This window comes from Eptesicus fuscus, chromosome 6, assembly GCF_027574615.1.
Source record: "Eptesicus fuscus isolate TK198812 chromosome 6, DD_ASM_mEF_20220401, whole genome shotgun sequence".
Lineage (NCBI taxonomy): Eukaryota > Metazoa > Chordata > Mammalia > Chiroptera > Vespertilionidae > Eptesicus > Eptesicus fuscus.
The window spans coordinates 33,840,438-34,128,795 of record NC_072478.1 but is presented as its reverse complement, the minus strand read 5'-3'; the positions used below and the strand labels follow the sequence as shown (position 1 = coordinate 34,128,795).

The window sequence follows — 288,358 nt, the reverse complement described above, 5'->3', positions numbered from 1 at the left end:
TATTTTATTGGAATTTTTGTTGTCCTTCCACTATGTGGTTCATTATAACAATTACCAATTGTGGAAGGAAGAATTTATTCCAAGATGAAGAGTGAGGGAAAGTTTTATGGAGAAGGTATCATTTGAAAGGAGGACCTTGAAGGATGAGTAAGATTTATACCCTAAATGAAGTATAACCAGTTTAATGATGTCTACTAGAGGTAAGGATAAATTATTCATTAATTTCACTAACTTTTTCTTTTAGTTTCTTGGTGGGTGGGTGGAGGAGGGCTATGAAAAGATCATTGTGTCATTAAATTTTAAAATGTTTACTATTCCATAAGGGTTTAAAGTCTTTTTGATCATGATAGAACACTGTCAATATCATGCAGAATTGTTATTAAAAAAATCAGAAACTATTAGACAATTACATCTATTTTGGGTTGAAACTTAAAGCACAGAAAGCCCTTGAAGTCGGAAGAAAACAAACATTGAGTAGTAAATAGAGGTGGTGGAGCGCACAATATGTTAACTTATTGTATGAACAGTAGATGGCAGTAAAGTTTGACAGTAATGAAATAGGCTTCCATTCTATTAAGAATTATTCAACATAACTATAGTCAAACAAGTTATTATACAAATTGCCTAGATATAAGGGTCTCAGAGGAACCAAAGAAGATGATGGCATTTATAATGCATGCAAAACACTTAACACCTTACAGATGTTATTCTTTTTATCATCTTATGAGATAATAAGTGACATTGATAGAAGTTATTCTATCAAATAGTCAACTAGTATGCATTAGTTGGTCATCAGCATTGTGGGAATGAATTCAATAGATTTTACATGGCCCTTGCTCTCAAAGTAATAGCTAATTTGGGAAGGCCAACACACCCCATACATTTTACAAAAACAAAACAAAACAAAAAGAGAGTGCTAAACTTTGAAGTACTGATTTTCCTTACTGGTTTTGTGTTTCTCTACTATGCCTTGAGCAGTGAGTAGAAATTGAGGCATTTTGGAGGTAGTTTGAAGAAAATAGGTCAACAATTGCCAAAAGTAGCAGGAGCATCTCTGATGGAGAAGACCCTACCTATCTGTACCATTAATGAGTAGCTCTTCTCCATGTGCTTTGTTATTATGTGTGAACTATGGGCAACTGAAATGAACCTGATAACCTCATGCCCTGTCTTTCTTGTGTTCTCCATCCCTTTTATCCCCCAAGCAAATCCCCCACCAAATAAATTGTTGGTTGTATTTTCTAATAGCTTTTGAATTCCCCCACTTCTCTCAGTTTTCAAGGCCACCTAGTTCAGGCCACCATCATTTCTCACCTACTGTTTTATAACAGAAAAAGCCTCTTAGTTGGTCTCCTTTCTTTGAGTGGGGTTCCCCTTCTTCCCATTTTTCCACTTGCTAGCTAACGCCCTTTTTGCTGTTCTAAATTTATTTTTCTTTTCTGCACTTGTAGCTCCCTTTGTGATTTATCCCCTTAGGCAGTTATCAGCATCAGAGATCTCATCTCTCCTACTCTCCATCCAGTACAACAGCCCCAACCCCTATTCTGTACAACTTTTATGCCTTTTATTCTTAAATAGCTTGCAGTCTCTTCTTGAAAATTTTGCACCCAGTTAAAACCTTGCTACTGAGTGGAAGTGTATTACAGATACCAGCATCATCAGCTTTCTCTAGAAACATTGTTAGAAATGTTCCATTACAGAGTTACTGATTCAGAATCTGCACTTTACAAGATTCCTAGATGATTTTTATGCACATGAAAGTTTGAGAAATCGCTGTTTAATGAATCTGGGTGTTCTCTCTGCCTGGTATATACTCATCTCACAATACCTTGTCCCTTGACCTGTTAATTCCTATCATCCTTCAGATCTCATATCAGATGCCACTGCTTCTGGGAAGCCTTCCCTGATTTCCTCCTCCAAAAGTTCATACTTTTGGAGTGTTTACTCGGTGTTCTAGACATTGTGATAAATGCTTTACATGTATTGTCTCATGTAGTCCCTTCACAATTTTTTGAAGTTGGTTATTATTGTCCTTTTACTTATGAGAAAACTGAGGCACAGTGATCTTAATAACTTCCACAAGGTCAGACAGTGATAAGTGGTGTAATCAGGATTCAGACTCAAGCAGTTTGGTACAGATTCTGTGCTTCTCACCACCCTGCTACATCACCACCCATGAGACCCGAGCCCACCTTGGTTACTGTCTCTGATTTTACCTCTTAATAAACTGTATTGAAATAGACTTTATATATGTTTATAACATTCCACTAGATAGTAATCTCCTTGAGAGCAAGGACCATTTTTTTTATTGGATTATGCCCAGAATCTTAGCTTAGCGCCTATACATAGTAGCCACTCAATGTATATATATATATTTTTTTTTTTACTAGAAACCCTGTATTTTACTTAATATACTCCTCTTCTCTCCCACACTCTTATCTGAGCGACTTACATATTATTGCCAATGTTTACAGCAGCACTTTGGTGAGAGTAGAGGATGATAGTGATAAGCTGTTATGTTTGGTCACTGTTTTACAATTCACAAAGTGTTTTCAAATATGCTATCACATGTGGGCCTCTCAGTGGCCTGGTGAAGTCAGTATGAGAGGTATTGTTTCCAGCTCAGAGAAGAAGGAAGAACTGAGGCTCTTTGACAAAACCAAGCAGTGAGGCACAGAGGCAAAGACAACTCTTTTGCATCCAAAACCTGGGCCCTTGCCATCACACTAATTTAAATTAGACTTATTTTCCACAGCTGTTGTCTGTTAAGGTTCTGAACTGTGAATGTTGGGAGAAGACAGCCATTCTTTTTAAAAAAGTGTTTTTATTGATTTCTGAGAGGAAGGAGAGTAAAGAGAGATAGAAACAGCAATGATGGAGAGAATCATTGATTGGCTGCCTCCTGCATGCTCCACACTGGGGATCAATCCCACAACCCAGGCATGTGCCCTGCCCAGGAATCAAATCGTGGCCTCCTGGTTCATAGGTTGATGCTCAACCACCGAGCCATGCCAGCTGGGCAGAAGACAGCCATTCTTAAGCAAAGGAGGGCTATCGTTTCACCAGAACACGGCAACAAAGGGGAAGCTCTGGGGACAATGATATGATCAAAGAGTCTGTATTCAGATACTTCATTCTAATAGCCACATTCCCTGTGTCTGCTTCCTGTGTGTCAATCACTGAGCCACTTCATTTTTTGAGAAGAACAGGAAGAAGAACAGGAACCTAGCACTTCAGAAGAAAGTGGCAAACTGGAAGGAAGAGGGACTATTGCTGTTGTGCATAAAATAAGTCAGCCCAAGCATAATTGCTTAAAATAACATCCAGCAGTTGGTAGCTAGAGCTGGAATAGTGGGAGGAGGAAAGGCTGAAGCAGCTAGGGACTGCTCAGGCACCTCTTTCTGCAGTTCCTCATGGTCTCCTTGGGACTTAATTTGGTATTCCTTTAGTACCCTGGCCTCAAGCAGGTGGGCTGCATATATGGCAGCTGAGGGTGTCAAAAATGAGTATTCCTACTCTGGCTGGTGTGGCTCAGATAGTTGAGCATCATTCTGTGCACTGAAGGGTTGCCGGTTCGATTCCCAGTCAGGGCACATGCCCAGGTTGCCGGTTCGGTCCAAGTTGGGGTACGTGTGGAGGCAACTGATTGATGTTTCTGTCCCACACCAATGTTTCTCTCACTTGTTCTCCCTCTCTAAGAAAATCAATAAAAACATATATGTACATATATGTGTGTATGCATCTATATATATATATGTACCTATATATATATATATATGTATGTATACTGAGTGGCCAGATTATGATCTCTGAACACATAATAATCTGGCCACTTGGTATATATCTATATCTATATCTATATCTATATCTATATCTATATCTATATCTATATCTATATCTATCTATCTATCTATCTATCTATCTATCTATCTATCTATCTATATATTAGAGGCCTGGTGCATGAATTCGTGCATAGGTGGGGGCCAGCCAGCCTGGCCAGGGGAGGGGACATGGGCGGTTGACCAGCCTGCCTGCTGGTCGAACTCCTGGTTGAGGGGACAATTTGCATATTACCCTTTTATTATATAGGATATACACTGAGTGGCCAGATTATTATGCGTTCAGAGATCATAATAATCAGGCCACTAAGTGTATATTTTAAAAAGAGTGAGTATTCCCAAGAGCATAGCAGAAGCTGCATCAACTTTTATGACCTAAGCTGAGATGACACATAATGTCACTTCCACTGCAGTTTATTGATCTTAAACAGTTAAATAACCCACTCAATTTCAAGGAGAGAGGACAGAGACCCCCATCTCCCAATAGGACCAGTGTTAAAGAATGTATGCCTCAGGGATGAAGCTGGCAGTGGGAAACACATTTGAATGAACTTGACTTCCCCTATACACACTGGCAGCTGGAAAGAGGAATAAAGAAAATATCCCAAAAGTCAGCACAATCTTTTTGTCAAAGCGCTTTTCTGCTCATAGCCATGATAAAGTGAATGAAGAATATGAAACTACATTTAATTATATATAATTAAAATAAAGAGGCACATCTAAAAAAGGCATAATTAAGAAGTAGAAAAATTTACTAGGTGGGAATGTCAACAATGCTAATCCAATGATTACTGTTAGAGTTTATTTTATTGTCACTGAACCTAAATCAGGTTCTGTATCCAATACAGTCAGGAAGCAACCTCAGTCTGCTCTCTACCCTTTTAGTCACATCTTCCTAGCTTTCCATTTCTTCTTTCCCCACATTATTGAGGGGAAGCTATATATATAATTTTCAGTGTGACGTATAGTTTTGTTTTTAATTCTTGAGTCTGTTTTATAGACTATGACACCGGTTCCACTTTCCCCTCCTATGTCTTTCTTCCTTTGACTTTCCTTCACTATCCTTTTCTTTTTCATCTTATTTTGCCTTTCTCCCAGTTTTTTTCCTCAGAGATGACCACCTCAAGGGGAAAGCTATACAATAATCACCCCCACAAAAATGAGGAAATAGGGAGGAACAGCCAGGGACTTGCCCAAAGTCAGGGAAGTGAAAAATTACAAAACCTTGGTCAATGTAAATGTCATTAGGCCAGATGTGTCTGGGAGCTGGCAGTTATTGAAATTAGGATTCTATCCTTCCGCAGACTGGGGGACAAGGATCCTATCCTTCCTGAGGGTTGCATTTCAAGGAATGGCTTTGAGGTCCTTGAGGAAGACATGCCTGAGTTGTAGGAGGTATACATACATCTCAAAGGACAGAGGAAGGATCCACAATTCACAGTAGACTCCCCAAACCCTTATCTATGAGGGATACATTCTAAGACCCCTAGTGGATGCCTAAAAGCATGGATAGTACAGAGCCCTATATACACTGTTTTTTCCTATACATTCATACCTATGATGAAATTTAATTTATAAATTAGGCACGGGTAGAGATTAACAATCTATATATATAAAAAGCCAGCAACCAGAATGCGGTAACAACCAGAATAACCAGTTACTATGACCCCCACTGCGGCCAGTGAACCAGCCTGATCGGGGTGGGGCTGGCCAGCCAACCTCCTGTGACCCCTCCCCCTGGCCAGCCCTGCCCATGATCCCCCCCACCCCACTCCAATAGGGGGCGGGCCAGCGGCCAACCTCCCACAGCCCTTCCCCCTGGCCGGCCCCATTCCTGGTTGGCCCCCCCACTCGGATCAGGGGCAGGGCCAGCCAGCCAACCACCCATGGCCCCTCCCCCAGGCCACTGGCTCCCGATTGGCCCCCCCAATCAGGGGCGGGGCCCACTGGCCAATCACCCATGGCCCCTCCCCCCAGCTGGCCTGGCCCTAATTGGCCCCGATCGGGGCGGGCCGGCCGGCCAACCCCCCCCATCTCCTCCTCCCAACAGGCCCGGCCCCAATCTACCGATTAGTGCTGGGCCGGCCCGACCCCACCCTTGCAGGAATTGGTGCACTGGGCCTCTAGTAATTATAATAAAATAGAACAATTATAAAAAACAATAGAACAATTCTAACAATATACTGTAATAAAATTGATGTGAATGTGGCCTCTCTCAAAAAACCTATTTGTACTATACTCACCTTCTTTTTGTGAACATGTGAGATGATACAATGCCTGCACGATGAGATGAAGTACTCAGAATGGTACACAACTTAAAACTTATGAATTGTTTATTTCTGGAATGTTTCATTTAATATTTTTGGACAGTGGTTGACTGTAAGTAACTGAAACCACAGAAAGCAAAACCACCGACAAGGGGAAGCTACTGTAAGTCATTTTTAATAAATTCTCAGTAATGGCAGGTAAAGGGCCTATTATCAGATGTTGACTGGGACAAGCAGTAAATTCTTTGGTAGCGCCAAAACTGGTTTGGCTCAGTGGATAGAGCGTCGGCCTTCGGACTGAAAGGTCCCAGGTTCGATTCCGGTCAAGGGCATGTACCTTGGTTGCGGGCACATCCCCAGTAGGGGGTGTGCAAGAGGCAGCTGATCGATGTTTCTCTCTCATCGATGTTTCTAACTCTCTATCCCTTTCTCTTCCTCTCTGTAAAAAATCAATAAAATATATTTTAAAAAAAAATTCTTTGGTAGCCTTAGTTTTTCTCTGTGTTTTTTTTTTTTTTTTCAGGCAGGTGCTTTAAGGTGGCTAGGGTCATCCTAAGGATGAGACCTTAAGCTGTTAGAAATCATGTTAGGGTTTATCCAAGGCTTTAATGTGTGTGTGAATGTGTGGTGATGGTGGATGAAATCATCTGTGCTGAGAGTCTGCAGCTTTTATAGGCCAGGGTTGAGTCCCAATGAATAAGAAGGCTCAGAGGGTCTGACTAGAGGTCAAAGAGAGAATCTTTGTCATCACTACCAAGGAAACATAATTTTAAAAAAATCCTCACCCTAGGATATGTTTTTATTGTTTTTAGAGGGAGAGGAAGGAAGGGAGAGAGAGAGAGAAACATCTATCTGTTGCCTCTCATACACCCGCATCCTGGGTGTATGCCCTGACCAGGAATTGAACCTGAGACCCTTCATTGCACAGGATACGTGGGACGACACTCTAACCAACTGAACCACACCGGCCAGGACAGGAAACATTTTTTGTTTGTTTGTTTGTTTTTTGGGGGGGGCTCATCAGGGAACATAATTTTCTAATTGGCCTCATCCACTGTATCATCAGATTTTAATCTGAAAATTGGATATGGTCACATAATTACTTGGTTCACACTTGACATTCCTTTCCTCATTCCCTTCTTTCTCTCCTTTGTAATATTCCTGATCATGTTAGTTTCTCACTAGCCTTGATGCTCTTTCGAACAAAGGTCTAAATCCCATTTACCTTGGGGCTTCTTCCCCTCTCAGAGCTCCTCGCTGTGCTAGGTAGGCAAATAGAAGGTACTCAACAGATGTCTGTTAGTTAAATAAAGAAACAATAAAAAGGGGCGGGGGAACCATGTCTGTCATTAATTCTATAAGGCCAGAAAGTAAAGTTAGGGAAGCAATGTGAGAGAAGTTCTTACAGTTCTAATTGGAAAGGGTTTATTTTAGACTTAAAGTTAACTTGTGGGTCCTTACCCCCAATATATTTATTTGCCTTTGTTGTCTAAAGCACTCATTCTTACTTAGAGATTAAAAAGTGTTATTACCCATCCTGGCCACTGGTAGGTTAATTGATTGTCTTTGGAGTAAGACCAACATTTTCTCCCATATATATCCTTAATCCTAATGTCCTTAAGCTAACATCAAGCTATGGAGGAGACCTCTGCAGATCCTATTAACACATGCTACTAGTTATATAGTCTTGAGATGGTCACTTCTACTCTCACTTCCTACTCTTGTCTCACCTGCAAGATGAGGATAGACATATCTACCTAACAAAGTTACAGTAAGCATCAAGTTGATTATGAAATAAAACTGTAAACTGTAAAGTGGCCATGGGAATATAAGATCAGTGTGATGTTTAGGTTTCTATTATGACTGAGTGTGTTATTGTAATGATGGTACTTCCAATCCATGTGACATTTTCTACATTGTTATAATCATGCAGTAAAAGAATTTGAGGCACACATGAGAGAAGGTAGCAGGTCATCATCATGCAGAGGAAAATGGTGGAGGAGGATCTAGTGATGCCAAGCTCTGTGCTTAACCACTATTTTTTTTTTTTTTTTGGGGGGGGGGCAAATAGGACTGAAGGCAGGTATGGGTTGAATTGTGTCCTCCCAAAATTTATATGTTGAAGTTCTAACTCACAGTACACCTCAGAATGTGACTGTATTTGGAGATGGGGCCTTTTAAAAGGTGATTAAAGCCCTGGCCTGGTAGTTCAGTTGGTTAGAACATTGTCCTGATACACCAAGGTTGGAGGTTTGAGCACATACAAGAATCAACCAATGAATGCATAAATAAGTGGGTCAATAAATCAGTGTTTCTGTCTCTCCCTTTCCCTCTCTCTCTCAAATCAATCAATAAAAAAGGTTATTAAAATTAAGTGAGGTCATTAGGGTGGGGTCCTGATCCAGTATGACTAATCTATATATATAAAAGGCTAATATGCAAAGGGTCCCCTCGGGAGTTCGACCAGGAGACTGGGAATTTGATCGCTCGCTATGACATGTGCTGACTACCAGGGGGTGGCACGGAACAAAGGAAGGCTCCAGCTCGCAGCCGGAAGGCCCCCATCGGCCCTGATCGCCGGCTAGGCCTAGGGACCTTACCTGTGCACGAATTTCGTGCACTGGGCCTCTAGTACCTTTATAAGAAGAGGAGATTAGGACACAGATACACACAGAAGAAAGACCATGTAAAAACACAGGGAGAAGACAGCCATCTAGAGCCAAGGAGAAAGGCCTCAGAAGAAACCAACCCTGCTAACACCTTGATCTTGGACTTCTAGTCTCCAGAACTATGAGAAAATAAATCTCTGATGCTTAAATCTCTCAGTATATGGTAGTTTCTTATGGAGCTCAAGTAAATTAATGCAATTGCATATATATTAGTATTAGAGGCCCCTTGCAGCCCTGGTTTTGTCCGGAAGGTCGTCTGGACAGTCATTCTGTGGTTCGGTCTAATTAGCATATTAGCTCTTTATTACCAGTATATAGGAGACATAGGATATATATATATATATATATATATATATATATATATAACAGATTATGAAATAGCAAGAACAGCCCAGACAATTCTGGTCTTCACTCCTCCATCATGGTTCTCTATGTGACACTATTCTTATCTCTGTCTCATATTTGGGTCACAGCTCATCAGCTTGTCCTCCCAACTTTCTCACAGCTTCCTAGGCTTTTGTGTTTGTCCACTGTGGGAGAAGTTAATCATTGAGGGAACCTGGGAATGCTGTGCACTAAGCAGAGGCTGGATCCCCAAGTCCATGCAGCTTTCCCAGGGGGCTTTCCCTGGGGACAGCAGTTGCCAGTGGCCGAGAAAGCCTACTGTGTGGGCCAGGTGGTGCCCTGTGGCAGCCCAGCATTCTCCCACAAGCAGTCAACTCATTGAAAGATTGTGGAGCCCTGCCTCAGCATTACTCAACTGTGTGGCCTCCACAATTCACACAACTCTCTGAGCTTCACTTTTCCCATCTATAAAATGAAGATTAACAGACTTCCCAGGGCTGTTGAGAGGATTAAATAAAATTCAGTAAAAATTATTTACAATGCATAAAGTGTTCCAAAAAGGTTATGTTCCTAACACACAGCCTGCTGCTTCTCAACTATTCATACAATTGAGAGCAGCGCGCACTACTGTTTGCTGTTTGGCTAGGCACCTTCCCTTTGACTGCTAGGACTGTTCTGGTAAACGTTATATTTGTGATTGTGAGAAATGGAGAGATTGTCTGTTCCTAGGAGGATTTGCCAAAGCCTTTCCTGTGACCACTTTTGTGGATTCCAGGAAGGGGTATTTTGATAGTCTGCCTCATTGAGGAGTGACCTGCACCGATCCTCTAGAAAATCAGGTCTGCAAGGCAGGAGGACGGCCTGCAGATTCGGAGACTGCTTTCTACAGCTGCTCTTACCCTGCTTTTGCTTGAGAGCCTCCTCCCGCCTGTCTTCATCCTATTGGGGTTACCTTGGCAGTGACGGCAGATCATTGTTGGCTGTAGGCAGTGTTTCTTGAACTGTGGAGTGTAAAATATTTATATCATTAAACCTGGGGTGGGGGTGGGGCTTGGGGAACAAGTAGATTCCTGGGCTTCTTCCCAGACCTATGGGATCAGAACCCCTGGGAGCCTAAGCTTGTTTCACAAGTTCCCCCAGCTGACTCTGCAGCAACCATCACACCTTGATCATCACACATTGATACAGTGAGTGTTCAAAACAATGGCTAGCATATGTGAATGACGGGGAAGGTGGGGCAGCCAGCTTGATATTTGTGTTTGTGTATCATTTTGCTTCTAAAGCTGACTCAATAGAGTTCCTAACACACATTCCTTCATCAGACCCATTGTCCATTGTACCTTTCCTTTTATACTGTTTGAATCTACATAATTGAAATTTAGCCCTACTTAAGAACTAATCACAAAAATAAAATCTAGTTAGAAATAAAGCTTTAACTATAAAAATAAACAAAACTATTGCCTTATATTTTTAGCAATAATCCCCATATATAGGTATAAACACCTATAAATGTCTTTTTAAAACAAATTTTAAATATTTTTAAAATGACAAATTATTAAAGGCATATAAGTTGGCCTGGCAAAAAATAAAAGAAAACCCGTAAAAACCAAAAATAATGGAAATCATGAATTCAGAGAAGAAAGCAAGGATACTGAAGCAGTTATTGCTTATGGAATATCTAAGGGCCTGGATTTTCCACTTAAATCATTTGGTTAAGGGGGAAAGAAGACAAAGTCTAGTGCCTACACAAGTTCGAAGTCTATCTGGAGACCTTCCTTCATAAGGCTGGAAACCTGGAAGCCATACCTCATTGGGTAATTCAGGAGAAAAAAAATTTCACCTCTTTTAAGGTGATAGAAAAAAACAAAACAAAACTTGTCTATCTTGACTTTACCTTTGAGTCAAGGGTACACAAATATGTTTAAGAGTTTCACCCTGAGAGGTTTACATTTCACTCTCACATAGGTTTAGGGTCAGAATGTATACTATCTGAGAATGCTGGAAACACTTAACTGATAATCTAGTTTAAAGATATTCTGGCTTGCTAATCTATCAGGTGCCTGCAAAAGCAAATGCAAAAATTCACTCGAGGAATGCACTTCAAGCTCAAGTCAAAGAATTAATGTAAATAGGTTCCATGGAAGAATATCACAATGTATCAAATTGAAGCTTATGTTTATATTATTAAAATGCAATCATACTTACTGAAATTGTTTACAGCTTTGAACAGCAAAAGATTTTTTTGTGGAGTATTTTATCACTGACATTATCCAGAATTGCTGGCACCTGGCAACCTAAAACAACAACAAACTGGCTTTTAGTCAGTTTTATTCTTGTGTTTAAATCCTCTACAAGCATTGCATCCGTTACTGCCCGCACCGGGGAAAGGCTGCTTCCATAGCTCTGTCCTTCATCTGCTGCTGTTCTAAAGCGGTGGCCTCAACACTACAAGGTTATGCATCTATCTTTATTTAAACTGACAGTCTTGAAGTTGAGCATTTTTATTTTAGGCATAAGACCTCTCAACAGTGAAGGGACAAACAAATGTAAACTCTGCTAAATCCCTTTTCCCAGGCCTCAATGCTTAGGATTTTTAGAGCATGTTTTACAAATTGATAATTGGAGAAAAAACGGAATAACCTTTCAAGTTCCAGGACAGTGTCTGGCGCCCTCTGGTGGAAAGTTTGAAAATAGAAAGAGCAGGTACTGTAGAAAATAATAGCATACACTGTTTTCTAAGTGCCATGCATTGGACTAAGTTTTATATGCATTAGCTCATTCTTACAACTGTCTACAAATTAGGCATCTGATTCTAATTTAACAAGTATAGAACTAACTCCCAGAGGTCAGGTAAATTAACCACAGCTACACAGCTAGAGAGTGGCAGAGCTGGGATTTGAACCTAGTTTTATCTCATTCCAGAGCTCAAGCTCTTAACCCCCAAGAACACACTACCAGATCTATATCTCAGAACCTGGAGGCTTGAGGAGTGCAGACCCCAAACTGTGCTTCCAGAACTATAGTCACTTGCACAACTGCTCTGGTAAGATCTAAAAGTAGTTTTTTGATGTTCACTAGAGGTTGTAATTTTCTCTCAAAAGTAAGCCACTGTGGCTTGGTTTGTCATTATTTTCTGGCTATATTTTTGTTCCTTTTGTGTCTTAATATGTTATGGCCAGTTCATAGTAATGGCCTTTGGCGTCTAGCAATAGTAACTCTCAATTTTTAAAGAACATTAATAATATATGCCGAAACCGGTTTGGCTCAGTGGATAGAGCGTCGGCCTGCGGACTGAAGGGTCCCGGGTTCGATTCCGGTCAAGGGCACGTACCTTGGTTGCGGGCACATCCCCAGTGGGAGGTGTGCAGGAGGCAGCTGATCGATGTTTCTCTCTCATCGATGTTTCTAACTCTCTATCTCTCTCCCTTCCTCTCTGTAAAAAATCAATAAAATATATTTTAAAAAAAAAGAACATTAATAATATAATTCATCTGAGGCTTCCCTCAGCAATCTTAGGGCCATGAAATTGAAGTGAGCCAGTTTTGGGAGGAGCTTGGGAGTTGTCCGATTTAGTGGTTTTTGCAATGTGGGCATCTTGAAAAACCCATGGAGGAGGTTTTGGTTCTCATAATGATTGGAAGGTGCTACCATGTCTAGTGGGAGGGACACTGGGTGCCCTGCAATGCCCAGACTGGTCACACAGGGAAGAATTTACCTGTGTCCCATGCGACTTCAGATAGAATGTCTGCTTCAACCTACGATGGAATTTCAAGATCTGGGATGTCCTTTCTGCAATATTTTATTACTCTTACACTCCATGTTATCACAAGGAATTATTTAGACATTGTGCTTCTTTAAAAAGGCCTGAATAATTTGCAAGAATATCTGATCTTCTTATTTGCTTCTACAATCTATAATTCATCTTGGCATCTTATTCCTACTTAAAGTATTTTCCGCTTTTTCCTATAATTTACAAATCAGTCAGCTCTGTAAATACTTAATACTAAATGTTGCCCTCTGTCTAGCCATTTTTCTGCTGACTCCTGATCTTCTGGCTTTTATTAAATCTAAACTTATTCATTATAAGTAGGGGCAAGAAACCATTTCCTAATGTCTGGCAGTATAATTCTGTTTGTTTTAAAATATAATATATTAATAGAAAATTTGAGATATAGTAAGGCCAACAGATGAGAAGATGACTGCCATTGAAATAATGGTTTGTTATTCAAAATTCCCAAGAGGAGGGGCCACATTGAGTTAGGGGAGCCACAGGGGAAAGCACCAGGGTTGGTCAGGAGGCAGAGGGAGTGAGGGGAAAAGAGTCTTTATTGTGGTTTCCACAGGAAGAAACAAGTGTGGCAGGGAAGCGGGTTTAGAATTGGCTAGTGCAAATAATTTCAGTAGATTTGGGAGCATGGGACTATCCCCAGTTGCCTAGTACCTGGCCTTGGGGTGATTAGAGCAAGAGGAGAGTGTCCCACAGTGTGTGAGGCAACAGAGGAGATGGTTGGGTTGTGGGCTCTGGACTGGTTGGTTTGTATTTTAAAAGCTCATTTTTGGGCAGCTTGCTTACTATCTTTAGGAATTGGCTAACTTTGGGAGGGGCAGTCCTTTCGGGGTCAACAAGGTGCCAGATGTCAAATCGTTAGTATATAGAAAATAAAAGACCCTCCTGAGGGGTCCCAGATTGTGAGAGGGCGCAGGCCAGGTGGAGGGACCCCACTGGTGCACGATCGGGCTGGGGAGGGACAGGAGGTTGGCCAGCTGGGGAGGGACCGTGGGAGGGCTCCAAGGCATGTCCGGCCCCTCTCACTTAGTCCTGATTGGCTGGACCCAAGCAGCAAGCTAATCTATTGGTTGGAGCATCTGCCCCCTGGTGGTCAGTGCACGTCATAGCGAGTGGCTGAGTGGCTTTAGCATATCATTAGCATATTATGCTTTGATTGATTGAATGGCCAATCGGTCAACTGGACACTTAACATATTAGGCTTTTATTATATAGGATGTCCTTTTGTAACTGGCTTATTCCACTTAGCATAATGTCCTCAAGATTCATTGATATGCCGAAACCGGTTTGGCTCAGTGGATAGAGCGTCGGTCTGCGGACTAAAGGGTCCCAGGTTCGATTCCTGTCAAGGGCATGTACATTGGTTGCGGGCACATCCCCTGTGGGGGGTGTGCAGGAGGCAGCTGGTCGATGTTTCTCTCTCATCGATGTTTCTAGCTCTCTATCCCTCTTCCTTCCTCTCTGTAAAAAATCAATAAAATATATTTAAAAAAAAGATTCATTGATATTGTAACACGTGTCAGAATGTCCTTACTTTTTAAGACTATGGGATTTTATTTCTAATAGTGGCACAGCCCTGAGTATATTATAGGCAAAGGGAAAGTAAACAGTAAAGAAATATGGACGATTGGAAGGTCATGTCATGGAGGAAGGCACTTCAGAGTAGAGGGAGGGTCTGGTTTGGAGGCAAGCAGACCTGGGTTCAAATTCTGACCTTTCTGCTGCCTGACTTGAGCATTTCACATCATCTCCCCCTATCAGCTTCCTTGTATGTGAAATACATTTAGTGATACCTTTTGTTTTGTTGTTGTTTATTGATTTGTAGAAAGAGAGAGAGAGAAAGGGAGAGGGAGAGAAAGAAACGTTAATCAGCACCCTGACCAGGACTGAACCCATGACCCTGGCATGTGCCCTGACCTTTTGGTGCATGGGGCGATTCTCAACCAATTGAGGAACACTGGCCAGGGCTGTGATGTCCTTTGATAGAACCACTGTGTGTGTAAAGATCCCTACACAAGGGAACCCACTTGCTTTGCCTTGTGTCCTCCCCAGCTGGATACTTGGAAGGATTGTGTTATTTAAGGGGATTTGCCCTCATTTTCTGCAGGAAGAAACAGAGGAGAACAGAGGAGTAGAGAGGATATGTGAGCTGCCCAGGATCCTAAAAATGAGGACAGGAAGAGCTGTGATAGAGATCCATGTTTTCCTGATTTCCTAGCCCTGCCAAGGGCTCCAGGATGTCTTTCATGTAAAGTAGGGTTCTCCTCTTTTCTTGGAGGAGAGGCACCATCTATTTTCCAAAAGGGAAAAAAGAGGGTGTGGAAGTCAACTTGAGGATGAATGGAAGGACCTCATCGCTATGGGTGGCTGGTGAGAGGGGAAGAAGTTGGTAGAGAAGGAGCCTGAGCGATAACAGGTAACTACCCTAAACCTGTGAAAGCAAGATTTGTGAGAAGGGCATCCAGGATGCAGGACTAACAATAAGGAATGAAGGCTTGCAAGAGTTGGAGAGGACACCAGATGCTGCTCAGAAATCCATGGTTAGCTGTTAGTCTTGCTTGGAGGCAATGAAGTATAGTTAGTTCTCAGTTACCATCATTGATAGGTTGTTGGAAACTGTGACTAAGCAAAATGATGTACAACAAAACCAGTTTTATTATAGACTAATTGATATAAATAAGAGTTAAGTTTTTATGGCATATTCCTGGTCACAAAGACATCACCAAACTTCTAAATATAGACCTAACACACTTCTAATATTAAACATTAAAATAAATGTGAACTATGCATACATTCAAGAAAGGTTAACAAAAACAAGGAGATGATTATTTTCCAACCCACTTTTCCCAGCGTCACAGGTGGCCGGAGCCTCTCCCTGCAGCTCACAGGGCACAAGGTTGGCACCCACCCTGGACAGGATGCCCTTCCATCTCAGGGCTGCTGGGACCCACCCACACTCACTCAGACAGGGACACAGCAATCACCTGATGTGCACATGTTTGGGGAAGTGGGAGGAAACCAGGGTCCCCAGAGAAAACCCATGTAAGCAGGGGGAGAACCTGCAAGCTCCACTCAGTGGCCCTGGCTGGGAATTAATTTTTTCCTTTCATCAATGTTATACCGAAATGCCTGAATGAAATGACGTCACCTGAGGACCTGCTGTAGATGGAGTCAGTTAAGACCTTTCCAGATGCCAGTGAGATGAGGACTCTGAGTAGCCATCAACTTGGGCTCCATATCCTGCAGGAGAATAGTCAGGAGGAAAAGGCAGAGCCCCTTGACACATGTCTGGTATCTTTTCTCCAGGACAGTAGCAGGAAACTGGAGCACACGTGCTTTTCAATGTACACATAGGACTTTTGGTGCATCAGACAAATATCTGTTCAGTGCTCTTAAGCATCTGCCAGCTATGGAGTTTCAGATGCATTCCTTAGATAAGCGGGTTGTTGTGTTTTTTCTTTTCCATTGCAAATCACTGAATACCAAAAGCACAGATCCTTGCTGGGACTGTGGAAAGCTGGCAGTGTTACCCTGAGGCTGCTATGTAAGGAAAACATTCTGCTGAGGCCTTTTGGACAACATGGCTTCATGCACTCATTTATTTCACACCCATGTTTTAAAATAATTCTTTTTGGCTGAAAATGTATTTTCACTGAAGATAATAGACGGAAGTTGTGGGCTGGTTATATTCTCCAAGGGACATTGGCATACGTGCTACATTTCCTCCTGAATCCCGCCCCCTCTCTCCTTTCCGATTTTCTGTCTTTTTCTGGTTCTGAGGAGGAAAATTTGGAAAGAAAATGATACCTGTATAATATACCTCTTACTCACCTCCCCTCCCCCCAACCTTTTTACAGGGGAAGGTGGGTAATCTTCTGACCCCAGTTCTACTTTGTTAACCAGTAGGGGCCTCTCCTTCACACCTATCCCACATCTCCAACCCTCAGACCTTGCCTCCTCCCATCTGGATCATTACAGTACCTCTACCTTCTCCATGTGGTCCTGAGATCTTTAGTTTTGCCTTATAAACCACTGTTTATGCTGCAAGCAGGGTGATCTCTCTAAAATCACAAGTTGGGTTCTGCTACTCTCCTGCTTCACCCTTTCGTGTCTTCCCATCAGTTACAAGGTAAATTCAACCTCCCTACTAGCCATTCTTCTCTCACCCTTCTGCCCTTCACCAACACTCTACATGGTTTTAAGTGGTTTTCCCTCATTGTTCACCTGGCAAACTCCTAGTTGCCCTATGGCATGTGTCTCAACCATCACTTACTCTTGGAAACATTTCAGATCTGAACTGATCACGTCATCTGAGGCTCCTTTGCCTAGCATAGCCCCTGGGGGTCTCCGATGTTGGCACTGCTTGACTGAGCATCTGGCTACAAGGACTGACCTTCCTCTTCTTTGCACCTCTAACACCAGTCCAGTGTTTGATTCAAAGTAGACTCTTTAGCTTGACAAGCATGGCTCAGTGGTTGAGTGTCGACCTATGAACCAGGAGGTCATGGTTCCATTCCCAGTCAAGAGTTGTGGGTTTGATCCCCAGTAGGGGGCGTGCAGGAAACAGCTGATCAGTGATTCTCTCATCATTGATTTTTCTATCTTTTCTCCCTTTCTCTCTCTCAATAAAAACATATTAAAAAAACCAAAGTAGACTCTTTAAAAATATATGTTGAATTGAAAAGCTACATTAAAGAGGTTTGGCTCAGTGGATAGAGCGTCTGCCTGCGGACTGAAGGGTCCCAGGTTCGATTCCGGTCAAGGGCATGTACCTTGGTTGCGGGCACATCCCCAGTAGGGGGTGTGCAGGAGGCAGCTGATCGATGTTTCTCTCTCATCTCATTGATGTTTCCAACTCTCTATCCCTCTCCCTTCCTTTCTGTAAAAATCAATAAAATATTTAAAAAAACAAACACACCAAAAAACACCCACAAAACAAACAAATGAGGTTTGGCTGGCTGGTAGCAATGAGAGGTCCCACCCTCTAAGATTATTGGCAGGGTCACTCCAATTTAACAAATATCTGTGGATAATTCACTCTGCCATGTGCTCTTTTGGGTTCATTGTACCCAAATGAATGAACAACATTCCTCCAATTAATGAGCTCACAGTTGATCAGTGAGGACCAGCAAGAAATATCACTAATAAAAAATGATAGGTCCTATACTAAGGGTAAAAGCAAAATATGTCAAAAGTTTTTAACCATGGCTGTACATCCAAATCTAGGAATTTAAAAATATATATGAATGATTCCACTTGTATGAATTATCTAAAATGGTCAAAGTCATAGAAACAAGGAATAGAAAAGTGGTTTAAGGCACTGGAGGGAGGGGAAAATGAGGAGTTGCTAATCCATGTGTATAAAATGTCAGTTTTGCAAGATAAATTAATTCTAGAGATCTGATGTACAACATTATATTGTACGCTCAAAATGTACAATACTGTATTGCACACTTAAAAGCCTCTTAAGAGGATAGATCTCATGTTAAGTGATCTTATGGAAAAGGGGAAAGAAAACAAATCAAAAGAGTCAGTGCTGCCAAACAAGATAGAAAAAATATTATTTAAGTTAAGTTAAAAATAGGTATATAATTTCTCTGGATTAAAGTATATGTATTTGGCCTGTATTGGTTATCTATTGATGCTTAACAAATTACTCCCAAACGTTGCAGCTTCAAACAACAATAAACCTTCATTATATCACACCACTTTGGTGGGAATAGAATTTGGGAGAAGCTTACCTAGGTGGTCTTGGAAGGATATACCATATTCTTGGATAGAAAGAGTTAATATTTAATGCAGTTCCAATTAAAATTCTAGCAAGGTGTGTGTGTGTGTGTGTGTGTGTGTGTGTGTGTGTGTGTGCAATCAGAGCATGTATAGGAGCTCTGTAAGCAGTGGATAGAAAAATGGAAGAGCCTGAAGAAGGGCCATGCCAACTGAAGATGGCCAGAACTACAGCACGAGTATCAGGGATAGCTCCTGCCAGAGCTGGGAGTGCTGGGATTGGAGAGTGGGGAGTTAATGTACAAATCCATCTACCTTCCCCAGACTTCTCTTTCTCTTCCTTCTTGTATTCTTCCTTCTTGATCCCACCCTGCCTCTTTCCATTTCATTTATTTTCTTCCTTCTTCAGCCCTCCCCACTCCCTTCCCTTTCTAGCTTTTTTCTTGAACGTCTCTGCCTTGCTTGCTACTTATCCTTTGATTCTGGGTTGCTGTGAACATAGCTGCTTCTCCCTGTAGCCTTCCCTTCCCTGGGAAGACTCAATAGTCCTTCAAGGGTTCAATCCCACCCCTAGGGCCCAGGACCAGCAGTGACAGGAGACAATGCAGTATTGCTTGGCCAACCCTCACCTGAGCTCTGCTTGTCTTCAAGGGACCATGCAGGGGGCTACAAGAGCCCAGCGGAAAAATGAGGTCTCTGTCCCCAAGACACCAGGGGCACAAAACACAGAGGGAAGGGATGAGACATGGTAGAAAGTGAGAAAATGTTATGAGACAGGTACAACGGGATTCCACCAAAAACCTACCCAATCTCTTGCCTTTTCTACCTCCTTTTTATCATTGCCTTTGTCCATTGCTCACCTGGATCCTTGTTTAGCTGGTTTACTGCTGTGGCCTCTTCAGACCTTGAGCATGCCTCAGCATTACCTGGAGAGCTTGCTCAAACACGGAGGACTAGACCCCACCCCCAGACTTTCTGATTCACCAGGTCTGGGGTGGGCCTGAGAAGTGGTATTTCTAACAAGTGCCAGGTAACCCTGTTGCTGCTGGCACAAACACCACACTTAGGAATTAGTTTTCATCCATCTTTGCTCTTATACTCCAAGCCATTCAATGACAACCAGTAATGAGTTGTTGGTTGTTGTTGTTTTTAATACAAATCTCATGTTTTTCTTCTATTTAAAATCAGCATTTTCGCCCTTGTTTTAGGGGCCACATAGGGACTCACACCCAGCAGAACTACTCACTGATCTGCTCTCTTTAGCTTCTGAGGCTTTGCTTATGCTGTGTCTTCTCCTTGGGATGTCTTTCCCCTCTGTAATGCTTAACGCCTTGTAGTCTTCAAGAGCCCTTAGTTCCCAACCCATGGAAACCCTTCCCACTCTACCACTCACCCATACACCCTACAGGCATTCATCGCTTACCACACAGGCATATCTTCCTGGCCTTTCTATTCTGCCTTCCCCAGTAGATTTTGAGCTCTCTAAGGACAGGGACAGGCCCAGACAGTGTCTTGGTTTGGGCACTTCACACATGTGCCTGGATTATCCCTTTTCTGTCCCATCTTTCTCTCCAGGCTCCCATGGTGCATATATACTTGTGTTTATATGTTTATTCATGGCACCAGATATTGGTAACCCACATAGTTGTATACCACTCTCCTGAAGTAGCAGCCTCGAGCCATTTTTGATCAAGTCTCACTAAGACTCGGGCCCAGCGTCTGAGCGTCTGCCTTTACACACCTGCCCGGCACTGCAGGCCCTTCTAGAAGGTGCCACAGCAGATGTTTTAAAGTGTGCCTTTATGCTTCTGATATGGCAACATTTCTAAAAGCAGTGTTGCAGCGTAGTGAGCCTTTTTAAGCAGTCCAGCTAAACCCAACTGTCCTTGGCCTCTTCTGAGAACAAGAGGTGCAGAGAAAATGGGGGAGAGGTGAGCTATAAATGTAAAAAAAAAAAAAAAAAAAAAAAGGCATATATTTATTCCTTAGGATCTTCAGCAGCACAATAGCAGCAGGCACTACTTAAAACTCTTGGATAATTCGATCTTAATTATATGGTATGCAGAGGCACTAATAAGTTTACAAATCTGCCAGCAACACTAAACACATATGTCTTAGAAAATGCTACCCTTTTCCTTGCTTATTGTAGGACCAGGAACTTGGGTAATTGTGAGCAATTAAGAGGGAGTGACCAAACGGTGATTCAGAGGACTCCTCCAGCAACAAAGACACCAGGGAAGCAGTCTGCTGGGTGGGCAGGGGATCTAGGGGCTGGGGAAGCAGCCTGGAGCCCAGAACTTTGGGGTTGATTCATCACAGCTGAATGTGTTCCAGAAAAGTATGCCAGGAGAGCCAAATAATGTCTCTTTCTTACCTCACATGGATACCAAGAGGCACAGTGATGCTCTGAGAAGAAAAACGCCATGTGGCAAACATAGGCTTTCACTCCCAGCGGCTCATGCTGTGGTGGAGTAGAAATGGCGTGGGCCTTGGGACCCAACAGTGTGCAGGACTCCAAAGTTGGGCCTGTCACTCAGCAGCCAAATGACACTGTGCAAGTGACTGTGGGTGTCCTCAGCTACTTCATTGTAGAAAGGGGAAATAACTCATGGGAGTCGTGTCATAAGTAATTGATATAGCACATGTACAACCTCAAGGAGATGTCTTGGCACACAGTAGGTGTGTAATTAATATTCATTCGTCTCCTTCTCTGCCTCCTTTCTTCAGAGGAGGCTAAAATGCTCTTACTAAGCATCGTCTATGATCCCCACATTTCCCGGCCCATAGAAAGTGCTTCATCAATATTGGCTCAAAGAAGGAACAAATCATCAGTCAATATTGTTTCCTGCTAAATCAAGAAACTAAAGTACAGAGAGGCTAAGTAACTTGGCAAAAACACATGGCTAGTAGCTGGTAAACTGGCCTTTAGTCACAACAGGGGGGGTCCAAACTCAGCATAGCCAAATTCAGTATGATGGAACCAAACTATAGTATGGGGCTCTGTCCCTTGATCTTTATTCTGAAGTTGCAATATTTTACAAGAATGTTTATTTCAAAGAGGATAAGAAGAAATACCCCAAATGCTAAAGGAGTGGAATGCCTGAATGGCTTCTTTGGATAAAAGAAACTTTAATTCTATGGTCTATGTGTTTAGGCAGATTAAGTTGATGTTTGATTATAAACCCCAGGGTAGAAGGAAAATAAATATGTTCATGAAGACTAGAAATTCAAAAAGGGAAGAAGAGAAAAAAAATCAGTAATGAATACTCTGATGGTTGCTGTCTAGGAGAGTCTAGATCAAGCATAGCAAACTCAAGGCTCTCCGACCGCAAGTTTGACATGCTTGGTCTAGATAGATCTCACCATGGTATCCCTGTGCTCAGAGGCCGGCAGTGGGGAGCTCCCCATTTCCCCAGATCCACACCCCCAAATACAGCACACTCTACTCTCCTGTTCTGTCTGAATCTAACATGTTTTTTGGCCTCATCTCTTCTGCCTTCCCTGCCTGCTCCCTCACCTAAGTCACAGAGCAGAAGGTTACTGTGGCCTGAACACCTTCTGAGCTACCCTGCCTGAGGCCTGTGTGCCCTCCCCTTCTTTACACGTTCAGAAATAATAATCAATCTTGAAAGGCCAATTGAAATGGATAAATCCCCTCTAAGTCCTTTCCTAGCACCTTGGCAGGAAATGATTGCTTCCTTGGCAGTCCCAAGGGACTTGGTAGTTTTCTTGTTCCATTCATCAAAATCTGCCTTTTGTTAAAATGACATTTATTTGTAAATGTGTGTGATTTCCCTCTGAAACTGTAAACACCCTCTTGGTCACTTACCTACTGCACCCTGCACATAATAAGTGCTCAAAGAATGCTAACTGAGGGAAAACAATTTAAATGTCCTCAAACAGAGGTCCCGATGAGTCGGGTATGGTCCAGGCATGCAGTGGGTTTTATGCAACCATTACAAATGTGATATGTGTATTTAAAGATACAGAAGCATAGCTATTGACATTTACATTTCTACTGTCCTGGCATGACCACAGCTACTCATGGAACATTCCACCTGCTTTCAGGCATCTCCCTGTCCCCTTGCAGTGAGTTAGGTGGAGCCATGTGTGTGGGTATATAGCTAATGGAATGTGAGCACAAGTGTCCATTAGTAAATGCAGTTATTCTACTAAAGCAATGAAAAGTCCATGCATGACCCTCCAAACTTTCTTCTTCCACCCTGGAGACCAAGATGGCCATGGAGTCCAGATGGTGCAGCTATGAAATGGCAGTGCCTCCAACTGGGTGCCCAAGTGACCACTTGGAGCAGAGTTATTATAAATATGTTCCCAAAGTGAGAACTAAACTTCGTGATGTTAAGCCACTGGGGTTTTGGTGAGTGACACACAAAACAGGGATGTTAATACTTTCTTTACAGGCTGTTGTGACGATGACATCACATTATAGTACCTAGCATGGTGCTTGGCATATATAGGCACTTGCTAAACGATACTTCCTGTTTCCCTGTCTATTCTCCCATTTGGTGAACTTCAAACTGTCCATTAGTAAATACAGGTATTTAGCAGAGTCCATGTTGTGATGGAGGATTTAGAAAAATCCCAGTCCGTGTCCTGTTGCACTTGCTCAAAGTCCCAGATGAGTTGCCATGGAGGAAACTCTGAGAGGACCGGCGGGAAGGCTCTGGGCCTCCAGCAGGGATGCAGGAATGGGCGCCTAAAGGTGCCCCAAGTGAATGGCTTGACTTCTGTTTTATTTGCCCTTTCTTATCTAATGGAAACGATTAATTCTTGCCTGAGTGGGGCAAGAGGTCAAGGGAGACAGAGGAATTCCTGGACGATCCCCGTGGTGCCTAGGGCAGAGAGCTAGAGGGCTATGTGTGGGGATGAAGGTTGTGAAAAGGGGTGAGTCGTTAAGAGGCTCACCAGAGAAAGAGAAGTGTCACGTTTAATCCTATTTGTCCTATGGGAGTTTTCCAAAGCCAGACAAAGGACATCGTATCTAATGCCCGGTCTCACACACAGACGTCCAGGACAGTTTTTATGTTCTTTTTAAACTCTGCACACACTTGGCTGCACAGATTTGAAGAAGGACAAAGGTTGTTTTAATGGTGTTAATGGGGGGTGATGGGCGAATCATAATCTTTTAACCAAAATGGTTCACTCATTTGTGTCAGCTATTGAAAGCAAAGACTCTTTGGTAGGTATAGAAAGAAAGGAGAAAAGGATTTGAAATTGCTTGCCACCCACCTCCTCCACGGGAGTGCTGAGTGCATTAATGAGGAATGTCTCAGCGCTGAGAACGCCCTGGAAAGAAGTTGCTTTGCCAGTTCCAAATATTATTGTGACTTGTTTAGGCAGAGCTGAAGGAAAGATGGGGGTGGGAGGCTGGCTGCTGCATGCGGTGTTTTTCTTTTGGGGCTCCCAGGTTGTTCCAGAAGCAGAACTACTGCTGAGAAAGACCCCAAGGAGAAAGGAGCACATATTCTGGATTCTCATTCCCACAATGTGCTTGCCTTTCTGGGAGACCCTGGTCTACGTTTGGTGCCTTGCTGTGGCTTCAAGTGGTTTCTTTTAAACTTAGTTTTGGAAGGACACATAGAGAACTGCAAATAACTTGAAGCTTGTTGGAAACATGGAGCTAAATAAATACCATTAGAATAATGATGTAATGAAGGTAGAACATAAACATTTTGTATCATCTTCCTTGCAAAATAGCTTAAAATGCTTCCAAGAAAGGCTTTTGTTGGTATAGGGATGTGTGTTGAACTACTGAAATGAATTTGGGTGGCAGATAATAGTGACAGTGATAGCGACTGTCTTGTATTTGTAAAGCAGGTTAGAACTTACAAAGCACATTCCATGTGCTCTATCTTCTGTGATCCTACAGCACTGAATTCAGGTAAGCAGGTGAATGTTACTGTGATTATCTCCATTTCATAGATAGAAACATTGAGCCTCCCCAAAGGGAAAACTCTGAGAAAAATACTAGTAATTGTTCCAACAAACACACACAAAAAGAAACATACCCCCTCCCCCAAAGCAAAATAATAAAAAAGAATAACAAAGATGCCTACTCAATAATTTTTTAAATGTTAGAAGTGGTGAAGAAAAGCTTTACAGAGATTTCAGCAGTGATTTTTAAACAAATTTTGCTTTTGCTTTTTGCTTAAGGAAATTGGTATGATTTGGTGGAAGAGAGGGGGAACCAGCCTTTTTTTCCCCCCATGGAAGAATGGAATATGGAGAGGTATAGAGGCTGGAGGGAACATAGTATTTTGCTCATCTGAAGATACAATAAACGCAAGAGAAGGCTCTTATATAAATTAGTAGAAAACCTCAAAGCCCATGATTAATTTAAATTTGACTCAAGAAGCAATTAGAAACCTGCACAAGTTTGAGAAGGTGTGTGACAGAAGCAAAACACCTGAGAGAGATGACTCTTAGAGCATACCAAGCCATGAAAAAGAGGGAAATGGATATGCAATTGGGAAGCATGAGGGAGAATGAACTCCAAGGAAGACAGAAAGGAGCCACACTTGTCTTCAGATCAGTAGCTGGGTGGGAGGAGGTATGTTGGGTCCTGACAATCAGAGTTATCTAAGAACTTACTGAAAAGACAAAAAATCTCATCCTCTACCCCCATCCTGCTCTCATACCCACCTCTCAAGATTCCAGATAGACTTTCTAGGGGGTTGATGTTGATGGGAAAAGCTCTCCAGGTGATTCTGACATGGGACACAAAGAAGGATGAAAAGTAAGATTCCCGTCCAAGGAGATCTTAGGCCTGACCCATGAGTAGACTGAGATTAATGAGAACTCCAATACTCTGTGCCGCGTGGTATGATGAAAGTATGTAGAGCAGGGGTCCTCAAACTTTTTAAACAGGGGGCCAGTTCACTGTCCCTCAGACCGTTGGAGGGCCGGACTATAGTTTAAAAAAAAAATGAACAAATTCCTATGCACACTGCACATATCTTATTTTGAAGTAAAAAAACAAAACGGCAAAAACACCCGCATGTGGCCCGCGGGCCGTAGTTTGAGGACGCCTGATGTAGAGAAAGCTCTGTAAGTTATGTGAAGGCATGATCAGCCTACATAATGAAGAAAAGGGTCACAAGATGAGTTGTTCTCAACCCCGACAGCACATTTCAAACAACCAATTAAATCATGCTCTCTGTGGGGATGGGGCCTGGGTAGTAGTCCTAGTATTTTTAAAAAGCTCCTCAGATGATTCTAGTGCATCTAGGGTTGGCAATAGCTGTTGAGATCAAAGTTACCCCAGCCTTTCAAGAAGGAGTAGATGTTTTTCTAGGCAAAAAGGGTAATGGAACTGACACAGGCACAGGCACAGAGACATGAAAGTTGCATGCTTGGAGAACAGGGAAGAGTCTAGCATGGCTAGGACTTTGGTAATGAGGAGGAGATACTGAAAAGGTAAACTGGGGAAGCAATGTGAAGATGATGGTGGTGGTAGTGGTGGTGGTGGAGGAAGAAAAGGAGGAGGAGGAGAGAGAGGAGGGGGGGAGGAGGAGAAGGAGGAGGAGGAGGAGGAGGAGGAGGAGGAGGAGGAGGAGGTCATCCTGAAAACATGACATGTTTTTTGAAAGAGTGAGAGAAGAGACCTATATATCAATTCTGTTTTATATCAATTCTGGAGGGTGAAGATGGATGAAAAGAGACATAAGGATGCCCAACTTTTGACTTAATTTCTTTGCTTATAGTTGTGGTAAAGCAATGGCTAGTGAGTCTTTGAAAGTACTATGCTTGGTAGCCACAAAGATGATTGTCTTAATTCTTTCTTTCTTTCCCTCTTCCTTCCTTCCTTCCTTCCTTCCTTCCTTCCTTCCTTCCTTCCTTCCTTCCTCCCTCCCTCCCTCCCTCCCTCCCTCCCTCCCTCCCTCCCTCCCTCCCTCCCTCTCTCTCTCTCTCTTTCTTTTCTTTTCTTTTCTTTTCTTTTCTTTTCTTTTCTTCCTTCCTTCCTTCCTTCCTTCCTTCCTTCCTTCCTTCCTTCCTCCCTCCCTCCCTCCCTCCCTCCCTCCATCCCCCCCCCCCCTCTTCCTTCCTTTCTTTCTCTTTCTTTCTTTCCTTCCTTCCTTCCTTCCTTCCTTCTTTCTTTCTTTCTTTCTTTCTTTCTTTCTTTCTTTCTTTCTTTTTCTTTCTTTCTTGTTAATCCTCACCTGAGGATATTTTCCCATTTATTTTTAGAGAGAATGGAAGGAAAGAAGGGGGAGAGAGAGACATGGATGTGAGAGAGACACATCGATTGGTTGCCTCTTGCGCACACCCAGACCAGGGCTAGGATGGAACCTGCAACCCAGGTACCTGCCCTTGACAGGGAATCAAACCTAAGACACCTCATTGAGTGGGCTGATACTGTAACCACTAAGAAACACCAGCCTGGGCTGTCTTAAATCTTCATGAGTGTTTTTTGTTTGTTTGTTTTTTTAAATGCTTGTTTTTGTTTTGTTTTGTTTTGTTTTTTTATTTTATTGATTTCTTACAGAAAGGAAGGGAGAGGGACAGAGAGCTAGAAACATCGATGAGAGAGAATCATCAACCAGCTGCCTCCTGCACACCCCCCATCAGGGATGTGCCCACAGCCAATGTACATGCCCTTGACCGGAATCGAACCTGGGACCCCCCAGTCCGCAGACCGACGCTCTATCCATTGAGCCAAACCGGTTTCGGCTTGTTTTTTTTTTAATAAAATGAAAAGTGTCAGAGCCCACTTTCCTTCCAAAATACCAAAGTGTGAGCTTATCTCCCTTTCCCCCATCAAAGATTAGAAGTGATTTCAATATTGCCTACCCTTCCAAAGTAGCAATTTAAACCCCTCCTACAACTTTTTGTAACAATTTCAGGCAGCACGTACATATATTACACACATTTAAAAGCAGGCATTTTTAAAGCAGTTTCCGAAAATGAGGTAAGTCTTTGCGCCTTGGGGTAAAGGGAACACTGCCAGTGGGCTTTGTCCTTCCATTTCCCCCCCCCTGTTCCTTTGTTTCCCCGTCTTCCTTAAAGGCCTTAATATTAAACTGAAGTTTATTCATAGCTTTTACTCAATTTTATTGCTGTTTTGAAATTGAAAAGTGGGTGAATAAAAATTAATATTTAAACCTTTTAAAGTCTTTAAAGTAAGTTGATTTTTACATGTATGTGCTTAGATTATACGTTTCTTTTCTTCTACTGTGAACCTATAGCTCTTGATGTGAAGTACACAAACACATGTACTGTTTCCAGATGGTAGTAAAAGATTAATGGTGGGCAGGAATGTTGAGGCCCTGAGGTTTACAGATGCTTGATTTTATTTTTAGACTCCTCAGATGGATTTCCTTCTTCACTACACCCTTCAAACATTCAATGAATGCCCACTGTAGACCAGGCTCCCTGAGGGTGGGAGTAGAGATGAATAAGGCAATCCTTGATTGCACCTCACCTTCCTAATAACTTTAAGATGAAATAGGGGATAAGATTATTTTTTATATAATGAAACGGGCCCAGAAGGACATGGATTAAGGCTAAACAAGAGTGGATCCAAGATCGTTCTATCTTTAGAGTGGTGCTCAAATCCTTACATTGTGTGACATGTTTCAATAGTACTTGAATTACTGAGGAGGTGGGGGCAACTGATAATTTATGTTACTATAGTGCAAAAAAATTGACATTGACATTTCCATTATGTAGTATTGTTTTGAGATTTTAAAACATGAACTGAAAAAAAAATGATAGAACCTGGTGAAGCAGTTATTTAATGTAGGAAATCAAATACTTCATTCTTAACTATTTCTTGTTAGAGAAGAACAAAATGTTACATTTAACAAATGTTAAAATTATTTTTTAATTTTTAATGAAACATTTTCCTTAAAATCCTTTTATAATTACAAACCCATAAAAAGTATTAATTGAGCAAGGGACTGTTAAATTCCATATGGTTTTCACATATATTTTAAAAATTTTAAGTAAGAGCATTGATAACAAGGATGATTTTATTTTTTCATATAACTACCCTAAAACTTTGAAGTACCTTGAAAATATTAAACAGCAAAATACTAAAATCCTAGATGATGAGGAATCTTTCTGGCCTAACCCAAACCTGTGTTTACACCTTGAAAAATTCTTACCATATTCTTAAGGGATCCTATAATTCTTCATATCTTAACTCACTCCTGAGCTTTATTTAAAAAGGAAAAGTAACATGCCTGGCCAGTGTGGCTCAGTGGTTGAACATTGACCCAGGAACCAAGAGGTTGCCAGTTCAATTCCCGGTGAGGGCACATGCCTGGGTTGCAGGCATAATTCCCAGTAGGGGGCATGCAGGAGGCTGTGAACAATGATCCTCTCATCAATGTTTCTAGCTCTTTATCCCTCTTCCCTTCTTCTCTCTCTAAAAATCAATAAAAACATATTTTAAAAAATAAATAAAAAAGAAAAATAACAGAAAAAGTTCTGAGCTGTTGAACAGATGCATAAATTGTTTTACTTTCCCTTTTTACTCACTCCTATGTTCTTTTCTTCCTCTCCAGTGGTCGGCAAACTCATTAGTCAACAGAGCCAAATAGCAACAGCACAACGATTGAAATTTCTTTTGAGAGCCAAATTTTTTAAACTTAAACTTTTTCTAATGCCACTTCTTCAAAATAGACTCTCCCAGGCTGTGGTATTTTGTGGAAGAGCCACACTCAAGGGGCCAAAGAGCTGCATGTGGCTCGCGAGCCGCAGTTCTATGCAATGTCTTCCTTTTCCCATTCAATAGTAGAGATAATTCCAACAACTTCCTTAAATTAATCTAAGTAGATAAAGTGTAGTTCATTAACTTCACATTTTATGTTTCCAAAGTTGAAAATTTACCCGCAGTGGTACTAAGGACTCCATTCCATTCCCTACCTATCTTTGACCACTTCTCTCGTTGTCATACTTTGTCTGCTTGGTAAGCATACTGCAGGGAGCATCAATCCTTGCAGCCAACTTACAGATGAACCTGGATTAAAATCTCGGTTTCACCCCTTGTTGGCTGTTAAGTTAGGGAAATCACTTAAATTCATGCATTTTGGTTGTCTTCTGGGCAAAATGGGGATACTTTTTTTTTTTTGTCTTCAGGAGGGTGAGTAAAAATTAAATAATAATGCAAGTTAAACTCCTGGCCCAATGCCTGCCTAGTACAGAGTAAGTTCTTAATTGAGGTGAATTTTTCTGTCTCTGCTTCTAGTAAGCAAATAAATAAACAAGCAAAACCTTTTTACTCTGGACACTCCCCTCTCTAGCTCCTCTTTGTTTTAAGCTACAAATCACATTCATAGACTCTTTATTCCTCAACAGATATTTTCTTTTTCTTTTTTAAAAATATATTTTTATTGATTTGGGAGAGGGAGAGAGAGATAGAAACATCATTGATGAGAGAGAATCATCTATTGGCTGCCTCCTGCATGCCCCCTATGGGGGATCGAGCCTGCAACCTGGGCATGTGCGCTTGACCGGAATCAAACCCGGGACCCTTCAGTCCACAGGCCAATGCTCTATCCACTGAGCCAAACCAGCTAGGGCCAGACATTTTCTGATGTACATGCTGTGAGCGCTGGTTCTTGTTTCTATTCTCTAGAAAAAGAGCATTTATATTAACTCTTCTCTCCTTTGGGAAATGCTAGCTTTCACTTCTGAAATGTGAATCTTAGGAGTTTGAAATAAATAGTTTAAAAGTCAGCTGGTTTGCAATTTTAGGCACATTTAAGTAAGCTTAGATATATTTCATTATTTTTTTTATAATAGTGAAATGATGGATGCTTTTATCAGTTGGGTAACCACCCATGGGTATACCGGTAAATGATATATTGGTTTGTTCTGGACTGTTATGGGATTTTCTGCCCAGGCTTCCTTTTCTTTGAGAAACCCAACCTTCCTGGGGCCTACCCTGCCATGTTCTTACCTGAATTGCTCTGCCCTTCACTCTGATTGGCCCAGGAGAGGGCACCTAGGAAGCAGAGCCCATGAGCTCTTGTTCTAGGAATTTCGGCCTCAGAGCAAAAGAGGTAATTGATATTTCTCTGCTGGTGCAAATGATAAGATGTGAAATTTGAAAACAACTGTGCACATATTTCCTACCACATGGATAAATCTGGTGAAACAAGTAGAGATGAAAAATAGAGATGAATCTTGGAAGTCTCAGGTGCCAGTCACTCCACCTGTTCCCAAGTGAACTTGTAGTTCTCCAGCAGTTAGCAGACCTTGAGGGCTGGTTTTCTTTATCCCTGACATAAAGCATTGTGAGTGTGGAGGTGGGGGAAGAAAAAAGGAGGAAAAGAAATAAGTCTCTCTTCTTTGGGAAAAGGCTCTCTGGAGGTAGTTGATTTGTTTGCTTGTTTTTTAAATATGTTTTTATTTATTTCAGAGAGAGGAAGGGAGAGGGAAAGAAAGATAGAAACAACAATGATAAGAGAGAATCATGGATCAGCTCTCTCCTGCCCTCCTTCTGTGGTTCAAGCCTGCAACCGAGGCATGTGCCCTGACTAGGAATTGAACTGTGACCTCCAGGTTCATGGTGGACACTCAACCACTGAGCCACACTAGCCGGGCAGACATTACCATTTTTGATTGAAAAAATATAATTACAAAATAGGAAATAAAATTCTTAGAACACTGGGGTAGGAAAAAGCATAAACACTCATGGACACATGTATTTGTCATATGTAACTGAAGAGTAGTGTGAGATCCTAATTAATTTTTGCTTCTCTCAATTTAAGCAGATAATTCATCATCTTAGGAAAGGCAACAGCAGACAGGAAATAGAGCCTAGCAGGGTTTCCCAAAACCAAAAAGGAAAATTTGCCATTTGGATGACAGAAGGGAGGACTGGTGTGTTGGAATAGCAGAGATCACTCTGTAATTTCTCTGAAGTGCAGGGGGGTGGTGGTGCTGGTGGTCTCAAATGGTGCAAGATGTGCTCAGGACATGGGACTATGGTGGATCATAGCTTTATGGAGCCATCCTGATACCCCAGCATTGCTTAAAAGCAACAGAAAGTAGTTGGCCTGAATGGACAGGGACCTCAGGGCCAGAGATAATGCTCTTATCTCTGTGTGGAACACTGGCTGATGGCCACAAGCTCATTGTTCTAGGCCAGTGGTCGGCAAACTCATTAGTCAACGGAGCCAAATATCAACAGTACGATTGAAATTTCTTTTGAGAGCCAAATTTTTTAAACTTAAACTTCTTCTAACGCCACTTCTTCAAAATAGACTCGCCCAGGCCATGGTATTTTGTGAAAGAGCCACACTCAAGGGGCCAAAGAGCCGCATGTGGCTCGCGAGCCGCAGTTGCCGACCACGGTTCTAGGCTGTTATGGGCTGAGTTGAGCTCCCCACTGCTCAATTCATATGTTGGAATCTAATCCCCAGTATCTCAGAATGTGTCTGTATTTGGAGACAAGATCTTTAAAGAGGTAATTAAGTTAAAATGAGTTCGTATGGATAGGTCTTAATCTACGTAGTTTTACTGGATCCCTATAAGAGGATATTAGGACACAGACACACACACAGAGGGAAGACCTGTGAAGATACAAGGGAAAGATAAGCCAAGAAGAGTGGCCTTAGGGAAAACCAACTCTGCTGCCATCTTGTTCTTGAACTTTTAGCCTCCAGAACTGAGAGAAAATAAATTTTGTTGTTTAAGCCACACAGAATGTGGCATTTTGTTATGGCAGCCTGAGCAAACTAATACACAGGTATTGACCTCATGTGAGACCTTAGAACCTTATCACATCCTATGGAGATCACTCCAGGATGGCTGAAGTGGAAAGCTTGCCAATCTTTATTTTTTACCATGTGCTATCTTCCTTTATTTTTTTTAAATTTCTTTATTGATTAAGGTATTACATATGTGTCCTTATCCCCCAATGCCCCCATCCCCCCACTCATACCCTCACCCCCCTGTTGTCTGTGTCCATTGGTTAGGCTTATATGCATGCATACAAGTCCTTTGGTTGATCTCTCCCCCTTACCCCTAACCTCCCCTACTTTCCCTCTGAGGTTTGACGGTCTGATCGATGTTTCTCTGTCTCTGGATCTGTTTTTGTTCATCAGTTTATGTTGTTCATTATATTCCATAAATGAGTGAGATCATGTGATATTTATCTTTCTCTGACTGGCTTATTTCACTTAGCATAATGCTCTTCAGTTCCATCCATGCTGTTGCAAATGGTAAGAATTCCTTCTTTTTTACCGAAGCATAGCATTCCATTGTGTAGATGTACCACAGTTTTTTAATCTACTCATCTGCTGATGGGCACTTAGGCTGTTTCCAAATCTTAGCTATAGTGAATTGTGCCACTATGAACATAGGGGTGCATATATCCTTTCTGATTGGTGTTTCTAGTTTCTTGGGATATATTCCTTAGAAGTGTGATCACTGGGTCAAATAGAAGTTCCATTTTTAGTTTTTTGAGGAAAATCCATACTGTTCTCCACAGTGGCTTGCCAATCTTTTAAGATTAGGACTTGAAATATAAATTCACTTGTTTAATGGAAAATAAAACCTTATTTCTTGCACACCTAAATCTGAGCTCTGTGATTTAAACTTGGTACTACCAATGCTATTTTGTTTCATGTTGATTTTTCTACATCATATTTTGAGGGCTCTCCTTTTATTTCTGCTATTTACTATTCGTCCTTGTTTTATTTATCTCTCTTTTAGAAGTCATTATTTTATGACCCATTGTGAAGTTGTTCAGAATCACCTAGTACATTTCTTACTTCTTTATGCTATCCAGGAAGCTTGGCTATACTGATTTTTGTGTTAAGTGTTCAAAACCATCTACACTAATAAAAGAGTAACATGCTAATTGACTGTACCTTTGCAACACCCACCAGCCAATCAGGACTGAGTATGCAAATTAACCCAACAAAGATGGTGGGTTAATGTGCATATGCAGGTGCTGTGCGACTGGGGGCAGGGAGGGACACTTGTATCATCGCCATGGCAACAACACAGGCATTTTGCACCACCCCAGCTGCTCCCGGCCTCTGGGCAGCATGGGAAGGCGGAAAGGTGGCTCCAGCCAGAGCAAAGGCGGTGCCAGCAGCCATGGGAAGGAAGGCCCATTTTTGCATTAATCTTTGTGCATCAGGCCTCTAGTATGTATATAAAATACATGTATAGAAAATTTTTACCCTTTGGAAATTTTTTACAGAGAAATTCTACTATAGAGAAGAGACTTGGGAGAAGGAATTAGTAACCAAGCCTCCCAGTTTGCAGCTGATTCAACTGCTACAAGGCAAAATGAACCAGCAATAAACAGTGAAAGCAATGGAAAAGGCTTGAGGAGTTTTGTGATTTTATCAGCAGATGACAAGTATAATTTAATGTAGACAAACTAATAATTAATTGGGGAGCAAGAAGGCCAGTCCAATGATGTGTCTGGGCAGAAAATAATCCTCTAACACACAGATCAAGAAAAGGATTTAGGGATTATTCTTGAAAAATCATTAAAACTCTCAGTCTAGTGTATAGTTCTGGGAACAAAGGCAAACACAGTGTTAGCAAAGAGCAAGCACAGAAACTGGAGGTGGTACCTGTTAGTTTAAAAAGAACTTGTTTGATCTAGTCAGGAATATCATCATGTTAGCCATTATTATGTAAGAAGGTGATAGAAGAATGATAAAAACCCAACAATCAAATTTATCCACTTATACAAAAGGGATGCAAACTCAAATGCCTTCAAGAACCAAGCAGCTGGATAATGTGTGAGTTGTCATGGTAAGACTGGGGAATGGTGGGAACTAGGTCAGAATGCAGGGTGCTTAAAGACTTTCAGATTCACACACACAGGCATGCAAACAGGCACACACACACACACACACACACACACACACACACATACACAAATAAAACATGCATGCCTGCCCAATTCACCTCTGAGGCCACCAATGTGAGTTCCTGCCTTAGAAAGTCTAAGTGCCTCTCTTCTGATCCCCCAGCCCCAATCTGAGGTACCTGGACAATAAGACTGTATTTTATTCAATCTTGTATCTAGCGTGGCACTGAGCATATTGCTTTGCCCCATGAAGACTGGTTGGAAATGTTGCAATGATGAAGAAGCTCTAGGCTGTATATAGCAGAAAATGCTACTGACAATTGCTATGTCTGTTACTTCGTGGCTACTGTGTCTGAAGCTGCATGTCTAAAAGAGCTCATGAGTGGGCCCCTAAGCCCACTCTGTGCTTGACTCAGCCTCACAGGACCTAATTTGCATGCAGTGTAAATTACATATGTCTCTGTTATATATAATACTGTGTTTTCTCTCCTATCTGCTCCTCCCACAAGCTCGGCCTTTCTTTCTCCCAGATCTTTCTCTTCCCCTTTTCAGCAATATAAGAAATTTCTCAGTTGGTTTTTCCTTTTCTGTCCCCTCATCCTGGTTTATTTTCTTTGCTGCTCTTTCTCATTGTACCTATGCCACAAAAGATGGGTGGCAAAAACAATCTCAGTGATGTATGTCCTCGGGGAGTGTGATATTCTGGTTAGCAGAGTTTGTGTTGGACTGACATTCTACTACTCCTTTGAAATGCACAATTCTTTTCTGGTAGGTAATAGAAATCGATTAACAAGAAGTTTGTTAGGCTGATCTTAATGTTTATTTATGTTTAAATTGTGCACTGATATATGCCAAAAAAAAACCTCCTATATAACAAAGCATAATAATGAAATGAATACTTGTGCACCCACCACTAGAACATTAAAATACTCTTGAAGCTCCAATATTTCACTTAGTGTTCCTTTGATGTCTACCTATCCTGCCTTAGGATCATTATTATGAGCATCAATTATGACTGTACGATACTATGGATGCAAAGGGTAATGATTTTGTCAAAATATAAAATAAAACTCTGAGTTGTTTCTTGAATCTGTTGCCTCTTCTTCCCAGATGCCACTGCTGTGGCCCAGACCCTGAGGAGCTCATTTAGACCATGACAAAGCCCCCTCATTTGTCTCTCTGTCTCCCCTTTCACCCAAGGTTGAACCAGAAACTGGAAGAAGGGGCAGGCTAGTAGGGCAGCTATGGGTAGAGGAATTCAGTTTGTCAGAGGCATGAAAATATTTGAATTAATTTGAAATATGGTGCCAAGTAATTGAATTTTCATACAACTCTAAATAATTAGCATAATGTGAATGGGCTCTATTTATATGCTGTATTAGTTTTCTGTCATTCCATAATAAATTATCACAAACTGAGCACTTAAAACAATATACATTTATTATCTAACAGTTTCTCTGGGGCAGGAGCTTGGTTGGGTTCTCTGCTCAGTTCTCAGGTGGCTGTAATGAAGGTTTTGGCTGGATTGGGTTCTCAACTGGAGACCTGACTGGGGAAGAATTCACTACCAAGCACATTCAGTTTGTTGGCAGAATTCATTTCCTTGTGGTTATATCACCGTAGGGCCTGGCTTCATACTTGTGTCCCAGTCCTAGGGGTCACCTTGCCACATGGGCTTCTTCAACATGGCTGTTGGCTTCATCCAGCCCACGAGGAGAGTCTCTAGCTCCAGCTTGCTAAAATGGAGCCTTATATAATGCCATGTAATCTGGGAGAGAGACATCATGTCACTTCTTCCATATTCTGTGGGTTAGAATCAAGTCATATTTCCTCCACATTCAAAGGGAAGGGATTACACAAAAGTGTGAACACTACGAGGGGAATCGATGAGAGTCATCTTAGGGTCTGTCTGTATATATGCCTAAGTAGACAGTGGTTTGGAACAGAAAAAAAAAATCCTAGTCAGGCAGATACATTTTGTTAAAATTTCTTCCCAAAGATTATAATTAACTAAAAGTTGGCATTCTGCTGAAATTTTAAAACCAAATAATGCTTTGTGTAGTGCTATTTGGAAGGAGTGACTAATTTTGGTATCTAAATTTTAAATCCTTTAATATGTTCCCCCAAAGTGCTTTAGTTTAGAAAATCAAAAAATAGAACTACGAGTGAAAGAGAACTATATAAATGAAGGAAATATCTTGTCAAATTTTAAAAAGATAATTTATTTGGTTTAGGCTAGGAAAATTTTATCTGTTTCAGAATGATTTTTATTTAAAAAATATTAGTTTCTCCCTGTCTTCACTAATGAATTAAATCAAAAGATGCTGGTTTATACACACACCAATTATTATTTTTTTAAATCTTCATTGTTGAAAGTATTACATATGTTCCCTTTTTCTCCCAATTGACCTCTTCCAGCCTGCCCCTGCCCCCCACCCCAGGCCTTCACCACTCTGTTGACTATGACCATGGGTTATGAATATATGCATACAAGTTCATTGGTTGATCTCTTCCCACCCATCCACCCTCCCCTGCCTTCCCTCTGAGGTTCGACAGTCTGTTTGATGTTTCTATGTCTCTGGACCTATTTTTGCTCATCAGCTTATGTTGTTCATTAGATTCCACATATGAGTGAGATCATGTGATACTTATCTTTCTCTGATTGTTTTATTTCGCTCAGCATAATACTCTCCAGGTCCATCCATGCTACTGAAAATGGTAAGAGTTCTTTCTTTTTTATAGCTAAGTAGTATTCCATAGTATAAATGTAACACAGTTTTTTAATCCACTCATTGCTGATGGGCATTTAGGTCTTAGCTATTATAAATTGTGCTGCTATGAACATAGGGTGCATATGTTCTTGCTGATTGGTGTTTCTGATTTCTTGGGGTATATTCCTAGAAGTGGGATTACTGGGTCAAATGGGAGTTCTATTTTTAATTTTTTGAGGAAACGCCATACTGTTTTCTACAGAGGCTGCACAGTCTGCATTCCCACCAGCAGTGTGCCAGGGTTTCCTTTTTTCTACATCCTCACCAGCACTTGTTTTTTATTGACTTGTTGATGGTAGCCATTCTGACAGGTGTGAGATAGTACCTCATTGTCATTTTTATTTGCATCTCTTGGATGAATAAGGACTTTGAGCATTTTTTTAATATGCCTCTTGGCCTTCTGTATGTCCACTTTGGAGAAGTGTCTATTTAGGTCATTTGCACATTTTTTAATTGGATTGTTAATCTTCCTACACATACCAATTAATTAGTCAGCTTAGGACACCCACTTGTTGTCAACTTTTGCTCTAACTTCTACACTCATCGAAGTTATTTGTCTAAAATGCAAACTTGATTTTATCACTTCTCTGATTTCCCACTCCCTATAGGATCAACGTTAGAGTCTTAAGCCTGACATTTATGGATCTTCAAAAATTGGCCTCAGTCTATACTTACCCTCTTCCTCTCTTTTACACTTCTCCCTGCAAACAAAGCTGTAGACACACTAAGCAGTTCACAAGCTCTACTCCTCTTTCATGTGCCTCCCTCTGCACATGTTATTTCCTCTACTTGCATGTGTCTATCCCCTTCTTTTGGAGTTCCAAAGACTTGGATTTGCTCGCTTCTAGATTCCTTGGGTAATGTGCTTAATACATAGTAATACTCAATAAATATTGATTTAATAAATATCTTAGATTCTTATTTTTTAAATTGAAAGATAAGATAAAATGATGGTTCCTTGTGGCTCAAATGTTTTTTAAAAAATCATTACACAATATAAGAATGCATCTAAATAAATTAGAATGTGTGGTAGAGATTGTAAATGCTACTGGATTTCAGAAGACATTATCATTCTGTGTTGGAGTCATTGAGGACATTTTGTTGCTGAAGAAGGTGGGATTTGAAACAGGCATTGAAAGATGAGAGTGATTTTGAGCTATTGCTACAATGACACCTTCTTCATAGTAGGCCTGCACTAAAAGTTTATTGATTTAGCCCTGACCGGTGTGGCTCAGTGGATAGAGCGTCGGCCTGCGGACTCAAGGGTCCCGGGTTCGATTCCGGTCAAGGGCATGTACCTTGGTTGCGGGCACGTCCCCAGTGGGGGGTGTGCAGGAGGCAGCTGATCGATGTTTCTCTCTCATCGATGTTTCTAACTCTCTATCCCTCTCCCTTCCTCTCTGTAAAAAATCAATAAAATATATTAAAAAAAAAAAAGTTTATTGATTTAGATTTTTAAATTAAATAATAGACAAAGAGGAGAAAAGACTTTGTGAATGAATAAAAAGCAAAATCAGAAGCTCCAGTGCAGCCCTACCAGTGTGGCTCAGTGGTTAAGCATTGACCCATGAACCAGGAGGTCATTGTTTGATTCCATGTCAGGGCACATGCCCAGGTTGCAGGCTCCATCCCTGTGGGGGCATGCAGGAGGCAGCCGATCGATGATTCTTTCTCATTATTGATGTTTCTGTCTCTCACTCTCTCTGAAATAAATACATATATTTTTTAAAAAGCTCCAGTGCAGGAATGAGCTGGATATGTGTGGACCACGAGGACATTTTCCTAATAATGTTCTAGTCAACAGTGAAAATTAATTTTGGCCATGTAGGTTGGGAACAAGATTATAGATCTGAAAACTAAAGGGTGCAGTTGGATTTTGTACAGTAGGCAATAGTGAGCCATTACATATTCTCATACTAGTATGATAGTATTTTAGGTTTATTAGACTGATAATGGTAAGCAGGCTAGATGGTAAATGACGTCAGGGATAAAAATAGTTCCTTATACTTTTTACATCTCCTTATGACTTATAAAGCATACAATTAACCTACAGGTTCTTGCAACAAGCTTTGGAGAGAGGTAGGACAGATATTAATATTCTTCTTCTACCTGAGGACTGAGCTTTAATTCAGATTTCTGTAAAGTCATAGAACTGGTAAATGGTGTCACTGAAACTCAAACTACTTTTTGCCTTGTACTCTTTAAGCTCAGTGGTCCTGTCATTAAGAACTAGAAATGAGGAGATAGCAAAAACTGAAAATGAATGATCTATGCAACTTTATAAAGTATGTGAATCAGCATAATCCACATTATGTTGTATTAAATGTCATGGCCCTGATATCAGGAAATTTAAGCCCTAATACTTGAGTTAATGTGAACTAGTGTGACTTTAAATAAATGTCTTCTAAGCGCAACTTCATCTTCCTCATCTGTAACCTGGGAGTTACACACAAAATTCTCTTTAAATTCATTCTGCCTCATTGGTCTTGGACTTAGTGAGTCATCAGCTAGAGGTCTGGGATAACCAAGTGAGGCTGGTATCACAGCAGTAAGAAAATTGGAGGACAGAGTCAATTTGAAGGCTAGGGATGGTGAGCTCAGGTTTGCTCATCAGGAAGACGTTATAGAGATTGGTAGGCAGAATAACAGCCCTGAAATATGGCCACATCCTAATCCTTGGAATCTGTGAACACGTTACCTTACATGGCAAAAGAAGTTGCAGGTATATTTAAAATAAGTATTTTGAGATGGGGAAGATTATCCTAGGTGATTTGGTTGGGGTTTTATAAGGGGAACAGGGAGAAAGGAGCATCAGTTATAAGAAGAGCTGTGATGACAGACGCAGAGGTGAAGCAATTGCTGCCTTTGAAGATGGAAAAGGAACATGCAGGCAGCTTCTATATCTAGAAAAGGAAGGGACCCCCAGAAGGAACACAGGCCTGCTGACACCTTGACATCCACTGAGACCCATTTTGGACTTTTGACTTCCAGAACTGTAAGATAATACATTTGTGTTGTTGTAAGACACTAAGTTTGTGGTGATTTGTTATAGCAGCCCTAGGACACACGTATAGGGAGTGACTAGGGAGGGAAAACTGATGTTTATTTAGCATTTACTGTACACCAGGCATTGATATCACAATAAGCTCATGTGGAGGACAGTGTAACTATTTTACACATTAGGAAAATAAATCTGAGAGATGAAGTAGCTTGCCCAGATGACCTAGTAAGGGGCTGATTAGGGAATTCAGACTCAAGGCTGTATGGCTCCTTGTTCCATCACACAATTTCTAGTTCAAAGGGCAAAGTTCACAAGAAGTCTACACAGTGCTGGAAAACCAGGAAAAATGTGGTATAAATTACTGGACCAGGGGCTTAGGGATGGGGAAGACTTTCATAAAAACCTGGCTACATAAATCTGGGAAGGGCTAGCATCAACCACTTATTCAGTAGCAGGTACTTTGTATGCATGTTATTTCATGAAACCACCACAAATCACACTGAGACAACTTTTATTCTCTTAATTTTTATGGTTGACAAACCGAGGCTTAAGTAAGAAAGCACCTTGCTCAAAATCCTATAGCTAGGTAATGACAGAGCTGTAACTTAAACACAAAGCTTAACCCACTGTGATTTAAAAAAACAAAAGAAGCATATACTAGTACCCCCCTCTCTGAAATGGCCTGTATGATTTGATTTGTTATTGCTTGCTCTTCATTTTCTTTTGGTTGAACATGAATAGTTGATTTCACATAATTTATATGTATGTATGATGAATTTAATATACTCTGCTCTTTGGGGAGTTAACTTATGGAGCTAATTATCCTTACTTAGACAATATAGTGGATAAAAATACAAGGAAGTTCAAAAAGGGTTTAAGTTAATTTACAGATGTCAGCGTTCTTAACAGAGAAAAAAACCTTTATGAGCTACTCCCTAGTGGTGTTACTGTCCAGAGAGAAATACAGATGTGCCTAACCCTTCATTCCTACCTATCTGTGCACCACTAATGTGTGTGCACATCCCCCCACCCCCAAAAAAAACAAAAAACAACTTCCTCCAAACATTTGTTGTCTTTCTCCCATCCTTTCTTTCTTCACACCATTTATCCCCACCACTACCACCACCCTATAGGTAATTCCTTTGTTTCTTGGGTATCTTTCCTGAATAATTTATGCAAATACAAGCAAATAAGAATAGATAATCTTAACCCTGTCCCTTTCTTTTTAAATCTTTAAATCTTTATTGTTAAGACTATTACAGATGCCCCTCTTCCCCACCCCCCATTGCCCCTCTCCACCCAATTCTCACTTTCACCACCTTATTGTCTGTGTCCATAGGTAATGCATATATACATATAAGATCTTTGGTTAATTTCTTCACCCCCCACTCCCTCTGAGATTTGTCAGTTTGTTCCATGTTTCTATGTCTCTGGTTCTATTTTATTCATAAGTTTATTTTGTTCATTAGTTCCTTGTTCATTTATTTTGATTTTTAGATACAATTGTTGATAGAGGGGTATTTATTGCCACTTTATTGTTCATATTTGCCTCTTCCTCCTTCTCCTTCTCTCCTCCTTCTCCTTCTCCTTCTCCTTCCACCTCTCCCTCTCCCTCTTCCTCTTCTTAAAGAATATCCTTCAACATTTCACATAATACTGGTTTGGTGGTGATAAGCTCCTTTAGCTTTTTCTTGTCTGTGAAGCTCTTTATCTGACCTTCAATTCTAAATGACAGCTTTGTTGGGTAGAGTAATCTTGGTTGCAGGTCCTTGCTATTCATCACTTTGAATGTTTCTTGCCACTCCCTTCTGGCCTCCAAAGTTTCTGTTGAGAAATCAGCTGACAGTCATATGGGCACTCCCTTGTCAGTAACTGTTTTTTTCTTGCTGCTTTTAAGATAGTCTCTTTGACTTTAGCCCTTGGCATTTTAATTATGATGTGTCTTGGTGTGGGCCTCTTGCATTACTCTTGTTTGGGACTTTCTGAGCTTCCTGGACTTGTAAGTCTATTTCTTTCACCAGGTAGGGGAAATTTTCTGTCATTATTTCTTCAAATAGGTTTTCAATATCTTACTCTCTCTCTTCTCCTTCTAGCACCCCCATAATGTAAATGTTGATACACTTGAAGTTATCCCAGAGGCTCCTTACAATATCTTCATATTTTTGGATTATTTTTTCTTTTTGATCTTCTGATTGGGTGTTTTTTACTTCCTCATATTCCAAATAGTTGATTTGATTTTCAGCATCTTCTACTCTAGTGATTCCCTGTAAATTATTCATCATTTCAGTTAGTGTGTACTTCATTTTTGACTGGTCCTTTTTCATATCTTTGAAATTCTCACTAAGATTCTTGAAGCTATCAGTAAGATCATTGAGCAACCTAATAACCATTGTTTTGAACTCTGTATCCAGTAGTTAGCTTGCTTCTATTTAATTTAGGTCTGGAGATTTCTCCTGTTCTTTCATTTGTGACATGTTTCTTTATCTCCACATTTTGGCTGCTTCCCTGTGTTTGTTTCTATGTATTAGGTAGAGCTGCTATGTCTCCTGGAATTGGTAACGTGGCTCTGTGTAGTACATGTCCTGTAGGGCTCAGTGGCTCAACCTCCCCAGTCACCTGAGTTGGACACTTTAGGTGTGCCTCTGTGTGTGCTGTGTGCAGTCTTATTGCAGTTGGGTCTTGATTGCTGTTGGAGTCACTGAGAGGAACTGACCTCAGGCCAATTGGCTGTGAGAACTAGCTGTGACTACAGTGGAAGAGCTGTTGTGCAGGAGATACCCCTATGGAGCAGGTCTTGCTTCAATGGGGCTTTGGTGCTTACTGAGTCTGCCTCTTGAGTATGTCGCTTGTGGATGTGTAGAGTTGTAATCTGGTATGGTCTGAAACCGTCCACGGGGTGCACTGCCTCTGGGGCCTCCTGGGAGGTGCAAAGTCAGCCACTTCCTGGGGCCACCCAGAGGGAGCTATAGAGCTATCTGCAGATGGCTGCTAGTTGTGTTGGGCTTAGAAGTGAACAGGTGGGGCCAAGCTGTGAAGCAAGGCAGGCTGGTACTAGTGTCGGATCTTGGGTTTCTTATTGAGAGGAATGGGGCACGTTGATGCCAAATGCTGCTTATTTGAGAGATTTTAGGAATGTCTGAAGCCTGAGCCAGGACAGGCCATTCATATGGAAAAGCCACTGCAAACAGCTTGGGTGGGGCTGCAAATTGGTTGGGGCAGGGTCTCAGGGAATCACCAGGGCATAGCAAACAGTGTGAGTCACACTGATGGAAACTCAGATATGGCTGCCCAGTCAGCTCTGTGATGGGGGAGGTCTCAGCATAGGCACAATGACCCCTGTGAGCACCCAGTTTGGAAGAAAGCTGCCCCCAAGTTCTTTCTCCAATATCAGACAATCCAGTTCCTTCCCATATGTCCCTAAATCTCGCCTGACCTGTTGCCCCAGCGTTGGAGCCCAGAGGGATCAAGTCCAAGTAAGTCCAGGTGCCAGCCCTTTAAGAGGGACTGCCTGGGTCTCCAGTAGCCTCTGTGTCACTCAGCCACAAGCCCCTCTGGTTTTTACAACCTGAAGTTATAGGGACTTCTCTTCCCAGCTCTGGAACCCTGGGCTGGGGGTCTTGTACGGGGCTGGAACCATTTACTTCTCATGGGAGGTCTCTGCAGTGGAGTTTTCCCTCCGATTAAAAACACACCACAGCCGAAACCGGTTTGGCTCAGTGGATAGAGCGTCTGCCTGCGGACTCAAGGGTCCCAGGTTCGATTCCGGTCAAGGGCATGTACCTTGGTTGCGGGAACATCCCCAGTAGGGGGGTGTGCAAGAGGCAGCTGATCGATGTTTCTCTCTCATCGATGTTTCTAACTCTCTATCCCTCTCTCTTCCTCTCTGTAATAAATAAATAAATAAATAAATAAATAAATAAATAAATAAATAAAATAAAATAAAAACACACCACACGTGAGTGTTGGACCAGCCCTTTCTGTGCCTCTGCCCCTCCCACCAGTCTTGACATACTTTCTTCTTTCCTTTTCTAGTTGTAGGAATTCCATTAAGCCAGACTTCAGACTGTTTTGAATGATGGTTGTTGTATATTTTAGTTGTAATTTTGATGTGGTTGTGGGAGGCGGTGAGTATTGGCATTTACCTACGCTGCCATGTTGGTTCTCCTCACAAGGAAAATTTACCCTCCTCCTTTCTTACAGAAAGTGCTTTATTGCTTTGCACCTTGCTCTTTTTAAAAAGTGGATTATTTATTTATTTATTTATTTATTTATTTATTTTTTACAGAAAGAGAAAGGGAGAGAGAGAAACGTCGGTGTGACAGCAAAACATCAGTTGGCTGCCGCTTGCACCCGCCCCCACATCGGGGATTGAGCCCAAAACCAGGGCATGTGCCCTGACTGGGAATCAAAGCAGCAATCTTTCAGTGCACAGGATCACACCCAACCAACTGAGCCACACTGGCCAGGGCAAGCCTTGCTCTTTTTTTTTGTATAACAAAGTATCCTGGAAACTCTCTATCACTAAAAAGAAAACTATGAAATTTCAATATCACTGCATAGTATTCTGTCAAGTAGTTTCCCTTTGGATTGACACTTGGTTTTCTTTTCTCCTCCCCCCCCCCCTTTCATTGTAAACAATGCTACATGAATAACCTTGACCACAGGTAATTTCGGACATGTGCATATTTATAAACTCCCATAAGAGGGGCTGCTGTCTTAGAGAGTGATTGCATTTTTAATTTTGACATATAGTGCGACATTTCCTTCAATAGAAATTGTACCATTTTGTAACACCAGCAGGAATATATGAGAGTGCTTGCTGAAATTTCATTTCTTAACATCAAATACAGAAATGGAGCTTCAAGGGATAATGGGTTCTATGAGCTTACTCTGCAGTGCTCAAAGAAGTCCTATTTCTATAGAAGACAGTAAGATACAAGGAATAAAATTGATAAGGATGACATCCCCCTGACGGTTTTGAGGTTTTACTCAGGCTCACATTAGGAAAATCTTGTGAAGAACGTATGAGGAAGCCCCTTTGTAATGCTTTTGCCAGGGCACATTTTCATGTTGGAATTCAAGTTTTCTGTCTCCTGGATGTGTTATCAGCCATCATAATTGGGTCTCTCCAGTACTAATACAGTAACACTGACTTCATTTCTAGGGAGAGTAACTTCTTGGCCCAGGGCAATGGTTTAGGCTTTGGAATTAAACCTCCCATGGATGTGACTCTGCCTAAGTTATTTGGTAGACTCAAGGCTGTTTTCTAGACCATTAATATGGGGATACCAATCTCCATGCATTTTGGAATAATATTTGGGACAGTGTATAATATATAATAGCATTCAATACTAATTTTCCTCTCTTTGCTGTTCTGAAAATAGCAGAGAATCGGGAAGAAAAACCCCAAAGGTTTCTCTAAACAACCAAAACCTATGCCACAATTTCCATATATTGTATCTGTTGTGTTTTACTCATGGAATAGGCTCTGAAATTTTCTCACTATTATTTTACATGGTTATAGTTTGGCTTCCCAGCTTATATCTGAGTGGAAGTAACAGGGGCCAAAGTTGTTAACTGACTGCACTATGAAAAGCAGAGATTTAAAAGAAATTATTTGTAAACAACAACAAAAGTGCCTAGTAGGCCTGGGGTGACTCCTTAGCAGGCCCATAGAGTTAGAGCTTCTTAGCATAAAACCACCTTAAAGTCAAGTCGTCAGGAAGGGGTTAACTGGTGTGCTGTTAAGAAAGCAGACCTTTGGGCAATGCATTTCTTTTTATTAATTCACCACACCCCTTATTACTAAAGAATAGAGGTATCTCTCTAATATATCTATCAGTTTTATGAAGTGTAGAATACAATTTGGGGGGGGGGGACACTTGGAAGAGTAAATTTCAGTTACCTGGAAAATTAATTTAATCAATTCATTCATTTAACCAATATTTACCGAGAGCCCATGAAGTGTTCAGTACTGTGCTAAGTGATGAATTTACTTGGAACACTTAATTGCCCCAAAAGTCCAGGTAAAAAATAAAGTATCACTCATCCATCACACAGTCCAAATTTATGTTAACCTTTCAGTGAACCTCATGATAGCTATATTATCATTGTAAGATATTTTAATTTTAGAACCTCCTGGGTTCTACAGTGTATCACTTCCAAATAATGCAGAATAAAATTGTTGAAACAGCAAATGTAAAGTTGAAATCACTTGATAGTCTGTGATTCTTATAAATCTACTTGAAACTTCAATTGTGAAAGCACTTTTGACTCAATCTCATTTGTCAGCCTTATAGAGTGAGTGTAACTTACTTAACTAATTTCACTAGTAGTTTATGTTCTTTTAGGGTAGGGAGAAATATGAATCATAAATATGCCATTACTGCTTGCTTTTGAATCTCATTTTGTAGCCTCACAGGCTTAAATGGAGGAAATATATATTTTTAAAATATATTTTATTAATTTTTTTACAGAGAGGAAGGGAGAGGGATAGAGAGTTAGAAACATCGATGAGAGAGAAACATCGATCAGCTGCCTCCTACACACCTCCCACTGGGGATGTGCCCGCAACCAAGGTACATGCCCCCGACCGGAATTGAACCTGGGACCCTTCAGTCTGCAGGCCAACGCTCCATCCACTAAGCCAAACCGGTTAGGGCGAGGAAATATATTTTAAAACACAAATTAATTGTATCTATTTCCTATATGTACTTAAAATATTTTCATTTAATAGAGATACCAAATTTGAATGATACAATTTAAGCAACTATATGTTGGTACTATGCTAATATAATAGCAACAACAATAGTGATAATATCAATAATGATAATGGCAGTTACCATTTATTTAGTGTCTATTCTCTATTACTATCTATCAAGTATCATGGTGAGAGATTTGAATGGATTACCACTTTTAATTTGCCCTACAACTTTTCAAAGAAAGCCCTATTATTATCCTATAACGTAGGATATTGAAGTTTAAAGATGTCAACTCTCTTGCTCACATCATTCACATTATTTCAGTGGAATTGGGATCCAACCCTGGGCAATCCTACTGTATGTTTATGCCATCTTTCTCAGGTGTTATTAATTCAAATTCAGCAAAGGAAGAAATAGAACCCCATCTATATGCAGAAATAACCCTTACCAGCTGGCTAGAAGTATTACTACCATAGAACAAGAGGCTTAAATCATAGTATGAAATAAAAGGCTACAGCTATATGACTTGTTTCCAAAAGATTTTGGAATTATTCCTCTACCCCCCAAAACAAATGACTGGTGTAAAAATTCTCAATGGGTACTTTCTGTAAAGTCTTTTACAAGCTTTATTTAACTTGGCATAAATACTCATGAAAAGTTATGTCCTGAAATGTGGACTCCTCACCTTTCCCTGCCACTCCCAAAACTTAACAAAGTGCTATAGAGTTAAATATCAGACATCAAAATAGCATTACTAAAAATTTCAAAGGCACTTTTCTTCCATAAAAACTCAATGCCATCCATACAAATATCACCCAATTTGTCCTCAGCATTCCAAAGAAAGTTATTGGCATTATTAGAAGGTCTTACTGAAGGAGGAAGTAGACAGAATCAGAAAAATGAGTACAAAAATTCAAAAAGGTCAATGAGAAAAATGCGTTCACTTTTTTTTTCCTATTTTTAACTTCAAAATGTTCCTTTCACCTGATCAGTAACGACTATAACCATGTAGCTTGCTCTATAAGGCTTCAAATATACTTTCACTGGAAGATTATTATAATTCAAATCCATTCAGTGCTGCTTCACTTTTGTAATTTGTTAGTTAAGATTAAATAGTTTACCCTGCACCTATTTTAATGACATAGCACATTGATAACATTTTCACTCATTTAAAGCTATGTTTACTGACAGAGTCTTAGCACCAAAAATTCTAAAAGGCAATCTTCACACATTCAAATAGCCTGAAAAGTAATCGATACAGCTTAACCCCTTGCTAGTTCTGAATTTTCCAAATTAAGGTCACAGAATTTTAAAATCCCATACTTAAAAAAGAAAAAAAGTTGATAGAAATACATCAATGGGGGAAGATGATACACTCAAGGTCACAATGTGCCAATTCAATCTTTGCTCCAACACTCAAGATGCAATCAGGCTGATGTTTAACTGGATTTTGCCTGGAGTTTTCTTAAGGGAACTGTGAAAACTTTATTACAAAAGATGGTAAAGTTGTCAGTGACAGGAAAATCAGGGGGTCAACAGAGGTAAAAGAGGAAGGAGGTATTTAAATAGTAGTGAGAATCAGTATGTTGTGAGTAGGAATCTAAACTGACTTATGTAATTTCTAAAGACCCCCAAACAAGAAAAGAATAAAAGGTACTTTTGAAAAGAAAACACACACAAAACAGCCAAAGAGGTGAGACACAGCCATTTTGATGGGGAGGGGGGGGTGTCTAACTATACAATGAGGTCATCCTATCTCCCGGAAGTGACATGTAATCACCTGCTTTGCACTAGCTCCGCCCCTTCCTCCAGAGGTCCCGCCCCTCCGCCAGCAGCCGGGAGGGTGTTAGGGGGCGTTTCTCCAGGAGGAAAGCTGTGAGCTGCGACGCTGAGGAAGGGGACCCCAAAACGTCTGGCACTGCCCCCTCCAGGGATCACTTTGGACCGCCTCACTCGTCCCAGCAGGGTTCAGAAACGCCGAGGGGTCAACCTGATGGGTTTCGGGGTCAACGGAAGAGGGGAAGGGGAGCCCTGGCGGGGAGAACCCCCCGGCCCCCCGCCCAGCAGCTGAGGCATAGGAGGGCGGCCATCTTGGCCGGGTGGGTAGGGCTGGGGAGCTACGGGCGCCGTGTGATTGGGGGGCTCGCCCGGAAGTGACGCCAACTACCCGGAAGCGGAGGGGGTTCCCTGGCCCACTCCCCCCTCGTTCGTTTGCTCCCCCGCTTCCTCCCCGCCCCCCTTCCTCTCCATTCGTTTTCCCCCCCTCCCCGTTCCCTGCCTTCTTTCCCCCCCACCCGTCCCTCCCCCCCCAACCTCCGGAGCTGGGAAGAGAGTCAAGATGGCGGCGAAATCCGATGGCGGTGGCGTGGGGGTGGGCTTCGCCCAGCTGCACAACCTGGACGAGGCGGTGGGCAGCGGCGGCGAGGAGGACGGGGAGCCCGGGGGAGGCGGCTGCGGCGGCGGCGGAGACGGCAGCGAGCCCGGCGAGAGCAGCTCGCTGCACATCTGCCACTGCTGCAACACCTCCTCGTGCTACTGGGGCTGCCGCTCCGCCTGCCTGCGCTCCCTCCTGGGCAAGAAGCCGCGCCGCAACGCCGCCGCCGCCGACGGGGGGGACCAGCCGCTGCAACCGCCCGGGGCCGCCGGCGCCGACCGCCACCCCCCGACGCCCTCGGCCGCGCGGCCGCAGCCGCCGCAGGTGGAGCGGCCGTGGCTCGACTGCCTGTGGATCGTGCTGGCGCTGCTGGTCTTCTTCGGGGACGTGGGCACCGACCTGTGGCTGGCCCTCGACTACTACCGCAAGGGGGACTACGGCTACTTCGGGCTGACCCTCTTCTTCGTGCTGGTGCCGTCGCTGCTGGTGCAGAGCCTGAGCTTCCGCTGGTTCGTGCAGGACTACACGGGCGGCGGACTGGGCGCCGTGGAGGGGCTCAGCAGCCGGGGTCCCCCCATGATGGGGGCCGGCTACGGCCACGGCGCGGCCCGCGGCGGCCCGGGCGCGGGGGGCTCGGCCACGCCGGGGGCGCAGCGCCTCTGCCGCCTCTCCGTGTGGATCTGGCAGTCGGTCATCCACCTGCTGCAGATGGGGCAGGTGTGGAGGTAAGAGCACTGCGGGGGTGGGGGTGGGGGCTTGGCCAGCGGTCCTGCGAAGGGCCCCGCGGGCGAGGCCGGGGCCCTACGGGGCGCGTTCCGCCCTCGAGGTGCCTCGCAGGTGGGCCCCTCTGACGGGCCGGGCCCGGGGTCTTGAAGGAGGGGTTTGACGCGCACTTCCCCCGGCGTCTCAAAAAGACCATCTTTTTGATCTGGAACCTTGGCCACGCCTTTTGGCCCAGGGAGGCCCAAGTCCCGCTGTTTGTCTGCATCCTTGGTTCGCACTTATCAGAGACCCTGCCTCATCCTTCCCCTCCCCCCATCTCTGTAGACCTCGGTATCCCCGTTGTCCCTTTCCCCTGTATCTTAAGATAACCAGCCGCTAGAGCTTTTTATCTGCACCCCAGCTCTTCTCCTGGGGCGGGGTGGTGGTGGTGGTGGGGGGAACCTTCCTTCTTCCAGCCGGTTTGCACTCGGTTTTGTCCCCCGGTGAGACATCTTCCCCTCTTCCCCCGTCTTCTCTCCGCAGTGGCCTGTGTGGGGCCCTGTGCAAACCCCCTTGCAGCCTCTTTATTTAGCACTCCCTTATTCCACGCCCCCTCCCCTCCCCCCTTCCTGCAATCCCATCCCCAGCAAATGATTCCAAACCGCTGCCCTCCTTGAAGGAAAAAATGACTTTTTTTCCCTCTGGATTAGACGTGCCCTTTTCTTAGTGACAGGTAAAATTGTGTAGTGTGCGATGAGTGTAAGCGTTTGTTTTTAATTCTCACCTCCTGAAAATCAGTTAGCCACCTAGACACCTATTCTGATGGAACCTTGGTTTTGGTAGCCAGGCCAGTGTGTAGGTGATTTACATCTACACAAGCCCTAAGCTTGGCCCTGCAGCACTTTCCAAACCCTTTTGTAAATTTCCCGTGTGCCAGGTGAATCCCTCAAACACCATTTGCAGATGTTCTTTCTGCCAGCAGTCTTAAATGGCTAAACTAAGGAAATGATCCTATTAAAACCTCGGTAAATCTGTGCTCTCAAACTTAAATCAGCTTGAGTGTGTTTTGGGAACAGTGAGTTGTAGGTTAGAGCATTTTCAAGAGAAAAAAAAAATCGTATTGAAGATGAATTACACAGAGCTCTTGAGGTAGATTGCTTCTGTGAGAAGACATTTTGCCTCGATTGTTCCGACTCCTCCACCTAGTAGGAGATTTTAGGTGCTCACTGTTTTAGTTAACTAAGATAAAGTTCATGTCTTTTGGATGTTTGTGCAAATCTCTGTTCAGAATTTCAAATAAAAATGTTTCAGAAAGCATGGGATTGAGTTAATGAAATCTTGAAAGTGACTGTAAGAACTCTGTCCCACAAAATTTACATGCAAATTCTGAATAGGGGACGTGAGTGGTTTCCTGGTCCGCCCAGGGTTGTTTATTGGTGTTCCTGAATGGAACCAAGCAACCTTTTTTCTAGCTGTATTTTCTGTAGATAATTTGTTTCCTGCTGATAACTTTTTAAGAAGAGGGGGGAATGAAATAGAAAAAAAGTAGTTGACTTTTAGCTATTTTGAGCATAGCCTGTGGTGAAGTAAAATTTTGAATTTGAAATCTAAACTTAAAACACCCATAAACCCTATACTGAATCTAAAGTACTGTGTTCGATATTGGGGATACCTATTGTGATTTCTTGCAGCTTGATAAGGTATAAAGGAATACAGGGGGAGAGGGACAAAAACTGTGGAGAAGAGAAAGATTTTGAAATAGTAGCAAACTTTAACAGCATGTATTTAATAACTGAACAAGCTGAAGTCACTTATCTCTCTCCATGTCTTAGACTCCTAAGTGTGGGCAATCAAAAGCTTGGTGTCAGGTTAAAATTCCTGAGAGAATTGTTTCTAATGTAATCTATCCTAGCTATTTATTAGTAGTAAGCTTTCGAGATATAATGAAATTGGAGTTCAGTTTCACAAAATTTTTAGGTAGGGTAATTTTCCCTCAACCAACCTAAATCTTAATTGTATTTGGGCAGAGTAGAAGTCCAGATTTTGGAACAAACTGACAAGTACATTTACGTGTAAATTTCGCTTTTATGGTTGTTTAAAAGGGCAGTGCATTATTTTCCCAGACCTTCATTGATATTTCAAGGTCTACAGATACACACACACACACACACACACACACATATATATATATATTTGTTTTTATTTTTTTTTAAGTATGTTTTTATTGATTTCAGAGAGGAAGGGAGAGGGAGAGAGAAACATCAGTGTTGAGAGACTCATTGATCAGCTGCCTCCTGCACCCCCCCCACTGGGTATCAATCCACTACCCGGGCATGTGCCCCAACCTGAATTGAACAGTGACCTCCTGGTTCAACGCTCAACCACTGAGCCACGCCTGCCGGGCTGTTTGGTTTGTTTTAAAAGATGCGTGTGATTTTATTGTCTGAATTGTTTTAGTCTTTTTTTCAAGATTAGAATATATGTCTAAATATTTCATTAAGTTTTAAAAGTATAATGTACTAAAAGAGATGCTAATTCAGTGAAGTTATTTATTCTAACATAGCAATACTTCAGAGGAAATACTTTCTGAGGAAGGATTTTATTTTTATTTTTTCCAGTAAGCTGGTTGTGCTTGAAAAACTCCAGGAGCAGAGTCTGCTCTTTAATACCTGCTAGGCATGTGGCTTGCATAGAAATTCATATGGAAAGCTTAGGAGAAAGGGTTTTATTCTTTTCTTGTTTTAATCTCTTGGCAAATTACTTGTCAGTGTGTATAAACATACATCATCTCAGTTTTTACTGCAGCTCCTTTGGGGTTACAGTTGTTCTCTTATTCATATTAATTACTTGAATTTTGCTATTTTATGTGGTCATGTTATATAAAGGTTAGGATCTAGGAATTATATCATTGATTTGGGCCACATAAGAAAAGATGTTGGTGAAGTTGTACATAGTTAAAACTGGTTCCACTAAACCATGAGTTCCTAGCTCTTCACATGCTTTTGTTTTTTAAATGTAAAATTATTTGACTTTGGCTTGGACAAAGCACAGTGCTTAAGAAAATTTAGTTTTCCTTTATAGTAAGGTGGTAAACTTCTATGCATGTTGACTTTCTTTTCAAGATGGAAAATCTGGACATCTCTTTCACCAAAAAACTTTGCAGAATGTAAGAAAGTATTTTTGGCTGGGCCAAAATTGGAGCATGGAAGGGTAATCTGTAGGATGACTTGGTCATGACCCTTCTTTGCATAGCACTACTGGGATTATTTAATGCATCTTTTACCCTCACTAATTACTTAACATGTAACTTCCTTTGTAGCTGTATGTGTTCTATTTTTCAGGTGCTTTTCCTAGGGGTAACAGGTATATGAGTCACTCATACTGGGGATATGAGTCACACTGGGCCTCAATTCAGTACAATGTGTTGTTATTAGAAAGTGAGATCATTTTCTTGGAGGGTTAGACTTTAGGAACATTTTGATTTAGTTTGCATATTGCATTGTTGTATGTAAGTTTTTCCTTCAACATATTAGCCTTTCTTTGCTTTTGTGCTACATTTAGAGGGTGCTTAAGTGTGTTGGCAGTTCTCTGCAGTCTAGAAGCAACAGTTCTTTGAAATTTCATTTAATGTCAATGCTAAATCATTAATCTCCCTTTTTATTTATATTTCTTATGAGTATGCTTTCACCCTTCTGTTTTACCAAGTAAAAGAGGAATTTGCTTAAGATCTTAATGGTATTTGTGATTTTTAAAGGGAATATCAGCTCCCCTTTCTCTTGGGGGATGAGATGGGGTAGAGGGTTGCCTTCAAGGGAGAAAAAAGAAAAAGGAGTTTCAAATATTATAATGGCATCACATATCTGTGAACAGTAAAGCTTTGTTTTAGTATTTTTTGTTTGTTTGTTTTTAAGACTTTGGTCATAGGGACACAGCTCTCTAGATAATCAGTAGTAAATGGTGCTGGGCTGGTGAAGAGGTAAATATACTTTTTAAATGTGTAGGGATTCTTGGTATGCTATGGGGCTTTGTTCTTATTAAATATTTTAGAATAGTGGTGTTTGTTGTTTGTTTTTTTTAACTCTGGCTGAGAATAGAACCTACTACAGCTTTAAAAAAATACAAAAAGAAAGAAATGCTCTAGCATTGCTGGGCCTGCTGAAGAAGAATCCCAAGGTGGGACCTAAGTAGTGTTATTTTTAGAAGCTCCACAGGTGGTCAGATGTGCAGCCAGGTATGAGAAACACATTTAGAATTGGGTTTCAGGCTTGTTTCATTTGGAGATTGTTATTGGATTTGTTCTTAATAAATATGAACAATAAATATGATGGAACAATTGGGAATGGAATGCTTTGGTACTCTGAAGTTTGGTTCCTGGACAACACCGTAACAAAATGACTTTACCTTGGAAACACTAGTCTCTAAAAGCACTTGGCTGTCTCCAGTGTATGCACTTATGGTACTCAGTGTTTTTTCCTTTGAGCCCAAGTATGCATCTTATCTTTTTAAAGGATTCCTAAATTCAGAGCAGTTTTCAATCAGTGTAGCCCACTTCTCTGCCTTTTATGTGATTCAAATAGTGCTTTTATGATTATGTTGAATGTAAAAGGTATATTTTAATTTTAAAGTGATTCTCTTAAGTAGGCTTGAGGTAAACATAACTGGGATTATAAGAGATATTGGACTAAGCGATCTGTAATATCCCTCTATCTCTAAGATCTTGTGATTTAAGAAATTCATTCTTGTGGGGCTGGTGGACTAGTTATAGTCACATTAAAAGATTATATACATGTATTTGTGTGTGTGTGTGTCTGTATGTCTGTTTAAAGGGGGCTTTATATGTCTGCCTGTTATTGGGTAGGAATTTCAGTATTGTAAAAATATAATTGTTTTTCAGTGTATCCATAAATTTAATGGAATTCTGGTTCAAAATTCAATGGAAATTTTTGAGGAGAAACTGATCTGAGAAAAGTAAATGTGTTTTGAGTAGTCAAAAAACCCTTGAAAAAGTTGAGATTTATCTTCGTAGAAAGTGGATGTGCTTTAAAGTATTAATAATTTGAACAATGTGCTTCTGGCAGAGGAATTAAGCATATAGGTAGTGAAGCAGAAAATGTGAAATAAATTGACAGGTTCGTGGGAATTTAGACAGTAAAGGTAGCACTTCCAATCAGTGAATGGGAACAAGATCATTTAACAAATGATATTGAGGCCATTGACTATCCAGTTAGGGGGAAAAGTTGATCTCTACATAAACAAAAATTCTAAAAGAAAGAAAGATGCAATAAAATACTAAACTGTAAAAACTCTAAAAGAAAGTGTATGATAATAATTTTATGCTCTTGCAATGGGCAGGCATTTTGATACCATCAAGAAAAAAGGGTCAAATTTAACAACATAAAGTCTCATCTAGTTATCCTCACTTGAAAAATTATAGAAAAACATGAATTAAATTTAGACAGGGAGCTAGTACTTCCTAAAGGATAGTGACTATGAAGAGAACAACTCTGAAGATTATTTTTGAGTTAACAGAAACAGTAAAAACTTGACATTTATGGTGAATTTTTAAGGAAAGGTTATGAAAAAATGCCATACTTTGAGTAAAATTGCAACTAGTGATAAAATATAGTTATTTCCAGGATGATCTAGGAAGAAAACCTCAAAATCTGTATTACGGAAGTCTAGCAGTCCAGAAATATAATAGGCACATATCAGAATTCATAAGCAGTTCGTTTCTGTCTTTTACATCATTTGCTTTGATTTTTCAAACTTTATCCATAAGGTCAATTAGTTAGGCTTATGTAATGGATAATTTCTGGATTGTTGAAAAGATTCTGTAGGATGCAAAAAGAAATAAACCGTGTAGTAAATTTTGCTATTTTCACCATGGATTGGTTTGCTTTTATAGTATGCTCTCTGCAAATAATTGGGGCTAAAACTTTAGTTTACTCCCCAGGATATTTTGTTTATTTACTTCATTTTATTCAGAAATTCTGGATTTCTTATTTAGCTCTGAATGAGTTAAGTTAAAAAAATCATAAAAATATAGCCTCATTTAAAAAGTTCAATGAATTGTCTGTTGCCTGAAGACATTCCACTATTCACCACTATTAGAGATATTTTAACAAATTAAAAAGCACAGGGCATTTCATGGTATCACAGGGGTAGGGAACCTTTTTTCTGCTAAGGGCCACTAGGATATTTATAACATCATTCTCAGGCCATACCAAATTATCAGCTTAAAAATTAGCCTGCTATATGTGGTCAAACATTTAATTAACTCACCCCTACTGCCTTGGCAGGGCCAGACCAAATGGTTTCGGCCTGTGGGCCAGATGTTCCCACCCCCGAATAAAGGGAACATTGGAGTTGAGAAATCAGATTTATCATTCTACAAGTTACCAAAAACTCTGATAGTAGTTTCCTCATATTGTATTTAGCAAATAAGGAGTTAAATTGATTGATCTTTAAGGTCCTTTCAATTTTGAAAAGTCTGTTATGGTATTGGTATTATTAATGCTCTGAAGTTTTAAAGAAAGAATTTCAGACTCTAATTTGAACAATTAAAATATTAAAAAATGTATAGGTTTCCCAGGAATTGTTTGAAGTCCTGTCATATGTTATTTTGACTTATTGTTAAATAAATTCTCATTATTTTTAGTCACTTTGCTACCTATAAAGGCATATATATCTCTCCTGTTAATGTTAAAATTTATAGTAGATTAGACTTCTTGAGAAACTTGTTATGCTGGTTTATTAGCTAATTTTGTGAATTTGCAATTTTAGGTAAAATGAAAGTATTTTACATTGCTCATTTTTTATAGTTTTCTTTTTAAAAATTTCTTTTTTTAGAAGAGCAAGCAAGAATTTATTGACTGCATAAAAACACATTTTCTAGTAGGACAGTGAAACAAAGAAGGGCATAGAAGATGCAACAGGAGAGCCCAGGCTGGGCTGCTTTGGCTCAATGAGAAGTCAGAGAAAAGGGGACCTTGGAGACAGGTTCAGTGGGGTTACCCCAGGATGAGCTGCCACTACCCATTGCTCCCCTGGTTGCAAGTCTCATGAGGTCCCTTAGAGTTTAGGAGATAGGTGCCTATGGGGGGTAGATCTGGTATATCATATGATCTTATATACCTTAAAACAAACCACAATATCGTAAGGTATTTTGCATATTGCTAACAAAAAGTTTCTTTTTGTATAGGTATAAATATCACTTTTATCCTGAAATATCAAACAAGTAGTTTTTAAAATAACTTATTCTGAGTGTAACATTTTTGCCTTTTTTTTTAAATTTGAGGAAGCTATTTCTGTTTTATCTTGGTCATCCATTTGTAGAGCATGGTTTGTATACTCATCATTCATTTCTAGGAAGAAATTTGAGTAGTTCACAGAAAGGTAAACAACAGTTTTCTTCACAGTACTTTTGGAAGGGAGGTAGAGTAATTATTGATAACCCTGGCTGGATGCTCATAGGTACATGAAATGGAAACTTTCTTTTTCACCATTATGCCCCCTTTTCATTCCATCTTAAATATACTGGAAACATAAAGAAAGATGGCAAAAGTGAGGAAAACACCAAGTCCATGGCTTGGGAAGCCTGCCAATAAAAGAGCGCTGGCTGGGAATTAGGAACCCAGGCTCTTCCAGACAGCAGACACACTCCACCTTCTCTCTTCAGCCGTGTTTCTTAGAGTGGTCAGAGAACCCTCTGTTTTGGAATAGGCCCAGAGCTTGTTAAAATGTGGATTTATGGGTCTACCACAGGATTAAGGAACTAGAGCCTTGGAGTTTGGGGCCAGGGAATGTGTATTTTTGCTCAGTTTTTATTATTGGAACTTTTAAAAAAATATGTATTTTATTGATTTTTTACAGAGAGGAAGGGAGAGAGATGGAGAATTAGAAACATCGATGAGAGAGAAACATCGATCAGCTGCCTCCTGCACACCTCCTACTGGGGATGTGCCCGCAACCAAGGTATATGCCCTTGACCGGAATCGAACCTGGGATCCTTCAGTCTGCAGGATGACGCTCTATTCACTGAGCCATACTTGTTAGGGCTATTGAAACTTTTAAGCATACAGACTAGAAAGAGTTGTATTTTGAACACCTGGATTCAGTAATTAACATAGACATGTGTTTAACATGTATCATGCAGTTGTATCTCTCCATACTTCACTTCAAATAGTAAATAGAGTAATTCTACATAGCTACAATATCATTACCCTATCTAAGAAAATTAACAATAATACCATAATTATTCCATAATTCTATAAAATCATCTGGTAGCTGCTTCACATTTAAATTTGCCCAGTTGTCCCCAACAATGTCTTTTATAGTTTTTTCCACCTGCAAACAGAGATCTAATCTAAATTCATGTATTGCCTTTATGTTTCTTTAACTCTAGAACAATCCTCATACATTTTTTTTCCTTTATGACATGGACCTTTGCAGAGTCTAGGTCAACTTTTTTGTATCACCTAATTGTTTCCTACATGTGTTGTCTATCTTCTGTATTATAGGTAAACTGTAAGTTGCATCTAGGGTCTTGATTATATTCAGGCTACATATTTTAGTCAGAAGTACTACTTATACTTTATATATGCATTGTATCAGTAGGCACATGATACCTCATTCATCCTACTATTAGCAATGCTAAGTTTACCTCTTGATTAAGGCTCTGACTGCCAGATAAAGGTACATTTTCCTGATTGCAATCAGTAAGTAACTCATGGGGTAATATTTTGAAAAGGTGTCACTATGCTGTTTCCTAATAACCTTTTACCTAGTAGTTTTAGTGGCCATTGAGAATCCTTGCTTGAATCAGTTATGAAATTGTTGGTGGGAAATGAGATTATATTTTAAACGAGATTTCTAGTAATTCTTCCCTTCTCTAAAGTTTGAGAGCCATTTGCTCTACAGGAATCAGGACCTGAGAGAAAAAAAAATCTGTCCTGAAGAAGTTACTATATGAATCTAGACACTGGTGTATTTTCAATGGGTTGTCAGAGTTGAAGCTTCATGTTAGTTTTGGAGGAACAGAATGAAAGTTTATGCCTCGTGTTCCCTGTATTAATAACAATAAATTGAGTAAGGGCTAATAGAAGTATTAGGGAGAGTGCAAGAGACATGTAGAAATCACCAAGGAGGAAAGGAAACTATAGTATGTTGAAAATTCTGTTTTCACAAATATTGTCTCATTTAAATTTGCATGTTTTTCAGGCCTATTTTACAGGTGATGGTATGAATTTAGAGAGGTTAAGTAATCTAAGTCACTTAACTGGTGGAGGAAGGCTTTGAAGCCAGATCTCACTAATGGCAAAATATGTGCAGTTTTTCTACATCAGACTTCTCTTACAATGGTCACGAGGCTCTTCTCACTAATGACTTGGCTTTACTGTGGGATTTTGCTGTTCTGGCTTATTGAAAGTGGAGGAATGATATTCTTGAACCACTGGGACCTCTCGAGGAGCAAGTTCTTTGAGACCTCTGCAGAGACTAGGGTAGGCTTATGACTTTTAATTGATTATAACCACTAATGTGATTCAAATTATTTTCAGCACTTTACCCCAATCTCTTTCCTAGGATAGACACACCTTCCAATCCTGTGATATTCCACATTAGAAGGAATTTTTAGGGTTGACAGTACCCTCTTGGCCACTCTTCATTCCTGCAGGTCTCACCTAAATGCTGTACCCATAGGTTGGTTGGTTCTCTGTTGACCTGTTGGAAACACCAAGAGCAGCAACACCTCTTTCCTTAAGGGTTTAAAGCATTTGTTTTCAAACCTTGGCTGTGCATTGGAGTTACTTGGCGAGTCAGATACTTGGGTTCCATCAAAAGAGATTATGGTCCAGTATGTTTAGGATTGGCCTTAGATCCTATATGTTTTATTAATCCTCACCCGAGGATATTTTTCCATTGATTTTTAGAGTGAGTGGAAGGGAGGAGGAGAGATGAGAGAGTTAGAAACATTGGTGTGAGGGAGACACTTAGATTGGTTGCCTCCTACAGGTGCCCAACCCGGGCCTGGGATCGAGCTTGCAACCGAGATACATGTCATTGACAAAAATTGAACCTGTGACCCTTCATTTCATGTTCTGACACTCTATCCACTGAGCCAAACTGGCTAGGGCAGAACCTATATATTTTAAAAGACTGTGTTTTCAGTAAGTTTCCCAAGCAGTAGACAGACAGGGATGAGAACCATAGTTCTATAGGCTGATTTCTACCAGTATTTACAGTGTTAGCTCTCAAGGAGAAGGAGTTTATATTAGACTTATTCAGGAATATTTTTTAAACTTAAGCACTGGGCATGTCAGATTAAGAGGGGTGGAATGTATAAAGGAAGCTCTGACGATGATTTTATTGGAACACCAGTATTTAGACAGTCTTTGATTGGAACTTATTCTTAGCTGGAATGGGTTGATGAAAGTGTATATTATAAATAGTAGCTATATTTGCTGTATACTATGGCATATGGGTTGTCATATACTATAGTTAAGATTCAGGATACTGTAAAGACATTTTTTAAAAAATATTTCTTTATTGATTTCAGAGAGGAAGGGAGAGGGAGAGAGAGAGAAACATCAATGATGAAAATCATTGATCGGCTGCCTCCAGCACGTCCCCCACTGGGGATCGAGCCTGCAGCTCAGGTACGTGCCCTTGGCCGGAAATGAACCCGGGACGCTTCAGTCCGCAGACCAACGCTCTGTCCACTGAGCCAAACCAGCCAGGCAAGACATTTAACATTAAACCTGTATGGTATATAACTGAATATTCCTTTGACTCAGAAGCTCCTTTGGAAGTTTGAAGAACTTCAAGGTCATTATTAACACAAATGATCACTGTTGGTATTTCAGAAGTGCCAGGTTAGAGGTATTTTACTGTGTTGGGAAAATTGATATTCAATGAGAGTTAATTTCATGTCTCAAATTTTCAGAAATGTTGTATTTGTTGAAATCGGTGCCAAGGATAGGATTCGTAAAAAGAAACTGGTGAATGACAGGGGAAAATTGACCTAATAGGTATTAGATGAATATCAATAGAGATGGAAATGAAGGGAGCAGAGAAAAATGACTGACTTACATTTTGTTTGATAGATCATGGTGTTGAATAGCTAGGAGAGTGGATCGGAAGGGGTCATATAGTGTTTTATTTTACTACTTCATGCTGGTAAGGACACCTAAAATCTACACACACCAAAATAATATCCTTTTGAGCTCCATCCAGGAATGTACTGTGGCAGTGGTGAGAAAACCCAAGGTCCTGGGGGAAGCTCATCAGAAATCCTAGGAGAGATGGGACACAGGATATATAAAAGCAAGTACAGTGTAGAGTGGGTTGGAGTCTCTGTGATCCTGGATCAAAATGAGCAAAACTCCAAAGCTGTCAGTTTGCTTGGTCATAAGGAAGACAGTTTTGGAGATGTCAACTAAATAGTAGTTATAAATAGCCCTGTATATTTAGGATGCTTTCATTTTGCCTTCTGTAAAGCAGTTTTCATTAAAGCTGACTCTGAAGGAACAGATTATGCCTTGCAATAAAGAATTTATGTATTCAAAATTTAAGCAAAATGGTTTTGCTGAGACCTAGTGGGTAATGGTGGGCCTTCGGGTTGGAAGAGAAGAGATTCCACAGAAAGGATCTGTTACTCCATTTGCAGATCAAGCAAAAATTGTTAAAACAAAACTGACGTTAAAAGCAATGACATCTGTTTGAAGCATTTTTGGACTGTATTTGAGGTTTCCATTATTTGATAGGTACCACATAAATTTTAGATAGTTTTCAAGGTGTAGTAATCTAGGATTAAAGGAGATGGTATTTGTCAGGTACATTACAGGATATTGAATGGGTCGCTATGAGATCAGAGTTTGTCATTTTGCCTATTTGCTTGCCATTTGCAGTTCACCATTTCAGTTTGTGGTATGCTCATATCTACCGTAATGTGATATATGCATTCATGAAAAATCTCTCATTCTGCAAAATCACACTAAAAATAATAGGGCTGTAGAAATATAGGATTAAGGTGAGACTACTTAAAGAAATGTAACCTTGTAACCAGAGCATTAACAAACACATGACAATCCAAATAAAAATGCTAGCACAGTAGATAGTGACATATGCACTCAGTATCATACCTAGGTGATTCCATGCTTTATTTTATCCTGGAACATGCTTTTTTTTTTTTTCTTTTGATATGTAGATTCTTGTAGGGATTAGCTTCTACTGGAGGCCACTGTCACCAAAATTAAAGCTCTGATCCATGGTGTAGCTTCTTGTGTGCCCACAGCATCATCAGGTAATGAAACAACGGATATTGAAGCCACTAAGTCAGCTGTCACTACTTGTACCAAAGGGAGGCACTTTGGTAAGATTCTCACTGTTTTTCTTAAAGTCTTCATTATTTCCCATTATTTGCGAAAAATCTTGCCTTTGATAGCTTCAAACATTAACATGCTGGGAAGATTCACTCGTGAACCAACAGTCTTTCCTCATCACACTGTTGTCATTCGCATTTTGCCAGTCATGTGTTGAAGGCATCCATGTTACAGAAGCATACACTGTGGCATGACTGATATATTTTTGAATCTGTGATGGTGTCAAGATGCAGCTCTTGAAAACATCAAGGTTCAATTGTTTGGGGAAGTTCTAGTTTTGGAGATACTGCAGTGTTTCAAGGTTAAGTGAAATATATTGCACTTCTCATGCTTTGTTGGCCCTTATATACAATAAAGAAGTGAAGAGGGGCTGTTTCAATCCACTTTTAAATTTCTGCTTTTGTAACATAGTCATTAGATGGAATGTGATAATGTCTCAATGCCATATCAGCACTTGAACTACATATATGGAGCAGGAATGGTTTTAAACTTTAGTTCATTTGAAAGGGGGTTATAGTGAGGCTTTAAATTAAAATTCATCTGAGCATACAGTAAACAGAAAAAAAATGCAACAGTAGCCAGTTGTCAAGGACAAGACTGATGGGTAGAATAAACAGACAGCTTACAGCAATATAAACAATCTGTTTTCAAAGTGTTTTTTTCTTTTTTAAGGATGCTTGGGAGAACTTCCAAATTAAGTAGAAGTTACTTAAATATGAAAGGCAGTGAATATACAACATGTTTGTTAGTGACTATTACAGTGTTTCCTCAACTATAATAACACAAATTTCTTTAGCTTAACACAATAGAAATGTATTGTCTACTGTGGGTCCCCTGGCAGATGATGCCTTTGACATCCTTTAGGGACTCAACACTCAGCATTCAGCCAGTGAAAAGAAAGAAAATGTAAGAGAAAGAATAATTGCTTCTTAAAATCCCTAACTTGAAGTGACACTCATCACTTGTGGTGACATTCTATTGTGGAGAAGTAGCCCTGTGACTGTACCCAGATTAAAGGAGGCTGGGGAATGTAGTTCTGCTGAGGCAACAGTTTTGTATAATTCTGTGCTTAGCCCAGGTACCCTTCAGATTAAAAGAGGTATAGTGTCTGTGTGTGTGTGTGTGTACGTGTGTACGTGTGTGCGTGTGTACTATTGATTAAAGGGTGAAAGAGACAATTTCTTTTTAAAAACTTTGATTTATGTTTTAATTTAATATTTTCCAATATGCGAGCCATGTCAGGCCTCTCTCTCATTGTGTCCTTTAAAAAATACAAAAACTATTTTTATCCTGAGGATCATACAGAAACAGCCCATCCTCTATTTCAATTGGTCAGGTAAAACAAATATTTAAATTAGATTTAAAAAATATAACAAAGTTTAATCATTTTAAGTGTGATCCATATTAAACTAAAATATAATCAAATAATACTAGAGTTTTAAATAAATTTTCTTCAGATGAAATTACACTAAGGTAAAATGGCTTTCATAGGCGAAATAAAAAGCATTATGGCTCTTATGCTTGAGGCTTGTCAGTTTTCAAGTTTTAAAAAATATTTCATCTGGTTTAGGACAGTTTGGGATATGTGACCACAGCTAATGTAACTTTAACAAACCATGTCCTGTACCTGGAGACCTTGTCTGCACTATTACCCAGGTTACTACTTTTACTAGTAGAAGTCACTCTTTGTTTTTCATGTGTTAATTTACAGGCCACCAAACATATAACCTAAAATTTGTGCAAAATTTATACCTAAATTTGGAAATTTATACTAACTTTATATGACTAAAGCTTAATGAATTCTGTTTGGTTTGTGTGTTAATAACCACATGAATTTAAATCACCTAAAATTTCCTTGAAAAGGTGTTAAAGCATCTAAATTTAATGTTAAACTGAAACCAAAATGTTTTCATCAAAACATGTCAGAATATTTTATACGTTCTTATAGAAATCCATACAATATTTAAAAAATAAAGACCTGCTACTCTAGTATTGAAGGTTTAACAGTTAATGGTTTTAAGATATTCTTTTAATTTCAAACATTACTTAGGTTACATTTTCTAATATTCTTAATTGGCTTTTTAAAATTAGGTTACTAAAACATTAATAAATATATGTTCATTTAGAGGCTATTCTTTAATAATTAAAGTTCCTCTACATAATCTTACCACTAGTTGAAACTGTACTGGTGGTTTAGATAAGGATCCTTGATTTTTTTCTTGCAAACTAAAATCTGTGACCTGTATGGCTAATAAGTAATTAATATTTTATTAGACTATTGTACTTGAGAGATAAAACTGAAAATTATAGTTAGAATAAAAGTTATACATTGAGTGACTCTGTTTGAACCTAATCAAAATAAGTACTGTTACACCCATGGATCCCAGAACATAATGCTGCTGTAGATGTTACAGTGCTTACACTGTGTTTAAAACCTCATTATTGGGTGGTGGGCACACGGTGCAATGTACAGATCTTGTAACATGGAAACCTACACCTGAAACCTTTATGTTCATGTTGACCAATGTCACCCCAATCAATTGAATGAATAAATATTTTTTTAAAAACCTCATTTAAAAATTTTATTTATTGATTTTAGAGAGAGAACGGGGAGAAAGAGGGAGAAGCAGAGGGGCGGGGGAGAGAGAGAGAGAGAGAGAGAGAGAGAGAGAGAGAAAGAAGGAAGGAAAAGGAAGGAAGGAAGGAAGGAAGGAAGGAAGGAAGGAAGGAAGAAAGAAAGAAAGAAAGAAAGAAAGAAAGAAAGAAAGAAAGAAAGAAAGAAAGAAACATTAATTTATTCCATCCATGTATTCATTGGTTGCCTTTTTTATGTGCCCTCACTGGAGATCAAACCTGCAACCTTGGCATATTGGGACAGTGCTCCAACCAAGCTACCCTGCCAGGACCATAAACCTTTTCAATTTTCAATTCATAAAGCTCACTTGGGTGGACTCTCCAAAAATCTTATTTAGTGGCATTATAGTAATATTAATTAACACAGACCCTAGGATATTTTCTTAAGACCAAGTAAAAAATGAATTGCTTAACTTTAAATAATAGTTACTCTTGATTGACATGAATATAAACTCAAATAACAATTTTTAAATCCAAAAAATAACACCTCATACCTATGCAGATAGCTTCTATAAAAAGACTAGAAAATAACAAGTATTGGTGAGAATATGGAGAAATTGGGACCTTTGTGCACTGTTAATGGGAATAAATAGTGTAAGCCATTATGGAAAACTGTATGGTGGTTCTTCAAAAAATTAAATAAGGAATTACATGTGATCCAGCAATTCCATTTCTGGGTATATACTCAGAAGAATTGAAACCAGGTACTTGAAGAGATTTATACACCTGTATTCATAGCAGGATTATTCATAATAGCCAAAAGGTGGAAGTAATCCCAGTGTCCATGAATGGATCATGGATAAACAAAATGTAGCACATACATATAATGGAATAGTATTCAGCCTTAAAAAGGAAGACAATTCTGACACATGCTACATCATGGATGCACCTTGAGGGCATGCTAAGTGACATAAGCTGGTAACAAAAGGACAAATACTGTGTGATGCCACTTTTATGAGGTACCTAGAGTAGAGTAGTCAGATTAATAGGGACAGAAACTAGAATGGTGGTTGCCTGGGGCGGGGGAAAGGAGGAATGGAAAGGCTGAGATGATGAAATGAGTTCTATGGATGGATGCTGGTGGTAGTTGCACAGCAATGTGAGTGTACATCATGCCACTGAACTGTACCCTTAAAAATGGTTAAGGCAGTAAGTTTCATGTTATGTGTATTTTACCACAACTAAATGAACAAACAAACCCATCAGGTATTTTCATTTCTTTCTAGCCCTACTCACAACTTAAATGAACAAACAAAATCTTTCTCTCACGCTCAATCAGGACTGTAAAGGGAAGTCTGAACATGGAACCTAAGTTGGGCTTCAATGATGGGTAGGAATTCAACACCAGTTTTGAGAGGGGAGAAATAAGGCTCTATGATGCAAATATAAGTATAAATACACACACTCACAACACTCATTCCCCACCCTCAAGCCCCTAAGGAAGTATTTCATTGTAATGCTACCTTGAAAACAGCTGCAGCCAACTTGGGTGGCTTGTGACAGTTCCCCAAGGTCTGGTTGGCTCAGGTGGTAGTTTCAGTCTCTTGCCTTTGAAATGTTACATGAACTGAAAATAATGTAGAGGCTTATTTTAATCTGTTTTCTGTGTAGATAAAGTCCAGGGATCTAGTGGGAATTAGTACCTTAATAATCAGTTATTTGCTTTTTATAAAGAAAGCATCTGTCAACTTGTAGTCCAACTGTCAACCTTAGATGGCTCTTTTCTAGCTAGATGCCTGCTTCTTGGGCAACTGGACTCCTGTAAGCTCAGACAGAACCATTCAGTAAATAAGATTTAAAGAACACAGGAAGAGCTCACTTGATACTTGAGCAACTGTCTTTAAGAGTTTTGGCTCAGTTGTATTTACAGCCAAACATACAGTAAAACTAGAAGTTTTCTGTTTGATCCAAGCTCCTCCCCCCCCCCCTTTTTTTTTAACTCTCTCAGATGTTTGTGCTTAATTTTTTTTCTTTTATGATTTTTCCATAGTTGGGATATGTTGTATCCTTTTTGTTTTCAACTTTAATGTGTCTATACAAAAGTTCTTTTTTGGTTGAGAATCAGGTTGTACTCTTTGATAACTGCCCGATGACTACCTGCAGTCAAAGAAGTAAGACTTTTAATGAGGTAATCTACTTTTAATACATTTATTTTCTTGGGCCACTTGTAATTTTCAAAGTTTCAAAATATTATTAATTCTTGAGGTTGCTGTAGGTTGACCCCAGATATGATAAACTTTTGAAAGATTATACTAGAGTAGACTAATTCATTGCTGTGCATGTGAAATTATTGATTTGACTGGAATAAATATTTATGGTCTGCTAGTAATTTTGTCCTTAATAGTATTCTTTTGGATAACCTCTCCCTCCATAAGACAGTTTCCTATTATTTCTGCCTGTAGGTTGGAAAACCTGACTCCTACCCAGTCACTATGGCTCAGTACCCTGCTCTCTGTGCTGTAATGATCTGTTATCTCTGTTATAAAACCAAGTACATGGGATTGGTTTCGTGTGGTTTGCAGTTAAGAAGGACCTCCAATTTCATTCCGGTTTCTATGTCAGAGAGGCCTTGATTTGGGGTGGGGGAGGGGCTTACCTTGGTGTGTACATTAGCCCATTTTAATGAATTTAATAAATTTATTCTATCACAGTTTGGGAGACCAGAAGTCTGAAACCACGTTGTCAGGAAGACCATGATCCCTCTAAGACTCTGGGTAGAATCCTTCCTGGACCCTTCTTAGTTTCTGCTTTCATTGTCAAATGGCATTCTTCCCTCTGTATTTGTGTCCACATTTTCCTTTTCTTATAAGACACCAGTCATATTGGATTAAGGCCCAGCCTACTCTCGTATGACTCCATCTTAACTTATTACATTTGCAACTACCCTGTTTCCAATAAGGTCACATTCTGACATACTGGAGGTTAGGACTTTCACATATCTTTTTGGAAGACACAGTTCAACCTATAAAACTTGTGATTTTTCTTTAACATAGGTTTAAAAATTTTTTTTTATAGTTGACTCAGTGTCAGTTTGACAAAAAAATGAAGGCATTTTGGGCTTGGATATAGATAAATCTTCAAATAGGGAAATTAGGTGTTTATGAAAGTAGCTGTAATGAAGGTTACCAACAGGTAAATCTCTAGTTTTGCTGTAGGTTAAACAGAGCCTTTGTAGCTGGACTATAATGTATAACGTTACCTGTTCCACCTAACTTCATGTTATAACAAGTGGAAATATGGTGGGCTTCCTTATCCATCACTTTAGCTCTGCAGATAATGAATTTTTCTCAGTTTTCATAGTGTCATAGGCTTAAGCTTTATAACTATTTGCTGAGTTCTCAGAGCCTTGGTTTGTTTGTCCATTGGTAGAATGAGAATTCTACCTACATGGTAGGGTTGTTCAAGGTTTGGATGAGATGATGTTGGCATAGTGTCTGACACATGATGTGTTTTACTCTGTGGGAGTTGCCCTCTCCTCCTCTCCATCTTTTCTTAGCCTTGGCCATGCTCAAAGTGGCTGTCAGCGGAGCAGCTGGAGGCCGTCGCGCTGCCAGCAGTAACATCTTGCTGCCAGTGGTGCCAGACTGTGCCCAGTGTTGAACTGCCTAAAAATAGCAACCAGGAAGACGGCCAGAGGAGGTCTCTTGCTCTGATTTAGAGGCTTTTGGGAGGGTTTTCTTTGAGAAAGGTATTCATGCTTTATTAAGATGCACTAATTGCCTGTGGGTCTCAGTCCCACCTGGTGAGGTGCTGTGGGCGCCGTTACACCCTGTGTGCCTGGGAGCGGACCTCATCTGCTTTCTGCCAGGTTTTAAATAGTCTTTGGAATTTGCACTCAACCCAAGGTGAAAGCTTAAGGTTTTCTTTGAGCATGCATCTCGTCTTGGGCATACTTGTTGCTTTCTAAGTTTCCCAGTACACATGGGTACTTTTGACTGCCCTAATTTCACAAAGCAACTCTCTTCTTAACATTTCCTCCTAGATCTCAAGTGGTCTAGGGTTTGTCTCAACTGTCATCTTTTACCTCCAGTGTCTACAAATTGTTCCTCTACTTTAAAATGTTTACAAACAATGCCAGTTACTTCTCCAGCATGGGAGGGTTTGAGTTAGGCAAAACAGACTGCACCTGTGTCGTCCTCCAGGTGGCTCCCAGACAGGTTAGAACAGAGTTACATAATAATTTGCAAATCAGGTTGACTGTTTTTTCTGGAACCAAGGAGCAAGGCCTCATTCTGGGAAAATAGTCTGCTGCTGCACCAGAGATGGGGTAGGGCAAGGACAATTAAAAATGCCACAAAACTTGCCTACCATTTTAAGTTAATGCTCCCTTGATTCCATGTAGAGTTGATTGCTACAAATCTTTGTTTTTCAGAGCTCTGACAAACTTGGGTCTGGCAGTTGGTGCTTATCTTTGATGTTATGGTGTGGTGGGGGAAGCTTGGAGCTGCCTACTCCAACATTCTGACATTACCTTATCAGATTTGGTTCTCTTGTGGTAGTCCACTTTAACACCCATGGAAGTCATTTCATTCTACCACCTCTACAAATGCTGCAGATAGGAGATGCCTCAATTCTTGACAGGCCCTCTTTCTATATCTCCCTGGAAATCATCATAGTTTCGGTTAAGCTGTTTCAGTATTGTTGTTGACTGAGTAGTTGTGTTAATACTAGTATTTGTTCCTATTAAATATTAGACTAAATAAATACTAAATATAAGATTTAAAGATAGTTTGGTGCCTTGTGATCTTTATATTTTAAGGCCATATTTATTTGGATTTTTCCTCCTGTACAAATGCACTTTTGAAATAACCCAAGGCAGTGCTAAATATGATTTGATTTATATACAATTTCATAGTTATGCATTTACTGGAAAAACTAAAGTACAGCTAAAATGGTCTTGTATCTATTGGTGGATAGTATGCATTCATAACCGGTTCACGAATATCCAGTCAGCATCATTTGGTAGAACATTGGACAGCGATCACTGCTTGTGGCTTTTTAAGACTTTCTACCCTCTTATGTAGCATGAGGTAGCATAACAGTGTATTCAGAAGACAGATTCTAGCATTGTATATGAACTAGAAGTGACCATTTGGATAAGACTTTGAGATCCCTAAATTCAAGAATGTATATCTTTCTGGTGTTCTTTGCCTGCTTTTGTTCTTGATCAATCATTTTGACACTTCATTGGGAGTCACTGTTAATTTTCAGGAGTAAGACCTAGGAGTTAACATGTTACATTTATTCTGAAGACTGAGTTGGGGAAAAAATAGAAAACAGTTGGTAATAAATTATGGTTTGTACTAAGTGAATCTGAGGCTGCTGTGATCCTAGACCAGTGTTTGGCAAACCGTGGCTCATGAGCCACATGCGGCTCTTTGGCCCCTTGAGTGTTCTAACGCCACTTCTTCAAAATAGACTCGCCCAAGCCGAAAACCGACTTCTGTGCATGGGCCACGAAGTTTCAATCGCACTGTACATGCACGCCCGCACGTGGTATTTTGTGGAAGAGCCACACTCAAGGGGCCAAAGAGCCGCATGTGGCTCGCGAGCCACGGTTTGCCGACCACTGCCCTAGACTGTATGTCATCTTACCACCTTTTCCTTATTGCCCCTTACCTTGTTTGTCTAGGCATCAATTTGAAACACAATTTGGTCAAAATTCTTCATAAAAGCATAGGAGTTAGTTGATCTTTACTCCTCTGCTTAAAATAGTTATTGCCAAGGGAAAGGTTGGATAACTTAGTATTGACATGTTGCTTCAGGTGATTTTCTTGGATTGAAGGTGTATTTTAACTCCATTGGTATATCTAGTTCTTTGATATACTCACACATGCACACAGTATCATTTCTAAACTCCTCATTGGGGAGGTGAGGTTACCTTTGTTTTGCAAATTAGTAAACAAAACTTCAGTGGCATTGTTTCTTGAGTAAGTGATGGTGGTGTTCTAGTAGTCAAGTCTAGTTTTATTTAAAATTTTTTTTAAAAAAAATTATTGATTTCTGAGAGGAAAGGAAGGAAAGAGAGAGATAGGAACATCAATGATGAGAGAGAATCATCGGTCGGCTGCCTCCTCATGCCCCACACTGGGGATCGAGCCTGCAACCCGGGCATGTGCCCTGCGACCTCCTGGTTCATAGGTAGACACTCAACCACTGAGCCACACTCACTGGGCTTTTTTTTTTTTTTAAATTTATCTTTATTATTGAAAGTATTACAGATGTCCCTGTCCCTCCTCCCCCCCATTGGCCCTCACCCCTCATCTCCATTCCCCCCTTCCATCCCCCATAACTTCACACTATTGTCTGTGTCCATGGGTTATGCATATATCCTTTGAGACAGCTTGCAGGGACCTGGAGAGTATTATGCTAATGGAAATAAACCAGTCAGAGAAGACAAGTATCACATGATCTCACTTGTATGTGGAATCTAATGAATTAACATAAACTGATGAACAAAAGAGATCCAGAGACATGGAAGCATGAGGCAACCTGATGAATCTCAGAGGGAAGCGCGCTAGGGGACAGACAGTTGGGAAGAGATTAACCAAAGAATTTATATGTATATATGCATAATTTAAGGCTAGTTTCTTTATAATATTTCATATCTCAGAAATGGGTTTTGAGAAACAGTTTATTACATGGTTAGAGGAGAAGAACAGTGGGTATAGTTAGAAATTAGTGGATAGAAAAGGGGGATCCTACGAATGAAAGACCTTCACTGTTATGACGTGTGTGTGTGTGTGTGTGTGTGTGTGTGTGTGTGTGTGTATTTGTGTTTATTATTTTAAGGTCATATTCCTAATGTTTTAATGTTTGGTTCTTTTGAAAGGAACCTGATAAAACAGCAACTTAAAACAAGAACCACCTGAATTTTCACTTCATTTGATTTCATTTTCTTTTTTCCTTTCAGACCTTTCATTTTCCCCAGAGGAATCTATAGGGGAGAAGACTTAGAATAACATAAATGTAGGGGCAGCACAACCAAGGGGAAAAGGCTAACGATAGCACTGAGTAAGTGCTGGGAAAAGAGCCTGAACACCAGTGGGGGAGAGAAGGGAAAAGTAGCAAATGCCTAGAGTAATTGACCTCATTCTAGCATGGCTGCTATGACACACAATTGCAGAGTTTGATATTGTAAAGGATCAGAGAACTGTTGGCTCTGCTTGAGGCACTTTCAAACCTCACTACTGTACCTGAATTGAAGCAGAAGCCTGCGGGACCATTGGCTTTCTGGCTGTGAATAGGCCGACTCACTGGGGAAGCAAGCAGGAAGTAGTGCTGGCCTGTTCTCATTCATTCTTCCCCATTGCAGACAGGGGAGATTGTAAGGGTAAAACTAAGATGAGAGTGACTCCTCCAAAAAATTATTTTTACCTTACCAGTCAGAATCATGTGTCTGTAACTTGCTGAGATAGCTGGGTTGTTGACTGGTTGTCTTTTTTATGGTTGTTTATCCTGTTGTTTTGCATGTATTTTTTCAATAAGGGCTGGGCCAGGCACAGCAGAGATTTAGAATGAAGTACAATTTAAACTCTTCATTTAATTCTGTGACTGTAGATATCTTGGACAGGTCAGTGAACTATGCCTCAGTTCCTCAACTGTCAAGTGAGGTAACAATAGTACATCTAACTCATAGGGAGGATAAATGAGTTTATGTATCTAACGTGCTGAGACAGTGTCTAGCACAAAATAAGGGCTGTATTAAGTGTTGTTGTCAGAAACTGAAAAAGATGAGTAAGAGGCTATGCAAACAAAATGGATATGTATTTTATCCCACCTGAAGTAGTGATTTTACTAAATTCAGTATGTATTTTGTTACTCATTATTTATTTTTTAATTTTTGCCCTTTGATTTTATTATGGGGCTTAATTTTATCATGGATGTCTATCTCCAGCAGATACAGAACATAATTATGTGAACAAGGAAAGACATGGTACATGAAGATTTTTTTAATACTATGTCAGAACCTGAAAAATGACAATGGCAACAAAAGAGACAAAATCTCTGATATACCAAGTCATATTTTTCCTGCAATTGTAATTATGTCTTAGAATTAAGTGCATATGGAAATAGAGTGTGCAATAAATGCTACTGTGTAATGCTTATATTTTATACAAAACAGTATTTTATAAACCATCTCATGCTTGAAAGACTGATAATTATTAGGACTGACCCTCAGAATATGGTTTAATGTCTTCTAACGAATTTTTATTAAATTTGTTGACTTTTTGATAAATTTAAATGGCCTTATTTTATTAGAAAGTAATTTTAGCTTATGATTACTGTTTTTGCTATCTTCTATAATAAAAGCATAATATGCTAATTAGATCAGACCCAAGCCGGGGCTGCGAGGGAAGTCCGGGTCCCGGGTGCCTGCCAGTGGCCAGAGGGAAGCCCGGGTCCCGGGTGCCAGAAGGAAGCCAGTGCCGGCAGCAGGGGGAAGGGAAGGCCTATTCTTGCACAAATTTTGTGCATTGGGCCTCTAGTGGTATTATATTAGTAAAGTGTTCTATTTTCCCTGTTTTCATGTACAGGGGGAAAAAATTGGATATAATAAACCTTTTCTCTTTAAGAAAAGCTGTTTTCTTTTTCCTAAAGTGATCTTTTTGGAGGCCTATGTCCAAAAAGATTGGCTATAATGAGAATAAGTGACGAATGCATAAAAGTGTCTGTGAGGTCTTAAACGCTTATACGATGTAGTTCTGCTAGGACTCAGCCATTGCATGTGACATTGCTGTTAATGGATAATGGTTTAAAGAGCTATTGAAAACATTGTGGCTCATTACCGAGTTCTTTTTCTGGCTCTCAAGTGTCAGCCAGACAGACCAACTTAATTAAAACTCTGGAGGTTAAATGGCTCACTGGGTTAACCAATAGGCCTTTTGTAATAATGTCTTAAAATTTTTAGAAAATTAAAAGGCACAGATTTATATACCTGGTAAGCCAAAACAAACCAAAAAAGTGAAGTTTCTCTTTTGTAATTTATGGAGAATTAAGTGTGTTCCATAATTTTTTAAGTTCCAATTTAGCTGCCTTTCTGTGAAATTTGAAATGAAACTACTTAGTACCTTATTATAATAAAACATTAGAATTTTTCCCGTATTTCCACAATTGATCAGAGCCACTCCTTAAGTTGTAACCTTGGTGAATCTTAAAATATCATTTGGAAAATTCAGGCCATAAAGCTTCCATGAGTTCGGGATGTTAGAGTATAGCTCTTGTGGGCTAAGAGAAGGAAAAGGAGACACTTTTCTGGGTTTACTATATGGTAGGTGTATATATTCCTATTTAATATAGCCCATGTACATTATCTGCTTCTCCCTCCTTCCTCTTAACATTTTTTGTACCCTTAACTCTTAGATTTATTTCTCTATTAATTTTTTTAAAGCATTCTAGAGGCTTTCATTGTTAGCTTCCTTTTATTATTAGATAGGTTCCTATCTTGGAAAATAAAAAGGAGATTTTTTTTTTTTTATCTTGGGCATGTCACTTAATTTTTCTGGCTCATTGTTTTTTATTTAATATATGATAGAGTTGGAGTGGGGTTGCATGGAGGGGGTCAGTGAGGGAAAAAGGGGGACATATGTAATATTTTCAACAATAAAGATTTAAAAATATATATATGATGGAGTTGGATTGCTTTTCAGATTGACATCCTGTGAAGTAGGATAAAATAAGATTGATCGTTCTGTAGATCTTTCTCTTGTTTTCTTTTTTATTTTACTCAACTCCATGTATTTGCCATGACCTGAATAACTAAGTGACAATTCCTTTAGGCAGGCTAAACCCTTATTCTTTACTTTCCTTTTTTCTAAGTTAAGCCAACCAGAATTCTGAGTTGCAGGTACTTGATAATATAGTTTAATAAATATCATTGTATAAATACATTAAATATGAAACTCCTACTGAGAAAGATTTGTAATAGCTTCTAAAGTAAATTAGTAAGATTTATTAAGGGGCTGAAAATGCTCCCAATATTGTAAAGAAGTGTAAAGGTCCTGGAACTTGTTTACATTATGTACATAAAATTGGATCCAGCTTAACCATTGGACCAAGTATTTTGATTGCAGTTTGTGAGATTTGCAAATTTCAGTTGGGCACAAAGGGTTACTGATGTCCTAAGTTTGTAAGGACATTATGAGTAAAGACACTAGACAGGAATTAGCCTGGGAGATGGGGTGGGATGGGAGGGTTTTGGATAACTTTGGGATATAGATACTGAGTAGATTTATTGAGGAGTGGAAAATGTCTCAAGGTAGGTAGTGGTGGTGGAGAGATAACTTTAAATCCCAGCCAGAAGAGTTTAGATTGTGGGTAGGTAGATATTTGGAAATCTTTGTTTATTCTTAAAAATGAACAAAAAGAAGGGACCTTGTCTCTTCTGGTCTTTAAATGTTGTTAATTTGATTCTTAGAGCTTCTGCAGCCATCTTATCACCCTGTGAGGATTGTAATTTCCATTCCATATTCTTGAATTTAATTTCTCCTAGGTACTCTGCTTAGATCAGGTCCTATTGGCAGTTTTGATATGATTGTATGTTTTAATGAGTCTTAACCTTTGCTATGTTCTAATGTGGTCATAATATTTTAGAATCTTATAGTTGGAAGAGTCCTTGGAGAGTAGTCTGCTCTATCTTCCTAACCAGCACAGGAACCATACTCTTAGTTTTTGAAGTGATTGCTCTATTTCTGCTGGAATGCATGAACTATTTTTAAAGACAGCTCTTTCCATTGGTAGATTTCATTTCTTTGGTTAAAAGCTGCCTTTCTGAGCTTTATGTCAGATCCATTTTCAGGATTCCAGCCCATTAGAGGGACAGTTATGATGCCCTCTTCTAAGCTTTCTTTTCTCAGTCTAAATATTTTACTTTCTCTTACTTTGTATTTCAAGGTTCCCCACATTATTCTTCCCTATCTTTTGTTTATTCTACATCTTAAGACCCAGAATTGAACATAATAATATCCTTTAAAAAACTCAGTTATGTTGTTGTTAGCAGCAAGCAACAGAAAACCCCTTCTTGCCTCGCTTAAACAATAAGGAATTTACTGTTTTCCATTTAGAACTGGACATTTTCTTCATATTTGAGTATTGCAGAAATTGATTCATTTTGAATATTTAAATGAATAGCATATCAACGTAGTTAATAGTATTGTCCACCCTTGATGATTCATAAAGTAATGATGTGTTCTACCATTGGTATGTTTTATATTTGATGAAACATGACATTATTTTATTTTTAAAAATATATATTTTTATTGATTTCAGAGAGAAGAAGGGAGAGGGAGAGAGAGATGGAAATATCAATGATGAGAGAAAATCATTGGTCGCCTGCCTCCCGCACACCCCACACCAAGGATTGAGTCTGAAACTCGGGTATGTGCCCTGACCAGGACCTCCTGGTTCATAGGTTGACGCTCAACCACTGAGCAACACTCCCGGACAACACATTATTTAAAATAGCAGGAGGTCTCATGCATAGGGTGGATCCACGATTAGCAATCTCTTTTTTTGCTTTGATTATATCAAGACCCAGCCTGCCAGATAGGCTTGCCCTCACAGGGTTACAAGATGGCTACAGCAGCACTGAGCATCAAATCGTTAATCAACAATATCTAAAGGCCAGGAGAGAGAAAGTTATCCCCTTCTTTCTGTTCATTTTTAAGGATAAACAAAATTTTCCACAGTGCCTCTCCTTGATTAGAATTGTCACATACCCATTCCTCAACCAGTCATTGACAAGAGATAAGGAGTCACCATTATTAGCTTAGTGGTTCTTAGTCTTATTGTACCAGAATGACCTGGAGAACTTATTAAAACACAGGTTGCTGGGATCCACCCCCAGTTTTAGTATTTTTTGCAATGTGGACTGAGAATTTGCCTTCCTCACAAGTTTCTGGGTGATGCTGATGCTGCTGGTCTAAGGAATGGAGAGGTAGGCCTGGTCTCCCTTAAAGTGCATAGCCATATAAAATCAAGAAGTGAGGTAGGCAATTGTCTATTTCTGTCCCAGCCTACATCAGTGATATTCCTAGTTGGTGTAACACACTAAAGTGTGGTCATTACTGTGGGTTTATACAGTATTTATTATTAGCAGTAAACTAAGTTTCAGGAATGATTTACTTAAATCATGTAGAGTAGCTTAAGTAGATTCAAGATAAAATTTGTTACTCTCTGACATGCTTTCTTGAGAGGGAGAGAAAAGGGTGACTATTTGTGACATCACGAAGAGTGTGCCCCTTTGGTAGTAAATAGTGTATATTAATAATAGCTGGTGTATATTAACTCATTTAAACATCGAGGTGAATTCATCATATAGGTACTGGTAATAAATATCCACATTTCACAAAGGAGGAAACTTAGGCCCAAAGAGGTTAAGTAATTTTCTCAGTGTCATACAGCTAGTAAATGTTTTAGCCATATGTTCTACTGAATTCTGTCAGATGGGTCCTCTGTTGCAGAAAGGGTAAGGTGGAGAGGTTTACTGTATATTTTTGGCTTATGCCAGTACAGTGGGATTAGTGTTCTGATAATTACTACCTCCCTCTCTCCTTCCCTTCCTCCCTAGCTTCCTCCCTTTTTTCCTTCTCTGGTTCATTTCTACCTGTATTTGAGTAATAGATACATTTGGACTTGTGTAGAACTTAAAACATTATGTTAGCAATGTCTGCTAGCTTTTTGCCTTCTATGAAATTTATAAACCTGTTTCCTTAGTCTTTCTGCCCATATTTGGGGGAGAGAAAATTGTGTAGATCAGATTGTGAAGAGACCTATGGTTAAATACTTATTTTGTTGTTGTTGTTGAATGTTTTGATATGGGGGCTAATTATCTGCGTAAGGGAGATTATGTTGGTCAGAGCCTTTATGGCCAATAATGAACCAAACACAAAAGTTTTTAGTTGCTTCAGAACTGTTGAGAAAGCTAAAAAAAACCTCTAGGCCAAGCTTCTAGGCATGACTCCCAAAAGCAGACTGAAAAACCAGGCTGCCTCACTTCTTGACATGCCCTGCTTAGCGCTCTAAGCTGTAGCCATTGTGAACAACTGATCATGTTCTCTCATTTGTAGGTCTTTGTGTAAGCTGTTCCTTTTGCAATCATCTTTTCTTGGCTAACGCTTCTTATCCTTCAGGTCTCATTCTAAATTTTACCTGAAAGTTTTTACTGATCCTTCCATCTTAATCTCTTTCAGACCATTCAGATGCTCCTGCTTTCTGCTCCCATTGTATCCCCCTATCATGGTATTTAACCTTTTATTATTGCTCATTGGTCTGTCTTTTCCCCACTCCTCACTGTGTCCTAGCGTATAGCACAACATGATGCTTGAATATAGGAAGTTAAGTGATTTAGATTTTAAAAGCCACTGATTGCACATTTGAAGCTTCATTATCAAGAAATAGATGCCAATCACTAACTTTTAAGTTGTAATTTATAATTTTCATAATTGTAATTGACTTGACATATTTTTGCTTTGGTTTGAGTGTAAAACCTTTTGTAGTCTGTCTAATGTAACTTAATGGAGAAGGGACAACTAATCTGTTTGCTAATAATTTTATGAAGTTAGGAACTGGAAATCTCAGAAGTTTGTAATACAGATAGACTCTTAAGAAAAACCACTTGTCTTTGAATAATTTTAGGTGTACAGAAAAATTGTAAAGACAGAACAGAGATTCTCTCACCTCCTCACCTGGTTTCCCTTATTGTCTGTGTCTTCTATTGTGATGGTTCATTTGTCCAAAGTGAGAAACCAATTTTGGTATTGCTACATTACTATTAACTAAACTCCAGATTTTATTTGGACTTTACCACTTCTTCTGTTTGTGTCTTCTTTCTGTTCTAGGGCACTGAATTGCATTTTGTTGTCACATCTCCTTAGTCTCCTTACCTTAGTGACAGTCTTGTTTTTCATGACCCTGACAGTTTTAGGCATCTTGTAGAATGTCCCTCAGTTGGGGTTGGTTTGATCATCTTTTCATGATTAGACTGAGGTTGTAGAATTTTGGAAAGTATACTTACGGGGTACAGTGCACTTCTTGTCATTTATATCAAATGGCTTATGTCACTAATATCAAAGGGTGCATTATACTTACATGACATCATTGCTTAACCTTTATCACTTGATTAAACTGATGTTTGCCAGGTTTCTTCACTGTAAAGTTCTTTTTCCCACTCTCTTCTTTGAAACCAAATCACTAAATAGCTCCCCCTCAAGGACTAGGGTGGGAGGGGGACAGAAGGGGTGGAGACTTAAACTCTACCTCCTGGAGATGGTGGTATCTCCTTGTTATTTAGAATTCTGTAAGCAACATTTGTTTCTTCTCTCCTCTAATATAAACATTTAGATTTATCACTGTGAAGTCACTTTGTAAATATATGACATATCTCATTTAAAAGAGAATTCAGCTGATTCTACACTTGGTGAATACTTGCTGGACATTTTCCCTCTTAGATCTATTAAACGATAGGCCACTAAGGGGACTCATTTTTATGGTGACCTCTTTTCTTTCTTTTTTAAAAATCAGGCTTCAGTGTTATTCGTCAGTTCCTAATCTGATAGATACTATTTATAAAGGAATAAAACCTCTTATGAGGGAAATTATTCCTAAATAAAGCATTAAAATGTAGCACATGTTTGAACATAGATTTGACCCTATGCTTAACAAAAGGAGATTTTGGTCACAGTTATAATGCCCTTTGGGCATGGTATTAATTGATTTTGGAAATTAATTTAAAATGAAACTTCATTAGACAGCCATTACTCTTGCATTTTTATTTTTTCTGCTCTAAATCCTTAGTGAAAGCATATGCTCTTCAGTAAAAAACTGTAAACTGAAGTTTTATTGTTGAAATATTGCCTGGTATTGTAATGATAAATAACTTGCATTTTAAAGAAGCATTCTTTTCTTTTGTGATGGATTTTTGAAAAGATATATTACTAAAATTGCATAATCTTACCTTATAATAGAGAAACATGCAAATTGACCGCACCTCCGCTATGCCCATGATTGGGCCTGCCAGAGGCTGGGGGCGGGACTCCAGGTGGCCCATCCGGCCGTTGGGAAGACCAAGATGGCTGCGGGCAATCCAGTAAGTTCCGGGGGTCTGAATGGCAATCGCCACCAGCGGGGCGTGTCCGGGCCGAGCCCGGCGCTCCCCCGGGTGTCTGGCGCTCCCCGGGGTGTCAGCATGGCGATCGCCACCCGGGGGGCGGGTCCGCTCCGAGCCCGGCGCTCCCCGGGGTGTCAGCAAGGCGATCGCCACCCGGGGGGGCGTGTCCCGGCCGAGCCCTGCGCTCCCCGGGGTGTCAGCATGGCGATGGCCACCCGGGGGGGCGGGTCCCGGCCGAGCCCGGCGCTCCCCGGGGTGTCAGCATGGCGATCGCCACCCGGGGGGGCGGGTCCGCTCCGAGCCCGGCGCTCCCCGGGGTGTCAGCATGGCGATCGCCACCCGGGGGGGCGGGTCCGGGCCGAGCCCGGCGCTCCCCGGGGTGTCAGCATGGCGATCGCCACCCGGGGGGGCGGGTCCGGGCCGAGCCCGGCGCTCCCCGGGGTGTCAGCATGGCGATCGCCACCCGGGGGGGCGGGTCCGCTCCGAGCCCGGCGCTCCCCGGGGTGTCAGCATGGCGATCGCCACCCGGGGGGGCGGGTCCGGGCCGAGCCCGGCGCTCCCCGGGGTGTCAGCATGGCGATCGCCACCCGGGGGGGGCGGGTCCGGGCCGAGCCCGGCGCTCCCCGGGGTGTCAGCATGGCGATCGCCACCCGGGGGGCCGGGTCCGCTCCGAGCCCGGCGCTCCCCGGGGTGTCAGCATGGCGATCGCCACCGGGGGGGCGGGTCCGGGCCGAGCCCGGCGCTCCCCGGGGTGTCAGCATGGCGATCGCCACCCGGGGGGCGGGTCCCCTCCGAGCCCGGGGTTCCCCGGTGTGTCAGCATGGCGATCGCCACCCGGGTGGGGCGTGTCCGGGCCGAGCCCAGCGCTCCCCAGGGTGTCCGCATGGCGATCGCCACCCGGGGGGGCGGGTCCGGGCCGAGCCCGGTGCTCCCCGGGGTGTCAGCATGGCGATCGCCACCCGGGGGCGCGGGTCCGGGCCGAGCCCGGCGCTCCCAGGGGTGTCAGCATGGCGATCGCCACCCGGGGGGGCGGGTCCGGGCCGAGCCCGGCGCTCCCAGGGGTGTCAGCATGGCGATCGCCACGGGGGGCGGGTCCGCTCCGAGCCCGGCGCTCCCCGGGGTGTCAGCAGGGCGATCGCCACCCGGGGGGCGTGTCCAGGCGGAGCCCGGTGCTCCCTGGGTGTCCGCATCCATGGCCACCCCGGGGGCGTGTCCTGTCCGAGCCAGGCGCTGCCGGGTGTCCCGGGTGGCCATCGCCACCCTGGGGGGGCGATTCGGGCGGAGCCATGCGTTCCGGGGGCATCCGGGGGCCATCGCCACCCTAGGTTGGGCGTGGCAGGACTCGCCCAGCCCCTCCCAGGGTCCCTGGGAACATTGCAGGCATGTGGTTGCTGAGACCCAGACCAGGCCTCTGGCCACAGATTCATAGCTTTGCAGAGACCTAGGGCAGGGATCTGCTTCATCTGCAGAGAGACGGAGGTTCTATAGTGCCCCCAAGATGTGGGTGGGCCCAGCCAGGGGTCAAGGGGCATGGAAGGACTCCTGGCAGAGGGGCAAGGACCCTCACTCCTGAGGCGGGGGTTGAGGGATGGAGCCACCTCAGTGGAGGGGTGCTGCACTGCAGGGTACTGGACTGACTGAGGTGATTCAGAGAAGCTCCCAGTGCTAATGGGCCTCGCTCAGGCGGCCTTCACACTTCAGAGGCAGTGACTACTGCTCCTGCCTTCACCCAAAAGCAAGCTCGCTACACCCTGCCCCATAGCAGAGCATGCCTAGGCAGTGAGTGGGACGCCTTCCACCTGCTTCGGAGAAGGCGGGGCAGTAAAGAATGGGGGGAGAGGAAAGAATGTGGAGCATCTGCAATGAAGAGGTGCTTGAGAAAGAGGCTGGGAAGCCTGACTGGAAGGTTTGTTCTGTTTGCTGGGCTGCTGCCCCTTAGGAAGCGCAAAGAGCATGGCTCTGAGGGCTTCCTGTGTGCTCTGAGGGCTTCCTGAGTCAAGTTCCACAGCCAACTGGAATTGGCCTCAGTTTCCTGGTCTGTAAAATGGATGAAGCCTGTCCCAGTGCCTTCACTGAGCTTTGATGGCCAATTGAGATACTATATAAAGAAAATGAGGGAAGAAGTGAGAAAGAAAAGGACGGACAAAAAAACACAAAAGAAAGACTGAAAGGAACCTGTAAACCCATTGTCACTTAAATAGGGAATATAGTCAGTAGTGTTGTAATGATGGTATGATGCCAGGTGGGTACTAGAAATATCGGGGAACACTTTGTAAAGTATATGATTGTCTAACCACTATTCTGTAACTAATATAAAACCTGAAACCAATACAAAATAATGTTGAATGTAAAGAAATGAAAATTGGAGTGAAATTTTTATAAATTTCAAAGTTTAAATAAAAGCTGTAAAGGAAGGAAGGGGAGAATAAAAAGTGTTTTTCATTTTGCCACTTCATTAAAAAGACAGTTGTCTTTATGTGATGCTTTTATACTTTTCTAAGTCATTATCTCATTTTAATTTCCGGGCAACTTAAAGACAAGGTAAGTATTCCCTCCACTATTCAAAGAAAGGAAATCTTGGTGTCTGGTCCTAATGATTCAATCGTCAAGCCCTTATTGTAAAGCAGGGTTAGTAAAATTTTCTGTGCAGGGTCATATCTATACTAATAAAAGCCTTGGGGGTGATCAGGCCAGCAGGGGAGGGTATTTGGGGGCAATCAGGCCCGCAGAGGAGCAGTTAGGGGTCAATCAGGCAGGTAGGTGAGCGGTTAGGAGCCAGCAGTCCCGGATTGTGAGAAGAATGTCCAACTGCAGGATTAGGCCCGATTCCTGTGTGGAATCGGGCCTAATCCTGCAGTTGGACATCCCCCGAGGGGTCCCATATTAGAGAGGGTGCAAGCTGGGCTGAGGGACACCCTCCCCAGTGCACGAATTTCGTGCACCGGGCCCCTAATTTGTACTAATAATTGACTTTGAAACCTTTGAAGTCAGTATATTTTATGCTTTTGGATTCATTTACTCAGCAAATATGTGCTGAGCACTGTTAATGTATAGCAGTGGATAAGAAAGACGTGGATGCTGTTTTCAAGCTAGTGCAGACAAATTGAACAAGAGTGGTTAATGCTGCAAAAGGTGGAGTATATGTGTGAGCTTACCTTGTTTGTGGAAAGGCATCAAAAAGATCTGTTTAGTAATGTGAAATCTGCAACCTGGGGGATGAATAGAATCTGGGAGAAGAGTTGGGGAAGGATGGATGAAGCAGCAGGAACAGTTATGAAGGAAGGCGTATGCCTGGGGAGTGTGGAGTTCTGTACAAGCAGACCCAGAGGACTGAAGTGTGCATATGCATGGGGAGAGCAGGACAGTGGTGAGTAGAGCCACATGATGAGGGTCTTTGTAAGGCTTTTGACTTTATCTGAAAGGCTCTCCAGAAAGCCATTGATGGTAGAAGATCAGATTCGAATTTTGAGTACTATCACTGCAGTGGAGTGGAGTAGAGTGGGGAAATAGATTGATGGAAGGTTTGATCTAATGTGGGGAGGCCAGTTAGCCTTCTGTAGTAGTCTCTGCAAGGGATGACATTCGGTGCTTAGTGAGAATTTGGTGTTAAGCTCTACCTTCTGAGAGACCACTGAAATAGGTGAAAATTGCATATGTGTATGAAAACAAACATATGTCTCCTTTAAGACGTGTAAAGGTTTGCCCGGCCGATATGGCTCAGTGGTTGAGCATCGACTATTGAACCAGGAGGTCGCGGTTTGATTCCCCATCAGGGTACATGCCCGGGATCGGGGGTCGATTCCTAGTAGGGGGCATGCAGGAGGCAGCTGATCAATGATTCTCATCATTAATGTTTCTATCTCTCTCCTCCTCTCCTTTCCTCTGTCTGAAATCAATAAACATATTTATAAAAACAGAAATGTAAAGGTTTATAGTGTATGTATAGTTCTCCAATCTCATTTAAGGATCCTGAATTTCATTAAGAAACTATTGTGAAATCTTTATTAATTTTTTTTCTTTTTTTGTGGGGACGGTCCCCTCGTTTATTTTATAAAATGAAACTAATATTCAAATTATAAGGTATTTGATCATACTGATTTAAAATCAGGGTTTTCTTTTTAATTTTAAACATATAAGACTAACACTCTGGAATAATTGACCCTTAATTAACTAGTAAGCAGGGAATTCAGTCCATCCAAATGTTAAATAGTGCCATTTAAAATTTGGAAGCCTGAAGCAAGATAAGGCTGTGGTGGCGTGGCCATAGCCAAGCCAAATGGACTCCTGTTGAGAAATAAAATAAGGTTGCAAAATGAGTACAGTTCTGAGGAGTATCTCATGTAAAGACTGGTGAAGCAGGTGCCAGTAGTGTGGGCCTCAGGATGAAACCATGGGGCTGGCCAGAAGATTTTTGCTTTCATCTCTAATAGCGCTCCAATAAATATGAGGTTGTGCTGGTAGAAAAATCTTTTATATTCCCTATTTGTCTTTTCCTTCCTGAAGGAGTAGGAACTTACATAGCAGATTTATCGAAATATATGATGAGAAAATTTTAGAATTTTGAGTCCCTAAAGGAATAGATTGCCTTACTGAGAAGATTTAAAGAGGAGAATAGAAACAGTGGAGAAAAAAAGAGGATGGATGTGAGGGTACTTTGCTTTCTATTAAAGAATGGGTGGGTAGACTATATTTATCTAGAACAAAGAAAAAGAGATTACACATACTCTAGAACAGCGGTCGCCAACCTGTGGTCCGTGAGGTCCGAAAGGTTGGCGACCACTGCTCTAGAAAACATATTTTTGCAAGAAAACTATAAAAACACACTGATTGATGCCAGGCTGCAAGTTTTGAGGGCACAGTCCTCAATACTGCCCTCACGTCTGACACCAACTTCAAGTTCAGGGGGTTCCCAAAACCACCCTCAGGTTCATTAATTTGCTAGAAAGGCTCACAGAACTCATTGAGAGCTGTTATCCACACAGTTTTAGTTTATTACAGATCAAAATAAGCCAAAAGAAGAGAGTCATTGGGCAGAGCCTGGAGAGTTCAAGTGCAAAGCCTCTGTGTTGTCTAATGTGCAGTTAGGATGTGTTACCCTCCCAGTATTGATGTGTGACAGTACGCACAGAGTTGCCAACCAGGAAACTCACCCAAGCTTTGGTGTCCTGATATATTTTGGGGGGCTTCATTACATGGACATGATTGATTGATTGGTTGATTGCCCATGGGGTTGAACTCAAGTTTCCAGGTCTAATGATCTTGTATAACCCAAAGCCCTTGCCATAACTTGGTCTTTCTGGCATCGCCAGTTCTCACCCTAAGACTGTTGAATATGGCCAACCCTACTCTAAGATCCAGTATGACCAGCCCCTACCCTAAACAAGGACATTTCTGTCAAATATAACCGATTGCCTCCCAGAAGCCAAGGCAAAAGCCACACCTCTTTTTGGGCAATGCCAAATTTATTGTATACACTTAGATGTTAAAATAATTGCTTTGAGTTTTATAATGAGATTGGTATTGAATAGGGGCCAAAGAGGAAACAGATCATTTAGGATAAGATTATGTGCAATAGTCCAAAGGGAGTGTTGGCTTGACCCCAGGTGATAGTGGTAGGGGGTAAGGTAATAAGAAATTGCTCCAGTCTGAAAATATTTTGAAGGAAAGGGGCAATTGGATGTATGTATGTACTATGAGAGAATGAGATGAGTCCAAGATACCTCTTGTGGCTTTTGGCTTGAACACCTGCAAGGATGGAGATGCCATTACTGAGATACTAGAAAACCAATTGTCCATCATAGGAATTAGGTGGCTCCCACTACTACCAGTCCTATGCTGATGGTATATTGCAACTTACTAAAAGAAAACCATTCCTTGTGTTTCAGATACTTGACAAAAACCAAAACCTGTTGTACTTTATAAACCCCACACCAAGGCTCCAAATGAACAAAATACCAACTTATATAATGTTAATACTTTCATATTCATTCCTCTTTAATAATATTATCAACGTGATCTAAACTATATTTAGGTATTTTAACTTATCTCTGAATATCACCAGTAGTAGAGTTTCTAGACCTAAAGTTATTCAACTTATTGAAACTGGCCACATTTTCAGAAGTTCTAGTTCTGTATATTATCATGCTACATGCACAAGTTATGTCATATTTCTTTATTTCTAACAGAAGACATAGTTTCTTCATGCTCTCTGCTGATGTAACAAATCAGTTTATTTGAGTCAGTTGAGAGCATTTAATCTAAAGGAACTGTTAATATAGAACTCAGTTGTTCATTATTTTCATGTAGCTTTCCTCTACTTTGATGATGGTTATTTTTATCTAGGTTGAATTTCTTCATTGAGTTTAACTGTGAATGTTGTCAGTTAGTTATAATTCACTGGACAGTGTAGAATAAGTGTACTCTAATTTTAATTTAAAAATTGATAAGTAAAAATATTCTCCCAGATAGCAAAGTTTTATTAGTATTACTCTGTGTTGATGTTATGATCGGAATAATACCAAACCATTTGGCTATCCATCATCTATATCAGTACATGATTTGTCACCTGACAAATTTATCAGTTAGAGTGTATGCTATTCTCAAGCCCTAGTAACCCAGTAATATATTTTCTACATTATGGAAAGTAAAACGGTTGTTTAAGACTGTGACTAGATGAACTCAACTCTAATTACATTTACATTTATTTATAACAGTTAAAAGGATTAAATAGAAAATTCTTTTCATGAGCAAGTTGAGGATCAAATTGTCTTTTCTAGGGTTTCTACTCTGGGTTACTAACTTAATTCTGTTCATTTTGAAAGCATACAGACTTGTGAAATAAAACAGCAGATTGATATAACTGAAGTTAAAATGATACAATGAGACTCTTTGGTCAGATATATACTTTTATTAGGAAAAAAGTTCAATTAAAGTTCTTCAGGTGAAAGAAATCTCATCCTGGTAGTGACAGATGGGTGTGCATTGACTTTTTCTCTCCCTTCTTCCCTTACTCTTCCTCCCTCCTTTCTCCCTCTGTCCTTCCCACAATTTATTATATTTAAAAATATAATATTAGGCCCTAGCCGGTTTGGCTTAGTGGATAGAGCATCGACCTGCAGACTGAAGGGTCCTGGGTTTGATTCCGGTTAAGGGCACATACCCGGTTGCTGGCTCGACCCCCAGTAGGGGGCATGCGGGAGGCAGCCAGTCAGTGATTCTCTCTCATCATTGATGTTTCTCTCCCTCTCCCTCTCTGAAATCAATAAATGTGTGTGTGTGTGTGTGTGTGTGTGTGTGTGTGTGTATGTGTGTACACACACATATATATATATATTAAAAATATACATAATATTTGCCTAGCTTTAATTTATTCCAATGTTTTAACTGCCCTTACTGCTGGTAAATTATTCTTAGGATATTATTTGAATTCTGTATACTTTAGGAAAGCCTAAGTATGCTCTTAATGTAAATTGAGGGCTAGTCCTTCTTTGGAAGTTTTAGCTCAGTGAATTTTGACAAAGTGAATACTCACATATGACTAGCAGCTAGATCAAGGAAATCAAGTCACAGAAATAACCTTGATGACCCTTTAGTCACTAAATCTACTCTTCCTTCTTGTACCCCACCCCCACCCACAAGGGTAATCACTGATCTTTTTTTTTTTTTTAAATCCCCACTTGAGGTTATGTTGATTTTTTAAATTGATTTTAGAGAGAGAGAAAGGGAGAGAAACATCAGTGTGAGAGAGAAACATTGGTTGCCGCCTGTAAGTACTCTGACTGGAGACCAAACCCGAAGCCTACCTAGGTATGTGCTCACCTGGCCAGGGCATGATCTTGTTTGTGTTTCCACTATTGAAAATTGAGAAATTTTTATATTGTATATAAGTTCTTTATCAAGATATATGCTTTGAAAAATAATTTCTCCTAGTGTGTGGCTTGTCTTTTCATTCTAGTAATAGTATCTTCTAATGAGTGAAGTTTTTATTAATTATGATGAAATTCATTTTACTTTATTTTTTCTTTTACGGATCATGCTTTTGGTGTTGTATTTTAAAGATCTTTGTCAAACCCAAGAACACAAAGATTTTTTTTTTCTATGTTTTCTTCTGGAGGTTTCATTTTTAACTTTTTTGTTGTTGTTGTTAATCCTCACCCAAGGATATTTTTTTCCATTGATATTTAGGGAGAGTGGAAGAGAGCGGGAAAGACGAGAGAAACATCAATGTCAGAGAAACACATTGATTTGTTGCCTCCTGCATAAGCCCTGAGCAGGCCTTGGTTGGGGAGGAACCTGCAATTGAGGTACGTGCCCTTGACTGGAATCGAACTCGGGACCCTTAGGTCCACAGGCTGATGCTCTATACACTGAGCCAAACTGGCTAGGGCTGGAGGTTTCATTTTTAAGTTTTACATCTAGGTCTGATAATTCATTTTAAGATAATTTTTGTATATGGTATGGATCAGTTTTTTGGGGGGGAGGAGGGGCATATCAATCAACATCTAATTGTGCTAGTACCATTTGTTGGAAAGATTATTCTTGCCTTGGCCAGTGTGGCTCAGTTAGTTGAGTGTCATCTCATGCACTGAAAGGTTGCGGGTTTGATTCCTGGGCAGGGCACATGCCGGGTTTGTGGGCTCAATCCCACTGTAGGGTGTGCAGGAGGCAACCAATCGATGTTTGGCTTTCATATTGATGTCTCTCACTCTCTTCCTCTCTTTCTAAAAATCAATAAAACAGTATTTTTTAAAAATCTTAAAGGAAGTAAAGGTTATTCTTTCTTTATTGAATTACCTTTGTACCTTTGTCAAAAATCAGTTGACCATAAATGTAGGAGTCTATTTCTGAACTCTGTTCTGTTCCATTGATTTTTAAAAAAATATTTTGATGCCAATAGCATACTCTCTTGATTACTGTAACTTTTAAAATTAGTCCTTTTTAAAAAATATATTTTTAATGATTTCAGAGAGAGAGGGAGAGAGAGAGGAGAGAGAGAGAAACATCAATGATGAGAATCATTGATCAGCTGCCTCCTGCACGCCCCACACGGGGGTGGGGACCACAACCCAACATATGCCCTGATTGGGAATCGAACTATGACCTCTTGGTCCATAGGTCGATCCTCAACCACTGAGCCATGCCGGCTGGGCAACAAGAACCTTGCTTGAAAAATGTAATTTTTTAAATATTAGATGCCTATCCAGTGTTCTGTTCTGATTCTAACTCTTAGTTGTTTATACTAGTGGGAAAGATGGTGGGAAAGCCTGTCTGCCAACATTTTGACAGGAGGCGTAGCAGAGATCTGCCCTTAGTATTCATTGTGATTCATTGTGGGAAGTACTCACAGGATCTCCTTTTGATCTTTGCGTTCATAAAGTTTTCTGGCATGGGTATTAAGGGCCAGGTTTTATTTAGCAGGTGTTTCCATATAGTCAGTTTCTAAGGTAGAGACAGACATTCTCCTTAAGAATGTTGTTTACATTGAATACAGGGACAGGAAGTCCTCATCTTGCTGCTCTTCCGTCTTCTAAGCCCCTTCTGTCTGACTGCCCTACCTGAAGCAGGCAGCAACCTCCTTCTATCTTTGAAGATGGAAGAGCAGCACGGTTCTACCAAAGGAGATGGCGTTATCTGATTAGGTCTATGATGTAATGGATGGCATAGAGTTAATTATGTTTTGAGTGTGGCATGGTTATGAGAACTGACATTTCCTTGGGAATAACATTTCTTGGTTTTAAAAATGTGATAATTATTGGGGACAGGGAGGGTTTTGCGCAAAGGGTGTTTCAGCTTCTTTCCTATTTGCAAAGGAGGGAGGGTTTTTTGTGCCCTGCTAGTGAGACTTTTCCCTGTAAAAGTTGGTGTTCTTATGCACACAGTTCTTCCAGTACTCAGGCCTTACTGAATCTTAGCCTATAGTGTTGTCAACATTTGTTTCTTTTCAAATCTCCCTGGAGACTTCTGAGGGAAGCGCCATTCCCTCCAGTTCCAGGTCTGCTCTGTCTTACATTTTTACAAGATATAGTTGGGATCCTCAGTTTTTATCTCCTCTCCTACCCTATGAGGGTAGCCTTAAGGATATTGTTCATATTTGGCCCAAGGATCTGAGTTATGTCCAAGGTTCAGAGTAATGATTTGTTGCTCCAGTCCACCTCCAACTTGTCTCTCACAAAGAGGTGCTCTGTATGAAGCTGGCACCATGTTGTTATAGATCTTTCAAAATGTGATTATAGCTGGTTACAAACATAACAATGGCAGCACTTTAGTTCTGATGCCTAAAAACACTAAAACTTAATAAATGTGCATTTAAATTCCAATTCCCGGTAGCCATTTGCACCCCCTCCCTTGTGTGCTTGTATTTAAAGCCAGTTATATTCATTTGTTTGCATTATAACTTTCAGTTTAATATTTCCCTTTACTGTAACATTAGATGTCAAATGAATTTCTTTTCCTCATTTTCCTCACAGAGGTTTTTTATCTTAAAAGTGTGTAAATTTACTTCTGACCCTTCTTTTTAACTTAAATCTTTTTAGTCTGACTTGAACAGATTTTTGTCCTTGGGGTATTTATTTTTGGCTTTTCCAATTGAAAGATGTTTTCTTTGCATTATCACTTTACAGGTGGATAAAGTGTAAGTGACAGAAACTAATAAAGTCTACCAAGAGTATATATAGGAAGGAAAAAAATGAAGAAAGTAAAAGTTAAAGATTATGCCATTAATAGTATGACAGAGGTTTGAATAAGATTTAGTTTAGAGGAATAACTTGAGACTAGAATAGAGTTGCTTATACAGTAGCTCTGCCTAGTAGATTATTTGATTGTATTAGATCAGTGCTTTTCAAAGTGTGGTCCTGGCACAATAGCATTCTGTTAGAAATGCAAATTCTTGGGCCCCACCCCAGACCTACTGAACCTGAATCTCTGTGGGTGGGGCCCAGCAATGCTGAAGTTTAAGATCCACTGTATTAGAGCTTAGAATGTAGAGAAAACATGGCTCTTAGGGTCAACAGTGCTAGGGAATAACGACTTCTCTTTTGTTGGTGGTGATCCATGTTCGTAGCTATAATTCCAATGGGGGAAAAATTCCAAGGATTTGACATTGTAATTGAATTGAGCATTTATGTGTTCTGGTTCCACTCAGTGAGCATCTTGCGTTTTCTATAGCTTTACAGATCTCAGCCTTTCTCTGTGTTTGTTACGCAGACAGCACAACTATACTCTCTTTCTGTTTCTTGTAGGCTCTTAATCCGGATTATGTCTCTTTAGATTTCTATGTGGAAATGTGTGTGTGTGGATTTAGGAATTGAAATTTACTTGAAAGATGTAAGTTACAAGGAAAAGATTCATAATTAAAATAAAAGGCATGATGGAAAACATTGAATTTTTCTTTTAAATTTATGCTATGGAAAGGAAAAATCCTTAGAAACATTGTTAAATCTCATGATCTCAGTAAAAGCTAATATTTAAAAATTGTTTTGAATGGTTTAGCAGTATAAAATTGAAAAGGGTAAACAAGGATATATAGTAAAAAGTCTTTCATCCTTGTCCTTTAGTCACTGATTCTCTTCCTCTCAAGTAGTCAATGTTGTTTGCCTGTCCTTTTATATATGTACTAGTATATACACACACTATTTGTATATATATTACTGTATATATATATATATATATACATATATATATATATATATATGTATTTACTTTTTGCCATAAATAATAACATACTATACCTTTTATGATGGACAAATACATTTTTTGAAATCTTTTGCTATCATTGCTATTAGTAATATTATATGTGTGCCATGCCTGCATACACATATGCACACACATCTTCACACATTAGTATATATGTAGAATGAATTTCCAGAAGTTTACTGGTTGTATCAAAAATTACATGAATGTGTAATTTTGATATACTGTCAAATTGCCTTTCATAATGGCTGTACTAATTTGAGTTACCACCAGCAATGTAAGAAGGTGCTTATTTCTCCATACCTTCACCAAGAAAAAGTTTTGAATTTTTGCCAGTCTGGTTGGTGAAAAATAATTTCTCAGTATTTTTTTTTTTAATCCTCACCTGAGGAATGAGGATATTTTTCCATTAATTCTTTTTTTTTTTTTTTAGAGAGAGGTAGAGGAAGAGAGAGAGAGAGAGAGAGAGAGAGAGAGAGAGAGAGAGAGAGAAACATTGAGAGAGAGAGAGAGAGAGAGAAACATTGAGAGAGAGAGAGAGAGAGAGAGAGAAACATTGATGGAGGGAGACACATTGATTGGTTGCCTTCCCTATATCTCCCAACTGGGGCTGGGGATTGAACCTGCAACCCAGGTATGTGCCCTTGATTCAGGAATCGAATCCGCAACCCCTTCGGTCTGTGGGTTGATGCTCTAATCCTGAGCCAAAATGGCCAGGGCTGAGAGTGAACAGTTTAACAGCACCACTCTCCTCCCAATAAATAAAATGAAGCCAGCCACTAAGTTTTACTTTACCTTAAATGCTAAATGCTGGTCTAGTTCTAGAACTGAAAAGGACTTGTCTCTCTAGAAGTATATATTTTGAATATATATTGACTTGGTTTTTTTCTGTGGCTTTGAGTAATTAATTTTACGGCTTTTTTAAAAATTTGTTTTAAGAAATGTGGTCAGGGATTTCCCACACAATCTGGAACTAAGAATTTAGATTTGACATTTGAGCTTTGTAACTTGAGTATTCCTTTTTCTTACCTCGGTTATATATCAAATAGATGAGACTTTTAACAGTGAAGATTAAAGGCCCTGGCCGAGTTAGTTAGAGCATCGTCCCAATATGCCAAGGTTGTGGGTTCCTTCTCTGGTCAGGGCATATATAGGAAGCAAAAATAAAATAAAAGTGAAGATTGAATTGGTTTCTCACATTTATTGTGAACAGACAGAAAAGTGGAAAGATCATTCTTAGAGATAGTTGTTGACTTGGTTGGGTAGAAAATATCCATTTTTGTCTTGTTTCCCTGTCTTCCTTTTCTCCTTTATTAAATAAATTAGACACAAATGCAAGATCCAAAAATAGTAGACTTAGGATGAATTAAAATTCAGGTAGAATTAAGGTATTATAATTTATATAGCATTTGATACTAAATGTATGTAATCTTTAAAACATTTTTAAATTGAATTTAAGAGAGAGAGAGGGAGGGAAAGAGAGAAAACACACATTTGTTCCACTTATACATTCATTGGTTGATTCTTGTATATGCCTGACTGGGGATCAAATCTGAAACCTTGGCATAGTGGCTTGACGTTCTAACCAACTAAGTTACCTGGCTAGGACCAATGTATGTAATCTTTTTAAAAATGGTATTTTATAATTGTCCATGCCCCATGAATATTCTCATTCAATTTTAGTCCGTTATTAACTCTTTTAAATGAGATGGTTTGAGCATCTAGTAGTCTACCTGTGGAAGTAGAAAGCAGATTTTTCCCTTTGATAACATTTAAAACCAAGGATGAGCCACTCAAGAAAGATTTGATAAGATTTTTTTGAAAGTCCCATCGGTGGAACAGTATAAAAAAATTACTTCAATATCTAATTTTACCAATATGACTGCCATGATAAACTTTAGTTTTTAACACCAGGAATATTTTTTACAAAAAGAAGGTAGTCCCATCTCCCCTAATAATCTGTCTTACTAAATTGGGAAATCACTTGGCAAATGAAAAGGAAATATTCTTTGAAGGCAGCAATTTATCTCATCCTCACTTTTGAATTGTTGTATCTGTTTTAGAGTACATGGTACAATAGGAAATATTCATTAGGGTGGATTGTCTAAGAAAAGGTTAGTGTGTAGTGTGCTCTGTTGTGGAATGGGGAAATGTGCAGTACACATAAGCTTGCTTTCATAATGCATGAAGTTTCTGTGCATAAAATGATTTAATTGAAGTTAGAAGAGCCCTCAGTGATAATCTGATTTAGCCCACCCTCCTAATTTTATAGCCACAGGAACTTAGACTCGGAGCATTTAAATAGCCGATGCAGGACTCAGAGCTAGTTAGTGTGACAAAGCTGGCACTGGAGCTGGAGCTGCTCTCTTGTGGGTGATCCTCACTGTGCAGTGCTTGTGGAGTAACATGAAGTCCCTTGAAAAATTTACCTATGTGCATTTCACTGATTACTGCATGACTACCTCATAAATCAAAGCAGTGCTGGAAAGACTAGAAATTTTAGGCAATAGCAATCTTTTTGAACCACTTCATGTGTTCACTGGAGATTGAACTAAAAGATACCTGCATTGTGGCTTTGACTCCATTCCATGGTAATTTTGTCCTATAGTCATCTTTGCTCTGTTCATTTCCAATTAGTTAAAAATACCATTTTTATATTATTTTGAATTCAAAAAGGGTGTTTCACATTTCCAAGTAAATAACTGTCTTTGACTAACCTTTTGTTAATTTTCAATTAATTTTTAGTTCCCTTGCAATTTGGCTAGTTGATTTGGCTTGTGTTGATTTTTCTTTAGACTATGCTAAGATTTTTTTAATTGCCTTAATACATAATGTTTGTGAATATGCAAATGTATATTTGGAAAGAATGTGAATTCTCATTAGGTACAAATACATATATATAATGTAGCTTATGGATCTTTCAAATCCTTTATATCCTTGCTTATTTTTTTACCTGCTTGATATATTGATTTCTGAGAAAGGTTTTGCTATGGTCTGAATGTGTGTGCCCCCACCAAATTCATACGTTGAAACCTAACCCCTAAGGTGATAGATTAGGAGGAGGTGTCTTTGAGAGATGATCAGAGCAGGAAGCCCTGCTGTCACAAAGGGCATTAGTGCCTTTATGAAAGAGGCCTGAGAAAGCTTCCTCACCCCCTTCTGTCATGTGAGGATATAATGAGAAGCCTGCACCCGGAAGAGGACCCTTACCCAAACATGTTGGCACCCTGATCTTGGACTTTCAGCTTCCAAAAGTTGAAAAACACTTGATAGACTTGATATTCCAGCGATGTTGAAAGTTTGGACTAGATGTTCATAACTTTAGGCTTTACCATTCCAAAAACAAATAATGAAGGGCTCTACAGTTGAGATGGAAGAAGTTGGGATCCACCTAGCTTCTCGATTTGTGTCCTCAGCTTTGCCAGGAGCTCTACTTCTTTGAGGGGTAAATGTGGAGCATTGTTTCTCATCGTCTTATGTAGCCCATTTTCCTTGCACTGAATATGTTGTCTGTGCTTTATAGTTTCCAGAGGGAAGGAGGTAGGACATAATTGTGTTTTAGCTTAAAAGAGCTTTTCTGTTGTTTATATGCATTGATTTATGAAGAGAAGAAAGTGTCTTAGATGTCAGAAGTTTTGTTTTACTGTAGTCATTTAAATACTTTTAATCTTTTTAGATTAGTTTTTTTCTTTTAAAAAATGGACCAATTATTCCAGTCTTATGCATAGAGGATATTGTAGGGACACAATGAAATGATAATACTTTGGAAAATAATTATAGTGGCAGGCACTTATTATAATTGTTTTGTGCTATTTGAATTAATAAGTTGTGAGTACATTCTTTTTATATTGAGTTCAAAATAAGTAGTTCATTATTAAATTACTGTCTTTCTACTCTTTGAATTTCAAGATGGTAGTGAGAAGCTAAGTAATTTAAAATACTAAATGAAATAGCAATGAATCTACTTTTATTTATTGTGGATGTTCCCAGAAACATCAGATTCAAATCATTCTCATTGTTTAATTGGGTTATCTTATTTTATATTAGAAATAAAGGCAAAAAAGGTTTGAATTAAGGTTTCAATTCCTAACCTACCTTCTATAGCAAAGGTGGTTTGGAGAGGAGGACTGTCCACATATTATTGTGAAGCTTCTTTTTGAACTTAGTTGTTGTTGTTTTGTTTTTCTTCTAAAGTGTATTTGGCTTAAGCTCTCAGTGCATGGCTACCGTGCACGGCTAAAAATAAGTTAAAAATAATGAGTCTTCTATTCCACATTACCACAACATTTCCAAAGTTGTGAGATGAACTCAAAAGTAGACAAGTTTGTCTTCTGGAATGGTGACATAATTAATAACTGGTCGTTTCGTGAGGTTCTTTTTTTTCTTCTCAGATTAGACTTCTGTTTCTTTCACTCTTCCAAGACCCATTCTGGTAGTAAGACCTTTTCTGGTCTAACTCCAGATTCCTCCATTTCCTTGCCTAACAGGATTAAAAAACAAAACAAAACATGGTTAACCCTGAGCAATTAGCCAATAGGTGAAAATGGATCTTTGACCTTTTATGTCCCTCTTTATGCTACATATTTCAGATATAATTTGTAGGGTTCTTGTTGATCTTGTAGCCATGTTGATCTTTCTTGGGTAGTGATAGACTCTAGATCTCCTTTATTATACTCCTTCACGAAAAAAGATCAGTTCTGTATGTTTCCTGCCTGTCAAGCTCCTGTCTGTTCCGTGGTGATTAATTTCATATTCATCTCTGGAATTGTGTTCACAGATGTTTATATGCCCTCCCCGCCCCCTCCCCCACCTTTATTTAAAAAACAAATTTGAGAATGCCTGAAGACAGATTTTGGCCCTGTCAGTTGTATCATGGGTACCAGTGGCCTCTGTGAGTGCCTACTTACTGTATTTAGAGGTGAGGGTTCACTTTTGCCTTTCGCCTGCTTTTGCTGCTTGGAGTGTTAGTACTTGTCATTGCCTCTGGTCCTCGACTCAATATGCAGGGCCAGCTTCATGGGCAGGCAACTTGTGTAGTTGCACAGGGCCCAACACTTGATTTAATGTTTTCCCATTACATCTTGATATTCTTAATTTTTTACAAGGGCCCTGCATTTTCATTATGTACTAGGCCCTGGAAATTATGTAGCTGTCCCATTAATAAGCTTTTATTCGTTGCCTTCTTTCTCTCCTCCATTTGCTTCTAGCTTTCCCTAGGGGCTTTTAGTGCTGCCTCATAGCTCGCTATCTTCTGCTCACCCCACTTACTTTACCCACTCCACTATTCCCTCATATATGACTACCTCCTATCAGTGGAATCTACAGAAAACCACAAATAAGAGTTACTTAACTATCTAGCCGGTGCCCGTGAAGTTTACCTGTTAAGATACTTGCAGCCGTTTTAAGATTAATCTTCCCTCGGGAGCCACAAATATCATTCCATTGTTTACATTTTCATTTGGGTCCTTTAAGTCTTGGACTATTAATATTTTTAGTATTTAGGTAGCTACATATCTAATATTGTGTGATATAGTCTGCTTAAACCAGTGTGATGGGAAAGAACCATTTATTTGAAACTATGGAAAAACTCATGATAGATTGTTAAGGATCTTGAATACTTGCCAGTAGATCAGGACTCCCAGCTAGTCAATTGTGTTTGAAGCATTATTGTAACACAATGTATGTGAAATTACTTTGTAAACTCCAAATTTTTGCCAAATGCCATTTGTCTTAAAAATAATTGTTTATCATCTTTGTGTACTGTTGGTAAGAATGTAAACTAGTATAACCACAATGAAAAACAGTGTGGTGTTTCATCAGAAAATGAAAAGTAAAATTACTATATGATCCAGCAATTCCACTTCTGGGTATATACCCAAAAGAATTAAAAGCAAGCAAGGTCTTGAAGAAGCATTTGTATACCTATGCTCCTAGCAGTGTGTTATTTACAATAGCCAAAAGGTGGAAGCAACCTAAGTGTCTATTGATGGATAAGTGAATAAACAAAATGTGGTATATAGGTACAAATGAATATTGTTCAGCCTTAAAAAGGAAGGGCACATTAAAAAACAACATAAATCTGGAAGACATTATGCTAAGGGAAAGAAACCAGACACAAAAGAGCAAATACTTTGTAGATTCTACTTATATGAGAGACCTAGAGTAGTCAAATTCATAGACACAGAAAGTAGAATGGTGGTTTTGAGGGGAAGGGGAAAATGGGCAATTATTGTTTAATGGTAACAGTTTCAGTTTTGCAAGGTGAAAGGAATTCTAGAGATGAATGGTGGTTGTAGCACAACAATGTAATATACTTAATACTACTGAACTGTACACTTTTTAAAAATGGTTAAGGTGGTAAAAAAAAAAAAAAAAGAAAAGGTACTTAATTGTATATTTTACCTCAGGGAAGAAATAAGGAAAATAATAATCCTCATCATGTTGGGAAGAGACAAGTGGAGGAAGATATAAGTGAAACAAAAATGGCAGAGTGTTGATAGTTTCTGAAACTGAGTCAGGGTACATGAGGGTTCATTGGACTAGTCTGTTTTGTATACATTTGAAATTTTCCATAATAAAAAGTTTTTGAAAATGATTATTTGCTATTCAGTTTAGAAGTCTATATTTGTTCCCATCGTGAGCAGAGTGTCCAGTTATGACATGTTTTAATTATTAGTCTGATCATCTTTTAGACAACAGTCTCTTTCTGTTAGCAGGACTGATACATCAAAGGCCTAGAACATCCAAATCTGCTAAGAAAATTAGACACGGGAAAGCACAAACATTCTGATGTGTATACACATGAAACTTCAATGTACAAAATCTTATCTTTAAGCCATTTAAAAATGGAGGATGAAGCAAATTGGAATTTAAAAAAAAAATCAGTGTGTTTAAATTTTATAGAGTTCTTTCTCTTGGTTATAAAATACATATCATATGGGGATTTTGTACAACATCGACGGAAGTACACTTTTATTTGTATAGAAAATATCTAATTAAGTTTAATTATATGGTGGGTTGACTCTGAGCATAACTCAGACATAAGTCCTGTGTAGACATAAAAGAACTGAAATATCTACAGCTCATGTTAGAGGATGTATATTCATTTTTATTTTATTTTTTGGACTTTTTTTATTGAAGTATAGTTAAAAAGTATATTGTAGTATACTTTTTAAAATAAATACTACATTCCTTTCTAAGTCTATATCAATAATTCTAAGGGAATATGGGCAGAGCCCTTAAATGTTGAACCTAGCAAATTGATATCTTGCCCTACTTAGCAGAATAAGGTGAAAATACGTGGTGCCATACAACTAGGTACTGTGCTAAGCACAGAGATGGCCGGCCCCATGATCTGAATGTTGTGTCTATGAACTAATCAAATTATACTAGGACATTTATTTTAAAAAATTTCTTGTTTGAGTTCATAAATATTTCATCACTAAGAGAAAAAATGAGGCAAATCCATAAATTAAGGCCATTTCAAATATGCTTCTAGTAGAGAATCTTATTAAATATGGTTCTGTTGTAATTAACTTTTTAGCAGTCTATTTTCTGCCAGGACTGACTTGTCAGATGTGTAAATTTTGAACACCTATTATGTACAAAATATTAAGCAAAATACTGAGAGAAGTGGAAGGTTAAAAATCAGTGACAGCTAGTGCTTTCAAGCTCAGGCTACAAGTCATTTCAGAAACTGAGTAATCGGTTAATGAGAATTGAGAAGATTCAGTGTAGTATTAGTAGTACACAGCTGGCTTTAAGACCTATAAACTTCTGAGTGAAAGCACTTTGTAACATTTGTCTAGATTAAATTTAGTTGGATTTAACATGAAAAATTGTGGAAGGTAAGCTAACTGAGAAATGTATTTATTACTTTTGATTTAAGATGAACATAGAGCTTAAATTGAATCAGATGCCTATATATATTTTTGTGTAATATACCATATTCCCACAAAATTAAAGAATTTAATTGGTATACTTAGAACCAGAGGAGAAATGCAAAACATTAATCAATAGTATTGACTCTAGTTATAATGTATTCTATTTAATTTAATGGATGTATATGAATGGTATAAAATATTTATAAATATTTGTCCTCATTACATTATAGTTAGGGGCCAGTTCTTTAAGTATAACTTGCAGCAGACTTTCTGAATTTTAAATTATGGCTTCAGTTGAATTAAGTATTTTTACATTAAGTGATTTTTTTTGAAGGTGCTTGGCTGATTTAACCTTACAAAATAGTCTGAGATTTATATTTGGGATTGAAACTATCAGTGCTCTCCAAATGAAGAAGAATTAATTATCAGGATTAATACAGGATTTTGAAAACATAAGCTTCACACTAAAGAGACCACATGATGCCTGGGGGTCACATGCAACTTTAGGCTTCTCAATGGATTTTGTTTTAAATCCTAGTTTCATTCTGTCGTGACATATACAGCCCTCTTCCTGTCATGGAGACATAGAAATAAAACTTATATTCTGTTTCTTTAGCACGAAAGACCAAACTTGAGACCAAAATATGGAAATAGAGACTAGGACTCACTCCACTTGTGAGGTTCAGAAATACATCTTTCATATTTGGCATTTGACTTCCAGAGCTTAGAAACATTAAATATTTGTTGAATGAGTGAATGCCTTACTTTGATTGTAGAAACAGATTAGTTTGTCCTGTGCTGCTACCACTGCTGTTGGAACTAGGAGTTCCAAACAGTCAAAAATATATTTCTCAGGGCCAGACCATTGTTCCGGTTCAATATTACACTTTCTGTTAGCGGTGAAACGGCACCAGGTCACCAGGTAGTGTCAGACTGGACCTTGATTAGCAACATCGGTACTTGAGTTCTGGCTAAGAAAGAATTCAGAGCCAAGATTCAAACTATAAGAGAAAGTTTATTTAGGAAGTCACAGAGGTAGAAAAAGTGAGCTGCAGAAGAAATGAGCTCAAGAAACAAATTACAGAGGCAAAAGAAGGGCCCTTGGAGTTTAGGAGAAAGAGAGAGGCAAGGAAAACGAACCTTGGGGAAGGGGTTAGGGAAAGGATAAGAGAGAGAGGGAGAATATATATGCCTTCAAATATTCATCAGCAATCAGCTTTTCAGGTGTGTCCCTTTAGAGTTGTGGTCTCCACTAATTGGCCAGTGCTAGGGCAAGGGTCCTGATGTCAGCCATGGCATCGCTTGTCTGGTTTTGTTGCTTTTCTGAGCCTGGAGCTGAAACACAATGAGGCCTAGATGTTATCCCTAGGGGTTAATGCTTAAAGGCCCACTTGGGAGTCTGGTGAGGCCAGTCTTTAGCCCCTTGTTCTTCTTCCAAGTGGTCTACTGCATGACTAGCAACATACCAGGGGAGGGTCCGAACTGCTTGACAGATATGAAAGGTCACGAATCTAAACCTCATGACCAGCAATATGCTAGGGGAGGAAAGGTTACCCTTGGGGAGAGGTCCTTGTTTTCCCAGTTTTGCCCTTTGCTGGGCACCCAGGGCTTTCCACCCTGGCAACCTTCTCAGTAGTACCTGGCCCATCATCTTTGCTCTGCTCATGTCTTTCTGACCGCCTACCACATTTTTCCTTGCCTTAATTTATATGCTTAAAGAAGAGCTAAGTTGCTGTCTAAAGTCATTAGCTTCATTAATGATATTGTTATATTTAACTCTGTAAAAAAAATGAGCGTTCCACAGTCTCAGGAGATGAATAAAATATTACTCTAACTTTGTAGTATCACCTTGGAATTAAATTGTTATTATACTCAGCAGCTGATGGGGTGGGGAGAGCACCCTTCCATTCTAAATAGGATTGTGATGCTCTGGATAGAAATGTGTACATTTTCATCTTTCTGTGATAAAAATTGGCTTTTAATGTTTTGTATTATAGTATCATGTTGGCAATTTCATTCCATGATTATTCATTCACTCACATGTATTTTTATTTTTAGCTCTAAGCGAAAGACATGAGGCCTAAGACTGACAATGAGGTTGTTTTGAGGCCATCTGATTTCTGACTAGAAGGTGTGTGCGATCGCCTCGTCCTGAAACCACTTCAAACAGAATGGTAATGGCAAAACCTAAGAGAAAGAGAGGCCTTCATGTTTTTCCATGCCTGTTCTCCTACCCAATTCCTTCCTTTTTAAAATTAAAAAAAAAAATGTTTTAAAATTGTGAACAAAAGGTATTAAACAACATGCTGACAAGTCATAACTGAACTGGTTCAAATGCATAACAAAAGGATTAATTAAATCTTTTAGAGTTGTTAAAACACACTTTTTAAAAAAGTGAGCTCTACTGAGCTATTTAACTAGCAACAAAATACTTATTACGTGGAAACACCTGAGCCATTATAAATTTGCAGATTGAAATCATTTTCCTCCTTTAAAAACCAGTAGGGTTTGCTCTTAAACGGCACTCTAGATTTCATAAGTTTTTCCGGCTAGAAAGTAAGGATTCTTGCCACAATTTTCTCTTTTCATAAAGAATTTTGATGTTTTATGTATGTGTGTGTGTGTTTTTCTTTTTAAAATGTAAAGTGCCTATTAAGAATGTTAGTTGTATCAGTTAACTTTGCTTTAATTATTATATGTATTTTAGTTCAAAGTATATTTTATAGTTGAAGGTAATAGTACTTTTTTCATTATAGTAAAACTTTTTTATTGGGGGGGGGGTACTTGTCCTTATTAAGTTTATGCCAATGGACCATGTCCTGTTAAATATGTAGACATAGCAAGGCTTATAAGGCAATTACTAGGCTTTAGATCAGGCGTCCTCAAACTACGGCCCGCGAGCCACATGCGGGTGTTTTAGCCGTTTTGTTTTTTTACTTCAAAATAAGATATGTGCAGTGTGCATAGGAATTTGTTCATAGTTTTTTTTTAAACTATAGTCCGGCCCTCCAACCGTCTGAGGGACAGTGAACTGGCCCCCTGTTTAAAAAGTTTGAGGACCCCTGCTTTAGATCTTCTGGGAATAGCATTCTAATATGTAGGTTCTTTGCCCAAATTTCGATTTTATACTAACCCATTCTTTCAGAATAAATGGTTCTTTACGTTATTTCATTTCCTGTTCTACATGTAGCAGTGTTAATAGCAAAAATAGTACCACAAGTTTTCTTATATTTAGCCTAAATTATGCATTCGTTTTAATTGACAAGATACTAGGAGAATGAAATTGTCAACCCGTTCTAGAGGATAATACAGAGGGCAAATTCTATGGAACTGACAACATTTCTATATATTTTTAAAGTCATGCTTATTTTCTTCTAGGGGCTCAGTTGTCACTATAGTTCTACACATGACCTTATTTCTCTACAAACTGTATTTTCCTACAGTATTGCCAATGGCATTTTACAAACAGTGTCTTTTCAGATGTTTAGTGATTTAAAATTTATATAATGTGTTTTGTGTATGTGGCTTTCTGTAATGATAGACTATTCACATGCCATGTAAATCTAGCACTGTTTAGTTTGAGAACAGAATGATTTTATATCTATGATTTCAATTTATACTTAAGCCAGCCCAGCCTTGTTCTAAAGAAAAACAATGTATAATAGGTTGTTTCTTTGTTTTACCTTATTTCCTGATGTGTTTTATTCTTCTGGAAATATGAACTCTGAACTCTTGATTTTCTATGGAAAAATTAAATAGGTTGGTTTAAGTAGCATGGTTTTTTGTTTGTTTTGTTAATCCTCACCCAAGGATATTTTTCCATTGATTTTTAGAGCGGGAGAGAGAAACATCAGTTTGAGAGAGACACATTCGTTGGTTGCCTCAGCATGCGCTCCCCGATAAGGGCCAGGGATCGAGCCTGCAACTGAAGTACGTGCTCTTGATAAGAATCGAACCTGGGACCCTTCAGTCTGAGGGCTGACACTCTATCCACTGAGCCAAACCAGTTAGGGCTAAATGGCATGGTTTTTACGCCTGTAGTAGAATTCTTTGTATAATACACTTTTGTATATTAATGTTTTTATGATAAACGATGAATAATTCTTTTTATTTTTTTAGAAATTCTCATTACTTATTTACCCAAACAATTTTTTTTCTCCAAAGTAATAGTTGACCCTTTTGGAGGTTGGAAGAACTTTGAGGGTTATCTTTCTTATTTAATATGCTAAAAGTTAATGTGATAGGAGGACAAAGTCTTTAACCACTGTTAATTGGCTAAAAATATATTTTTAGAGTTATGATTTACACAGGAATGAAATCAGTAACTTTGTTTATGTACCTGAATGTCTTTCACCATAGTTTTTAAAGGAAGATAAAGACAGAACTAATGCCACTTTAATTTAAAGCTTGAAATGGTAAGGGTAAAAATATTTTGACCCAGTAAGTATTAAATAGGTGATGTGTATGAGCATAGTTTAATATTTATTTTCTTATAAGTAAACTGCCTTGTTTTTTTAAGCAAGACTTTAATATTAGACTTATAACTATAAAATGAGAAAAAAACATAAATTTTAAAATGTCATTTTGAAAATTATAAAAGTAAATACTGACCTTTTCTAAGAAAGTCTTTTCCTTTTGACATTGTTTAATTTTTTTTCTTTTCTGTTTTTTAGGTTTGCAATTTTTTTTGGTGATGGCATGTTCAGAATCTTGGATCCCTAAGTTGAATATGTTGGAAATATTTTAGGAACTCTGGATATTGTTGTTTTTGTATATATAATGACTTAATAGGTGAATCAGTAGGTTTAATAAAAAGTATATAAAAGAATAGGATTATATTCTTTATTTCTAAGTTGGCATGCATGTCTCAGATTCTCCATTCTCAGTTTCAGTGTCATACTCCAGGGACAGTTCTCTTTTAAAAATGTGGGTGTTTTTTCCCCCCAGGCAGTTGATATATTCCTCCCATGCTGATTTGGTCAGTTTCTTTTTCTTTATGTCTACCTTCAGTGTAGCTTACTTAGATCAGAGGTAATTATTGATCAGGAAGAAAAAAAAATCCTAACGGTGGTAATTATACAATTTTGACCTAGAAATGGTCTCAGAATGGTCTATGTTAGAATATGCAAATTCTACCCAAATTATATCCAGATATATTGGTGGCAAAATGCTGCCAATTTTTGAATTAGATATTATATGTAGCACAGAAGTGCTAATGAAGAGGGGAAAAAAGCTGTTCATTTTCACCTCCCTTCTCTCTCCCTATGGTTGGATGAATGAATTGGTGGAAAGTAAAATGGCCAAAGAGTAGATAGTGCGAATGAAAAGGATAAGGAGCAGCATTTTAATCTCGAAGGATTATTTCCTCTTAAAAATTGAAAGTTGGTTATATTTCAAACCCAAAACACTAATTCAAAAGAATATATGCACCCCTATGTTCTTTGCAGCATTATTTACAATAGTCAAGGTTTGGAAGCATCCCAAGTGCCCGTTAGTAGATGAGTGGATAAAAAAGCTGTGGTATATTTACATAATGGAACACTACTCAGCTGTAAGAAAGAAGGAAATCTTACCTTTTACAACAACATGGATGGACCTGGAGAATGTTACCCTAAGTGAAATAAGTCACTCAGAGAAAGACAAATACCATATTTTTTCACTTATATGTGGAATCTAATAAACAAAATAAACAACATAGAAACATACTCACAGATACAGAGAACAAACTGATAACTATCAGAGGAGAGGGCGGTTGGGGGACTGGGTGAAAAAAAGTGAAAGGATTAAGTAAAAAAACAACCCAAAGACAACAGTATGGTGATTACCAAAAGGAGGGTGCGAGAAGAGGGTAAAGGGGATAAGTCGTGATGGAAGGAAACTTGATTTTGGGTGGTGAACACATAATATACAGATGATGTATTATAGAATTATACACTTTATTTGGTTAATTTTATTAACCAATGCCACTCCAATAAATTCAAAGGGAAAAAAAAAAAGACTGCAACATAGAAACCTTGTCTTAGTTTCTAGCCTACAGATGTCAGACTCAGTACTACCATGTCAACTCTTCCCTGAATTTTCCACTCTGCCAACCTACTACTCTACATGTTTTGGAATTGTCAGCCCACACAATTGTGTGGCATAAGCCTGTTCCTTAAAGTCAATCTCTATTATCTATCTTTCTATACATACATACATACATACATACATACATACACATACACATATACATATACTCACATATACATTTATCTATATCTATATATATACACACATGCATTTATAGATACACACATATTGCTATAGGCTGAATATTTGTGTTACTCCCCCCAAAATTCATAAATTGAAAACCTAATCCCAAATGTGATGGTATTTGGAGAGGGGGTCTTTGGAAATTAAGTATTGAGAGTGGAACCCTTCTGAATGGAATTAGTGCCCTTATAAAAGCGACCCCAGAGCACTCTCTTGCCATCTTCTGTCATGTGAAGTTTCAGGGAGAAGACAGCTGTCAATGAGGAAGTGGGCTCTCACCAGATACCACATCTGCTGGTGCCTTCATCTTGGACAGCCTGGTCTCCAGAACTGTAAGAAACAAATGTATGTTGTTCATAAGCCAAAAAAAGAAAAAAACAAAAAGAAAGTTATCTATATTTCATACACCTCAACATACTATTTTAAAACTGTAGTTTACTATCATGTAGACCCAGAATGTGAAAACTTGGGCATTCTTGATCATAGGAATGAATGGATGGAGAACTGACCTGATAGGAGAGGCAGACAGTCCTTGGGTGACTGGAGTACTATTATCTGTGGTTGTCTTTTTCTCTGGGCTACTCCTGCTAGAATTAAGAAATTTGAGGAACATTCTGGGCATATCAGTTATATGTATGGTCAAATGTGACTGGACTGCCTCCTTACTCTTTATTTTATTACATTTTTCATTTACTTTTTTTTTTTTTTTGGTATTAGTTTCAGATGTACAGCACAGCAGATAGACATCCATACAGGTTATAAAATGTTCCCTCCAAGAGTTCAGGTGCCCACCTGGCACCTGCCTCCCTATTCTTTTGATCAGAACTGGGGAAAGATTGATTTTTAAGACGATAATCAAAGCAAGTGAAAAAGGATCAAAAGGAAAGGATGAGGAGAATTCAAGGAATTACAGAAACTGAGTGGTAGCTCAGTGGAATGTTAATGTATTAGTTTATTATTGTTAGATTATCCAGTAATACAGAAATAGGTGTATAACAGAAGTGTTAAACATTTCTATTTGAGGGCTTTTAGAAACGAAATAGGCTATACCATAATTCCCCTATCCCACCTCCTTTTTTCTTTTTTCTTTTAAGGGGAATTGGCTGTTACTTAATAGATGGTGCAATGAAAACATCAGAGTTTTAAAAATCTAAATGTGTATTGCCTATTTAGCTGCTTTCCCATTACAACTGGCTTTTAAAAAACTCTTCTTCTATGATACTTTTGTCAATAGAGGTGTTTCCTCTTAGCCAATTCTAGCCACAGTATTGACTGGGCCTTGGCATTTGATATGCCCAGAAGGAATTAGACAGGGAGGAAAAAACTTGGTCCCTGCTGGAATGAATATTTTAAAGACCTTCTTAGATTCTGAACACTGAGTACAAATGAAATAGACCCAAGAGAGGGAAAAGAGCCTAAGAATAAAAAATGGGGTAGGGGGGTGGTTAGGTGTGGGAGGAACTCATACAATAAGTAGCCTAAGGGAAAGGAATAATTTCCTGGAATTATGTTGTAGAGAGTGGAATCCCTGGGACAATAGGTACTGTGATCTTTATTTGGGTAGTTCACATTAGCACTGTAGTATTTTAGGGGTAGTGGCAGGTGATCTTGGGAAATACTAATGTATTTCCTAATAATGAGTTTGATTTTATTCTGCAATGTTATACATGGGTACATGGCTCAAAGATGAACTTAATTCAAAATAAATAGATATCAGAGAAAATTATAGAAATGGGTCTTTTGTCCCTGTCATATGACTTTAGAAAATGTAGAATGCTGAGCATAGTAGAGAATTGATGATGTGAATACAATATTTGATGGTTGCTTTCCAGAAACTTCTGAGTAAAATCTTAAATGTGCTTCATGTTGGCTCATTTGTACTATAATAACATTTTTAGTGTGTGTCTCATGGGAAAATCTGTACCTTCCTGGGTCTCTGCATTTCTTAGTCTGGCACGTCACTGTGAGAATTCAGAAACCTAACTATCCAAGGATGAACAGATCTTTGCAAGTTTGGGTACAATAAGAATGTAGGGACAGACACAGAAAAAGTGAGCCTAGAAAAGTGGTTCTTTGTGTTTTGGAAGTTTTAGACCCTCTTCTGAATATCTGAACAAAGCTATGGATCCTTTCCCCAACAAAACCAATTTCTTAGTTAAAGGTTGTCAGGTCAGAAAGATCACCTTCATTTTACTTCTGACCTTGCTCTGACTTGATTGTCACTCTCCGTTAGTGCTTCTCTGAGACTTTTGAAGGTCACTTCCTGCCTTACACATTGAACTTAAGCCATACGTTCAGAGCTGTGCAATGCAGTAGAGCAGAAATTCTCTGCGAAGGGCTGCTTCAAAGTACAAGTGGTGAAAACAGAGCCCGAGGCATGAAGATGTGGAACAGCCTCCTAGATAGTAACTACCTCCAGCTGCGTTAGGGGTGCTTATTTCATGGTCAGTGAATGTTAATGTTTTATTTTTTCACATGAACATATTTTTTCTAAAATACCTACTTATTATAAAGGTGTTTTGTTTTTTTAAATCTAAGTGTGACTTTTTCTTATATCTTATGATGTCAAATTCATGGTGTAAAATGTCTACTTCAAATCAACACAATAACGGGAAGTTTGCAATTCTTTTATTTTGTGACTCTGAAATTTTTAGCACATTTTCAGGAAAATTGTTGAGATTCCCAGGTAATTCTTTATTCCTTTCAAGTTTCTGGAATGTATGATTATTTCTGAACTTTATTAGTCCATTTATAAGTTTAGAGAAAACTGTCCTCAGTTCGTATTTTGACACAAAATGGGTGCATTTGATTTATATTATTAGAAATGTGTTTCAACCAAAAAAAGTCCATACAAGCGGCTCTAATCTCCAGTTTGGAATCTCATTTCACGTCCTTGTTATGTCATTCACTGGGATGTTTCTGCAAAACTCAGCTTCACTGAGGTCATCCTTGAAAAACCAAGAAAACTGAAGACACTGACGTGGGGACGACTATAGAGCTGGACGAGCATCATCAGGTTGACAGCACAGCGCACTCTGGACACAGCCGAGGCTGCATGGCTTTTGTGCGTGAAGTGTAATTTGACTGTCTTTAATGAATTGGACGTATCTTTAACATAAGAAAAGCACAGCTCTTTAAGCCATTTCTGTCAGTACAGTATACTCCTGGTTGCTGACACGGGTGGAGCAGAGCCTGGAAATTAGTGTCGTGTATTCTGGGTGTGAGGGTGTTTTTGTATTTCCTTTTGGAACATAGTGTTTGGGCTTTTACAATGTGTGCCTCACAATCCCATGTCCCCTGGGAGAGGAGCCTGAGCATCCGTGTCCCGATGCTTGTTCTCTGTCCTCCCTTTTCTGTGCTGTCGATTTAAATGTGGGAGAACATCAGGTGCATAAGATTCCCAAAATGATCAGAATCCTGTTCTATCCTGCTTATCCTCCCACCATAATTTAAAAAAAAATTTTTTTATTGATTTTTAGAAAGAGGAAGGGAGAGGGAAAGAGAGAGATAAACATCAATGTGATGTGACAGCAGAACATTGATTGGCTGCTTCCTGCACGCCCCCAGCAAGGATGGAGCCTGCAACCTGAGCATGTGTCCTGACCAGGAATCAAACCAGCAACCTTCTGGCGCACAGGGTGATGCCCAGCCAACTGAGCCACACCGGCCAGGGCCTTCCTGCATAATTGTATTGCATTTTCTTTCAGTTCTTCTAAATGTTGCCTGATTTTAGTCCCTTTGTTAGGTCAAGATGGAATTATAACCGCACTGTTCAGGCTTCTCCCTCCCATAGTCCTGCTTTATTATGCCTGTTAAGTTCTCTTACAGTAAAGAATCCACTTACATTCTTTCATTTCCATCTCCCTTTCTTTGGGGAAATAAAATAGAACTTGACTTAGAGATCTTGGCTGTCTAAGGTTTGCTTGTAAAAATTCATAGCATTGTATTTAAAATTCAGCCTTTTAACTGGTGTTGACAGTAGCCTCCATTGGACATCTCTGTGCTGGCACTCTGCTGGGCGCCCTTGTCCACTCCTCCTCTGCACTGCCCTGTTCTCCTGAGGCTAGGAATAGGTCTCATAGTGCCTCAGGCCTGGGAAGACCGAGGACTGACTTCTGTGTAAGCCTGCTAGTTCCTGCAGCAGGAGTTCGTGAGGTAGTTGAGGAGATCCATATGTTCCCCTCTGGATACTGGTAAAAATGGATCACATGCAGAGGAAATGTTCATGTCAATAATATTTGGAAAGCAAGTTTTATCAAAAAAAAAAAAGGGGGGGCCAAATTTTAGGTTAACCTATATGAACCCAACACATTGGCTATTCAGGTGTGTCTTACTAAAAAACCAAACTTAAAAAACATTACCAAATTACTGACATATTTAAAATGTGATACTGCTCTAAGAATTTATTATATGTGGTTTTCAGAAATATGTGCAAATATGTTTTGTGTAAAAGCATTTTCTGTATATAAAATTTTCTGGCTCTTGCTCTAACAAATATTAAACTTAAATGGTCTTATTATTTAAAACTTAATAGTTTGAAATTAGTCTTTGAGTAAAACATTTACTTTTCATGTAATGTACAAATATTCTTAGAACAAATATGCTTTAGATATGTGTTTTTTTCCACATATAAAAATATTGTAAACAGGGGTCATATCTTCAGTTAGAGTTTCGGAAAGTTTGGCTGTAAGTACCAAGTTCTTGGGAGTGGGCTGGCTGGAAATGCATATTGAGCTTTTCTGTGTGTGGCAAACTTTGTCCAAATAAAGTAGCTTTGTACTCTGAAGGAGATTTCAGTAAATTTTTGTTCAAAAAATTATGTGCAAGTTAAGGGAGTTAAATATGTGCTGCAAGTTAAGGAAATGAACAAAATGACCTGTAAATGTGATTGTGTAAGTGGTCTGTAACCCTTTTCTATCCAAGTCAACAGTGGTAGTCAGTAGGAATGGAGTGGGGGTGGGATATGTAGTTTGAAGGGAAAAGAAAGACCCCCATCTGGGATCAGCAGTGTTGTGGGTCAGTGTATGTAAGCTGTGTGCTGGGACCTGAACCCAAGGTCAAGGAAGCTTGGTACTAGAAGTTTCTCTCCACAGTTCCTGAATGACCACCAGAGAGGGGTGGGTGTGGATCTGAGGCAAAATAGGAAAAAGACAGTGTAGGGACTTCAAATTATTTTCCGGTTTAAAGATTGTTCTTTAAATTTCTATGTCCTTTTCTCTACTGTATGTCTTTATGTGGTAAAATAAAAGGCTTGTCATCCCAAGTTCTCTAAAGGCATCTTAAAAATATTTTATTGGTTTTAAGGCTGGGAACTGCTGTTTCTTTGAACGATGTAATAGCATACTAGAGGCCCGGTGCACAAATTCGTGCACCAGTGGGGTCCCTCAGCCTGGCCTGCGGGATTGGGCCAAAACCGGCTCTCTGACATCCTCCGAGGGGTCCTGGATTGCAAGAGGGTGCAGGCCAGGCCGAGGGACCCTACCAGTGCACGGTCGGGGCCAGAGAGGGATGCAGGAGGTAGGCCAGCCAGGGAGGGACCACTGGAGGGCTCCAGGGTGTGTCTGGCCTGTCTCAGTCCCCATCGACCGGACCCCAGCAGCAAACTAACCTACCAGTCGGAGTGTCTGCCCCCTGGTAGTCAGTGCACGTCATAGCAACTGGTTGACCGGTCAACTGTCTGCCCTCTGGTGGTCAGTGCATGTCATAGCGAGCAGTTGAGTGGCCTTAGCATATCATTAGCATATTACGCTTTGATTGGTTGAACGGATGATTGGACACTTAGCATATTAGGCCTTTATTATATAGGATTAAGGTCCCAATTGTTTCTCACACAACCCATACCTCACAGGACTCATTAGGCTACCAGAGAGCAGTTTGGGAAAGTTTTGGTAATTATCTTCAGCATTTCTGTATCATGGGAGTTGGGGCAGCTGGTATTATCCTGTTTCAACCAATGGTGGTCTGGAAATCTCAAGAGTTTCAGTAGTTTTGTGTGAAAATGAACTGAAACCAGATGATGAGAGATGCACTACATTGAGGAAACACAAACCTTGAGGAAATTGTTTAGACTACCTTGCAGATAATTTTTCTACCTGTAAAATAGTTGCCAACCTACAAAAACTTCTACACTATTAGATGACCAAAATAGTGCAATGGTTATAACTGATTTTATTTTTATTTCTGCTTATCACTAATATCAAGTTTAAGATTACCTTACTACGCCATGGTCTTGTGTGACTAGACTGTTTTTTATTAATTTGCTTTAAAGAACAGGACAAAAGGATCCTGGAGAAGGAGAAACTAAGGATGAACCCATATTATTTTGGGGTTCTTTGGTGATCATCTTTTATCTTCCCAGTGGAAGGGCATTTTTTTCAGGAAAATGTAAACTAAATAACCAATTTTTATATCTTGTCCACTCATGTGCTAGACATTGTGCTAAGTGATATAGAAAACGTGGCAAGGAGTGAACTTCCAAGAAAGACACTGAGCTTTCTTCCTTTGACATCTTTAAGGTGAAGGTTCTTCCTTCCTAAGTCAGTGCTTATAGGCAAGTTCAGAGGAAGTCCGTGATCTCTAGTCATGGTTTTCAATTCTCCAAAGTACCTCCATTTATCTCCAGAGATATTGCAAAATTCTTACTGAATTGCTCATTAGGGAAAGCTTGCCATATCCTGCATTAAGGATTTTCCTTAGAGACTTCCTTTGGAGACCCAACTTTGAATTATTAAACCCAGGGCTATGATTAGTGAGGCAGACACCTGCTTCCTATATTCACTGGGACTTGAAAGCAAGAATGGAATTACTAAATAAAATGAAAATTGGTTGGAGGGATAGTTTAGACTGCATTTGCTGTATTCTGTGCATCCTGTCCTTCGGGTAGAAAACTAGAGTCAAGGGCTTTTAAATTTCTCAGTACTGGAAGGCATTACTTTGCCATTAAAATTTTGGATAAGGTATTTTGAACACTCAGTTTTGTAGCAGAGAAAAAATGATAAATCAATATGTATTGATTGAAGTAATTTCTCCTAAAATATGACCAAAAATTGTGGTAGATTTGTAATTTTTTGTTTTGAAGAGAAAGCCCAAATTACATACTGTGGATCTTTGATGACACAGTTCAAAGCAGGGAATTTAGTTTGTTTTCTCTCTCCCAATATCTCATTCTTGCACCAAACCAAGTTACATTTTCAGTTAAATAGCACCTCCAAAGTTTTCCCTTAGGAATTAGAATTTTCTTAAGCTCTTGAGTTGCCTCTTCAGACCCCATTTTGACCTAAGAAAACCATATCACGGAATGAGTTATGCAACTTCAAAAGCCCCATTTGTAGAACCTTATAGAAACTATTAACATATTCACACCATTGTAGGGTAGTTTTCCCACATTCCAAATGAGGAATTAGGAAGGCAGGTGTGGTTCCTGGGCTGATCGCTTTGTATAGGGGCTGAGTGGCAGGACTGAATGTCTGAGCAGCTGAGTTTCCTGATGATTTCAGGATGTCTAAGGCAGGTGCCAGAGCGTCGCTTTTCATACCTACCAGCATAAGCAACTCCTGTTTGTTTGTTTTTAATAACATCCTTCCAGGAAGTCAATGTAGCAAATTATAGTTTTTCCCTTCCTCTAGGTTTTATTTTTTGATTTATCTGTTAAAAATGAGGATAAGAAGTTGGGTTCATTTCCTCTAAAAAATTGCCGTCAGCAGCTGACCTAGAATTCCATCTTGTACCTCAGTATTATATACAGGATGGGGCAAAAGTAGGTTTACAGTTGTGAGCATGCAAAACAGTTTATTCTTGTATTATTTGTTAACTAGAGGCCTGGTGTATGAAAATTCATGCACTGGAGTGTGTGTGTGGGGGGGTCCCTCAGCCCAGCCTGCCCCTTCTCACAGTCTGGGAGCCCTCAGGGGTGGGAGACGACCCAGTGATCAGGGGAAGGCAACGCCCCATTACACCTCTGTTGCTGCCACTGCCTGCAGCACAAGCTTTGGCCAGCCCTGGTTACCTGAGCCTTGGGCGGCCCTGGGCGGCTGAGCAGCCACCATCTGAGGCTTGCCTGTGCCTCAGGCCATCCCTAGGCGGCTGGGGGGCTGAGGGGACTGGGGGACTCTGGAGGCAGGTGCGCAAAGCGGGGCTGAAGGGACTGGGAGCCACCATCTTGTGGCTGTGGGCGCTGCCATCTTTGAGTGCATGGCAGTCAATTAGCATATTCCCTCTTTATTGGCTGTGGGTGCCACCATCTTTATGATGGTGTGAGGGTCAATTAGCATATTCCCTCTTTATTAGATAGGATTATTGTATTTTCCATACAAACAACTCTAAACCTACTTTTGCCCCACCCTGTATAATACATTAAGTCCTAAATTCTGACCAAACAAAAGGATAGATTGGTCTGGGTGGTGCAAAAGATTCTAAAAGCCCTTTTACCTTTTCATGCCTAGTGTCCTGCTTCTCAGATCTTTCTGGCTCCCTTTGGTAGTGAATTTGATGATCGCCCTTTGAAATTTAGAATAAGAATCAGAAAGAGGTGATAAAAGGGAAGTAGGACAGGGATGGGCTAAAAACCCGTAAAGTGCAACAAATACTGGTGATGAGGATGAAGTCTTGTTGGCTTATCAGTCTGTGTTTATGACTGAATGAGTCAGGGCTGAGCACTGCACTTGAACTCTTGCCTCATCCATTTCTTTTTTCATCCTCAATCTTCCTCTTGTTGATGGGAACTTGCATTTGCAAGAATGGAATGTTACATGATTACACTGGTACCTAGGTGGGCATCAAATTATGAGTGGGCATAATCATATTCTTAGACTCTGCTGAATGAATGAAAAAACTACATTTCTTGACAATAGGAAATTGTCACCATTCTTACTTCCCGTTGTCCCCACTTTTTTTCGGTATGAGAGTCTACAGCAAAAGAATTTTCTCCAAAAGTTATTTGGCAGGAAAAGTTGAGAAGCATGTTATAGTTGGACGTGGCATTTCAGTAAATTATTCATCCCTGCAACATATTTATGGGTGCTTACTGTGTTCCGGACACTGTTGTGGGCTCTTGGGAAACAACACACAGTGCAGAGTTTACATTCTGGCAGAGGTAAACAGACTCGGAAGCCAATCGTCTTACTGTAGAATAAATGGACAAGAGCGGGGGAATGTGCTCAGGACACAGTGTAGGGTAGAGGAGGAGGTCTCAGGTTTTGTGTTGTGTTTTCTAAAAATACATTTTTTATTGATTTCAGAGATAGAAACATCAATGATGAGAGAGGATCATTGATCATCTGCCTCCTGCAGGCCATCCCCCTGGGGATTGAGTCTGCAACCCAGGCATGTGCCCTGACTGGGAATCGAACTGTGACCTGGTTCAAAGGTTGATGCTCAACCACTGAGCCACACTGGCCAGGCAAGATCTCAGGTTTCAAAGAGAGATTAGAGTAGATTTCATCTGGAAAGTGAGATTTGAGAAAGATGATGGTCATACATAAATTGGAGCTGACCAACAAGTTTATCTTAAGGAAGAGAGAAAACAGAAGGCTGGGAAATGGCCAACAATTGTTTACTGCTTTTCCATTCACTCTTTAACCTGTACTGGAAGTGCTGGCTCTGTCTAAATGTAACTGTGCACAGTCCCTCTTTTTTTTCTATTGTCATTCCTCCTGCCCAGATTTGCTTTTTCTAGGGCCCAGCCCAGATGGCATTTTTATGGTATTATTTGTGGAGGTAGGCATGTCATAGCAAACTGGACTGCATGGCAAACTGCGACGCACTAAGTGTGCAGAGGTCCCATTAGAGAAGATGACTGGGCTTTTCATTGGGGCCCTGAAGTGTGGGCCACATGTCATAAGGGCCTATAAGGATGACAGGCCAGGCTGAGGGGACCCCAGGAGCTAAAGCAGGCAAGGGTGAGCAAGGTCTAACTTCAGGGTGATTAAGATGGGAAAGATCATGGAGGACCCCACATTTCATGCTAAGGTGTAGGGCTTTGAATCCACAGGCAGGAGGGAACCACTGCTGTCCTCTGGGCTTGTCCCCAGTGGCAGTGTCCACTGACTACAGTAGAAATTCGTTGGTTCTTGTGGGTTTTCAGTTTATGATCTCTGGCACATGCAGACTGGCAGAGAAGGTGGTTAGTGATAATTTCCTCTCTTCTGTCTCTCAATACCTGCTTTTCCAAAATGCAGGTAACTCTCATTCTCAAAGTATATGAGTTGTAAAAGTTTCAGATGGCATAGAAGAATCACACTTCTCTATCTCACTACTGTTGACATTCTGACCATCGTCAGTTCAGACTTCTTTGTTCTCAGCTGCACGCAGTGTCCATTATCCATGCGGACAGCATCCTTTGTAGCAGCCGCTCTGTGCAGACGTCAGCAACTCCTTGTGGCTGGAAGTTAAGTGGTTGGTTTACGGTTTTCATGCAGGTTCTTTGCAGTTTTTCACTCTTACAAACTCAACAAGTATTCTCCTGTATAGTGTCTGCACACACCTGATTTTCTCCTTGATGTAAGTTATGAACACTAAAAAAATCGGGATGCCTAAAACTGATGCCAATACTAGAAAGTAGTATGGCAAGACCTTATGTCCGAGCCGTGTGAGTGTGTGTGTGTGGCTTATCTCTTCAGATCTGCTTAATAACATTTCACGGCGGGTTAAGGGAGGTGGCGTTCCCCAATCGGGCAGGCGAGGGGACTCTGGGACTCCCTCGTCCTTGGTGCTGCAGCCACACGGAGCACCTGCTGCTCATGAAGCATGTTTGCCACCAGCTTTCAGAGCACTGACTCCGAGGCCAACACCACAGAAGCCTTTGGAATATACGATGATTAGCATGTATCACAGCTGAACTAAAAATGGGACTTTCTGGTTTCCTCCCATGAAACTGCCTTGATTCAAGTTTAATTAGGCAGATCAGACACAACATGTTTTGCTGAGAAGTTGAAAATCATATGGCACAATTCTGATCTATTTCTTGATGTAGGAAGCCTTTGCAAGGGTTATGCGTATTTAGTCCTTCCAGGGGAGCGTGCCTTCTGGAAGTGGTCTCATTGGATGACTTGGTGGCAGTCTTCTCTCTATGCCGTTCTCCCAGCCACTTTTCATTCATCAGGTGGTTCCTGGTTTAAACCGTTGTGCACTGAACACAGTGAGTAGAACTCAGTGTTAAAGATTCCGGTTCCTGCCCTGGCCGGTTTTGCTCGGTGGATAGAACGTTGGCCTGTAGACTGAAGGGTTCCAGGTTCGATTCTGCTGAAGGGCACATACCTTGGTTGCAGGCTTGATCCTGACCCTGGTCTGTGGGAGGCAACCAATCAATGTGTCTCTCTGTTTATCCTCCTCCCTTCTGCTCTTTCTCTTAAAAACAACAGCAACAACAACAAACAAACCGATGGAGACAATATCCTCGAGTGAGGATTAAAAACCCCTTCCCCCAAAAAAGAAGAAAAAAAAAGATTCCGGTTCCTGTTGTGTGAAAGGCTTGACCTAAGTTGAAGTCAGAAATTCTATTCTCTCTTAAAAAAATGAGTGCTACTAAAAATTGTAGCTATGGGAGGAGGGCGCTATGGGGTGATAAGGACACATGTAATACCTTAATAAAAAAGAAAATTGTAGCTATAATCACCTCTCTGCTCATCAGCCAGCTGCCTTAGTGCAGTGGTCGGCAAACTGCGGCTCACGAGCCACATGCGGCTCGTGAGCCGCGGTTTGCCGCTCTGTTGAGTAATGAGTTTGCCGACCACTGACCTAGACTCTCGATTCCAATAATTACAGGCTATTGTTGTTCCTTTTGAGTAAGCCCCTAGTGCATCCCCTTCCTTTCTTGTCTCAGGGTCTTCACACTGCTGATCCCTTTGCCTAGAATGCTCCTCCCCAGGTGGTCACGTGGCTCCCTGCTTCATTTAGCTCTCTGCTCAAATGTCCCCTCATTAGGGTTTCTCTGACCAGCCTATAGCTTCCTTATTTCCTCATAGCAATGACCACAACTTGACATCAAAGGCTCGTCTCCTACAGTATAAGCTCAGAGGGGGGTCTATGTTTTGTTCCTGACTTTTTCTTCCAAACCTAAAATGATATCTGACATGTGTTAGAAACTCAATAACGATACATTTGAATGAGTGAATACCGTCCTGCTCCTACATAGGGAGTTGTGGAGAAACTTGGAGCTTTTAAAGAGTCTGGGAGGAAGTCAAGGACATATAAAAAGTGACAGCCACCTTAGAGAAACTGGCCGCAGGGCCCCATCTCATGTCCAGCAGTGCCATTCCTGCCTCCAGCTCCTCTACCCGAATGTTCATTCACTTAAGGCCATTAGGCCTAACATTCCCCCAATTGGAGGGTGACTTGTGCTAATAGTAAGCACTGCCTTTAAAAACCATTTTAGTGGATTAGTACATTCAATACGTTTATTGAGCAACAGTTATGGTGCCAGGCATTGTGCTAGAGGCCAGGGCTGCAAAAGTCTACTGGATAGTCTCACTGAGCTTAGAGTTTTCAGAGTGTGCGTTTGGTTGGACAGGATCGCCCTCCTGCCATCCCCACAGTAAGAGAAGAGCTCTGAAGGAGAGGGTGCTCTGCTCAGTGGGGAGGAGAGCTGTAACGGGGAGCTCAGGTGTTCATGGGGCTGTGGGTGTGGCATGTGGTCTTGGGGTAAAGGAGGGCAGAAATGGGAGAATGACAACATGTCTATTCAGGACTTTGCTTAGACTCCCCCAGGGCTCAGGGAAGAGGGAGGAAGCTCTCAGGATTCTTGTTTTCTCCTGAACCATATCAAGAAACAAAATATTAAAATGACCACTTTCTGTGTTAGATTTCTATGGACTAAAGTCTGAAGCTAATAATTTAAAGTGTTTCTATGGGTGAATATTCCAAAAAATTCAAGGCATGAAAGTCTATTTTTTTTAAAAAAAAAAAAATTGAACCAATGGATGCAAAACTCTGGGGGGTGAGGGCATATATGGGAGTGGGGTGGGGAGTGGCAATGGTAAGATATGTACACATATAATACCTTAATTAAAAAAATTGAAAAAATAAAAGATAATAGATAATTCAAAAAAAATTGAAACACAGCGAATTTGTGTCCCCCACCTCAAGATTCAAAAGAAGGAAAAGAGGAAAAATCTTCATTCCTCCAACAATGCAGATAGAATAAAATTTAATGAAACAAGATTTCTAAGTGATTTTTTTCACTTATGCAAGCAATAAATAAATAATCCTTCAAATACTCTAAAAGAGGTATCTTGAACTTTTCTGTAAGGAATATTTAATTGGAAAGGGATGTAGGACCATCCATGACCATGTAATCCTAACTTGTAAGAAGCTTGGGGTTTGCATGGAGACAGCTTTCCTGCATAGCTCTGTTGAGACAGATTCCTGTCCCCTAGCAGTGAAATGAGATACGGTGCTGGAGTGTACTTTCTGACACCTAATGGTCTAAGGGTGAAAAGTACATAAGGTATTAATAGCGTCAGGAAAAACCCAGGACTGGTAAAAATAGGACCTCGTATTCATCCTGTCCACTGGGTCCCCTGGCTCACATGCAGCTTTCAGAAATAACGCCGGTGCTCAGACCTTCTCAAAGTGTGTGTGTGTGCGTGTGCGTGTGTGTGTGTGTGTGTGTGTGTGTGTGTGTGTGTGTGTGTGTGTGTGTGTGAATAATCTGGGGACTTAGTTCAATGGCAAATTCAAATTCAGTATTTCTGGAGACTTGGAAACCTGTTTTTCTAACAGGCTCCAGGAGACGCCAGTACCACTAGTCCACATGTTACAGGCAATAGTAAGGCTCTAGCTTTCCAAGAACTTTCACATGCACTTAAAAATTATATCTTTAATGAGTTTTGCAGAGAGAGGAAGGGAGAGGAAGAGAGAAAAATATTGATGTTGAGAGTGGAACGTCCATCGGCTGCCCCCTGCTGGGGATCAAGCCTCAACCTGGGCATGTGCCCTGACGGAATCAAACCAACAACCTTTCGGTGCATGGGACTGACTATGCCCAGCCAACTGAGCTACACTGGCCAGGGCCACATGCTTTTTTTTTAATGGAAACTCTATACCCTCTAAGTTGAGCAGTGCTGCTGGTGTTACCTTCTTTTACACATAATAAAAGTTTTCAAGAGAGATTGTGTAAGGTTGTGCTAGAAGCCAAGTTTTCTAACTCCTCCTGGAGTGGTTCTAATTTGGTTGTTGCATCATAAATGGAGAAGTGGGGAGCAGGTGGGGAGTTGAAACTAAAATGACGTTTTTGGAACCTCAATAGAGAAAATACACACATATACTATTATTATGTCTCCTGAGGTCTTAGGAGGGAGAGCTAATGTACCAGGGGGTACAATGGTAAAGGTTATGTGAGAGGTCTTAGACTTGCCATTTGTAGGCAACAAGAAGACAGAGCAGATGGCGAGTGTCCTGCTGGAGACTAACTTAACTGTCTTTGGGAAAATCAGATTTAACTTGACGATAGGCTGCCTTCCATCTTCCAGAAGAACTTCAGAGCTCGGTGGCATTGATTTATGGAGCACTGCTCCTGTCAGATGGTACCAAAAAAATGTGCAAATGATATGCAAGTGGGCTAAATCTCACTCAAAATTTGCCAACCGGAAGCACGATGTCTTTATTCCAGCTAGATTTGAATTTGCTCTTTGGGTAACTTCCAGTGAGGTCTTGATTATGCTTATTTTTCATATGGTGTATGCTGAGAAATGGCTAAACACTGTCAAACAAAGAGAAAGAAACAAGCATAGAAATCCAGCACAGCATTTGTGAGCCTGGGTCCTGGGCCCCAGCAGGTGAGAGGAAGTCCGGGCTGGCCCTTGAGGCAAAGTGAGCCTCGTATGGCCCTTTATTTTTCCTCATGAAAAGGCTGCTTTATTATTGGTGTTGTCTATCTTCCTTTTGTAAATTGTCTCAGGCATTTGCTGCTAAGTAGTGCAATGATAGCACAAAGATTTGATTCATTTGGTATCTTATTCAGCTCAAAAGCATGAATGCCTTGGTTTCTCAGTGTTCTAATGGTGTCTTGTAAATGTAATACCTGCTCATGGCAAAAATGTTGTAAATTAAAGGAAACTCTAAAGAAAGAAATCACCTTACTCCTACCACTCACTCAGTGGTAATTAATTATCATTTTGGTTAGCATCATTCATGAACATTTTAACAAGTTGAGATGATGATGCCTATTAAGTTGTTGTTGTTGCTATTAAAGGTTTGTAACCTACTCTTTCACTTAAGAATCTTGGAATGAATGTTTTCCCAAATTTTGAAATATTATTGAAGAGTTTTGTGTTGTTGTTTTTTGTTTTGTTTTGTTTTAGTTGGCATTCCAGCATATGGAATGTTAGAGTTTAGCCAGCCATCCCTATTGATGACTATTTAGTTTGTGTCCTGTGGTTTAATATGTTATGCTGCAAGTGAGAATCCTTGTATTAAACCTCTGTACATCTCTCTGATTGTTCCCTTAGGATAAATACTGAGAAATGGGATTACCAACTCAAAAAATGCAGTTAAGCTATTTGTTGGATGAATGATGCCTTTTGATATATATATTAGCAAAGCCTGTTCCAGAATGGTTGTCCAAGGCATGCCCTTAATTAGCAGTGCACTCTAGCTGTTTTGGGTATTGTTTTTAAACTCTGCCTCTTTGACAGTTTAAAATGATATCCCTTTGTTTTCATTTGCATATATTTGCTCTCTAGTGAGACTGAGTTTCTTACATCCCTTTCTTTTCTTTTGTGAAATGCCTCTTAGGTCCTTGGCTCATCTTTCTCTTGAAGTTTGCTTTGTTCTGTTGTTGTTTAATGATCCCTGAAAGTGCTGTCTATATGAAGATATTCACCTCTGTCAGTATTTTTTGACATTCAGAAAATTTTACACTTTCACCGAGTCAAAGTTATCAATCTTACTGTTTTGTGTTTTCTTCTGCTTTTACATTTAAAAATATTTTCTCTGTCATGAAATAAAAGGATCATTAAAAATGGTTTTAATGGTAGGCTTAATTGGAAGACACTGGACTTAGGTATTGGTAACAAGTATTTTGAGGAAAATACAACCACTGATTGAATGTGACCTGGTCTTAACCAGAGGTGTATATCGAAATCACCTGTTAGAGGCATTTGTTTTACTTTATTTTTATTGTTGACACTATTACAGATGTCCCCATTTAACCCTTTGCCCTTTGCCTACCTCCACCAAGCCCTGCCCCCCTTCCCTCTGGCCATCACCATTCAGTTGTCTGTGTCTGTGAGTTATACATATAAGTTCTTTGGCTAATCTCTTCACCACTGTTAGAGCTTTAAAAAATTACCAATGCCTGGGCCACAACCCAGAGCCATTAAAATGGATACTCAAAAAACAAACAGGCAAAAACAAAAAACAACAACAAAAAAACAACAACAGGCAAACAAACAAAAAACCATTACACAAGTCCACAGACTTAAAAGGATCATAGTCAAGTTGCACATGATTTGATTTTATTTATTTTGCTTTCTTTGAACATTAAATTTTATCAGCATACTGGGTGTGTTTTGGCTTACCTATCACTGTCTGATAGCAATGAAGGTCAGAGTGTTTTCATGAAGAAGGGGGCTCAGAACAGTGTGCTGGGGGAGCTCCCTGCAAAATCACAGTGGCTCTCTGAAAGTGCCCATCTCAGTCGCTTCCATGGTGCGCATGTGATTACTTCTGAGTTCCATGGCTGATCTCGCATGCTGGCCTTAGGAGTCACTGCTCTACTGCAAGTGGATTTTTTTTAAATTAGAAAATACAATATATTTACAAATGTATTATATTTGAAGAACATATGCAGTAGAGTACATAGGACATATTAGAAGATACAGTGTATTTACAAATTATACATGTAATATATTTGTATATTTCTAAAACCAAGATCCATTATTCTTTGATATTCAGTAGTATTTCATTTGAAATGGGGTGTAAACCTTGCAAATTAGTATTTGCAACTTGGGGAAAAGAAAGTCAAACCAAAATGGTCAGTTTTATATCTTTGTGCAAAATTAAATTATGCTCATTAGTTAACATTGAAAATACACTCCTATTTCTCTAGCCTGGAGTTATCTCATTAAAAAGTCTTATAAGGAAATTTGCCTACATAGCACCCTGCATGTTAAAGAGCAGCCAGTCTGTCCATAGGAGGTGGCAAGTTATGGACAGGCCTTAGCATTGGCAAGGAACTTAGCATCTCAGAGACTTGGAAATGGTGGTGGTGGTGGTGGTGGTGATACCTCACAGGGCTGTGAGGAGGAGCAGGTGTGGTAATTTAAGTCTAGTATCTGGCAGCTGGCAGCTACTCCATCAATGTTGGTCCCACCATCCCCAGTGTGTTCACTGCACTGGATAATTTGAAATGGGATGTTTGGGGGTGAGGAGCAAGAGGCAGAGGGTTCCAAGGAGAGGTCCTGTTCTGTGTTTTAGGTCCCCTGATCAATTTGAGAGAGAAGTTATACATGCCTCAAACAAGGTAGATCATTTCAATACACTGGAGTAGAAAGTGCTGGATTTTGTGTAACAGATAATACAACTTATTATTGATAAGAAATCCAAAAGGGAAGAGACCGGTGTGGCCTGAAGTGGTTACTACAATATTTTTATATCATTTTCCTATAGAAAATGCTTAAACCAGATTTGAATACATCTTAGATAATTCCAAGAAGAAGAAAGGCCATGTTGCCAACAATCTCTATTATAACAAAGAGGCTAAGAGTATGTGAGAGGGGAGTAGTGCTGGCAGGACAAAGCCCAGTCCGCACTAGAGCACTGAAGGCAGGGGAGGCACTGAACTCATGCCAGAGAAAGTTTTCTTGCATAACCATCTCTGTGCTGTGGTTGAGGTTATGAGACTTGAGATAAACAGTGGATGGGAAGGCTGAGGTGGCCGCAGACTTGGCCACTGTAGCCATCCAGGGCTACGGGGTGGCATTCCAGCAGCTGTTCCAGTTCTTCCTGAGCTGAGAGCCCTGGGGCAGCCACAGTGATCACACTCCACATTGCCTTCTGTAAGATGACGGTCTGACAGGCTGGATTCTGTGGTCTTCAGGCCTCTTTCATCTCTGACATGCCATAATGAAAACTGATTTATTGATTATTCCAGGCCAGAAAAATTGAAAGAGGTTAAAAGGAATCCTGAGTTCTTTTCTGGCTGAGGTTCCTCCAGAAGCAGAGCAAAATGAGCTTTTTGATCACCATCAAAGGAGGAAGAGTTTATCTTTGGACCTCTTTCCAGTCTACTTGCTGATCTTTGCAGAGCCGGACCATGGACAGCTCTTGGCAAACTGCACTAAGCCGTTTCTCCTCCTCTTTTACCACCCATGATATCCCGCCCCCCAGCAGTGTTTCTCATACACAGCTTGCCGAGGATACAGATCTTTCCAGCCAGGGGCCCCCCTAACCACCCCAAATTTAGAGATGGTCTCAAGGTCAAAGCATTCCATGTACAAAGTCCATAGTGGTGTTTGCAGAATTATTACTCTTCATTTTGCTCAACGGATACTTAGCCACTATCTCTTGTGTTCAGTGCTGTGCTGGGTTCATGGGCAGTACTTTTTAAACTTTAGGTCTCCACCCAGTAGTGGCCTTTAGTCTCAATTTAATTGTCTACAACCAGAATCCTCCTACATAATAAAAAGGTAATATGCAAATTGCATCACTCCGCTACGCCCACGATTGGGCCGACTAGTCGAGTTCCATTCCTCCATCTGGCATTCCAGATCAAACAAGGTCCAAACTCCCTGTTGAGGCTCTCATGGCCCTCCACTTCCTGGCTCCAGCCTCTCTTCATAGCCTTACGCTGTAGTGCTTCCCCTCAATGGACCTGATGTTCCAACCCTGGTGTCCCAGGTCATGCTTGGTGCATTCCTGCCCCTTTGTCTTGGCTTGTCTGGTTTTCTTGGCTGTAATTTCCTTATCCCCTTTCTCTGGTTATACAAACCCAGCCCCCTTCTACCCCATCTGTCCGTCCATACATCCATCTATCCATTTACTGAGCATCTTCTATGTGCAAAGCATATACAGCCTGCCTTGATTTGCTCTGCTACAAATAATCACAACTTTCACTAAAATCTCACAAATGACTTAATCCCTTTAATGTGGTATTCATCTTATGAAAATTAATTTTATCTTTCTAGACTAGGCACTGAAGGGCAGGTACTATCTTATCCATTTTTAATTGCACTTATGAATGCTCATTCAATATTGGTGGAAGAAATAAATGAGTTTCAGATTGTGTGTCCAAATATTGAAATCAATGTTAAGATTATGGTTTAATCCTTAACACTTGAATCTAAATAGTTAGTGTCTTGAGCTCATTGATTTTAATAAGAGTACCATACCCTCCCTTACATCTTTGTCCCCTGCCTTCACATTTACTGAGATTCCAGATTCTAGAGCTCCAGGCATGATGGCATTTCTCTAGGGACTTCGCATTTATTTAGAGAAGGAAACAGTGCTGCAAAATACTAGTAACAAGACAAGGCTGTGTGAGGGGTAGGTCAAATAAATGATGCTGGCATCATGATCTGAAATCGCCCTGAATGAACCGGCTTGTCTTATGCTTGGCTGTGTAAGACTGGTTTTGAGAGATTCATCCCTTTGCAAAGGGATCTGGGTCAGAATTATCATTTTATGTCAGCCTGGGTTTCTGTAAAATCCACCCCTTCTTTTGTGGCTCAAGTGGATACTTAACATCTCTATTGCATGTAAGCTGATACTCAGGTGTGATTTGGAGATGTCTTCTGATACCACAATTTTACAAGGCATGAGCCTGAAATCTTTCTGGCCTGACACTGAATGGAATTTTCTTTGTGCTTTTTTAAAACAGGTGTCTGTGAATTCTTAAAGCTACTTATATGTTCCTCACACCTCCTTCTTTCCAGTGCACTGCTGGAAAACAGTTTTCAATCTGACTGGCAATTTTTTATGTTTCCAACAACCTGTCACAGGTTGTTTGTTGCCATGGTTACTCCTTATCCAGGTGGGCTATTTGAAAACTTGGGGTTGGAAGGAATCTTTATGTTAACTTCACTCTTTCCAGGACAAACTTCCCTTCTCTGCCTTCGGCCTCTGCTGGAATATTTCTGGCGATGGGGAACTCACCATTTCTCGCTGCTGATGACCTTTACATGTAGTAGGATTAGAGACTCGCAGGTGTCTCTAATGGGAGGGTTGAGCATAATGGGAGAGTTGGGCTCTCCCCAGCAGTGGGGCCCACACAGCATTCCAGGGAGACCCCGATCCTCCTCGGAAGGTTCAGGATCTGCTGGCAGATCCCAGTCTTTTGGGACATTGGGTCTATGGCAGCTTCTTTGAGTCATAGCATTATTGGAGTTCTGGCGTCAAGAATGCTGGTTGCAGTCCTTTAAGAAGATTGCAATTGTGTTTGGCCTCTGGAGCGGCAAAGAACAGAATGCAAGTCTGGCTGGCTGAGGGGGCGGGGAGGGGCTGGAAGAATGAGCATGAAGGTGTAGGGAGAATTTGGGCCCTTACATACAGATTGGACAGGAGACCAAATGACCAGGGGGGAGCTGCAGAGGCCCTGGCACAATCCCTCCAGCTGGTCAGTGTTGCGGATGTGACCCTGGAACCTCCAGGCATCCCACTGCCCAATCAGTGTGCTGATTGGCTGAGATAGTGTCACGTGCCCCCCCCCCCCCCCCGCGGCCCCCCCCCCCCCCCCACACACACACACTTTTGTTCCTAGCAGAGGAAGGTCAGGATTGGGTAAGACAGTCATATGCTCCCCCACCAATTATGTTTCTAGGAGAGGAGAGTCGGGATTGGCTGAGACAGAGTCACATGCTCCCCCACCGCTTCTGTTCCTAGCAGAGGAGGGCTCAATGGAGCCTTCTCCTGCCAGGTGGGCAGCCGCCACCACCTGCTACCAAGAAGGCTCACAATGAGGACTGGGAAGCCAGCAGATGGAGACATGGCTGCTGGACTGCTCAAAACACCCAACAGGATGTCTTTGAGTAGCAAACTTTGAGGAAGTCCCCACGTCACCATATTGAATATGACACCGTCTGAAAACGAAGAAAAGATAAATTGCTTTACTCTTCCCCGTTCTTTGCTTTGACCTTTGGCATGTCTGCTTTTGGCTGAGGAGGTAAATGCGAGTTAGTAACGGAACCAGTGCCAACCTGGCCCTGCCTAACAGGGTCCAGCGACCGTCCGCCAAGAGGAGGCGGGGGCTGGCGTTGGGAGGTATTGCAGGGGATGATCGAGTTCCTCCAGGACCGTGGACTGCTCACTTGTACCGCCCGCCCCTCCCTTCGTGAGTGATGTCAACGCGTGGTCAGCAGTGTGGGAAGTTAGGTGTTGGTGGGACCTCCAAAGCACCCGGAAGCATGCTTTTTCTTTCTGTCTTTAGGTTGTGTGTGGTGAGACCCAACCCTGGAGACCCACACCTGCGGTGGGCACCCTTCCACTTGGCTGGGCCCTTTCGTGGTCCTGGCTCCCTGCTCACATGTCTGGCCCACTTTCTACCTTGGTTTCCCCTTCCTGCCTACCTTGCTCCTGTGCCTTCTGACCACACATCCCTTTCTGCTCTGAGCCTCCCAGGTATTTGATTCACCAGTTTGACCCAACAGAGAGGTCTTCAGGTGCAGCAGGGGTGGTAACTTGGAGTCTAGAAAGAGTCCATTTCCCTGGTCTCTAAGGAATATGAACATAAATAGTAGGTGCAGTTTTTTGTGTGTGATTTTTAAAATATCTATTTTTATTGATTTTAGAGAGGAAGAAAGAGGGCGAGAGAGACAGAAACATCAATGATGAGAGAGAATCACCAATTGGCTGCCTCCTGCATGTGCCCCACTTGGGGATCCAGCCTGAAACCGGGTATGTGCCCTGACCTGGAATTTAACGGTGATCGCCTGGTTCATAGGCCGACACTCAACCACTGAGACACAATGGCTGGGCTTGTGATATATATTTTTAAAATATATTTTTATTGATTTCAGAGAGGAAGGGAGAGGGAGAGAGAGAAACATCAGTGATGAGAAAGAATCATTGATTGGATGCTTCTTGCATGCCCCACACTGGGGATACAGCCTGCAACCTGGGCATGTGCTGTTGGCTGGAATAGAACCCGGGATCCCTCAGTCCACAGGCCAACACTATACCCACTGAGCCAAACCACTCATATGCTAAGGCTGGGCTTGTGATATTTTTTAAAGGCCACTGTTGTAAACACAACTGGGGTTTAAAAGCTGAACGGCAGTAATGGATTCACACCCAGCTTAAGTGGAAGAGCGGGAGCTGGTTGCTAGATAATTAATAGCTGCAGTTGACTGGATGGGAGGATCTCATAGACAGAAGTCATATCTAAACCACTAAAAGACTTATAAGAGGCACAGCCCCATGAATCTCAGTGGGCACCCCGGCTGGGCCAGGAGAATCCTTTAGTTCAGTGATGGCGAACCTATGACATGCGTGTCAGCACTGACACGTGTAGCCATTTCTGATGACACGCGGCCGCATGCCGAGGATGAAACATTTGCTGCTCCTGAGGATGAAACATTTGCGACTAGAGTCTTGGAGTTAGTTTTTTCCTCAAAGTGACACACTACCCGAGTTATGCTCAGTTTTTTGGTGAAGTTTGACACACCAAGCTCAAAAGGTTGCCCATCACTGCTTTAGTTGCTGGACTGTGATTAGTTCCAGGAGGGGGGGTGGGGTGGCAAGTTTGGTAAACTGGGGCGGCAGTTTACCAAAGCAGAGGAAAATTGGTTCCTACTTAATATCAGTCCCATGTGTGTCGTTCAAAAATGGACAGAGATTCAGTCTGTGTTTCCAGTGCTTTATTCTCAGGGAGCTAGGATTGGAAAATAAATTTGTCCTTATTCTGTATGGGTAGATGATAGTTGGGTTGTTTCCTCTCATATGCCAGCCTCAGTCTTCTCACTTCAGTTTAGAGCAACACAGGCCTCAGGGTGAAAAAAGGTGGGACCCAGTCTGCCTCCTCCACACCGTGGCTAGGTAACTGTGTAAACCACTAACCTCTTCTGTCAAGTGGCCTGATGGTACTTCCCTTTTAGGGATATTGTGAGCACTCAATAGGATGGCATGGGTAAAGCATCTAGCACTGTTCCCATGCCAACCAGGAAAAAGTTATATCTTGGAAAAAGCATAGCCTTTCAAAAAAGACAAGACTGGCTTTGAATCCCAGCTCTACTATTGACTATCTGTGTACTTTCAGGCACGTTAACTTCTCTGAGTCTCGGTTTCCTCATCATAAAAGTGGAATTCTTACCTGTTTCACAAAGTCAGGACAATTAATGGAAATGATGTATGAAATTGTCTAGCACAAAGCTGGGGTCATAGAAGAGGTCAATAAATGGCAGCAATTATTATTGTGTCTTTCCTTCCCTTGGCTATTTCTAGTAGATGTTCTGTCATGGTGATGGTGGGTGTTGCAGTGATGGTATTTGCGGAGGCACTTGATATCAGTGGCGATGGAGATTGGGAGATGGCTGAGCATACTGTTCTAGCTCCAAGCATGGAAGGCTATAGCTCTGATCCTTCTCACTGCCACACCATCCCCACTTCATCTCCCAAATTCCATCTAAACTTGGAAAGTAGCAGTCCTTGGAGAGATACTATGCAAGGCTTCAGATTTATGGATGGATCCTATTTTCCTGACTAGTTGACGTGCAAGACCTCTTTTTATGAAGGCACTACTCTAATTTCAAAGCAAAAGGAAAATATATATGAATCTGATTTTTAAAAACTATTGCCTTATATAAAATGCATACTCAAGTGTTGAAGATGAAAAGTATGTAGATGTAAACATTACAGCCAATATCTGCATCTGGCAATATTTTAAAATAAAGTAATTAAGTGGCTTTTGTACCACTCCAATGCAAGGGAACAACTTTATATTGGTGTCTTTGTGTCTTATGATCCATCTAAGAGTGATGCTTCTTGTGAAAGGATCCTGTGTGCCACTGCAGAGGGGAAAGGACAATAGACTGTGGGACCTCAGCATCCTTGTCAGGGCAATGCCGGGACTTAGTGGCTGAGCTCTGAGAAGTTGTCTCCCCATATACCATGGGGCCATTTATTCTGGTCTAACACCATGGGCTATGTTTTAGAAATTTAAGGAGTTCAATTTACATTCTGGTCATGCAAGAAGAATTTCTGAAATGCTACACATTTACACTATGTATAATATGTTGGTCCTAGTGTAATTTGGAAATTGGTGTTGGTTTTACTCTGTCTTGTCAGTTAAATGCTAAGATTATATTGAGAAGATAGATTGCTAATTAGGGTGCTCTTGGCTACAGGAACAGAAAATGAAGTGTAAAGTAGCCTATGTAATGAGGAAAATGTATCATGTCATTTAACAAGAAGTCATAGGTAATGTGATTGTAGGGTTGGTTAATTCGGTAGCTGAAATATGGCATCATAGACCCAGGTTCCTTCCATCTTTTTCCTCTGCCCTCTTCAGAACAGCAGGCTGGCTCACTTTGTGATTGCAAAATGGATTTCATGTTTTTTTTTTAAATTTCTTTATTGATTAAGGTGTCACATATTTGTCCTCATCCCCCCATTCCCATCCCACACCCCTCCCCACGGATGCCCCAACCCCCTGTTGATCTTAACCATTGGTTAGGCTCGTATGCATGCACACAAGTCCTTTGGTTGATCTCTTCCCCCTCTCCCCCACCCTCCCCTACCCTCCCTCTGAGGCCTGATAGTCAGATCGATGCCTCCTTGTTTCTGGTTCTGTTCTTGTTCATCAGTCTATGTTGTTCATCATTTCCCCTAGATGAGCGAGATCATGTGTCACTAGAAATATACTTATAAGAACTGAATGTGAGACGAGCAATAATAGTTATGCTGACAGGCAGATGAATCAGTCTGTAGTGAGTTTCTTTCTGGACCAACAGTTCTTTTGAGACCCAATTTCAATGTCCACCAGTTCCTTATGTATACATGTCGGCACTGACTTTTCAGCTCTGGATGATGGACAAATGGTGGTAATGCAGGTCCGACTCTCTCTGGTTTGGTCTCGGCCGGACCCAGAGGCACGGCTTTACCCGGACTCAGGGGCGCGTGGCCTCACCTGGACCCAGGTGTGCGCGGCCTCACCTGGGCCCGGGACCCAGCCTCACCCGGATCCAGGGGCACACGGCCTCACCCGGACCTGGGATCCAGCTTCACCCGGACCCAGGGGCACGTGGCCTCACCCGGACCCAGGGGCGCGTGGCCTCTCCCAGACCCAGGGGCGCGTGGCCTCACCCGGGCCCGGGACCCGGCCTCACCCAGATCCAGGGGCACACGGCCTCACCCAGACCTGGGATCTAGCTTCACCCGGACCCAGGGGCGCGTGGCCTCTTCCGGACCCAGGGGCGTGGCCTCACCTGGACCCAGGGGCGCACGGTCTCACCCGGACCCGGGATCCAGCCTCACCAGAACCCAGGGGCGCATGGCCCCACCCAGACCCAGGGGCGCACGGCCTCACCCGGATCCAGGGGCACATGGCCTCACCCGGACCCGGGATCCAGCTTCACCCGGACCCAGGGGCGCGTGGCCTCTCCCGGACCCAGGGGCGCGACCTCACCCGGGCCCGGGACCCAGCCTCACCCAGACCCAGGGGTGCGCGGCCTCACCCGGACCCGAGAACCAGCCTCACCCGGACCCAGGGGCACGCGGCCTCACCCGGACCCGGGACCCAGCCTCACCCGGACCCAGGGGCACGAGGCCTCACCCGGACCCGGGACCCAGCCTCACCCAGACCCAGGGGCGTGTGGCCTCACCCAGACCCAGGGGCATGTGGCCTCACCCGGCCCTGGGGCCCAGCCTCACCCTGACCCAGGTCCCAGCCTCACCCGGATCCAGGGGTGCGCGGCCTCATTCGGACCCGGGACCCAGCGGGGCTTCATCTTCTTGATCCCAATTCCTGTTAATCAATTCCCTCTCAGCAATTCCTTCGGCCATTTTCTCAGAGCTCCGGGGCAGCTGCCGCAGAACTCGTTGGGCGGTGGCTCGGCGAAGCTCCGGTGTGCCCGGTGCGTGGCGGTGGGCTGGTCCGGGGTTGCTGCGTCGGCGCTTGGGTCTGCAGCGGTGGCCGGTCGCCGAGCGTGCGCACCTGGCCGCTTCCGGGGCATTGAGATTCTTGAAGGACTCGGAGGTCAGCAAGCGCAGAGTCTCCCACCCCATGTCTCCCAGGGGCTCGTCTGTCCATGCTCGGCAGCGAGTGGAGCCGTCCCCTCAGCAGGAGACCGCCGGGGGAACCGCGCCGAGCACGTTCCAGGCCGCCATTGTGTCGCCTGAGCCGTAGTTCTTAAAGTGTGATCTTTGGCTCACCGGCATCAGCATCATCCCGCGTACCCCTCTCTTTTATTCTAGTTGTAGAGCATCTGCTCAGCCAGCCCTCCGGTGGTTCTGGATGGTGTCTGCTCTGTTTTCCCGTTGTAGTTTCAAAATTGTTGTCTGGACTTCATGTTTCCTAGTATAATTTTTAGATATGACAGTATCCAGAAGAAGAGACGGTCTCTTTCCATGTAACTCTCTTTCAGAAGGAAGAAACCTTTCTATAAGACATGGACTTCCGCCATGTCTCACTGGCCAGAATCCAGCACATTGCTTTGTCTAAAGTTAATCCCTGATGGGAGGAATGGTGTTGCTGAGATAATGTAGGCGCATTAAAATTTACCTTGAACTTGAGATCAGTCATTTTCCCTGAGGGGAGGAAATTTATCAAGATCAGAGTTCTGTTAGCACAGAAGGAGGGGAGAAATGGAAGTGGGTGGTTAACTAATAAAGGCAGTCAAAATGTTTTTCTCTGAGACAATTGCTGAATGCTTCCTCAAAGGGTGGATTTAGCACCATTTAAACATTGAAGCCCCTCACTGTGGTGTTACAGGATTTGGTAGGAGAAAAAGAGGCATGCTATAGAGAAAGACTTATAGAATGTATAGGATTTCAGACTCTGAAACAGTGCGGTAAGGGTAAGACCGAGAATGAGTATGTGTTGGGGGTAGGGTTGGAGTTAATGGGTTTCACTGGTTACACTTCCAGCCCTAGCCTGAAGGCAGATATCTGTGGGAGGCAGTCTCCGCCTTGGAGCCATTCTCTGGAGATCTCTAAGGGCAGGACTGATCCCTGCAGGACAGGACTGGCCAAGTGACCTCCGAGGCCTCTGTTCTGTTTCAGATATTTCTGGCGTTAAATCTTTTCAGAGGATGCAGGTGGCAGCCGCACCACTGCCTCTGTTAGCAGCAGCCCAAACTACTGCACTGACTCTTTTTTTATTTGAAGTCTCCCCTTTCACTGAGGAGGCAGCAGGATCTAGAAAAGAGATACTATCAGAGTGGGACACCGGAGACCTGGCTGGTGCTTCTGCTCCGCTGGGGATTCACTTTGTAGCTGAGGTAAGTCACTTAACCTCACCGTGGTGCTTTTTAGTGTGTGCAACTCGACTTAATGCTTAAAATGTAAGAAAGACAGCTTTTTACGCTTTCTTACATTTTAGATGTGTCGGGCGAGGCTTGCCTTAATGCGGGCTGGGCAGGATACAGTGCTTTCGTCCCATTGGGCTTCTTTGCAGCGAAATGTCTCGAGTCCTGATGGCCGCCTCCACATTTCATGCTCGCCTCTGCTGCAGGCTATAATTTCTGGGTAACAACAGTAACAACTAGCACAGCTTGAGTACCTACTGTGTGCCAGGTGTATTGGCAGCCTGGGATTTGGGCCCCGGCTTATTAGTGCTTAGGTTTCCAGAAATTTCTGGGGTCAGCCAAGTTCAACTTCTGTGTTTACCTGTAGTGTGATTTTCTGTCTCAAATAACGTATTTATATTGAAGCAACCATTCATAAACCACCGAGTCAGCATATTAGCAAGAATCTGGGTCAGGGACATGCATTCTACTTGTTTTGTTAAAACACATTTGGCTTCCACTCCTAATTCTTCAACTGAGGGACAGCCAGTGGTGGTGTGAGCATGCATGGACAGTGTTCTCTAGGGGACCCAGGCCCACCCACCAAAGAGGAGACTTAGTTCCTTAGTTCCTTCTGCTGGTGCTGCTCAGACTTTAGTGAGCTTAAGAATCCCCTGGGGAATTTGTGAGATCTTGGGTACCACCTGTAAATATTCCTGAGCCCCCACCTTCAGACACTCCCGGGTCCCCACCTGCACACACTCTGACCCAATAGATTTGCGGCGAGGCTCGTGCATTCTCACAGCTCTATAAGTGATGCTGAGGCAGAGCCTCTGTGGACCCCAGTTTGGCAATCACGGGTCTTCCTGATGTGCAGAATGCAGCCCATGGAAGCAACCAAAAAGACCTTTGACAGAACAACTAAACCAGGACAAACTGAGTAGATACCTAAGTGCTCTGGAGAGGTGGGGACTGGTATAAATGGCCAAGGCCACAGAGCTCCCAGTAAGCCTTCTGCTGGGACAGGAAGTTTGAGCTGAGGTCTGAAGGAGGTGGAGGCAAATTGGCAGTATGGAGGTTATGCACCTCCCAGCTGCACACTGGCAGCCTGAGGAATAGTCTTGAGTCTTTGAGTAGAGGTCTGTGGGTGGTCTGCCCAGTGGCTGACTAAGGCTGGACCAGAAAGGCGAGGTTCCTAGCAGCCTGACCTCTCGGGTGGTCTTTCCATCCCTGGTGACTATCCACCCTGGCATCTCCCATTGTTCCATCATCATCCACGCTCCGCTCTTCCACCCTGGCCAGCACCATTAACCCTTTTGTGTATTTTGGTGATCGTATCTATAAGATGAGAAAAACTGGCTCTTCTCATGAGATCGGTATGAAGAATGATGCAGTCATAACACACACACACACACACACACACACACACACACACACACCTCTTTCACATTAACAAGCATGCGCTTAGCACTCTACTTGGGCTGTCCCCTGCGAGGGGCTATGGGTTCCTTGAGAGCAGGAATGTACCACACAGCACCTGGAAAACAGAACAGGTATGTCATGAATACCTGTTGAATCAGAAAGGGAGCTTTGCCCAGGCTATAGAGATGGTGCCCTGGGAGGTACTTCCGTAAAGGTCATAGGATGAGGTGTAGGTGCTGATGCTAATGGAGCTTTGTGCACACTGCCCCGGGATGATGGGAAGGACAGCAGTGCCGGGGGTCAGGAAAGCCTGCAAGGAGAGCCTGGAAGACAGAGAAGGCAGTGACCACAGGGACAGAGGAGGGCTGGGGTAAGGCCATTCCATCCAGAGGGAGAGCTGAGAGTGAGGAGCAGTTTAGAGGTGCAGCTGGGATGCTGGGGGCACCAGATGGCAAAGGCTTATTTTCGAGGCAAAGGAGATTGGGATTTGCCTCATGGATAGACGAACGTTGCTTAGATTCCATTTTTCAGCAGACACTCCATTTCATAGGTGTAAGCTTGGGTCAAAGCTTTCCCTATCAACTCCCACCTGGTTCAGAGTACAAAACTCCACCAGTGATGAGCTGGATCTCCTCTTTAGGGCCTGGGAGTGTTTCAATGGGAGGAGAGGGCAAGGAATGTGAAAAAGCCAAATGCATATGTTCATGCCAGCATTGTAGGTCAAAGTTAAACATTTGAAAATAACCTAAGTGTTTCCTTAGGAGCCGACGGGCGGCAAACTTGTGAGGAAGACAAAGGACATTAGAGGTCTCTTCCGTCTAGTGTATGAGTAACCCCCTTGTCCCGAAGCTGGTGGCAGTCCCTTCTCTGAGTCTGGGGGAATAGCTAAACTGTTACTGGCAAGTGCCTCTTAGTAAAAAGGAAAAAATAGATCCCACACATGAACTCTGAAAACAAGTGAAGTCTGCTACCTTATTTCAAACACATTTGGGCTGAATCCTAAATAGGCCAGTCTGGTGGGTGTAGCTCTAAATTTACACCTTCATCTCATCGCTAAGATGCGCTAAATGTTTCATTAGCGTGAGGTGCTATGTAACATATGAAGAACTTTGTGAATGTATATTTTCTCTCCTCCCCCCAAGGTAAGATATGCTTTGTGGTAAATAGTGCAATGCTTAGAGACAGGGAAGTTTTTATTTTTAAATTCAGTATAAATAATATCTGAATTCCTGGAAGTACTAAGTGATCCAGGCTTGGATCTGTGTGTGCGCAGCGAAGTCCAGCAGGGCTGAAATCGTACGTGGCAAATTGCTCTGAGCTCTTGAGAGCACTGGATACACAGATGGTGTCCTGGCCAGATTTCCTACTCCCTTGGTTTGGTAAATATCGATGGTTGAAGTCATAGTCTATTTAAGTCAGTAATTACTGTTTGTAGAGGACAAAACTGTAGGAAATGGGATCTGGAAGATACACTGGCAATTATATACAAATATATAATGAGTGTAACCCATTACTTAGAGAATAGTTGTAGAAACTGAGACTTGGGAGGTATGCTGAAGATCATGGGATGAGTTGGGGCAGAGACAGGACTTAGGAACCCCCAATAACCCCCCCCCTTTTTTTTTTTTGCCAGATTCCTTATTTTCTCTTTCAATGTTATTTATTGTAAAAGTAATATGTTACTAAAGGAGTTTTTTTAAAAAAAAAACTTACCACTTCCCTACTTCAAAAGCTTTAAAATATATTTCTGCATTTCCTCGCAAAAACTTGAAACATGTAGTTGTTATCGTAGTGGGCATACAATTCAGTTCTCTGTTTCCCTTCTTAATTAATATTCAAATCACTTCCCCTTACGGTTATATGCTTTCCATAATCACTTTTATGATAGCTCACCAGAGCTCTCTTTGATATACATTCCCTTATTGTTTGAGCACTTAGGTTATTTTCAAATGTTTAACTTTGACCTACAATGCTGGCATGAACATATGCATTTGGCTTTTTCACATTCCTTGCCCTCTCTCCCCATTGAAACACTCCCAGGCCCTAAAGGGAAGATCCAGCCCATCACTGGTGGAGTTTTGTACTCTGAACCAGGTGGGAATTGATAGGGAAAGCTTTGACCCAAGCTGGGGGACACAAATAAATGAGAAAAACAAAATAAAGGACTAACAGGAATAAAAATGAATAAATATAGACCAAAGCTCAGCCTATCAAATCCCACTGTTGCCGGGAGCATTGAAGAGAGGTGATGACTTTTCCTGATGCTGGAAGTGGGGCCCTGGTAGGAAGAAGGAGGAATTCATGCTGTAGCCAGTTTGCAGGAAGAGGAGGAGGAGGGTGGTAAAGGGAGCACTGAGTTCCCCCTCACCCCTGCCCTTGGTGGATGGGGAGGGGGTGCCCCATTGTACTCAGCAGAGTGTTCAAGGATAAGGCACAGCTCAGGGAGTTGGGCTTCTGCTGGCCACCAAGTCTCGGGGAGGGAGGTCCCAGGAATGGCTGTATTCTGCAGGGGCAGCCTCAGAGATCAGCAACAGCAGAGCAGGGGAACCCTAAGAGAACATCGGTCCCACCCCCGGGCTTTGCCTGGCTCTACCTGCTCCACTCTCTTTTGTAGGAAGCTAGAAACACACCAAAGGCCACCACCAGGGACCCACTCTTATCCTCTGTGGCTTCGTTAGCTCCTCTTCAGTTCTCGAACCCTGAGGGATCAGAGTGGCAACGTGGCCCAATCCCTCTTCAGGAAAACTTGCCCTGTCCACTAAACATGTGGGCTTTGTCGTATCGGCAGGGAGTCCCAGTCCAGGGGAATCTCAGGAAGGAGGGCTCTGGAGCAGAGGGCTCTTTGACCTGCTCCCAGGCTACAAGGTTGACCAGCTGTCTTAACTACTAGTAAGCTCCTTCCAGCTTTGCCTGGCTTTCGCTCCTGCCGATATAACATGGTATGAAGTGATTGCACGTTATTCTGTGAGTCCCACCCCGACTTTGTGAGATTATCTGGATTCCCAGTTGTCAGCAAAGTCATACCGAGATTGCAACGGGGATTCGCAGATGCCTCCTCCCCCTACTCCCCCAAACAGGAGTGGGCCACCATTTCTATGTTCAGAGCTAAATTCATCTCCTCCAATCTCCCACTTCCACCTCCCCGCTCCTGGCCACACAGCGGCATATCCTGGCTATGGAAGGAGCCAACTGTGTCAGCAAAGCCGAAACTGCCCTGGTCTTTCAGGCTCCCCTTCACCTGGGGTCCCAGGCCATTTGTGTCCTTCCAGGTCTCAGAAGAGAGGGCAGGTGGGCAGAGCATCCTCAGGTGGTTCACTGACCAAGGCCCTGCTTCTCTGGCTGGTGGCTCCCATCCTGCTGCTAAGGAAGAGGAGCATGTGCTTATGCTGCCTTTGACCGAGGCAATGAGGCTGCAGCCAGTGGCCCTGGGGGAAGCGGTGGAACTGCCATTGAACTATTGCAGAGTAAGCCCCCTGCTAATTAATACACATGAAAGCTTCTCCATCTCTCCATTAAGCAGGCAGGGCTTATTCTTGTTTACATCTTCTTTGATTGTAAGGTTCCCTTTCCACTTGATGGTCAGAACTCAGGGTGGGGACCCGTGGGGAAAAGAGAGAATCCTCGTCTGAGCCTGCTGATGGGGAGATTCCTGGGAGGGAACATCCCCAGGAGAGGAAGCAAGGCGGATGCATTTAATTTTTTGATTAAAACTAGTTAAATACCGCAATTTTGATGGGTGATCAAATCATATTGGAAATACATCGGGCCAAATACACTTGTGAGGAACTGCTGTGCAGATAATGGAAATCATTTCAATAAAACTCCCATCCATGCTAAGACCTTAATCAAGGGATAACCTGTTTGACATTGGATCACAGAGAACTGTGTAATTCTGCCCCTGCAGGAATAGATTTATTCCATTTGCCTGATTAATGCATGAGGAAGCCAAGGTCATGCTCAAGTTAAAGTCCATCTTCTGGATTTCACTGGCACCGTTCAGTTTTCTGTGGGAGCAAGAGTTTTTAGAGTGTGATTTTAATTTCTTTCTCAGTAATCCTAACTTTTCTCAGAATTTGTTTTTCTATTCTTCGAAACTGTCCCATCTGGAGGTAGATTGTCTAAAAAGTAGGGATATCTCTCCCAGTCCCCTAAAAGTTTCCTATGTTACTGTTACCGAACCTTGATGGTTTCAACTTGACTCAGTGTTACACAGGGAGGGATTTGTCCCAAATAACTACAGACCGCTGGGTTTTCTTGAGGTATTTACCATTGATATGTCCTCGACCTTTTGTCTTTTTATTATACGTCCTATTTTCTGACCCCCTGTTTCCTCATGTGGAAGATGGGGGTAATAACAGGTCCATTCTCCTTCCCAAAGAGGTTGACACCTCAAAGTGCCTGGAAGGCCTGTGTGAACCACAGAGCACAGCCAGCCACAGGTGGACTTTGGAATCATTGTATGCCCTCTGGGGGGTCGGGACGGTGTTTTCTTTCCAACTCGGTTGTATGCTTTTTGTGGGCAAAGGATGTCTGTCTCGTCCCTCAGTTATTTCTTGGCCTGAGTGAGCGCTCAGCAGACTCCTTGGCCGACCAGCTGGGCAGTAGAGGGTTGTGCAGACAGCTCTGGAGACCAGCCAGGGAGGCCTGCCTGGTTTGTCACTAGGACGATGAGCTGAGGACAGACTTGAGCTAGTGGAAGGCACTGACTTCATATTTCCAAAGTTTTTATTATTACATTCTGATGGGAGAAATAGATACATAGTTAAACTGTGAAAATGAGCCTAATAATCAGGTCAGTGGAATTTCAGAAGATATCTCTTTTGACATGTTCTGATTTCTTTTTTCCTCTTTCCTTACCCTCCTCCTAAAATCTGTCCTTTCTCATAAAGAGACAGATTTTTGATTTGGCATAGGCTGTAGCTTGGACAAATTGTGCGAGAAGAAATCTCTTTTTATTAGCTTGCTAGGAGGCTGTCTTATCATGGGGACTAAAATGACCGTAGAGGCCCCGGGCTCTTTTAATTAGGCAGAGAACAAAAAGTATATGTCAATTACAAAATGCAAGTGGGCATTTTTTCTTGCTTTTTGAGGTGTGTCTCTGCCAATATTTCAGGGTATTGTCCATTTGTGAAAGTACCCGAATCTCAAGCAGGCACTCTCCTTTAGGGGTATTTGGGCAACTTTTGGATTTTTGTAAACCTTTATTGGTTATTTTATTAGAAAGTGTTATGTAGTTTTTGTAACAAAACTCAGAGTGTCTACAGTAATACCATATTATCTTTCTTCCTCGCCCCTCTTCCTGGCTCCTGTCCCCACCTCCCCTTGCAAAGTTGATGGCTGGTAACTATTGGTGTGGCGTAAACTTCCAGACTGTTTTAAACCTGTGCTTAGCCAAACTCATGTACAGATACATAGATTTTATTTTACAAAAGTGGGATAATTGGGAACACATTGTTCTGCAACTTGCTTTTTTCACTGTGGACATTTCTCAAGTCAGAAATACAGTCTACCTCATTATTTTTTAAAGCTGCATTTATTCTGTTGTTCGATAGCCATAGTGAAACAATTTGGTGATGCACCAAAATGTATTCATTTATTCCCCTACTGATACACATTGAGGTCCTATCCCCCTCCTCCTTCCCACATCTGCACTTCCTTTCGCCATTGCCGACCTGCAAGGAGGATGCCCACACACCGCTGCACACATCAGCATGCCCATTCTCAGAGGCACTTCTCCCTGTCAGCGGGTGGCTGGAAATCGGCGCTGGGCCCTTGTGTCCTGCTTTCCGCCCCTGGAGGAATAGAGTTCAGGGTGCAGAATGGTAGGCGTTTTTAAGGTCCACTGTTGCCTCGTTTTTCTGTCTTTGCTTGCTCTCCCCTGTGGTCCTGGTGTGGCCCATGGGCCCCTTTTGCCTTGGCCATCAGCCTAAGTTGGTTAGAATACACTGCTCATGGGGACAGGCCCCTCGGGAAAGTATGCTTGCCGTGGGGGCTGGATGAGAAGGCTGGATGTCCACTCTGATCCCACAGCCCGGAAGCTGGCCACCTGCAGGGCTGGCTGGGTGGGTTCCCTCTCACCATTCTTGGCATTCTAAGCACCTCCAAATAGGCTATCCATGGCCCACTGCTAGAATCTTCCTGGACTGCCATTGAGACCAGCCTTTCTTGCCACTCTGGGCACAGGGAACCCCAGGCAAGAGAGGCTGAGTGGGTCCGCACCAGTCAGTCATGAGCACTCATCAGTACTGTGCCTTGTGTCCTCAGAGCTCAAGGAAAACAAGCAGCTGGTGTGACAGAAGACACTGAGGGGGGCCTTATGTTAGGTAAGATGAGTGGTCAGAAAAGGCACCTGTCAGCTGAGTGAAGAGCAGGGGCCAGTAGGAGATGAGCTCAGCAAAGCATGATCTAGGAATGGTGATGGTGGATGAAAGGGCCTCAGGTGGGGGATCCTTAGGCTGGGACGATGGGGGCAGCTCCAGGAATTGGCAGCAGGGCGCTGGACAGTAAGTGAGGGGACTGCAGCAGGAGGGGAGGTGCCAAGGTGCCAGACAATGTGGATCCACCAGGCCTGGATCAGCTGCACGCCCACATCTCACCAAATTGTCCCAGGGTGGAACTTCTAGGACAGAAAGAAATACTTTATGTGGGGGATCTTGAGGGTGGAGACAGAAAACACAAGTCTGTCCACTCTGAGGCAAGAATACCGAGTGCCATGCGGGGCTGGTTAGAGTGTGAGGAGCTCAAGTGTCAGTGGCACCTCCACTGTGGGGACAGGGCAGGCCATATGGGGCTGGGCCATGAGGGTGGGCACTGGGACTTGCAGAGAGTGCACTGCCAGGGAGTTCAGGGGCTTGGCAGAGGGGACAGGTGTGGCAAACAGCAGAGGCACTTTTGGAGCAGAGATGCATGAAGTTGGAAGAGTCGGGCCTGGCCCAAAGCAGGGAGCCTCCAGGCCTGAGATGAGTGCACTTGGTTTGTAGGAAAGGGGATGAGGCAAGATGCTTTGTTCTGAGCTGGTTTGTGGTGGGGAGTAGTGGCCCTTGCCTGGCTCATGTGTGCTTGTGGCCCTGCTATCTAGTAGCTTACATTTCACTCCCTCAGGATTCAGAGGGGAGGTACTCTAGCCAGGACCCTGTCCTGAGCTGCAAACTGTCAGGGCTGGGAGGTCACTAGGCTGCCACCTGTGTCCAGCCCCAAGGCCTGGCCAGATCATGTCCTCCCAGAGTGGGGCTCACCAGGATCTGCCAAAGTGGAGCCTCGTGGCCAAGGTCACATAGAGGACCTGGGGCGAGGGGATGCTCTATAAAGCCTCCAGCATGACCCTCTCTGTAGCTAGAGAACATATCCTCTCTGGCAAAGGGGTGGAAAGAAAAAGAACTGGAATCTGACCAGTGTTCTCTGTCCAACGCTCTATAGTCCCAGGATGCACAAGAAGGGAGTTGTGATGGCCAGGTCCTCTCAAGGCTGCCCCTCATATGGCCCCCCGCCCCTGATAGAGGTACATGCACTTCCCCCCCTAAACCTTTGCTTCCGTGGGATTCAAAGTGACCCGAGTTGTCTGGTGATAGGACATAGACTTCCTCCACACATGGTTGGCAGCCTGGTGGGATGGTGGAGAAGACACTGGTAGGAAGCCAGATGGAATCCGGGTTTGGATTCCGACACTAGGAGTCCACAGATGTGTGGCCTTGGATAAGTAACTAGAGCTCTCTGGACCTCATTCCCTCATCTGTAAAATGGTGACAACAATCCACAGCCTCAAAGTGCCCATTAAAGTTGACGATGCCAATAAAGTCTCAGGGCGAATAGTAAGAAATTCAATAAGTGTCAGTTCTCTTTCCCCTTCAGAATTCCTTCCCCTACTTTATCCTTCCAAATGAAATTTTAAAAATAGGTCTGTCTTCCCAGTAGACTCAGTGAGACTCAATAAACTCTAGAGTAAGGTACCAAGAGAGGTTGCAGAATATGTCTCCCCAGAGACCTTTAACAACACAGTTGTCTGGAGTGACTTGGGGTCAAGGTCAAAGTCCACGGTGAGGCCCCTCCATGTGAGGGTAAGTGTGCTGCTCACACCTGCCCACCTGGAATCTCCTCCTCTAGCCCTGCACCACCCCTACCTCCCTTCAAAAAGGCCCAGCTTGGCGACCAGTGCAGTTGAACGCTGGGAGAGGGCTTCCGCGTTCAGCTTCTCTCCTCCGAGTCCCCTGGGGTCCTGATTCTGAGGAGCAGAAAAGGCTAAGCGTTCGAGGGTTTCCCCCTCCTTTAATTTTAGCAGCAGCTGACTGCCTTCGTGCTGACACAGATTGCGGTGGTTGCCATGGGGACCAGAATCCGTGCCCAGATTCCTTCTGGAGCTGGGAAGACAGTGGGGCTCCTCCGAGAGGTTGAAGGGTTTCTACTTTGCGGAGGTGCCTTGATCTTGGACTTCCAGCCTCCAGAACTGAGGGAATCATGTCTGCTGTTGATGGGCTACCTAGTCTATGGTATTTTGTGGTAGTTGTCCAAATGGCCTAAGAGAGAGGGGGTTTATTCAACAGAGTGGTCAGCTTGGGCCTCACAAGAAGGTGACATTGAGTTTGATAATGGAGTCAGTCACATTGATACTTGGAGGAAGAACACTTCAGTCCTGTGCTTCCGCCATGCTTCAGACACGGTAGCCGCCGGCCAGGTACAGCTGTTGAGCCCTTGAAATGTGGCCAGTCCCCATTGAGATGTGCTGTCAGAGTAAAATACACACCAGATTTCAAAGACTTAGAATGAAAGAAAAGAATGTAAAATATCTCATGAATATTTTATATTGGTTACATGTAGAAGTGATAATATTTGGATATATTGGGTTAAAGTATAATATTAAATTAATTTCACCTTCTTAAAAAACTTTTTTTTAATGTGGCTACTGGAAAGTTAAATTTATACATGTGAAATGTAAATTTGAATTATGTATGTGAAAGAGCACTTACATCCGTGGCTTGCATTTGTGACCAGCATTATTTTTCTTATAGAGGGTGCTTTTCTAGGCAGTGTTTGCTAAGCTGGGCGCAGGCCTGGTGTGGGCGGGGATACAAAGAAGGCCAGGGTGGTGGATGCAGTGAGGGGAGAAGGAGGGCAGCAGAGACTCATGGATTTTGAACAGAGGGCTGACATGGGGCTAATGGTGTCCCGTCTTCATCTGCTGGCGCTGCTGTAGTAAAGTAGCACAGACCAAACGGCTAAAACAACAGATTTGTTTTCTCACAGTTCTGGAGGCTGGAAGTTCAAGATTAAGGTGGGAATAGGTTTGGTTTCTCTCGAGGTCTCTCTCTTTGGCTTGCAGATGGCCATCTTCTCGCTGTGTCCTCATGTGACCTTTGCTCTGTGCACACAGACCTGGTGCCTCTTCCTCTTCTTGTAAGGACTCTAGTTATATTGGATTAGGGCCCTACCCTTTCCACCTGACTTAATTCCCTCTTTAAAGGCCCTATCTCCAAGTACTCACATTAGGAGTTAGGTCTTCAATAGAACACAATTCAGTCCATAACACACCCTTAACAGCTATGTGCTCCTTCTGCCCAGCTAGCATGAGGGAAGATCACTTGTGGGCAGGACCCTTCCTGTCCCCAGCTCAGGCACATGGTCAGCAGTGTGTGAGAATGAGCATCCGGCCCCTAACACCCTTCTTGCCGCAGCAGTAGGCCCTGGACAACACCCAGAACCCTCCAGGAGGTTCTCCGTGGTGCTTCCTAAAGGGAGACAACCTTCCTGAGACCCCCTAGGTACAGGCCCTCAAAATCCAGGACCCCACCCAACCCCTCGCAGCCACCCTGAGGAGGGGCCGTTATTCCCCATGCTTTCCAGGTGGTGCTTGAAGAAATGAAGCGACATGCCCAGGGTCACACAGTGAGAAGAGGCCACGCTGAGGCCCGTCGGATCCCCAGTCTGTCCTCCAGCCACTGCCTGGGCTTCCGGGCAGCTGGACGCAGCTCTCCACTCTTTGAAGGAACAGTGAGTCAGACTATTACTTGTAAAAGACTGGACTTCCTCATGCCAGGGGCTTGGGAGTCACGGTGGCAGTTGGTGAGTGGACGCTCTTCTGCACATCCACTTAGGGCAGGAACACCTGTGCTGGCTGAGCCCCAGGTCCATGCTGGACTAGCTGACCCTTCCTTCGTACCCGCCCCGGCTTTCATCGGGTGCCTGCCTTGTGCTTGGGGCCCTTTCCTGACATGATTGTGTTCTAGCTTCAAATGATAGGTTAGAAAATTGAATCTCAGGGAGGTGAAGGAGGCAAGGCCACATGGCTAGTGCGACCCTCGCCCAGCTGCTGCTGTCACTCCAGCCCATGTGCCCTTTCCAGCGTCCCATGGAGACATCACGTGTAGCTGCTGCTGTAGAGGTCAGGCCAGCGACCTGATAGCCAGGACACCTGGGTTCAAGTTATCTTCTACAAAAAAAATTCAAAAAAAATGTTTAACTGTGGTAGAATACATATAACAAAATTTAAGCAGATTCACGTTGCACAACCATCATCACCATCTCTCTCCAGAACGCTTTCATCTTGCGGAATAGAAACTCCACACCCACTGAACAGCAACTCCCCGTGTTCTGTCTCCAGCCCCGAGCGACCACCATTCTCCTTTCTATGTCTACGAATCTGAGGCCTCTAGGTGCCTCATGTAAGGGGAATCATCCAGTCTTAACACTTTTGTGACTGGCTTACTTCACTTCAGTTCATCCTCATTGTAGCTCATGTCAGAATTTCCTTCCTTCTGAAGACTGAATAATATCCTATTGTCTGTATACACCACATTTGCTTTATCCATCCACCCACCATGGACACTTGGGTTGCTTCCACCTTTTGACTGTTGTGAATGATGCTGCTGTGAACATGGGTGTACAAGTATCTCTTGGAGATCAAGTCACTTCATTTAATCGATGTGCTGGGAACAGTGATACCAGCTTGTCTGCCTCCCAGGTTAGTTTCAATAAAGTTGCGAATATGTGGGATGACTTGTGAAGTGTAAAGGACTACCTAATGGGGTGGGAGGTGGTCTGTATAGTTTTCACCCATCATCAGCCTGACAGGGAAGGGTCAGCTTTCACCAAGAGGATACAGGCTTGGAATATTTACCTAATCCCAACCCGAGGAGGGACTTCATTTGGCAGAGAGAAAACTGATCTGGACCCTAATGAAGGGGTGGCTTGGAGGGCAGATTCAAGCCCAGGTTCATGGTCTATGTCCAGTCTCTGTTTACTTCCCCAACAGGATGAAGCTTGGGGACAGAACTTGGCTCAAATTTCTAAACCAGAGACCCATGGCTGGTGAACGGACCCACCATTTTCTTCCCCGAGCGCAAGTCTTAGTAGGGTTCCCACACTCCTTCCTCCAGATGTGAGGGGCCACTTTGTGGGAGCCCCTGCAGGGCTGCAGCAGCACTGAAATGGCCCCCTCTGCAGCCACCCCCCCTCACCCTTTCCCTGCCTTGCCCAAGGCCTCAGCTTCCCACGAAGGTGCCACGGGCCTCTCGTCCTGTGAACCATTTGGAACCTCTCTTGTCCCCAGGCTCTGCTCCGAGGCCAGGCTGGCCCGCCGTCCTGTGGGAACACTACTGTGGTTCCCGCTGAACCTTTAGCGTGTTTTCCCAGTGCTCTGCCACCCTTCCTCCCTCCTCCTGGTCTCAGCGCTGTTTATTCTCAGCCTGCTCCCAGAAGACTGCTGCCTACAGATGCTCCAGTGGTGAGAACTTCATTCACTGGGGCCTGGAGCGCAGCCGCTACTTGGCATTCTTCCCTTGGTGGCCAGGGCCCTGAGGCAGCCCCCCCGCTCCCCCCCAGTGCAGCACATACAACTTTGCCATCTTTGTTCATCGCCCATACTAGATGGTGAGCTTCGGGGGGCAGCGGTGCCCCAGTGCTCAGCATGGCTCTGGCACATAGCAAGGGCTCAGAGAATGTTTCCTGATGGGATGAAGGCTCCCCTCCTAGAGTACATGCTCCAGAGTATAAACCTGCATTTCTTCCTCCACTCCCCACATCTAGCATAGTGCCTGGTACCCATAGGTACCTAGCCAGGCCCAGGAAATGATTGATTGAATAAATGAAAAAAAAAAAAAGAAGAAGAATGAATCATGAGGCCGGAAGCCTGTGTCAGCTCAGAGCAGAGCAGAGCAGAGCAGTGCCGCTGAATGGATCTTGCTGCCTGGTCATCAGATGCTGTACCTGACGGTGGGCCCCGGGCCCCTGTGGGTGGGGCTGAGGAGGGGAGCCCCAAGGTGGGAGAAAGGGCAGGGGAGGCAGAGGGATGAGTCAAGCAGAGCTGCCAACCGTAGCTCCATGTGCCTGGCTCCTCTCTTGTTGCTGCTGGAGGCGATTCGGAGCAGATCTGTTGCAATGTCCATGAACCTCCGAGGTAGGACATTTGAGAAAACATCCGGCTCCCCATCTCCATTGTCCCAGGAATAGGCAAACCTGCTTCTTTTGAGTCTTATCTTCCTGCTCAAATGCTCTCAGCAACTAAAAGTCTAAAATTTCCATGATGTCACCCAAATCTGCTTCAACGCATTTTCTCAATTCTCTTCTTCCAACCAGCCAAACAGACCACTGGGTGTTTTCCGTTTGTCTGGCTTGTTTCCTGGAGGCATTCTGGAACCCACCGTCTGGACTCCTGGCCTAGTGAACGGGCCGGAGAGCCCGGGTCACCAGCTGGGGAACTGCTCACTGGTGGCCACCCAGATGGGAGAGTCTACATCAGGGCCTTTCACCCTGAAACTCCTCGATCCACACCGGCCCCTCTCTGTCTGCCAAAGGCCTGCAGAACAGCTTCTTGGCAAGGGTTTCTACTTCTTAATCTATTTTCACAACCTGTGATTGAACTGTGTGCAATGCAGGTATCAGAAGTTAGTGGCATCTTTTAATTCTCTATTATTGATGAAAATTTTTGGTCTGGAAAGAAAAACTGGGTTTGGGATTGATTTTCATCAGCTTAATTCATCTTTGGTATTGACCGGTGCATACGTTAGAACGAAAGACTAAATCCGTGCTGTTTCAGATGAACAGGAATGTTATTACAGAGCACCTAAGTTTGGGGAGCAGAAGGGCACATCTGACTCTCTGCATGGTATGGCAGTTGTTCATGTCCCTCCATGAGGTCTTAGCAGGCAGGTGCATCTCTGATTCTCCTTCTGACCTCCCTGGACCTAGTACAGTACCTGCCACATAGTTGACTCCCAGCCAGCATTTGTGAAGCACATTTGTTTAAACAGCCCCCAGAGTTCATCACAGCCCTTAATTATTGCTCATCAGGAGGGAATCCCAATGCTCAGACGGTACAAGTGTGCGTGAATGCCCTGGGGAGTAGGATTCTGGGAAAGGTATTGAATATCAGTCCTACAAGCCAATAAATGATTATTCTTCTCAGGAAAATACAGTTGAAACCCTAATTTTGGATGTGCTTTAGCATATAGAGGCAACTTTAGCAGGAAGCTTCTGGCATAATTCAAATATCCTAGCCACAGCCATCCTGTCTTGAGATCACCAACACCCACATCCTCCCATCCCCACACCAACACCCTCCTGTTGTTGCCTGATAGGTCTGACTCACTCTCCCTCAACCCAAGAGTCCCTGGTGTACAGCCAAAGAGGGTGGGGAGTCGGGTGGGGGAGAGCATAGAATTCTTTTCCTTCTCTCTCCACTCAACATGAGACCTGGGGACAGAAACTCTGGATTTGACTCTTGGCTCGCCCAGTGCAGGGCCTAGCTTGCATAAGTCCCCAGAGCTCTCTCTGGGCCTGCAGACCCCCTTGTGAGATGTGGCTAATGAGACTCATCTTCCTGCCTTTCTGGTGGGCAATTTAGTTCCACGTGGGAGACCGAGGGAGGCTCCCTGAGAGGTGCCCGCAAACTGAGTCCCATAGAAGAAACACAGCGGAGGGGGTGGGAGAGCAGAGCAGGAAGAGGAGCATCTGCCCACACACCAGGAGGGGGACACATGTGGGCCAGTGCTGCACTCACCCCGCCTGGGGCTGGCCTGGTAAGGGGGTGGTGCTGGCTGGACATCCACAGAGCGAGAGGACACTGCAGGTGAGAGATGTGACAGGAGCCAGGTGGAGGAGAGCTGAGCTGGGTCTTGGGGACAAAGGACTGCAATGCCTGAAGGGTCTCCAAAGCCAGAGCCAAGGCTCTGTGTTGTAGTGGGAGGGGGTGAGGCTCCTTCCCGGACCCATGGGGGAGGAGAGAGCTCTGAGGGGTGGAGACAGCTCCCATGGCCTTCGGTGTGGGAGAACAGGAGTGCTGACACCTGGGGCTCAGGTGTGCCTTTTGTGGTTTCCCCCAGTGCATTGGGAGAGGGGTGTGTGTGTGTTTTGGATTTTGAAGACCTGAATGCATGTCCTGGGTGAGCCTCTCTGAGCCTCAGCTTCCTCATCTGGCAGATGGCCACACTGATGATAAAACTTCATTACAAAAATTGTAATAGTTGGATCTCTTTTAAAATAATTTTAATTGTGCCATAACACGTGACACAAAATTTACCATCTCAACCATTTTTGAATGTGCAGTTCGGTGGTATTACATGTATGTACATTGGTCTGGACATATGCCTGGGTTGTGGGCTCAATTCCCAATGTGGGGCATGCAGGAGGCAGCCAATCAATGATTCTCATCATTGGTGTTTCTATCTCTCCCTCTCCCTTCCTCTCTGAAATCAATAAAAAAAAATATTTTAAACAACAACAAAAACAACAGAAAAACAAAGAATAAAGAAAAGGCATGTTGGAGGTAGAGAGCTGGCTAATAGGGTGAAGCTATTGGACAGTGGAGTACACCAAGGAATTTGAGGATTATGTGATTAAAACCCTTGGAAAGTTCTTTTTTTTAAAGATTAAGGAAAATGACAAGACCCACAAGACAACTTCTTCTCTTAGTTCATAGTTAGGAGGCAATTATCTTTGCAACTGCAGTTAGGAAAAACTCATGTCTGTGAGCCTCCCATGTTTCCATCTTTGCCATGGGTGCTAGGAAGCTCAGAGCTCAGTTCTTACTCAATTGTGTTCATTCACTTGAGTCTAGCTTTTAAAAGAAAGTTAAAATTGTTCCTCCTTCCACTCACATATCCCCATTTAGCATGTCTTTTGTCTTTATTTTTATAATGATTTTTAAAAATTTATGCTATGTCATATCCTTTTAGCAAATAAGCAGAAGGTAAAGAAGTATTTTAAAAGCATTTCCAAGACTTTACTAGTATGCTTTCTGATGGTAACCATTGAGATCTTTGTCAGTCCTTCTGGGTCTCTTTTTGCATTGCCCTAAACTCTACTTGCCTTGAAGATCAGGGCTCAGTTTTATGCTTAATGGCAGCAACTACCCTTAGTCTAGGAGACACAGATCCATCGATCTCATCTCTTCCTTAATGTGAAGCATCTCTTCTCATGCTTTCATGTTATAAATTATTTTATTACTAGTGGCCCAGTGCACGAAATTCATGCACATTCAAAGGGAATTAATTAGAGGAAATATTTTAATATTGCTTTTTGCCCTTTCTCTATAATAAAAGTGTCAGAGATGAAAGAAAATTAGTAAAATGTATATGAAAATCTCCCTCCTGTCAGAGTCAGGGGCGCATTGCAGGACCCAGGGTCAAGTCCCTGCCCACCTGCGCACACCTCGAAATTTTGCGAGACCCAGACCTGGCCGGCCCCACCCCGTCAAGCCCCACAGGGTGGGGGGGGGGGTGCAGTCTCAGGTCCCCTGGCCCGACCTCAGGTACCCCAGCCCCAATGCCAGGTTGGGGGGTGCAGCCTCAGGTCCCCCAGCCCAGGTGCCAGGGTGGGGGGCGTGGCCTCAGGCCCCCCAGTGCCCGAGCGGGGTGGGGGGGGGTGCAGCCTCAGGTCCCCTGGCCCTGGTGCAAGGGCACGAGGGCATGATGACCATTTGCATATTAGCTCTTTATTATATAGGATTTTTGTGCCTTCTATTGTGCCTTCTATTTTTACCACAATTCTTTTTGGGAAGTGAAGGGAGTATAAACACCTGGAGGAAAAAGGGAATTAAAGAATGGAGTATGTGAATATTGGAAATGTCTAAGGAGAGTTGATAGAAGTTGATGAGTATTTCTTAAGATGGCAGAAAATGGAATGTTTAAAGAGGTGAAAGTTGGGAACAAATCATGACAATTCTTGCCATGTCCTTTTGGCTAAGCAATTTCTTTTCTTTTCTGTAAGTTGTTATGCTTCCTTTCCTGAAAGATGGTGGGGCTTTCCCTTGCCTTAGCATGATGAGAGGTTAGGACACATGAGGTCAGAAGACAATGGGCTCCCACCACAGGAGGTAGGAGAGTGAAAATGATAATGGCCAGCTAATTTTTTATTAGTTATCCACATGGTTCAACTTAACGAAGGCAGAGATTCGCAAGAATCGGAAGGGAGGCTTTAACTTCTCTTCCCTATTTGAAAGATTAATGGGGAGGGGATGTGTCTCAGAGAAGAAATGGGGTTTGTGGTTGGAGTGCTGGGAAGGGAAGATGAAGGAAACCATTTACTGGAAAAGAAATAGGAAACAGGGCAGAGTGAAGAATGAGACTGGAGGACTCGACGAGGCAGTATAGGGAAGTGAAGTGTGAAAGAGATATAACCAAAAACACAGTATAAATGGAGGCATCGATATAAAAGTCATTGATATGAAAGGAAACTTTAGAAGGTTGAGTGAAATAGCAGGTTGGAGAAAGGCACTCAGTAAGCTTTTTGTCAGACCTGATGGCAAGTTGAGAAGATTTTAAGGGAAATTTTGAGCTCAAGGAAAAAGTTTGAAGAGAAAGAGATGCATTCACTCCATCTCTTAATGAATAAAAATTGGGTCCATCAGTTACATCCAAGTGTCTGGCAGAATAGCCCCTAAGGGGGAGAGTTGATGAGAGGTGATTAGTGAGTATCTGTGGCCAGGTCCAAATTACAGCCGGCGACGGGTGGCAGTGGAAATGTTCCAGAAATTTACACTGAGCCAAGTGTGTCTGTGGCTGTTCCTGGCATGGCCTCCTCCCCACAAATTCACATTTGACTCCTACCTGGATATAGTCCACCCGGCCTGTCCTGTCATGTACTATGCGAGTATTAGTCAGGCTAGTATTGGAGGCTGTAGTAGATGATGCCAGTGTGTCAGTGGCTTCAGAGGATTTAAATGGATTTGTTATCCACATAAGAGTACAGGTGGATGGCCTTCCATGTGGTCATTCAAGAACCCAGCCTACTCCATTCTCCATCACCAGAGGTGCTAGGGTCCTTCACCTCTAGCCAGTGCATTGGGAAAGAGGGTGAACAGTTACTTGTGGGCCTGGAAGGGATGTTCACTTCTTCTCACTTCTCATTGGCTAGAGCTTGGTCACATGGCCATACTGATCACTAAGGAGGCTGGGAAAGGCAGTCCAGCTGTGTGCCCAGGAATAATGAGGAAATAATTTTGGTAAATACATAGCTGTTGATGTTACATCACAGTATTTAAAAAAAATAAGTGAAACTCAAACTTTAAGACCAGGTCTCATGGGAGGGTAATTATGTTTATTGCTGTGGGAATCTTTGCTCTTTTGAAGGATTCAGCAAAATTGTTCTATATAGAAACCCTCGGCCTGCATGCATTTAAGAAGTCATTCCATCCTCACTGTGTTTGGGTGCTGTGCTGTCCCAGGCATGAGAGGAGAGGAGAGTTGCTGTGGATGGAATGACTCCTGATTCCTGAAGCCGGAGATCATGGAGTCTGCACATCTATTTATACGTTCTTACTGGGGCCTGAGGGAGAGTGGGGTAGGTGAAGGAACATATAAATTGAGGCATCAGCCTCATTGGAGCACTGATTCCTCTGGTAAACATTTGGCTTGCAGATCACATGCTCACCCCCTGGTCTCCTGACAAGCCTAGCAGATTCTCCCCACCCTCTGGCCTTGGCTCTCCAGATTTCCTGGGGTACATGAGTCAGTGTTGCTCTCTGACAAGCCCACAGCCCATCCAGAGGCAGGCACCTCCTATGCCATGGGCAGAGTGACTTTCCAGCTGTAGGCCTCATTCAGGTGAACCTGGGCAGGATACGTTGGGAATGCAGGACCGCCCAGTGCAAGCACTTTCTGCACCCGCCCTGCTGCACTACCAGATTGGATCTGACTTGCTGTCTGCTGTCAGGTCTGGTTGTTCTCAGCATCCTTGTTATCCCAGCCTGTCCATCCCACGAAATTCTGTGTTTTCAGATTGCTTTCCCCTGGATGCATTCGCCTGCTGCTGTCCTGGTTTCACCCGGTACAATTCCTGCCTGCTCTTCAGAGGGCGGAGCATGGCCTGGAGATGCTGGCCAGGGAGCTAAGAGCAGCAACATCTAATCCTGGCTGTGTCCTTGTTTGACCCCCACACATCAACTCAGACTCATTTTAATGGCCTCAGGTTAAGTCCTCGCTCCAGCACTGACAGCTGTCCTCCCTCCCACCTTCCTGCTTCTTCTGCCCAGCCTCCCTCCTCCTGCTCAATCTATGGGCTGAGGAGATTGAATTGACTCTCCCTGACCATGGCTGCCTGCTCCCTCCAAGAGGAGACTGGATTTTTAATCCTTCCTTCTTTGCTCCCACAGCACCCTGGACAGGGCTCTTTCAGTCCTAACCTTGGGCCCACTGTTTCCATCTTCTAGATAGGATTGGGGTGTGGAGTTCTCCAGGCAGGGCTGTCTTTCAGGGTGTATTGAATGAGTGAATGAATGAATGGATTTTCACTGAGGAAGAGTGGAGGGAGGGGGCTTCTCTTCACCCACCCAGACTCTGGAGTGGCCCTGATTGGCTTGCATTTCTGTCCAATGGGATTGTCAGAAGGTGACCCACGTCAGTGTGTGTTCACATTTTTACTGGTTCAGGATTTTTAAAATGGCACTCTCCAAGTGGCTTGGCTTTAAGTTTTCACCATCCACAGTGTGAGCAAAGTGCCATAGCCCAACTGTTTCAGTCTGAGACCAGGCCACTTCCAACCCCTTTCCCTTGGGCCTTTGCAGCCAGAATGCGGGCTTCAGACCTGCCTCCAAGCCCAAGCTCAGTGCAAGCACCTTCTGCACCCACCCTGCCGTACTTTCAACTTGTCCAAGATCTGGGACAAGCTGTTTCTCTTCCTTGAGTCCTTATTTCCATATCTGCAAAATGGGGATAATCACGTACACCATTCAGAGTTGTTATCAGGGTCGGTGTTGTGATTGAAAGAGGTGTTTCCCTTGTGGCACATGTACTGTCATTGCAATTGCTTTTAATTGCTTCTCCTCCACTATAAGGCCAGTTCTCTGCTCCATCCCCAGGGCCCTGTTCATGGTGCAATCAGTATTTATTGAATGGATTGCCAGAAACACCAAACTTAGCACGTGGCATAGAGTAAGTAGGCAATGAATAGTGGTAGTTACTGTCTTTTAATGTCCCCCCCTCCTAGAATGTGAGTTCCTTTGTGGACAGAAAGTATGATCTCCTCCTTGTCATTACTTTGTAACCTCTTCAACCCTTTGTATCTGTGGAACAAACAAACTAACAAACAAACAAGAAACAAACCAATGATGATGTAGAAATAAGCCCCTGGGCACCGGAAAATACAGGACAAGTGCTTTCCACCACATCCCTTGGAAAGCATGTGGGAGTGATCCCCAGCTCATGCCCAGTTCTGGCTTCATGAAGGCCCCACAGGCTTACAGAGAAAGCAGGCGGTCTCAACTCAGGCACTGCCTAAGGCTGGTGTGTAGTGGAGGCAGGGAGGAGGGGCAGAGGGGAAAGCAGGGGGCTGTCAGGCTCTGCAACCCCCAACTCCCTTCATAGCTGTCCCTCCAAAGCCTTGCTCTCAACCACTTCAACCCAAAGCTCTTCAGAGCCTGAGTGAGCATCTTCCACTTTTGGGTTGAAAGCCAGCCCTGCTGAGACCTGCACTTGGGCGAATTTGCCTGGTGTTATTCTCCTTTATCTCTACCTGTTACTGAGCCCACTCTGGGGCTTGTGGCTGCAGGGTGGACTGCCAGGAGTACACTTACATCAGAATGATTTACTTTTTAAATTTATTTCAGAAATAATACATGTTGGTTGCAAAGAATTTTATGAAGACAGAAAATTCCAAAGGTGAAAATAAAGTTTACCTGTTTTTGTATAGCCCAGAAATAACCACTATACAATTTTTGGCTTATCCTTTTATTTTTCATTTATCCTTTATTTATTTACTAGAGGCCTGGTGCACAAATTTGTGCACAGGTGGGGTCCCTCTGAGTGGCCTGCAGGGATCGGGCCAAAACCCACAGTCCAACGCCACCTGCAGCTCCTACCTACTGCTCCCGCTCATCCTGGCTCCACTGTGCCTGCCACAGGCTCGCACCCAATCAGTCCCAATGGGGAGAGGCTTGCGCTGCTGTAGCAGCGCTCACCAGCCATGAGCCCTGCATCTGGCACCCTTCCAAGGGGAGTGGCCTGCGGGATTGGGCTGAAACTGGCTCTCTGACATCCCCAAAGGGATCCCGGATTGTGAGAGGGTGCAGGCCAAGCTGAGGGACCCCAATGGTGCACGATCAAGCTGGGGAGGGACCGCTGGAGGGCTCCGGAGAGTGTCGGGCCCATCTTGCTCAGTCCCGATCTGCCGAACCCCAGCAGCAAGCTAATCTACTGGTCGGAGCATCTGCCCCCTGGTGGTCAGTGCACGTCATAGCAACTGGTTGACCGGTTGACTGTCTGCCCCCTGGTAGTCAGTGCATGTTATAGCAGCGGTTGAGCAGCCTTAGCATACCATTAGCATATTATGCTTTGATTGGTTGTTTGGTTGTTCTGCCGTTCGGTCTATTTGCATATTACCCTTTTATTATGATTTAAATATACATATATAATTTAAAGACAAAATTGGGATCATAATATATATAACCTTTTATGTTATACCTTTTGACTTATGAACATTTTCAAGTATGATAACTATTTTTACAGCAGCATTTTTAATTGACTGAAAATTATCTATAGTACCTAGATATAGTTGATTACCCTCTTATTGTGATACATCCAGATTTGTTCCAGTTTTTTGGCTATTGTGATAAATATCTTTGTGTCTGCATGTTGTTTGGAATTTAGAATTTTATTTATCAGGCTAATTCATAGAAATAGAAATATGGATAGACTGGCAAAATTTAACTAAATGGGCAAATTCTGCCTTTTAAAAAGTTAGTTCATACGATTTATATATGGAACAACATAATTGTCAGGAACACAGTGCCTTCTCTTTGAGGATCCTTGGTTATATTTTCTCCTGAGAAACTAGTTTCTGTTTGGTGGACCCAGAGAATGTTGTATGTAATCACATCTTGTCTTCATATTAGTCAGAGAAAGACAAGTGTCATATGATTTCACTTATATGTGGAATCTAATCTAGTTTATAGATTTTTAGGATAGTTTGTGTGCTACCCTCACCCTAGGCTTGGCTTCTCTTGCTTTTCTGTCCAATTTTGTCTTCACTTATTTTTACATGTTTTGATATTGCTATACTCTGTGCATCCTTTTAAAAAATTTTATTGAATTTATTGGAGTGACATTGGTTAATAAAATTATATAGGTTTCAGGTGCACATGTCTATAATACATCATCTGTATACTGTATTGTGTGTTCACCACCCAAAGTCAAATCTCCTCCCATCACCATTTATAACCTTTTACCCTATTCTACCTTCACCCCCACTTCCTTTTCTTTCTGGTAATCACTATATTATTGTCTGTATTTATGAGTTTTATTTTTTGTTTTTGCTTAATCCCTTCACCATTTTCACACAGTCCCCCCACCCCAAGTCCCCTCCCCTCTGATAGCTGTCAGTCTGTTCTCTGTATCTTTGAATCTGTTTCTACTTTGTTAGTTTATTTTGTTCATTATATTCGACATATAAGTGAAATCATATGGCACTTGTCTTTCTCTGACTAGCTTATTTCACTTGCATAATATTCTCCAGATCCATTCATGCTGTCGCAAAGGGTAAGATTTCCTTCTTTTTTTTTCTTGACCCAGCAGTGTTTTATTGTGTAAATGACTACAGCCTTTTTATCCACTCATCCACTGATGGGCACTTGGGCTGCTTCCAAATCTTGGCTATTGTAAATAATGCTGCAATGAACATAGAGGTGCATATATTCCTTCAAATTAGTATTTTGGGTTTCTTCAGATATAGTCCAGAAGTGGAATCACTGGGTTAAAAGGCAGTTCCATTTTTAATTTTTTTGAGGTTACTCCATACTGTTCTCCACAGTGGCTGCACCAGACTGCATTCCCACCAGCAGTGCACGAGGGTTCCCTTTCTCCACATCCTCTCCAGCACTTGTTTGTTGATTTATTGATGACAGCCCTTCTGAGAGGTGTGAGGTGGTATCTCCTTGTGGTTTTAATTAGCATTTCTCTGATGATTTGTGATGTTGATGATGTTATTTTTCAAAATGCTTTTTTGGAATGAATTTTAATCCTTTTCATCTGCACTCAGGGCTGTCTGAAAGGGGATTCCTGAGATGGGTGAGAAACTGGACATTCTGTAAAATGCTTAAGACCCATCCTATCACCCACAGAGAGAATACCATAGCTTATGTTTATTAAGTGGCATCATTACCTCATTTAATCCTTAATGCGCCCTAATAACATAGATACTTTTGTTACCAGGGGCCCTGTTCCAGATGGGGTCACATAGCTCGTTAGAGGAGGTACCAGACTGGGACTTGGGCCTTCGCTGGTGGGTTGGAATGAAGGCAGGGTGGAGAAGGGGGAGGGGTGGCGGACAGGCAACGTGCTGGCTGAGCCCACACCCAGTTCCTGGTCCTCCTCAGGTCCCAGGTCCCCTGCAGCCCCTTCTCTTAAGCGGGCAGCAGCGGCCACGCGCCTGGAAGAGGAGCATGTTTCTCTCGCAGGCAGAGCCCGGTTTGTAAACAAACACTGGGGAGCCTCCACCCACCCACGCAGCAGATGGCTCCTCAGCTGCGGTGCAGGGTCCCTCCCTCTCCACTGATACGCGGAGCTGCAGGGCAGGTGGCATCGCCCAGTGACTGAGCCCCAAGGAACACAGTCCCACCCCCTTCTACTCTCGGGAGGCTGGAGAGAGGAAGCGTGAGCCGGGGGGCCTCTGGAGTGGGACTTTTTAAGTTTCTGATGGGCATCCATTCATTTAATTGCATTAACAATTTATGATATTCAAAGATGGGGAAACTGAGGCATGGGGCATTAAATAGTCTGCCCTGGATATATAGCTGGTGTACAGCAGAGGTGGGAGTTGAACCCAGACCACTGTAAACCACTACTGTAGCAGGTGTTTCTTACTCCATATCTAGAAATGGTGAGATGTGAGTGGCCGGATTTGGGGGTTTGGGCCAGTCATGCTTTTGCTCTCCTTGGTGCTAGGGGTCACCTCCAGCTAGTGCCTTCATTGAGGGACCTCAGGCAGAGGCACTTAGGCTCAACCAGTGACGGCTTGCTCCGTGTCCCTGAACTTTGGTGGGTTTCTAAGATCATTATGGAGCCTGTTGGCATGACGAAAGCCTGTCCTGCTGGCTCAGAGTCTCAGGGCAGGGCAGGTGGGGCATGTTTCCCAGCGCCCACAGGGGTCAGGTGTGGACCGGAGTCGGAGAACTGCTGGCAAAGCTGACATCAGCCAAAGGCTAACTTTTTGAGGAATTGCCAGACTGTTTCCCAAAGCAGCTGCACCATTTTACATTTTTAAAAACTTATTTATGTTTTTATGAATTTGAGAGAGAGAGGGAAACATAGATGCGAGAGAGAAATATTGATGGGTTGCCTCCTGTACCCACCCTGGGCAGTGATCGAACTCACAACCTTTTTGGTGTACAGGACGACGATCCAACCAACTGAGCCACCCGGCCAGGGCCATTTTACATTCTCATAGGACCTCTCGGAACAGAGCTGCTTACACACCTGGACTGTCACATGCAAGAGAAAACAAATTATATTGTGTTGGAGTCATTGCCTTTGGAGGTGTCTTTGATACCGCAGCTCAACATCACCGTAATATACCATCCCGTTGAATCTTCTTATCAGTCAAGGGAGTAAAAGGAATAAAGCCAGTATGTCTGGTCTGGTATGAAACCTGCATAATATGGAATGGTCTTGCATTTAGGTGGGAGAATGCCACAATCCATGCATCCATTCGTTTGTTTATTCATCTGTCAAAATTTAAACTCTGGTGATTTGCCAAACATACTACCTAGAGCCTTGCCTTCAAAGATCTTGTAGTCTAGCTAGACAGCCAGGCACTTGGTTTAGTAGGACCGACCTTGGGCATGGAATTCAGGCAAAGCTGGGTGGGATCTGGATTCTGCCTCAGTTGCTGAATGAAGGGTCTGGGCCAGTTAGTTCAGCTCTCTGAGCCTGTTTCCTCATCTCTAAAGGGGGATACTAACACCTCCCTTGCAGGGAACTTGTGCCGATTAAGAACTTGTGTGTGAAGTGACTGGCCCGTGGGAGCTGCTAGCAGTGGTTGTTGTTAATAACCCCTCACAGTGTCCTATGCTGAAGTCCAGTTAGGACAAATGAACAGAACACTGAGCGGGACTCAGTGGCTTCTCTGGAGTTGGGAGGAGGGACTGGATCTGAGGGCGGGGAGAGGCTTACTTGGTGAGGAGGTGTGGGAAGGGCAGAAGTGGCAAACAGTGCAAAGGCAGAGAATTCAGAAGTTCATGGCCTGGTTGGAGAAGAGTTCTGAGCCTTAAGTGGATAAAAATTGGAGTCTGTGTTCCCCGTCCCCATCTCTGTCCCCCTCTCCAGTCCAGCGCTAGCCTGTCTCTGGGCTGCTGTGGCTTCTGCCCAGGAGGGGTAGGCCTCACAGCCTTTGAGCCCACTTCCTCTTCCTCCTCCCCCTCCTCTCCCTCCTCCTCCTCCTCCTCCTCCTCCTCCTCCTCCACCTCTTCTCCCTCCTCCTCCTCCTCCTCCACCTCCTCCTCCTCCTCCTCCACCTCCTCCTCCTCCTCCTCCTCCTCCTCCTCTGGAGATGTGCAGCTCTGCTCACTCAGATGCAGGCTTTAATCAGAGCTTAAGACCAGCCGAACCCCCAAGGATCTTGTTTGCCTGACCTGATTTTGTAAAAATCCAGCCTCCATCTGGGTTTGGGGGTTGTCCGTGCTGCCTTGTGCATTAGGGACAAAGGAGTTGGGTTTTTCCATTTGCATGAAAATCAGGAAGAAGAAGATGATGATGATATTAATAATATAATAATTTGCTATTGAATACCGGTGGGGTGGGAAGAGCTCAGCATGAGTTAACAGGGGAGCTAGACTTTGGTCTTGATCCTGTGAGTCATTCTCAGCCACTTTCCTCTTCTGAGAAATGATGGACTTGTGTTGGCTGCTCTTCCTGACAGTCTGAGATTCCATAAGGGACCCTGGACTACACCGACCAGTTTACCATCTCTAGAAGCCCTGCTCCTGTGCTTGAACCCACCCTTGCACCCGCCCAGTGACCCAGGGTGAGTCCTCCACCTCTCTGAGCCTCTGTTTCTTCCCAGAGGTGGTCTCAGAAGGACAAGCAGGTGTGTGAACTAGCAGGGCTTTACCCCTGGAATGCATGTCTGGGGAACATTTTCTTGGAGGAGTGAGCCCCAGGCCTAGTGAACCAACTCCTTGAGCCAGAGAGCGCGTGGTTCCCTCAGCTGGGCTCTGTTAACCCGGTCCCTTATCTTTTGTGTTCTGATGCTTTGAGATCCTGGGCCTTACTGACCCTGGAGGGGCTGTCCCTCCTAGGGCTAGTCAATTCCTGCAGGTAGCAAACTGCTCCGTCAGTGTACTTTTCAGATACAAATCTGCATCCCCAACCACTGCTTTCATTGGGCTCTGACTCTTGGGGCCTCTATTTACCTGCACAAATCACCCAGGGCCACGTACCAGACAAGAAGGGACAGCCCCAGTGTCCCAGAGCCACTGAAGTAACACTGACCCCCGATCCTGAAACTGTTTCCCCTGCCTTGCTGGTGTTTCCTACAGAGAGAGACCCTCGCCAACAGTTCCCCTTCTCTTTCTGCCTCCTACTGACCCCAGTGCCTCCCTGAATGGCCCCCCATGGCATGGCTTACCCCCTCCTATTGGGATCTGTGAGTAACAAACTACCTTTTCGATGGCAGTCATCTTTGGTCTGTTGGAAACTCAGATTTTTCTATCAGTACATTATATTTTAAAGCACGGTCCTCCTACAATGATACATCTGCTGCTTCCAGACCCTCCAAGTAGCTGAGTTCCTTCTCCTCCACAGTCAGCCCTGTGGAGAGCCAGGTGTCCTCAGGACCTCCTGGTGTCTGCTCTAGCCATCCCAGCCAGCCTGTGCATATGCAGCCTCATCCAGGAGTGTCCTTGGTCCGGAGGCTAAGTTAGAATGTGCAGTGCCAGGACATCGAAAGTATTAGGTATATTGATTTAAAACAATTCTGTATATATTTTATCCATCCATCTATATCTGTGTCTCCCTTCAAAATCTGTTAGGCACTGCCTCCATGGTTCAATCAGCTTAGACAACGCAATTTTAAAGCTGTGTTCTTTCTCTTCATTCATTTAACAAGTGTTTATTGTACATTTGTTGTTTGTAAGGTGCTGCATGTGCTCTGGGCTGGGATTCAGATCCCTGCTTTGTGTCTTCAGGAGCTCACCATTTAGTTGTAGAGGAGGATGTGCATATAATAAAAGATGCTTTTAAAAAGTGATTTAAAAGCCCAAGGCCCAGCTGTAGGGATCAGGAAGAGCTTCATGGAGGAGGTGGCATTTAAAAGGTGGGCCTTGAAGGGTGAGCAAGGGGAAGACTGAGGATTGGGGGGAGGGGCAGAGGGGCAGGAGGCAGCATGTGGGATGCGGTGGGGCTTGGATGCAGAGAGTGATGTCTGAGAACTTGGGCTTACAGTCAGTCAGGGCTGAGTCCTTTCTCCTCGTCCCCAGTGCAGGGACCAACAGAACTACATGCTGAACAGAACTACAGTGGGCTCCAGCTGGCCCCTGCCCAGACGCTGTGTCCTTGGGGATTCATTGAACTTTCTCACTCGTGTAAAATGAAAATAATAAAAACACCTACCTCATGGTGCTGTCATGAGATGAATTAAGAATGATTGGCGTGAGGAAGAGAGAATATTGGACATATGTAACTTTTTTTCACCATTCATTCATTCATTCATTCATTCATGAAACACGTGGTATTTGAGCCCCTACTGTGTGCCAGGCCCTGTGCATTTCACAGCAACGAACACAACACAGAATCCCTCCCTTGTAGAGCTTATATTGCAGTGTGGGGGGAGATGGAGAAGATGAGAAATAAGTAAAGCATAGTGAGTTAGATAGTGACCAGGTAACAAAGCAGAAATAGAGGGTACTGGGGATGCCATACAGAGGAACCAATGTTATTATTGTTTATCATTTAGTTTGGGTGGAAAATCAGTTACATGAAGTAGGGAGAGTTGCAGGAAAGTTTCTGTGGACAGTCGGGTCTAGGGGCACCACAAAGGCTTTGAGCAGTGGCGACCTGAGCTGTGTGTCGGGACAGGGAGGTGGCTGCTCCTGTTCTAGGATTGAGGGCCAGGCGGTGGGGAGACTCTGGCAGTGGGAGAGGACAGAGGAGGATGAGGTAGCTGAGGATGAGGCCTCCGATATGGGTGGTGGGCACCAAAATGAGACAGAAGCCACCTTGCCTGGCGGGTTCCTTGGCGTGGCCCAAGCCGGCCTGGGCTGGGAGAAGATGCAGGGCTGCGTCAAGAGGTGTGGCTCAGGACACAGAAGCTTCATCCTCCCTACTCATCAGGGCCTGGGGCCTGGGAAGGTGAGAGAGGCGGGGAGGCTGGAGGGTTGTGAAAAAGGGACTAATATCTCCCTTTCCTAGTGGGAACATAAAGAGTAGGAGTAATCTTTAAGTTTTCCCCAAATCAACAGCGATATGAACTGTTGCTTTGGCGTGGCTGTCTCTGTGGACCACTTGGGTTCTGGAAGTGTCCTATTAGGGGAACGCTGGGGTCCGATGGTGAGAGGCGCTTTTATGAGGTTCTCTTGGTGGAATTGCCTTGGTGGCATAGCCGTACATCTCTAAACCATGTGTCAAGAGCCTAGTTATTTGTAGAGAAACTTCTTCCTGCTCTTAAGCCATTTCCAGGTGAACACGGGGAATGTTTACCCAGCAGTTCTCAGAAGAGCCTCGTGAGCCGCTGGCATCGGGAGCAACTCAGAAGTTTAGCAACATGGAGAATAGAGAAGATCTGGGGAACCGAGGAACTTGTGGGAAATGTACATGACAACCATGTAAATAAAGAACTTCCCAGTAAATGCATAGATAAGAAGCAGGCAGCAAGCTCCTTGGAATAGTAATCAGGCTTGGCTGGTTCTGCCTTCCCCAAGTTTGATGGGAGCGGCAGGATGCCTCCATCTATTTTCAACAGAGGAATCACCTCCATGTACGTTACTGCCTGAGCCACAGAGCAGGGGGCTCAGTCACGCAGAGAGCTGTGTGTCTGGGGCAGAGACCCCCATGTCAGAATTGCATCACCATCCCCTTGTGCGGCACGCAGCAGTGGGGGCGCCCATAAGAAAATGCAGAAGTACAATGAATAGTGTTCAGAGAGTGACAAGGGTTGTAGAGACAAAGCCAGGGAAGGGGATGGAGTGTTTCAAATAAGTCTGTTGTTGTTGTTATTGGACATGTGGTCTGGTTGGAACACAGTGTCTGGAGGCCTGTGAAGGAAGTACGGTTTGACAAGAACTGTCATCCATGGTCCCCAAGCCAGGACAGGGGCCCGAGAGAGGCTCTCTCGCTGCCTTCGCCTTTGCTTCCGTCTCTGTGCAGTGGGACCCATAGGCCCACGGTGCTGACTGTCCCAGTGGGTGAGGTTGCTGTAAGGCCGCATGGATCACTTTAGAAAGTCCTAGATGAATCCAAGATGTCCCGCTCCTTCTGTTGCCTTTCAGGGCCAATTTGGGGGAAGTAGAAGTTGACTAGAGCCAAAATGAGGGGTATTTGTCAGACAGAGCTGCCCTGGGATATGGAATTTGGGGGCGATGGGCCAGACTCCCCAGAGGAGCCAAGCTTGAGATGGAGGGGATGGAACAGGCACCTGCTTCCCTGCTGACGCTGAGAAAGGCCTGCTGCTCTCCCGGGCTGGGAACCCTCCTCCCACAGATGTCCAAGTACCCCCGCTGGATGTGGCCATTAGCTCCGACAGCCCTTCCCACTGCCCTCTGGCAGTCCCCTTTTCTAGAGGAGAACACAGGACCTGCCCCAGTCCCAGGCCCCTGCTAGCCCATAGGGCCTTTGCATGAATTAGAAAAAGGGCCCTTAAATATATACAATTTTTACTTAAAGAAAAGGGACCTTTCCTTGGGTAACTCTTTCAAGTTAGTACAACCTGAACCCCTCTCTGAGGTGGACCAGCCCACAAATGTCTAGGGAACTCTAAGGCCCGGTGGGCAACAGCCCTGGCAGCCCCTGCCCTCTGACCCTGCACACAGCCCAGCAATATCACCCACGGTCCAAATATTGATTTCAGAGAGGGAGAAAGAGAGAGAAACATCAATGATGAGAGAGAATCATTGATAGGCTTCCTGCATGCCCCACACTGGGGATCGAACCCAGACAAGTGCCCTGACTGGGAATCGAACCGAGACCTCCTAGTTCATAGGGCACACTCAACCACTGAGCTATGCCAGCCATATTGTTCTCTTGGTGGAGGCGGGAACCGGGTTTCCTAAGGGGCAGGCAGGAAAGAGAAGGGACGGCAGATCCTGTCTAGAGCAGAGTTGGGACATGGGCTTGCACTGACGCGTGCTCCATGTGCATTTGTGTAGGGGGCTGTCTCCCCTGCAGCTCCAGGACTCAGCTAGGAGACTGGGAACCTCTGTATCGACCACACTCTCTCAGATAAATTGGTACATGTCTATAATGGAAATAGCATCCCTCCACAAGACATTGTGTCCTTGGGCAGTGCACAATCATAACACCTGTACATGGGTGCCATCTTTGTCCAGGGCACACAGCCTGTGAGTCAGGCTTCACACACAGGCCTCGTGGCTTTGGTGGCCATCGGTGCAGAGTTAGTGTTAAGATGGGACCACCATGACCTATCTTCCTCATCTGATCTTGGTCAGCATTCAGTGCCCAGATGTGGCTTGCTTGGACCAATGGGAAAGGCCATGTTTAGTGGAAGGAGCGGGGTGGGGGCCCCCCTCATAGTTCTTTCTTCCCCTTGAAGGAGGATGGAAGGCAGCTCCAGTCCCTTAAGCTGCTGACTTCATTAAAAGAGCTGGATTTATAAGATATCATTGCTGAGTCCCACCCACCTTCAACCATGGCAGTCTGTGTTCTTGGAACTTGCACCCTTTGATTCCCCATCCATTATTTCCACCCTATTTTGTTTATCATATTATCGCAACAGAGAGAATTTAAAGAGGAAAAGTGTCCACAATTCTACCTTTGTAGCACAGTGGTCCAGCATTCTTCCCCATCACTGTGTTCCCGTGAGAGTGCGCCCCTGTGCACACAGACTTAAATCCCTGGATTCCAGAGCATGGAAAGATCTCTAGAGAATATCTACCCCCCTCTCCTGGCTGTGGTGGGGTGGGGTTTGCCTCCTCTCCCCTGGAGAAGGGTGTGTTTGTTGGAGGAAACGAAAAGGGAAAAGGGAAGTTTTATGCACTGGGGGGTGTTTTTATTTTTATCTACAAGGCAGAGCAAGTGAATCTTGGTCCCTATGGGAATTCTCAGGAACAGACTGCTAGGAACAGATTTGATCAATGAAAGCTATTTCCAGACAGAACGAGCCATTGATGAATTCCTGCTCTGCCCAGTCAGTCGGTTGGGGCTCATCAGTTTGTGGGAACAGACCAGAGTCAGGAAGGGGAGCAGGGCGACAGGACCAGGCTTGTGGTCCTCCCCCGGAGACTCTGCCTTTGCTGCTCCCTTGCACTGTCTGGGAATGAGGGAGAGATCCCCAGAGCCAGCTTTCTTTCTCATTAGCCCAAGAGGATCAGGGATTGGTCTTTGCCTGTGATCGCTGAGTTCACCCAGGCCAGTGCGGGAAAGTGACATGGGAAAGGGGAAGTGTGCAAGACTGGAGGACGCAGAGTTACTGAATGCAGAGACTTTAGAAATAAAGTGAACCTTATCCCCCAACCTTTGCCCTCTCCCTTTATTCATAGCTGAAGACTGAGGCGTGGAGGAGGAAGGGATTTGTGCAAGATGACACACTGTGCCCATCTCAGGTGTACAGCGTGACAGGTGAAGGGCAAGCTTGGCGTCTGCCCCCTCGAAGTTCTTCCTCACCTGTGACTTAACAGCCCTTCAGCCCTGTGACCAAGAACTCCCTGAGTCTAGACCACAAGGAGTGTCCTAAATTGGCTCCAGGGGAGACTCCCTGTGGTCGGAGAATGATAATTCGATGTGTTTGAGTTGAGCCCTGGGGCTGGTGACTGAGAAGGTGCCTGGTGCTGAGGGCAGGTAACTTGCAGAAGGTCAGCTAGTGGTTCCCACACAGCAGGTGAAATTGCAGAGTCCAGGTCCCCCTTGAAGTCCTGATTCAGAAGGTGGGGGAGCTCTTCTCTGAGAGCTTAAGCAAGTTGTCCCAGCAGCTCTGGGCCAGGCTGGCAGGTCTCTGGGTGCAGAAGGGGTGCTGAGTGAGATGATGTGCAGGGAAGGGCTTGCTGCCCGAGGATGCACACACACATGTAAACACATGCACACACACACACGTAAACACATATACACACATGTAAACACATGCATACACACACATGTAAACATGCATACATGCACACACACATGTGCATCGTTGCTGCTAGAGGTAATGATTACACAGTTGTTTCCAGGGGCTTTTAACTGGGCATATTTAGTCAGATGGCTTTGCTGTCTGAGCGGTTGGATTCCTGCTGACCTCACCCCCTCCCTTCGACTTCCAGGCTTTCTCCCATCTCCCTCCACCTTCTGTCCTTCTGTCCCTCTTTCTGCTCTTATCTGAGGCACTGGGTCCCACACCTGTTTATCTCTTGATTTGCCTGCTTTGGGGATAAAGCATGTGTCACTGGATATGTGGACGTGGCTTTGTCTCATTCAGCCAGTGCAGGGAGGGGAGAAAGTGAGTGGAAAGAGGTGGTGGTGTGTGAAAGGGACTGGGAGAGGAGAGTGAGCCCACGTGTCCTCGGCTGGGACCCAGTGGCCTTCCTGCAGTGGCTGTAGAATGGAAAAGGCAGGCAGCAGACATAAATCAAAACCCCGGATCTGCTACTGCAGAGCTGTGTGTCGCTGGGCAAGTTATATAACCTCTCTGAGTATTTGTAAAATGGGGATCATGGTCCTCCTGAGTTGTTAAGATTAAATAGGTTGAGTAGGGTGGAGCTGGCCATAAATTACAAACCCGGGCTGGAGACCGGCACAGAGCATCCCACCCCAGGCTTCCCTGGCTGAGGGCACTGGGGCTTCGGTGATGGCTCATAGACACCCTCGTCGTTTTCTCATCGTTCAGGGCGTGGAGAGACCAACTGACTCACTCTAGCCAGGACTTCGATGTGGCCGCCACGATTGCTGAGATCAGCCATAAACTCAACATGAGCCAGTGGTTGGTCGTGCGCCTGACATGATACCATTTCTCTGTTGCTGATGCTGCACTCTTCCCCCTCTCTGTACCTGGCATGTTTTTCTGTGCCACTCAGGCCGGCGTAATTGAATCCGTCCTGAACAGGCCTCTATTACAGATCTATGGAACAGACACTGCACGTCATGCCAGCCCCTGCAGCCCAGCCTCTGGAGCAGGGTGGCAAAGTAATCCTGGCATTCCTTTGCAAATATTTGCATTCTGCAAGTAGAAATCAAGAGGGACAGAACATATTTCTCAAGGTCACATAGCAACTACTAGCAGACAGCTGATATCTTGATGGTTAAAGCAAGGGGCCCTGGGAAGACAGCACAAGCTGTATAGTCATGCCCCACTTCATGATGGGGATATGTTCTGAGAAATGCACCATTAGGGGATTTCATTGTTGTGAGAACATCAGCATGTACTTATACAACCTAGACATATAGCCTACTGCACACCTGGGTTGTATGGGATAGCCTAATGCTCCTAGGGTACAAGCCTGTATAGCATGTTACTGTACTGAATACTGTAGGCAATTGTAACACAATGGTAAGTATTCATATATTGAAACATCGAAACACAGCAAAGATACATTAAAAATGTGGTATAAAAGATAAAACATGGTACACTTGTATAGGGCACTTACCATGAGTGAGCGATGAGTGAAAGTGAAGGCCTAGGACATCACTGTACATCACTGTAGACTTTATGAACACTATACACATAGGTAATGCTAAATGTATAAAAATATTTCTCTTTCTTCAGTAATAAATTAACCGTAGATCACTGTCACTTTTTTTACTTTACTGTATAAACTTTTAATTTTTTAACTTTTCAATTATTTGGTAATAACACAGCTTAAAACACAAACACATTGTACAACCACACAAAAATATTTTCTTTCTTTATATCCTTATTCTAGAAGACTTTTTCTATTTTAATTTTTGTTTTTACTTTTTGAATGTTTTTATTACAAACAAAGGCACACATATGAGCCCAGGCCTCCTCAGGGTCAGGATCATCAGTATCACTGTCTTCCACCTCCTCGTCTTATCCCAGGTCTTCATGTGTGAAGACACATGGGGAGCTGTCATCGCCTATGAGAACAATTCTTCTGAAACACCTTCTGAAGGGCCTGCCTGAGGCTCTTTTAATCTATCTATCTATCTATCTATCTATCTATCTATCTATCTATCTATGAGAGAGAAACATCGGTCGCCTCCTGCATGCGCTCAGACCGGGAATTGAACCCGGGACCTTTTGGTTATGGAAAGACACTACAACCAACTGAGCCACCCAGCCAGGGATGCCTGAGGTTCTTCTTGAGGAGGTGACCCTCTTTTCAGAAATAGGCCCATGGTGGTTTGCTTGGTTTGTTTGTTTGTTTCTTTTTTTTTTTTTTATCACAGATTTGCTTGTGAGCAGATAATGCACCATGAACGTTTCTCTGTTCATGAAAACCTTGCAGAGTTGAGGTCCATGTTTTCAAACTTTTTAAGGAGCTTGCAAAAGTTTCTGCTAAAGCTTTCACTGTGAATTTTCTTGGGGGCCTTTCTTTTTCCTCTCCTGCAGTTGCCTTTTCTCTTGCCTCTTCAGCTATGTGCTCCTGTCCCAGTCCCAACAATTCCTCATTACTTAATTCCTCAGGAATCACCTCTAGGAGCTCCTCTGCGCCATCCTTATCCATGCCAGGTTGAAGTTGGTTGCTGTCTCAACCACAGCCTTGTTGATTTTTGCAATCTTTGGGCTACAACTCTACGATGGCTATGACGTCACTAGGTGAGAGGAATTTTTGAGCTCCATTATAATTTTATGGGGCCACCATGGTATATGTGCTCTGTGGTTGACTGAAAAGTCTTTATGTAGAGCATGATTATAGTTCCTATTTGGCGATGGTAAACTGTGGCATAGAAGGGGCTGTCCTTTCAGCCACTCTGCAAGGTACACAGGCAGGAGGACACTGCTTCTGTGCTTGCCTTGAGTTGGCTGTTTGCTCCTCCGTCATTCTTGAAGGATTTAAAAAGGTAAATAGGAAAAGGTGGTAGAAAAATCTGTCCATCAGATTTGGATAACATTTTCTTTTTCTTTCTTATTTCTCATTCCTTATTAGAAGAAGGTACCCTTTTGGTTTTATCAGCCGATGTCTCCCTTGGAGCTGCCCTCAGGAGCCCCTGGGGGAGGTGGGAACACCTGGCAAGCTTTGCAGTTCTGTCCCGAAGAGGTGGGTGTGATGCCAAGGCCACTCTGCTACCTGTTGTTCAGTCTCCTCCTCTGGAGTGTCCCAGTAAAGAATCAGCATTGGCGGCATTGGCTGTTCCAGCTGGCCCTGCGAGGTTTGGGTCTTTGGGCCATTCTGTCTCCTGGGCGTGGGGCCACCCCTGGTCAGTGCCAGCCACAGCCCCTGAAGAGAGGCCCAGGGAGCAGCAGCCAGCCCCGAGTCCAGGCTGGGTTCTTAGCATCTGCTTCCATTTTAGGCATTGCTCTCTCTGCAAATAGCATAGCACCCAGCACCAGCCTGAGAAGAGCTCTGAGCCTTTCTGCCCAACGCTGTCCTGAGAAAAAGGGGAAAGAGATAGAGGTTTTAGATACTCACCAAATAAAGTGAGGCAGCGGGAGATGCCAAGAGAAGATGGCATGAAGCCACCTGGCCCATTCCAGCCATGAGGACCCCAGCTAAGACATTGACAAGAATAAGCTGCCCCATTGCAAGCCGGAGAATAGGGTACCCCTCCCCACGGAGGGTTTCTGAGCTCCCCAAAGCCCAGAGTTATTTACTCTCCCCAGGAAAGTTTCTTTTTGCCCAAGCTGGCCACTTTTGCAGGGTGACCTCCATAATGCCGGCCGGGGCAGCAGTCACAAGGATCTGGTCCTGACTCATCTCCAGCAGACTCTCTGTTGATCTCATTGATAAAAACCTGCAGCCACTGCCGCCACTGTGCATCTGGGCAGCCAGCCAAGCCCAGCTTCATTCACTGAAAGGCTGCAGGGCTGGGGGGAGTCGGGTAGGGAAGTGCAGGGGGAGGAGGCCAGGGAGGAACAGAGGCCTGAGATCTGGTCCCGACTAAGTGGAGCCATGAGCACCGTCCAACGGTGGCCACTTGGAGGTTGATGCTCCATGGGTCAGAGAGAAACCCAACTCCTGAAGGCCATAGGCCTGCTAGAGGATCCAAGAGCCACCCAGCCACGGTACTCACCCTCTGTGACTCCCTTCCTGCAGAAGGCCTGTGGGGACCAATTGGATCATTTCTTCTCTAACCTTGGGGCACATCAGAATTCCCTGGGGTGCTTTAAAATATACAGATGTCCACATTCCACCTAGAAAATCCGACTTAAGAGTTGGCCCCAGAGCCCTAACTGGTTTGGCTCAGTGGATAGAGTGTTGGCCTGTGGACTGAAGGGTCCCAGGTTCGATTCCGGTCAAGGGCATGTACCTTGGTTGCAGGCATATCCCCAGTAGGGGGTGTGCAGGAGGCAGCTGATCGATGTTTCTAACTCTCTATCCCTCTCGCTTCCTCTCTGTAAAAAAATCAAATAAAAAAAAAAAAAAGTTGGCCCCAGAAATCTGTATTTTCAGCCCATTCGCCAGGTGTTTCTTGGGGCCCACCAGTCATGGCCTGACTACTGTAGCAGGCTCTGCTCCCCTCCAGGTGCCAAGACAGGACTCAAATTGAAGCCGAGCCTGAAAGCTACAAGGCTCGACAGCTGCTCATCGGGATAACACCTTTGGGACCTGCTTCTCTTTAAATCTCCACTCATCTCATGCTTATAGTAGGACAACTGCAGCCCACACCCGGCATGGGCATGTTGGCCTCTGGTTACTGCCTGTCACTTATAGGCATGCCTCGGAGATACTGCGGCGCAGTTCCAGATCCCGGCAATAAAGCAAATATCGCAATAAAGTGAACCACGAGTGTTTTGGTTTCCCTGCCCCTGTAGAAGTTATGCTTACACTGTACTGCAGTCCATTAAGTGTGCAATAGCATTATGTCTAAAAAACTATGGGCCTCTATGGCAGTTATTACACTTCAGGCTTCTTCCCAGCTAAGTCTCCCCGGGCCTCGCTGGCTCCAGCTGGGCTCTGGGTCCTCCCTGAACTGGTCACTGTGGCCAGGGCAATGAGAGCTCCGAGTGGCCAGATGTGAGTGACCAGATGTGAGTGACCTGCCTCCTGGAACAGAGACTGGAGTATGAGTGGAGAGTTGAGGGGTTTGGGAGGCTTCCCCGGTGGAAAATGGGTGAACATAACCAGGTAGCCAGAGTAACAGAAGCCCACCTCCCCCCCTCCCCCACCCCCCAGCCAAACTAAACAAAATTAATTATTTCTCCAAAAATCCCTGAAGGACGGAAACCAGTAAATTTACTAAATGACTAGAATTACTTCTCTGAGTCCCTGAAGTATACTCCTCCCTTCTGCCCTCAATATATTAGTGTCCTCCTGCATCACACATGTTTCCTGCTCTTTGCTTTAGTTATATTTATTAAAATACCCGCGTGACCTTGGTGAACCCCCTGACATCATGGGGATTCAAATCTTTTATCTATAAAATGAGAAGGTTGGCCTAAGGTACTAATATTCTCACATTTTTAAAACAGAGGCATATTTTTTTCTCTCAAATTAATTTCAATACCAAGTCCCAAAGTAATGTTCATATAAAAAAGGGTCCCGTAAGTTAAAACTTAGAATATTCACTCTTTATTAAACTGGTAAGTGAAAAAAATTAGGTCCATTCTGACAATATACAGATTTGAAATAAGGGATTATAGTTAATATACTTATACATCAGTCTTGGCATTCAATTATTTCCATTTTTGCCTGTGTGTATAACACAGTATTAAGAAAATTCTGATCAGCTCAAATAGATAGTTGTAAGTGGTAGGAGTTTCTAACAGCTCTACTTATACTTGCTGAGCAATTTCCTCTGGAGTGAGACAGAGCCAGAAACTCGACAGAGGAGGATTGGATAATTTTTGTTTCATCGTAGAATCACTATACAACATTCTTCCCTCAGCATAAATATGAATGGGGTAATAACAAGTACAAAAATCTGCAAAAGGCACCAGCATTCTCTGGGCGCTGATGAGAGCGGGGTGGGCTGAGCATTTTCTGTGGTGGCACAGCTGGCTTTCAGACCGAGTCTGGAGGTGTCTGAAGCATCTGCGTGCCTGGCATTCCCTGAGCACAGCAGCCGGGAGGGTGCTAGTGCATAGGCGCCTGCGTGGGGCAGGATTGGCATGCACACCTCTGGCTCACAGACCTCTACATAGCCTCAGCCATCTCCCAGGGAGTTCAAAGGTGAGAGGCTCCAGGGTCGAGCCTGCACACATGTGACATAGGCTGGTGGCCCAAGTTTATGGCATTGGTCAATGGCCTCATAGAGTCACTACGTATCAAACTTTGGTACATACCTTTAGAGAGTGAGGAACGGTTTTTATTGTGCTTTAAAAACATAGTTATGTCAATGAAACTTGGCTCCACTTTCTGTTGAATATTTCCAACCAAAAAATCCCCCCAAATCTTGAGAGCAATGTTTCTCAGATTTTACCGTGCGTCAGGGTTGGGGTACCAAATTCTCAAAATTTAGTGCACAGTCACCTGGAAGGTTTGTTAAAATACAGATTCCTGGGCCACGCCCCCAGAGATTCAGCCTCGACAGGTGTAGGGTGGAGCCCGAGAATTGGCACTCCTAACAAACTCCCAGGTGGCGCTGACCCTGCTGGTCCACCCTGAGTAGTGAGATTCAGGTTCAACAGCTTGAAAAGGACTTGGTCAGATCTCTGCGGAGAGATTCTTCCTTTAAACTCCCATGATTCTCTGAGGCTGGGCAGAGAGTGTATCGCTCTAGGTCCCCTCCTCTCATCTGGACTAGGTGACCATCTGGGAGATGGGATTAGAAACTTTCTGAGAATCCTCTAGGCTCTGAAACACCCTTCTCTCTACTGGTAAGGAAGAGACTTTCACAGGTGACTTCTAATCAGACACCGAGGAACCCTAGACGTAGGGTCAGACCTGCCTTTTTCCTTGCTGTGAGCTGTGGCACTTTGAGGAAACCACTGACCTCCCTGTCCTCAGTTTCCCCATCTGCAACATTAGCTCATTTCTCTCCTCGCCGCCTCCGCCACAGAGTGCTGGGTCTGACAGTGTTTTGTAAATGACCCACCACCATGTGCACACATGTAAGGAGCTGTTACTATCAATACCTGTGAAACCCTTATTCGAGCTATTTCTGGGCATAACTGGGCATTTCAGGCCTTTGCGTTCTCCATCAAGATCCCCAGAATATAGCTGGGGTTCTGGAAGTTTAGCTGTAGACCAGCACCTGCGTTCAGGCCTCTGAGGTTCCTCTCCAGGCTGCCCCTTGTGTGGAGGGGCTGAGCCCAGCTCACACCTTCCCCCTAGGAGGTTGACCAGCCTTTTTGGGAGCAGAGATTTGGCCGAGAGCCTCCATCTCTGCTGGGGCCGCATACTTAGCTCAGAGCCTGAGGCAAAGAGCTCTTCGGTGTTTTGATCTCTGGGCTCCTGTGTGGCTGATGAAGGGCCCTGTCACAACACGGAAAGAGGATGTGATGATGCTGCTGATGCTGGTGGTGACGCCGATGGTGCGAGCTGGAAATGGGGTGCTACGTCATCGTTGTCATCATCATCATCATCATCTGAGCAGCCACCAGATAGCTTGTACCTATGCTGGGCTGGGCGCTGGGCCGGGTTGGCCATACTTTGGCTCTCAACCTCAGGGCAGCTCCCTAAGGTAAGTGTCATCATCTCCATTTTACAGATGAGGAGACTGAGGCTCAGGGAGAATCCGTTACTGGCCCAAGGTCACACTGCTACTAAGTGTGTATGGATCTGAAACTCAGAGTTTTGGGGGCACCAGCTGGTGCTACCACCTCCTTCTCCCACCCCGCCTTTCTGGGTTTGGCCAGCACATGAGCAACATGCCCCAGGAGAAGCCTGTCTTACTGATTATTGCAAGGGAACGGACAAGGCTGGGCTGTACGTACAGGGATGGGCATGCTGGGTCAGGAGAGAGCACAGAGCAGCCCTGGTCACTAAATGTCACATATACACCCATTCAGCTTGTCACCTCTGTCCCCATCAAAGGCAGGAGGAAGGTGGGAGGTGGGACAGGCCTAGGCAGTTTGCAACTGTCCATCTGGGGCTTCCCTGGATGCTGGTACCTGTAGGGGCCTGAGCTCAAAGCCAAGGTCATCTCCCATTCTCTCCAGTTTTAAGCTGTTGTCGGCTGCCCTTCCTAGAAAGCCACCCATGGCTCCCTGTTGCCTATAAGATAGAAGCACAGCTGCTCAGCTCAGTGTCAGGCCCATATTCTCTGGCTCCCACGTCTTGAGCCTCTTGGGGCCCCATCCCACCTGGAGCTCTAGACAAAAGGAGCGTCCTCCTGTTTTCCATAAATGTCCCCAATGTCTCACCTTTGTGCCTTTGCTCGTGCTGTTCTCTCTGCCTGCAGTATCCATCACTTTATTTTGTTTAGCAACTTCTGCTGGTCCTGCAAAGCTCAGTTAAAGTTCCTTTCCTCTACGCTGTTTTCCTTCACCTTTGAGATCCTCCATGCCCCCTGCCTTCCCCACCCATTCAGCCTCTTCCATCTAAACTCCCGCAGCCCCTCCTCCGTTCCCCTTGCCTGGCAGTCACCCCTGCCCCATACTCTTCTGTTTTCCCCTAACCAATTGTGTGCTCGCTGAAGGCAGGCATTTGGTCTGATTTAGTTTTGGTCTTGGACAATGCTCTGCAGACAACTGGCACCCAACACACCAGTGTTGAATAAATGACAGGGTGTAGCACACTGCTTTTGGAATTTGAGAGTCTGGGTCTAATCCTGGCTCTGTCATCCTGGCCGGCTGGCTTGTTCCTCTCCAGGCCTCAGTTTCCTCTTTTGTAAAATGAGGGAGTTGGACTCCATGGGTGGTTTTCCACCTTTAGTGTACCTGAGACCTACTCAGGAAGCTTGTTTAAAATGTATATTCCCAGGTCCCCTCCCGAGAGTCACAATCTGAAGTTCTAGGGTGAGCTTGGGTATGGGCACAATTCACGCACACCTAGAGAGCTTTCTGGTGCCGGTGGTTTTCAGACTACTCTTTGAGCAACTGTGGTCCAGGTAGATTTTGAGGCAGGTCCTGTCTGAGTCTGAGAGGCTGGTAGAACTGTGAGGGGAAGAAGGGGCTGTGGAGTGGTGGCCACAGTGGGTAAGGCAAGAGACAAAGTCATCGTCCCTACCATCATCATCATCACCATCATAATTATCTTCATCATCATCACCATGATCACCTTCATCATCACTATCGGCATCATTACTTCCATTATCATGTCACCATCATCATGATGATCATTATCACCATTATCTTCATCATCATTACCAGCACCATCATTAGCATCATGATCTTCATCACCATTGTCACCATCATTGCTATCACCACCATCACCATCACCATCACCATCAAAACCATTACCATCACCCTCACCATCACCATCACCATCACCATCACCATCACCACTCCTCGGTGCTCACTAGGGGCCAGGGCTTGTGGGTATTACTTCCTTCAATCTTCCCAAGAGCCTTGTGACTTGGACCCCAGGAGTAGAGTATAGGAGGCGGGCACAGAAGGATGCCTGTCTGTACCCTGGAGCAGACCCTGGGGAGTCCAGTGTGCGATGGCCCCAGGTCCCAGGCCGTTCTGCTGTTGGAGTGGGCCCATGCCTTCTCTGTGAGCCTGGAGAGAGCAAATAAGGTACTTGCCCCTTCAAATCCATTCCTTTACCCACTGCATCACTATTACAGGCCTCCTTCGTACCAGATGCCAGGTTTGAATTCAATCCAGACCAACTTTTTTTTTTCCATTTTCATAAAACAAAAATTTTATTTTTCCTTTCCCCAACCCCTTCCTCCCCAAAATAAACTCCTGGGAAAATAGCATGTGGAGCTGAGCCTCGGGCCAATTTGTGTCTTTGTGCGCAGCACGCACACTCCATCTTTCACACCACAAACAGCTTTGCTCTGAAAAAATATGTTTTCCCTCCGCAAAACTGCCATTTTAGGGCAACATAGAAAGAGACTATTTTACTCTTTCTTCCCCAGGAAAACCCCACCAAGATGTTGTTTTCCTTTGCTTTTTCTGGAGGGGAGATATTTTTTGACAGCTTTCGTCGCTAATCTGGCTCTTAGCCCCACGTCTGGTGCCAACTTGTAAAGGAAGCAAAGGAAAAACTAGATGAGCAAAGGCAAAATTCTCATAGAGGGGTACCAGAACCCTGAAATTCAGGAGTTTTCAGGGACCTCATGGTAAGCCCAGTCTCCTGACGCCCTGAGAATCCCCTCTGAGGAGCCCAGGATGGGGACACAGCTATGATGGGGCATGGGTGCCTGCTGGGGGTCCTGATTTACACCCATTCAGCAAACATCCCTCCAAACTTTCTTTAAAAAATGTTTTTATTGATTTTTAGAGATAGAGGGAGTGAGAGAAACATCGATATGAGAGCAGAACAGAGATATCAATGGGTTGGCTGCCTCTGGACAACCCCTACCAGCGTTCAAGCCCACAACCTGGTCATGTGCCCTGACCGAGAGTCAAACCAGCAACCTTTTGGAGCACAGGACAATGGCCAACCAACTGAGCCACACCAGCCAGGGCCAGACTTTCTTTTTTAGGCTGGAGGTGGGCGGGGTGTTGGGATTACAAAAACAAATCAGTCATGGACTGACTCTACCTCCATACTCTCGTCTCAGACAGAGTGGAGATTTGCCTATGCATTTCCTATAACGCCGAGTAGAAGGTGAGATGTACTAGGAAGCATGACTCAAGTCTTAGTTTCATTTGAAGTTTGTGTTAGCCAGGGGAGTAAGGGAGGTGTGGAGTAAGAGGTGGCACTGGAGCTGAGTCCAAACTTTCCAGAGAGGTTCTCTCCAGTACATCGAGATCGGCCCCCATGAGACTGGCCCCCACTTGCCCTCCTTCTTCTTTCTGGCCCAGCTCAGAGCCGATGCCCGCTTCTGTGTGGGGCAGCCCTTTGGGTGCTGAAAGACGGCTACTGAGAATCCCCAAGTCTCTGCTTTTCTGGGCTTATTTCCTGGACCCTCACGCCTCGCGGTTCTGTTCTCATGGCCCATCTCCATGGGTGGGAGCGGAGTGGAGGGGTCCTTTCCACTCTGGAGCCAACTTCCCGAGCCAGGAGCCCCTATGGGCTATGCTTGTTTGTGCAGCACAAGGGTTCTTGCTTTGGGCAGTCTGGAAGCTCTGGTCCCATGGGGTTGATGTTATCAGGGCAATTGTCCTGGCGTGGCTGGACTTGGGACCATCCGGAAGGCCTGTCGGCATCCAGATAGAACGGGAAGAGTGATGAGGACATTCTGGGCCAGGGAACATTCAGAGGTGGAAATGATCCCAGTTTGGGCAGGCACGAGAGAGGGAGATGGCTGGGCTGGGGCAGAGATCTATGCAGAGTGAGCTGGGAGGGGACAGGGGAGGACCCAGATTTACTGCAGACTGTGAATACTAGAATAAAGAGTGGACTTAATCTAATGAGCAGTTGGGAGCCACAGTAGGCTGTGGAGTGATGTGTATGTTTTGGGTATAATTTTTTGTTGCAGATTTGTGTATAGGGGAGACACCAGGCACAGGGGTGATTTCCAGGTGAATAAGGTAGGTCCTGGCTCTTCAGGAGCTTACAACTGAGTAAGATGAAGAGATGTACAGGGGGCATCCCAGCCCAGAGGTCACTTCCCAAGGGTTCAAATCCTACCACTTCCACCCACCAGCACTGCAGCCTCGGGGGCCACTAAACATGTCAGAGCCTCAGTTTCCACATGTAAATGGGGATGATGATAGCACCCACCCATCGGGTTGCTGTAAGGATCAATGGGATGATACACTGGAAGAGCTTTGCCCAGTGCCCAGCTTGTATCAAGTGCTTGCCATTAGCATAACTATTATTAAGGAGCCAAGGTACATACACTGAGTTGCTAAATGCTACCTGCAGGAGAGCCCGTGAGCTTGGATAGCTGGGGTCTGGGCTCAGTAGGCAAAGAGCACACAGGCGGAGTTCCTAAAAACATGAATAACGTGGTGTCGGCGCATCCCAAGTACTACAGTCTTTCACCCATTGCTGGTGGAATGCAAAACGGCGCAACCACTTTGAAGGACAGTTTGGCATTTTCTTACAAAACTAAAGCATACTCTCACCATATGATCCAGCAACTGTGCTCCTTGGTATTTACCCAAATAAATCAAAAACTTATGTTCACACAAAAGCCTGCACATGGATGTTTATAGCAGCTTTATTCATAATTGCTAAAACTTGGGAGCAGCCGTGATGCCCCTCAGTAGGTGAATGGATGCATAAACTGTGTTGCATCCAGACAATGGAATATTATTCAGCATTAAAAAGAAATGAGCTAGCAAGCCACGGAAAGACACGGAGGAGCTTTAAATGCATATTACTAGGAGAAAGAAGCCAATCTGAAAAGGCTACATATAAGGTGGGGCAAAAGTAGGTTTACAGTTGTTTGCATGGAAAATAAGACAATAATTAATCAATACCGATACAAGAATAAACGGTGTGGCGAGTACTTACGACTGTAAACCTACGTTTGCTGCACTCTGTATTGTTTGAGTCTAACTAAATGACATTCTGGAAAGGTAAAACTATGGAGACAATAGAAAGGTCAGAGGTTAGGGGGAGCGAGGGATGAAAAGGTGGGGCACAGAGGATGTTTAGGGCCGTGAAGCTATTCTGTATGATACTGAAATGGCGGGTGCATGTCATTGTACATTTGTCCAAACCCATAGGACACACAACACCTAGGGAACCCCAATGTAAACTGTGGCCTCTGGGTGATAATGGTGGGTCAGTGTAGGGTCACCCATTGTAACAAATGTAGCACTCTGGTGGGGGTGTTGATAGTGGGGGAGGCTGTGTGTGTGGTTGTGGGGTGGGGGAGACGTAGAGCATATGGGAACTCCCTGCACCTTCCACTTAGTTTTGTAGGGAACCTAAAACTACTCCACAAAATAAAGTCTGTTATTTTTAAAAAGTAACGTGTCTACACAGAAGCCCAGACCTCGTTTCAAATAGTGAATTGATTGAGCAATCATTTGCGTATTGACTGTTCAGGGGCTGCAGCATGGGGCACAGGACATGCAGGGAGGAGGATGAGGTGGGGGCTGGTGCCAGCACCAGGGAGGGGGCTCCCAGCCCAGCCTCAGGAGCTGTAACTGGGGCCCTGGATGGAGGGGTTATTTTGAGGATGTGAGATATAATGGTGACTGTCCCCACTTGAAAGCCGAGCACATATTCTCCTTCTGTTCTTACTACACAACGTCAGGGAGGTGTGAGCTCCATGTCACAGTGAGGAAGCAGGTGAGACCTTGAACCATGAACACAAATGAGTTGCTAAAGCCTAATGTGCTGTGACCTGGGCCAGTTCACACTTCTCTGAGCCTTAGTTAGCTTATCTTTAAAATGGAGCTCATGCCTATTTTGTAGAATTGTGCTGAGAATTAAATGATAAAGTGGTTATGAATGCTCTAGATTCATGCTGGCCAATAGAAATATAACGTGGGCCACAAATGCCAGCCACTTAGGGAATTTTACATTTTCTTTTTTTTTTTTTTTTTTTTTTTTTTTTTCTTTGTTCTTTTTTTTTTTTTTTTAAATTTCTTTATTGATTAAGGTGTCACATATTTGTCCTCTCCCCCCTCCCCCCAACCCTCCCCCTACCCTCCCCTATCCTCCCTCTGAGGCCCGATAGTCCGATCGATGCCTCCTTGCTTCTGGTTCTGTTCTTGTTCCTCAGTCTATGTTGTTCATCATTTCCCCTAGATGAGCGAGATCATATGTCACTAGATATATACTAATAAGAACTGAATGTGAGACGAGCAATAATAGTTATGCTGACAGGCAAATGAATCAATCTGTAGCGAGCTTCCCCCTGGACCAACAGTTCTTTTGAGACCCAATTTCAATGTCCAGTAGCTCCTTATGTGTACATGTCAGCACTGACCCCTCAGCTCTGGATGGTGGACAAATGGTGGTAATGGAGGTCCGACTCCCTCTGGTTTGGTCTCGGCCGAACCCAGGGGCACGGCGTCACCCGGACTAAGGGACACGTGGCCTCACCCATACCCAAGGGGCGCGTGGTCTCACCCGGGCCTGGGACCCAGCCTCACCCGGATGGATCCAGGGGCGCACGGCCTCACCCGGACCAAGGATCTGGATTCACCCGTACCCAGGGACGCTTGGCCTCTCCCAGACCCAGGGGCACGTGGCCTCACCCGGGCTTAGTTGCACAAGGCCTCACCTGGTTCCAGGGACACATGGTCTCTCCCAGACCCAGGGACGCTTGGCCTCTCCCAGACCCAGGGCCACTTGGGCTCACCCGGGCCTAGGTGCACGAGGCCTCACCCGGATCCAGGGACACATGGTCTCACCCGGACCCAGGGACGCTTGGCCTCTCCCAGACCCAGGGCCACTTGGGCTCACCCGGGCCTAGGTGCACGAGGCCTCACCCAGATCCTGGGACACATGGTCTCACCCGGACCCAGGGACGCTTGGCCTCTCCCAGACCCAGGGCCACTTGGGCTCACCCGGGCCTAGGTGCACGAGGCCTCACCCGGATCCAGGGACACATGGTCTCACCCGGATCCAGGGACGCTTGGCCTCTCCCAGACCCAGGGCCACTTGGGCTCACCCGGGCCTAGGTGCACGAGGCCTCACCCGGATCCGGGGACACATGGTCTCACCCGGACCCAGGGACGCTTGGCCTCTCCCAGACCCAGGGCCACTTGGGCTCACCCGGGCCTAGGTGCACGAGGCCTCACCCGGATCCAGGGACACATGGTCTCACCCGGATCCAGGGACGCTTAGCCTCTCCCAGACCCAGGGCCACTTGGACTCACCCGGGCCTAGGTGCACGAGGCCTCACCCGGATCCTGGGACACATGGTCTCACCCGGACCCAGGGACGCTTGGCCTCTCCCAGACCCAGGGCCACTTGGGCTCACCCGGGCCTAGGTGCACGAGGCCTCATCCGGATCCAGGGACGCATGGTCTCACCCGGACCCAGGGACGCTTGGCCTCTCCCAGACCCAGGGGCACGTGGCCTCACCCGGGCCTAGGTGCACGAGGCCTCACCCGGATCCAGGGACACATGGTCTCACCCGGACCCAGGGACGCTTGGCCTCTTCCAGACCCAGGGCCACTTGGGCTCACCCGGGCCTAGGTGCACGAGGCCTCACCCGGATCCGGGGACACATGGTCTCACCCGGACCCAGGGACGCTTGGCCTCTTCCAGACCCAGGGCCACTTGGGCTCACCCGGGCCTAGGTGCACGAGGCCTCACCCGGATCCAGGGACACATGGTCTCACCCGGACCCAGGGACGCTTGGCCTCTCCCAGACCCAGGGGCACGTGGCCTCACCCGGATCCTGGGACACATGGTCTCACCCGGACCCAGGGACGCTTGGCCTCTCCCAGACCCAGGGCCACTTGGGCTCACCCGGGCCTAGGTGCACGAGGCCTCACCCGGATCCGGGGACACATGGTCTCACCCGGACCCAGGGACGCTTGGCCTCTCCTAGACCCAGGGGCACGTGGCCTCACCCGGGCCTAGGTGCACAAGGCCTCATCCGGCTCCAGGGACACATGGTCGCACCCGGACCCAGGGACGCTTGGCCTCTCCCAGACCCAGGGCCACTTGGGCTCACCCGGGTCTAGGTGCACGCGTCCTCACCCGGATCCAGGGACACATGGTCTCACCCGGACCCAGGGACGCTTGGCCTCTCAGACCCCGGGGCACGTGACCTCACCCATGCCTAGGTGCACGAGGTCTCACCCGGATCCAGGGACACACGGTCTCACCCGGACCCAGGGACGCCTGGCCTCCCCCAGACCCAGGGGCACGTGGCCTCACCCGGGCCAAGGCGCACGAGGCCTCACCCGGATCCAGGGACACACGGTCTCACCCGGACCCAGTGACGCCTGGCCTCCCCCAGACCCAGGGGCAAGTGGCCTCACCCGGGCCTAGGCGCACGAGGCCTCACCCGGATCCAGGGACTCACGGTCTCACCCGGACCCAGGGACGCCTGGCCTCCCCCAGACCCAGGGGCACGCGGCCCCACCCGGGCCTAGGTGCACGAGGCCCCACCCGGATCCAGGGACACATGGTCTCGCCCGGACCTAGGGGTGTGTGGCCTCTCTCAGACCCAGGGGCACGTGGCCTCACCTGGACCTAGGTGCACGAAGCCACCCGGACCCAGGGGCGCGTTACCTCTCTCAGACCCCTGGTCACGTGGTCTCACCCAGATCCAGGGGCTCACGGCCTCACCCGTACTCGGGACCCAGCCTTACCCGGATCCAGGGGCCCACGGCCTCACCCGGACCCAGGGTTCAGATTAGCCCGGACCCAGGGGCACATGGCCTCACCCGAACCCGGAATCCAGCTTCACCTGGACCCAGGGGCGCGTGGCCTCACCCAAACCCAGGGGCGTGAGGCCTCACCTAGACCCAGAGGCGTGTGACCACATCTGAGCCCAGAGGTTCGCAGGCTCGCCTGGACTCGGGTCTCAGCGGGGTTTCGTCTTCTTGATCCCAATTCCTGTTGGTCAATTCCCTCTCAGCAATTCCTTCGGTCATTTTCTCAGAGTTCCAGGGCGGCTGCCGCAGAACTCGTTGGGCGGCGGGCTCGGCAAGGCTCTGGTGTGCCCGGTGCCCGGCGGTGGGCTGGTCCGGTGTCGCTGCGTCGGCCCTTGGGTCTGCAACGGTGGCCAGTCGCTGAGCGTGCGCACCTGGCCACTTCGGGGCATTGAGATTCTTGAAGGACTCGGAGGTCAGCAAGCACGGAGTCTCCCTCCCCATGTGTCCCAGGGGCTCGTCTGTCCGTGCTCGGCAGCGAGTGGAGCCGTCCCCTCAGCCGGAGACCGCCGGGGGAACTGCGCCGAGCACGTTCCAGGCCACCATTGTGTCGCCTGAGCCATAGTTCTTAAAGTGTGGACTTTGGGTCACCGGCATCAGCATCATCCTGCGTACCCCTCTCTTTTATTCTAGTTGTAGAGCATCTGCTCAGCCAGCCCCCCGGTCTTTCTGGCTGGTGTCTGCTCTGCTCTCCCGTCGTAGTCTCAATATTGTTGTGGTAGGCAACGATCAGGCTGCCGCCCTATGTCTCCATCTTGGTCCTCCTTTGTACAGTTAAGTCTTGATTGTTGTTGGTGTCACTGGGAGGAATTGTCCTCCAGGCCAATTGGCCGTGAGGACCCTCTTTGTCTATATAGGAAGAGTTGCTGTGCAGGAGACATGTTTGTGGGCCGGGTCTTGATGCAGCAATGCCTTGGCGCTCACTGAGTCTGCCTCTAGAATGCCTCCCTTATGCAAGTGATTGAAATCTGGTGTCATCTCCCACCAACCACTAGATGCCCTCGTTTCTGGGTCTCCAATGTAGTGTGGGTCAGCCACTACCTGAGGCACTCAGCAGGAAAAAGCTTCTGCTCAGCTTGGCTGGGGCGGAGCTACAGGGTGGAGCCTACAACCTTGGCTTCCTGTCAGCCCCGCCCTATGAGGCTCCTGTGTCTGTGTCCCTCTGTATTCCTTGCAAACACCTCTGAGAGAAACGCGCCCTGGAGTTTCGCCCACTGCCAAACAGTCCAGTCCCTCCCCTAATGAATCTGGACTCCCAGATTCTCGCCTGGAACTGGGTTTCAGTGTAGTTGGAACTGGGTCTCAGCGCAGTCTGGCGTCCCTGTCTCCTTCCCAGCAGGGCCACCCAGTGGCGCAGGCAAAAGTCCGTCCTCTGCGCACCTTCCAGTGCGCGCGTCTGGAGCCGCCGCTTCTCTGTGCCTCCGCCACCACAGCCCAAATTCATTCCCCCAGCGTGCGCCTGGCTTCCCAGGGTTTCGCCCGGAACTGGGGTTCAGTGCAGTCGGAACTGGGGTTCAGCACGGTCCTGAGTTTATGTCTCCTTCCCGCTAGGGCAGTTCAGTGGCGCAGGCAACAGTCCGTCCTTTGCGCCCCTTCCCGTGCGCGCCTCTGGAGCTCTGCCTTCCCCCGCTCCTCTGTGCCTGCGCCCCACAGCCCAGATTCATTCCCCCAGCCTGCGCCTGGCTTCCCAGGGTTTCGCCCGGAACTGGCGCTCAGTGCAGTCGGAGCCGGCGCTTAGCACACTCCGGAGCCTTTATCTCCTTCCTGCCAGTGAACGCCGGCCAGGCCGTCAGCCGCCCCTTCCTCTCCGGCTCCATCCTCCCCGCAGGCGCGCGTGCTCGTGTCTCCGCCAGTTCCTCCATACCTCAGGATTTTACGGCTCCCCCGATTGTCCCCGTGGCCTTCTCCTTCCCCCCAGCTGTGGGCATTTCAGTCCGCCAGCTCTCCTGTGGTTCTGGACGATGTCCGTTCTGACCTCTAGTTGTGCCTTTGAAATTGTTGTGCCCGGCTGCAGGTTAGGTGTTTCACCTATGCCGCCATCTTGGTTTCTTCGAATTTTACATTTTCTAATAGCCACATTCAAAAACATACAAAGGCCCTGACCAGGTAGCTCAGTTAGTTAGAGTGTCATCCTGATACTTCAAGGTTGCGGGTTTGACCCCGGGTCAAGGCATATACAAGAATCAACCAATGAATGCATAAATAATTGGAACAACAACTCCATATTTCTCTTTCTTAAATCGATACATAAAAATTTTTTAAAAAACACCCCAAAATGTGAAAAGAAGTAGGTAAAATTAATTTTAATAACATACAGGGTTGGGCAAAAGTAGGTTTACAGTTGCTCATATGGAAAAAGACATGCAAGTTATGATTATTACAATAGCTTTATTAACTCAAAATAATGTTACAATTGCTTGGCCAGAGTGGCTTAGTTGGTTAAGCGTCGTCCCACAAACCCAAAGATCACCAGTTCAATTCATGGTCAGGGCACATGCCTGGGTTGTGGGCTCTATCCCTAGTGTGGGGCATGCAGGAGGCAACTGATCAGTGATTCTCTTTCACTATTGATGTTTCTCTCCCTCTCTCTCTCCCTCTTTCTTCCTCTCTGAAATCAATAAAAATATAGTATATTAAAAGAAAAAGAGCATGGCACAGTAAACCTACTTTTTGCTCACCCCTGAATATATAATGTTTTATTTAGCCCAATATATATATAAAAATATTACCACTTAAACATATAATCAATATAACACATATTCATGAGACATTTACATTTTTGTACTAAGACTTTGATATCTGGCGTGGTTAACACAGCACACCTCATTTCAGACCAGCCACATTCCCGGTGCTCACTAGCCACGTGTGGCCAGACGCTGCCGTAGTGGAGAGCACAGCTGGTTTATAAATATAGGCAGTTTCTACTTCTCCCTCTACAAGTGGGAATAACAATATCACACCCCAGAGCTTCACTAATTACTCATCCGGTCACACTCTATCTAGCGTGTATTAGTATTATTAGATCAAGAGCTTTATTTCACGCACCACGATTGTATATTCATAAATTCTAACCCATGAATTCGAGAGTTTGCAATCACGGGCTCATGCAAACACGGGAATTAGTCTTTTGTTCCCCAAGCAATCTGTGTTCACCTCTTTCAGAGCACTTACCAAGCCTGGCATGCGTTCGGATTAGTTGCGTGAATCTCTGTCTCCCCCAGTGCTGCCCTGACTCTAAGTTCTTGGAGGGAAAAGATGTGTCTCCAGCATCCTTCTATCCCCCACCAACCCCTCCTTGCACCCCAAGGGTCTAGCTCTGAGCTGGCCCTAGCAGGTATTCAATAGGTGTTTTATGAATAGGCTCCATCAAGCAAAGTATCGGTTCCTCTTAGAAGAGAAGCATATTATAAAGAAAAGGCTCTAAAGTCAGATTATGTAAAAACGTGTTGAAAGGCAGCAGGGACATCAAATGTAACCACTGAATTGAAGTTTTTATTCCAGCGGACGTGAATCTGGAATCTGGACGTGAAGTGAGCACGGGGTTCCGGCACATGGGTGTGTGTTTGGGATATGAGGCCAGAACAAAAGTGTCTGGAAATTTGTCACAGGCATTTGAACTTCTGATGAAATAAATTCTGTCTCATCCCCGCGTGACACATTCTGATCAGTTCAGGGGCCTCCTGGAGGGCGGGGGGGGGGGGGGGGGAGCACCTTATTCTCCTTGTTTATGTCAGAGCCCCCGTCCTGGGGAGATCTGGCCCCTACCCCTCCAGCAGGCTTTCGATCCACAGGGACTCAGAGACAACCACGCTGGAGAGTAGGCTTTCAGCAGCTTAGTGGTGACCATGTGACCAGGCCATTCACGGTTGCTGCCTCAACCCAGGACATGCCTGCAGCCCTGGGAATGAGGACAGTCCATTTCTGGATAGTCCAGAACTATCACAGAGCTCACAGGGCTCACAACTCCCACACCTTTGCAGCCCTCTACTAATCTGTACTGTCTCTTTAAGAGGCATCGATTCTAGACTGCTGCACCATGGGGCCAGGAGAGAAGGCACCTTTCAGCAGGTGATGGAAATGGTGGGCACTTGAAGGAGTCTGTTGATTTGGCCTCGTGGGCAGAGATGTGATAGTGCTGGTGTGGGAGTGGATGAAGCCGTTGAGCAATCAAGGCATGAGGCAGGGGCCGAGGCCAGCCACATCCGTGCTAGGAAGCAATATTTGAATTCATTAATAGAAATGATGAAAACTCATGCTACCACTTATCGAACACGTATTATCTGCCAGACACTTGGCTAAGCGTTTCACCTGGATCGCTTTCTTTAATTCTTGGTGCACCCCTCCAACATGGGTTCCGTCACGTCCCTGTTTCACTGATGAGGATACTGACTCAGAGGTTGGGTAACTTGTCCCAGGTCGCTCAGGTGGGCAGAGGCTGCTGGGGCAGGGGCACAATAGGAGTCAACACACACACACACACACACACACACACACACACACACACACGCTCACACACCTACCTCTTAATACGCATGTTGTCTGCAACAAGGCAACAATAATTTATTATCATTTCATTTAAAACCATGGGAGAGGGAATTCCTCTACTGCTTCTGTGAAGAAGCAAAGGGTGGGGGTTGGAAGGGAGCTGTACGTTCTCTGGGACGGCTACTTTAGATGTGTAGGACGTCTTTGGGAGAGGACTGTCCGCCTATGGTGTGACGTGCTTGTTGTGATGCAGGTGAAGGTACAGTTACAAGGGCTTTCCTAGGTTCCTTTGCAATCAGGATTCTCCCCACATGGGTGTGTGTTTTCTTGTGAAGTTTTAAGTTCTCCTTCTACAAGAATCCCCGTCTCCCCACCCACCCACCCACCTGGGGAAAGACAGTGTGCCTCAGAAATGCAGAGACATGTAAGGTGACCCAAGTTCCTTCGGAGGGACAGCGAGCTCCAGGTAGTGCAGTGGCAGGGGACTAATTCTCACCTGGGGGAAGGAAGGTGTCTGTGCAGAGGGCACCTTTGGGAAAACACGAACTGAAAGAAAAGAGGCTTTCATCGATACTGAAGGCACAGGCCGTCTCTGGGTGTGGGATTCCTCAACCCTAAATAGAGGGGCAGAGGCGGCTAATAGATCTTTCTGCTCCTCCTCCCACCCCCACTCCCAAGGGACCATCTTAGGTTCTAGGATTGAAAGCATCTCTTTAGGAAGTAGCCCACACTCCTCCACCCCAGCCTGGGCATCCATCCCCTGCCCCCTGCAGTGTTTTTTTTTAAACTGTGGCCTGTGGACACCGGTATCAAACGCCTTCCAGGAGCCTGTGAGGAGCGCCAGCCACCAAGGAGGCAGAGTGGAGTGGGTGGGGGTCTGCAGCAGCGACCTGGGTGGTGGCGAGGGTGGAAGTGTGGGGGCTGCACAGTGGAGAGAAATGGGGACACCGTGCTGGGAGGGTGAGCAGTCCTTCCTTCCGCCCCAGCACTTTCTCACCGCCAGCCCTGACTCACTGATTGAGACAAGTTCCCGTCTCTGGTTTTTGTTCAGCACATCAGAGGCTGAGCCTAAGCCTTTGGTCTGGAGTTTGAACAAATTGGAGCTGAAATCGCCTCAGCGGGGTAACTGGGAGCGCTTACTGTCAGTGCCAACGCCGCTGTGCACGGAAAGGGGAGGGAGGAGTGACACTTTTTCCTGGTGGACCTGGAATGCAGGAGCCCAAATCCAAGGAGTCCCAGGTTGGAGATGCCTAGCGGTAGCCCTAGGACACTGAGGATGCTTAAAAGGTGCCTGATGAATTAAATATCGATTAATTAAATATTCATAACAAATATAGAAAGGGAAATGATCTCTCTATTTTTGTCGGTTGCATAGTATAGTTACAAAAGCCCAAGCTTTAGGGGAAAAAGCAACTTGGGATCTTGGTTCTACCACACTTACCAATTGCAGAGCCTGGGGCAAAATAATCCCTCTGAGCCTCAGTTTTGGCATCTATAAAACAGGAACATTCAAGCTTACTGGTAGATGTAGTTGTAAGGGCTGAAGAATATGGCACATGGGTCTCCTTGGCTCCCACCGCCCACTTGATCCCTTGATTGAAAGGCCTGCAGGCCTTTCCCAGGAGTGCTCATGGGAACGCTGTTCTACAGCACCTTTTCCTAGACTGCTTGTGCTTTTGGCCTCTCTCTCTGTTGCCTGTCATGATCACATGAGTGAGAAGGGTTGGACTCATTAAGACAGGAGCCTGTCTGTCTAGGGCGTACTGCCTGTGGACTGCAAGGTTTCCAGGGCCGTTTTGGTTACATTCCTTGAAAAGTTCCCCAGTGAGCTGAAGACTCCATGAGGTCAGTAGCTTTATTTCCCTTTCTTTGTTTTCTGCAATGTCCAATCCAGTGTTCAGCTGGAGGCAGGGGCTAAGTCAATGTTGCTGGGAACACAGAAGCAGCCAGTGATAATGGTGGTGAGGGAGGCAGGCAGGAAGAAAGAGATCTATATGGAATAAAGCCAAGTTCAAGGAGACAGACGCACCCTAAGAGCTCCTTGAGGGCAGAGTGTGTCTTATCACATAGGTATCTCTCTAAGGGCTAGTTCAGTCTTAGCCTAGTGGAATGAGCAGTAAGCAAGGAAGGAAGATTTGAGGCTCTGATTATTTGTTCTTTTTATTATGTATATATATATTATGTATATATTTATATATTATGTATACACACACACACACACACACACACACACGTACACATACATACACTGAGTGGCCAGATTATTATGATCTCTGAATGCATAATAATCTGGCCACTCAGTGTGTGTGTGTGTGTGTGTGTGTGTATACATACATATATATATATGTATATATATATATATATATATATATATATATATATATATATATATTAGAGGCCTGGTGCATGAATTCGTGCATGGGTGGGATCCAGCCAGCCTAGCCAGGGGGAGGGGACATGGGCGATTGGCTGGCCTGCCTGCTGGTCGAACTCCTGGTTCAATTTGCATATTAGCCTTTTATTATATAGGATATACACTGAGTGGCCAGATTATTATGCGTTCAGAGATCATAATAATCTGGCCATTCAGTGTATATTGATTTCAGAGAGGAAGGGAGAGGGATAGAGATAAAAAACATCAATGATGAGAGAGAATCATTGATTGGCTGCCTTCTGCATGCCCTCTATTGGGGATCAAGCACGCAACCCTGGCATGTGCCCTGACGGGGAATTGAGTCGTGACCTCCTGGTTCATAGATCAATGCTCAACCACTGAGCCACGCCAGCCGGGCTGGTTGTTCTTTGGAATAAAAAGTACAGCAGGACCAAGAATTTATAGCAGTTATGAACTCTGATGTTCTTAACAACAGAGTCTCCATGGATTTTGGAGCTTTTGTGACCTTGTGACCCTATGTGACCTTGGGCTCCTCATCACAGCTTCCTCTCACTTTGTAAGCTGGGGCTGTTTTCTGCTTGAGAGGGGCAGAAGGCTAGAAGCTACTATGAATTGTGCTGAGCTCTGAAGACGTAAATAACTATCGATTAATATTTGTGTTATGAGTGGGAACCGTTACTTAAACAAGGCAGTGCCTGTGCCCACGGGTTTGTATACTGAGAGCATCCTTCATCTGATGGAATCTAATGGAAGCCTGCAGCATTAGGAACTTTCAGCTGCATGCCTTGTTCTTCCCCTCCTTATCACAATGAAAGTCCAACCTTGTCACCCACCTGATTGTAGGAAGAGGAAAGACAGAGTTCTTTATTCACCTCTCCTTCCCCTACGAGATTCTATAGTGTCTTCTCTCAGAGACTAAAAAAGTCTTAGAACACAGAGTCTATAGGATGAATTTATAAGAAAAGCCCCAAGTCTCTCCCCAAAGAAGCTGCTCTAGGGAGACTGTGGCTCAATGTGTCTTTAAGCCAGAAGCATTTGTCCAGTAGGCTCCCCAAGGTCCTTTGTAACAGGCTAGACTGAATCCTCCTTTCCCACCAGCAGATAGCATCATGGTCATACGTAGCTCACCCTTACATAGTACCTACTGTGTGCCAGCCACCGTTCTAAGCACGTCACATATATTAACTCTTCAGATCCTTACAGAAGTCCTATGAGATACTCTTATTATCCCCATTTTACAGATGAGAATACTGACACACAGATCAACTGACTTGCTTAAGGTCATACAGCAAGTTTTGGGAAAGCATACTTTTGTAAAGGTCTTGAGTGTATTCTAAAATCCTCAAATTAGGAGAAAGCACAAAGTTGGCCTGAGAAACTAGTCCATAAATGCCAATCAAGGGCTCCTTGGCTGGGATTGCAAGTCAGGAGTCCTTTAGGGACTGGGATGTTCCTGTCCTGGAAGTTCCCACAGGTTTTCTCCCTATCCAGGCCACATCCAGGGGCATGTGATACCCCTTCCCAGGCGGAGAGCACACTGGCATTTGTTTTCTCATTGAATCTCACAGATGCCCTGTAAAGTGCTGGTAGAACTCTCCGCTTTACAGGTAGGTCACAGAGAGCTTAGCACTGGGCTTGGCACAGAGTAGGGACTCAATCCTAATTTTCCAAATTAATTCTTTAATTTTTTCAATTACAGTTTACCTTCAACATTATTCTGTATTTGTTTCAGATGTGCAGCATAATGATGAGACAATCATGTACTTTACAGAGTGTCCCTCGATATTTCAAGTACCCCTTTGGCCCCATGCTTTAGTTATTATGATGTTATTGGCTATATTCTTGAATGACTAGATATTTGGATGACTGGATGGGTGGGTTTTTGTATGGATGGATGAATGACAGGAGAATGGGCTCTGATCTCGGTGTGGGGGGCTCACACCTGGAGTCTGCTTCCTGCATTAAATCACATTAAATAGGGCCAATCCCTGACTCTATAAGCCCAAACCCAACTCTCAAGACCTTTAGTTGAAGTCCCCCCATCCCATTCCCACCTTGACAAGTCCCCATGTCCAGGAGTCAGGGCAGATACATGCCCTTCTGAGAGGCCAGGGGACTGGGACCAGGGTGAGTGGGAGTGTGGCTCATCCTCTCCTGTCATCTGCTCCAACTGGGCCTGGCTCTTGTGTGCCAGGCCCTACCGGGGGGAAGGGAGCCGCCTTCCCTCCTTGACATTGATCTCTCAGTGGTTGATCCTCCACTATTTATAACCCACTGCCTTTCTGCTGTGCTTTGGCCCAGCTGGGAAGTGAGCACCATGACCTCTGATCGGATTTCTTTTTTCTCGGTTCAAGCTTATAAGGAAGTGAAGCCTCCTCAGAGGTCACAGCTTCTGAGCCCCACGGGTGCCCAGTCAATGCTTGTACTCTTAGCTGAAGGTTGGAACCAATTAACCGCATTAGCCTTGACTGCAAGGGCTGTATGTGCAGGCTCGGCTGGGACCTGTGAGGTTATGGCCCCCAGCCTGGGCCAGCTGTGTCCTGTGGGCCAGAGCCAGCCACCATGCTGCTCACTCCATCACTAGGTGAGGTCCTTGCCAGGGCTGGGGCCAGGGCCTGGGTGGAGGTGGAGCACCGTCCGAGCATGCTAGCAGCCTGTTTCTGAGTTTCTTGTCTCCTTTGCTCGATGCCTGGGAGCCCTGTCTGCATCCCCAGAGAAGGTCCAGCAGCCTAGCTTCCTTCGGGCAGCTGTCACTCTGAAGACTTGGGATGGAGGAAGTACCACTTCGATGGGTGATCCAGAGGGGAAAGATCCAGCCACTCTGCTCTTATAGCCCCATTTCTTTACTAAGGGATAGGGCTTCTATGGGTCAGTGTAGGAGGACTGCCCACCCAGGTTGTCCTCATTTGTCTTTGGTGAAGGTCTTCAAAACCAACTTAGAGAGGAGAGGCAGGGTCAGTCAGTGCTGTGCAATTCACATTAATTTTGGTCCCATGCCCTCTGAGGGGGAAAAGGACACCAAAATATAAAAACATGTCTGCCTTTCACGGACCACGTGCCTTCGGGATGGCCGATACACTTAAGTCTAAATAATTCAGGGCAGACACTGTCTTCTACTAGGAGTTCGAAAACTATGATCGGGAAGAAGGAAGGAGGGATTACATTTTAAATGGGGGAAAGAGAGGGGCAAAGGGGCCTGAGGAGTGGGCTGAGCCTTGAGGGTGAGAACAACATGAGGAAGTGGATATGGAGGGAGGAAGGCCCAGGCAGAGAGGGTCAGCTTGGGATGAGCACAGTGGCTGGAGAACCTTTGGGAAGCAGGAAGTGGTCTGCTGAGGCTGGGGCATGATGGGGGTGTGGAGCTCTGTTGGGGGCAGCAAGGATAGTTACTAGGTAGATCATGAGCTATTTAAAAGGGAGGCCCAGGCCAGGGTAAGGAGTTTGAGTTTTCTTTCTCGACACAGGGGAGCTATTGAAGGTTTGGGGCAGGAGAATAACGAACCATGTTTCAGAAAGAGTATGTTGGTGCTCTGTGTGTGTGTGTGTGTGTGTGTGTGTGTGTGTGTGTGTGTAACTTTGATGAGAATGATAAGATCTGACAACAAGCATCTCTTCCAAATGTATTCTCAAATATACTAGTATGTGCCATTGCCTGGAAGAGTGGGAATTCTTCTGTAGACACCAAACTCTGATGGTCGTTCTCAGCCCCTGCCTTCATGCTCCTTGTCCCCCTCCCGCTGAAGACCTGAATGTTATGGAGAGAAATACCAGCCTAGAGTCCCCATGGTGGAGGCATCTGTCATCAGGTCTCCCCCTCCCTACCTTTGCCCCCATCCTGAGTTCATGCAGGGAAGGAAGGCCCCGAGATGCAGCCTGTCAAATACTGCACCTCTGCAGGTAAGGGGCTGTGCACAGGCTTTCATTGCAGGAGCAATTTAGACATCCGGGTCTCATCAGAGAAGGTAGGTCTGACTCCTTGGGATCACTATGGTAACCAGTTACACATCTCTGCTGGTGGCAGGAAGAGAGCCAGGAGCTGAGTCACCCTGAGGGGGAGGCTGAACCTGGGTGAGTAGGAGGATTTAGGTCAGAGAGATGGAAGGCCTGCTTTGACATTGGAGCTTCTCCCATAGGACGGCTGATTGACTCTCAGAGGGTCACGTGTCCATAGTTTGAAGATGTGGCCAAGAGGCCTGGGGGTTCACCCTATGTCACCTAAAGTACCTGGGGACAGGCCAGGCAGAGGACATAGGAACAGAAGAAACAGCCTGGATGTCAGGGGCCCTCTCAACTTGGCCTCAGCCAACCCTTTCCTCCTCTCTGAGCACCATCTATACCCAGCACCCACCACTGCCTCAGGGTGCTGTGACCCAGTCCCGCCCAAACTGTTTCCCATCCCAGAGAGATCGGGCTTTCCTGGTGCCTCTACCTGAAATGCCTTTCCTTCTCCTGGAATCCCCAACCCATTCTTCAAGACCCAGGTCAAATGCTTTCCCTCCCAGGTGCTTCATAATTCTCCATCCTTAACCTCTTCCAGGGCACCTATCACTCGGAGGTACTGTGTGGGAGTCTGATGCCCACCAGAATGTCAGCCCCTAGCGAGCAGGCACATGCCCTGTGGCTCTCCGGGGAGGATCCAGCAGTGTGTGGCTACTTCCGGTTCAGCGGATGCTTATTGAGAGAATGGATGAATTAATCCGGTGGTGCCGCAGGCAGGCCCGGCAGAATTGGAGCCGTGCTCAAACCATCTGCAAGCAGCACTTGGGCTTCCAGGCTAAGCTGCTGTTGTGGTTAATTACAGAGGGGCTCAGAGCACGTTACAGTTTGCACAGCTTCTGCAGCTGGGACCCTGCAGCCTCATTTCTATGATGCTGGTTGTGAAAGCATGAGTACTGTCCTGGCCCTGGGTTCTGGGTTGTCCCCTCAGTGTATATAGGTATATGTACTATATCTGTATGTATGTATGCATCTATCTAAAGATCATCTATCTACCTATCTATCATCTCTCTCATCTCTGTCTATATTGTCTATATGCATCAATCATCTATAGCCATCATCCATCTATATCTATCCATCCATTTATCAATCTCTCTATATCTATCTATCTATCTATCTGTCTGTCTACCTACCTATCATCGTCTGAAAGGTGACTTGCTTAGGATTTGGGCGCTGGAGGATCTGAGAGGAGGTGGAAGCGAGGAAGGAACTGGGTAAATAGAGGATAAGGAGGCTAGATTGGCTGTGGGTCTTGCAGGCTCCGCGCGCCGGAAGAGATGAGGGGGTGGGTAGGCAGAGATGCGCTGGTTCCAAGCCTGGGTGTGGAGGAGAGGGGCACAGAGCAGGCAGGGACACAGAGGAGCTCCTACGTCAGCTGCGGAGGCTAAGGCGCGGGTGGGGGCTCCAGGGGGGATGATGTAATTCTAGGCCAGGGCGAGTGAGGTGGGGAGGGCTTCCGTGCCGCAGCCAGCTGGCGGTGGCGCTCTTGCGGGTGTAGTGGGACTTACCGGCGACAGCCCACGCGCCTTGGGGTTGGAAGGGCTCAGGCGAAAGCAACCAGGCTCTGGGCGAAGCCGGAAAGGTCTTTGACTCCCGGTGTGCAGGGATCTGGAGCGAGAGTGGTGCCTGCGCACCTCGAGCACACTCATCCTAAGTCGCCAGCCGGGGGCGCACGACGTCACTCGAAGCTGCTGCACTGACTTGCTGGGTGGAGCTCAGACTCTTTTCACCCCGGGCAGGGGGCGAAGGGCAGAGAGCGAAGGGGACAGAGTAGGGTGGAGGAAGATCCCATCCGGGAATCAGGAGCTTCATCATCGGGATCTTCATCGAGTCTCGCCTCCATCCCTACCACCCACCCTGCCTTGGCGCTTGTCCCAGGGGAGGTGCCCAGGTCATGGGGCCCAGGGGTCGCCCTGAGGAGGGCTCGCTAGACAGAGGAGGTGATGGTGGGTGGACTTCATCTGGGCCAGTGGGCTGCAGGGGTAGGGTGGGGTGGGGTGCGGGAGCAGGAAGCGCTAGGTGTTAGCCAAAGGTCTGAGGAGACTTTGTCCAAGTACCTCTGCTCTCCTCTGCTCTCCCTAGCTGTCCCACAGCAGCCGGGTCAGGGAGAGCTGAGATTTAGAGAAAGAGCCTACGTCAGAATGGTTGCAAAAGCGCCCAGCCCACCCTCAGTACAGGTCAACTTTCCCTCTTTCAACTTCCGTTTTCCTTTTCTCACGCCCCCGGTCTCCCTCCCGCAGCCCCTCCCCAGCTTTCTCTACCCCACCCCCCTTCCTTCCATCTGTGAGCTCAGCCGGTCTCTGCAGGGCTAGCTGTGGGTCTCAAGTTCAGCCAGCCCTGCGGCCTGCCCGAGGCTGGAGAAACCCAGAGCCACTTGGCCTGGAGCCCATTCCCAGCTTCAAAGACGCTCAAAGGAAGACAACCCTCTTTGCCAGACCTGCTGAGTTTCTCTGCCAACCTCCCCGCCTCTCCAGGTACCCCTCTCTAAGGTGAGGGGGTTTCTAGCAGCTAAGAGCAGCAAAGAAGCCCCAGTCCATTTAGAGACATCCTTGCTGCTATAAGTATTCCCCTCCCCCCAGGCCGTGCCTAAATACAAAATCTGGACAAAGGAAGAGTAACCCCTTTTCACAGGTAGTTGGGCATCCTGGATGTGCTCAGAGGGGGAAAATAAAGGTGCAGCAAGAGGGGGGTTAAGAACAGTCAGTGCCAGGAGAAACAGTGGAGAAGTTGAAACTGGAACTGAGAGAATTTGGATTACAATACATACATACATACATACATACATACATACATAAATGTGTAGCTCTGGGCATTCCCCCACAGTGAATGCACCCAGCTGAACAGCTGTTACTAGCACCTTGCAACTGCGCCACAGCTTCCTTCCAGCCCTAACCCCAGGATAACCAGGGGCCTGGCTTCTCATCATGGGTTATTTTGCCTGTTTTAGAAGTTTGTAAGCGTGGAATCATACAGTATGTGTGATTATCTTGGGGAGGGCCTTCCATGTTTTGTCTGTGGTTGTACATGTTTCGGAATTTGGATATGCTTTCTAACAGGACAGATAGTTTTCCCATCCAAGAGAGCAGAGAGGCAGCAGTATGGGTCTTTCTTGTCTTAGATTCACCCTGCTGGGGGCTTTTTCGCCCGGTCCCCTGGAGCTTTATCCTGGTGACTGCAGGAACCCACGTTCCTGTTGCCCACGAGTCAAAGGCTTGACCCCAGATCTGGGCTGAGGTAAATTTCTCCGAGCACAGTTGCCTTTTCTTTCCCCAGCAAAGGCTCGGAGCTGAGACTAACTCTGAGAAGTGATGCTGAAAACGATGTTCTGGGGAACCATGCTCTTCTTGGCCTCCTGGAGGGAACCAAAGAGGGAGGGAGAAGCGGGGAGGGCCAGGGCTCCAACCTTAATTGAAAGGTTTGCAGGGGCCAGTTGTGTAATTAGTATCTTTGGGAGCTCGCAGGGGGATTTTCCTGCCTTTAAGGAAAGAACATTTGCTGGCCTACACAGGTTAACAGCTGCCCTTTAAATATTTTCCTTTTGTGGTTAGCTCTGTGCCTGCTTTTGAAAATGTGGTCATTTTTAAAAACAAGAATCAATTTCTCCCAGAAGGGATATGAAGGGTTGCTATACTCTTTGGGAGCCTTTTTTTTTTTTTCTCCCCCTCATGCATAATAAAGATTGAGATGATGTAGGTAGGACTAATGCTTAGGGGCTCTGAAAATATGGATTATGCAGATGAGCTATTTCAAGACCTTTAAAAATGCTGACCCTGTCCCTGAGTATTTACTAGCTGTTAGAAAATGTGGATTGTCTAAATGAGCATTTGGGGACCTTTAACACTCAGATTGTGATGGATAAGGAGATCTTCACACATCCCTCCTGGCCCACGAGGCCTGTCTGCTGCGTGAGTAAAGCCGTGTTTGGACAAAGCTGAGTTTTCACACAGTGGCCTGGGAATGATTTGGGCCTGTCATACAGGCCTGGATGTTGGAGGATCAGAGCAGAGGCTGGAGGAGGTTGGTGGCCTCACAGGGATCTCCTTCCCACCCTCCCCCAGGACTTGGATACAGGGGGTCAGGAAGACAGGGCCATAGGCAGCATGCCTCAGAGTTCCTTCTATAGCCCCCTGACTTCATATAGCAAATCCCTTCTACTTAAGGGGCCCCTCTTAAGTGGGTTTTTAAAATATGTTTTTATTGATTTAGAGGAAGGAACATGGGGAGAGAGAGAAACATCAGTGATGAGAGAGAATTGTTGATCAGCTGCCTCCTGCACTCTCCCTACTGGGGATCGAGTCTGAAACCTGGGCATGTGCCCTGACCTGGAATCAAACCGTGCCCTCCTGGTTCATGGGACAATGCTCAACCACTGAGGCACACTGGCTGGGCTTAAGTGGGTTTTGATTTTTGTTTAATTCATTCTGTAAAGCCAGGGTAGAGTATTGCTATAAATATGTGGGCGCAGTTTCCATACTAATTGCGAGGACGCACTCCCCTCTCCACTAGTTCTGGATGAATGGATGGCGTGGTTCCCTTCAGCAACACAGATCCGGGCCAGATCCAGGCACTGAGGTTTCACAAAAGGGCTGGTTATTAAGTGTCTCTCTTAATATATATCCCTGGCGACAAATTGCTGGTACGAAAGTCAGTTATCCTTTGCCGTTTGGGGCCTGTGTTGGCCAGGTTGAGTGAGACAGCCCTTACAGGCAGCTGGAGAGCCACAGACCAGCATCTCAAATAAACACACACAGCCGTGTTTCCTGGGCATTATCTCTTTGGCCCTCTGAGTCCATCTTCCTAGACTGCACTTTGTGACGTGCGGTGGTAAATCCTTCCTTTCCTCCTATAAACTACATGGTGGCTCAAGTCAACCTTCTCAACTCCTATTCCCACATCTACCTACGTCTAATAGGAGGCCTTGGGTAGGTTCTGTAAATTCTCTGAGCCTTGGTGTCTTTCTCTGTAAGGCAGAGATATTGATGGTACCTGCCCCTAGGGTTGCTATGAAGATTAAATGCCTGGTGTTTAGTAAGCATGTAATACACGCCTCCTTGGAAACCCAGGTTCCCCTTTCAGCTTAGCCTCCAACCTGCTATGTGACCTTGGGAAATTCACTTCCCCTCTCTGACCTCATTTTTATCTTCAAACTGAGGGTAAGGGTGGTCTACAGATGTAGAAGGGCTCTTATGACTTAAAAGCCCAGACACTGCCACTCAGCAGGGCACTCACCCCTTCTTTCCTAGGGGGTCAGGGCTGTCAGCAAGGCCTTGGATGAAAGAGTTCTCGGGAGTGCTGAGGACTTGAGAATGGAATTGCATGTATTACTACAATCCATTAGAGGTGACCTGGCTTGAGGTAGAACATATTCATTTCTGGTAGATAGTGGGGAAGGCTACTGAAACCAAGTAATCCAGAGAAAAGGGGGACACTAGATTGGAGAGAAGGAGAGGACCATGGAGGGGACACATAGCTGGGGGGTGGGTACCTGGAGGGAAGGGAGTACCTTTTCCATTGTTTCCATTTCTACAGCTCTTCTCCCTCCCCCTCGGTGCTGGAAACTCTTAGGTAGACTAAGAATGTAGTTTAGGTTACTGTCAATAACAATGGTGATAATAATAGCAGCAGTAGCAGCTACACTAATAATGATAGCATGCACAGTTGTTGAGCTCCTACTGTGTACAAATGGTGTGAACACTTTACTGTCATGTAATCCTTCTTATGAGGTAGGGGCCATTATTCATCCCATTTCACAGATGAGAAAATGGAGGCAAAGAGAGGTAAAGTAACTTGGCAGGTGAGATGTACCTGCACAGCTGTTCTCTAGCAGCTGAGATCCAAAAGAGGCTTGGGCCTTACCTTCCCATATGTCCCCACATCAGCAGTCAGGGTTGGGTATGGAGTGTGGTAGGTTCCTGCGGCCCAGAATGCCAGGCCAAGGATAGCTTCTGCAGGGCTGGCCCTAGGCACAGTAGAAATAGGTGGAGAGGCACAGTAGAAATAGGTGGACTTCTTCTCCATATGCTCCGATAGGGTTCAATGCCCTGCCTGCCATGTGCCAAATTCTCCTCACTAGGGTCCTTAATAGGTAAAGGCTCCTGTCATTGACACACTGATGGACCCCAGGCTTGAAGCATGGTGTCCAGAACAAACATGCCTGAGCTGTTTCATCGCACCCAGAGGTCTATCATGCTACTGCCCCACTACCATGTATGGCCCCTCAGGGGCCCCTTAGCCCGGCACTTTCTTGGTTCCAGCCACACCTTACCCTTTGCCGTGGCTGTTTTCTCTACTTGGAATGATCTTTTCCTGTTGCTCTTACTGCCAGCCCCCCCTCACCCCCTCCTTCAGATACCTCAGGGAGGCCTTTCCATCTGTTGAAAATCACAACCCCCTGACCCCAGGTGTTTCCTGTCCTCTCTCTGCTTTATTCTTCTGGGAAATACTCATCACCATCAGTATCACTTATTTGTTTATTGTCTCCTTCTGCATCCTATCTAATAAAAGGGTAATATGCAAATTAACTGTCACTCCATCACAAAGCTGGCGGCGCCCATAGCCACAAGATGGCGGTGCCCAGTCCTCTCAGCCCCACCAGAGTCCCCCAGTCCTGGGGGGGCAGCCGCTGAGAGTGGGCAGCGTGAGCGGCCTGGTGGAATGCTTGCTTCATCGCTGTGGCGACGAGGCAAGCATTCCACCCTGGCCACAGAGGGCCTCTGGGAAGTGGGCATGGAGCGGCTGGGTGGGGGGGAACACTTGTGTCTTTGCCCCAGCGATGAGGCAAGTGTTCCATGCTCGGCCGCGGATGGGCCTCTGGGCCATGGAGAGCCACTGGGCAGCAGGCGCAGAGTGGCCAGGTCATGTAGAGAGCTACTGGTGCACAGATTTGTGCGCAGGGCTACTAGTCCTATATAATAAAAGCCTAATATGCAAATCAACCAAATGGCAGAGTGACCGGTGGAATGACCAGTAGCTATGATGTGCACTGACCACCAGGGGGCAGATGCTCAACACAGGAGCTGCCCCCAGCCCACAGGCCCCAGGCCAGCCAAGGCAGGTGCCAGCGGGGGCCCCCAATTGCCCTGTCAGTTGTCCCACAGGTTGGCCCTGATTGCCAGCCAGGCCTAGGGACCCTACCTGTGCACGAATTTCGTGCACTGGGCATCTAGTTAGATTATAAATTTCATGCAGCCAGGGGTCTTTGTCCCGTTTGTTCTCTGGTGTATCCTTATCAGCTAGGACAGGCCTGGTACTAAGTAGAAGCTCCATAAATATTTGCTGAATGAACGAATGAATGAATGAAAACGTTCAGGACTCTCCTTAGTGCCCATCTGTTCTGTGGCTACAAGGCAGGAGGCCACCTTCCCTGTCTGGGGAGTCTTGTTGGTCTCCCTTGAGAGTCCACATGTCCTTTCTCTTGGTTCCTCTGGCATCCCCCACTTGCTGGTGTAATGACACTGTTGCCATTGTATTGTTGTCATGGCTTGTTTCCAGGCCAGTCTCTCCACATAGGTGGAAGCTCCCTGAAGGGAATGTAATGTGTGGGAGGAAGCATGAGTTTGGAGCCAGAGTGCAAATCCCAGCTCTATCGGTAACTGCTGTGGGACTTGGGACAAGTCACTTACCTGTTCTGAGTCTCAGTTTTCTCATCTGTCAAATAGGGTGGCAGGGTTGCTGAGAAATATAAAGGCAATGTATGCAGTGTGCATAGCAAAATGCCTAGCATCTACTAGACATGGCATGGCGAGGGTTATGAGTGAAAAACAGTCACATTACTTGTTTCAGCCTCACTTGTATTCCTGCTGTGATAGGAAGCTTCTGAGTGTCCCATTTAACTTTGCATCAATGTCATGAAAGAAAAAAAAAAGAGGGGTGGAGACCTCTATTTTAGACTAAAGGATAATAAAGAGGCCTGACAGTGGGATGGAAATCATAAGCCTTGATATTGGACACCCCCCAAAGAAGAAGAAGAAGAAGAAGAAGAAGAAGAAGAAGAAGAAGAAGAAGAAGCAGCAGCTATGTAGGACATTTTTTGAAAACCAGGAAATTTTAAAAATATGGACTAGTTAAGATGTTATTATTGAGTCATAAGTACTGTTCTTGGCTGGGACTTTAAAGAGGGGTGTTTAATGAGTGCCGATTGTGTGCTAGGCATTGTGTTAAGAAAGCATTGTGCTTGTGCTGCCTCACCCCACGAGACCGATATTATCCCATTTTATAAATGTGGAACTGAGGCTTAGAGGAGGGAAATAATTTTCCCGAAGTCACACCACTATGAAGTGCCTGGGACTAGTTACTACCATTACTATATTATAATAAACATTTTATTTTCAAGCAGTTTTAGGTTTACAGACTTATTGAAGAGGTGTTACGGAGATTTCCCACATACTCCACACCCAGTTTCTCCTATGATTAGCACCTCACATTAGTATGGAATCTTTGTCACAGTAATGAACAAATACCAATACATTATTATTAGCTAAACTCCATACTTTATTCAAATTACCTTAGTTTTCTCTAATGTCCCTTTTCTGTTTCAGGAACCCATCCAGGGTACCACATTGCTTTTAGTCACCATGTCTCCTTACATCCCTCCAGGCTGTGACATTTCTCAGACTTTCCTTGTTTTTTATGACCTTGACCGTTTTGAGGAGTGCTGGTCAGGCGTTTGTAGAATGATTTGGACCAATTTTGAACCCAAATTGTCTTATTTCATAGCTGATATTATTTCTACTAGCCCCTATTTCTTTTGAGAGAGAGAGAGAGAGAGAGAGAGAGAGAGAGAGAGAGAGAGAGAGATTTATTGATTGATTGTGGAGTGATTTGCAAAAGTCCAAGAAGCTACAGGATAGGACCAACCCACATCTATTGACTTTCTGGTAGAGGTATAATTTGGGCCTGGCTCCTTGTCTATGCTAACAAACCCCCCTTACACAACTTTAGACAACAGTTTAAAAAGAATGACTCCTGCTGTTCTACAGTATCACCCCAGCCCACCAGCCTTGCTCCTTTTGGGCATGTAAATGGGTATCCCTCAGCCTGGGAGAGGCCCACCAGGCCACAGTGGGCATGGCTGCTCTTTTTCACTGGGCCAGGGGGCCCTGACCAAATTGCTTTGCATCATGTGAGCAGCTTAGCCTGTGGCTCCCCCAGGGCTCCCAGCAGCATTTTAGCCCAGACAGATGTGTTCCAGCTGCTTCAGGATTCTTTAGAAAGCCTGTGGAGTCCCCTGTTGGAGCCAAGGACAGGAGATGGTGGAATGCAGCAAGCTGAGGAAGAGGGAATGAGAGACATCCTTGGGAAAGTTAGCAGTTTTTTTCCATGGGCTGCCCACACCTGAGTGCCTGGCCTGCCTTTGACCTTTGGGGTACATGGCAGAGCTAAGTGGGAGGCAAGGCTAGTGGGCTGGGATGATCCTGTTGAGCAGTGATTTTCAACACTGGTGTGCCACAACAATTTTTAAAACATGCAATACTTGACTATTTAGTCAGGGGCACTGATCTCTTTTCCCTTAGATTGTCAAATAAAAATAAATGACAACAGCCAACACAGTAATAGCCGTCCAGTGTGAATAAATCAAAATTATACCTATTTTTCTTATCAGATTGGCAAAATATATTTGGTGTGCCCCAGAATTTTAGTAATTAGCTTATATGTGGCATGAGATGATAAAGGTTGAAAATTGCTGCTGTAGAGGACCAGACTAAAGCGATTGGGCTGGACTTTGCAGGCAGCTGGAGCCACTGAGGGTGTTTGAGGAGGAGAGTGCATCAGGAGAGTGAAATGAAAGAACAGTGGGTTAAAGCAGGCAGCTTGTCCATAGGTGTTTCCCAAGTGAGGTGCAGACCTGGAGCTGGCAGGACCAGGTGGGCACTGGGCTTCGCTGCCCTGTTCCCTGGGTGAACACACTATCTCTGAGGGCAACAGTCAGAGAAAGGCAGGCACATACTTCCTCTTTTCTCCCCCAGGGCAGCATCCACTCAGCCTGGGTTGCTGTGCTCCGGGCCCTGCGAGCCCCAGCCCTGCTGTCCATTGCTGTGACCTCAAACTCCTGTCCTGCTGGTTGCCACTCTTCTCCCCCCGCCCCAAGTTTACCTTTTCTACCCCTAGGGAAGGGATGTAGCGCAGAGAAACGAAGCCAGGGCCTCCACGGTATCCACAGCACTGCCCTAGTCCACCCTGGCACCCACAACAAGTAGATGAGACCTGAATAGAATTCTTTTCCTTTTGTTTTGTTTCCTGCTTCTTTCACCAAGTGTGCTTTGTTGGGGGACAGGAAGAGCTGACTGTCTTTCTCTGTGGGTTTGGTGTGATATGTTCTGCACCTGCCCCATCAACATTGACGGTGATCATGATGGTGATAGTTGGGTGGAAACTGTGTTAACAGCTTAATTTCTTTAAAGCTGTGCATGTAAAAGGCTGCAGGGGAGGTCTGACCTGATGGAAGGGAAATATTGACTTTCAGGCATCAAATGATCATTGGGACGCATTTGCATTATCTCCTGGTCTTGAAACAGACATATTACTTTACATTATCTCCTGGTCTTGAGACAGACATATTACTTAAGATGCACTTGGCAGCAAGGAACAGAATACCCAACTATCAGAGGCTTAATAATAAAGGCATTTAATTGCCTTCCATGACTAGATGCTGGAGACTGGCATTTCCGAGAATGGTTTAGCAGTTCAAAAATGTTAGGATGTTGGATTCCCGTCTCTGTAACAATCCTGGCCTGTCCCTCATGGTCTTAAACCAGCTGCCACAGCTCCAAGCATCAGAGCAGCATCTCAGTCTGGAAGCTAGAGGAAAGGTGTAAAATGAGCCTTTTCCTTAGCACTCTTTGCTTATTGAAGAACAAAATCTTAACCCAGATGCACCTAGCAGGGTTCTTCGGCCAGAACTTGGTCCCATGCCTACTTCTACACCAATCACCAGAAGAGGGGAACAGGATTAACCACTTGGCTTAGATCAATCGTTTTTCATCCCCTGGATTAGGTGGGGTGCCTGCTTTCTCCATGTTGCCACCGGACCACAGATGGGCTTCTGTAAACTAAGAGAGAAGGACATGGCTGCTTGATAGGCAACCTCCTGAGGTAGTCACAGAAAGTCCATATCCTGCTACATAGAGAGGTCTATACGGTCTTCAAGGAATGAAATGTGCAAGTTCTGTCTGTTGTGGATCTCCAGGCTCTCTCTGGCCTCTGAGCCTTTGCAAATGCTGTTCCTTATGCTTGGAACACCACACTCCACTCCACTGGGCCTGGCTGGCACAAGTCTGCAGGCACCAGCTCTTGGATAAGTCTTCTTTGGCCTGGATCGTGTATCCCGCTGCTGTGTCCCCCAGCACTCTGTACATCCACAGATGCTTTGCTCCATTCCACTTGGCAGCTTATTTTTCTGTCTCCCATAAGTAGAATGTACATTCTTAGAAGAACAGGAAAGTATCTTGGTCATATTGGTATCTCCAGGGACTTGCATGTCATAGGCATTCAACATCTGGGTAAGGAATGAACAATGAAAATTGTAACCATGGGGGCACCATACTGTTCCTTCTTCCCCAGCTGTCCAAGCATATGCCTTCTTCTCTAAGCCAGCGTTGCTTGCACGAATGAATGAATTGGCATCCTGCTGCAGAGGCCACCTAAACCCCTCTTTGCTTCCATACTTTCCCTCCCCAGCCCATTTCTCACTCTGCTCCCCAGCGAATCAATCATTTGATCAGTCTCTGTCTTCCCTATTTTTTTTCTCTTTAATTGAAAACATTTTTATGTAAGTTCATTGTAGAAACTTTGAAAAGCATAGATAATGCAAAGGAAGAAAATAAAATATAATCTCACAGTTCAGAAAAAATACTGTTAACATTTTGATTCATATCTTGTAATATTTTTGCTAGAATATACATATATATTTAAATACAGGATCATAATATAACATTATATTTTTTTCTTATCCAACACATAGCATATTTCCATGTTAATACAAACCCATATCATTTTTTATTGTGATAAAATACACATAACACAAAATTTACCATCTTAACCATTTTTAAGGACACATTTCAGTGACATTAAGTACATTCACATTGTTGTGCTACCATCACCACTATCCATCTCCAGAAATGTAAAACTCTTGGGAAGCACTCATTAAACCCTAACTCTCTATCACACCCCACCCCTCAGCCTCTGGCAACCATCATTCTACTTTCTGTCTCTGAATTTGATTACTGTAGATAAGTGAAACCATAGAGTGTTTGTCCTTTTGTGACTGGCTTATTTCATTTAGTATAATGTCCTCAAGGTCCATCCACGTTGTAGCATGTGTCAGAATTTCCCTCTTTTTTAAAGCTGAATAATATTCCATAGAACGTTTAGACCGTCTCTTACTATTCATTCACCGATCCATGGGCACTCAGGTTGCATCTACCTTTTGGTTATTATGAATGGTGCTGCTGTGAACATGGGTACACAAATAACTCTTCAAATACCTCCTTTCACTTCTTTTGGGGATATACTCAGAAGATGAATTGCTGAGTCTTGCATTTCATCATTTTTAATGACTGCAAAGTGTCCCATTGTATGGATGTGCAACACGTTCATTTAAACAGTTCCCTATTGCTGGCGTGATAGGCAGTTGCCACTTTTTATAAGCATCAGAATAACAAAATTTCTTGTCAATATACCTTTGCTCCACAGTGAGATTTTTTAAACATAGATTGGGGCATTTCACTGCCCTGGCTCAAGACTCCCAGGACTCCTCCTAACTCACAAGTCCAGGGGGTGAGGCCCTCAGCTCGGGTCTCAGCTGTCACTGCCCTCCCTCCCTCACTAATCACCCCCTCTGGCGATGCTCCAGGACCTGCGTTACCCCAGCTGTGCGGCATTCCTTTCCACTCCCTGTTTTTGCATGTGTTCTCTCCTCTCCTTGAAACACATGGCCATCCCTCTTTTCACTGGAACTTGAAAGCCTTCCCAAAGGTTCACCTTAACTATATCCTCCTCTGGGGACTTCTTGCTCACCATGCCAGGCAGAATTAACCACGCCCTTCCTTGTACTCCCCAAACTCCTTACCTGTGTCTGTTAGAGCATTTATGACAGCTTAGCATAGTTATTTGTTGATGGAAGCAGCCCAGAATAACAAAAAGAGGGAATGTTTTGCAGTCTAACAGACCTGCTCCAGAGTCCCAGTATGACTTTGGGTAGGCTGCATGGCTTCTCTGAGCCCCACTTTACTCATTTGTAAAATGGGGATCATAATTCCCACTAAAAGGATTGTTTGAGGATTAAAGATAATGAATGTAATCCCCAGTGCTGACACAGATTAGGTATTAGTTATTATCAGTATGGTAACTCTGATGACAAAGCTATTGCCAATGATGGTGAAAATGAGGTGATGATGATGATGGTGCTGGTAGTAGTGGTGGTGGTGTTGATAGGGGTATGCTGATAGAGTTGATGATGATGGTGGTGGTGGTGGTGATGGTGGATGGTAGTGGAGGTGGTGATGGGAGGGGTATGATGACATGGTTGATGGTGATGATGGTTATGGTAATGGTAGTGATGTTGGTGATGAGAGGGGTATGATAGGGTTGATGGTGGTGATGGTAGTGATATTGGTGATGAGAGGGGTATGATGACAGGGTTAATGGTGAAGATGATGGTGGTGATAATGATGATGGTGATGATGATGCTGTCAGTGATGAAAATGATGTACTTGTCCCTCTATTAGAATGTGATCACTACTAGGCAGGTGCTGTGCAGCTTCATCTCTGCTTCCTCAATGTCTGCATAGCGCTAATATGTAATAAAAAATATATTAATTACTTCCAGGCTGACTTACTTTGGGGGGGGGTCCTTCCTGAAGTAACCTGTTAAGCCCAGATGAGCCTCCCTTCTGGGTCCCCCCTGGCTGAGAACTTTGTGAGCTGAGGCAGCACAGCAGGTAGAACCCTCAACTTGTAGCTATAAAGTTGGGGTCTGCCCTCAGCCCTGCCTTTAACTAAGCCTGTCACCTCCCTTCTTTGGGCTTTGGAGCCCCCCTGTGGGTCTCCTGTTCAAATCCCTGATTGAACTCTGTTTTCTATCCAAAGGTGCCTTGCTCTGTAACTCTACAGAGATTCCTTCCACTAATGGGCTTCCATCCCAGCTGGAATGGGCACCAGCACCTGGGGATGGAGACTGTGCTCCGTTTCTCCTTTGCCTCCCTTCCCTGGCACTCCAAGTGCCCGGTGCTGGGCTCAGCACAGAGCTCACATCTTGGTGGTGATGGTGGTGGGGCTGGGTGGAAAAGGACAACACTCGAGGTCCCAGAGCTCATGTCACCACCATGGCCTGGGCTGTCCATGGTCAGGAGGTGAGAGTAATTAGTTGGCACCTGTGTATCACTAGGGCATGTTACCAAGGGCCTCCTGTGTTGGGTGGGAGGGAGAACGGCCTCCAGGACTAGACATTTACAACACCTTATTCCTTCCCACTTGCTATATGTAGGTCAATTGGTATTCTCTACACCTTCTTCCCCTGGCGATGAAGAGAACTACAAACACTGCTGAGCGCTTGGGCTTTTCGAGGATTATGAAGCAGCTGCATGTGTCTACTGCACGATTCTTCCCCTGAAAAGCTCACAGTCTGGGAGGGAAGATCATACATGGACACAAGTAATTACAATAAAAGGAACGTGGGCCATCAAGTGCTTTTGGAATTCAGAGGGGAGAATCCCTGTGGAGGATTGGGTTGGACTGGCCCTCCCAGGAAAGGGGAGGGTGAGGTGTTCCTGGCAGAGGGATGACTTGGACGGAGTGCACAGAGGCAGGAGTGATTTGAAGTGATTTGTGCTTTCCCAGCAGGAACCTCCAATGTCTACAGTAACGTCATGGATTTATCCCCTTGGGGCATCTACTAGAGAAGAAAGGCAGAGGCGTTCTTAAAATCCCATAGGTCTGATTAGAAAACTGAGGTCTGTTGAAAGGAAGTGCTGTAGGAGTGAGTAGGAACTGGGGAAGCCTGAAGTGCCCAGGGACCTGAGGTCCCTAAGGTCATTCCAGCCATAGGTGGGACCAGATCTGGAGCCCACCAATACTGCTTGCCCCTGACTGGCTGTGAGCTGGTGAGGTTCTGAGGCATGTGGAGCCAGGAAGTTCCTTCCCTACCCCATCCCAGCTTCTCTTAAATACACAGCTCTCTCTTTGCTCTCCTTTCTTAGCTTTGGCGAACTTCCAAGATGCGGGAGTGACAGCAGCCCCTCATCCCTGCGGAAGCCTGATGCAGGGACGATGCAGAGCGTCACAGCCCGCCTGGCTGGCCCAGAGTTGACATCTGGGAGCTTGGCTCTGGAAGATAGAGGGAAATCTTTCTTTACACATTAGACAAGTTGCTGCTCAGTTGGAATAAACTGATGTCTTTGTCAATGAGATAATAGTTGGACCAGCTGAGAATCAAGGTTCTCTACTTCCTGGCTGTCTACTTTCAGCTTCTATCTTGAAGGAGCCTTGGGACAGTGTGTGAAAAAGAGGCCACTTCCTAGCTGGGTGACTCTTTTTAATTCTCTGAGCTTCAGCTTCCCCATCAAAAATGGAGTTCTGCCTTCACAGTGTTGTTTTCAAATTAAGAGGAGAAAATGTATGTATGGCTTCTAATACTTAGCGTATGCTCAATAAATATTAGTTCTGTTTACTATTTGTGCTAAATCATTCTAGAAAGACAGTGGTTGTGTTGTTCTTTCCTCCCCCTAATTCCAGATTTTAGATATAGGATTTGTTTAAAGTTGGAGGAGGGATACACCTTCCTAAGTAGAAAAGCAGAGGCTTGCAGTGATGCAATAACAGAGACAATCTCTAGGAAAGAATAATGATGCTCCAAAGCATGTAATATGTACATATCGAAGTGCGGTTATGTGCTCAGCGAGGAAGTAAACAATCTATCATCATGCACTGCTCCTTGTTTCTCATTTGCACAGCCTTGCAGCCTTGTGAACTCTTTGGCTGCAGTGACTTTCTGTTCACTAGAGGGCGCCAGGGCAGTGAGGTTGCATGTGGGCTCTGTTCTGGGGTCTTCTCATATAGCTTCAAACAAGCTTCTAAGTCCACCATCCAAAATCAGTGGAAAGCAGACAGGACTAGGAGTCAGGAGGGCTTGGTTCCTATCCAAAATATACCTTTAATTGGCTCTGGGAAAAAGCACTTCACCTGCAGGGGTCATATTCTTCATCTGTAACATAAAGTGTGTTAGGTTAGGGACTCCTCAAGGCTCCTCTGTCCTTGGTTGTCCTCAAAGATGGAAATCTCTGTTCACTAAACCCATGGTCTGGGCAATCATATGGAGATAGTGAAGTCAGACACCTTCCTCTCCTCTTTCTCTTAATCCTCTAAATTGTTAGTTTATAAGCAACATGAGAGTTCTCCTAGTTGCCCTTAAATCTTGGGGTTCTTAGAGACACCTTCTTGATCCTGCCCCAGGACTTGCAACAAAGCCTGTAGCTGAGTGTCTCATGCTGAGGGTCATTGGTGGGGTCTCTGCACACATGAATGCTCACCCCACCTGCAGGAGGAGAGCCAGTTCCTTCCAAGCTTCCTCTTATCTCATTTATACAAACCAAACCAGAGGAAGAACAAGACTCATCACCTCCACTTTTTTCAAATATGGAAGACAGCTTTTTTTCAGAACTTGTAATTTATTTTGGTGTCTAGAAAGATAATTTCTCTCCCCGCCCGCCCCCATCCCCAATAATGTCAGCCCAACTCTTCTCTTAAAATTAGAAATCTGATGACCATTGATTTATTTCTTTAAATATGTTGTTCTGGAAATTATATAGCATAAATAAAAAGAAAACTCTCAACAATAAGTCCTTTACCCGGAAATAATCTGTCAACATTTCACCTAATTTTATTTTAGTGTTTTCATTCACATTAATGAAATCATACTATAGACACAAGTTGCATGCTGATTTTTGTCTCTTAACATCATATTATGAGCATGTTTCATGTCAATAACATAGAATTTAAATGCCTACACAAAGCTTCATAGAAGAGATGAATCATTATGTGGCCCTTTCCTGAAGGTTGAACATTGAACTTGCCTCCAGGTTCTCGATGCCATACATAATGCCATGAGTGAACCCATTCACAAATATGGCAGCTCCTTTCAACTAAAATTTCCCTAACTCACTGTTACTAAAGCATGTTTGATGAGTAAGAGTAAGACAGCTGGGCACAGGAAAAGTAAGAAAAGGAGCAAATATTTAAGTTTCTGTTACCTTCCAAGTGTGGGGTGGAAAGTACTTTCTACGTTATATTTGTCTTTAGAACAATCATAGGCGCTTTTACAGATGGAAACTGAGACTGAGAGATTTAGGAATTTGACTGTCAAGTCACACACCTAGTTAGCAGCTGTGCCAGGATTTGACCCTGAGTTTGTCTTATGACAGAGTTGGCTTGTCCCTCACCACCATGCTGCTCAGAGGCAGAAGGAGCAGGGTCTGGGCTGGGCTGCAGGGAGCTGGTGGGCCCACTACCAACAAGGGGTGTTCAGATCATAGGGGTTGGGATGCTTGGCTGCAGAGAGACCAGGGGAACTGGAGCCTACTTGGGGGAGGTGGAGGAAATGAGCACCCAGCTTGGAGAGCCAGAGCTCAGGCTGAGCTCTGCTGGAAACACAGCCCAGGGCCCTGCTTCATCAGCTCCTGCTCTTGTCCACCACTTTCCACTACCACTCCTAATAAATCGGAGTCATAGTTTTTGGCTTTGTACTCATAAATTTGAAGTGGAGTTCTTACTAGGCCTGTCAGTAAGATGGAGAAGGGAGGGTGGAGGTAGAAGTGAATTCTAGGAATCAGGACTATTTTTAGACACATCCTCGTTATTCTAGATCTTGCAGGTCACTGGTACCAGAGAAGAATTTTGCAGACTTGACAGCTGGTGTTAAAACAATTAGGCTCAAAATGACAACCCAGGGATGTGTGTGTGTGTGTGTGTATCCATTCTTCCTCTTTCTTCTCCTTGGAGAAACTTTCCTGGGCATCTTGGGCAGGGCCAGCTGGGTCAGTGGGAGGATGTGTGATCTTGGGAGTGAGTTTCGGACTGTGTCCTGAGAGAGCTGATGACACCCCTCCGCTGTGCATGTAGATATCACCCCAGACCTGTCACCTACCCCCTGCCCCCTGGCCTGAGTCTTCTCTTCTGTAAACTCCAGGATGGGATTAGGCCTTCTCTAAACTCCCCTTCACCTCTGGCTTCACCTCTGGCACACATCCTGTGATTGGAACTGCAAATGCTTCTTGGCATGCTATTGTGTGGTCATTACAGCTCCCTTCCCAGAAATCCTCCACTGGCCTTGATCATGTCTACCTCATTCTATTTAAGGCTAGGCTGTTGGGTTAACATGGAATTCTCTGGGAGGGCTAAGAGGCAGCTTTGTCTAGTTTCTTGTCCTTCATGTCCTCAATCACTCTTCATTGTCTGGACACAACCTGCCTTTTATGTTAATGTCATGCTAGGCAGGAAGAATTCTCTCTTATTCAGGGGAGTGTCACCCTTTTTGTTCTCTTCAGAACTTCACCAGATTGGATGAGGCCCACCCACATTGGGGAGGGCAATCTGCTTTGCTCAGTCTGATTCAAATGCTAATTTGATTCAGGAACACTCTCATAGATACTCAACATCCTCACAGACACCCAGAATAATGTTTGACCAACTGTCTGGGCACCCCATGGCCCAGTTAAGTTAACATATTCAATTAACCATCTTAACATACAATAATTTTTACCCCACCCATACACACATTGTTTTTCATGGCCCCCCTACATATGTTCATGTCTGTAGGCAATTGCTATTATTTCCACCTGGAATGGCCTCCTCCCCATGATCCTCATCTAAGGAAGAAATTCTACCCATAGTGCCTTCCTTACTTTTTCACCACCTAGGAGAGGGCAGGGCTTGTAATACTCTGAGGTGGCTAAGATAATAGATATGGAACCCCACTCTTTGGATTTACATCCTGGCTTTTCTACTTACTAGCTCTCTGGCCTTGGATTCATTTGTATTTCATTTGCTTGGTCTGCATAATGGACGTAATAATAGTACTGATTTCACAGGGCTGTTATGGGGATTGAGTGAGCTGGAACATGTAAAGCTCTTAGAACAGCATCTGCACACAGAAAGAATGAGATACTTACAAGGCATTACTGATGTTGCTATAGTCCCTGATCTGAGCACGGTGCCTGACATATACCAGATGCTCCCTAAGTCTCTGTTGAGTGGAGTCATTTATAATAAAATGTATATAGAGGATAGGAAAGTCTCTGTTGAGTGGAGTCATTTATAATAAAATGTATATAGAGGATAGGAAAGTCAGTGCAGATGGGGTGGTTTTAGCGAAGAACTATGGAGACATTGGGTGTCGTCCCTGGAGAGAAAGTACAAATGATAAGGAAGGTTGTGTGGTGTGTGTGTGTGTGTGTGTGTGTGTGTGTGTGTGTGTGTGTAAATGTGCACATGTGCCTGCACCTGTTTGGTTGGTGGAGAAAGACTTTGTTTATTACTTTCCTTTTCCTGTCAGTCCAGTGCCTCTTATGGACTGAAGCTGTCTTTGCACAACAGGCATGGATGTTTCAGTTTACACCATCTTTGTCTACAGAAGACAAAAAACTAAGAGAATGGGGATGGGTGGGTGTAGTGTTTTATTTTTCTTCAAAGAGGAAAATTGCAAAGGAAACCTGTAATTGGGAAAATTTTATTTCTTGCTCTCAGCAATATAGAGATGTGTTCTGTTCCTTTACACTTAACTTGGGCTGAATGTGAAAAATGTAAGAGAAAAGCAGAGACTATAGAAAAGCAATTCAAAGCCTTTCCTCAAATTAGCTGGGAGCAGTCAGAAAATATTGTCAGAAGACAGAAATCACTGACAAAGGAGGAAAGTGCTTTCTAGAGCTTTGGACACCCAGCTAATACAAAGCTTAGCATCCCCACTGTTCTGCACACCACTGGAAAAGCCTCTTAATAGAAATATAGATAATCATGGTGCGTTGCAAAGGTCTATTTTAGTCAATATCTATGAGAAATAGTATTGATCTGAGAAGTTGATAGTGGATAATGTTATTAAAAGAAGTATATAACTTTCTAGGTATTGCTTCCTTTAAAAGTTCTCTCTCCATTTGTATTTATGTGGATCTGAAGCATAGTATCCTAGAGCTTTAATCCTGAAAGGCATCTTAGAGAGGGTCTGTTTCAACCTCCATTTGTCATTTAGATAAGGAAACTGAAGCCCAAGAGAGTGACTTGCCCAAGGACACATGGCCAGTGTAGATCACAAGGATCACCACTCTTTTGTTGATTCCCAGAGAAGAGATGTTACGAAGAGATTCCAACACTTGGAGCCAAGCCAATGAGGGGAGGTGTGAGACCTGTAGGTAATTGATGAATGGTGAATGTGTGAGTGGGTACAGCTGTGCAACCTCTCAAAATCCTATGAAACAATGGAATACCATACTAATTCCAGACCCTGTCAGGATGGCCTAGCCATATTGTTCTCAGTACTGCTGGTAAGGGCAAGCACAAACCTGGGTGGAGAATTGACTAAAGAACAAACAGACTTTTGTGGAGTTTCTCGGCTGTGATGGTTCATGTTATATGTCAACTTGACAGGGCTAAGAGGTGCCCAGATGGCTGGTAGAACATAATATCTGGGTGCATTTGTGAGATTTTTCTGGATGAGACATCAGCAGTTGAATTGCTGAACTGAGTAAAGAAGATGGTCTTTGGCCTGGCTGGTGTGGCTCAGTGGTTGAGCTTCAACCTATGAACCAGGAGGTCATGGTTGAATTCCCGGTCAGGGCACACGCCCGGGTTGTGGGCCCAATCTCAAGTGTGGGGTATGCAGGAGGCAGACGATCAATGATTCTCTCTCATCATTGATGTTTCTATCTCTTTATTCCTCTCCCTTCCTCTCTGAAATCAATAAAAAAAAAATTTTTTTAAAAAAGAAAAGAAAATAAGATGGTCTTTGGTGATGTGGATGAGCCTCATGCAATTTCATTGAGGGCTTGCTTAGAACAGAAAGGCAGAGGAAGGGGGAATTGCTCTCTCTGCTTGATGCCCTCAGACATCAGTCCCCCTGGCTCTCGGGCCTTTGGACTTGGACTGAAAGAATTACACCACTGGCTTTCCTGGTTCTCTGGCTTACAGGCAACAGACTGTGGGACTTCTCAGCCTCCATAGCTGTGTGAGCCAATTCCTATGAGCAATGTTCTCTTCTACATATATCTGCATGTATCCTGTCTGTTCTCTGGAGAAGCCTGAATGATACATAGACATAGTTTCACCCAATCCTCACAACTACTCTATGCAGTAGGCAGAGCAAAGCACCCCCACCCCTTTCCCAGTCACAGTGCACAGTCCCCGCCTCCAACACATCTCATTCAGCATATTCCTGGCACTGACCATCATCCAGGGTGGACTAAAAATCATTCTCAAGAGTATCTCACGAGGGAGCTTGGATCTGTGGTAGATGGTAAGGAAAGAGAGAAAAGTTGGAGCAAAAGCAGTGGAAAGCTACTGGCCCTACCTGGTTAGAGAGCTCTGGTTATGGGACTGGGTTCCCACTGGGTACTGACATTCCCATGAAGTTCCCCAAAGACCCACAGTCCCTCAGGCAGAAGCCCAGCTGGGTTACCAGGGAACTCTAAAGCAGGGAGCTCTTCCCCAGCATTCAGTCTAAGCATGTAGGTGACTCTGCCTAGATTCCTTTTCCAGCAGGTTTCCAGCGCTTTCCTGGGGGTCTCAGCAAGTGAGTGACCTTCTAAAGAGCCCAGAGACCAGGTCTGGGTGTGCAGTATTTCAGTAGTGATGTGAGGGGGAGGTAGTCCTTTCCTTAGGGTGTGAGAACTTCAGGGCCCTCAACTGTGGGATTCACCACGAGGAGGAAACATCTTGAGAAAGCCTGAGGAGATTGATCATGGGGAACATGGGAGGCCCCAAAGCCCTGTCTTTGAAGGTGACCTGGAGAATGGCTATAAGGTCCTTTCTGGGGCCATCCAGCTCCCTACTCCCTGATGAAGGACAAATCCTCCAGCAGGCCCATCTTCCTCATATTTGTAGCATCTCCACTGAAGAAGGCTCCTCTTTCTGCCTTAATTTCACCCTCTGGCATGTCACAGCCTCCAAATAGGCAGCTCTCTTGATTTCTAGTTCAGCCTTGCAAATTAATAACCCACATTTAATAGCTCACAAATTGACTTTTTCTTATCTCTTATTTCTTATCAGCGTATACTGGTAGTAAAAACAAAAATCCTTCCTCGTCTATACATCTTGCATGGTCTCTGCTTATTGAGGTGTGTGGCTTCTTGCAGTGGTGGTCTAGCCTTCCTCCCCCTTGCTGTAGGATTTTCTCAAAAAATGCGGTCCAGATGCAAGGAGGCCTTGCCATAAGATTGGTCAATGTAATTCAGGGGTAGAACTTGTCTGTGAAAAGGCCTTGGCAGAGATGTGACTGATGATAAAGGAAGTTTGTTTTCTGTTCATCCCCACCCGTCTTCTCTTCCCTATCCTGGTGCTTTTTCTGTTCTTTTCCTGGGCTAAGTAGAGGGGTGGGGGTGAAGGCTCATGAGCTTTAGAATTAGATTTTTATTTGCATTCTGGTTCTACCATTTATTAGTTTTTAAGTTCAGACAAGTTAACAAAATATTCAGAGTTAGTTTCCTATCTGTAAAATGGGTGATTTTTCTCTCCTGTAGTTGTTCAGCTGATTATATGGAGTAACATGTGTATAAGTGGAGAATAGGCACTTAGTAAATGTTAGTCTCTTTAAGTCCCTGAGGCATATGAGTGTGGGGATAATGTGGAAGTGACATATAGGTCACTTCTAATTCTGATAGTTGAATCTAGTTTCAAGATTTGATTCTTAGCCCTGGACAGTGGGGCTCAATTGGTTGGAGCGTCATCCTATATATCAAAAGGTTGCAGGTTTGATCCCCAGTCAAGGCACGTGCAGAAGGCAACCAATCTATGTTTCTCTCTCACATTGGTATTCTGATCTCTCTCTCTCTCTCTCTCTCTCAAAAAAAAAAAAAAAAAAGATTTGATTCTTAGAGCAGCTGTGACGTTATGAACAGACTGAAGACAATAATCTCACAGAGCCCCCCACCCCCAACCCCCCCCCCCCCCGGCCACTGCCCTTCTTTTGACAGAGAACCTCCTGCTGGTCTCCCACTAATCTTCAACTTTGGGATAGCCAGATCCCTACTAGTCCCAGCCCAGGTCCTACCTGGGAAGCAAGCATAAAGCTCCAGAGGGCTTAGCTGAGTGCCTCCCTCAGGAACAAAGCTGGGAGCCAGGCCTGGGGACAATGCAGTAACTCCAAACAACAGGGTATGAAGGTGTGTGACAAGCCAAGGCTTGATTCAGATTGGTGCTGATTTCCCCAGGGACTTACTCCTTAGGAGCCCCCCTTGCATGGTCACATTGATGGGTGGCCACATTGCATTGTGGGTACTTTGCGGGTCGATTTTAGCTCCTAGCTATAGGTTGGGGTCAGGGCCCAGGGGGCTGGGAGGGCTTTCAAGGGCTCAGCCAAGGAAACTACAGTTTCTACTATGTTCTGGCTACAGCAGGCAAGTGAAATACTAAGCAGGATCTAGGCCTTAGGATAGGGGCAGACTGAGGCTAGGTGGGCATAGGGGTTTCTGAGCTCAGAATTTATTCCAGATCCAACCCTGATTGGCATTGGGTGGACTGAGGCTGCAGGTGTGGGGCTTATAAGTGGGGTGGGGAGCCCCAGGAAGAACCCCTTTGGAAGAACCTGGCTTTTGGCTGATTAAAAGTCCAGTGGTGCATTTCAAAGGACAACAGAGGAGGAATCAGGATGTATGAATGGGTCAGGAGTCAGGTGTGGGGGATAGGGTGCTCCATGACAAAGGGACTCCTGGCATGGGGTGAAATTAGGCTGAGGCTAGGAGAGGAGCAGAGGAAAGACATAGGAGACAGCCACTGAGCCTCCTTCCTAGTAGGTACCACCCTCTTTCCACCCTGTATCAGGAGCTTAGTTTAAGGGATACCTGCAACTTGAACCTCTGAGCATTGCAGTGTGTCCACCTGAAGACATAGGCTGGGCCGGATCATCATTCAGCCCTCCACCTGGCTGAGAATCACATGGATGAAGGGGACGCCCATTCAGAATGAGAGAGGTGGAGGCAGAGGGTCCACACAGCTGGGTCTGCGCCTCCTCCCCCACCTCACCAGCTCTTTCCCACCCCTTTCCTTCCTGTCTGCCTTTTATGACGTCACCTCTCGCCACTGCCCTCACGCCCCATCCCCTCCTGCTATCTGCTCCTCTGCTTCCGGACTGCAGGGCTGCTGCTGCAAGTGGTAGGTGCTGATTAAGATGGATGGATTTGTAAGAGGCATTCAATGTGACTAGAATAAAAAGCACCACAGCCTTGCCTGGATGTGGGCATGCAGCCAGAAAGTAGCATCACTCAGGAGATTACTTTACTACTGCAGCTTGTCCTTAAAATAGCATGTGCCCCTCCATGTTCCATTGTGGTTGCTATTTATGTAAATGTAGATACACACACATATATACATTTTTAAGAAGATATTTTTGTCTATTTTCCACCTACCTCTTCCCTTCCTTCTTGTTATTTGTTAGTGGAGATCAGACACCAGTTTTTAAAGGAAGTGTTAAGGATCCAAGGTCACTGGGGAAAGGTGACATTCTCCGACATTCTGGGGTGGTTTGCTGCTTCAGGTCAGCTTAAAGGTTAGCACCATTCGGGAACTTAGTGGAGCTGGGCTTGAGATCACAGAGGTCCATTTGGGGGTGCCTTCCCAGGGGCTGTGGATGTGCGCCAAGGACCACCCCTTCCTCTCATCTCCTGTGAACCAGTCACAGCATCACTTGTCCTTTTGGAGACTCTCTCCAGATGCAGAATTGACTTGCTCGATACACAGTCACTGCTTGGTTAGTAGGGTAGAGGAGGTCAGGGAATCGGTTCAAGGTCATGGAGAAGTGGAGGCTCCACTCCCAGGGCCTTTCTCCTGATGTCCAATCTGGGCCTCACTTTCTGATAGGAACAAGAGGGATTACATTTCCCTTTAATACATCCTATGGGTTTTAAAGGTTCAGAAGCTGCTACTTGTTTAAGGTTGGACCTGAAGTTACTATCTACAGAAATTGAGCCCTGGCCTGGTGGCCCAGTGGCTTGGAGCCAACATCCCATGCACCAAAAGGTTTCAGGTTTGATTCCTGGTCAGGGTACATACCTAGGTTTTGGGTTCGAGCCCCGGTTGGGAGTGTACCAGAGGCAACCAATCGATGTTCCTCTCTCACATCCATGTTTCTCTCTCTCTCCTTCCTCTCTCTCTAAAATCAATAAAAAACATATCCTCCAGTGAGGATTAAAAAACACACACCAAGACCTTGTTTATAGACAGTGCCAGTGAGAAGCACACCTGCCTCTTGAGATGAGAAGAGGGCATTAGGGATGAGTTAGACACAAGAGCTTCAGCATCAAGTCAGGGGGGTGGCTTTGGATAGATGAATTCTTCATTCTAATAGTAGCCACTAAAATCTGTTGGTCTGTGGTGTGTGTGTGTGTGTGTGTGTGTGTGTGTGTGTGTTTATGGTTAAATGGTGCTATAGAATTTACCACCCATCTATTAATTTTTTTCTGTAAGCTCTTTAAAAAACAATTGACAGCTGAACAGCAACAGGCTGGAAGATGATGATATCATCACTCTGCTATTTATAGATCTTCATTCCCTGAAGAATGCAGATCCTGATATTTAGATTGTGAAGGCCTGTGGGTAGGACTCCTGCCCAGTTTTGTGCTTCCTGCTGTACCCATCACATGGCTGTCTCATGACATCGTTAACCACCTGTTTATAAACAGGAAGCTGAAATATGGAGCCAGGATGTAAGTGGAAAATGGAATTATCTAGTTCTGTTTTCCCACTTTCATTTTCTTTTCACTAGGCTTTACCCATTTCATATATTTGGAAGCAAAAGCAGAGAAGAACAGTGTTTGAATCTATTCCAATTTGGATGTATGGTCTTAAAAAAAAAGAAAAATGCTGTCTTATACAGGATGAAGAAAGAAAGTTAAGAGTGAATGGAGGATAACCCTGGCCATCGTGGCTCAGTTGGTTGGGCGTCATCCCATGCACTGAAAGGTTGCTGGTTTGATTACCAGTCAGGGCACATACCTGGGTTTTGGGCTTGATCCCCAAGAGGGTGTGGGCAAGAGGCAGTTCATCGGTGTTTCTCTCTCTCCTCTCCCTCTCTATTCCTTTCTCTCTAAAAATCAAGAAATGTTTTTTTAAAGAGCGAATATAAGATAGATATAGAAGATAATTCAATGAAAACAGTAATCCTGCAACTTTACCTTTAATTAAATTTAGACTAGAAATTGTGATTCTGGTCTGATCTGGGTCTAGAGGTGACCCTGGGTCTTCCTTTGTGTAGAAAGTTCCCTATAATCTTCTTTTATGCTTATTTGAGCTGTTGTTTTGTTGCAAATTAAGACCTGTGGCAATTCTGAGGACCCAGAAAAGATAGACTCATCTTGTTCGGATCGTAACATCCAAATTGATCTTGAAATAGAACATATTTCTTTCAGTCCTCTCAATAATAATGATCTCCAGCTAATCAGTTAGCCAGAGGATCAAGGAAGAACTAACTAGAATTTAAAGGAGAAAAGGAAGGTAATTTCAGCTAGAGCTTTGAATACTGAGAACCAGTTTGGGGCCAGAGCAGGCTTTTCAGCACCATGGCCAGCAGCAGCCCCACACTAATACTGTACTGTAGTCCTTGTATCCAAACTGTCCTTTGTGCTGGACAGTTCTTTGCTAACATTGCATTGGAAATCAGTCTGCAAGTATAACCACTCCCCATTCAGACACATGGCTCTTACAAAAATTTTGTTTGTGTGTTTTAACATAGTGAGCCTGTCACTTTTACAACCTCTTATATAAAGTGGGGCCAATCATTATCTCAATCAGCATTTGACAAGGAATGCCACTACTATCCAGGAGAGAAGGCTAACTTCCTGTGGATCACACGGGTGCCAAAATGAGCATAACCCAATTCCAATGTGCGATCTACTCTGCAGACTGTCTGATCATCTGCACAGAGATGGATTAAGACTGAATCGTGACATTTTATCTGACTCTGTCACATGTAGCAAACATGTCAGTCAAAAGATCCCAGGAACAAGGGGCTAGTTTGGCTAGATTATTTATTACATAACCCCTGACAGACTACTTAGTTTGTGACCCAGATGGGCTATTTACATGCATATTTTCCCCCTTGCATCACCATAATATTATTAATGATACATTTTGAGCACATACCGTGTGCTAGGCACTCTGCTAAGTGCTTTACATGCATTATCTCATTAATTTTTATAACTTCAGTTCCATGAGGTAGATACTGATATTGGCCTAATTTTATGGCTAAGAACTGAACCTTAGAGTGGCTAAAAATGTACTAAATGCTACGTATCCATCAGGTGGTGGAGCCAGGATTTGAACCTGTTTTTCCAGCCACCCTGCTATCTTGAGAGCCATCATTGCAGCCTCTTCTCTCCTTTCTCTGATTTCTTTCAATTACTGAAATGGATTTGCTATTAAGAATTATATCTAATGCAGATATCGGTGATCACATGTGTCACATGATTCGTGATTTGGGCCTAGCCAAGTTTCAGCTACCGCTCACGTCCAATTGTAAGTCATTGTGCTATGACACCCGTCCCCTCTCTGGCATTCTTGCTTTCTCAAGACAGTTCAACCAAAGGAATTATAAGGCAAGTATTAACCCACGTACAATTTTTGTCAGCCTTGGTGGTATCTCACTATTCATTTTCCTTCGTCCAAGCAAAAATGTCTTTCACTCCTATTCAACCACTGGGTTCTCTAGGTGAGGACACTCACTTGGATATTGCCCCTCATAGCATCATTCAACTCCTTATATAAAATAACCTCCACCTGGCTCAGGCCCTTTACAAGGCTGCAGATGTCATCCCTGAGTCTGTTTCTTGGTACCTGACACAGGTAGTGGTGATGAATCTGCAGAAGGGCATAGCATGGATGGAGTAGAGGTTCTATTGTGTGTGTGTGTGGGGGGGGGTAAGGGTGGGGGGAGAAGAGGTTATTCTGTGAAGCAGAATTGGGACAGTAACTCTCTTTGACCTCTTTGCTTCCTTTAGCATCCTAATTGGTGCCAATGTCTGTGGTTGGTATACATTTAATACATCTTGGCTCTGAGCTGCTGATAGGCCTGAGAAGTGGCCCGGGGCTTTCCTTCTTGTATGTAATCTACAGTCTTGCTCCTCAACAGCTCTCATTTCTGTATACAGCTTGCATGAATAGCAGAAAAGGGGTGGGAGAAAAAGGCATTGAGCTTCAAGTCCCCCCTCTTTCAGATTGTGGGTTACATTTACATGACACTGGTGGTTATCAACTCTCCTGGATGATGGTGGTGTCCAAATGGTGTCTCTATGTCTGCATAATGTCTACGAAGTCTTCTGGGACTTTCCAAACAATGGAAAGCAGAAGACTCCAAAGAAGACCAGGATTCACTAAATGAATGTCTAAATCACTAAATGTCTCAGGGAGAATGCCTGAGTTCATTCATCTACTTTTTGACTCAACAAAAATTTACTGAGCATCTCTTTTGTGCCAGGGGCTGTGCTAGTATCTGAGGAGACAGTAGCTTAAAAAAAAAAAAAAAAACAACAACAAAACATTAAAAATCCATGCCCGTCCTAACTGGTTTGAGTCAGTGGACAGAAAGGTCCTGGGTTTGATTCCAGTCAAGGGCACATGCCCAGGTTTCGAGCTTGATCCCCAGTAGGGGGCATGCAGGAGTCAGCCAGTCAATGATTTTCTCTCATCATTGATGGTTCTATCTCTTTCTCCCTCTCCCTTCCTCTCTGAAATCAATAAAAACACATTTTAAAAAAAATAAAAATCCATGTCCTTATAGAACTTACACTCTAGAGGGGAAGTCTAATGACCTGGGCCACCATAATTTATTGAACAATTCAGCCTCCTCCCCCACTGACTTGAAATGCCACCTTTGTCATTTATTGTATGCCAATATGCTTTTCAGTCTATTTCTGGACCCTCATAATCCATTCAGTTACATTTGCATGACAGTCCATCTGTATCTTATGTGTCAGGGCTACACTGCTTTAACTACTATGTAAAGTTTGTAAAAATTTAGCATCTATCAGTAGTGTCTTCTTATTACACCTATTTTATTCAGGAGTTTCCTAAGAATTCTTGTTTATTTTTCCCTGTGAATGTGAGAATCAGTTTATCTAGTTAAACAAATATCTCTTGGTATTTTTTATTGGAGGTCACATTAAATTTACAGATTAACTTAGGGGCGATTTAATATCTTTACAATATTGGGACTTCCTATTCAAGAACATGGGATGCCTTTCCATTTATTTAAATTTTAGTAGAATTTTACTGTTTTCTTCATATACATTTCCTCATAAGTATATTCCTGTATATTTTATAATTTGTGTTATTTTTATATTATTGTTATTTTCTTTCATTTACTGGTTGCTTTCATTTGGAAAGCTGATAATTTCTGCTTGTTAATTCTGTACTTAACAATCTAGTTGGATTACTTTACACTGGGGATTGAGCCCGAAATCCGAGCATGTGCCTGACTGGGAATTGAACCGTGACCTCTTGGTTCATAGGTCGACAATCAACCACTGAGCCATGCCGACCGGACTATTTACTGGTTGATTCTCTGGAGTTTCACCTGAAAATAATGATAATTTTACCTTCTCTTTTCCGATTTTTATATTTCTTTCTTTTTCTGTTTCTAGTATTTTCAGGCCAATGCTAAGAATTTGTATTGCTAATAGACATTCTTGGGATACCTCTAGTGTTTCTCAAATAAACATAATACAGCTTTTGAATTGAGATAGGTAGATGTGTGTGTGTGTGTGTGTGTGTGTGTGTGTGTGTAAAATTTTTATTATATTTTAAGATAAAAAATAAGAGTTTTACTTTGATTCAAGTGGATGTTGATGCCTTTCAGTATCTATGGAGATGATCATATGATTTTCTCATTTGATCCATTAATATGTAAAATTATGGTAATAATTTCTGTATTTGTGGAATACAAGACTCATTTGTCTAAGATGTGTCTTTCTTTTACTGTGCTGCTGGATTCTGTTTGCTAATATTTTAGAGTTTGCAATAATATTTCTAAGTAAGATTGGTCTGTAGCTTTATTTATGCTTTGTCTTTCTGATGTCAATATTATGCTAGTTTTATAAAGGGATTTGTAAGCTTTCCCTTTTTTCTATGTTCTAGAATAGTTAAAATTGCATTAAAATCATCTGCTTAAGGATTAGATAGGATATTTTTATAAAATCATTTGGGCCCAGTTTTTTTCCCCCCATAGGTTCCTCTCTGTGACAACTTCTGTTCTATGATAATTTTTCTCTTTACTTTTTACATCTTTCCAGAGGGTTGTTTTTGGTAATTTTTACTTTTCTATAAATAATGCATTTTATTCAGGTTTGCAGGTTTAGCTGTGTAGAACAGAGCAAATAAATCTTGTATGATTCCTTTCACATCTTTTGTATCTCTGTTTCCCCATCACCATTTCTCATTTTGTGCATTTGTGCTTTCTTCCCTTTTTTCTTGATTATGATAACTAACAATTTATTTTTCCCCAAAGAAGAAGCTCTTAGATTTACATATCAATTATACATTTAAAATATTTTATTAAATTTTTGTCAATATTAATTTTGCCCTTTAAATTTCCTTACTTTTATTTTATTACATTATTTTTCTCTCTAAATCTACTTCTTTCATTTGATTTTTATAAACTTTTAAGTTAATTGGTATATACTCCCATTTTACAGCTAAGAAAATAGGCTTAGAGAAGTTAAATGACTTGCCTAAGACCACATAATTAGAAAGGAGCAGAAATGGGGCCAACCTACCCCAGGTGCGCTTTTCCCAGCCTGTCCTTGGACCTGGAGCTGACAAGGGTCTGCCCCCTTCAAATACCTTCCAGTTATTCTGCCAAATTCTATCCTCCTCCAGCCACTTCATCCCTTGCAGCTGCTGCAAGAAGGTCACAGCATGTGGAGGCTTTGAGAAACGCCAGGGCCCTAATTCCGGCCACAGATCAGTTTCCCCTTCTTTCCTAAACTTGCATGCAAATCACTTCCTGTGAGCTTGAACAACTGACTTCAGAAACATCTCTCCTGGACGGTGGCCCTTTCGCCAACAATAACTTGACAACGAACAGAAAATTTTTGTATTTTTCTCTTTGTCACAACTGAGCCACTAACATTCCTTCTCAGCCTTGGGGATGAGTTAAACTAAGTGTAGGACCCATTCAAGGAGTCGTGGAGAGGCACAGATGTGGGAGAGAGGGTTGCCAGTAAAGAGCGTGGCATGTGCTCTGTTTAACAGAGCAGGGATCTAAGCCCGGAGAGTTAATGTGCCGGACACTTTTGAAGGCATTAAACTATGGCATCTTAGATAGAGAAGCCAGGACACATGTTGCCCTAGACCAGGTGGTCGGCAAACTGCAGCTCGAGAGCCACATGCAGCTCGCCAGCCGCTGTTGGCCGCTCTGTTGACTAATGAGTTTGCCGACCACTGCCTTAGGGAAAAACACTTAAAAAACATTTTAATAATGTACTAATGTCTTTAACCTGAAGTCAAAACTTCTAGGTAAGGGTAATGCCTTACGAAGTGGTCGGCAAACTCGTTAGTCAACAGAGCCGCAGTTTGCTGACCACTGCCCTAGACCTTCTTCTTTCTTGTGAAAGTAAACATTTCTTGTTTTCTGGGAAATGACTTTCAACTGGGAGAAATCAAAGGGCAAGTCCAATTTTCACTGTATCTTTTATTTCTCTTTACTTTGCTGCCATACATGAATGTTGCCACCTGCCTTTGCCTTTGAAACAGAGCTGATTGGAAAGGCGCCGTGAAGAGTTGTGTTGACTTGTGCAGACTTCGCTGGGATGGACTGATTGCATCTCCGCCTTTAAAGTCCTTCCCCCTGTGGCAGCCTTGACGTAGGGCAGCATCCGAGGCCTCTGGGCTGATTAGGGTTTTTAGTGCGTGAAAGTTTGTTTGGATGGATGAGCCTTACTTTATATAGGCTCAGCAATGAGCCTTTTGAATTCTGAATAGCCTTAATCCAAGCCATGGGCTTTTTTTTCTAAACAATTAGCCTTTGGAATAAAAACACAGTTCATGAATTTGCCCCTTTTCCCATCAGCCATCATTTGGATTTGAGATGGGACATCTATATATAATAATAGGTCCTATTATTAACCCCCAAATGGTGGTATTTCCACTGGATGAAGAAGGAATAATCAAAGAAAGACTTAAGCTAGCGTGCGAAGGATTAAACTTTATTGTAAGGAAGAAATTGCTGGACACCAGGGTAGTCAACCACTAGAACAAGTTATACCCGGAAGTTGGGCAGTGTCACTGTCTGACATCTTTAGAAGGAATGTCTTATTACGTGGAAAGTGCAGTCGATACTAAATTCGGAGGTTCTTTCTAGATCCCAGCCCTTATAATACTATTAATTTTTAGATTCAGGTTTGGAAATGCTAGACTATCTTTTGCTCTTAAATGATTTCTGTCCAATCCCTCCAGGGGTCCTGCTAGATCTGGCTACTGCCCCAAAACCTGTCATCCCTTTCCAAAGCCTTGTTCTCCTCACCTTCTATCTAATCTGTTCCCAAGCCTTTTTGCTCCATCTTGGAAATGTCTGTCTACTTCACCCTTCTCTGCTGTGCCTTGGTTCAGGCTACTATTGGCCCCAGCTCAAATACTGCCATGGATCCCAAACCACATAGCTGATGGATAGAATGAATCCTGCCATAGACGGATTTGCTAGGCAAAATAACAATGGCCTAAGGGAGAGTTGTCCAGTTGCCTCTGCAGCCTGGGAGGGTGGCTGGTGGGCAGCAGCCCCACAGCAGCACCAGCATACTGAGCTTGGGGCACAGGTTTGGGTGGAAAAGCCCCAGCTACCTGGGGCCAGGCCTGGGGATGTGGGCTGATCCTGTAAAGATGGTGGTTGAGGCTGAGGGTAGCCACCTTTGTTCAAGCAAAGAACCAATGAGAGAAGAGAGGATGGCCAAGGATAGAGCTGGACTAGGAAGGGAGAGAGGAACCACATTTCCTTCTTTGTTAAGGTCAGAGACTAACACTGTATCTAGAATAGCTACTGAGTCGGGGGTCTGGGGTGCGTATCTTTTTTAGAAGAGAATGCATAAGGGTCCTTGATAAAAACCTCAAGTGATAAAATACACCTACTCCCTATTAAATTAGTCTTTAAAAAATTGTCCACCCTCCCCTACACACACCATATCACATGCATTATTTAATTTGTTTGAGATGAAGTGCATTTCTCCGTATGTATAAATCCATGGAAATTTATTAAGTCTTGACAAGAGTTATTGAATGTTATATTAAGTTTTTCAAATCGGCAGATGTTGGATGACTGAAAAATTATTAATTAATGTGTAACATTAAATACCAATAAATTGCATGGGGCATTTATGAACTATCTTTGAAGGTCATTAAATATGCATATCAGGTAATAAATCTATTCTTCCCTATAAATCTGTTCTGAATCTGGTGAGTTAAGTTTTAGGTGATAGTGGTGGGAGGGCTAGACTGTCGCTGGGTGTCACGGGGACCCCAGGTGGTACCCAGGAACCAGAGGCCAGTCCCCTTCTGTTTCCTTCATTCCCTCTAATGAATGGGAAGGAGGCTCAAGAAAGTGGACTTTTTAGGTTTTAGATGTCGAGTAGAAAGAGCAAAATCCAGAAGTTGGAGTGATGTGGATGTGGATGACAGTTTCTGCTCCAAAAAAACCACCGAAATAATAGCTGCCATTAGTTGAGGGCCTACTGTGCACTCTGATTGCAGTTTTGAAAAAGTAGCCCATCTTATCCTTACCCAAACTCAGGAGGTCAATACTACCCCTAGCCACAGAGATTAAGTACCTTTCCTCAGTTACTTACTCATTTCAAAGCCCCCTCACTTACCATGACCCCTCACTGCCTCCATCCCAGGACCAGCCTCAATTATAGATTCCTTAACAACCAAGAGATATTCCCACTCATACCCTCTCTGAGAGTGGTGACAACAGTGATAATAAATTTGGGCTGCACAGGCCAGCTGTCCTGGTTGTTAAAGGCTGTTGGTTCTTATTTACTGACTAGAGGCCCAATGCACAAAATTCGTGCAAGAATAGGCCTTCCTTCCCCCAGCTGCTGGCACCAGCTTCCCTCTGGCACCCGAGACCCGGGCTTCCCTCGCAGCCCCAGCTTCATCCGGAAGGTTGTTCGGAAGGATGTCCAGTCTAATTAGCATATTACGCTTTTATTATTATAGATGTTTGTACAGTATTGGTTATAACATATTTTAAATCCAATCCAAGGTTGTTACTTAGTCTCGTCCCAAATTCCTCCAGTGATGGGGACTCACCGCCTCCCAAGGCCCATTAACCAACTGTTTGGGTTATTAGAAATTTGCTTGTTTCTTTTTAAATTGAATTTATTGGGTTGACACTGGTTGGTGGAAAAGGTGCAAAAAAAAAAAAAAATTCTCTTGCTTCTTAGCCTGTACAGTGGACTGGATTTTTGGTCCTTCTTCACATGTATTCTCCGGATGGCCACCAGGAGGCAGTGTTGCATGGAGCAGAACTAATGGGAGCCGAGGAGGCACAGGTCCTAGATCCTGCTCCACCACTGAAAACCTGCCAGGTCTCCGCAGGTCACTCTCCCTGGGCTCCACCTTAGTAAAATAAGGGTGCTAGCTGGACAGCCTCTGTGGCGGCAGCCATCCTTGGGAGGCTGCGAGGCTGTTCCTAATGGGAGCTTCAATGAGATGAGGTCTCATGGGGGAAACTAGGGATCCCCGAGATGAACTCAGAAAACCTTATTAGCTTTGTGATCTTGGGTATGCCACTTGACCTTTTTGGAGTCTGTTTCCTTTTGGGGGGCATCCATAGACCTTGGAAGTCAGTCAATGTTTTGTGGCCCAGGCCTTAGTAAGGTGGTAGAGCAAATGTGTCAAGTAAGCGAGGAGTCTCAGGGTCTGCGGGTTTCTGATGGCACGCGTGTTTGGTCATGACCACTGTGTCCACACACTCGTTCCTGGTTCAGTGAGCCCAAAGGTAAACTGCTCAGACAGCGGATGTGTTCTGCCTTCAGGGAGGATATGTCGGTCTTGGAGGCATTCATTGTCACAGTAATTAATTGAAAAATTGTTCTAGGTAGCCTAATGAGGAACCAGAGGCCAGTCCCCTTCTGTTTCCTTCATTCCCTCTAATGAATGGGAAGGAGGCTCAAGAAAGTGGGCTTTTTAGGTTTTAGATCTCGAGTAGAAAGAGCAAAATCCAGAAGTTGGAGTGATGTGGATGACGGTTTCTGCTCCAAAAAGCCACCGAAATAATAGCTGCCATTAGTTGAGGGCCTACTGTTTGGATGGATGAGCCTTACTTTATATAGGCTCAGCAATGAGCCTTTTGAATTCTGAATAGCCTTAATCCAAGCCATGGGCTTTTTTTCCTAAACAATTAGCCTTGACACACACACACACACACACACACACACACACACAGAGACACACAGAGAGAGAGAGAGAGAGAGAGAGAGAGAGAGAGAGAGAGAGAGAGAGCTGGCTTAGGACTAAGGAAGCCACTAAGCCGCTTCAATGGCTTTTGTGATGTTCATTCCACAAACATTTATTGGGCTCTCTGCTGTGCCTGGCACAAGAATAAAGAAAGGAATAAGATGCAGTCTGTGCTATTGGCCTGTGGAGTTGGAGCTCCTGAAGGCAGGGTGTCTTCATGCACTCCCTGTTAGCACCTAACAGATCCCCACAAACATTTATTGGATAAATGAATACAGGATCGCTGTCCTAAAGTCGCTGGCAGTTCGATGGAGACAGCGGCAAACACAGATGACTCTAACATGGCCAGGAGGGATGCAGAGGTTGTCCCATGCTTGGTCCTCTGACTCGTGGGTTCTTATCCTGCAAAGGAGGACCGGACCCGGTGCTGTTCAAGGTCCCCTGGCTCTCTGTGACTCATATCTCCCTTCCCCTCTCTGAAATCAATGCAAACATTTAAGAAAAGGGCTTCCCATTCACAGAGGCCCTGTCATCATATAGGATGGTAGCAGGAGAGGAGGAGGACCATGCCGGGCCCTTTGCTGGGCCCGTTTACTTCTATTCACTCATCCGACGAATGTACTTTCCCTTCATGACCTCATAAATCCTCCCTCAGAGAAGGGGCAGGTATGGGCACTTTCATGTTTCCTATGAGGGAGACTCAGAGAGTGAAGGTCCATGTGGCAGAGCAGGGATTTGAACCAAAGCCTCTCAGAGCAGAGCATGGTGGATGCACAGAGACCACCTCACTGCCCTCAGCTCATGATTGGAGTCTTGGCCTCCTGACTCCCCAGCTCTTGCTCCCACAGGAGGCTGTGCTTCCCCTTTTACGGAAAACGTGCTGGAACTGAGTCTTCCCCTTACCTCCAGCCCACAGAGGATCCCGCAGATCTGCAAGAGCACGCGCTGTGCTGGGGCGTGGGCCGGAGCGCAGAGGTAATTTCCCTTCTTTCAGTTGCTTCCCAGAGCCTGGCGGGTGCGGGTGAGGGAACACTCCCGCAGAGGGAAAGTGCCGCGGTTCTGGCCCACTCAGGGGACAAAGGTTGGAAACACGTTGCTTAGCTGTTGTTTGCTTTTCATTGTGACTTTATTTGAACCTGAGAGCTGGGGGATAATACCAGAGTGACTTTTATTCCTGGACAGCAGTCCGCCTCGAGGCTGCTGTGTGTTCTTTGCCGGGAGAAGCAGTTCTGTTGCCTCCTCGTGAGTGGGAGATGGGGGAGCAGCCGTCACACTCCTTCCCCCAGGACTCTCCATCCCAGGGAAGCCGAGGGGACTGTTGGCCAGCAGGTGGCAGCTGGTCCCCTGTAGCTATTGGCTCAACTGCTGGAGCCTTGCCCAGGTTGATCAGTCCTGGACCACTGGACTGAAGAAGAAACTGAGGTTCAGAGAGGCTAAGCAACTCCCCGAGGTCACATGCCAGCAAGTGGCATAGCTGGCATTTGAACCCAGGCATCCTTGTTTTTTTAATTAAAAATTTTTAAATTGTGGTAAAATACACGTCACATAAAACTTGCCATTGTAAACACATGTAAGTGAACAGTTTTGTGGCATTCACATTGTTGTTCAGTCATCACCACCATCCATCTTAGAACCTTTTCATGCCCCTCAATGAAACGCTGTATGCATTAAACAATAACACCTCATCTGTCTTAGTCAGTTCAGGCTGCTATAACAAAACACCACAGAGTCAATGGCTTAAACAGCAGCATTTATTTCTCACAGTTCTGGAAGCTGGAAGTCCAAGATCAAGGTGCTGGTCGATTTACTTCCTGGTGAGGACCATGTCCCTTGCTTGTAGCTGGCTGCCTTCTCACTGAGTCCTAGCAGGACCTTTCCTCAGTGTGTGTGAGGGTGGAGAGAGGTTGAGCTAGCTCCCTCTTCTTGTAAGGGCACTAATCTCATTGTGGGAGCCCCACCCTCATGAACTCATTTCAAATTAATTACCTCCCAAAGATCCCACCTCCTATTACCATTTCACTGGGGTTAGGGCTTCAACATATGAATTTCGGGGGGCGGGGTGGGGGGGACACGGACATTCAGCCCATAACTATCCTCCTCCTTCCCCTTGAATCCCAGCCTGCTGGCATTGAGTTCTGTGCTCTTTCCTCTTCCACTTGCCACAGATGGAACCTTTTCCTATGAAACCAGCTCCTGTAGAATAAATAGAATCTCAGTGGGGTAACATTCCTCAGCAAGAGGGACAGGGGAAGAATGAGGATAAAAGCGACATGTTTTAAGGTGCCATAGGTGGTAATCCAGCTAGTCACCTGTCACCCTCTCTCCCACCAAAGCTGGGGGTAGGGATGAAATGAAAAATAATTTTTCCTGCAAAAGGAGACAGCCCAGAATGTGGCTGAGCCACCCAGTGACTGGGGCCTGGCAGGGCCTGTGGTCCAAGTTTAGGATTGGGGAGGCGGACCCTCGCCTCATCTGGGAACATCTACTGCTGGCCCTGAGAGGGTGGGGTGCCCTATATCTCTGCTGCCCATACACTGTTTTCTTTTCTTTCTTTCTTTTTTTTTTTTCATGGACCTTCCATTTAATGGACTTTTTTTTAAACCCCCCCCCCCCCCCAATGGCCATATACTATTTATTTTTATTATTTTTTAATCTTTATTGTTGAGATTATTACAGATGTCCTGCTTTTTCCCCCCCATAGGTCCCCTCACCCAGTTCCTGCCCCACCCCAGGCCCTAGCCACCCTATTGTCTGTGCCCATAGGTTTTGCATACAATGCATATAAGATCTTTGTCTAATCTCTTCCCCCCCACCCCCCCCCACACACATACCCTTTCCTCTGAGAATCATCAGTCTGTCCCTGATTCTATGCTATTCACCAGTTTATTCTGTTCATCAGATTTTTTACTCATTTGATTTTTAGATTCAATTGTTGATAGATATGTATTTGTTGCCATTTTGTTGTTCATATTTTTTATCTTTATCTTTTTCTTCTTCTTCCTCTTCTTAAAGAATACCCTTCAGCATTTCATATAATACTGGTTTGGTGGTGGTGAACTCCTTTAGCTTTTTCTTGTCTGTGAAGCTCTTTACCTGACCTTCAATTCTAAATGATAGCTTTGCTGGGTAGAGTAGTCTTGGTTGTAGGTTCTTGCTATTCATCACTTTGAATATTTCTTGCCACTCCCTTCTGGCCTGCATTGTTTCTGTTGAGAAATCAGCTGATAGTCATATGGGCACTCCCTTGTAGGTAACTAACTGCTTTTTTCCTGCTGCTTTTAAGATTCTCTCTTTGTTTTTTGCCCTTGGCATTTTAATTATGATGTGTCTTGGTGTGGTCCTCTTTGGGTTCCTCTTATTTGGCGTTCTCTGTACTTCCTGGACTTGTAAGTCTATTTCTTTCACCAGGTATAGGAAGTTTTCTGTCATTATTTCTTCAAATGGATTTTCAATATCTTGCTCTCACTCTTTCTCTGGCACCCCCATAATTCAGATGTTGGTACATTTGAAGTTGTCCCAGAGGCTCCTTACACTATCTTCATTTTTTTTTTTTTATTCTTTTTTCTTTTTGCTCTTCTGGTTGGGTGTTTTTTGCTTCCTCATATTTCAAATTGTTGACTTGATTCTTGGGATCCTCTAGTCTACTGTTGACTCCCTGTATGTTATTCTTTATTTCAGTCAGTGGATGCTTAATTTCTGACTGGTCCTTTTTCCTTTTTCCTTTTTTTTTTTTTTTGCATTCTCACTAAGATCCTTGAAAGTCTCACTAAGTCCCTTGGAGGTTTCTAGAAGATTCTTGAGTAACCTTATAACCGTAGTTTTGAACTCTATATCCAGTAGTTTGCTTTATTCCATTTTTTTTCGTTTGTGACATATTTCTTTGTCTCCACATTTTGGCTGTTTCCCTGTGTTTGTTTCTATGTATTGGGTAGAGCTGCTAAGTCTCCTTGAGTTGATAGAGTGGCTTTGTGTGCTAGGTGTCCTATAAGGCCCAGTGGCTCAGCCTCCCCAGTCACCTGAGGTGGACACTGTAGGCACACCCCTTTGTGGGCTGTGTGCACAGACTTGTAGTTGAGCCTTGATTGCTGTTGGTGTCACAGGAAGTAATTGACCTCCAGGCCAATTGGCTGTGGGGACTAGCTGCGACTACAATGGGAGAGCTGCTGTGCAGGAGACACCCTTATGGAGCAGGACTTGCTTCAGTGGGGCTTTGGTGTTCACTGAGTCAGCCACTTGAGTGTGTTGCTTAAGGATGTGAAGAGTTGCAATCTGGCATGGTCTCACGCCGACTACTGGGTACACTGGCTCTTGGGTCTCCAGAGAGGTGCAAAGTCAGTCACTGTCTAGGGCCACCCAGCAGGAGCTACAAAGAGATCTGCAGATTTCTCCTCTTTGTATTGGGTTTGGAAGTGCCCAGATGAGGCCCAGCTGTGAAGCAAGGCAGGCTGGTGCTAATGACGGGTTTTGGGCCTTTTATTGATAAGTCTGGGCTCCCTGATCCAGCTGCAGCTTGTTTGACAGGTTTTAGCCTGAGAAAGGACAGGCCACTTATATGCAAAAGCTGCTGCACACAGCTGGAATGGGGTTGTAAATTGGTGGGTGGGGTTTCAGGGAATCACCAGGGTGGAGCAAACAGAAATGGCTGCCAGTCAGCACTGCACCAGGGAGGTCCCGGCATGGGAACAATGACCACTGTGAGCACCTCTGTCTGGAAGAAAGATGCCCCCAAGTTCCTGCCCAGATGCCAGACAGTCCAGTTCCTCCTTGTATGTGTCTGGGTTCCCCAGAGCCTTGTTCAGCACTGGAGCTCAGAGGAAGTGGGAGCTTGTAAGTTCAGTTTGTGCACCGGCCTTTTAAGAGGAGCAGCTGGGTCTCCAGCAGCCTCTGTGTCACTGAGTCCCAATCCACACTGGTTTTTACAGTCTGTAGTTCTTACTGCAATAGGGACTTCTTTTCCCAGCTCTGGGGCCCTATGATGGGTGTCTGGTGTGGGGCTGGGACCCCTTGCTCCTCCAGGAGACCTCCGCAGAGGCAATCCCCCTCCTGATTAAAAGCGGCACCTGTGGGTGCCAGAACAGCCCGTTCCGCACCTCCGCACCTCCTACCAGTCTCAGTGTGCTTTCTTCTTTACTTCTCTATTTGTAGGACTGCCATTCAGCCAGCTTTCCGGCGGTTCTGGATGATGGTTGTTCTGTATTTTAGTTGTAATTTTGATGTGATTGTGGGAGGCATTGAGTACAGGCATTTGCCTACACCACATCCCCATGCACTGTTTTCAAAGGACATTCCAGAAAGGACCCAGCAGTATTGGTCCCATTGTGTGACTGTGGGCAAGGCTCTCTCCTCTCTGTCCACCCATCTTTCTGTAAGTTAAAAAGTCCCCCAGTCAGGCCTTGCTCTTCTCGCGTTCTTAAGGAGAGGTGTTTCACTCTAATTCCTGGCTTAGTTCTTAACGGTAGAAGCATATAGTACAGAACTCTCTTAAGACTAGTAGATCAGAGCCTGCTAGCATCTGTGGAGCCCAGCTAGCTGCCAGTAGGAACATCTTCTTGAGGTTCCTATTCCTCCCTCCCACCCCACCATCTAACGGAAGCAACTGGGACATAACGAGAAGTATCACTGGGCAGTTGGAAAGATATGCCTTTCAATCTGGCTTTATCGTTCACTTGCTATGTGACCTTAAACAAATACCTAGCCTCTCTGAAATTCCATTTCCTACTTGTGAAAAAAAAAAAAAAAAGAATGAGAATACTTTCTGGAAAAAAACGACATACCGTTTGGAAAGCATTAGTCATGGTACCAACCAAAAGTGGACACTCAAGAAATATCAGTAGACTTATGCCTTCCCTGGGCCTCAGTTTTCTCATCTATGAAATGGGAATAAAATAGGTTTCAGAGGACGGTTGGGAAGATTGAATGAAAGAATGTGAGAAAGCCTGGTACAGTAAGGCTCAGCTAATACCCCTCCTTCCTTCCTTCTCAGATTGGAGCACTGCACCTAGAGAACCTCAAACCTAGGGGACCCTAAACTTAGGGGAACCCTTTGCTCCCCAGGCAGTGGGCATGTCCTGGGAGGAGTGGCTAATGTAGCATCTTTTCTCCTCCATAGTTGCTTTGTTGTGCTGCATAATGTTCAACTAAGATACTGGGGCATCTATGACAGTTACTGATGGGTTACTTTAAATTCTCCGTTTATAACGTGGGCAGGGGAGATGGCGCCGCTGCAGGCAGACCAGAGCCCGCTCTGCAGAGGGGGCCACTGACGGAAGCTGAGTCAGGGACATAGCTTGCCTCCCCCTCCTCCTCTCTGACTCCCTGCTCCGGCTCCCCACTGACTAACCCCACCCAGAAGAGGGCAAGTGTGGTGCACACAGGTCAGCGCCCTGGAGCACAGCACCGGGAAAGGATCTGAGGGCAGATGGAAGATCCTCACACCGCAAGCACTGAGAGAGACCTGTAATTTTTGTTTTATTCATTCATTTATTTACATATTGATGCAAATGATAGGCTCTCTGGTCTTCATTTTAAATGGGTGAGTCATGTCTAGCCTGTGAATGCACTTTTCCCTTCAGTGGACAGGAGGGAGGAGGAGAGCCAGGGACCCCAGCGACAAGGCGGGAAATATACTGCCCCCTCCTGAGCACTAGGGTTCCAAGGAGACTGACCTTAGATACAAGAAGGAGCAACAGAAGGACCCTCCCTCGCCATAGGCGGACCTCTGAGAAGCAGCAGATCCTGTGAGTGGGGCTCAGGGGGGCAGGAAGCGTGGTTGTTCTCCATCTCTGCTCCCCTTGGCCCCTGGGGCTGTGCTCTGAGTAGGGAGACCCCACCCTCCTGGCGTGCCCTTAGGGTCAGGTCTCCGATCTTCAGTGCACTTGTCCAGCCAAGGCCTTGGCCAACAGGAGCGCAGGAACCTCCTGGAGAAGGAACAAGGGCTGAAACCCCTATTTTCCCATTTGTGCTGAGCCAGCCCTGTCCTCCCTCCTTGCTGCTACTTTGGACCTGCCTCTCCCACCTCTTCTGCACCTTCCACTTACTGCAGTCACAGCTCTGTCTCCAGCCTCAGGTTGTCTTCCTGGTCTTGGCATCTCTGATTTGGTCTCGGGAGCTTCCTCCTGCATGGCCTCCATGGGCAGCCCCAGCCTTTCCAGCTCCAGACTCCTGGAGACAGACATACAGAGAGAGAGAGAGAGAGAGAGAGAGAGAGAGAGAGAGAGAGAGAGAGAGAAACTTTGATGTGAGAGTGACACATCAATTGGTTGCCTCCTGCACTTGCTCCCACTACCTGCAACCAAGATACGTGCCCTTAACCAGGAATTGAACCTGTGACCCTTTGGTCTGCGGGCCTACACGCTAACCACTGAGCCAAATCAGCCAGAGCTAGAGGCTGTTTCTGAGCATCAGGACTTGGTCCCCGCGTGTGTGATTCGGGCACACTGTAGTTTGGGACCCACTGCTCTAACCTCCCAAAGATCTTTCTAAAACCCTCAGACCAAACAGCCTTAGACCAAAAGAGACCCAGGTGGTTTGGAAGGGCTCAGGGGCAGCACCTGGTATCCTCTTGGAGTCCGGGAGCTTTCCCGTGGAGACGAATCAAGCCTCTGCAGTGAAGCACCTCGAGTGTAGTCTCACTGACCTCACAACCATGTGAGGGATGCATGGCTATCTGGCTTATGCAGGAAACCTATTCTACAGATGACTAAACTGAGGCTCAGAGAAGACGAATGCTTTGTTCAGAGCTCATACTATCAGGAGGTGTGGGCAGCAGGGTCTCGGGATCAATGGAACTTGAACTTGACTATGCATACCAATCACTTTGGGATCTCACCGAAGGCCAGAGTCTGGTGCAGCCAGGGTAGGGCCTGAGACTCTGCATTTCTAACCAGCTCTGGGTGAGGGGGAGCTGATGCCCTGGGTCCCAAGACCACACTTGTGCAGCCGGGCTCCAGGCCAGTGGTGCTCGGGCTGGGCTGTGCATTGCAATCAACCTGGAGACCTTTACATGTGACGGTGGGCTCCCCACCCCCAGAGCCTGGCGTGCAGCCGGGGCCCTCGAGGTGTTCTCCGGTGATTCTGATGCACAGCGAAGGTTTAAGACCCGCTGTCCCAGCCCGGCGCTTCTCAAACGTCACCGTGCATCAGAATCACCTGGAGGGCCTGCTGACACCCAGAACCCTGGGCCCCAGAATGGGACACAGATTCTATTCCAGAGTTCTGAGAGCAGGGCCCGAGAACATGCATTCCTAACAAGTGTGCAGGTGGTACTGACCCCCTGGTCTAGCACCCGGCTTTGAGTGGCAAGGCCGTACACACTGCGGTCTCAAAGGGAGGTGCCCGGACCAGCCGGATCAGCATCCTCTGGGAACTTGTTAGAAATACAAATTCTTGGGCCCCAGCCCAGCACACTGAATCCAAAACTCCGAAGGTGGGCCCAGATATCTGTGTTTCAGCACCACCCATCATGCTCCCTAATCTGACGCACTCTGACGTTTGAGAGCCATACTATGATCTTTTGGCATTGCTGCAACTAAAGAGGATCTCAGTTCAGTCTCCTTGTCCTGGCCTGAAGGTGAGCTTGGTGCCCTTGAGGAATCCTAGTATCAGGGAGAGTGAGGACCATTCTTTGGTTCCCAGGGAACCGGGCGGCCCACACCTGCTGGGCGTGAGACAGTCCCATGTGGGAGTCGGAAATGCCTTACTAGGCCCAGACCAGATGCGACACAAGCTTGTCTCTGTCGCGTGAACTATCGGAAGCAAGAACATCTGTTAAATCATTCTCACTTTCGTGTTTTGTGTGGAGTAAGAGTTAAATTGCCACATCCTGTCAGACAGCCATCTGTTGCCCCGGCAACACCCTGCAGCTGCTGGAGAGAGAGAGATGGTGCTTCCAGGCACCAGGCCCTCACTCCCCTGAGTCTCGAGGGAGCTGTTTGCTGTCTTGGTTTTCCTTCTGGAAAGAGAGTAATCTGGAAAGGCTCCCACGAGGCCCCTGAATGCCTGTGATTATCGTGTAAAATAACTGGAAAGCCGGAAATGTCGCCATATCCTTGCTTTCCTCCTCCCTGCATTGTGCTAGGTGCCAGTGGTCCACGGCCGGCCGGGCAGGCAGCTGCCTCCAGGTAACTCCTCACGTAGGAATGTCTGTGGGTCCTCAGAGCCCGAGGAGGATGGCAGTGTTTGGGGGGAGCCTAGCCTTTCACTGTAGCTCTGTTCCCTCTACAGAACAAGGGAGTCTGCTAACCCTGAGTCATGCCCACTGGGCGGTGCCTGCATCAGAACTCAGCGTAGCCACTGTGGGTTTCTCAGAACTGGGAAGGAAGGACTTAGGGTGGACATGTGTCCACAGGACCCAGGGACCTGCCATCTATCAGGCCAGGGCTTGCTAGCGTGTGGGTCTAGGGCCTTGGCAATGTGGTATCCTAAGACAACCGAGAGCCCCACGAGCAGGCTTGCTGGGTGTCCAAACCAGTCGGTGGCCCTTGGCCGGCACCCTCAAGGAAGAGGTAAGGGAAGGAGATCTGGAGCAGGAAGAGAACTGGAAAAATATATGCAAGGTGTATGCACTGCAGGTTTCACAGGGTCCTGGAGTGCTGGTCAGGGAAACTGAGTCAGGGTGTAGTCCCATGGGCCTGGGCCATGGGCAGGGAACAGGGCTTTCGAGAATGTTGCAGACATTGGCCTGGGCTCATCCCGTTGGCGTCAGGGAGCAGGTCTGGGAGCATGATGGGTCCCAAGCTGTAGCTGCTAGAGAAATGGAGGGCATGATGGGCCCGGCCCTGGCTCCAGGATGGGCAGGCAGCCTCTCGTGGGGAAGGCCACAGTGACAGGCAGGTGTGGATTGCTGGGAGACTTCTAAGGGCAATTACTAGGGTTTCCTCTTCTCTTTAAGACCAAGAGGATGTTGCCCAAAGGCCTTGTGAAGATCGAGGTATCATTACCCCCATGGAAATGACCCAGGTCTGTGTCCCCACAGGCTCCAGGTGAACTGGGTTCCATCTGGGCAGTGGGGAGAGTCACGATGGCTTTCATCCATGAATGTGGAGAATCTGGGGTCCTGAGACTGGGCACCTTTCTCTCTCCGTGGTTTTGAGCCTCCAGGTCTGAGCTCCAGACCTGAGTAAGGCGCAGTGTCCGCAGGACAGGCCCTGAGCGAGTCAATGTGCTTCGGTGTGGGATGGAGGCAGGCCTTCTGGAAACTGCAGGAGGGCGTTGGGAGTGCAGGGTTTGTAGATGCCACTGTTCATTTGTCCCACAGCCATCTCCCTGTGCAAAGTGTCCCTGGGACGCACGGAGGTTGTCGGCAGCTCCGGCCCTGACGAGGTAGGTTGGGGAGTCAATGCATCCCAGGGCATTGGGGAGTCAATGCATCCAGGAGAAGGTTCGAAGAGGTCATCGAACCCATGTGGTCCCCTGGGCGGATGCAGGCACTTTCCAGTCTGTGGATTCTGGATGGCTGGCGATACCCCACCTGGGGGAGCCTCTGGCCCACTGGGCTCTTGCATCACCCCCAGTTCTGCAGCCACTGAAATGTGGGGTGGGCTGTAGCAGGAGACGGCAGATTGCCGGTATTTATTGAATCTTCTCCCTGCGCTGCTCAACGGCTCACACATTCCTCACCACCACCCTCTGAGGTGGGGGTCGTGTCACCCGCCTGAGAGACATGAAAACGGTGGCTTCAGAGAGGTTCTGTCGCTTACCCAAGGGCACATGGCTGTGAGCTGGGATTTGAACCCAGGACTGACCCCAAAGTTCACGCTCGGCTCTCTTCATGCGTTCACTCAGTGCTTCTTCAGGGCCTGCTTTGCACCAGGCACTGTGTTAGGGGCTGGGGATTCACACTGAGCAGAAATCCCTGCCCTCGTGACATGATCGTTCTAGTGCAGCAATAAACAGGGATCTAAGTGAACAGGGTAGGATGGTAGAGATGGTAAAAATGGCTTGGAGAAAAATAAAGCAGAAAGGGGAGGAGGAGCGTTCCAGGGGAGGGTTCCTCTTTCCCCTGAGTAGTCAGGAAAGGCCTCGCCAACAGAGCCGTGCCTTCTCTGGGGAAAGAGCGTTGCTGGTAGAGGGACTGCTGTGCAAAGGCCCTGGGGCAGGAGCAAGCCTGATTCAGCTGACAACCCTGTGTGGCTGGGGCCCAGCGAGCGAGGGGGCCAGGTAGGGAAGACCCGGGAGGAAGCTGGAGGCCTTTGTCAAGACTGTGGCTGGTCTGGGACTCTGAGTGAGCTGGTAGCCACCGGAGGGGCTGAACAGAGAAGCAGCGACGGCCGTATTGGGTATTCAGTCCACTGACGTTGGGGCCCAGGGTAGCTGCAGGGGGACCGGTGAGGATGCTCAGGCTCAAAGGAGAGTCACTACTTGGACTTTCGGACAGGGGCCAAAACTGAGATCCTGTCTAGCTTCACAAACAGATGAGTCAGAATGTCAGCCTGCAAATGGGGCAGAGGAGATAAGAAATGTTGAGCCAAATCCCCCTTCCAAGCAAGTTCCAAAGACACAAAATGTAAAAAAAAAAAAAAAAATACACTTGCACCCTCTAGAGAAAATTCTCCCTGGTCACACCTCCAATCAAGTCCTTTACCTGTCAGAGCACCTGGGGACGTGACCTTGACTGGGAATTGAACCTGTGACCCTTTGGCCCACGCTCTAACCATTGAGCCACACCGACCATGGCTGTCATTCAGTTCTCAGGACAGCTGTCCCTTCCTCAGAGAGACCTCCCTGACTGGTCAGTCCAATCTGGCCACGCCCCTGGCCACACCCTGTCGCATCACCCTAGTTTTTTCTTGATCGCAGTTGTGTTTGCCTGAGTGTTACTTTCTTGCCCATCACCAGAATGCCAGCTGCATCCCAAGCTCCTAGAACGATTCCTGCCACGTGATAGGCCCTTAGATTATCTTTGTTGAAGGAGTGAATGGATGAGGAGATGAGGACGAGAGAGAAGGAATGAAAATGCAGGCCTTGGGACCTTGAGGAGGCTGACTTTGGTGTCAGACCTGAGCTTCCGGGTCTCGGTGACCTTGGACAGATCCTGTTATATCTCGGAGCCTCTGTTTCCTTATCCGTAAATTGAGAACAACCCTCCCTTGCTGGACTATGTCGGGGATCAAATAAGATAACTGTGCGTAATTGGCAGACTGCCTGACCCACAGTGAAATTTGATGAGTTTTCATTTTCTTCCTCTCGGTAGAGACATGGGATCATTTCCTGATCCAAGGAATGGCCTCAGCTCACACTCCAATCAGGTTCTCTCCTGCCTTAGGGGGCCACAGGCATCTCTCCCCCTTCCCCCCGCCCCGCCCTGTGCCCCCGGCTGTCTCTGACCCCGCCTCGTGTTCACGGGTGAATGGGCTTGAGGGTTCCCTTGACAACCTGGAGGAGACTGTGACTGAACCCACCTGAAGACCTCTATGCATTCCCGATCAGGAGGCATTCTGGACCAGGGGCGGATTGAAGAAGGGTCAGGGCTAGGGTGAGGCAGGCAAGGTGCCAGGGCACCAGTGTTGAGGAGGTCCTCACTTTCAGGGTGCTGCAAACACAGAGTTGCATCTGAGACTGAGTGCCTCCTTAAATTCCCCACCCTATTCTCCTCAGGGCCTCACTCTCGTCCTTTCCTGGTGGCAAAAGCTCATGTGTTTGGAAGGGACACCGAATCACCTCCCACCCACCCTCAGATTCCCCGGAGCATCCCTGCCTAGGAACACAGAGGAAAGGGCCACAGGGGTGCCCAGCTCCATGTACGGTGGATCCCTTGGTCTTTTCCTCCTGCCTTTTCTGATTCTGGGTGTTATGAACGAAATGTTTGTGTGTCCCCAAAATTCATGTGAGACATATGATCTAAGGGCTCAATTCTTAATGTGATGGCATTTGGAGATGGAGCCTGTGGGGGGTGATTAGGTTTAAAGGAGGGCACGAGCATGGGGCTCCATGCTGGATCATGTCCTCGACAGACGAGGAAGAGACCAGAGCTCTCTCCTCCACGTGAGACACAGTGAGAAGGGCCCTCCCCAGGAACCGAGTCTGCTGGCACCTAGCTCTCGGACTCCCCAGCCCCCAGAACTCTGAGAAATAACCGTCTGCTGTTTATGCTGCCCAGTCTATGATATTGTCACAGCGGCCGGGCTAAGACTGGGCACAGCCCGTCTCCCTGCGATGTCTACCCGTTGCTCCTATCTCCCCGCACCTTCTGGGGCCACAGTGGGAAAGTGCGGCCCTTTCTATGTGGCCGCAGAGGGCCCCAGTTCTTCTCTCATTTCTGTGGTTTCCACACCCTCTGTAGAACGGGGAAAGGAGCGGTACCAGAGCAACCCTCCGGCCATCCTGGAGAGCAGGGAACACCACGTGAACCGTCATTATCTCCTCGTGAGCCCGTGTCTGGGAGCCACAGAGCCGGCAGGAGGGTGGGGTGACCCAGCAGAGGTGATTGGAACTTCTGGCAGTGGGAGCCCTGCAGAGGGGTGTCCTCCAGTCTCCAGGCAGGTGAGGCCGCGCTCCCAGGCTGAATGCTTCCCTGTTTGAGTGCAGACAGCGCTTTTGCACTAAAGAAGGGACCCACTCCCCAAAGCAGTGATGCTCTCAGGCCCCGCTGCCCAGCGCTCAGGCCTGGGTAACGACTGAGACTTTTCCTCTACACCTTCCCCGTGTCCTCTCTCCAGAGGCTCTTGGACTCCGCGTCACGTCCTCAGTTGAGCTCATCATTCTCGGTGGGATAGAGAAGAGGGAGGGAGTCACACTTCTTCAAAGGTGAGAAGCCACAGGCACACACAGGCGCTCCCTCTCAGCCAGTGACCAGGGCCCGCTTCTCCGTCTGGAACGGGAGAAGGCTGGCACAGGCGAAGGCCACAGACCTCTCTCCCCGTGGCTTCTATGACTTCAACCCCTGGCGGAAGCAAGCACACGCCTTTCCAGGTGACGAAAGCCTCCTAAACTGCCCGCCCTTCCAGAGGGTATCCAGATCTCAGGACGACCCTGCCCAGAAGGGCTCTACCTGGACCCTCCTGGGAGAACAGTATCACCCACCGGGCAGCTCGTTGTCACTTTTGATTTAACCAAATGAAGCGCAGTGAACACCAAGATGAACGTCTTAATCACATAATTACATTAGTGCCGGCTCCAAAGAGTCAGCAGGCTCCCCGCGTCCCAGGGTTCAGGCCTCTGTTTCCCAGCTCCTCACAGATGGCACATATAGAACATGCCTTTTCCACATGACTTGCCTTGGTTATCACCCAGGCAGAGAACTGAGCGTCATGGAAGGGCTGTGCGGAGTCCATTTGGAGACTATTTTGAGATTCAGGGAGTAGATAATCAGCAATAAGAGCTGTTAGATATGCTAGCCTGACACAAATGAGGGAAACAGAGGCCCAGAGAGGGTGAGCGACTTACCTAAGGTCACACAGCACACAGCTAGATCAACACACTTTCCAGTCACTGTGGGTTTCCTAAGGTTTCAGTTTAAATAGATTTGGACAATGTCAGTGTTTCATTACAAACGTAACTATAATTTGCTAGATATTTTAATCGTTAAAAAATCAGTTTATAAAAGAATAATAATACTGGGAATCATTCTAAGATTAGGTATACTGGTTGGCTCTTACTTTGATTTAGTTCAAGTTCCTGAGCCAAAAATAACCAATTCTGATCTGCATGGGTGTCCCCCGTCCCCCCGTTGGCTGGTTCTGAGGAGGGCAGGAGAGGCCGCCTGCCCTGGCACGGGGTGAAGAACACCAGTGGCATGCCAGGGAGGGATGGGAACACTCTGTACGGAGTGAGATCGGGCACCAGAGCAGGGAACCAGCCGCTCTTGGCAGGTGAAGTCTCCATCTGTCCTGCAGTCCCCTCGCAGATTTTCTTCCTGCCGGTGGCTGTGCATCAGTATCCCAGGGTCTTGCTTGTCCGTCTCCTGGGAGGGGCCAGACATTAACACTTAATCCCCCAGGCACTGGATCCTGGCACTGCTCAGGAGAGTGAGTGGGGTCAGTGCATGGGGTTGGGGGCATGCCCTGGACCTCCAGCTTCTCGAAGCTCCTTCCAGGCAGATGCCAGCTCTGTGGCCCTGGGGAGTGGAAGGACTTGTAAGAGGTGGATGAGTCCTTTCTTCCAGTGGGGACGCAGATAAGAGAGGGGCCACGCCTGCATCTGAGAAGCTGAAGGCAGTTTAATCCCAAATTCTAGTCCAGTCTCTCTCCCCACTAGCCCCTGGGGTGGGAGGTGCAGAGGGGGCAGCCCCCCTTTTGCTGTGATTATTGGCTGTGACCTCCCTGAAGTCATTGGCTCAATTCTCCCCTTTCTTTGGCACCTGCTGAGTTTCTCTGATTCCCTGGGGCTCGTAGGGGCTCGCACCCCCAGGCCTCTCAGCAGCGAGGAGGGAAGAAATGTCTTCCCAGCAGTGTCCACCCATCATCATGCCTTTAGTGCTCACCTTGCTGACAATCAGCCGGGCTCTCAGGTCCGGTTGTGGCCCTTCAGCCTCTCCCTCTTTGGGGTGAGCTCTCTGCCCCCTTGGGAACCACTCTGCAGCGTGTGGGGCAGGCCTTGGTGGAGCTGGCATCCCAGGGCAGAGAAGACGGCCCCAAGGCAGGGCTAGAAACAGGGCAAGCCGCTAACATCACCCCCACCATCCTCCCAGCCCTGTCTTGGGCTGGGCAGAAAGTAAAGAGAAATGTTAAGCCAAGTAAAGGGCCACTGGGAGGAGGGAGGTGCTCCAGCCCTCGGGCCACAGAGGAGGATGCACGGGGTTTACTCTCCAGGGCCAGCCCTAGGCAAATCGTAGCCAAGTGGCCCCAGCTCTCTCTCCTGCCCCTTCCCACCAGCGGCACCTGGCCCAGAAGCAGACCCCTGAGGGAAGACAGCAGATGGCAGCAAAAACGCAGGCCGGCGGGGGCCAGGGGACCCGGGGACAGATTACTGCCAGCCCTGTCTCTCTTGGCCTCCGTTTTCTTTGTCTGTAAAGGAAAGGGTTGGATTCCTGCCCAGTCCAACTCCCACTTTCTGCAGTTCTTGCAAAGTGAGACAGGACGTGTTACCCCGTTTGGCTTCAATCAAAGGAATGGCAGTCTAACAGCAGGAAGGGGATCAGAACTTGAGCCTGGGGTTCAGAGCCGCTGGCCACATCTGCTCCCACCCCTCCTTCTGTCAAACGCCTCAAGGCCTGGCACTCATGCAGCGACCATTTGCTGGATTAATCAACGGAGACCTCTTTCTCCATGAGTGATCTAGGGTCACCCAACAGAAATGCATTCTCTCCCACTTATGGAGGCTGGAAGTCCAAGGGCTAGGTGCTGGCAGGGTTGGTTTCTGCTGAGGCCTCTCTTCCTGGCTTGTGAACAACCACCTCTCGCTGTGCACAGAGGAAGAAGTCTGTGGTGTTCTCTTCCTCTTCTTACAAGGATACCCATCCCATCGGGTTAGGGCCCCACCCTCTCATTTAACCTTAAATCACCTCCTTAAGTGCCGTGTCTCCAAATATAGTCACAGTGGAGGTTAGGGCTTCAGCATATGAATTGGGGAGGGCACAATTTAGTCCATAACAGCCACCTCCTTACTGCATCCTCATGTGATTGTCTCTTAGTCTGTGCGCGTCTGTGTCCTCGTCTCCTCTTCTTATAAGGACACCCATCAGATTGGAGTAGGGCCCACCCACATGACCTCATTTTAACTCTAAAGATTCTATCACCAAATAATAGTCATAGACCTAGGGGTTCGGATTTCAACGTATGAATTTGGAGGGGACACATTTCAGCCCATGACAGACCCCTGGGCAGACATTTCTGGAGTGACTTCCCTGTAAACAGGATGACAGTATTCCAGGGTGACTGTGACGGACCAGGGGAGAGCGAGCAGGACCTCCATGGCTGTGGCGGGTGGTTTCGGAGACACTGAGGACCAGCCTCGGCTGCTGTGCGTGACCCCGAATGTCTTGGCGGTTGAAATTCCACAAGTCAAACTCTCACAGCCTCAGTGTCCTCTGTAAAGGGGAACAATGATACCCACCTTATCTACACCAGAGATTCAAAGGAAACAGTAATTGGGGAAATGCAATGAGTCAGGTACACTGGTCGCTCTGTCTGGGAAACAGAGCCACGTGGCTCAGGGTCAACTCCCAGCTCTGCTGCCTGCCACGTGTGTGACCTTAGGCAAGCTGCTTGATTTCCTTGTGCCTCAGTTTCTTCATCTGTGAAATGGGGCTATGATAGAACCTGCCTCACAAGTCATGTTAAGTGACTGGGTGCACATGGCACACATAGAGTGTATCAGGCATAGATCTATGGAGAGAGAGGGGGGGGCACTCTTGAAAAACAATAACAAAGCTATCCCTGGCCAGATAGCTCAGTTGGTTAGAGCATCCTCTGGATACATCAAGGCTGTGGGTTGATCCCCAGTCAGGGCACATACAAGAGGCAACCAATGAATGCATAAATAAGTGGAACAACAAGTTGATGTTTCTCTCTCTTTCCCCCTTTCCCTTCTCTCTCTAAAAATAAAATAAATAAATAAATAAATAAAAAGAATAACAAAGCAGGAGCTGCCACATATCAGGTCTCTCAGGTCTGGGACAGCACAATAATAGTGCCTGCCTGGTGGGGCTGCCGTGAGGGTTAAATAAGATGGCACGTGAGAAACGTCTAGCAGACTCATAGAAAATGTTCAACATTACTCATGGGCGACCTTGGGAGGGGGGTAGTCTGGCCAGCTAGCGGAGGGTCTGGTGCTGGCCAACTGTATCGTATGCTCTTGCCCTCTCAAGTTCTGCAGAATGTGCTGAGGTAGGAATTAATGAATTATTAAGCCCTCTCTGTCGAGGGAAGAGACTAGGCTTGCTGTTCCTGTTACGTGTTCTTAGATGAAGACTGCTGTGTGGATGTACCACTTCTTCACCTGCGCCTGTAGGAAGCTGAAAGAGAATCCACAAGAGATCCTTCTTCCCATTTTATGGATGAAGTGACTGAGGCTGGGGAGGGGATGGGACTCTGGCCACCTCAGGGCTCTTGGCGCAGGGTGGTGCTCTCTGCTCTAACAGGCTCCTGGAAGAGCTCTTGCTGCCTCCTGGCCTCAGCAGCTCCTGGGAGACGAGGTGTCTGTGAGTCGGGGCTTGCGCTGGCTCCCGGTGGCCCTCGGGGAGATTGGGAGCTGAGAGCAAAGAGCCCCCTGGGCCCACTGGCCAGGCTATGACCACCTTCAGGAAGAAGTGAATCCCAGCCTCCCTGCTCAGAAGCTGTTGCTCCCTCTCAACTGTGACCTCCTCTAGCCCTTCTTCTATCCATCCTACCATCCCTGCATCCATTTATTCCATACGCATTTATTTCCAGGCTAGAGAGGATGGAAAGGTGAGGCCGACCCCGCTCCTGGCCTCAGAAAGCTTGCAGTCTCAGCACCGTGGGTTATTTCTCATTAGAAAGAGCCAGGAAAGGGCCATGTCAGAGGGGCCGTGGGTCCAGCCTCGTGCGCCCTGAGCCAAGGCAGGCTTGAGTGGGAGAGGGCCTTTGTCACAAGCCTCAGGTACAGGGTGTGGCTAAATGCCCACGGCCTGTGGAATAGTACTCTTGACTATCTGAGATAACGCTCCGACTTCACCTCCCTCTGGAGCCTTCCTTGCCCTCCCCACCGGGTAAGGAGCTTTGTGCTCTAAGAGCCCCTTATACTTTGGGGGACAGCATAGTCCACAGCTCTGGTCCTTGACTGGCTTCTGGATGACTTATTTAATGCCCATTTGCCTCAGTTTCCTCATCTGCAAAGTGGGGGAAACAGCAGATGTACGCCATGATTCAGGAGCATGAAGGGTGCGTCACAGTCGAGGTGCACTTGCCTGTCTCCCTACCGGACGTGAGCTCCTTTGCGGGGGGAGCCCAGCACCTGGCTCCAGGCCTGGCCCTGGGAGGCCTCGCTACCCCCTTTCAGGTGACTGTTCTGTGGGGGGATGTGCCCTCCTGGCTGTGGGAGCAAGAGGCAGAGCTCTGGGGAGGAGGTTGGGCCCAGGGCTGGCTCTGGGCCTCCAGCCTGGCCCTCGGTGCTGCTGTATGGCCCCTGCTCTCTGCTCTGATTGCAGGTGTGGCTCAGTGGGTGAGCATCAACCCATGAACCAGGAGGTCATGGTTCAATTCCAGGTCAGGGCACATACCTGGGTTGCAGGCTCAATCCCCAGTGTGGAGTGTGTAGGAGACAGCCGATCTATGATTCTCTCTCCTCATTGATGTTCTCTCTCTCTCTCTCTCTCTCTCTCTCTCTCTCCATCTCTCTGAAATTAATAAAAACATATTTTATTTTTTTTACAAAAAGGATCACTTTGTCCAAGGTGATGAGGAAAAGTCAATGCTGGTGAATGTGAAGTCAGAGGAAGAGGGCACGGGATCAGAGAGGTGAAGCCCTCTGTAAAGTCACCGTAGTATTCTTACCCCCCGCCCCCCGCCCCCACCTGGTGTGGGCCTGCGATGCAGTGATGCTGCCTGACCCAGGGGATTGGCCAGGACCTGGCAGGTGATCTGAGCCCCAGGCCACTTCACACCCCCACCCCCAGCCCAGGTCCCCCAGGTGAACCCTTCTCCCCACAGGGCATCGGGCAGTTACAGAGTCTGCATGGCTGCCCCCTTGATCTGGAGATTTGGGAGGAAGTAAGAAACTCCTTCAGTTCCTTACTTACGGATTGGGGTCTGGGGTCAGACAAGAGGGGCAAGGAGTCCCAGCCAGACCTTACGGGCGGTCAACTGTGGAAGTGGCCCTGGGGCCCAGGTTTCCTGACTCCCAGCCCAGTGTTCCCCCTGCACGCCCCGTGTCCCCAGCAGCGAATGGGGAGGCTGCCAGGGAGAGAGCAGCCTAGTGTGGGGCTCACACAGCGGGACCCTGGCCTGGGAGCAGGGGGAGCCCAGGCCTGTCCCTTGCAGCCCTCTATGTGTCTCACTTCAGGGGCCTCCCGGGGAGGATGGGCGGCCCGGGGCCTTGGTGAGCCGCCGAGGCCTTGCACCACCTGGCAGTGCGCTCCACGCTGTGGCCGCGTCACTGGCCTCCTGGCTGGGACAATGCAAACTCGACTAAATGCCACTTTCTGTTTCTATTTCTGGCCTGTTTCCCTGGGCGGCCTCAGGAAACAGCGCACATGACATGTCTGGCTTCCCAGGTTGGGGACGGGGCCCACATACGGAAGAGGGCTTGGAGGAGCAGAGCCTCACCCCTGCAGGGGAATGGGGGGGGGCGCAGGGGGGTGCTCTGGGAGAGACAGCCCAAGCCCCGCAAGATGACCGCTGATCTGGAAAGGTCTCTGGGTAGCAGACCAGACCCACAAGGTCAATGTAGTGCCAGGGCCTGAGAACTGGGTCTTACCTGCTCATCCTGCTACGGAGAACACAGAGCGGGGAGGGTATTCCCAAGGCCACACAGCCGGGGCCTGGGGGCCGCAGAACAGCCTCGAGGTCAGGGCAAGCCCATCACATGGATTCCTCGGGCCTTTCCTCACGCACCACGGGCAATGTTCCCTGCTGGAAGTTGCTGGAAGGAGGCTTCCGGAGCCTAAATGCCAGACATGAAATACTGAACACACAGGGCATCGACCCAGCGACTTCATCTTCTATTGGGACCAATGGAGTCACGGGACAGAGGCAGGGCGACTCAGAGGGAGGGGGCGGGGAGTGAGGCTGGGTGTCCTGGGCCTAGTGCAGTGCCTGACACGCAGCGGAGTTCAGTCGTGGCGTTGAATGAGTACAGTCGGGAAGAGCCAGGTTGCTGCGGTGAGCACTCGTGAAAGTCGAAAAGGGACACGCTTAGGGGATCTGAGAGGACAAGTTAGCCCATAGGGAGAACAAACACTGGGGTACCTCTCCCCAGGAGGCAGTGTGGGTAAGCCAAACACCCTCCCTGAACACCTCAGATTAACTCATTCCCCACAGATCCACTCTGGAGGGGACACTGGAGGTTTAGCCACACCCTGTACCTGAGGCTTGTGACAAAGGCCCAGAGTTCCTTGTGGCCACTGCCCTGGGTGGGCTCATGTTTGCATGTGTACCGAGATCCAAAGCCCCTGGCAAAGTGCAGGTGGCTTTCCTTTGGGTCAGTGGGTCCCCTCTCAGCGTTGTGAGTTATTTGAACAGCCACTAACGTTTAGGGGATCCATGTTCCCCAGCCTTGGCCTTGCATCACCTGGAATGTGCTCTAAGCCGAGGCCACGTCACCTAAATCCTGGGACATCTGTTTATCAGGAAGCTGGCAGAACCACCCTGTCAGGGCCTGTTGTCAGAATTCAGCTCTAATTTGGGGGACAGCAGAGTGGCCCTTCCCATTGTGGGCGTGGCCCCAGCTCCAAGCAGAGAAGTACAAGGCGCCCAGGGATGGGCTGTTTGCCTGGCTGGAAAGAGCTCTGCTGGCTAGAAGAGGAATGGCATGCAGTCACTCATTCCGGACTGGGGACTCCGGGGCGGGCCCCAGAGTGAGGCTTGAGGAACAGGGAGGGAGAGAGGGAGAGAGAGAGAGAGAGAGAGAGAGAGAGAGAGGGAGGAGGAAAGGAGGGCAGGGCGGGAGGAAAGGAGGGTGGGAGGGAGGGAAGGGTCCCATGAGCTACTCTGGGCTCCAGTCCCGGTGCCCCCAGTGGAGAGTGGGCGCTGACCCTGAGCCGGGAGAACAGGAAGGCTTTCCCCACACTTCCCCCGGGAGCTTGGAATGAACTTTCTCGAGCTCAAGGATTTTATTAACAAGCTGCCCAATTGGTTCCTTCATTCATGAGACAAACACTGAGTGCCCACCTGGCGGGGTGCCCGGCACCGGGTATGCAGAGATAAACCACGGCCTAGAAACTGGGTCTCTGTCCTTCTGGAAGCTCATAACGGGGAAGAAAAAGTATTTCTCCCAAGTGTAGGTTTGCCAAGGTGCACGGATCTTTTTAATCAAGCTCCTTCCGGAGTCTCAGATCAGGGGCAGCAGCGGGGGCCCCCACTCTGCTGGTGGGGACACGAGGCGGGGGCAGGTGGTGTGGCCTCCACCCTCCTTATGCTCTCCTGAGCCCCGGAAGGCTGAGGAGGCCCTGGCCACCTGCCACCTTGACCCTACATCCAGGAAGATGCCTCAGTGACACCCACGGCCGCCACCTCCCTTCCCCGAAGCTGTGTGGTGCTCCCCCGCTCCCCCTGGGCCCCTGCAGGGAAGTGCCATTTCATGCCTGCTCCCTCAGATGTGTGCCCGCCGCCGCCACCACTGCTCAGCTGATGTCAGGGACGCTGGAGAGAAGAGCTAAAAATAGCTCCGATTTGAAGCGCTGCTCTCAGGGGCTGAGCTGGCAGCTGACCCTCCACCTTCCCTCCTCTCCTCGCTGAAGGCATCTCAGCTGGAGTCGGGGGGCGGGGCGGTGTGAGGGGGAGCAGAGGGGCTCCCAGTGCCATCCAGGCAAGTGGAAGGTTCTAGAGTCATTCGCAGGCCCAGAAAGAGCCCAGGGCGGTGTTGGTGCACAGTTCCTGCTGTGCCAGGGGCCCCTCGAGCCACCCAGGCCTTGCAATCTGGGTGGTTTTAAGGGAGTCCGCAGGTGGGGCGTGTGGGGGACACATAGGTGGGCACAGCCGCGCGAGCATTTGGGTGCCTCTGATGAACGGCCGGGACTGGGGGGACCACTGGCAGGTCCAGCCAGTTACACGTGATCTGTGTGTCTGGCAGCCCCCATCGATTTGCTCCTCTCTTCTTAGCTGCCCAGAGAGGGACAGCAAACCCTGTCCTGTCACAGTGTTCGCCTGCCGTGCTGGCAACAGCCTGCAAGCCTCTGCCAGGTTACAGGTGGGGGCCCATTTTCCAGGTGAGGAAGCCGGGGCTAACCTAGATGTAGCAACCTAGGTGGCTCCCCACTGGCTCTGCATCCAGGTAGGCAGTCCCTGTTCTCCCCACCGGCCTCTCTCACACCTGCTCCCTGCCCCCCTACACCTGATAGTTCTCCATTTCCAGACCTTCCAGGCATGTGCCCTCTGGCTGTCTTTTTGTTTTTTTTAATTATTGATTTGAGAGAGAAGAAGGGAAAGAGAGGCCTCGATTTGTTGTTGCCCGTATTCATGCATTCACTGGTTGATGGTTGTACATGAATCGAACCCGCAACCTTGGCCTATCGGGACAATGCTCTAACCGACTGAGCCACCCGGCCAGGGCTGCTCTGGCTGTCTTTCCATATGTTGTCCCCACTGCCTGCCACCAAGTCAGGGCCGGGGCGCCTGAGCTGGAAGAGCTGGAAGGATTTTGCTCTGTCCTGCTTCTTGTTCCTGCTCTGAGACCCCAGGGAACAGCCACGGGGTTCCTACCTGGCACAGAGTCAATGGCATGAAGGTAGGAGCACAGCCTTTTTGTCCCAGCAGCCTCGACGCTCAGGGCCAACACCCTCCCTGGGTGGCCCCTGGTGACCCAGCTCAGCAATCCTCAGCCGGTGACGAGCCCCAGAGTGGCAAGATTCCCTTAGCAGCCCCTGCAGCCCAGGGCCCTCCACCCCTCCCACCCCTCCTTTGGGCCACTTTCTCCCACGGTCACTGCGTGGCCACGTGGCCTGGATCCTTCCAGCCCTGAGGTGTGGTCAGAAATGGAAAGGGAACTCCTCCACCCCAGAAGGAGGGCCCAGAGGAGAATGCAGATCTTACAATGTCACAACAGCACGCAACACCTGTACTGCTACCAGCCCAGTGGTTCCCAACAAACCAGGTGCAGGTGGAGGGAAGAACAGGGAGGAGCGGGGGGGGGGGGGGGGCGGGGGGGCGTTTGGGGCTTCCCAGGTTCGAATATCAGTGAGCTTTTTCGTGCTTTGGTGACAACTAGCCCAGCTCCGCCCTTGGTCCTGGGCGCACTGTGCCGTCACTTCCCATCTGCCCCGTGATTCCCAGGCCCCTGCTCTCTCTGAGGTGGCTCACAGCCCGAGAGAGCCGAGCCCCTGGTGTGGGCTCTGCTCTTCCTCTGTGCCCTGTGTCTGCTGTGAGGACAGTGAATGGCCAGGAGCAGGCAGCCCTGGGGGCCAGGAGGGGAGGCGTGGGCAGAGGACCACCCTCAGTGTGTGATCATGTGCCTCCAGGTCTGTGCAGGCGGAGCTTAGACGTGTGTAGTGGGTACATGCATATGGTGGTTTGTACGTGTAGGTCTCTGTGGTAGACACAGTGTGTTGCCGTTTAGGTGTATGAACTTCATGTGTAGTTAGCATGTACACACCAGGGATATACACTGAGTGGCCAGATTATTATGATCTCTGAATGCATAATAATCTGGCCACTCAGTATATATATATTATATATATTAGAGGCCCAGTGCATGAATTCGTGCATGGGTGGGGTCCGGCCAGCATGGCCAGAGGGAGGGGACATGGGCGGTTGGCGGGCCTGCCTGCTGGTAGAACTTCTGGTCGAGGGGACAATTTGCATATATTAGCCTTTTATTATATAGGATATACACAGAGTGGCCAGATTATTATTCATTCAGAGATCATAATAATCTGGCCACTCAGTGTATAGTGTTCATGTGTGTCATGAGTGGCGTTGGTGTGTTCCTGTAGGTGGTATGTGTGTGTGATTGTGTGTATGCATATGTGTGAGAGCGAGAGCAGATGCGCCAGGCCCACCCAGGATAAGGGTAGCGATGCCTCGAGGTGGCACCAGAGGCATGGCTAGTTATATCTATTTATTTTTTATTTTTAAAAAATATTTTTATTGATTTCAGAGAGGAAAGGAGAGGGAGAGATAGAAACATCAATAAGAGAATCATTGACCGGCAGCCTCCTGCAGGCCCCTCACTGAGAACTGAGCCTACAACCCGGGCATGTGCCTTGACCGGGAATCGAACCATGTCTTCCTGGTTCATAGGTCGATGCTCAACTACTGAGCCATGCTGGCCAGGCACAGCAAGTTGTATTTAAATCAACAAAAATATAAAGGCTTTTTTTTTTTTTAAGCAGCAAAGAGGCCTTCAAGGGAATAACTGTTGTTGGTTTCAGAGGAAAAATATGTCTTGCCTTTGAGGTCAGGCTTTCCCTAAAGACCTGGGGGTCAGGGAGCAGCCCAGCTGTGCGGCCCACAGGCCTGCCCGCCCTGGTGGAGGCGCCGGGCTCTGGGACCCAGCCTGGCCGGCCCTGGGTGCCCGAGCACTGCTGACCAGCCCCCAGCCGCATGGGGAGCAGGGACTGTGCTGTGTGGTTTGTTCCAGCCCAGCCAGGGCAGCGTCTGCAGATGCCCATGAGGAGGGGACACCCGGGGCCCTGAGCAGAACCCGCCTCCCACCTGCCGCCTCCCTGGGCCTGCCCTGCACAGTGGGATGCAGGTGAAACCAGGGTCTGCATGGCCTCCATCCTGCGCACGCCCAGCAGATTTCTAGTGGCCTCCTGGGGTCGTGTCCCCTCCCTGACTGGCATGTGGGCTCTGGAGGGGCAGCCTTACCACAGTGCCCCTCGCTGGCACTGCCCGGGAGGCCTGCGCACAGCGGAGAAAGGCAGCCTGGATGTTGAATAACTTAGAGCTGGAGTCCAATGTGAGTGCTCGCCAGGGCCAGGCCTGCTGGCCTGCTGCTCCTCTCTCAGGCTCCTCCTTCCCTCCTAGGGGAAGTTTGAAGGACCGAGGCCAGACTGGGGTCTCAGAGCCCTCTGAGGCAACCACCACTCCCTGCGGGGGGCGGGGGGGAGAAGGGGGAAGTAGAAGAGCTCACAGCATTGGGTTCCTGCTCATGTCACTACCAGAGTAGATGGTAGTATCCCCAGCCCTCACTCTGCCAGTCCCCCCTCAGGAGTTGGTTTGGCCCTGGGATAGGGCAATGGGGCCAGCTGGGCCTTAAATCCTGCAGCTGCTACCCATTCATCCAGGCTCAGGGCAGCCCCACACCCCGGGGTGTCATCAGGAGGGTCTTCTCAGAGGCTGGGTCCTCGGGGTCAGGCCCAAGGGGACTCTGGCCAGAGGAGAAGGAGCAGGAAGGAGTGGTGAGGTGAGAAGTCTTGTCACTTCTTTGCTCAGGCTCCTCCTGTCTGCCTTCTTGCTGAGTTGGCCATTTTGAGAGTTCTGTGTATATTCTGGGCACAAGGTCTTCGTCAAAGATGTGATTTGCAAATATTTTCTCCCAGTCCGTACCTTGTTTTTTTTTATTTTTTTATTCTCTTAACAATGTTACTTGCAGAGCAAACATTTTCAATGTTGATGGAAGCCAATTCATCAATATTTTCTTGTATGGAGCAAGCTTTTGCTGTCCTATTTCAGAACTCTTAGCCTAAAGCAGGGTCATAAACATTTCCTCCTATGTTTTCTCTTACAAGTTTTATAGCTTTCCTTTTTAATTTATGATACGTTTTAAGTTAGTTGTTGCTTATGAATGACTAATTGTCCCTACATCATTTGTTGAAAACACATCTTTTCCCCATTGAATTATCTTTGCACTTTGTCAAAAGTCAGTTGACCATATATGTGTGGGCCTGTTTCTAGACTCTATTCAGCTCCACTGATCTGTGCTTCTCTGTCTTTGCCAACACCACACCTTCTTAATTACTGTAGCTCTATAATATGTTCTAAAATCAGATAGTGTGAGTTCTTTAAATGTATTCTTTTTTTTATTTTTTTTCAAAACTGTTTTGGCTGTTCTAGTTCCTTTGTCTTTCATATAAATTTTAGAATCTGCTTGTCCATATCTGCAAAAAATAATTCTGCTGGAGTCTTTATTGAAATTGTGTTAAATCCATAGATCAATGTGGGGAAAATCGTCATTATATTGTCACTATATGGATTCTTTCCATCCATGAATATGGCATATCTATCATTTAGATTTTCTTTTATTTCTCTTATTAGTATTTTGTAGCTTTAAAGTATAAGTCCTGCACATTTTATTAGCTTTGTTTCTGGGCATTTTATTTTTTGAGCTAATTTAAATGTTATATTTTTAAATTTTAAAAATTTTCAATTGTTCACTAGTAGTTTATAGAAATACATTTAATTTTTACATGCAGACCTGGTATCATGAGATTTTGCTGAACTTACTAATGGGTTCTATAAGCTTTTTCTTTTGTATAGTTCTTGGGATTTTCTATTTAGATAATTGTGTCATTTACAAAGGAACATTTACTTCTTTCTTTACAATATTTACATACTTTCTTTTTCTTGGATTATTGCACTGGCTGGGACTTCTAGTATGATGTTGAATAGGAGTGGTGAGAATAGACATCATTGCCCTGTTTCTGATCTTAAGAGGAAATATTTCAGTCTTTTATTTTAACTAGTGGCTCGGTGCAAAAGGGAATTAATTAGAGGAAATATTTTAATATTACTATTTGCTCTTTCCCTATAATAGAAGTGTCCGGCCTGCCCCACCCCCATTGGGCAACAACAAGACTGGGCCAGCCCCTCCCCTGTCAAGCCCCGTTGGGCGGGGGAGGGGGGCGCTGGGGCAAAGGGCACGACCTCAGGGGGCCATGGCCTCAGGTCCCCCGGCCCCGGTGCCAGGGTGGGGGGTGGGGCCTCAGTGTGGCCTCAGGTCCCCCGGCCCTGGTGCCAGGGTGGGGGGTGGGGAGTGTGGCCTCAGGTCCCCCGGCCCCGGTGCCTCGCAGCCTCAGGTCCCTGCTGATCAGTCGTTACAGCGTCACGGCATGACGACCATTTGCATATTAGCCTTTTATTATTAAGATTATGATATTAACTGTGGGTTTTTGTAGATGCTATTCCTATATGTCAGGTTAAGAAAGTTCTATTCCTAGTTTGCTGAGAGGTTTTAAAAATCATGAATGGATGTTGAATTCTGTCAAATGCATACTTTCTGTATCAATTAATGTGATGTGTGATTTTTCTTATTAACATCATTGATTACATTGAATATCAAACCCACCTTCCATTCCCAAGATAAACCCTAGTTGGCTATGCTGTGTCATTCCTTCTGTATATCATTGGATTGGATTTGTTAACCTTTTGTTGAAGATTTTTACACCTATATTTATGAGGGCTATTGTCTGCCGTTTTATTTTCTTATATGGCATTTGTCTGGCTTTGATATCAGAGTAATGCTGGCCTCATAAAATGAATGGGGAAGTATTCTTCCTCTTGTATTTTTTCTGGGGAAAAAAGTGAATAGAATTAGTGCTATTTCTACTTTACATGTTAGGTAGATGTTACTACTTTTCCTAACGGATTCTCTAAGCGTCGGTCCCCACAGTCTGGAATGAGCCCTGTTTGGGGCTTTGAGGGTGGGTAGTTCTCTGCCATCAGAGGTTTCAAAATGCCATTTCTGAGAACTTTGTCAGAAGCAGCAGGGGATTGTAGGCCCACAGAGGCGAACCTATTCAGCCTCCGGCCCTTACAGGAATCACTCATTTCCCATCCCAGCCAGTGTCAGGCACAGCTGTGGCTAATTCCCAGCGTGACAACTTAGTTTAGACAAGACCTTCTCTGATTTGCCTGAACTATGATAGGCTGTGTGACTTTGGGGGGATCACTCAGCCTCTCTGAGCACAAGACCTTCTCTGATTTGCCTGAACTATGATAGGCTGTGTGACTTTGGGGGGATCACTCAGCCTCTCTGAGCCTCCGTGGGAAAAAGGAGATGATAAATGTGTCTCCCTCTAAGTGGTGGTACAAAAGCGAAAGTCTGCTCCAACAACTAGAGATTTCTGGAGGCAGGTATAGGAACTTTAAACAGCTCCATGGTTCACGAAGCAAGGGGAGGAGATGGAAGTGGGAGGAGAGTAAGCAGAGAGGGCTGAAGGACTGACAGGTGGACAGCACTGGCCTGGGGTGGGGGAGGAGGGAGCGGGGCAGCAGAAATAGCTGTCACCTGTAGCTTCTGGTCTCCCCACACACTCTCACAGGCATGCCATTTGAGGCCCCCTGTCCCTCCGAGGGGCCATGATTACATACATTTATCTGTTCAGCAGGTCCTGGGGGCCTACTCCGGGCCAGGCAATTGATAGATGAGGAAGCAGGGCTCAGAGAGGTTGGGAGAAGTTCCCCAAGGTAACACAGCCAGTGACCGAACTGGAAGAGAACGCAGGTATTCGGGGTGAGGTGTGCTTTCCACTGTACCAAATCCAGAGGAAGAGAGACCAGCGGTCCCCCTCTGAGGCATGTGGAGGGAGTTAAGAGCCCGAGCCCCAAAGCCAGACTGCTGGGCTGTAAGCCCCGCTTAGCCACCGACGGAGCTGGGTCAATGCTCGTGCAGTCCGCCACCTCAGTGCTTCAGGTGCCCTCTGTTAAGTGAGGGTAATGGTGCGTCCACCTCCTCAGGTTATGGCCAGGTTTAAACGAGTTAACAACTACAGAAGGCTCAGAGCATGCCTGGCACATGGGAGGGCCAGGCAAACACCAGGCATTATCACCTGTAAACATGCCAGGCTGTACTTTCGGCCCTGCAGAGCCAGTCACTTACAGAAGGCGGAGGTTATAAATGCTGGCAAAGCTCAGAGGCCCTCCAGCCGGCCCCTAAGGAGGGGGGAAGGTGGTGGGGGGACGGGGGGAGGGTGCAGTACAGGCCCAGCCCCGGGAGGGACTTGCCCAAGGTCGTGCAGACCGGAGACCAGTCTTCCTGAGCCCTCGCTCGCGGATGACCCGCTGCCTGCCTGCCTGCTTTGAGACCCACGCATTTTCATGATGCGAGGCCCTAGGAGAGAGACAGTGTGTGTGACAGGCAGTGACAAATCCAGGAGGAGGAGAGTTGGGCGTCTTTTCCTTCCCGACTACCTTCCTGGGGGAGGTGAGCTTGCTGGAACCTCCCAAATTGAGAGTTAGGAGGATCAGCAGTGCACCTTGTGTCTCCTGCCAATGCCATGCCTTCCCGTAGGGACTCAGCACATCTGGGCCCGCCACCCCATGCACCCCACGCTGCCGCAAAGGAGGGTGCTGAGCCTTGCTGGGGATGAGATCACCGCCTGGAGCAGTCTTCCCGCGTGGCTTAGGCTCTGGCGCCACCTTGTGGCCATAGGCCTGCACTGTCTTTGCACAGGAGCTGGTGCCCCAGAGATCACTGAATTTTACACATACCTCTCAGTTGTCTACCGGGGACGCAAAGACTTAAGAGAAGACGAGTGTTCAGGAGCCAGAAGGTGCAGAATAAGTAGAAGGCACTTGATCAGGAAATCCTAGACTGGGCTCCAGGGTGGGAGGCTGCATAAGCGTGATTTCCAAATCAGGTTTCAGACAGGTGCAGTCTGGGCTCCCAGCATCCCTTTGCTCATCAGCACTGGGCACAGGAGCTCTGGTTTTGCCCACTTGCACCCTTATTTATTCCCATACATTCCCCTGGATGCTCGCACAGAGGAAATTAGAGGGGTTTTTTTTTCCTCTGGTAGGCATTTTCATTGAGTCAGCATGTTCTGGGCCCATTGCCATCCATTGCCCTCGCCAAGATGGGCATAGGGGCTGGTGACTTGGGGAAAACGGGGGCTGGAGTGACAGGTCAGGTGCTGCTTTTGCCCTGGGAGGGCTGACCTAGGTGAATCTGAATGTTGGTGTTACTTGACCTGGGACCTGCATACATAGGCTTGACTGCCACATCATCATTTCTCCACCTTGGTCCACTTTTTGAGGCTAGGAGAGGAAGAGTCTGTGGTCTGAGAGTACCCCTGAGAGAGTACAGATGTGTGGTCTGGTCCCTGTGGGAGTCTGTGGCCCAGGGCATTGTGTGTTGCAGGTGCCCATGATGGTAGAGCTGAGTGTTGGATCACGGAAACCACATCTGTCCTGTGAGACCACGGGCCCCAAGCCCCCGCGGGGCACATGGCTGCTCTGGGTGCTGGTGCAGAACTTCCGGACTCACAGCTCTGCCTCAGCCCCTCAGCCAGTCCCCCCTTGTCCCCCCGGCCCCGCTCTGCCTTCCCAAGCCACCCTCAGATCTGCTCAATCTGACCCTTCCCTCCACCCTTGATTCAGTCTGACCTCCCCAGCTCCTTGTGACCTGTCTCCGTATGCTGCGCCCGCCCTGCCCAGGTTTATCGTTGCCATCGCCTCTTCCAGTTGGCCCTCTCCTTCAGGCCCCCGCATGTTGGCACTGCTTTCCTCTCCTTTCCCACTTTCTCGTTCCCCCCACATCTCTCTCTCTCTGCCCCTTTCTATGCCCCTTTCCGTCTCTCTTTTTGCCTCTGCCTCTCTCTTTGCCTCTCTTTCTGTCTCTGTCTCCCTCTCTCTCTGTCTTCCTGTCTCTCTCTCTCTCTCTCAGTGACCCTGGGCAGGCACAGTAACCTCCCTGCCCTTTTCTGAGCCTCTTCCCTGCTCCCTTGATTTTGGGAACTTAGCGACTGAGGCCGAGAGAGAGGCCATGGCTCATGGGAAGTGCCACCGCTAGTAAGTGACAGAACTAGGAGCAGAACCAGAATCCGGTGCTTCACTTCACTCCCCAGCCTCAGTTTCCCTCTGTGTTAAATGATGATAACCAGCCTGCCCCGCAAGGCCTGGCAGGGACTCTGGAGGTGATGGGCCCAGAAACACCTGCCCTTCTCCCAGCCCCTCCGCGGGGTCCCCACTGCAGCCGTCCTCCGCGGTGCCTGCACCTCCTGCCTCCCTGCCTTTGGTTTCCTGCAGAACCGTTTCTCCGCGCGCTCCTGGGAGTGTGTCTGCAGGGAAGCAGGTGTCTGCCCAGCTCCCCTGGGTGCGCCTTCAGAGATGCTGCGCCCAAAGGCTCCTAGGAGTCCGGAGAGACAGACCGCCCATCGGGTGTTGGGTGGGCGCGCATTGCCTGAGTTCGGAGGGTTGCTTTGTGTTCCGAAGCGCATCCTAGGGGGCCCTGGGGCACCGGATCATCGTGGGGTCCAGTCCATGATTAGCTCTGGAGGGAAGACCACCAATTACAAGTGGAGAGGAGCATCACCTCGCAGTTTTAAGTTATTTTACCAATGTATGGACGTACGTCTTTGCCTCTAAATCATGGGCTTCAGTAACATGACGCAGGGTTCTTGGACAGCACCGTCTCCCACTGCTCTGAGGGAAATACACAGCCCCTCTCGGCCACCGGCATTAGGATTCCTCTTGTAAGTTTGCTGCACATGGGCTGCCTCCGCCGTATTGTGACGGAGTCGTCCCACCAGGACTCCTCAGTCTTCCTTCTGTATCTGTAGGCACTGGGGACAGGGCGTGGACAGACAGGCTCATGCGCTCCTTGGAAAGGTGGGATAGAGAATGAGGGGTGAGGCTGGAGGGGCAGGCAGGGTCCCGTGAGCCAAGGGAGGAGGCGGGGGTTTGATTCTAAGCATGACAGGGGCTGACATGATTGCATTTACAATTCGCAAGGAGCACCTTGGCTGCTGTGTGAAGAGCGATGTTTCTGGGGCCAGAGTTGGTGCTGGGACACAGGGAGGACTTCACTTCGATGCAGGCAGGAGGGGGAGTGGTGGGGACCAGACCGGTGGGGACCAGACCCGTGGAGATGATGGGACGGAGAGAAGGGACAGTCCACGGCCCCAGGTGGGCACCTGGCAATGCTCAGGCCGTGGGGGTGATGCCAGGCGTCAACCGTGCTCTCAGCCTCTACGATTCAGGATCGGCCCTGTAGGAGACCCAATGCTTACATTCCCTGGGATGGTCAGGGACACATGTGTGGCTCCATCCCACTGGCTGTGGGCCCTGGTTTGTGGTTTGTGATCTTGATCCTGATTGGGCCACAAAACCATGCTTTCTGAACTTGCATTTTCCTGGCTGATGTAGTACCTTGGATCCTCCCGTGACTGTGGCCTGGAGACAGCTCCCAAAGGTTCGGGTAAAAGGGAGGCAGGGAGTTTTCCTACAGGACCCAGGATGTGTGCCCACCATGCTTATCTCCTTAACCACCCCCAAGTTCGACTCTTTCCCCATGTTAAAGGATAGCCAGACACAGAGTTGGAGTGATTAGTCCAAGGTCCCATTAACAAACAACCGAGTTGGGGTTTGAACCTGCATCCTTTGCCCCGCATTCTCTCTGATGGAGGGGTCAGTGCGTTTGTCTGCCTGCGTCCTGGCCACACCTGCACACAGCCTCAGGGTCTCCCTAGCGTGGAGGGCACACGGGCTTTGCTGTCCAGTGGCCTGGGGACGGCTCCCAGTTGCTCCACCCGCCGACTGTGGGTCCCTGGCGGTTCCCTAGCTGTGCTGTGTGGGGATTACACCTGCCTGTGGCCTGTGCCCCACCATGGTACTGAGTAGCAGCTCCACAAATGCCACCCAAAGCCTTAGCACCGTGTCCACGTCCGTGTCGGTGGGCTCAGAAGACCCCTAGAGCCGGGTCAAGTGTCCGGAAAACCTCAGAGCGAAGGAGAGACACCAGCATCGCCGGCTCTGGTTTTGGGGGGCAGCATGGCCCTTCCAGAGCCCCGCCCCCACCCACGCTCTCTGTTCTGTTCATCTCTCTCGGCAGGTATATCCGCACCATGTACCTGGGGATCCAGAGCCAACGGCAGAAGGAACACCAGCGACGCTTCTACTGGGCTATGATGTATGAATATGCAGACGTCAACATGTTGCGCCTCCTGGAGACCTTCCTGGAGAGCGCCCCCCAACTGGTGCTACAGCTCTGCATAATGATCCAGAAGAACAGCGCTGAGACGCTGCCCTGTGAGTGCCCCGCCCCCAGCGCCGGAACCGCGGGCTGGGACAGGCCCCCATCCCATCTGGGGACCCCCTGGTGGCTGTTTCCTATACACTCAGTGCCCCGCAGACTCTGTGGGTGTCGCCCATTCTGATCCCTGAGTCCCTGGGATGCCCAGGCCCCCATGGGATGCTGACCCGGCCCACATTGAGTGCATGAGTGGCACAGACCTTTCCGGAACACCTTTGGGCAAGCCTGCCCACTGCCCACTGCCCACTGCCCACGCCACTTGGTCCTAATGAGTAGAGCAGAGCCAGGGCCTCTAATGTCCCTGGAGCAGAAGAGCGAGGGCTCTGGTCTCCTTGGGCTGTCCCTTGGGTGCGGGCCTGAGCTGAGTGTTCCCACATGTGCAGGATGGGGAGCTGCCCAGAGACAGCACGTGACAGAAAGACTGAACCGCCGCAGGCAGCGGTTTCAGACCTGGTGAAGCTGTGGCTCTTGCTTCAAATCAAAGCTCACGTAGAAGCCCCGTGCATAAAACAGGCTCAGGTCACTCTGTTCTAGTTAGATGGGGGCCGGAGCCCGGCACACTCCGCCCCTGGCCTTCTCCCCGGTCCCGGCCCCTGTGGCCCCAGGTGGTCTCCCAGGAGCCCCGGAAGCCCCCAGCGCCCAGCCTGGACGGCACTGGTCTCTGCGGCAGCAGGAAGTCCGAGGCCTGGTGAGGTTAGGCTTCCCCAGACAAGGCGGAGTCTCGATGGTCAGACCGGCCTTGCTTTTTCCACTTGAGGGAGCCCTCATGGGCCCTGGTGACAGCATGAGGTGCCTGGGGCAGGCGTCCTTCCTGCTCAGGAAGCCTCCACACCCACCGCCCTCAGCTCCCCAGACAGGGCGACATGCTCCAGGGGGCACATTTGCTGGGGGCTGGGCTGGGCCCCTTTCTTTCCCATCCGGGTCCTCCTTTTTCCAACCCTGTTTCGGTCTGAGACTCCCTCCTCTTCCGCCCGCTCCCCTCAATCCAAACTGCCCTTTGCTGTTTCAGTTTCAAATCTCCCTCCCCTACCCCATGGCCCAGGCAGCCAATATGTCCTTCCAATGTTTGATCACATCCCAGCACCACAAATAGACAGGGCAGGCGGCAGGGTGACGCAGGGGTGAGCTCCCATCAGGGCATTGGTCCCAGAGCGGGGTCCTGGTCACCACGTGGGCCCTGCGGTGACTTTGGAGATGGCCCTTCACCTTTCCGAGGCCTCCTTTCCGCTTCGGAATAAGGGGAGGTGACGGTCATCCCGGACGTTTAGGGGATGCAGTGATGTGATGCCCGTGGGTCACTTTGAAACTGTCAGACTCCACAGGAACCTCAGGGGTGTGCTTGTCACTTCCAGGCCTGGCGGGAGCGGCTGGGCAGGTCCTAGGGAGGTCCCCCTCCCTACCTGCTGGCCATCCCTCTGAGCGTGTTCACCTGAAGTCCCTGGAGGGGAAGCTCAAGGGGCAGCAGATGTTGCTTCCTCTTGACCTGGGAGCCCAGTGGGGCCAAGGTCAGGGAAGGCCAAGGGGCTGCTTGGGAGTGTGCCCCCAGCAGGGGCCAGGGCGAGGGGCTGGAGTGGCAGGGTCGCGGGCTCTGGGGAAACTCCCTGGCCCTTCCCCCCACGCGCCCCTGCAGCTCAGAGGTCGGGTGAGCATTAGCCCACATTCGTTTGGTGTATGGGATAGGTATTTCCAGAAATAGGCTTTTGTGGTTCAATACATTTGGGAACTGCTGGCTAAACAAAGGTCAGTGGCAGACTTTGCTGTTGGTTGTAAATCCCCAAACAGGGATGGGGTCTGTGGCGTAAGCAGGGTTGATGGGAAGGAAGGAGCCTGCACGGACGTCGGCGGGGGCTTGGCGTTTTGCTCATCCATAACTTCTAGCCGTCTCTCATCACCGCACCATTTCGTTATGATAACAGGTGCCTTCCCTCTCCTTCCCCATAAGAGGCTGCATGGCATGTACGTGCTTTAAAGAAAATCAGTTCAAGCGTTAGAAATTGGAGGAGGGGAGAGAACGTTGTGAACTTGGGAGGGACCCAATGGCGACACGGAAGGAATCTACCAGCCCAGACTCCTGGGAGCTCAGCGCGCACGGCACACTGGACGGGCAGCCAGCTCCCGCCCCGCCGCCCGATCGCTGCTGGGCTCTGGGGAGGGACGGCCTTTCTGCTCCTTAGTGTGGTCGTTTCTGAAAGGAGGGTGATGTTAGCACCTGCACAGAGGGCTGCTGTGAGCATTTGATGACATGACAAAGCCTCGTGCGACCTCTGGCTGTTGTGCTGTCGGTGGCGGCAGGGCTTAGACTGTAGATACTGTGTGAACTGGACTGCAGGCTTTCCCAGGGGGCCCCGTGTGGGCTGGCCTTGCTTTGGCTGGCCTTTGGGGACACCTGTCCACCTTGTGCCGCTCATGCTAGTAGGTGGTTGGGAAGATCACTATCACCTTAGCAGTGGGTTTTCCGTTGGTCTTGTCCAATGCCAGCCTCTCGGACGTTTGCCATCTCTCCACCTTCTCGTCTTCACTCATCGCTGGGTTAACAGTGCAGTGGTCAAGCCTGCAACGTGGATTTGTGCCCAGTTTTCCCACAAATCAGACTCACGTGAAAAATGTGATAATAATGATCATGATAATGACCCATACAAATATTATGCTAGAGTCATTTGGGCATTTCAGCGGGGTCTTCCTGAAATCTGATGTCTGGGACTAAAGATAAAACATATACTGACGCACCATTTACACTAGTATGAGTCTCGCGTCTGCTGGCAGCTCTGTTCTGGGCTGGAACCCGCCTTGGAAGGCCGTCCGGAACTGCGGGCGGTCAGGCGGAGGCGCAGGCGGAGTCCACCTTCGCCATTTACCGACTTAGGACACGGGGCGCATTAACCTCCCACCTGGGTGCCTTCATGCGTGAAGCGGGCATAGTAACGACGTTGGGAAGCATTGTGGAGGCCTCGTGAGCTGCACATTTGCTCCCCAGGACCTTGCCTGGTGTATTATGGGTACTTACACAGTCTGTCACTCAACAAAGACGCATTCCCAGTAAACCAGGCGCCCTCAGCGTGCCACGGGCAACACAGAGCATGTCAGATGTGGTCCATGCCCTCACGCATCTCCCAGCTCAGGGGAGACAGGACGAGAACCGTTAGACAGAGGACACGTGGCAACTGCTTTGGAGCAAGCAAACATGATGCTGAGACCGAAGGGCACGGGGGGGCGGGCAGGGGGGGGCCTTAGGGAAAGCCTCTCCAGACGGCTGGCATCTGGGCAAATGTGCAGCACATTTTAAATTTTTTGATGACTGTATGTACAGAGGAGTTCCTGGGGGGGTGATGGAGGAGGTAACATGTGGTCTGGGTTCTGATGGGTGAATGGGAGCTCTCCTGAAAGAGAAGGTTGAGGGGCTCTCCTGGCAGTGGGACCACAAGTGCCAAGGGACAGAGGCCTGGGAGAGCATGGAGTGGTCAGGGAGTGGGTGGCTCTAGGTGCCTAGAGCATAGAGTGTATGGCCCTGAGTGTGGAAACAATGGTGATGATGACGATGACGATGATACTAGTAATGTTAGTTAAGACTGTGTACTAGAGACTAGTTTAAGAAGTTGACATGGATTAACCCAGTAAAGTCCCATAGCAACCCTATGAGTAGATGCTCTAATTATTCCCATTTTATAGATGATGAAACTGAGGTCCAGAGAGGTTAAGAGACAGCCACAGGCTTATAATTGACAGGGCTGGATCTTGACCCAGGCAGCCAGCTCCAATGCCTGTGTCCTTAGCAAGGATGGCTGTGGCTGAGTCTCAAAGAGACAGACTTGTGTGGATTCGGCAGGAACGGGTCACCGATGCAGGGAAGAAGCAGAAGTTGACATGTGTTACGGATCTGTCATCTCCGGTGTACACACGTGTGTGCATGTGCATGTGTGTGCATGTGTATGTGTACCCCCGAGACAATTATACTGGTTAGTACAGCAGACGGTGCTTCTGGAATCTGCCCAGGGCTTGGCTTTTTGCAAATGTTCTGTCTCGGGAGCATCTGTGGGAGCCACTCTGCTCAGCGCTCATGAGGAAGCCTTGCTGTCTTACTATTAGGCACAGCTCCATCTGACCAGGAGGTGAGGGAATGGGCCTGAGACCCACTTCCCAGAACACCTCTTAGTGAGAAAGACACACAGGAGCTCACAGGCCTTCGACTGGCCTTTCCTGGGGAACAGTCTCTATCCTTGACCTTGGAGACTAAGAGAGCTTGGCCGGACACAGTGGATGGCCTACACCAGTGATGGCGAACCTATGACACGTGTGTCAGCACTGACACACATAGCCATTTCTGATGACATGCGGCCGCATGCCGAGGATGAAACATTTGCTGCTCCTGAGGATGAAACATTTGCGACTAGAGTCTTGGAGTTAGTTTTTTCCTCAAAGTGACACACTACCCGAGTTATGCTCAGTTTTTTGGCGAAGTTTGACACACCAAGCTCAAAAGGTTGCCCATCACTGGCCTACACAGTGAGGGATTCGGGATTAAGACCCAGTGGCCCACATTTCCAGGGTGGCTCCCATCCCTCAGTCTCCTTAGGTCTCTCTGGAAACTCCAAGAAAACCCCATGCATCCCCAGATATTCTCTCAGCCGTGCATGCCCCTCACCTTCTTATCAGCTGGGGAGGGGGGGCAAGACTGGAAATCCCTGGGTGGGATCCAAAGCTCAAGACCCCCACAGGTGCTGGGGCTGGGCTTGAAAGTAGAGTCACCTCTGGTCCCAGTGGGGAGCCAGCTGGCCCGGTGCAGACCAGCACTGCTCGGGGACACGCGTGGGGCACGTGCTTCTCCCAAGGGCAAGGGCTTCTCAGAGAGGACGAGAGCAGACCTGACTTGTTCTCATAGTGGCGCTCCACAGTGCGACCCCTTACAGGTGCCTCCAGACCCTGTGAGAGGGCTGGGGCAGCTGCTGAGAGAGGATGCCTAGAAAGGCACCCTTAGTTTGGTATCCGAAAGCTTTACCCTCCGACTTCAGTTTGCAAAGGGATTTGGACCTACAGAATCTTTAGAACTGAAGAGGTCGGGGGAGGCCATCTGGCCCACCCTCCTCGTTTAACATCTGGGAAGCTGAAGCACAGAGAAGCAAGTGAGCTGTTCCAAGTCACACAGCAAGGAAAGCTCCAAAAAGGCTCCTCTTTCTGCCGCACTGTGCCTGCAGCTGAGGCGGTAGCACAGCATCTACAGGATGTGGTTCAAACGCCAAGCCCTGCCCAGGTTACCCCCACAGCCTCCCCTTCCCGCCCCCCACCCCATACCTGACCATCAATAACCACCGATGTCTAGATCCAATGTCACGAAGAACGAGCATCTTTACTACGACAAGGAAGTGTGAGAACGTGTTGAGCCCTGCCTTTAGAGACCGGCCTTCTTTTAAACAAGCGCTGGGCGCTAAGATTCAATTAGGGCTCTGGCTTTCTGTCTCTTTGGCGTTAACCACCCTGGTCGTTTTCCTTCTTAACTTCGGTTGCGAGCTCCTTTCACATCAAAAGCCTTTCCGGTGACTCGGATCGCAGCTGCTTTTTCTGGCAAAGCCCTGACTGAGTGCCTTCGCTTCTCAGCTCCCATTAAGCAGAAGGTCTGTGTCTTTCTCTTCAGCCGCCAGCCCTCAAGCACTCCTCCCCCCCCACCCCGCCGCCCCCCATGAGGATGAAAGGCCTCCGGAATCCCATAGGAAGCCTCCGCCCACTTTAGTCCCCTGCTCGGGTTTCCCTGTGTGCAGACTCAGCCACAGCCACCCTGGCTAAGGACACAGGCATCGGTTCTAGCCCTCGGGTGCAGGGAAGGCCAGGGGCTGCGTCCTCGCTGTTGGCTCAGTTACACCGCCCTTCCCTCCTCCCCCGAAGGAAGACTTCCCTGTCTCTCCTCCTGGGAGCTTTTTTCCTTCTTATGTGAAAAGTGCTTTCTGTGTCTTTCCCCTGTGGACATGAGCTGTCACCCTATAAGTCTGGGACAGTTGATCATTTAGGATTTGGGTTACAATGAGGTGGAGCTGCCGCCCAGAAAGCGATGGTGATCTGGTTGTGTGGCCTGAAGGTGACGGATCTGTGCTCTACACGAGAGCCATGGATTCCCCACGGTTTCCTCCTGACCCAGAAGTAAGCTGTGTTATTAAAATGACCAACCCACTGCTTCCAACGACCTCAGGTGATGCATCAACTTGTCTAGACGTACCGGGCGTTTCTGTGCCTGTCCCCATCCCTTCCCAGTGTCGGCCACAACTTGATGGGACCCTAGGGGAGCAGAGCCCTTCTCCCGACCTGGCCCCTGCTGAGCTGGGGTTGCCCACCTTGGAGACCTACATGGGGTTTCAGACCAAATCGGTACAAAGATCTCCCAGCCTTTGATCCCAGCTTCCAAACTGCTCAGCACACTCCTGTGTCTTGGCGGGGAACAGATAAATGAAGGACAGGATGGGCAACCCCCCGTTCACCCCCTTGTCCTGGCTGTCTTGCATCTTTACCCAAAACTGAACTGATGAGATACGCACAAAGACACACCTGCCTCCTCCGGCCAGCTCACAGACTAGGCCTGGCCTCTGCCGTCTTCCCGCCCCCCCCCCCCCACGCCCTCTCCCCCGCCCCCCTCCACCCGGCCAGGGATGGCCTCTCTCCAGCTCTGTGTTCCTCTTCCTTCGAGGAGACAGCCCGGGTGTGCACACGGGGCCCTCTGCAGCAGGCTCCCGCTCACAGCTCTGCTCCCGCTACCAGTGGCTTCTCGTTGAACACGACATTCAAACCTTACATGTTTAAGCAGAATTTTGCAAGGATTTTAAACAGAGACCTAAATAAAGCCCTTCATGACGTCAATCAAGCCTGAATCTGCTTGTAATTCTGGGGCCTTTCATCGGAGGTTGCCCCTAACAACTGGTAAGAGAAAAACAGAAGGAGGATTCTTTTTCTTTTAAACTGTGGTAAGAACACTTAACATGAGATCTGCCCTCTTAACAAGTGTTTAAGTGCAAAAGAAACCCTAGTATGTACTTATACAAGGGAGAGTCCTTAGAGCTGCAGAAAAAAAAAAACGATGCGAAGGACGAACTAAATCGATTTCATGACAGTTAACGCAGAAGAAACAGCAATTGTTCACCTGGAAATGTTTGTGCGTAAAATGCTGGAACAAAGAGGGACGTTGAGGCAGGCTTCCTGCGCCTGCACGGGCTGACCACACAACCTCTGGGGGAGGCGCTGAGATCTGCAAGGCCAGAGCCTGCGCAGTAACCGTAATGGGGCCATTTCTTTGTTTATTCAGTAACTATTTCTGAAGCACCTATTATGTGCCCAGCACAATTCTAGAAGCCAGGGGTGGATATCGCAATAAACAGAACAGATAGAAAACCCTGCCCTCAGGGAGCTTGCATTTCTGGCTGGGAGAGACTGGCCGTGAACAAACCAAATGTTTTATTTTATATACAGGTTTCCCCTGCTACCCCAAAGTCCCATGTTTCTATAAGACATTCATAAGCCGAAATGGCGTAAAGTGGAGAAGCCATTACCACTCATTTCTGTGGGAAAGTTTCGAGCATTCCCAGGTAGCAGGGCACCACACTGTAGACCCACTCAGGCGACACCTTCCATCGCACGCATTGCTGGGTGCGCACTCAAAGAGGCCGCTTTGCCACCAGTGGAACCAATAGAAACTGTGGCAGCTTTCAAGATCCTTCCCCTCTGCGTGCAAATAGTACGAATGGCGGGCAAGTTCAACACACACACACACACACACACACACACACACACACACACACACACACACACACTGTGTCTATCTCATTCACCACCACTGAAACCCTTAATTCCATCCAGTATTGCACTAAGTATAACACCCTTTCGAGCTCTGTTAGGCTTTTCTGATCCCTTAGGGCCCATCCTGCTAACGGATGCACAACACAAATTGAGCTACAGCACAGGTGCTCACAGACACCGTTCAGAGCTGTGGGCTGGATGCTGAGAGGCCGAGAGGCTGAGTGTGTTCCCGGGAAGAAGCTTGGCGGGGCCGCTCTCGCTGCCTGGGTGCACACTGCCTCACCACGGCTGGGCAAATCCAACACTGAACGCTGGTTTTGCTTTTCACCCTTTTTTTTTTCTGGTGTAAAAATGAAAGTCTTCTTCCTATTTCTTCCAGTTAGCTGAAACAGGTACTAATGTAGGTCTTCTATAAAAGCAAAGGGGTGCAATGCCAGCTTTGGGAAATTGGGGGACACCTGTTGTAGAAAATGACCAGCACTCAGGGGACAATGAAGCTGGGAAGAGGGGTGGGAGGGTGCAGACCTGTGCCCAGCTTTCAGCAGGAAGGCCAGGGACGGTTTCCCAGAGGTGACCTCTGAGCAAAGATGTGAAGATGGGAGGGAGCCAGCCCCACAGATTTCTGGAGGAGACTGTGCCCGGAAGAGGGAACAGCCAAGGCAAGGCCTGAGCTAGGAGTTTCTCAGTGTTTGAGGAGCAGCAGGGAGGCTGAGCTGAGTGTCCCTGGGCGCTTCTATAGCTCAGCCCCGCCCGCCCAGGGGTCTTGCCAGCAAAGCCACTCTCCTCTTTTTCCTCCTCCTCCTCCTCCTCCTCCTCCTCCTCCTCCTCCTTCTCCTCCTTCTTCCACTTCTTCTTCTTCTTTTTTTAAATATTTAAACAGCTTTATTGAGAAACAATTTTCATACTGTACAATTCACCCATGTAGAGTATACAATTCAGTGGCTTTTAGGATGTTCACACAGTTGTACCATCACCGCAGTCAATCTGAGAACACCTTCATTGCCCCACGAAGACACCTCATCCTGCAGAACTGCTCTCCTGTGAGCTCCGCCCCTACGTTCCCACACAGGGAGCTGGTGGCTGTTGGAGTGCTGTCTCCCAGTCTGCTGTGCTAGAGGGTGGGGAGGGATGCTGGGCAAACCTCTCGAATCCCATCTTCTCTGGGCCTGGATAGGTGAGTGAGGGCAGGAGGGACTCCCGAAGCCCCTTTCAGGCAAACAATGACCCTGAGGGAAAAGTGGGGAAATCTCAGTGGAATCCGGGCAGCAGCGATCTTTAATTATTAGGTTGGACGTTCATGTCAGAGACAACCACGAACTCTAAGCCTCATGGGAACTTTGAGCTCCAGGAAAAACTGCAATGAAATGGTCTTTGAAAGAAGGAAAGAAAGGCCACATGGCTCACAAATAGACAGTCCACATATAAGACAGTGGTTCAAATATTATTATATTCAAATATAATAATACAATTCAAATGATGTCTTCTCACGTCACCCATCTCTGGGTCTGGGGAGAGGTGGGAGAGAAGCGAACCCGAGAAGGACGCCGGGGGATGAGGCCCTGTAGGCTGTTCCACTTCTGGGTGACCATGGGTGAGCCACCCTTTCTGAACCTCAACTTTTCACCCCATGAAACATATGCCCAAGGACCCAGTTACTTCTGGGCCCAATCACTTCCGGACCCAATTGGAGGTGCTCGGTTGGAGTTCTGGGGGTGTGGCGTCCACACCCCTGAAGCCGGAGGTAAAGACTGGGTCTGACGCTGACCCGAGGAGAGCTGAGTCCTGTATTATTTCCAGGCCGCCTTGCACATCCAGACCCCATGTGCCACCCCCGCTGCCAGACCCTGGAGTTCAGCTGTAAAATCTGCCCAGCGTTGGGCCCATCACCACTTCGGCCACTGCTGGGGCCCCAACAGGTCCTTCACCGCTCACCTTCCACCAGGAATAACCAGGCACGGTGAATCCTTCCCTGCTGGGCCCCTGGGTTACTCTCCTGAGACTGTCGCCTGGAAGAGAAGGTGCTGCCGCCTGTGCTGCGGTGTGGACAGCTCCAGGTGTGGCCCGCCTGGTCTCACACCCCGCTCACTCGGCACTTGGTTGCTGCATCCACTGCGCTCAGACAAGGCCCTTCACCTCTTGGAGCCTCAGGTCCTCTCAGCTGTAAGCACAGCTGGTTACTCCTGCCTCAGAAGGGTTTTGTGAAGAGTAAGGGAAATGCATTTGTCCTTGGCACAAAGAGGCACGCGGTTGTGGTGGCTCTCATTTCACTCTCAACTGTCGAAGGCACTCGTTGCCCAGCATCCTCAGTAAGAATCTGGTTTGGTGAAGTCATTTTACCTGGTGGGCTTTTCTCATCCAGGGCCACCCAGCCCTCAGAATTCAGGCTAAGGGGGCAAGGACCACTTCCAAGTCAGCCCCCACACGGGTCCGTGCCAACCTCACCTGCTCAGCAGTCCTGCCTCCTTCCCCCAGGCTGCTCACCTGAGCTGCCACGTTGCTGAACAGTGGTGCCGCCCTGTCCAGAGCACAGCTGGCACCGCTGGGCTGTGAGTAGAGGCAGCGAGGCCACACCACCCACCCTGAGGATGATGGTTCTGGTTAACCCAGGGCTGTCACCCTCAGGGACTCAGTGGCTCCAGGTAAAGCAACCCAAAACCGTGCGGCTGGGAGAATTTCAAGGGTTTTGATGGCCATATCATCTCTCACACCATGGGGGACAGGACAAGCCTGACTCCAGCCCTTTAAAAAGATGTTCTCACCTTCTAAATGACTACAACTTTCTGAGTCGCCTCCCACACAAAGCCTGCAGCCCGCCCCTCCCCCGTCACATTTCTGACAGGTCAGGGGACAGGAAGAGGGGGCTGCAGTGGCCTTTGCTCTTTGCCTTGAGAGGCCTGATCTCATTCCGCTCCATTTGCAGAATCTTAGACTCCCAGCAGGTGCCTCCTCTTCCTACTTACATACTTACTAGCAGCTCACAGGGGCCTGCAGGTGGGGTGGAGCTGGGAGCTCTCCTGGCCTCCGCCATAGGCCTGCTCCCCTCAGGGGAGTGCATGATTTCATGAGGGAATCGTTGAGGCTAGGCTTTTGTTGAAACAAAATATTCTGTCTAAGTCTGATGGTCAGTGATAAAGCATTACACAAATCAAATGCATCTGCATTGAGCACCTGCTGTGCGTCAGGCTCTGAACCAGCCTCTGAGGGCACAGGGATGGACAGGGCAGGCGGGGCCCCTGCCCTCCAGGGCCAACATTTTAGTAAACAATAAGTAATACCAATTCAAATATAATTGACTTATATATATTATATAGAGAGTGTGAGTATATATATATACATATTATATGTATGTATATACATATAGGGTGTCCCCCCAAAATGTATATACATTTTAACAGCTGATAGCTCCATTTCGAAAATGAAATGTATTTTAATATAATGCCTTTATAATTACTCCAAGTGTGTGTATACATTTTTTGGGATACCCTATATATGTAAGTACATATATAATATAGTATCGTATAGTGGCCCGGAGGAGGGACAGAATACCAGTATAACATTAGCCATATCTCTGGAACTAGAGAATACTGTGTATAAATATTATAGTCATGCACCATATCATGATGTTTTGGTCAATAGACAGTCCACATGTAAGACGGTGGTCCAATCCTATCTAATAAAAGTGTAATATGCAAATTGACCATCACCCCAACACACAATATGGCTGCCCCCATGTGGACACATGATGGCCACCACAAGATGGCCAGTAGGGGAGGGCAGTAGGGAGGGACCAGGCCTGCAGGGGAGTGCAGTTAGGGGTGACCAGGCTGGCAGGGGAGGGCAGTTGGGGGGAGCCAGGCCTGCAGGGGAGGGCAGTTAGGGGTGACCAGGCCAGCAGGGGAGGGCAGTTAGGGGCAATCGGGCTGGCAGGGGAGCAGTTAGCCGTCGATCAGGCTGGCAGAGGAGAAGTTAGGGTGTGATTAGGCTGGAAGGCAAAAGCAGTTAGGAGCAATCAGGCAGGCAGGCAGGTGAGCGGTTGGGAGCCAGCAGTCCTGGATTTTGAGAGGGATCCCAGATTGGAGAGGCTGGGGTGAGGAACACATACATACCCCCATCCCCCGTGCATGAATTTCATGCATCGGGCCTCTAGTAACATTATAATAGACCTGAAAATGGCTACCACCTTGTGACATCCTAGCTGTCATAACACTGCAGCATAACTCCTGTGTTTGTGGCGATCCTGGTGTAAGCAAACCCATTGCGCTTCCAGTCATATAAAAGTAGCACATACGGTTGTGTACAGGACATATATTGATAATGATAATAAATGGCTATGTTACTGGATTATGTGTTTACTGCACAATGCTTTTTGTTATTATTTTAGAGTGTTCTCTTTCTACTTATAAAAAAGGTTTGCTGTAAAACCATATGGCATGTTACACCAGCAGCTGCCTCATACGTCCTGTGTCTCCCGCGTCTCTTGATTGCATCATTTTCTCTTGGGCTTGATTTTTCATGTCTTGTTGTTTTGTACAGTAACATGCTGTACAGGTTTGTAGCCTAGGAGCAACAGGCTCTACCATAAGCCTAGGTGTGTAGTGGGCTAGACCAGTGGTCGGCAAACTCATTAGTCAGCAGAGTCAAATATCAACAGTACAACGATTGAAATTTCTTTTGAGAGCCAAATTTTTTAAACTTAAACTTCTTCTAACACCACTTCTTCAAAATAGACTCACCCAGGCTGTGGTATTTTGTGGAAGAGCCACACTCAAGGGGCCAAAGAGCCGCATGTGGCTCATGAGCCGCTGTTTGCCGACCACTGGGCTAGACCATGTAGGTTTGTGTAAGTGCACTCTGTGATTTTCACACAATGACAAGATCCTCTTTCTCAGAATGCACCCCTATTGTTAAGCAGCGCATGTATGTATGTGTGTGTGTGTATGTATATATATATATATATATCCAATATGTGTATGTACACTATACATATTCTTTCTCTCTATATGTATTTGTCTATTTTATATGTAGTATAATATGTGTATGTTTCAAAGATGTGCCTTTATGCTTTACACTCATAGTTCATCAAATCCTCCAAATCCACATTTATCCACGGTTCACAAACAATAAGCTAAGGCAGGTCTGTTCATACCAGAGCCCAAGTCCTTTCCAGGGAATCTCACAGCCTCTGTTAAAATGCAGTCAATCTGGGAACATCGGGGCATTGAACTCAGTCAGCCATTTGCTGTAACATGAGACTGGGTTTATTGGAACGTTCCAGGGATGGAAAACAGCCTTGTTGGTGTGTTCCAGGCCAGCCAGGACCAAGCATCCATGAGGCTCATGCCATGCCAGCTGAGTGGCTGACATTTGTTCTAGGATCTCTGAAGTGTGCCTTTACCCAGCCCGCAGTGAAGATGGCATTTTGATAGCTCTGACAGCATCTTAGAGAGAAGAGAGAAGTGACGCAGGGGCTGAATTTAGCTTTCTTCCTTCTGGGTCCTTTAAGTGCCGGTGTTTGACCTTGAAGCTGCGTACCTTCCTATTGTCCACCACGTGGGGAAGCACCAGGGTCCATCAGGAGGCAGAGGGAGGGAGGAAGAAATGGGAGCACGAGTCTTTATTGTGGTTTCTGCGGGAAGGAATGGGCAGGGCAGTGGAAGCAGGTGTAGGATGGGCTAGTCCAAATAGTTTGAGAGGCTCTGGGGCCCAAAGGCACTGGGCTGTCTGGTACCTGGCCCTGGGTGACCTGAGAAGAAGGCTGGTGGCCTGGGAGGGTCAGAACCCAATAAAGGAGGTTGTTGGGGTGCAGGCTCCGCATGGATTTGTCTGCAGGGGAAAGGCACCAGTGGCTGGCTATTTCTAGCAATTTGTAAACCCTGGGAGGGGTAGTCAGTCCCTCCAGAGTCATGTGGGGATCACATCCTATGCAAATACAAAATTGTGATGAAAATGGGTATGTCAGTACTTAGAAAAGACTATACTAAAAAAAAATTTAAAAAAATTTTTGAACAGCGATTTCCCAACTTTTTCATCTCATGGCACACAAACTAATTACTAACATTTTGCAGCACACCAAAAAATACCTTTTTTGCCCATCTGACAAAACAAATAGGTGTAATTTTGATTCATTCTCATTGGATGGCTATTGTTGGGTTGGCTGTTGTCTTTTTTTTTTTTTTTTTCATTTGACAATCCAATGGAAAGGAGGTCAGTGCCCCTGATTAAATAGTCAAGTACTGCGTGTTTAAAAAATTCTTGTGGAGCACCCAGGTGCCACAGCACACTGGTTGAAAATCCCTGCCTTAGAACTTAGTTACTGTGAGCATATTTTCAGTGAAAGTTTTACAGAGATTGTTTTCTTTGTTGCTGTTACTTAGACTTATAGACTATGATTCTAACAGACAGCATTGGTTTGCCCAGAAGTACAGTGTTGGCATGAAGGAGAACCTTATGGGGCTCTTCTAATTTGCAATGATGCCCACCAAGCTTCTCAGAAAGGAGAGTTGGTCTGTGCTGGTAAATGTTTAACAACTGGCTCTTAGCACAATTGGGGGAATCCTGCTTTTGTAGCACTTGCCAATTTGTTTGGTATAAATACGGCCACCACGCTTATTTTAAGGCTCCAACATGACATCAAACAGCCCACAAAATTCCTGCAAATTTAACAACTGGACCTCAAAAGCCAGGAAGAGCCAGCCTCCGCACACTGATCCTGTCTGAGGAGTGAGGTAATCCCAGGTTGCAGTATCGGCATTCTTGCTTACTGCCTATGTAACCTTGGCCAAGTTACTTGAGTCTTTGATCCTGGCTCATAGATGGTATCCATGAGGCCTGTTTCTTTCCCCCTGGTTGCCTGCTTAGTAAAGTACCTTTATGCCATCGCCCCTTGCTGTGTGCCTGGGTGGAGGTGAGGACAGGAGACAGACGGTGTTGTTTAAAGAGCCATGCACACAGCTGTGTTATCTTTTTTTCTGGGAGCATTTCCAAGAAGAGACTGGGCTTTTTTAAAAATGTAGCAAGATAGGGGGAAGTTGACAGGTGGAAAGGGAAGAACTGCCCAAATTAAAGGAACTCAGTGTGGGGAAATACACAATGGGAATTTGAAAAGCAGATGGTAGAGTTTCCCCCAAATGTTAGCTTCAATGGTAGGGAGGGAAGAGGCGAGGGTTGAAACAGGGACATGCTGACCTTGACCTGCAGGTAGACAAATAGCCATGTTTCTTGGTTGGGGGAATCTCTAGGGGACCAACCCAGTGGGGTCCAACACCCTACAAATTAGGTGAGCATGCAATGTCAGAACATAGCTGTGGCCACATCCAAGTTCAGTTTCCTCATCTATGAAATGGGGATAATAGCCCAGCAGGGGAAGGATGCCATACTGGGGGATAGCTAATGGTCAAGTGTGAAGAAGGACAGAGCAGGGTCCAAATGCCAAATGTCACACAGAGTCAGGAGTGCACTGAACCAATCCTCTTAATGCTGCACTTGGGACTTGGTTGACCACTTCAATGAGAACTCTCCAAGGGCTTGGAGGGTCAGGACTGAAGGGGAGGTAGGAGAGTGAAGGGAGCAAGGAGATCACCTTTGAGAAGGTTGGAGGAGAAGAGACAAAGAGAGGTGGGGTTGCATTGGGAGAGGATGCAAGGTCCGGGGAGCTACTCTTAGTAAGATGGGAGGAACTTGACTATGTGATGGGAAGGAGCAAGGGAGAGGGAGCTGTGGGTCCCTGCACAGCTGGCTCTTCCTACCCCTGCCCTTCCTGTGCTTCGTGTCTATCCAATCCCTCTTCCTTAAGTGTTTTCCCAACATGTGATTTAGTGGTGGGACTGAGCACTTTGTGGCAGAGGGTAGAGAGGGCAGCTGATGACAGATCTAGGTGGGCACATCCCATTCTACAAAACAGAGTCCTGCCATGGACCCTGTCCACTTTCACTCAGAAGCAGTCTCGTAGTCATCTGTGGATACTCCCATGGCTTCTCAGAGCACTCCTCACATCACATGCTCTGGTATCCCTCTGAGATGCGCTAGCATTCTGGTTTCTTTTCCCAGTCCCCTTTTTGGTGGTATTTCGGGGCTCCCTTACGCTGGCCCCTCAGTGCAGCCCTGACCCATTCTGAGCCATGGCCCTGCCTTCTACTTCCCAAACCTCAGCTCCCTTTGTCATCCTGAAGGCTGGGCCCTCCTGCCGTCCCTGATCCCTCCCACTGCATCATAGCCTCCGGGTCTTCCACATTATCTGTCCCTACCCTCCGATTTTAGAGTCCCATCCTTTCTCAGATAACCTGTCTCTGTGATTTTCACATGATGGGACAGCCATACTCATACTTTTTTGCTTTGTTTCCCAATTGGCAACAGTTCAACTGACAGTGACCCTTGGATATTGCAATGTCACCATCAAATTGGGCCTTTCCTGATGGCTACCCCTCTTCGGTAAGGGATATGCAACTGCAGGGTGTGGCCCCTTCTGCTCTGTTCTGTTGGCTATAGGTGTGGCCCTTCCATTCCTGGAAAACTTAGATCCTAGGTTCGGTGATCAGAGCCGGAAGGTCCCTCTCCCAAGCCTTTCTCAGGGGAGTGGCCCCCCAGGAGGCTCCAGTGTAGTGACTCCTAGCTGGCTAGGCTGGACTTGGCCAGCTCAGTGGGCCAGCTGCAAGCCCCACCTCCTGGCCTGCACCAGGGAAAGTGAGCCAGCCGTGAAGGTCACTGGCCAGAACTTGTCACAGCCAAACGTGAAGTGTTTAACAATTTCCAGCCTGATCTTCAGAATGCAGAAGTGATCAAGCTGTAGCTGGAAGCAAATCATAAACGCTCCCAGGCCCATCCAAGAATTTCACTGGGGCCATGGGGCCACAGGGCCACCGGGCCGCTTCCACAGCGGGTTCCTGGGAACTTGGGTCTTGGCCAGGATAACACATTGACTTCTGGGTTGACCTCAGGCAAGACAAAAAGCTTTCAAGTGAGCCACTGCAGAGAGGGAAAACCCCACACTTCCTCCCTCTGTAGTGGAATACACTGCAGGCCTTGGAAGATTAATCACTTAACAGAGGGAAAGTGATCTCAGTTAATTCTGTTGGCATCACCTCTTTCTTTGTGGCTTGAATGTTACTCCCCTGAAGAAAGTAGAATATAATTCAAATTTGGTTTTTAGTTCCATAATCAAGGGCTTCTATCAGATAGCCATGGGTACTGTACTTCTTGTCCACTCTTGGCAAAGATTCAAACCCTCTGCATCCAGTGTGCCCATACTTTCTTTCCTCTCCCCTCACCCAGCCCCTTCCAAGGAATGTCTGCAGGGCCCTTTAATACAGTGGTAACTTTCAAGGCCACTGGAGTCAGACTCTGAATTTGAATCCTGACTCAACTTCTTGACAGATGTATAATTTTTGAAAATCATCTTGTTTCCTGATCTAAAAAAAAAAAAAAAAATAGGACTAGAGCACTGTATTAGTTTGCCAGGGCTTCTGTAACAAAATACCACAGGCTGGGTGGCTAAAACACCAGATATTTATTTTCTCACTGTTCTAAAGGCTAGAAGTCCAAGATCAAGGTGTTGGCAGGGTTGGTTTCTCCTGAGGCCTCTCTCCTTGGCTCGTAGATGGCCATCTTCCCATTCAGCTTTGGTTGAATTTCCCTCTGATTACTAAGGGTCGGTAGTACCCCTGAGACATATCATTATTCACATTAAGAAATGAGTTCACAAAGAGAGGGGTGACATCACAGAGGCATTTAAAAGGGGCTCTCCGAGGATGCACTAGTGTTGGTAATAAGCCTAGTATAGACTGTCAAGATGATTGCACATCCTTGCCCTCCAGAAACCTACAGCCCAAGTCATGTTACTCCTAAGGGGACCTATTTCCCTCTCTGCCCCAACCCAACAGACAACATGAACAGTGGAGGCTGAAAGGTTAGCGTAACCACTGTGACATGGTCTCAGAGCACGCATGCCCTCACCAGATGCTGTGGAAATGCCCTATGTGTACAAAGGGCAAAGCAGGACATATAAGTACCCTGTTCAGAACTTTCCAGAAAACTGAGAGGAAAATTATTAGGCATTTCCAAGATTGGCTTCTATGGAGAACTTAACCATCCAGGATTTTTCTATGGTTATAGTAACATACTGGTTTTTGTTTTCACCCTATCCTGTTCTGCAAGCTGCAAACCAGAGTATCTCCTTGAAATGTTGGAAGGGGAGGGCTGTGTGAGATGGGTCAGTGCAGGGAGGGTGTAAAATGACAGAGGACTTTGATTCTTCATTGAGGTTTGGAGATGAATGGAGACATGGGCAGGGACCTGGGAAAGATGAACAGAAGCCTGGTGCTCTGGGGCAGTTTACTTAGTCTCTTGATGAGTGGGCTCCTAGATCTGACTTTTGAGCTTATGAGAGAAAATGACTAGGGGACACTGATTTCAGCTTGGAAGAATGTTGTGGGGAATTGTGCTCTGGTGCGAGGGTGGGGAATGTGGTAAGGAGATGTTGTCTGTGGAACACTATTCAGGACCTCAGTTGAGTTTGGCTGCATTTAGTTTTGAAATGTTGGGAGAAAGGAAAAGCAGAAGAGATGCTAGATGGCTGAGTGACGATAACACATGCGGGAGTCAGGGGGTGATGGGGTGTCTTGCTTGAGAGGAGATTGTATGATTATATCTGACCAACGATTGCTTGCTCCTGGGTGGGTCTGGAGAAACTCTATTAGCTATTTATTGTGTGTAGTTTGAGTTAGTTACTCATATCAAATAAGCAGTATTATAAATAAAATTGCTCTTGGTGATTCCAGTATCACTTGAGATCATACACACTCACTTGCCTGTTGAGGAGAAATGCAGGGAATGACAGGCAGAGCCTTGGAAACCAAGCTGGTGGGGGAAAGGCATCCTCATACCATGAGTTATCCCGCTGCTGGGTCAGGATGGGGCCTCTTAAGATCTCAGAGAACGTGCAGCAGTGGTTTGTTGGAGAAAGCAACAAGGATCGTGGGGGGGCCAACAGAGAGAAGAATGAGTGAGAAAGGCAGCCAGCGAAACAGACAGACTACCCCAGAGTCCTTGATCAGGGTGTCCGTAGGGAGCGGATGAGGGAGGGAGAAGCTAAGTGGAGGAAGGGTCACTGAAGGGCTCCTTGAGGCCTGAGTGAGCTGATGAAAAGGCAAAAGAGTGACTCCGGTGCCCTCCCGCAGGAGAAGGGTGTGGATCTAGGGGCAGAGAGTAAGCTCTCAGCCTTCACAACAGGTGCTCCCCTCTGTGAGTTTCTCTGAGAGCATAGGCTCCTGGTGACAAGGACACCATCCCCTGCCACACATCTGTGTGCAACAAGGATCCCTGTGAACTCAGAATTCCTTAAAATAGAACACATGTGGTCCCATCACAGCAGATGCAATGAGGCACCACAGTGGCCCCAGTTCTCAAGCCCCTTGGCAAAGCACGTCAGCCTCAGCTTCCCTCTTGAGCAGTGAATCTCCCGAAGTTCTGGGCTGGGTTGTGGAAACTGAAACTAGATTTTCAAAAGCTGTCAGCTTAGGGAGCAGCTGTGACCTCCAAGTTCGGTTCCTGATTTTGTGTTTCTTTCTCCCTCCTCCTTTAGATCTCGGTGTGTGTGGGCGTCTCCTCAGCTGGCAGCCCTGCTGTGCCCTGCAGTTGACATCCAAGGTTTTGACTGTGTGGGTTTGTGTCTTTCCGGCAGGTGTCTCCTCTGTGACTTCCCTGATGTCCCTGGCTTGGGTGCTAGCCTCCTATCACAAGCTGCTGCGGGACTCCAGGGACGACAAGAAGAGTATGAGCTACAGAGGGGCCCTCATCCACCTCTTCTGGCGCCTCTTCACCATCTCATCCAGAGTTATTTCTTTTGCCCTCTTTGCTTCCATCTTCCAGCTCTACTTCGGGATCTTCGTGGTGGTTCACTGGTGCGCCATGGCCTTCTGGATCATCCATGGCGGAACAGACTTCTGCATGTCCAAGTGGGAGGAGATCCTCTTCAACATGGTGGTAGGGATTGTGTACATTTTCTGCTGGTTTAACGTCAAGGAAGGGCGGACTCGATATCGAATGTTTGCATATTACACGATAGTCTTGACCGAGAATGCTGCCTTGACGTTCCTTTGGTATTTTTACAGAAACCCGGAGACCACTGACTCCTATGCGGTGCCAGCACTGTGTTGTGTCTTTATTAGCTTTGTGGCTGGGATCGCATTGATGCTCTTATATTATGGTGTGCTGCATCCCATGGGGCCACGAGCTAAGATCTTTGCCAGCTCCTGTTGTGCCGAGCTGCTCTGGGGCATCCCTTTGCCCCCCGATGTTGAGCCCATGGCGCCTCAGACCCCTGGGTACCGGGGGACCCAGGTCACGCCTACCAGAGCCGTAACGGAACAACAGGAGGATCTCACGGCTGACACTTGCTTGCCCGTTTTCCAAGTGAGACCCATGGGGCCCTCCACCCCGTCGGGGCGTCCTTACCACCCAGAAGGGCCCCTCATTAAGATTGACATGCCAAGGAAGAGATACCCAGCTTGGGATGCTCATTTTGTAGACAGGAGGTTGAGAAGGACTATTAACATTCTGCAGTATGTCACCCCCACCGCGGTAGGCATTCGGTATCGAGATGGACCGCTCCTTTATGAATTGCTACAGTATGAGTCTTCACTCTAAGAGCGTCTTGACCCAAGTTGAGAAGGGGACCTTAAGTTGGTTTGCGGTTAACACCGCTCGCAAGAAATATAACCCTCCCTTCTCCCAATTCACAAAATCACAACCACCACCACCATCACCACCTCCACCACCACTGCTACAAAAAAAAAGAAAATAATACGTCACAACCCCTTCAGATAAGCTTTCTTTCCAGTCGCTGTATGTATACAAAGATATTCTCTATGTTTTGTAAGTAAAAACAAAAAGAAGACCTTTCTTTTGTTTTTTACACATAAAAAACAGTATTGAAAATCCCACACTATTGTTCATAGGGTGGAGAAGGAGGAGCTGTCTCCACTCCAAAAGAAAAAAAAATGTTTTATACCTTACACCAAGTGTAGATCATTTATGGGATTGGTGCTGATTGAAAGAACAAAACAAAACAAAACAAAACAAAACAAACAAAACAAACAAACAAACAAACCTTCAACTGCCTTATGCCCTTAGGTGCTGAGTTTCATTAAGTACTGTCACGTTTTTCTCATGCAAAAACTCTCTGGTGGTTTTGGCACCAAGAGAGGGGAAATTAAACAATCAAGTGAAACAAATCTAGAAACAAAACGAAAACCAACCAACAAATAAAACACAAAGCAATCATTCTTCCTATCTGACTATTTGTATTGAAGAAAACAAATTCACCAAAAGCAAAGGCATAGAAACCCCAATCTCTGTTTCGTTTCACTCCTTGCTCTCCCGTCCCTGTCCCCAACTTAACAGCGCCTTCTAGGATCCAAATGGCCATTTGGAACTCAAATGGCTGGGAAAGCTCCTTGAAGGCTGACCTTGTGCCATTTAGCATTCACCTAGTTCAGATTACATTTGTTTCCTGGTGAAAAGCAAAATAGAATAAAACAAACAAACAAACAAACCACCCCAGTAATTCAATGAGAACAGGAAATTCTAAAGCAAATTAAAGATTTCCATCTATTTAATCAAAGAAAATCAGTAATAATAAAACTCAGCATAGTAGCAAAAAGAACAACATCAATTTAAAGGCACAATACTTAATCAGTGACTGGCAAAAACTATTTTGGTCTGTCCTTTTAAGGCCGTGAAAGGTATACATTTATCACACGTGATATTGTGTAAGGCCTCTTCTGTTTCCATTTGGTGGGAAGCCTTAAATTGATCTGGAAAGAATTCTTCATTTTTAATTTGTGCTTTTTAAAAATATTAACACAGAGGAAAATTAGATTCCATATATATATATATATATATATATATATATATATATATATTCAAATTGAATAACTGACCCATTTCAAAGACTGTTTGGTGCTTCTGTCTTTCACCATTGTGGTTGGCTGAAACTCATTCAGCTCACTTGGTGCATCTGGGGTGAGTGGGAAATTGTGTGTGTGTGTGTGTGTGTGTGTGTGTGTGCCCACAGCACACGTATATTTGTGTGTATGTGTCTGCTGCAAGGTCTTGCCAGAAATGTGGGAAACTGCTCTAAGGAAGACTCTGGGTATGCTAAGGTGGAGTGTAAGAGGGCTGGGGAGGGGGGAGCAGGAAGGAGGGGGTGGTGCTGGAATACAAGCCCCTGTCTGGATGGCGAGACTCACACCAGCAGCATATTCTGGGTCTTAGAGGCCGTGTCATTTGGGTGAAGATTTGATTATTTTTCTCATTGTACCAAATTGAATTTTGAGAGGTGTTGCAATATGTTCAACCATTTCTTAAATGTTATTTTTCAAAGTATTAGTCCTGTAAGGAATATTCTGTTCTAGGACATCATTTCAATCCCATTGTATCTCTACTTGGGCACCAAAAAAAAAAAAAAAAAAAAAAAAAAAGGAAAAGAAAAAAATCACAAAAACAAAAAATCTCTACAAAAAAGATATATATATAAATATATATATATATATACACACACACACTATTTTTTAGCAAATACTCTTAGTCTTTGTTGTGTGTAGCTGCGATTTTTTTTTTTTTTATTTCCAGATATAACTGTTTAGGGTGCAAGACCTCACATTGAACTATTCTTAAGAGAAGTTCAAACTCTGAGGAATTGTTTGTTTGTTTTTATGTTGGTGGGTTTTTTAAAAAGAAAATTATTATTCAAAGAGGTTTCTCCTTATCTTCTTCACTGTTTATCTAAAGATTTTTTAAAAATAAGTTTTAAATTTTAGTTAATTGTAAATCTGGATGTTCCTCTCTTTGTCCAGATCCCTTTGATTTCCTTTATTGGTACTAAACTTTGCAGTGCTGTCCTGTCCCTCTCCCTGACTCGGTTGCCCCTGGGGTGCTCCCCCTGTGGGAAGGAGGGGCGGGAGGAGAGGTGCAGAGAGCCTGTGGGCCCAGGGCCCACCCACTAGGAAGCACGCTGCACAGAGCACACCAGGCCTTGTTGTAGACCAGCCACGTGGGTCTGTCTGCGCCCACCCAAGGCACAGGCCTTGGGCCACCCAGCAGTTAGTTGGGAGTTCCAATCTGGCTGGAGGTGCTTTTCCTTTGGGTTCTGCTTCCCTACTGAGGGCTTAGCTTGCCACTTACTCTGCTGAGGCTGGAGGATGGGAGGCCATGTGAGAGGAGCCATCCGGGCTCGCTGGGTCCCAGCTCTTGTCTGCCTCAGTTCCGGGGCTCCTGTGCCTGGAGCCTTGGGGACATCCGTCGCTAGAGCAATCCTTGGCGCTGTCCCCCCGTGCATCCCTTTGGGACCTGTGCCACTTTGGCTTGTTTGTCTTTTCTTGGATTTATTTCCTTTCTCTTTCTCTTTCATTTCAACACATTGCAGCTCTATTTTTCTACTGCACATCCAGCGTGTGTGTGTGTGTGTGTGTGTGTGTGTGTGTGTGTGTGTGTGTTGTGTGTGTGTGTGTGTGTGTGTGTGTGTGTGTGTTTATGTTTACATGCAAATGAGAAAATGGCTCACATTCGTTGACCTGGAGCACCAAAAGTTGGGGTGATAACTTCCAACTCAGGGAGGACCCTCTGGGGCTGTAGCCACTGGGAACAAATGAGAAGATGACAGGACCTTTCCCCAATCCTTTCTTTCAACCTTTTGTTGGACCGGCCTCTACAAGACTCAGGCAGGAAGGCACACTTGTCCCATGAAATGTCATTCCCCACCCCCTTCGTCATGCCAGCTCCTTTCCTAATGATGCAAATGAAAATATGCCTCTAAGAGCGGCATCTGGGTTGCAAAGAACCAGAAGGAGGAAGAAAAGTCAGGAAAGAAGTAGAAAATGCAGGAGGGAGGGAGGGAAACATACAGAGAATGGCCAGGTAGAGTTTGGATCTGTCTTCTCAGTATCGTCAGCCCCTACCAATCCCCATGTCTTTAGCCACCAGGAAACCCTCTCCATTGGTCCCAGGCATCAACTCCCCCATGAGTGTGCTTCCCCTAGTGGGGGGCTGGCCCCTGGGTGGCAGTGTGGGAATCCACGCTCTCAGTGCTCTGAGTTCACCCTGAGAAGTGGGTCTTCCTTCCCGGAAGACTTTGGTCCTGAGAAACCCAGCTCCTCCAGGCCACTCTGCAGCAGGTGGCTCTTTGACCCCAGAGAAAAGCGGTGGCCTCCCCGACACTGGGAATCTGCCTTTAGTCTGCCACCTGCCTGAGCCCTGATAAACCACTTATGGGTGATGAGGTGCTTCTCATATAGCCCAGCTACTACCTAGGGGGATGCCTATGATATTCTTTTTTTTAAAAAAAATCTTTAGACCTACTTTTTGCCCAGGAACTTCTGCTGAAAATAAATGAGCTCTCAATATTTGGTTCTGGTAGCAGATAAGCACACTGTACTGGGAGCTACAGAATAAACTAGGAAGCTATGCCCCTTACTGCCACCCCGCCTCCCACCCCAGCAAAGATGCCCCCAACCACACAGAAGATTTGAGTCTTTTCAGTCTCAGAAATACAGTAGCATCGCTAACACCTGGGTGGTTTTGTAGCATCATTTCTGCAAGCTCTGTTTCTCCCTTGCTCAGTAAATCAGTCTCTTCTCTGGGCCTCATGTCTCTTAAGACCATGGTGAGGGAAGCTAAGAGGGTTCAAATTCATCACATGAGCCCCCACTGAGCTTACTCATTCCAAGAGTTTCTTGTATCTGAAATACACTCCTCTGCTGTCTCCAGAAGGTTCACCTTGCTCTCCACAGAAGCACCAGGGCTGCTGTGAGAACAGGCCCCATCTCTCTTGATGGCACACACTGCCGAAATGTCCCTTTTCAATCATGGAAGACATTTCCTTGTGGCCTCTGGGGCTCCTCCACACCTGCCAGCTCCCCCACACTCCATGTCTTGGAGCACAAAGTCACCCAATACTCTATGGCCCCATGGCCTAACCTGTCCCCTCAGTAGCCATGGCCCCTTTGAGTCTCAGGGTGGTTTCAAAGAGTGTAAATACCTGTCTGGATTGTGATCATGAAGGTGAGTCTATTTGCCATATGGCATCTCATGTCACAGGCATCAGACCCTGTCCCAACAGGGGCCTTATTCTCGGGGAGAAAAATGTGTGGGTTTTTTTAAAAACACCAAAATGACATCATATTCTCCCTTCTCCCTCTACTTTTACTCTCTCCCACATGGTCATAGGGGTAGGAGAAGATGTTTCTGATGCTGATCTTGTTGGAGAACCTCTAAGCAGGCATGACTTCACTCCTATGTATCCATGGAAACTCCCTGCGGCTTGTAATTGCCTGATAGAGGAAGCACACTCCCCCTTGATCTCCTCTGCTCCCTGCTCCTGGGGTGGGGGCTCTATAATGAGCCCCAAGCCCTGGTGCTCCAGACATAGCAAACTTTTCTCTTTCCATTACCCAGAAACAGATGTAAGAGGAGGACAGCAGGGGCAGGCTCAGGGCCTTTGGGCTGGAGGAAGGGTATCAGGTCCTAAAAGAGAACAGGGCGGGGCCGTTCTTGCCCTCCTGCTCCTAGCTCTCTCTAATGGGGTAGACACACACCGTGGCATTTTCTTTGCCAAAGAAAGTGGCTCCTTACTAAAAGTGAGCCCTCTCAGGCCTCTTAGGTGTGATGGTAGCAGCCCTGGGCGGTAGGTAGCCGTAACAAGGGGAAGCATGCCTTATATACACTCATTTGATTTTCTTATCAAGAAGCTAAAATTCGTTATTTATTTGCCAAACTGAAATATATATATATAACACTACCAGATTTGGTTGGGGGGGGGGATTTAAATATGGAGACTTTGAAGAGTTCACTGCCATTAATTTCACCTGGACTCAAGTGAGATTCCCAGTGTAGCCTAGAAAGCTGCCAGAAGGATCTTGATGAGTAGGA

General features: G+C 45.5%; 1 protein-coding gene and 1 long non-coding RNA gene across 3 annotated transcripts; both read left to right on the top strand.

Annotated features, from left to right (window-relative positions):
* The first annotated feature begins 48,737 nt into the window (after nucleotides 1-48,737).
* On the top strand, nucleotides 48,738-283,078 carry XKR6 (XK related 6). Its single transcript, XM_008150761.3, has 3 exons — nucleotides 48,738-50,014; nucleotides 262,469-262,665; nucleotides 282,114-283,078. Exons 1-3 carry the CDS (start codon nucleotides 49,254-49,256, stop codon nucleotides 283,076-283,078), a joined length of 1,923 nt encoding a protein of 640 aa, XP_008148983.1. The 5' UTR covers nucleotides 48,738-49,253.
* Nucleotides 54,451-104,504, top strand: LOC129149440 (uncharacterized). 2 transcript variants are annotated; one of them, XR_008556333.1, is made up of 3 exons: nucleotides 54,451-54,476; nucleotides 101,741-101,856; nucleotides 104,356-104,504. It is a non-coding gene; the product is annotated as an uncharacterized LOC129149440 (long non-coding RNA). The 2 variants fall into 2 exon arrangements; XR_008556334.1 differs by lacking the exon at nucleotides 54,451-54,476 and adding an exon at nucleotides 71,940-72,019.
* Nucleotides 283,079-288,358: the final 5,280 nt, after the last annotated feature.

Excerpts from the sequence above, each read along its gene's own strand:
- XKR6 (XM_008150761.3), top strand. The coding sequence starts at position 49,254 with ATGGCGGCGAAATCCGATGGCGGTGGCGTGGGGGTGGGCTTCGCCCAG. Across the intron at positions 50,015-262,468 it reads CAGATGGGGCAGGTGTGGAG|GTATATCCGCACCATGTACC; the intron begins GTAAGAGCACTG and ends CTCTCTCGGCAG. Across the intron at positions 262,666-282,113 it reads CAGCGCTGAGACGCTGCCCT|GTGTCTCCTCTGTGACTTCC; the intron begins GTGAGTGCCCCG and ends TCTTTCCGGCAG.